Below are 288358 nucleotides of genomic sequence, written 5' to 3'. Positions count from 1 at the left end.
TGCAATATCCACCACACCTGATTTTTCGCCTGTAAATATCTCCGAGCTCAGATTCAGTCGTGTGCACGTATCTGTTAAGATGAATACAGTAATCCATCACATTTAAAAAAAAAAAAAAAAAAAACATAGTATGCAATTTTTAGAGCTTTCATGAACTCAATTTAGGCTATTTACATTTTATTTTATTGAAAATACTGAGTTTGTCAAGATAATATGTTTTTATAATTGCGTTGGATATTGTGTATTATTATAGTTGAATGCAAGACTCAGAAATACGTTTATCTTAAGGTTATAAACCAAAGACTTATACTGTACTGAGTACACCGTTTTCTCTTTAAAACATTGATTATGTATGGTTTGTTGACGTTAAAATGTATAATCACCTCAATAGCAATAAACTATATCTGCAAATCATTCTTTGTAATAAAACTGACAGGCATGGTGTTTATATTAGGGATTGATTGCGTTCCTGCAGGCAGGTTATTTCCAGAGGTGTTTTGTGTCTCTGCCAGATGTTTGTCAGGTATCTTCTAATCACAGCTGTTTTTCTCTCTTTCAGTTACTTCTACTGGCAGAGAAGAGGACGTTATTCTGCTTTTCAATTGGACCATTGCTCAGGCAGCTGTTCTTTCAATGAAGGATACAGTTTTGGTGCTTTAGCCAGGCTGAAATCCTCCAGGGTCCGGACCTCCCTCATGGCTGCCATGCTTCTCGGGCTGCTGCTTTTTGCGATGCAGTCTCCCCCCATCCCCTCCAGGCCAATGACTGACGAGGGGCCCCCACTTCCTTCCACCTCATCGCCCACCGACAACGGGGCCAGCAGCCACCCAAATGGTACCCTCCAACAACTTCCTCAGATTATAATCATTGGGGTGAGGAAGGGGGGCACGCGGGCGCTGATAGAGATGCTCAGTCTGCACAGCACAGTGGCAGCGGCGCAGAACGAGGTGCACTTCTTCGACTGGGAGAGTCACTTTCAGAAGGGCTTGCCTTGGTATCTCAGCCAGATGCCCTACGCCTTTCCCGACCAGCTGACGGTTGAGAAGACGCCGGCCTATTTTACCTCCAGCAAAGTCCCCAAACGCATGTATGAAATGAACCCTGACATAAAGCTGCTGCTCATCCTCAGAGACCCCACGGAGCGGGTGCTATCGGACTACACACAGGTGTTTTATAACCGTCTCCAGAAGCACAAGCGCTACCAGCCCATAGAGTCGGTTCTGGTGAAGGACGGCGAGATCAACCTGGGATACAAGGCTCTCAATCGCAGCCTGTACTATGTTCACATGCAGAACTGGCTGCAATACTTCCCCCTGAAGAGCATCCACGTGGTGGACGGGGATGAGTTGATAAGGGACCCATTCCCAGAAATGAAAAAGGTGGAAACATTCCTAAAACTTGAACCCCAGCTGAACGGCTCAAACTTTTACTTCAATAAAACTAAAGGATTCTACTGTTTGAGAGACCACGGGCAAGAACGGTGTTTACATGATTCAAAAGGCCGGGCTCACCCTCATGTGGCGCCTGCCATCCTGCAAAAACTCTACAAGTTCTTTCACGAACCCAACAAGAAGTTTTTTGAGCTGGTGGGCCGGACGTTCAACTGGAAATGAACGTCTTTGTTGGTGTAGGGATGCTTTGGGTATTCATTACTAACCATGTAGATGAAGAGACAAAGCTAATGTAAATGAACTAAATCTATTTTTCTACTACTACGTTTATTACAATATGATCGGGAGCCAAATATCGGGGCAGACTGCAGTTCATGACATGCTTTGGTAGTGCATGTCCTATTACTTTCCATTTTCAAACATACATTTTACCGTCTTTCTGTACTGTTAGCAACACACTACTGTTTAGCTCATCTGATAAAAGACTCATAATGACATTGATAATGACATTCAGATTTTAGACTGTGCCAGTAAATGTGTTACATAAAGATAAGCACCATGCAGTTTAATATTATCATACCTTCAAGTTTCGCCTCGTATAATACGACATTATCGACGTCTGACTGCATCGAGAGCTCTAAAGGACCTTTTACCTGCTGCTATTATTTTCTCAGTCACTTTCAGGCATGAGCCGTTTTGTTTTTGTTCCTCAGATGTTTCTTTATATAAACGTCAGATATATAAAAGCTCTGCGCACATCATATATTTGCAGATCATTACAGTGTACTGTAAATAGTTTTTTATGAAAAGAAGTAAGGAATTAATACCATAATAAAGATATATTTTATTTTTAGCATGTCTGATGTTTTTTTTCTTCTTCTTGGTTTATCTATTTTTATTCATCCATTATGTATCCGTCTGCTGATGCGGTGTCTCTTCAGATCTTAATAAGCGAAGAGGATGACTCAAGTCATGATTTCCACTCTATCGGGCTCGAGCATGAGTCTGTTTATACACTGCAGCCATCTCTGTGGATTACAGGATCACACTGTTTTATGAATGCATTCATTGGCAGGATATTTTGAGCATTATGTGCTGTCATTCAGATGCACATGAATCAAGGATGCAACTGTCATGAATTTCCTGTATGTAAAATCTTGTGTTGCTTATCGAGATGGGCGTATAAGTAGATTTTTCTTAACATAGGTTTATAAATCACATCTTACAAGTGTGTATAAATGTTTGTGCGCTACTCTAAAAATAGTGTGCTCTCCTCAACCTGCTCAGCTCCCGCTCCCTGTCGCTCTTACCGCAGAGCCTAAGTTCCTGTGGCAAGGTTGCAGAACTGCAGTTTTATCAATGTAGCCTACAGTATGCCTAATTACACTTGAAGATCATCACTTCACACGGAAAGGAATACATCTTGACTTAAACAATATATAGCTTATTGGTATTTATCAGTAAAAACATTCACTCAACTTCACTCAAAAGGAAAAAGCTACTGACTTAGACAGCTTATTGTTACCTAAGTTTTATTTTTTTAGTCAGTTTATTGAACATGTCAGAAACAAAAACATACAACAATAATATATATATATATATATATATTCTCTTTTTTTTTTCTCACTCAAATTAATAATTATAACAAATTACAAAAAAATAATAACAAAAAAAAAAACAATAATAATTCTCAGATAGTCTCTAAGTCTTCATCAATAAACATATTTTAAAATGTAAGAAGCTCCTGACTTGACCATCTTATTTTAATCAATAAACCCAATTAAAGCAAATACACCCAAAGTGAAAACCTTAGTTTATACTGAAAACAAGTCCACACAAAATCAAAATCACACTTGGTTTAGCTCTTCTTTTTCTCATCAATAAACCCAATTAATGCAAATTCAACTCTTTTGGGTATGTGTGTTGATGAACCTTTCCTTCGCTCACAGGTCCTACATGTAAACAGGGAGGATTCTCAACTTACTAACTCTGCTTACTTGTCACAGTTGTATATGAAAAACGAAAAAGCTGTGTATTTGGTGAATTATTTAAATTCTTATCCCTTATAAAACCTGCCTTGATTGTCAGGAGTTTATTAAAGTGACTCTTAGTGTAATAGATTTAGACAATTTAAGGTGGGCAGATAAGTAACTTCAAACTCTTACACAATCCAAACCATGAGGAAAAACAAACGTTGTTTATGCCCAGGGTTGTGATCTTCTTCCTAAATTCGTTAGAGAGGCAAGGGATTATTTATTCAAATCTTATCTACTTTGAAAACATCAGCAGCAACATCTTAGAGACATTAAGCTGCAAAAAACCTACAGAAGCTGTTTCATATTTGAATGTGGCCTAGATTTACTCTAGGGTTTACTGGGAATATGTTAACCTCGCTGCCCCTTAAAATGCAAACCAAAGCAATATCTTTCCTTCCCTTTTATTCTGTTTGCCCTCAAAGAGCAAGCATACTATTCCCTGATGCACCCGCCGTTCTAATAGTGTTGAGTAAGACTATCAACAGCTATCAGCAGAACCGGTTTGACTGCAGACGCAGGGGAGAGGAGAGACAGAGTACAGAGAAGGAGTGTGTGAAGGCTGATTGCTGCTGTAAAATGATCAGACAGCTGCTTTTGGCATGTGCAGCGATAACACACAACTTGCATGTTCTGCTTTAGTGTTGCTTTGAAGGTGTCATGTCTCCAGATGGCCCTTCAGAGCAGTCACATCTGGAGGGACCGAAAGGAACGCAGTTTTAGTTACTCAAGAATACAGCAGGCAGTGTGGATGTCACGTTTCTCTGGGTCAAACAAGAACTGATGCAATTTCCAGAATAACCTGTTTCCACCTCAATAACACTGACTCACTCACAGGAGAAAAGAACACAGGCTACTTTGAAATAGTGTACAGCTTTAGCGCTAGTGCTGAAAAGTAAGTCCTTGTGGACATTTTGAGGGATTTATGTGTTTCTATGTGACTTCAGTTACAAAAATCCATGTGTAGTTAAGAGCCCTTGTCATGTTTTAATCTGGTCAATGTCATTATTCGGTCATTTAAATACCGGTTACAGGCCCAACAATGTCACCAAGAAAGCAAAAGATTAAAGACAAGTCTAAAGATACTTGTGTCAGAACATTTTCAAAGCTCAGCTTGAGTAACATAAATATTAAAAGGGTCTACGCACACAAAAATGCTGCACATGCTTTTTTAATACTTACTGTCAGGACTTTGCAACTGAAAAGTTATCACACAACTATTTTATCTTTCATTATAAAGAAGCAATTTAGCAAGTAACACTACAGCTTTCATGTTCACTACGTTGACAGACTGGATTCATTGAAATGTCACAGGGGCTACTTTTAATTTAAATACTTTGATACTTTAGGAGCAATACAATTTCTTGGAGCTGGAAGCGGTTGACCTTTAAAACAACTATGTTCAGTTCCAGGGGATTAAACTCTCTAGTTATGAATATTATTTTACATTTCTGCTAATATATTCCCCTAAATACCAAACCCCTTAAAGTAGGATTTTGAAATGGGGCTTGCAATGAAGTATTTTTTAAATAAAAGTATTGGTGCTTTGACATAAGTGAAGAACTGAATACTCCTTCCAAGCTGCAAGCTGAGAATTGCTCTGAGAGAATGAATAGGTAATTCTCTGTGGGTGTGTCTCTACCATCTCTTTCACGTGCACATAGTCTCTTTATCCTCTCTTAATATAAAAATATTGATTATAATAGAATGAATAACAAGGGGGGATAAAGAGGTACTTGAAAATAATATATAGATTTAGCTAAAGCCTGTGCAGGGGCTTCTTGATGAAGCTTTCCTAATCAAATGAAAATCCTTCAGCAGGGCCATTTTCTCCCTGCTCTTATTGTTTCTATCTCTATTTTTCCGGCTCTCTCTCTGCTCCAGCTCTACTACCAACACACTACTCAGCATTAGAGTAGCATCTATTAAGAGTTCATGAACGCCCCATTAGTCTAGTCAGCTGTGCAGCCCTGTAAAGTTTTACAGTCGCAGTTTTCCCTCAACATCAGCTAATTAATCTCCGCCACATAATTAATTTGCCTGCGCGCCCCACATGCAGTAAGAGCGGTAAACCAGGGCTACAACCAGGATAAATGGATTTTCCCTCCTCCCGCTGATAACACTTCGTCGTGGAACTTTCTGGACTATCTCGGAGCCAGCCGGCCGCCCCCCACCTCTCTCCTGCTGACGGCTCACACTAGTTGTTTCTGAAGGGCCCTGTTTTCCCTTCAGACCACAATCAGCCAATCTGGGTTTTTTCAAAGGATGATGTGATCCGATGGAGCTCAGCCCCTCCTGCAGTCACCAGGGCTGCAGCCGCTTTAATTGGAATAGATTGTTTTGTCGACTCAATGTGTGAAGCCCGGCAGAAATAACACATGCAGCCACTCTGTTTCTCTTTGTTTTGCATACAAACTCAGGAATAGCATTGCATGCACGATCGCACCGGCTCTCACACACACAGTGTTCACTTCCTCTCATTTGAGTCACAGAGCCAAGTATCCAAAATTCCTAAAGATACACCCGGTGATATTTCAAGAAGCCCACAGTTGCTGCTGTTCGGAAGGTATTTCCAAATTCCTTTAGGACTTTTCTAACCATGTGGATGGAAACATTTTCAGTACCCTGCACGATAAAGACGATTTTTAACTTCTGTCTCAAGTTGTACCTTTATTTCGAAATAGAGCTAGTAGTTGCTTGCTCAATTCCCTCATTATCCATAATATGTGTATATGCAGTTTTAATGATGCTATGTAATGTCTTCATAAAAGTTATTCATATTAGTAACTATGTCTGGTCAGCAGGTTTATCACAGAACTGCTCACCGTGAACAGAATAACATGCAAGGTGTCATCCACAGCTTTAAAAGACGACATTTTTACATGCAACCTAATATAATGCTTCTGTATTATAAGGCAGTTAACCTTGAAACAAGAACACACCAGGTAAATAAAGGATTCTCAGAAACGTGTTAGTCTCATAGACTGTATGGTTGGTATACATCTTATCTGCAACCTTGACAAGCATCTTTGATTAAACCAGACAAAAGTGAATCGAAGAATCTATCATGTAATCAAAGTGCTGGTTTCTGTTAAATCCAGCAATAAAAAGGCAAACCGACCTTGATTATATTGCAGGTGGTTGTGAGTGTCAGCTTTTGTCATGGCTGCTTATCACCATTAGGTTTATTCATGAGAACATCTTTAGACTTTTGACACCAACAAGGTCAGTCTAAGTGTGGACATCAACACCATGTCAACACAAACCTGGATGATCCAAAGATAGATGTGTCTTCATCTCAAACGTTTGTCTGCCCTTTTTGTCATCTGTAATGAGCTTGGTTAGCGTATAAGGCTAATGTTAGATCCATGAGTTGGTTGGAAACACTCTGTCAAGCATGCTTCATTGACATTATTTTTTTTTAAACAATTTCTTGACTTGGAATAAAAAAAAAATGCAACCAATTTCAATCACCTTTACTTACTTTAATTGATTACATTTCGGTACTCAGGATAAGTCCATAGGAAAGGAAACAGGTGATTTTTCGAAGGAAATACAAAAGTAATCTGGTGGTTGCTTGTTGCTGAGCAGATTGTTAAAAAGCTAATTGACAGTTCACTCAGCTTTGTCTCCATTACGGTGGTTATTGTTGTTGTTGTTGTTGCTGACATATTTCACATAGTCCTTACCCTGTTTTACTTACCTTCTTGTTTTTTACCTGTAGGTACATTTTCAACATTACGAGAAAATAAGGTGTTCAGGACGACAAACTGTTCCGTTTTTTTGAGTCACATTATCTGTTGTTATTAAGCATATTGACCAAATACATTATCAGTTTTAATTCTGATTAAAATCATTAATGGTTAACTTCGGCACTGTAGTGAAATAAAACACAGTGTAGCCTCATCTTGTCATTAACAGGGTTTTTTTTCATTATTTTGTTTAACTTCATCTGTAACCTCACCAACTAAGCACTGACTAAGTGCTCCTTGTCATATGCAGAAACCCTGGCTTACGTCATACTTGAACTGTGTCACAATTTCCCCACAGATTTTTACTTCCTGAAAATATCAAGGAAGCTGTTCTTTAGAAATTCCTGAGCATTTCCATTAAAAAGAGAAAACTCCAAACCCTTAGATATCTTGCTCCTTCGTTCTGTCAAGAAAGGTGAAAGATGTCTAGACCATCCCATTTCCCCTGCACAAGCAGAAAGTGGTTTTGGCAGAAGACTAGATGACAACATTTCAGTGAATAAATTGAATCACTTAAATTAAATACCACAGCATATGACTGAAAGTTATGATCCTCTCTTGGGCTATCACACAAATAATCAATTTCCCTCCATGCTTATTATATCTATCAGCGTTTACATTTTGCAGCTTGATGTTGCAACAATTAATGTTTCAATTATTAGATCAGAAAAATGTGGTTTTACCTCGGAGTGAACTGCGTTTTCCATCCTGTTTACCCTTTGAGAGCTAATGGAACGTAATACATGTCATTAGTATAAAGGAGGAAGGGGCCTTTACTTTATGACATATGTGCACATATTCCCCATCACTCCTGCATCTCTACCCGGGTCGACATGAGCGGCTGCTGAGAGCCAGTTATCGCTGTGCACTGTTATCAGTCATTTCCTGGCATGGTATCCCCTAGCAGAGGAATAAGCCGCCATGGCCAATGATAACTCCCACTGCTAACAGACACCTCTGCATGGGTGAAGCATGACTGGGTCCACAGATAGCCTCACCCCCTCTGAGAGTGTGTGTGAGTGACATGCACACTGGGGTCATGACTTGCTTTGGGTTTTTTATGCGCTCCATTGAATTTGCATTTCTGCACACAGGAAAATCTGCAAGTGCCCATGCAAGCACACGTATGTGGGATTATGCATGTGTTTCTTGTGATAGAGAGCAGGACTTTCATACATCGGACGCCAGACCCAGACTCTCCCCAAAGAGCGAAACCCGAGAATAGCTCTGAATGTGTTCTTTTACTGGAAATGCAGTCCCATTTGACGTCACTGCTGAGCTTAATTTGACCCTTCTAACGCTCAAGTTATATTGCATTGTTACACTGCTTGTATGAGAATATCATCTCTCTTAAAAACCCACAATACTGGTAAATTCTCCTACAAATGTTCTCTTTGTGCCGCTGCATATGGTTCAAATCAAAGCTAAACGTCATGTGAGATCACTCAGATATCACATTACAACATAGTCTTTTGTGTGTGTGTGTGTGTGTGTGTGTGTGTGTGTGTGTGTGTGTGTGTGTGTGTGCGTGTGCGCGTGCGTGCGTGCGTTGTCTGCATTAAGCGAGCAGTGCTGCTGCGTATTGAAACCATGTGTTGGCCCTGGTAGAGGAACGATACTGCTGAACGCGCTGTGGTTCCAGTTCATCAGTAAACTAAATACATTTTAATGATATATTAATTCAAATGTGGGTGTTTCATAAGGGATGTTGACAGAGAAGGGATCAGAGGGATGGCCAGGGAGGTCTCCACTACCAGAATAATAATAATAATAAACAATATTAGACAGTCGGGTGTTTGTATTAGAGCCTCCTTATGAAATAATTGTTAAGATTTATTTTTGGTAAGTCAATTAAATTAACACAGAGATCCAAATCAACAACAAAATAATTATTACAACATTACATTAATGCAAAACACCTACATAGAGAGAAAGAAAGAACACATAATAATCCACAATGACGCCAACAGTAATATTAACCCATCACTGTACCCTGTATGCAAGGGCTGGTTTGCCTTCGCTAACTGTACGGAGGCTCAGTCACTGGTACATTTTTATATATAAAGCCATGTTAGGGAAACTTCCATCCTACATCTGCTCCCTGATCTCACGGCGAATTGTAAGTGGCTACTGCCTGAGATCGAATGCTGTGGTTTTATTAAATGTGCCAACTGCTAGGACTGTTTTAGGGAAGATAGCTTTTACATGCGCAGCTCCTCTGTCTTGGAACAGTCTGCAAATTAAATGGGAACTGAGCAATCTGGTGCCACTAAATGTTTGTAAAGCTCGGTTGGATGCTACTCATTCGGATGCTGTTGGTACCTGTTCATGTGGATAGTTATTGTAAATTGTAATAATCCCTGTAATGATGCTGTATGATGTCCTTTTTGTTGTTCTGTTGTTTTTATGTTTCATGTGGAACCTACTTGAGCAGGTCTCCCTTGAAAAAGAGATCAATGATCTGATATACCTGGATAAATAAAGGTTTGAAATTAAATGAAAAGACCCACAACATTACCAAAAAGGGACAAAAAAACACTACAGAATGACTACAAAGACTCACAAAAACTTAAATAAAGAGAAAATGACCAAAGAATGATAACAAGGACACAACACTACGATGAGAAGACACAAAACAGCTGCAAAGAAACACAAAAGGTAAAAGAAAATGATACAATTATTTCTCTTATTGGGTTTGGGGGCCCCAAACATTTCAATCTGTCCTTTGCTGTTTGACTTTTTGGTTTTACAAAAAGGAGCTATTTATTGAAAAAATAAAAAGCTTCTAACCCTAACCCTTACTATGAGTTTGGCAATCATTTATTAAAGGAATGCATATTGTAGCAAGTAAGAATGTACAGCTAATAAATTGCCAAGCCAATACCACAGTTCACATTCAAGGGAAATAAAATGTTACGATTATTGTGTTATGTCACGTTTTGTATGTCTTGTTTTGGGTGTTTTGCTGTTCTCCCTGTCGTGTTTTCCTCCGTGTATATTGTCTGGTCCTTTTCCCTGTGTTTTTCCTCCCGTCGTTAGTTTCCCTGGTGTGTCTAGTTGTCTGATTGTGTTCACCTGTGGCCCTTGTGTTTCTCCTCCCCTGCCCGGCTGTGTCTCGTCTTGTGATTACCCCTCCCTGTATTTAGTCTGTTCTCTTCCTGTGTTCAGTGTTGGTTCGTCTTGTGATTTGGCTTGTCCTCGGTGAGTGTTGTGTTCTGTCTTTGTTAGTATAGCCTTGAAATAAAGGAATTTCACGTTCATCTGCATTTGGGTCCTACCTGCTTCACACATCGTAACATGAAATGCATAACAAAATTTGCTTTAAAAGTTAAGACCTGATTTGATTTGACATTCAGCTCACATTCTTCCATTTTAATCTCCTCATAACAGTCCAGCAACATTTATCACAGAGACTCAACTCTTCAAAGTCAAACCGCACTGTTTTCTTTGCTGTTGTTTTTGTCTTCAAGTATTTCACAAACGTATCTCATATCCCCAAATGTCAACCAAAGAAAATAGAAAACAGGTGGTAAGTGTGCTTGCTTCATAAAAACAAAATGACATTCAATCAGCGGGCCCAGGGACAGAAATGTCCTTCTGTTGTGTGCCAAGTTCTGCAAATAGAGAGAAGAAAATCAATCAGCGGTTTCATGATTGACCAAATCCCTTCACCCCCGAGTCTGAAATCCAATGACCTGCTTGGCTGATGTATTGCTTCTCACCTGGAGAATGATAATTCAATCTTTTCACTAATTGGAACATGACCATTTATACTCTCTTCTCATTCAGCAGGTTTTTCCCCTTTTAATGAACAGCTCAAATGTAACGCCCATACATTTCTTTTTGTATTGTTTTTTTTTTTGGGGGGGGGGGTTTAGAGTCAAGAGAAACGTTTTTAACTGTTGTTTACATAACTGAGAAACTTCATTTTTACACAGTTCAACAACTATTCTTCCTTTAAATGCTGGATTTTTGGAAATATTTGAATATTTGGAATAAAATTCAACATTCAGAGTCTTTCTTTTGCGAACATCTGGCTTTAGAGAAACTGTGTTGGTCCACCATTTGGTCCAGACAGAAATATCTACTTATACTGTTAGACAGATTGCCAACAATTCTCATGATCCCCAGAAGATGAATCCAAATGAATTTTGCGCTCCCTTGAAATTACACCATTTACACTAGTCCAAAGCTTTTGTTCATGACCAAATACCTGCTAAACAAATAGCATTTAAGCCTGGGATGTGGTTAGTGTTGGGGAATATTTTCCAAGGCCCACAACTTTGACCCAGTTTATCAGTTCAAACTGTCCTGACTGAGCACACGTACCTCGTAACCTTGGCTGCTGTGCTCTCAGTGTTCTGTCTCCCTGTTCCTGCCTGTTGGCGTCAGCTGATAGAGGTGTTATGATTCTATGTTCCTGCCTGTTGACGTCAGCTGATAGAGGTGTTATGATTTTATGTTCCTCCCTGTTGACGTCAGCTGATAGAGGTGTTATGATTTTATGTTGTTATGCAGCATGTTGATGATGCTCTCGGAACTAGCTAAATACAGGGGTCCGGGGTAGAGTTCTTCAGAATTGACGTGGCAACTCTACCGTGCAGTCAGATCGTGGCTGCTGTGACTTGTGATGTGAATTCTCCGGCCGAAGCTCCAAATAAACCATCAGTGTTTGACATCAAAGCTCCTGCTCTTCCCGTGTCTCTTTCCTGTGTCGGTGACTCCCACTGCATTGCTGCTACACAGAAGTTTCCCTTACAGTTAGCATGTTAACACGCTAAACTTGTATCAATGATAGAGGATTAAACTGCACAGAAATGTCCTCTGTTACCTTATATAGCTTAAATATGTTTTAACATTTCGACTTTTCTGCTTTCACCCCTCTCACACACTTATACCTCACATTTACTTTATATATGTACATGTTTTTAAAAAAATTGTTATCACATCCTGTTATAGACTGCAAAGACCTTTAAAGACGAAACTCTTTTTCCTAGCAGTAAACATTTTACTTTTCTTCACATCAGCATTGCAGCCATCCAGAGCCGCTACAGGAGGCTGTAGACTCTGTGGTTTTATGATAGGAATGCAGACTTTGCAGATCTAAAAATAAACTTTCAGATATAAGGCTTGACAGGTTTAAAGATCTATGTTGGATCAAAACCTCCATTAATTAAAGAAAAAACTGCACTTTTCCAGTTGTTTGATTTCTCCCAGATGTTGAATATGTTGTAACTAGAATAAAAACATACCTGCATTCAAATAAAATATGGATTCAGTGAACATGAGAATGTTATGTAATGATCAAACACATGTCTGACACTCCTGTTGCTCTCAGCTTCATGCCTGACAGATTTATCCCCAGCAGACATGAAACACTGACTTCATCATTGTTGTGCCTGTTGTAAGTCAGAGATCTTGACCCTGCACGCTTGTCCTTATAAAACTCAGAATCGTAAATCAACCAGATGGATTTAATCAGATATTTTCAACCGTTGACCTTGGTCACAGAACATAAAGGCAACACGTCCACAGCGTGAATACAAAATGTCTCTCAGAGTGAGGGAAGCACATGCAGCATCTGTGCAGGATCTTCCACATCACAGGGTCTCTCCTTTCCTACATTCCCTCTGTAGTCGCACGAGGAAAATACAACGGAAGCTGAAACCTTGACTCGCCGTTCTTCAATCTCGCAGATCAAACGCACTTACTAACAATCCTGAGGAGCAGCATGGAACCGTTTCTCACTCATCTGTAAATGTTTTCAGGTGCTCCCTCGCTTCTCTACACCAACATGTTTGAGCATTAAAAGTCCCCCAGAGAGGTGATTGGAGAAAAGAGGGAGAGACGACATTGATCTGCTTGTGTAACATGGTGCAGCTTGCCATTAGGGTCAATGAAATTCCATCAGCTTTTCTCCCCCTTGGTCAATATCCACGTGAAGAGGCTCTGCTCACATTGTCTTCCCTATTAGTCCTCCACCATTTGTATTCATCCTCAGCCGGCTGCTTTCAGTGCAAGACAGAATCAGATTGCAACAGGAGAGGTTGAAGAAGGAACAAAAACACTTGATGAGCATGACGTGCTCGGAGAGATAACACAAAGGACAATGTCTTTTATCTGCCGTACCGCTGGTTCAATAAACTGTAAAAGGTAGAAATCTCTGATCTTATGTATTTTATTATGATTATTCCTAAAATATCACCATTAACCCTTTGATAACTCAAAGTATAAACACACAATGAAGCCCTTTGTCCATGTTGAAACAACACAAAGGAAGATTTAAATTCTGACACCACATCCTGACTACTTTGTTTAGTGCTGCTCCCAGAGGTTTAGTGAGTGCCCTTGGCATAAGAGGACATATTATGCTCATTTTCATATATATAATAATTGCTCCATTCAGCAGTAAGTATCCAAAGTAAAAGTACTCATTAGCTGGATGACCCTCAGAGTTGTGTCACTATACATCCTATCAGTGGAGTATTCTTTACTGAAAAAATGGATCGGCAATATGACCAAACTTTTTCTTTTTTTTATGCTAAAGCTGGTAAGGTAATTGTAAACTGATGTGTTTTGTTTGTAAAATCTTAATGTGCAAAAAAACTCCTATCGATAGCCTAAATACATGTAATAGAGAAAAAAGCTAAATGTTTCACTCTAATGAAGTGAGGTAGATTTATAAAGTAAGAAATGTAAACACTCATAAAGTAGACTTACCTAAAGAATGTATAATTACAGTACGTAAATGCACTTAGTTACTTTTCATCCTGGTTATTTCACAATGATTTGATAGTATCATACTTGTCCGTCAAACCAAGCACAACATATTAAACACGTTCAGCTTATTTTGTTGGATAATTTATACTATCAAAGAGATGCAGCAAAGTTTATTTCAGAGAGCAGGATTTGGTTTAACTCTCCAGCCTCCATTTTGAAGGCGGTTCTCATAGTTCAACTCTGAGTCAATGAGCCTGTTTTGCATATTACCTAGGCAACTGCCTTTTTTATCATTCGGCTGCTGTTGAGAATTTCCTTAATAGTTTAATTCTAACCAAGACATTTGGTATGGAAATGTGACTCCTCCCAGCTTTGACAAAATGAGGCTCTCAGCAGAAAGGAATTTGTTTCTAACTAAAAAAACAGGACCTGCATTTACATATCAAGGAGTTGGGGAAAAAAGATAGTCTAAAAGATCTTCCCAATAGACATGTGACAATAGATGCCTGATTTTATTAGTGTTTTTTTTAGCCGTGTAGATTTCTATTGTAATATGACTTATTCCTCGAACTTTTTTTCAATATCTTTCAATCTAGTTTTAGTTGTAAGGCACAAACTCTAGTTATTACAATTCACATAAATAAATAAAAAGACACACATCTTGCAAAAAGCAAATTGAAGCAATTTCCATGTGGCTGAATTTTGAACATGTTTAAACCAGACATTTCTGCAAGTTGAATTAAACCTGCAACTCACACAAACAGATGTTCAGAAAACTTGCGTTAATGCTTTCACAGGAGGTCAAATTGTCGCATTTCTGTGGCTTTTTTCCCTTTTAAGGCTGACAGGCGACAAGAAGTGGAGCTGCGGTGCTGCTGGTGTGTGATAGCAGTGTGTGGGGGCTCCAGGGGGTGCATTAGTCGCTGTCTGGCGTCTGAGAGGGTGAAGGGGAAGTGGGAGTGAGGCTTAATGTCTGTCTACTTCTATTTCCCTCTTAATTTCACACACTGTTGAGTCAGCCTATTGACTGACTGCTTATGGTGATGCTGGCGGTCCACCAACACTGCAGAACAGGCAGTGCATATAACTCCTGCTCACTGCTCCATTTCACCATGTAGGACCGCCACTTATTTAATCAGGTGCATTTTCATCCATCCGTGTGTGTGTGTAACCTGGCTCCTACATGGGAGTGTGAGCGTGTGTGTGTTTGGGGGCACTTATCAGGTTGTAGCTGTGGGCCTCCCGTGCAAGACTGCGCACTACATCTTTGTGTGAGAGACGAGAAGAGGGTACATGCACTCTGAAGGCTCTTAGCAACTTTGGGTCCCATGTGTGCTCGACCTTCAAATCAATACCTCTTCACTCTCTTTTTCCCCTCAAGTTCCTAAAACTTTTCAGATTTTGCGTAGAAAGTGACAAGGGGGGATAAACCTGAACACAGAAAAAACTATTCTGAAGAGGTTTCATAATCTAAAAAGAATGAGCTTCGACGTCTCCAGTCCAGGATTTTGGGTTCAGCGTAATATGATTAAAAGGAACATTACGTTTTATTTTATCCAAAAAACAAGCGCTTGTGTCCAACTCAAAGTAAACACTAAAATGTGCCCTCTAGCTATTGTAGCTTAAGGTTAAATGCATAGGGATCAAGAGGGGCAACATTTCTGCTTTAAATATGGCTGGCCATCAAAGTCATATGACTCACAATTCAACTGTTTGCTGATTACTTTACAACAATTCTCCATGTACAATGGGGTTTTAAGAGTGATGTTTGACTTGGAAAGGAGGTTACTTTTAAATGTGTAGTCTTTACAAAACCAAAACCCATACAGAAGACATGTAAGTATTAAAACAGTGAGTTTTCTCAGCTCTGATGTCAATTTCAAAGGTTATTCTAAGCCTTTTTTTTGCGCACTGAAGACTTATTTTACCCAAATTTGTTCACAAATGTGTTAAAATCCATGTTAGTGAGCACTCAAGATGCTGATTACACAGGATCGTTATATCACAGGTGTGCCTCGGGCTGCTCACGATAAAAGGCCACTTTAAATGTGTCGTTATATCACGCATCACAAGGCTGCAGATGTACATCTTTTAGATCTAAGTGCATTTCACTACCATTAGCCATTTCCAATTCCTTTCAAATAAATTGGCAGTATATCCCACCATATCCAGCCGCCCAGACATCTCATTACACATACACAGAATTTTTAAACAAACTATTGTGAACAAACTTCTGTTGAGATTACATGATTAATAAAAACCCATTTCAGTTTGGCATTCAGTTGTGCCTGGCCCAAGGCACACCTGTGTAATAACCATGCTGTTAAATCAGCATCTAGATTTGTCACACCTGTCAGGTGGATCATCTTGGCAAAGGAGAAGCAATCATTTGTGCCTAGAAAATGCCTTACATATTTTAATTTCAAATTGTGAAAAATGGAAGTGAAGACTACATTTTCTGTGGTAATTCTGAAACCATTATTGTTGTAAACTAAGCCATGTAAAAATAGAAAGCATAACAGGCCCAGCAATACTCACTAAGAGTCATGGGGATTAGCAAATTATTAGTTGATTGTTTTTCTTCCCTTATGCGACAATAACACAAACAAATCTGCTGTCATTTGCTTCCACATCTCCATTCACTAAATTGTCAATGTCTTACATCTTTATAGATTTTAACAATTTGGCGTCTGCAGATAAATGGAAAACTAGTTTGTAGTTTCCCCCTGAACTAAATCTCTAAACAGCTTGCTACAATATCTAATCCATGCGGCTAATGTGTGTCTACTTTTTGTCTCTCTCCAAGTAAAGCATTTGAAATTATTCATGTGAAACTGAAGTTTATAATGGAAGGCTTTAGAGGGCTTGAGTTGCTTCCCTTGATACAAGTTGTTTTGTCGGACTATGTTCCTGAAAATATAAATGATGACCATAGAAACCGGATTTAAAAATACCAGAATACCCCCAAAGCATTGCACTCCAAGGTTGTCTTCAAAACTCAAATTAGATGCAATACAGGTCACCACAAAGCCATAATGTTTCTAAAATTGGTTTCTTTGAATGTTTTGAGTCTTATCTCCTTCAATCTGCAAGCTGATCTTTTCTTAAATCACGGGAAATTTGCTTGTACAATTCTAGGGAGGAAGATTCAATAAAACCCCACAGACATTAAATCAGGTCTGTCAGCAGTGGAGCAGCTATACGCATACCGAAATTGGTCTTCCTTTCTAGGTCACAGGAATGAATAAGGTAAATCACCAACTCGTAATCTGGCTGCTGTCACCTTGTTCCACGACTAAGGCTTCTTATCAGCGGCGACAGTGCCGGAGCCATTTTGTTTGCAGGGTGTAAATAACATTACACTGGTCATGAAGCGAGATAAGGTGTTTCATGAAATGTGATCCACCTTAACACATTGTGACAGGTAGCTGATATTCCATGAAGTTAATTTGGTTCGAGGAAGGAGAACATAGGCAATGAGATACGGGAGTATGTGCAGAAGCTGTTGAGATATCAGTGCAAATGGGGCTGTGCATTTTCCCTGATGATGCCGAGGGTGTTGTGTGAACAGCAGGACTTCCTTACTTTTTTCATGTGGTAATATGTGTAATTTACAGAGACTATTATCAGCAGAGATATCAAGAAACAAGTAGAGAAACAGAGTGTTTGGAGCTCCCTGTGGCAGCACATTCCCTTTGTTTGTCCACTCGCCCCTCTTCATAATAAACCCCGTGTTACAGTCTCTGTGAAGGAAGCTTCTAGCAATAGGCTTCTTTAACAGGAGAGAGCCACATCTGCCCCCGTGATTTGTTATTCAGCGAACCGCATCTCTGGAGAAATGGATTTACTGGCGTGCCCTCTGCAGAGGAATGAAGGTCGGCCCCTACCTTGGAGATGCCATTTGCCGCGCGTTGCAATTGTTAATACGCAGCTTTCAGAAAAGCGGGCAGAAAAACATTCATACCCATTTAGAATTCCAGTGATGGAGAGAGATGAAAAGAGAAGGGTGGAGGGATTAGGAGGGCAGAGGCTCTGCCTGTTTTGTAGTTTCTTTCTTTGTGTGTGGTGCTCCGCTGTTTCTTACACTTGCTGCTACAACCTTCTGCTGTTGGTGAGAAATATTACATCTGCAGTGACACAAGCCTGTTTGCTCGTAAAGCCTGGAGGAAAGCTTGACCTTTGACCCTTAGATTGTGTGAGGCCTCCCAGTAAGGGATAAGGAAGTGTTTGGTTTGACACCTTGCTTTTCTCCACGTGTATTGCATGTACAGTTGCAACACAGTCTCATGGTATTTCGTGTTATAGTCACGAAATTAATCTATTGATTTGTGTTCACCAACACGATTTTCGCATTTTTTTCGTGTCACACAGAACGATTTTAAAAGCAATGTAAATAATAACAAATTTGAAGGAAAAAGAGATACAAAAATACAGATTTCAGTATTCTGACACAGAACGATTTTAGAAGCAATGTACCTGCACCAAATAATAACAAATTAGAAGGGAAAATAATAAAATTCTGAGGCCCTTTGCCCCATTTATTTTCCTCGCGGGAGGCAAAAAAACTCCGACATTATACAATTTAAAATAAAAGGGTTAGGCTTAGGGTAAGATATTGAGTAAGAACATGTTTTTATGAACCACACAGCTTCTGGTCTTCCAAGACCCGACTGGACAAAAAGACGTGGTGCAGGCACGAAACATACTACCAATAGAAATACATTGCTTTTAAAATCGTTCTGTGTGACACGAAAAAAATGCAAAAATCGGAATCAATAGATTAAATTAATGTTGTGACTATAACACGAAATGCCGTGAGACTGGGTTGACAGTACATACGGCTGAGAAATTACTGAGGCTGCATAGGGTAATTCAACATTTTGGATTATAAACTGTGTGCTTCATGAGCAGGTTAATGTGTCACTCTTTACAATAAATATGAAGCTAACTCATGCAGCCAGTTTACTTAGCTTCCCATCTGGACTGGCAAACAAGGAAAAAGCAAGCAAGGCCCCTCAAAAAGTAAAGCTCACTAATATCACATCAGTAAGTCACTGTTACTGGCCAAGGAGCCTGCATAACACCCAGGAATACCAGAAATTGTTGTTAATTTGTTAGTATGCAGACAAACAATGGAACAGCCTCACATTTGACAACTGCAATTTGTTACAAGCTACAACAAGCTATAAAACCACCCCTGGGGTTGTTAAAGTTTCAATCTCACAGATCCCTTTCTGTTTTCATTGGCAGCACCTATGGCACATGGTAGCTGCAGGTGTATTTCTGCATCAGTGTCGCGTAAAACTGCTAATTCAAGGGCTATCATTTATGAGTCATGGACTCATACTTGCCAACCCTCCCGATTTTCGCGGGAGACTCCCGATTTCATTGCCTTCTCCCGGTTTCCTCCCGGGGTCATATTTGTCCCGCATTTCTCCCGATTTCTGACAACATCAGATTTACTCAGGACTGTTTCCACTCGGACTCTAATACAGCTACACCATTGTTTGTTTGCCATGGGGTCCTTCTTACTTCGGTTAAATGGATTCCTTGCGTCCCTCACTTGCGTCGTTTCCCTGCGTCTAGTCCCTCCCACCAGGGAAGCATAGAGGGACGCAAGGAAACCACGAGAAGCAGGGAAATTAGTTTTAAGAGCAATGGGACTTCCTTTCCTCCGGAGCGTCACGTGAAGCGACGTCCGTTTGTGATGACGCCGCACAGCTGATCGTCTGACAGCAGCTCTGTTCCCGTTATTTTCACAAACACCCCCGCCTCTGTTAGTACCTTATACAGTCTATGGTTAGTACACATTTACTGACACAAACATTTGTATCATCTGTTGTAGACCCAAATAAATAAAATAAAATAAGAACTAATTCTCAAAAAAGATAAACGCCATTCTTAAAATATATAAACGAACAATAGTTTGATTAATATTGATTAGAGTGCACAATAGAAATCAAATAATTTAGAGAAGAAAAAGAGATATGTTATCTATCAAAACCCAGTTAGATTAACATTCATTGCACACTTTGTTTGGATATGTAGCACATTCACATTTTAAATAGCACTTAATGACTGACTGAATGGAAATGACAATAAATGAAAATGTAAAACGAAAAAAGCGATCATGAAAATGTTTCCAAAAAATGAATAAAATGATTTTTGACCACTTTGTTGTTCAGATATATCACATATTTGTAACTAAATGATACATGACTTGAAACAAAACACGGTATAAACTGAGGAGTGACTCCCGTGAGGTTCATGTATTTTCTTCACTCTGCTCTCATGTCAAGAAGCATCAGATCAGTGCATGCGCTGCATCGTCCAATCAGTGAGCGATACACAGTAAGGGGGCTGGGCGAGTGTCTGAGGATTTCATCGGAGGATGGTCTGATGGTTCCTCGGTTATCGCTTCTCCATTATCGTTCCTCGCTCCTCGATCCTCGCTCCTCCGGCAAAAATAAGGCCATTGGGACGCTACTCAAGATGGCGCAGACAAATCAACTTCCGGTGAGACCGAGACCGAGGAGCGAGGAAATGAAAAATAAGAGAAGTGAGAAGGGCCCATGGCATCTCGTTAGTAGCGCGCAACTGAAAGTCTGAGAGGGTGAGGAAGATAGTCACAGAAAACAGAACAAGAATCGACAACTCTACCCGCTGCTCACTCCTGTCCTGTATAATGCTCCATCAAGGATGGTGCTATAAGCCGCAAGGCAGTACACTTACAACTACAATAAGCATGTTAATGTTAATCCAATACAGTAGTGTGTTACTTCATTAGGCGATAGATAACTAAACAGACATTTATTCAATTCAAAATCTTCAAGATTATTATTAAAATGGTAAACCGTCAGAAGAAACAAAGACATAAATCACTGACTTCTCCTTACAACTAAACCCCAAACAATATTTCCTTTTTGTGCTCATACTTGTGTCCCCAGTTAAAGCTAATGCTAACACAACGATTAATCTGCCTTACACATTTCATTGTAGAAACTTAAACTGACTCATTTGTCAACACGGTAGTAGTACTTATGTGCCTTCCTCATCAAACACTGTTAATATTGTAAAGCTAAAGCTAATTAGCTGCATATGCTAACAAAACAAAGCAGACGTTTTATCAAGATGTTCTTAACGATACATCACAGACAATTGTTTACATTTAGGCAAATGGAGTTTGTCTGAACAAGTCAGGAGTGAAATTGTGTATCTCTAATGTATTCAACTGCCTACGTCATCAATCTGTTCCCTCTGCCAAGGACAAGCAACAAGAGGAATCAAAACAAGAGAAAGACACAACACATCGCTCAGAAAACCTTGAAAATCTATCACTGCACCCGCCTGAGGAATGTCTTGATTATGGGAGACAAATGGAGGAGTCTCCACCGCCCTTCACCCCGCCCCCTATCACCTCTGAGGATACTCTTCCTTCACCCCACAGCTCTCTCTACTCTCCGTTCACCCTTTCACCCTCGCCCACCCTCCTGGAGATCGCTGAACACACGAAGGAGATACAGAGGGTAGGCACCAATTCCTTCCTGGAGTTCAAAGACCAAACTAAGGCGATACGCAGGGCTGGCACCATGTCCTTTACCCCCGCTCCTCAACAACGCCCACCAAAATCACTGCAGAGACCATCTCCCCCGTCTTCATCACCGTGCCTACGTCAACCACCTCCCCCTGGCAGCATGTCCTTTACCCCCGCACCATCTCCCCCGTCTCCATCAACGTGCCTCCCTTCAAGAAAGCATCTGCAGTCTCCGAAGCCTGATAAGGATGTGTGTGTACAAAACGCAACAAACTCTTACTGATATGTGCTGGGTCCAGGCTCAAGGGCGTATGGCACTCTCAACTCTTTCCAGGACATGCCGGGGCCCTGCCTGCCAGTAGCTTTGCCGATATCTGTGTTGATAGGTAATAGATTAAGAGCGGTGAATCAGCTTAGAAACAGGAAGTGCTCAAACGTTTGTGTGAGTTTATCAAATTTAGCAGTGATTCCATGTCAGCCACAGCTTGTCACAAAAAATCTTACTGATAGTGTATCTAACAAACTTAAACTAGCTTTATTAAATGTCAGGTCTCTGGCAGGAAAAACATTTTTAATCAATGATTTTATCACTGAGCACAATCTTGATTTTATGTTTTTAACGGAAACATGGATTGAACAAAATAACAGTGCAGCTGTTCTTATCGAATCAACCCCTCCCAACTTTAGTTTTATGAGTCAGGAAATAATGCATAAGAAAGGGGGTGGAGTTGCTATTCTGTTCAATGATTCCCTTCAATGCAGGAAGAAGACATCTTATGGGAACTTTGCTTCTTTTGAATATGTGGCCCTTCAGCTGAAGTGCTCCTCTCGAGCTCTGTTCCTAAATATCTATAGACCACCCAAATACTGTGCAAGCTTTTTTGATGACTTTACTGAACTGCTGTCTATAGTGTGTATTGACTTTGACCGTCTAGTCATTGTTGGTGATTTTAACATCCATGTTGACAACCCCCAGGACAGAGGGGCAAAATAACTGTTTTGTGTTCTTGATAGCTATGGACTGACTCAGCATGTGACGGAGCCCACGCACAATAAGGGGCACACTCTGGACTTAATTATCTTAAAGGGTCTGAATATCTCTAAGGTTGTGGTGACTGATGTTGCACTCTCTGACCATTCCTGTGTTTTCTTTGAGAGCTCTATTTATGTTCACAAAAATGTTCAAAAAGAGGTAACCACAAAGCGATATTTAACTGAAAATACTAGGGAAATGTTTACTCAGAATTTTTCTTCCACACTTGCCCCTGCTAACATCTCAGTAAATGAGCTAGTAGATCATTTTAATTCAAAAATTCAAAATGTTATAGATGCCATTTCTCCAACTAAGGTAAAGGAAGTGACTGGGAAGAAAATATCTCCATGGAGAAAGGCCATGAGCGTGAAAACAGAAAAAAGAGAATGTCGAAAAGCTGAACGCAGGTGGCGAAAAACAAATCTCCAGGTTCACTTTGAAATCTATAAAGAGAGACTTGGCCTTTATAATTTGGAATTAAAAAACGCACGACAGTCTTTCTTCTCTGACATCATTACCAAAAACAAAAACAACGCACGTGCCTTGTTTGCTACCGTCGACAGACTAACTAACCCCCCAGTCAGTAGCCTCTGAATTTCTATCCACCAGGGCGTGCAATGATTTTGCCTCCTTCTTCACTGACAAAATTCAGAAAATCAGACAAGCAGTCAGTGCCTCTGCATCAGGTACAGCAAATGTGTTGTCCCTATGTCCACCTAATATCAATTCAAACACCATGACACAATTCCATCAGATTAATGATAAAAACCTAGAGGACATTATTCAACTTCTGAAATCCTCCTCCTGCGGCCTTGATATTATTCCAACAGGATTTTTCAAAGATGCTTTTCGTTGCATGGCCTCAGATCTACTTCATATAGTAAACACATCTCTTCACTCAGGTATTTTTCCACAGGCCCTGAAAACTGCAGTCATTAAACCGCTCTTAAAAAAGAATAATCTAGATGCTTCAGTAATGAACAATTACGGAGCCTACACACGGCGGCGTGCGTTGCCGCTTCAACGCTTCTGCCCATTCACTTTGAATGGGGTGACGTCACGATTCGCCGAACTGCATTGTGGGAGCAAAGCGTAGCTTCTCTCGCGGTGCTCGCTGCAAAAGTAGAGCAATGTTCTACTTTTGCCGCCTCGACGGAGGCGCAAGCCAATCAAACCGCGTGTATGTTGGGAGAGCCAGACCGCAGTTATTTCCCACATGTCAAAAAATGGAAGAGAAAATGATCGTGGCGGTACTATATGACCAGTCCCTCTTTACATACAGGGATACAAACCGGAGGAGCCAGGCATGGGGGGAGGTGGCAGAGACAGTGGGTGAAACTGGTAGGTGTTCGCCTATTTGGGGAGTTTATATCCAGTGTACTTCGTTTGAATGGACAGCTAGCAAGCATAGACAGTATATTTAGCCAGCATGGATGTAGCATGAATGCTTTGCTTTGTATGTCCGGGGCGGGACATTAATGTGATTGGTTGTTGGTCGCGTTGTTCGTAAAAAATCCCCAAGCTTCAGACACGCCCACCGCCTAGCGGTAACGCACGCCGCCGTGTGTAGGGGCCGTTACAGGCCCATATCAAACCTGCCATTTCTAGGTAAAATCATTGAAAAAGTTGTTTTTCAACAGTTGAGTAATTTCTTGCATTTAAATAGTTGTTTGGATGTGTTCCAGTCAGGCTTTCGTCCAAACCACAGCACTGAGACTGCTCTTGTAAAGGTCTTCAATGACATCCACTTAAACACAGACAGTGGCAGAATTTCAGTGTTACGGCCCCTACACACGGCGGCGTGCGTTACCGCTTGGCGGTGGGCGTGTCTGAAGCTTGGGGATTTTTTACGAACAACACGACCAACAACCAATCACATGAATGTCCCGCCCCGGACATACAAAGCAAAGCATTCAAGCTACATCCATGCTGGCTAAATATACTGTCTATGCTTGCTAGCTGTCCATTCAAACGAAGTTCACTGGATATAAATTCCCCAAAAAGGCGAAAACCTACCAGTGTCACCCACTGTCTCTGCCACCTCCCCCCATGCCTGGCTCCTCCGGTTTGTATCCCTGTATGTAAAGAGGGACTGGTCATATAGTACCGCCACGATCTTTTTCTCCTCCATTTTTTGACATATGGGAAATAACTGCGGTCTGGCTCTCCCAACATACACGCGGTTTGATTGGCTAGCGCTTGTAATGTCAGATTTGCATACGCGGGATTTGATTGGCTGACGCCTCCGTCGAGGCGGCAAAAGTAGAACATTGCTCTACTTTTGCAGCGAGCACCGCGAGAGAACCTACGCTTTGCTCCCACAATGCAGTTCGGCGAATCGTGACGTCACCCCATTCAAAGTGAATGGGCAGAAGCGTTGAAGCGGCAACGCACGCCGCCGTGTGTAGGGGCCGTTAGTATTATTAGATCTCAGTGCTGCGTTTGACACTGTTGAACACAACATATTACTCGACCGACTAGAAAACTGGGTGGGACTTTCGGAAACATCAATGACTGGATGTGTCAAAACTTTCTCCAATTAAACAAAGATAAAACTGAGGTAATGGTTTTTGGAGCCAAGGCAGAACGTATAAAAGTTAGCGCTGAGCTTCAGTCTGCAATGTTCAAAACAACAGATAAAGCCAGAAATCTAGGTGTAGTCATGGACTCTGACCTGAGTTTCAACAGTCACATTAAAACAGTTACTAAATCAGCCTACTATCACCTAAAGAATATATCTAGGATTAAAAGACTAATGTCACAGCAGGATTTGGAAAAACTTGTCCATGCTTTTATCTTCAGTAGACTCAACTACTGCAATGGTGTCTTCACAGGTCTCACTAAAAAATCTATTAGGAAGCTGCAGCTGATTCAGAACGCCGCTGCTCGAGTCCTCACTAACACTAAGAAAGTGGATCACATCACTCCTGTTCTGAAGTCTTTACACTGGCTTCCTGTGTGTCAAAGAATAGATTTCAAAATACTGCTGCTGGTTTATAAAGCTTTGAATGGTTTAGGCCCAAAATACATTTCTGACCTCCTGCTAAATTATGAACCATCCAGATCTCTCAGGTCTTCAGGGACTGGTCAGCCTTCTGTCCCCAGAGTCAGAACTAAACATGGTAAAGCAGCGTTCAGTTATTATGCTCCAAATATCTGGAACAAACTCCCAGAAACCTGCAGGTCCGCTGCAACTCTGACTACTTTTAAATCCAGACTAAAGACTTTTCTTTTTGTCACTGCTTTTAATTGAACTATTCACATCTTAAACTGCACTGTAACTTTTATCCATGTATTTTTTCTTTTAATGTTTCTTTTATTATCGTTTCTTTTTAATGACTGATTTTAAATACCATTTTCTTAATGTCTTTCGTTTTTTGTAAAGCACTTTGAATTGCCTTGTGTTGAAAAGTGCTATATAAATAAACTTGCCTTGCCTTGAGAGATAGAGCCAGGCTGGCTTTTTTGCCCTGCTTTAAACTTTATGCAAGGCTAAGCTAACTGTCTGCTAGTTTTAGCCTTAATAAAGTTGAATGCCTACTGAAACGAGACCTATTTCAATCTTCACATCTATTTCTCAGGCAGACTATAAATAAGCATATTTTCTAAAATGTGGAACTATTTCTTTAAGTAAAGTTTCTTTCCACTTTTAGGCCAACAAGCAGAAATAAGAAAGAGCATGCTGAAGTCTCAGTTTGATGTAATAATTTCATTGCCTTGCTCAGAGCTTTTTCAAATATGTAGGACAGAGTTTTGCACGGAAAACGTCACAATGCAGTCAGCTTCAAACACTCCCTTAGCTTGTCATGTGTAGATGAAGCCATTGTAGCACTGCCAATGTATTTCTTTATATGATTGCCCCACAGTTGCTGCACTTTTCATTCAGTCTTTTCAGGAGAGATGAGAGGTGCAGAAAATGTATGTTTCCCAGACAAAGAAACATCAATTCGTTTTGAGGATATTTGCATTTCCTTAAAACAAATATACAAAATATCCGCTCTTGTTTTCAGATGTGATCTCAAAGTGACTGCACCTGTGATGCTCATCGAGCATCTCCTCACCCTACTTTCCTTTTTTGGTCGATACATTTCTCTTTTTTCGTTTCCTTTCTTAACTGAAGTATTTCCCATGGGGAAAAGGTGGCTTAAAGGTATTGATCTCATTGTTCGCTTCCCTCAAGGCCTTACTTATCCTCAGTGACAGAGAGTTGTATTCCCTCTATACTGTATGTGGCCAACATAGCTTTGAGACATTCATTAATCAAAGTGGATGGTCGGTTAATCTTACATGTCTAGCTTAATATGAACCACATATTATAGTATGGAGTATCAGTTTATTTCATTTCAAGATGTTTACATTAGTGGAATACTTCCATACTTTGTAATCTAGTTTATATAAACTATAAACATATAGCATTCGGAATGAATTGTTAAAGCACTTTGAGTTTTGTTTACGCAAATGAAAAGTGCGCTTATAAATAAAAAATATTATTATTATTAAAACAGTAAACGTCTCATACGACAAATTCCAACATGATAAAATAAAGTATTTAGTCCCTTGAAAATGTAGCGCTATAGGCCTTTGATTGGATAAAGGAACCCACAAACACTTTTACTCTTCTCATCCTGAATCAACGTGGCGGCTTGTTTGGAAACATTTCTCTCCTATATTACGAAAAATAGTTTACTGAAATGTGTTTTTGAAAGCCTTTCAGGAAAGATATAAGGCATATAGTTACTGAATCTTTATTTTTAGATCGGTTCATTTAACGTTTTTTGGTAGTTTCCAGAGTCACGATTGGCACTGGATAACTCTGATTTGATTTTCTTGAAGATGCCTCAACTTTATGCAAATGTGGCTAACGCATCGCCCCAGTAATGTATTACCAGAATGCATTTCACAGCTGCTCACATAGACAATGAATGGAAAGTGTGGAAACACATTATACAAGCTGCCACCTGGTAAGAATAAATTAACAGCTGCCAGTAGGGAGCCTCAGTAGTCTGTACCAACACTTTGTCAGGAAACCCCTGTCCTCCAGACCATCTCATCTGGGTGAGTAGTCCTACAACTTCCCCCGGTTCCTTGGACTTCCTTTGGATTTGGCTCTGCGGGTGCGTCCGCCACCTGCTTCCCTCCCCCTGTTTCTCGTTGCATCGCTCCATTCTGGCCAGCAATTATATGTTGCTGTGTTCCCCCACTGGTTAATTGCTTCCACACAGGTGTGTTCAATTGTGCTCATTGCTGTGGCAAAATCACTCTAAAAACTACAAACAACCCAACATGGCAGAAATAAGCATGCCCCAACAGTATAACAACAACATACAAAACAAAAATAGCAAACATGTCATAGAATCTTTGTAGCAATCCAGAAAATAACAATAAAATAAAGTGGGACTTGTAGTCCATTGTGTGATAGGAAAAAGTGAGTGCTTATGTACCGCAGTTGCCAGAGTACACAGTTGTACTATTATCTGATTAAATGGTCGTTATCAGTGGATATGTGTTGTATTTGTGTTCACAAGGTCAGTGTTATATGTTATCTTTTTTAAGAAGTTGCTTTGTTTGTGTTCAACAAGTTATGTTTCATTGGGTTTTACAACATGATTTCTTTTACGATAACGTTGACAATAGGCTGTTCTTATTCATTCTTCCCTTTTCTTGTCTATCTTTGGCCTTTTGAATAAAAGAAAGAAACCAGAGTAGGCCAATGCCAACAAAACAAAATAACTCTAAACTAAAGAAGCAACCAATCTCACATAAAAATAAACAAAACAGAAATATAATCACGAACCTTCATAACTTATTTACAGGGAAAAACAAGGTTAACAAAATAGGCAGCCCTGAGAGAAAAGACATATTAGACTTCTTACTTTGCCACTGATACACAAGACACCTTACACATTTACTGAAGCAGCTGCATCAAATGTTACAGTTCAAATGTAAGGAATCGTAGATGAACATCTGTTGTGTCACTGAAAGGTTTGTTTCCACCTCGGGCATAAAAGAAGATACCTACAGACTCTTTATATCGGTAAATTCTAACAGGATTTTGGTCAGTGCCTTGATAATATCATCAGACAGGTCAGTCACTGCTTTTTCGACCCTCAGCTTGTAAATTGCACCACAAGAGGCTTCGGATTACAAAGTAACTGTTACACCTCAACCTTTCCAATTTAAAAGCACTAGACCCGAAATACCCAACCTTCCTTAAATTCTCTCTGCCTTTGACGCTGGCCATCTGTGTGTGTGTGTGTGTGTGTGTGTGTGTGTGTGTTGTGTGTGTGTTGTGTGTGTGTGTGTGTGTGTGTGTGTGTGTGTGTGTGTGTGTGTGTGTGTGTGTGTGTGTGTGTGTGTGTGTTACTCAGGGGAAGAAAAAGCCTCATCTGGCCACAGCAGACAAGTTCAAAGATGGTCTCTATACTTTAAGGTGAAGAAGTTTCACAGCTGCTACCTTTCAAAGATGATTTACACAACGTTTGTGGGTAAAACAACAATTAAAGCACAGAAAAAGCACTCCTTAGATAACTTTAATCACCGGCTTGTCATTTTATTCAGTCTTATTGCGTTTGTGTGTAAAACACAATGTCTGCAGCCCTCAATGAGAGAATAGTCCTAAGTAATATGTTCCTGTCTTGACTATCCTATAGCACAGAATCAAATAGTTCCACCTCAAAATCTAATAACACAATGTTGAACACATGGTCTTTGTAAACCAGGGAAATGAAACGTGTGATTATTAGCACCACCAAGTGGTCACTGCAAAAAAGAAAACATTGTATCTACTGAAAGAGGAGAGTCAGTGAATTTGAACACCTTGCAGGAAACCAGTATTTTCTATTATGATATACAGAAGCCAGACATAATGATTCATAACTCAGGTACTCACATTCAGTTTTCACAGCACATTTTGGGAGATATTTTGAACAACATCAGGATATCTACAGTAAGCTCTGTTTTACACGTCTTTTGAGACTTCCTTTGTAAACTACAAAAACCCACAAACAATACACAATGAAAAAAAATGAAGAAATGTTAATACACAAAGCAGGATGAGAAGGTATTTGATCACAGCACTGTTCACTGCATCAACCTCTACCGCATGTTACGGGAAATAACGCAGCTCGGGTGATTAAACACAGCTCCTTTCATTCTGTTACTGCAGTTCTGGGAATATGTTGTAAAGTTGAACTATATAAAGCTGATTTAAATCAAACAAACGGGACAAGGGTGTTTATCTTAGTTTCTCAGACATATCAATTCAGAAAGAAAATAGTTCTGTGTCTAACTCCTCTTTACCACAGAGCTCTAAAACTATTAAAGGTCCCATATTAATTATACTGTTTTTCATCAAATTATAGGTCTCAGATACAAAACATGTTTCTGAAGTGTTTGGCTCCAAATACCAAACAGATCCCATCCCATCCCATAATCCCCTCTGTTTCAGCCCTGTTTCAAAAGTGCTGATTCTCTGACTGTTACTTTAGATGAAAATAAGGAGCCACTCCCCACGCCCCTCTGAGAGATATTTGGTTAAAAAGAACACAATGGTGCTCTAGGAGGAGATTCAGGTGATAAGGTGGGGGGGGGGTTACCTTGGTTAATTATTAGCTAATGGTTACACAAGCCAAAAAATCATTATGACATCATAAAGTGGCCAAAATCTGATCAGCTCATTTTCAGACAGGTTTTTATATAAATGGATCAGGACAGAAAGTGTTCCTGAAACTTGCAGAATCTCTTTACACAGAGGGGACACATGTTGATGTATAAAAGACAAGAAAAAGTGGCATAATAGGTGACCTTTAACAGCACATCATGTAGGAAATTGTTCTTAATACCAATAGACCAGGGCACTGTCCACTATCTCACCTACCATACATTACTCACAGCTGAAAATACAGCCTATTCTTTACTACAGTTTAGGTAAAGCATTAAACAAAGTAACTTGTGCTACAAAATTGTTTTTTTACGTTATGTTATGTTGCGTTGTGTTACGTTGCGTTGTGTTACGTTGCGTTGCGTTACGTTGCGTTGCGTTACGTTGCATTATGTTGCATTACGTTGCGTTACGTTGCGTTACGTTGCCTTAAGTTGCCTTATGTTATGTTTTGATCTATTTTGATGTCAATGTTTTTTGGTATTTGGATTTTTTTTTAATTTATACAGTCTTTTTTAACCAAGTTGAAAACTGACAAATGTTATACATGTTGTGTCCTTAAATTGCGATTTTAAAATTATAGGACTTGCCTTGACTCAAATTGGCCGTTTGGTACCTTTAGGATTACAAAATGTGTTTATGGTATTCGAATAAGCTTAAACATGACTTGTAGTAACCTGTGTGTCAAGGTTTGACTGTATTTTATTTATAGCAAGGTATAATAAAGTATAGTATGGTATTGTAATATCGTCACATCACCAATATTCTAAGCATGTGAGCAATCTCAGTTCATTGTCATATATTATTTGTATGGATGGCTCCTCTCCTGTTTGCAGCAGTGTTAAATATTATTCCATAATTGCGCCATGGATCTCAATGTCTGCAGAGAATCTCATGATGGTTTTCACTCTCGGCCGGGGATCAAGTCATTACAGCCATCGCACAGTCAATTAACTTCCATTCTCTGCCCGATGGTGTCCTTTAAACCACTTGAACCTCGTGAGCCGGGCACAGCACATTGAGATCCATGGATTATATGAATGGAGTGGCTGTCGAGCTCAGACACTGTAGGCAATGAGGATGAAATAGGCTGCACCTGCTTGAAGTTAATGGGGATGGATTGTGTCCGAGGTGATGTAGAGCCACATTTACTGGTAGCGAGGACCTGAACTGTGAGCCTGGTGAACTACAGCAGCACGGGGAGACTGATGCGTGCTCTCCCAAAAGGCTGTTACACATGTGACCGACCTGAGCTGGCCCGGAAAGTGAGGACCAGAGTCAATGGTCGAGAGGTTGCAGTAATTAGACTTGACCATGCTGCTGCTCATCCATTATTCCTGGTCCCACTGTTGCTCATTTGGAATTGCTAGGAAAATGCCTTGCTCCCACTTAGTGTATGTGTGTGTCTATATGTGTGTGCCTGCATACAATATTGAAGAAGCTCTTTTAGAAAATCCATGCAGCCAATAGAGTTTTTGCCTTCACTAAGGTTATTTGACCAGAGGGTAAAATCAACACTGTTGCTCAAGAACACTTCTGCTGAGTTTCCACTGCTTGGAACTGCTTTGCTTGACTCATGCCAATATATCAGTAGATTTTCTCCATTTCGTCTGCACTTTGACAATTGTGAAGTGTATAGTTTAGTTAAGCACGCTGCACTTTTTCGAAATAATAGGTTTAGTGAAAAAACCCTTTTTGCAGGACGTCCCATTTGATGCTGGTGATGATACTTCCTGACCAATCTGTTGTCTGCATTGTTTTAATGTCACCTTGTACCGAGTTGGTATCACAAAAATCGTACCATATACTATCTGGCCCTTCGTACATCCAGGACATGGTTAAACTGTACACCCCAGCGCGTGCACTACGCTCTGCATCAGCCAAACGACTCGCTGCACCCTCGCTGCGAGGGGGACCCAAGTTCCCATCAGCAAAAACACGTGGGTTTGCTATCCTGGCTCCAAGATGGTGGAATGAGCTCCCCATTGAAATCAGGACAGCAGATAGCTTGCACATCTTCCGGCGCAGACTGAAAACTCATCTCTTTCGACTCCACTTCGAACGATAGAATTATTAACAAAGCACTTTTATACTAATAAAGGACTGGCTTTTCTAAAGCCAGTTGAGTAGCACTTGAAATGTTTGGCTCTATGAAACCTGATGTACTTATATGATTCTGTTTTCTTCAAGGTTGTGTCTTCCTGGTCGAATGTACTTATTGTAAGTCGCTTTGGATAAAAGCGTCAGCTAAATGCAATGTAATGTAATGTAATTAACAATTTTTACTAATGGAAAACCAAAACACGTAGAGTTAGAGGCGCTTGTCTAAATTGTATTTTTTATTTATTCGGTTAAATGACAACTGTATTTGTCAGCATTTTCAGAGTTTAATGCTAACTTAATATCTGTAAAGTATTAAGCTCTCTGATTAGTTCAATATATTTTTGTATATCTAATATCATTCAAAAGGACCAGGATATTGTTTTGCTAAAAATTAAATAACAATTGACAACTGTAAAAACTAAGTCAAATAGATCTTATAGCAAACGTCTAGTTTTATGGCTCCAACAGATGTTTAAAAAACGTCAGGTTGCTTGACATTTTTAGGGGAAAAATACTGTGTTTACTTGTTTCATTTCAAAAGAAAACACATGCTGATGGTATCTGTGTTTCTCACCACAGGCAGATGAAGCACATATGAGAGCTGTAGGGCTGTTTGTCAGGTGCACCACATTAATAGGAAATGAAAGCATGTGGTATGATTCTTAGAATAAAGCATCGGTTTTAGTCAGCTGGACTTTTTTTTTGCAGAGATGCATAATGAATACAGAGCCCAGCAAATCCTTCAATGCAATGGGAGTGGTCACATAAGCACCGTGTGTATATGTGTGTGTGTGTGTGTGTGTGTGTGTGTGTGTGTGTGTGTGTGTGTGTGTGTGTGTGTGTGTGTGTGTGTGTGTGTGTGTGTGTGTGTGTGTGTGTGTGTGTGTTTATTTTGTAAGTATTCAAAAGATTGAAACTGATATTGCTAGCCTTATATTCCTGCAGATTAAAGTTATTCAATTTTATTACACAACTCCAGCATGCAAGGGTTATTATATCAATGTAAAGAAGCCAGTAAACGCCTCCATGTTAGCTTAACTAGCTTCCATTATTAGCTTGAATAAGATGTAGGGCTGATGATGATTTGAATATGTCTTCTGAGTGTACACACGGCTCCTAGCCTGCTAACAATCGGATTCGGCCCTCAGCTCATTAGCCCTGGCTCTTCTCACTCAGACAAACATCTTCCTGAGTCCACACAACAGCAGGGGGAATGACTGGGATAAATAAGGGATAATCAAGGAATCATTCTGGCTGCGAGTTGACCTGAATATGGGACTCCTCGCTGTCATGGAGGCTCTGCCGACACACTGCCATTATAATGAACGGAGCAGTGTGTGGTGAGACCTACAGTACGATCACACTAATGGTGGAGGAGGAGGGCGCTCTTCTGTGTTTGCGTTCATACGGAGGATTGTTTCGGGGGAACTTTTGCTTTCTGTGACTACCCATAGTCTATTTTTGGAAAAGCATCATTTGTAAGACAAACCATTTGTATTTGAGTTCTTTATAAACTCATGAATAAATCATCCAGTGAGGAGGCAGTTGTGGTTGATTGCAGAGGACCATACTCTCACAAAATAACACATCTACCTCCAAGAATTCACACTCACTGCTGACGTAGTCTCTATGCAGCAAACATGAAAGACATCTGACTCAGAGTATTACAGCAACGTATCTAAGCATTGCAAGAAAATACTTTGCATTATGCTCAATTTCAGGTTTCATAATTGTATTTTGTGCCTCTACTGTGACATGAGTTCATATTTTAATGCTCAAAAAGTGCTTTATTTTTCTCATACTGCCTCTTTTCCCCCTCCGTCTGAAACCAGAGCCCGGTCTGCTCTGATTTAAAACACTTAAGCAGAGGCATACAAGTATGACATGTATTCAAGTGTTCTTCAAAAATACAAGGTCACATGGTTTGAGTTCTTGTATAAGATATATATATAATATTCATTTTTCGTAGAGTATTCTTTAAAGGTCAACTATTATGCAAAATCCACTCTTTCTTGTCTTTTATACATAAACAAGTTTCCTCTCTGTGTAAAGAGATTCTGAAAGTTTCAGGAAAAAAGATTCGCTCACTTTTTGTCCTGATCCATTTATATAAAAACCTGTCTGAAAGTTAGCTGATCAGATTTTGGCCACTTTATGATGTCATAACGATTTTTTTGGCTTGCGTAACCATTAGCCAATCACCAACCAAGGTAAACCCCCCCCCCCACACCTTATCACCTGAATCTCCTCCTAGAGCATTGTTGTGTTCTTTTTAACCAGATATCTCCCAGAGGGGCGTGGGGAGTGGCGCCTTATTTGGTTTGGTATTTCGAGGCCAAACACTTCGGAGACATGTTTTGTATATACCTGAGAACTTTACTAAAGTAATGAAAAACAGTATAATAGGTGACCTTTAAATATATTACCTTCAAAGGCAGATCAGTCATTCTGGAAATTGTTCACAGTCTGAAAGTGTTAACATGTTAACTAAATGCTTTCTCTCTGAGCTCACCACCTCAAGCTCAACCTTGACAAGACTGAGCTGCTCTTCCTCCCGGGAAAAGATTGTCCAACTCTTGACCTGACAATCAACATCGGCACCTCAGTTGTTTCCCCGACTCAGACTGCAAGGAATCTGGGTGTGACCCTAGATAACAACCTGTCCTTCACTGCAAACATCGCTGCTACAACCCGCTGCTGCAGATACACGCTTTACAACATCAGGAAGATACGTCCCCAGCTGACTCAGAAAGCGACTCAGGTTCTGGTCCAGGCTCTCGTCATCTCACGCCTAGACTACTGCAACTCCCTCCTGGCTGGTCTACCTGCATGTGCCATCCGACCTCTGCAGCTCATCCAGAATGCAGCGGCTCGTCTGGTTTTCAACCTTCCTAAATTCTCCCACACCACTCCGCTCCTCCGCTCCCTTCACTGGCTTCCGGTAACTGCTAGAATCCACTTCAAGACACTGGTACTTGCTTACCGTGCTGCGAATGGATCTGGCCCTTCCTACATCCAGGACATGGTTAAACCGTACACCCCAGCGCGTGCACTACGCTCTGCATCAGCCAAACGACTCGTTGCGCCCTCGCTGCGAGGGGGACCCAAGTTCCCATCGGCGAAAACACGTGGGTTTGCTATCCTGGCTCCAAGATGGTGGAATGAGCTCCCCATTGACATCAGGACGGCAGATAGCTTGCACATCTTCCGGCGCAAACTGAAAACTCATCTCTTTCGACTCCACTTCGAGCGTTAGAACGATTAACGAAGCACTTTTATACCAATAAAGGACTGGATTACCTAAAGCCAGTTGAGTAGCACTTGAAATGTTTGGCTCTATGAAACCTGATATACTTATATGATTCTGTTTTCTTCAAGGTTGTGTCTTCCTGGTCGAATGTACTTATTGTAAGTCGCTTTGGATAAAAGCGTCAGCTAAATGCAATGTAATGTAATGTACACATGTATTTTTTTTCTTCCTTTCAAACCTTCCCATGTTCATTTCAAGCTGATGGTCTATTCTTTACTAAGTTCACAAAGCCCTGACACATTGCTGCAGTATCAGATCAGGTATCTTCCTCTATAAGGATAATATTTCATGTACAGGACAATCGTTTTCTAGTCAACTTCAGCGGTAAGCCGCCGCCGCTGGTCTCTGTCCATCCATCATCTCCTGACCTTCAGCTCTGCGCCCTGACGCTGCCCGGGGCACAGGGGGAGTGACTAATCTCGTCTCAGCCACCACCTCCCCTGATATCCGTCCAGTATTATCCGACCCCGGCGTCTACAGATTTCTATCTCTGCTCCCTGCTTTAATTATTCACGCTGCTGAATCACACTCACCAGAGATAGCCAGATTGGCCAAACTGCCTGCCCTCTCCCTCTCTCTGATCCTATCTATCTGGCTGTATGACACTATCTCATCTTTCTCTTTTATACTGTAGATTAGATGTGACAACTGCTGAGCTCGCTGTGACCAAGTGTACAGCCTAAGCCAACAAAATACAGACTGTAATAAACGGTACAAGTTCAGTTCTCAGAAGTTGAAAGTACACATATAGTCAGCGAAATACACAACAACCTGAAATGATGTTAAGGTTTTGTCTTTATATTGGGTATATATATATGTTATGTATATGTGCTGCTATTCTCATATTTGAGCAATTATCACATTTTTAAACATACATACAGTTCAATACCAAATACAATGCAATGCAATTTTTGGGGAAACTATCTTGCCCAAGGACATTACATGTTAACTGCAGGTGCTGGGGACTGATCCTCCAGTTGGTAGATACTCCTGAGCCACAACCCCTTTGCTACCTATCAGCCCTAATAGCAATAGTGTTGAATTTGCACTTCACCAAGAATAGGCTTTTAAACCAAAAAATGGTCAACTGTAGCCTAAAGCACAAACAATTGATTTCTTCTCCAAAAAGATTGAAGTAGACATTACTGTGTTTTTTTCTTTCAGCCCTGAGTATTGTCTAGAAACAGTCGTCTCTGTAGGCCCTATTGTCTTTTTGTTTATTTTTTAAGGAGACACTTCCATCAGGCCTAACTGTACTTTGTGTTTGGATTTACTGTATAAATGGATACCAGACAGAAAGATGGTGCCTATTCAGTTCAATTAGAATTGTGGCATGGTACATAACATACCCCAACAAAGTTTCCTAGCTTCAGGGTTTATTTCTTGGTTATGCGTCCCTCTAAATATGTACACTAAAGTTTCCAGCCCAAGAGTTCCTGCCTCGCCAATAGACAATATGATGCAACACATATGTATCCAATCATACATTCATGGTGCAAACTAGTCTTTGTTAGCATGAAAAGCAATGTTGTGCCAAAGTGTAGTTAACAATGTACAAAATCTTGCAAAGTGCATGAAAGCTGTTCATTTTTATAGAAAATATCGGCCAGCATTTACCGTCACTTTGTGGTGGTTCTGTGTTTTGGACAGCCTTTATGAAAAGATTACTGCAGCTGTGCACGTATGTTAACCTTGTATCTGATGTGGTTTATCAAGAATAGACGTATCCTTGCTGGGGAGCGAGGAGTTCAACATCACCACTTTTACTTAAGTGAGATGCCCTGTGAACGCCTGAAGGACTTGGGTTGTATTAACCTATAAAAAAAATTGAAATGTTGGTCACACACAACCTCACATGCACACACACCTCACCCATATTATTCAACCTCTGTGTTCCTCACCCCCCAGGCTGGGAATCTGGATCTTATTTCTTTGTGACAGGTCCAGGACAGAGGAGGGGAGGTCGACTCATTTTTTGGCTGCTGGAAGGAGGACGAGGGGGGGTCGAGGACACAGGATGAGCTGCTAGATTGACAGGCCGATGGGGCTGTCGCTGGGGGCCGAGGTGTAGAGACGTTCGGGGAGTTGGCGTTTGCGGCTCAAAAGATAAGCATCAGTGAGAATATGAGAGGCTAGATGGTAATCTTTCACAGGAAGTCAGGCTATACCATTGCAGAAGAAACCACAGGAGAGAGGCTGACCTTGTTCGCCGGTGCTCTGCTGCATAGCCAGGCCTTCGAGCCGCTGCAGACAGGAAGATACTCTGTGGTACAGCGCTGTTTTAAAACAAAAGTCAGCTCTAGAGTTGAACAAAAGTTACCAAAGTCTTTGTACTGCACAATTTCAATCTTTAGTTTGGGGAAGAGTAGCACATCTTTTATCTCCGACATTTCCAGTGTTGAAGACTATGTACTGTACATTTGAGGACGATAGACAGATGACAGCATACAGGTAGACTGGAAACAATGTGATAGAGTGGGAGTGCGGTATGACGAGCGACAAAGGTCTCACGGACGGAATCAAACCCCCGGACATTGTGGTTTTAAGCGCTGTAACCGTTGCATTACCATATTGCTCTGTAGTTTATGTTAATACAAACTTAAAACTGCTGTAATATAATGAGCTGGAAAATGAAAAGAGTTTGGTTTCTATTTCTTTAGGTCTGTTCTTCTGTCTCTGTAAGTATTTATGATTCTGTTTCTGATTTGTCAATTTCAGTCAAGTATTTTGACCCATTGTCAAACTAACTAACTCTTAAAGGGTTCCCAAATATATATATATATATATATATCTATTTTTGGTAATTAAAATAATGTAATTTATATAATACTGACCAAAATATATAAGAGAAATATGGCAAAATAGTACAAAATATGCCTGATACAGTTTACCGTCCAACTTCCTGGTGCAACATTGACCTTGCTGTAGTTTCCTTAAAGTGGTACAACATGGAGGCGTGTGGCGCAGTGGATAGAGCCTTGCTGTTTGGATCCGGGGGTAGCAAGTTCAAACCCCACTGCAGTCAGCATGTCGTTGTGTCCCTGGGCAAGACACTTCACCCCAAATTGCTCCTGTGGGGATTGTCCACAGTATTGAGTATGTAAGTCGCTTTGGATAAAAGCGTCTAACAAGTAACATGTACGAAATGGTCTTATTGCTGATGTTTTTTGCCCTGCTGGACCTATTTTTCTAATTTCAAACCACAGTGTTTTCAGGAAAGTTACCAAAAATATATTTTCTTCCCTTAGAGTTAGAGCGTAAACTTCAAAAACGAGAACTTTCGGAAAAAAATATATTATTAGAAAAAAAGAAACTAACTCTTCAAGGTCACAGTTTTTTTAAAGGTGGGAGAATGTGGCTTTGAAGCAGATTATCCGTCGTATAATTTTCCAGGAATTAATTTGTCCTTTTTATCTCTAAATACTATCAGTGTACCTTGTTCACTGGTCAATAAATACCCAGCTGAATAGGGGCTGATAACATTTGGTAAGCGTGATTCAGCAAATTGTTCTGCCTCATTTCAGTTGTTATAAAACTATTAATAGCTTGAGTTAATTGCAACTTAATGTCTTAATTTTGTTCCATTTGTTAGGCAGACTGCTGGTATAAATCCATGTTGTAACTGGACATTCATTCATTCAATTTCGGGACAGTGTGACAGGGGCTTAACTGAAATTATTACACCAAAATGAAATATCAATAGGTTAAGCTTGAATACAATATTGTCACAAATTATAATATGGGTTCCCCTTCTTGTTTGATATAGAAATGAAGCCAGGTGATTTTATGAGAAGAGTAAATGTCACCCTGCTTCCTTCTGCACTCGGCAGAGGAGATGTTGAAATGTCACTATGTTCATGCTCAAATTAAGAAAAATACCGCTAGAAATAGCAGATTCATTTGACACGGATTCATTGAACAAATGGTCTGAACCTAGTTTTCAGGTATAGTATTCAGAGCTTGTACATTTAAACTCTCAAAATTGTCAACGCTGCATGAAAGAAGCTTACAAAGGAAACGACAAGACTTAGACTCTTGATCAAAACCACAAAGTATTTTTATACATATCAATACGTTCATACAGAGAAAAAAGCTACAAATATCACAAAACTTTTTTTAAATCAGACCATAAATGCACAATGAAAATAAGCCCCCCGCTGACAAAGCTCTTATTGTCTAAACAGCAGTGAAGACCTCAGGTTATAGGCCAGTTATTCACCACACAGGAAGTCCTTTGGGTTCCTGCAGTGGGCTGCCTAACTCTGACACTCGACTTGAAGCAGCCCAGGTGTTCTTGTTTGTCTGTTCAAGGGGAAATAAAACAGCAGGCTATCTATTTCTGTAACCAAATACTCTTCACCAAAGAGGGAGATATCTCTGGATACCCACTGAGGCAGGTGTGCTTGTTTTAAAAGTCTTCTGAAAAGGTAAGTTACTGCTGTTTTTGTGAGTGTGTAGAAAAGCCGAACAATCTTGATCTGTTTAAAAGAAAAGATGAAGGAAGTATGGAAGAATTGAGAATTGAGACACTGTTTGAAATCATTTTGCAAGAATACTGCTTTGGTTTAACATTATTTTTAGATTAAATGTAATACATGAGCTTCCGTCATCTCATTGACTCTGGCTAATAGGTAATATTTTCAGTTTGGTTGGTTTCATTTGTCTGTTTGTCAGCATGATTATGCAAAGTGCAATAATATGGCTTATAATGCAAAAAAGAAGTTGAAAGTAATTGCTGTAATTGCACGTTACAAAGATTATACATTTAAACTACCTTGATTTCACTCTTAATACAAGCTTTGAAAATACTACTGCAGTAACTAAATGTAAAGAAATTGAAACATTGTGTACTTTACACTAGGGGTGCATACCGGTTCCCGGTATTACCGAAATACCGGTTACTGGCAGCTACGGTATACCGTACCGAAATCAGATCCGGTTTTTTTTCTTCTTTTAATTCATTTTTTTTTTTAGAAAAGTGAGGCTTAATATCCTTAAACTCGTGCCCAAACCGTTGGAACTACGAAGTCAATTTCGCCGTGAAACTCCGCAAACGAGTCACTTTAGAAAATCTAAAGTGTGGCTGACTGCCAGTCTGAATGGTCTGTAACCACTGCAAGAAGTTTATTTCTGGGAAAGTGGCAACCTCCAACCAATGCTATCTCGTATGGAAACCAAGTACCTTTGTGTTCAGGGAAGCAGCGTGCCAAGCGAGAGAGTGTTCAGTTCAGCAGGTGATATCCTACGCTGTGAAAGGGCCCGTTTGGATCCAGAGAGCAGATATGCTCATCTTCTTGAAGTTGAATTGACAAAACTGAACTGTGATGGGATTTGTTTTCTTTCATCAGGCAAATGTTGATTTTAATGATGCTATTTGTTTTATGTGCAATGCCGAGATCTCATGATCCTTTATGTGTTCTCTGGTCAGTCGAATCTCAGGTTGAATATTGATTATACTGGTGCTATTTTCTTTTTCCATTGACAAGATGTACTATTCACGCCTGATGGTTGATATAAATGATATTGCAGAATATGTTTTCTTCATAGATAACGTGGTTTTCCTTTTTTGTTCAATACTAAAAGGTCCAAGTTCCACAATTGAATTTAATATTCATTTGACATGTTAACTATATCATAAAGCGCTTCATGGGAGTAATTGCAGGATCAATTTTTCCACGATATGTATCGGTTGAGTATCGGTATCGTTCAGTGGTATCGGTATCGTAAAAAAGTCAACGATATGCAACCTACTTTACGCCAAAGAACAACCAAGAAAAACATGTATTGTCATTCATTTGCCAAAACGATTAGATCTGAAGTAGATACAAATATAAATATATAAATATAATATAAAACAAAGACCCTGTATTGGCTTTAAAATAACTATTTTAATACTGTACTCCCACAAACCTCACTAACACAGGAATCATTTTAAGGCAGATGCTATTTACTACCCGGGTGAAAATAGTCAACAATGCTATTTACACCCGGGTGACTATAGTGAACAATGCCATTTACACCCGGGTGACTATAGTGAACAATGCCATTTACACCCGGGTGACTATAGTCAACAATGCTATTTGAACCCGGGGTGTATATAGCCACATTGGCGATATAGTTTCTCTCCTCAGACGGAGCTCCTTCTCGCTCTCTGCAGTTTATACTTTGTGCAAAGTCAGGTCACAAATCCATCAGTAGCCTGCTGGTTTGAGTTGCTACAAATCCTCTGCACCCAATTTCCATGGAGCAGGAGTTTACTCTCCAGACTAACTGCTCAACCTCAGATGCTTGCTCCAAGTATCTAATCTCCTTCTTTCATACATCTCATCCAACACCACTTCCCATGGCTCAGTGAGCTGAAAAGCAGACAGACTGAGTGTTGGACCACACCGCCATATCCAATACTGAGTTAGACTCTGCCTTTCAGGACTGTGAGACTGTAATGTCTCCTGGCATTATCACAATCCCTGGGCCTCGCTTAAATGTCCCAACTTCTATTCTTGGTACGTTTCCTTCCTGCTTCCTGTTTTGTTCCCCTTAAAGCCTTCAAATATAAAACCATGTCAATCAAAGAGTGATTGATTGGACCTGACCTTGTGTTTCTCTACCGCAGAAAAACATGATTTAAAATAGATAATATGTCTTTAAAAGCTTGCAAATGGAAAATGTGTGACAGAGATCCAAATATCAGTTTCATCCCTCTTTGCGCCATATGTATTCAGATAAACATTGGTAAAATCATCACTGATACCCTTAACGTTAAAATAATCTTAGATGAATGCTGGGTCATTTACAATAATCCTAAAAGGTTAAATCCGCCTAAATCTTGCATTAGAGCAAAATGTAATTCTTCAAAGGTCAAATTTTTCTTTTCTATTCTTCTTATTATATTCTTTATATTTTTTTAAATGGTTCATCCACATTTTTTCAAGTAAAACCTTTGTTTTCTTCCTTAATAAAGGTAAATACGGATTTGGTTTGGTTTTATTTGTATGTTACCAAGCAGAATCTGTTCTTGTGTTAAGAAATAACAACATATCAACGCGTTTCAAAATGAATTCAGTTTAATATTTTTTCCAGTGAATGTTTAAACTGTAACTCAGATCAAGAAACTAAGGAGGGGGGGGGACAGGGAGAACAGTGAGGGGCCACTAGCAGCTTTGTTTAGTTTGAATAAAGACCTTGTTCTTTTGAATGTGAAACTGTTGAGGAAGAAAAGTGTGAGGACAAATTGTGTTGGAAGGCCACATCCTTTAGCAGAACAGCAAACTAATGATGTTTTTCATTACTGTTTCAGCCCCTCGTTAGCTACAGAGAGAGAGGTACCAGCCATGAGTCTGCTGTGATAATGGTGAGTTATGGCGCCCGACCCACAGCGTTTCCCCGATGGTTATACATGAACGTTCCCAGGGGGCTTCGGGAGCCTGCAGCCCCCCTGTGTAATTACCTTTTAGCACAAAAGGAGGAAAGAGTGAAATTCTGCTCTGCCATTGTTAGTGCACAGCAAGAGCAACACAGAGCAAACCATTACTATGATTCATAACTGTTCTTTTTGGTTGCATTAATATTAATTGTAAAGTTAAAATATGTTTTCCTCTTTTTCATCTCACTGATTAATAAAATAAGTATCTAATTTTCTCAAGAAAGCTCATTTGTGTAATAATATTACAATTTAATTTGAGGGAGTCATTTGAATACATCTAAAAAATAAGAAACTAAATTGACATATTTCAAGTTGATTATTAGGGTTAGGTTTATTATTATTATTGAGGTTTTGGATATGCATATTTTCTGTAAACTGGGAAATACCAATAGCTTTTAAATTGTAAACTTAAAAACAACCTGAACCTTTGCTTGATTTATAAGATACATCTCCACCATTTGTGCACATACAAGAACGTGGTTATCGAATGACTTCTTGTCTTCAAAATGAACTATAAATACAAAAGTAAACTCTCTGGGTTCATCATTAAAGAGGAAAAAGGGAACCTGGGCTCCCAAAGAGAGACATTTCTTGCCTTTGGCGACACATTAGTGGTGACACTGCACCTGCCAGACAAAAACATCAATTTCCTCTCAGCAGAATCCAATCTGGACTCTCCTCATTACAAAAGAGCCACTTCTGATGTGAAGCACATTGCTTTTAGTGAAAATTGAATTAGAGAAGCCGGAGGATGATGCGCCGACTGATAATATATTCATCCTAATCTCAAATGTTTCTTAGCACGAAAATATCCTCACAATGCATCATATCTCATTAATTAGAAGAAAAAGAAAATGCTTGTTATGTAGCCTTTCAACAATGTGTCATAAACTGTCGCTTTTTCTGCCACTGGCTGTAAATGTATGTGTGTGTGTCTGTGTGAGTGGAAAGTGTGAAGACTTAAAAAGGAAATCGCTTGGAGACAAGCAGTGGGTTATGTTGCAACACCTCATTGTAGCTTCCTGTGCTTATCAGTGTTGTTGGCGAGTTCAGGATATAACTGTCCACTATAGATTATGTTACTGCTTGATGTAATAAGGAAGACTCACATGTATTGATTTCATTGGTGTATTTGCAGAATAAGACTTTCCTTGTCCTGAATCTTAGCAATGCATTCATATATTTGTTAGATGCTTGTTGTTAAAGGATTAAGATAACGTTTTTGTATGCACTCTTAGTATCTAACATTTAAAACTGCAATTCTCTCTGCACAGGATCGCAACAGGAAAGGCAAAAACAGAAATCAAAGATCAAAGATCAAAGATGGTTACTCGAACAGCGTCCTGGAGCATGAGTACCACATGGCGGATGACCATGAGGAAGTGCTGAATGTGCGCATACTTCCTGCAAGACCCATAGATGCTGAGAGAGAGTATGCAGGTAGAGAAAAAAACAATGACTCTTCGTTCACTTTCACACAGCTATTTTTTACAGAACAGGTTAAAGTTACGTAGATTTAGCATGGGTTAAGCTTCGTTTACTCCTCACAAACAGTAAAACAAAGAACTGCCGTCTTGGTTGCACTGTAGGCTGAGCATTTATATTCATCTGTAGGAGGGAATCTGACCTTTAAAAGGAATATTTCAACCTCAAAATGATCATTTGTTCATACATTACACACCCTGTGTTGCCTTGAATTCAAGAAAAAACGTCCACAACAAACTAAAATGCAGAAAACATAGAAAAGTCTGGATGAAATTAAGCACCTCTACTTCCTAAAGACATGCATTTGTGCTCAAAATCTGTACACATTTGATATTGTTTTTGGCAGCCCTAATTTACTCATCTGGACTTTCCTTCATTTTTTACATCTTTGTTCACTGTGGAGTCTTGCTAGAAAAACAAACTTTTATCAATAATTCAAGGTTAAGTAACTGATACACAAATGGACATTTTGTGGGTGAAGTATTCCTCTTATATGTGTCACTCACTACCCATCTTAATCATTCACTATTCATACATTATTCATTAAATGTATAAAACACAACACATACATGAAAAGGTTCATAAACCTACATCCAAAAACCTCAGAATAAACCTGGTACAAAACTTCAACTTAAAGAGAGCTTGTGTTACAGTGAGCACAATGAAAGTGAGTTAGTTTTACTTTCCCCTCAGAAAAGCTCTGGTGAACATAATTAAATCGAAGCTCAGTGAAGTTCAGGCACCAAAATAAAACAGCTACACCACAAACTGTTGTGTTTGAGAGAGGGAGGGAGAGAGATGGAGCTCATGCTGAGTGATCATGAACTGCCAGTGGGTCTCCAGAGCCATCTGTTGGCTGAGGCAGACTGTGGGAGGTTACAATTATCTAGGAGCCGAAGCGAGAGAGAGAGAAGCGTGTAGTGTGAAGAGACTCCCTTTACTCTCCTGCATGGTTGTGGCCCACAGCCAGGAGCTTCACAGCTGCACGTCTACAACTTTATACTGAATGTGGCTTTTACATTTGTTCACACTTGGGGTATTCTCCCTCTGTAATCAATACAGTCTGCTGCTGCGGTGTGCTGCTGGGACCGGCATGCTACAACAATGACACAAACGCATGTTGTTGTTGTTTAAAATGCCAATTAACACTGGAAGGGCTGCAATTATCTTTAATGTCAATGAATAAAAGAAAAGCATCACAACTTATTTTGCTTTCAAGACAGGGCTCTTCCAAGGTCAACATCGGCCCAGAGTCTTTCATCCCTCTCAAGTGTAAGCTTTCTGTTTTTATTTTTAAATTAAGTCTCCATTAAGGTTTGAATGCTGTAAATGTATGCTTATATTTTATGTTCTCTCCACTCCATCAGGCTAACTCTAACAGCCTCCCAAGAGACTTCTCACTAACTTCAGGTAGCGTGACAAAACTCTACAGCTTCTGGTTTTAGTTGGGAAGTTGGCTCTGGTAGTTGCTAATGGCGGCTAACATTAGCTGCCTTTAGCAACTTTATGACATTTCACTACTTGGCCAGATGCTGCTGCTACTCAGCGACAGTATAACATGGTCACTAAACATGCGTTATTCATGTTTAACATTGCATTTGTAGATACTATACATTGGCCTAGTTTTTAAAAACAACACATTACAATTACAAAGCATTTATGGTGGTCTAACTGCTAACCGATTAAGCACACATAGCTAGCATGTTATAATTCTCTGTGCGGCACTTATTCATAACGCCAAGGTTGTTAGCCACATCTACACATGATCTAATAGCCAGGTATTGTACGCATGATGAAAAGTACCATAAAGTGTAAAAAAAAAAAAAAAAGTTTATACATGGTCCTTTGACCACCCTACTGGCTACATTTCAAGATTTTCAAGTTATTTTAATTTTTTGAAAATCTTGACATGTAGCCTATAGGGTGGTCTAAAGGCCAAGAGGCCCAGTTTACCTATGTCGGAAGCCCCCCTGCCATAAATAACTACTTTTCTGTGCTTTTAACCAAGGGCCTGCTGTAAATAGAGCCCTGAAGCCAGGCAGAAGAAAAAAAGTTAAGAAGTTACCACCTGTGCAGCCAGAAGACCAGGTAAACACCTGCATATATACAATTAACCCTGTTTTCTTTTCAAATGTGTCATATAAATCATGTTGGTTTGCAAGGGATATAATACTGTTGAATGTTCCCCTTTTTTCTAATATCACAGCACTCACACAGGTAATATACTCCACTACTATAGAAGCTGTTAATTTTGGGGTTAATGAATGGACTTACAGCTGATGTTTGTGCTCTTCCAGGCGCTCTCCTTCGTCTCCAGTGGTGATCACAGAGTTAGTGAGTCACCTGCCGGGGCTGACTGTACACGATTCCAGCCGCAGAGAGTGAGTATACAGTAGTGGGGTTTTTGTTGCAGGAAGCACACAGATAAACCCCCAGCTGTTGCTGTTTTATATCGCTGCTATTGACTTTGACCCCACGCAACCTTTTCCTCTGTGAGGACGGAGGGAAGTGAGAGAAGGTCCTCTTAGCTTTACAGTTCCTACAGTGTGGCAGTGACACCCTCTGCTGGTTAGAAGACACAAGTGCTTAGTAACTACCACATTGAAGATCTGAATTTGGACTTATTCATAAACTGACATGAACTGTCAATTCTGTAAAGATTACCAACTGAAATCAAATTAATTTCAGATAAATTCCTTTCCCTTATTTTCTTGCTTAAAGAAAACCTTCTGAGAAGCTTAAAGGTAGGGTAGGTAATTCAATTCAGAAACACTTTTTGTTATATTCCATGGAATGCTCTTAACATCCCGATAGCAATGAATATATTAAATGCTTTGACAATAAATATATACAAATATTTCTGTGGAAGCCATGGCGCTGTAAAAAGCACGACCAATTATCTGCAGATAACTGGATGGCCTACCTGCCTGTCATCATTCCATCTCGTGCACAAACTTATCTCGTGCCCTCATTCGTTTGTGTGTGTTGGAGGATGGGCTCTGTAAGGAAGTCTGAAGGAAGGGGCAGATTTTTTTCGGTTGTGTACTTTCAAATTGTAGCTGGTTTCTCCATTCTTACCTATACCCTACCTTTAATGTGATAACATTTTATAAATGATGTCCCTTTTTCTTTTCAGTCGACAAAGAGCAACTAAAAAGGTAAGTACTTGTGAAGCAGGATTGTGTATTTTTGTATGTATTTTTTATTGGTTCTCTTCAGTATGTGCCTTTTATTTATCTATTTTATTACTGTTTAATGTTATACCCTATGTCTTGTCGTACAGTTTACTACAGTGAAGCCAAGTAATAAATAAAACAGAGCATGTTGTTATTGTCATGTTCTTTTATTCCAGGAAAGACAAACAACTTCTAAGTTCTACTATTTATTAAAAGAGAGCAAAATATATATTCACTTGGCCAAGGACTCCGTCAGGCAGTGGCGTAACTATCCCCGGTGCAGCGCACCGGGGCCCAGAGCCGGCCAGGGGCCCATGCAAAAAAAATAAAATAATTATATATAAAAAAAAACAATATTTGCACCGAGGCCAATCACAACCTTGTTACGCCACTGCCGTCAGGTCATTGAAATCACAGGCAGCAGAGCTGTAATCTGTAACTCTATTTCTGACAAAAAGCCTTGAACCTCGTGCGCACATACATTTTATTATTCAGGGCGCTGCCCGTACATTTACTTCTGGTTGAGACCAGAAGGGGAGGTTTATACTTTGGCCTCCCTTGTTGGTGCACAGACTTAGACAAAGTCTCTTGGCAACACGAACTCCAATCAGCATTCAGCCGGCCTGTGAAGATTCCCTCCTTACTCTAGTCGCTATCCTACGTCATTTGTTTTACTGAAGCTGCTTTGCAATAGATATTGGGAATCTTCCATTATTCTAGTTCCCAGTTATGCGTGGGTGAGGAGCACACACACTGTTCAAGGCCAGGGCGATCTCCTGTTTTCAATAACTCTTTGTCTCAACAGTGTCTGTACCTGGTCTTTGCAACATTTCTAATGCAAGCTAAAACTTTCTTCTATGACTATTCCCTTTGTTTCGTATCCAACCCATCAGAACCTGGGATTGGTGTCTATTTATTCCATAGTCATAGCAACATCTCATGAGCACAATAAGCATATAATGTAATAATAAGAATCAACCTTGTAATGTTATATAATAGACTCCACATTATCTACTTGCATATTGGTTTAAAATCAATAGCCCTTTCAGACATTCTTTTTACTTACTATCCTGCAATATTGTTTTTTAACCTAATTGTTTTTGTATTTCTTCTACCAGGCAGAATTCAGTGCACGTGGCAAAGGTAAGAGCTTAATGATTGTGAATGTAAACATTTTAGTGAAATGCAACTTTAATATTAATGATGTTGAATATATTTAGGTCTACAGAGTGCTGAACATGTTTCAACACTTCATACCAATCACAGACATTCTCTGGATTTGGACACTCATGATTTAGAAACAAGGTGGGACATTAATTTCTGAAGCTTGTTAGGACACATTTGTCATTTGTCTCAAGTTTGATTTATGCCTTCTTCTTTTGTTTAGGTCCCAATTAAGTATAGGTAAGTAGTGGTATAGATCATCGCTATAATGTTAAATGTAATTATAAAATAAATCAATATTATTGTTTACTAAAGAAAGGGTGCCATCAAAACGTCTTCACCATGAGTGGCCTCAAACTAAAGAAGACTTTAACCAACATGACTTTGTTCCCATGGAAAAGCCTCAACAGGTACAGTTGCTGCTACTAAATAAAGAAGTGAATATACTATACTGTATAAGTATTATTCTTTCTCTAAAGTCTGTGATATCTAGTTGAGGAAAGGACATTTACCTTAGTACCATTTTGATGTACTTATACTTAAGTGTTTTACCTCCCTGTACATTTTTGACAGATGTATATACTTTAAATTTGCATTTTTAGAGTATTAATACAACATATACATATGTTATGATAAGCTACTAAATAAAGTTCTATCATCTTTACAACATTAGATTTACACTTTTACTTATTGTACCTTAAGTATACTTGAATGCATTTTATGTTGTACTTTCATCAAATAGTTTTCAATGCTGGACTTGTTTGCGATTTTTTTTTACATATTAACAAAATACTTATGATACAAATGTGTATATTCATTATTGGTAAATCGTCCATTCTGCATTATGAGTATTTTCATTTTAACTAATCTTAAGGGATTGGATAAGACCTTTACAGTTATTTTCCCCATAGAACTTAAATAATAGAATATTACTTTTCTATGATTTTGACTATGTATTGTTGCTAATTTAAATTATCTAAATATTTCTTCCCCCACTGATAATATTTGGCAGACCTACTGTGAAGAGGACTGGTACGTTGGGACTTGTAGTCGAGCAGATGCTGAGCACGCCTTACACCTGGTGAACAAGGTAATTTAAAACCTCTTATATGACATTATCTTATAATTGAATTAGTCTAAATCGAATATTCTCTTGTTACTCACACTAGGACGGGGCATTTTTGGTACGAGACTGCTCCATCAACTCCAACAGTGAGCCCTTGGTGTTGGCTATGTATCATGGCAAGAAGGTTTATAATGTAAAGATCCGGTTTATAGAGAGCACCAGCAAGTACGCGCTGGGAAGAGGACATCGATCAAATGATGTGAGTGGAAAAACTCTAAAAGACAAAGTTAAACAAGCCTTATCTTCATCATATTTAATCAACCTAACATCTTATTTCTCCTCAGATGTTTGACTCTGTGGCAGAAATCATAAAGTTTCATTCCATATTCCCAGTAATACTCATCAGTGGGAGAAATATGCCCGGAAGCAAGTGTCCAGAAAACTGTGTGCTGACGTGTCCAGTAACCAGGAGTGATGTTGAGCAGCTGCTGCAATAACACATGGAGCTTTCCTGCCAAAATAAACTGTTCAATCACATCTGGTTGTAAGCCATAACATCCACTGCAGTTCATCGTGAGCATGTTAGGAAAGCGTTGACAGTGTATAAGAATTGTGAAAGATGTGTCAATTAAAAACAATGTTTTATCGAAGTCTGAAACTGATCAATAGTTTTCATGATCAAATTGTTGTTTGTTTTTTATTGTGTTCATTTACCAGTCAAAAAACACAAATGTATACTTTACAATGATACCAAACAGAGAGAAGTACAAATCTAATATATGAAGCTGAAAAGCTTATATTTGACATTTTTGCTTCAACATTTCTGAACAATTGATTGATTGAAGATCTCTCAGGTCTTCTGGAACGGGTCTGCTCTCGGTTCCAAGAGTAAGAACAAAACATGGAAAAGCAGCGTTTATCTATTATGCCCCCACAATCTGGAACAAACTGCCTGAATCATGCCCGTCTGCAGAAACTCTTACTATTTTCAAATCGAGACTGAAAACATGTATTTTTGCCGCTGCTTTTAATTGAACTGCTTTTAATTGAACTGCTCATATTCACACTGCAGTTTGCTTTTTATTCATGTATTGTATAACTGTTGTGTTTATCTTATTATCCTTTGAAATGCCTGTTGTAAAATGTCATTATATAATGTGTTTTTACTGTATTTATTCTTAAATGTCTTTTATTTTATTTTGTAAAGCACTTTGAATTGTCGCGTACTGAAAGGTGCTATATAAATAAACTTGCCTTGCCTTGATTACCAAAACAGTTCAAAATGTATAATCTGTTAATATGTCAAATTAGTGAGATTTAAGCTTCCGGATACAAATTATAACTTGATAAATCAAAAATGTTTTGATAGGGATAAACTGTGGTGAAAAGTTGATCATTTCATTTATTCAAATAGCCTAATGTAGTTAAGAACAATGTTGAGGTATTTTACTTGAGTACTTAATGTTTTATAGCACATTTTGTCAGAACATCTTGCATATCGATTCCTAAGTGACTTAACAGATAAAGATTTACAATATGGATCAATATATCTTATAAGTACATTTCCCAGCAGTATATAAAGTAATTAAAATGAGCTCCACCATAAAGTGACAAACATATTAACACATCAATAATTCAGTGGACTATTCTCTAGTCCAGAGGTTCTCAATTGTTTTTCAGCCAAGGACCCCTTACAAGATAGAGAATACACCAAGGACCCCCTCATTCTGATTTGTGATTTTGGGCTATATAAATAAAAATTGATTTGACATGTATGTCCCTTGGAATAATCTGACGTAGCCTATTTTTTACACTTCTATAGTCTTAGTTATGTGAAAGAACAACACAAGAGAAATGTATTAGAAAGATATTAGATATGTATTAAAAATATTTGCACCATCTCAACACAGAATACCCATAAAACAATCAATCAATTAGCTGCAAGTAACACTGTACCTAAAGAAAATATCACAGGGAAATCAAGAGAAAAGTGATCATTTGAAGTGCATTTCAGAACACACACACACACACACACACACACACACACACACACACACACACACACACACACACACACCACACACACACACACACACACCACACACACACACACACACACACACACACACACACACACACACACACACACACACACACACACACACACACACACACACACACACACACACACAGTAGAGATAACACATCAAGTGTTTCACTCTTAGTTAAATGATTTATAAAAGTCTAATCACAAAATAAATGCAGGCTATAAACAATTGAACACATGCCTGCATTGCAACATATATCAAGTAAATTGCAAAACAACTGCAACTGCATTGCTACAATCCCAAACCACTACTTGTAATGGCAGCCAGCTCTGGACACTATTGGAGTGATGCAAGGCAGTCCATGAAGCTGATTGCTTCTCTCTGCAAGTGAAGACATGCAAGGTGTGGCCCTTAGTGTGGGTGGGACCTTGGACATGCTGCGTGATGTTAAAGCACTCCAATAGTGACAGAAACTCAGCGGCAAAGGTGCAGGTGCTGGAGTCCACGTGGATGTTAAAATCACCTAGCAGTAGTGTGGATGGGGACATGGAGCAGATTGAGGTGAGAAGCTCAGACAACTCAGACATGAATGAGGTGGAAGGTTTGGGGGGGGTGGTAAATGAGGACGACCTGCTGCTTTGAGGGGGCAGCCACTGAGAAGGCAATGCACTCAAGTGAGATTTTATTCGTCACAAGCAGCTGTTTGACAGGAATATCTGCTCTGTGGATGACTGCCAGCCCACCACCACGACCAATGGAGCGGGGCTGTTGGAGATAAGCATAACCTGGGGGGGGGGGGTGGCTAGGTTGAGTGTGAGGAAGTCCTGTTGGTTTTGCCATGTCTCAGTGAGGCAGAGAAAATCCAATTTCCTATCAATGATGATTTCATTAATAAGTGATGCTTTGTTGTTAAGGGAGCGGGTATTTAACAACATGAATGTGTGGGAGTTGTTATATGTTGCAATGGCTGGTAAAACAATGATGCCATCAACACAGGCCAAGGGCTTCAGGTTAACACAGCACATGTGTGGTTTGTTGTGATGACGTAAGTGGGCGGTGACGGGGCGCCGGGACCACACAGTTGGGATAGTGTCAGCTGAGCCGGTGTAAACAAACCCACGTTTCGAACCTCTATGGACATACCTGGGTCTGCCAACTCGTAACAGCCCGAGGTATTCAATGACTGACAGACATAGAGGGGGTGTAGTGAAGTGGTTGATCCTAAAAAGTTGCGAGGCGGAGTAACGAAGCATCACGATGGTATGATAGTAGGGTGGCCATTTCCATAACACCAAAAAGGAGGACACTTTGGGATTATCTTTTAGTTTTTATCCTGGCTTCACTGAATCCTTCACACTCAAAACACAATGAGACTAGTGTACTAACCACAAGTTGAAAGTCTATTTTCGATACTTTTGCCCTTTCCTGGCTGCTTCCAAGAGTTTTTTGTTTGTAAGGAGTCTCTGGTACATGTCTGTGCACTCAAATGTGAAGTTGACACAAATGTGCAGCTCTGCCTTGACACTGTCCACATCCAGACGATTTCTCTCATTTCTCCATGCTGAGGTCATCATTGAGAACACACGTTCTGTATGGGCATAGCTACATGGGATGGAGAAGATGTAGGCGCTGACCTTCCTCAGATTCACAAGTGGGACTTCTGCTTTGGAAAACAGTGGCATCCTTCCATTTCTGAATAGCTTCCACCATGCCATATTCCTCATAGAGTCCATCCATGTCAATGTTTTTCAGGCTGCAGGCTTGGACTGCATCACTGTATTCTCCATAGGACTCAGCAGTTGTGAGGCCAAGCTTTGACACTTTACTATGAAAGCTGTTCTCAGAGAAGTCATACCTTTCACTCACGTATTTCTTGGCTCTTTCATAGAAAACAAGAAAATCAGCCTCACATATCTTTGCGAGATCAGGGGTTAGCTGCTTGAGTTTGTTGTTCACAGCAAAGCCAAAAGATGTGTCCTTTAACCTTCTCTCAAGTTTCCCTTTCAGTTCAGTCATTACCTTAAACACAGAGGTTATGCTGAATGATTTGGCCTCAAGTGCTTCAATGCAGTCTGAAAACACTTTCAGAATGTGACTGAGGAAGAGAAAATACATCTCAGATACTTTGTTGCCATCCTCTCCAAAGCATTTCCACAAAATCTTGGAGCATTCCTCCTCACCAAGACTCTGAAAGTAGCTGGTCAGGGGTCTCCAACACTTCAGAATTATGTCAATAGATGGCAGCAGAGACAACCATCTCGTGACAACGTGCCGCAGCAGATTGCATTCCTCCACTTCCACAAACTCGCAGAATTCCTTCAACTGCGCCGTTCTGCTAGCTGAGATGCTAAAATGGCTATACAACATTTTCAATGTCAATATCCAAGTTGCTTGGTGCATATCTTGTTGCATTGTGCAGAATATGGGCTAAACAATTTGCAGCGAGCACGTCTTTTTGAGCCAGTTTCAGTTTATGATAAACACTGTTGTGTTTTCCATAGTTAACGCTGGCGTTGTCTGCTGCATATGCTGAACATTTTTTCACATCTAGTCCAGACATCTCCAGTTTAGATAGCAGCTGATTTGTTATAGCTTCTGACTTTTCGTTGCTATCACTGTAAAAATCCAACAGTGCATGTTGCACGCCCTCCTCAAAGTGAAAATATCTCAGTACAATGGGGAAACACTTGATCGTACCTTTGTTTGATGCATCACTTGCCACTGAATAATGCAGTTCATTTTCATTTATATAATCCACATGCGTCTGGACAGAGTAGGGTGCTAGGACATTTTCGCACAAAGCTTTGGCTTTTGTTTTTCCACAGGTCATCCCTTTTGCTGTTGATGAGTCGTTATAGATTGTGCGATCAACTTTTATTCCACAGTCTACACTCCTGTATGACTGGTGTAGGAGTTTTGAGGTTTTTACAACCCCACTCGGCTCCGCGTGTCGTTTTGACGAGTCCTGTTTAAAATCATAACAGGAAGGAAATCAGAGAACACCCGGATACCAGTTTAAACAATAATCTGTTTTAATTATAAAAGGTAATAATGCAATGCAATATAATACATTACAATATAATACAATTATATTATATTGTAATGTAAGGAGTAGGCCGGCCCACTCCTGCCCTGGTTCGCGTGCTGCGTAGATCCTTCGGTCCTGGCAGCCCGAGAAGAGAGAGCGAACGCCAGGACTCATACAGGAGATATACAAGAATAAGAAGGAGGGGTTAGGTCAGCTGGTCATCTTTTCAGGTCATCTCATTGGGAGACGCAAAATATGCTGTGTCACAGTGAATCAGCGCGGGCCAGCAGAAAACAAAACAGGCTCACTTTGCAACAAAACACATCTTATCATGTATCTTATCACATAAGTCATGTGTTTCTTTATGAAAGCCATACTTGTTGGAAATGTAACAGTCATCATCTCATGACCTCCTCCTCAGGACCAGCTCACCAACAACGCCTAACTGTCTTCATACCCCCAGGCCATCTCTGAACTTCCATCCACCCGAAGTCAGCTCACCCAGAATCAGAAGGACCATTGTCTCTCTTAACTGTGTGACTCAATTCTCAAGGCCTGCAGGATGCGCATCATTAACTTAAGAATAATTTAACCATTATATCTAATGGTTAACCAAGAAAAACACTCAAAGGGGTAATCTTTTCACTCAAAACAGAACTCACAAGTAATTCTGCATTTTACCTCCTCAAAAATAGCCTAAAAACACCCTTTTGATAAAAAGGGTAAAAGTGAAAGAAAAAGACTATTGCGCTAATCTACTTTTAAGAAAAAGGGAACATTGTTTCAGGAATCTATAAAAAACATATATTTAAGAGGAAAAATGTACTTTGTTCCTTAAACTATTAACACACAGGAATGTATATACCCACACATATATTAGGGATAACATGATGCAATACACCTCTTATATATGGGTGACATTAAAATGAATATACCAAACATATGCTGCATCACATCTTCTGCATAATACTTTTCATCAATCTCCACACTGGTGATGCTTGACGGCATGATAAACTTTACAAAGTTCTGCAGTGGAGATTGTGTCATCTTGAGGCGATGAAGCTTCACGGAAAAACGATAAAGAGAGGCACCTGCGCTTTGATCGTTGCTTTTGTGCTTATCTGTGTTAGCATGTCTGTCGACAGCACATTTTCCTTTGCTGCTTACGTCCACATCGCAACAACACAACGTGCAAAAGCATGGAAGTTGTCCTTTCGGCTTTTTGTGAGGAATCCATGCTCTTTCGACCATTCAGGATTAAATGAAGTATTTCGTTTCGGCATTTCTGCGGTTTAACCCTACCGCTAACTAGGTGGAGTTGGCTCATGAGCTAGTCGGCTAGCGCTAACATCACTCTGTGCCACAGTGCCCTGCCGTGAACGTGACGTCAAGAAGCACATGGCTAATTGTTTTCGTTTATTAACCAATGAAATACAAGATATTTATTTGACATTGCATTCAGCCAATCATTTGTAAGACCACAAGTCTTACGGGGGTATATACTTACACATAACTTATTTTTTGTATTTCTTTGTATAATTGTCTATTTTTTTTTATACCCTAAAAGTGTAAAATAGGGATGACCTCAAAAGGAGGACAAATGAGCGTCCGGCTCAAAGCGGCGCTGGCAGACGGGCACAGACATTGAAAACAGGACTGTCCGACCTAAAACCGGACGGATGGCCACCCACGTTAGACTAACGTTAGCACAGCGTTAGCTGTGGTCGCGGATCGGCCGGGAGAATGCGCTATCAGCCAAGAGTACAGATGAACCAGGACAGCAGGCAGCCTGTCCAGGAAGCGACTCAAGGACGGACAGCACTGAGGAGAGATGGTGGAAGTTGAAGAAGTTTGCCGCAGAGGAGCACCGGTGGTGGCCAGAGCAGGCTAGCCTGAGCAGGTAGAACTAGGCTAGCTTCTGATCGCCGTCAGACTGGCTGGGTGGAGAGGACCGTTGTTGTGTCTTTTGTGGCTGAACAAAATCAAACAGCAGCTAAGCAGGTGATACAGTGAAGCAGGATCGGGACTCAAAACGTGAAAATGAGACGGAGAATCGAGCTTGTCGTCAGATGGAGCCACTAGCGATAGCGTTAGCCCTGAAGCAGGAGCAACATTAGCAGGTGCAGCAGGGTGGACAGGTCGGAAGCGGAGCATCCGTAAAAAGTTGCGATCGGGTGTTACAAAAGTGTCCAGAACAGCGTGTGCAAGCCACCGTATGGAGAGGCGAAGTCCCTCCCCTTCCGAAAGCCTCCATGGGACCCCGGAAGCGGAAAATTATACATTGAAGTCAATGGAGAGAGAAAGGTTATCTTTTGATCCCGTTTGAATTGTGCCACGAATGACACATATGATGTTTGTCAATTTAATAGAACATTTTGCAAGTCAAAAAAATAAAAATGTGTCGTAAAACTGTGAAGTTACACATTTTTTTGTGTGAAACCGCTCAGTGAACTACAGGTCTCTGGTCTCGCACAATACGCGTCACCAACATAAAGATGGCCGTCACGTTAGCACATTTCACCACATTCTTTCAGAATGAGAATACAATTATTTTACGAGGTGAAAATCACTACAAGTCTGGGCAAGTTGAGAGCTGTACCTATATGAAAGGGGAGTTAGTCGGTTCTGCAAGAGCCAGCATGCGGGACCGGCTTTACAAGGTTTCGGTGAGTAATATGAATGCAATGTTTAACGTTAATGTCAGCTAGCTAACATTAGCTAACAAGGTACACTAACGTGTTTTGTTTTAGCAACTAGTTTTCTCCTTAAGAACTTCGTGGTCTCTGTGTATGCTGTGGATAACATTAGTGTTCACAAGAACAAGGTACACTCCCGTGTTTTGTTTTAGTTGCTCTTCAGATTGAAGCGGCCAGTTTTATATCGATTATACTGTATGTGTGATCTCCTTTTTCTCGTTGTGTCATTTGACTGTATTTGCTGTGTGTAGATTCAAGGATTTTGGTTATCTAGGCACAGCTGTGTGTGACTCCCTCTGGTACACTGGTATGTGTTTTCCTAATGTAGAGAGCATTGATTAATTAATAAACTACACACTGAGTCTAGATCCTGACCAAATCCTTTTTTATTGTTGATCAAATGTTTTTCAAAAATGTATTCATACACATTTAGAAAAATACAATGTACAATCACAACCAATACAACACAAATTACAAAAAATACAGAAAAAACAAACAATAACAACAGACAAGAGGACAAAACTATGGAAAAATAAACCCTCCCACCCCCAGATCCGGACCATCCTTGTATTATTGCTCATTCAATCTATTATAGCATGCTAACAAATGGTATTTACTTTATTTTTACAGATCTGCATGGGAGACGATGGCGCGATGCAGAGCGCTGTCTGTGATTGTGCACAGGAGATGTACAAATGCAGCCACGCTGCAGCATTGGCAATATTTGCCATGTGGCAGATCAGCTCCACAGATGTTGAGTGCCAGTGGAGGAAGCCTGGCACTTAAAAAGTAGTCCAGCCGGTGTCTCAACTTTACCAACAGCGAGAGGAGACATACAACCCACTGGCCAGAGACATCGCCAACTGTCAACTGGGGGGTTGTAAACGAAGCCGAAGGGGTGAAGGCTTTTGTGGAGGCTTTTGTGGAGGCCTATCAAGTGACAGTGTTCGAATCGAGTCTGGTCTCTTTGTGAGTGAGTCGGGTGTTTTGGGAGCATCACCCGATGGACTTGTGCAGCCATCTGCCCTGCTGGAGGTGAAGTGTCCACACAGCCAGAGGAACATGACCATCGCGGAGGCAGTCCAGTTACCATCCTTCTGTCTCCGTGAGGAGGGTGGGTCATATATTCTCAAGGAGAATCACCCATACTGGCATCAGGTCCAAGGGCAGCTGCATATCACAGACCGGAGTCTCTGCTACTTTGTTGTGTGGACCACGAAGGAGGCGATCATCATCCCCATCCCCAAAGACCCTGCATGGCATGGAAATCTCCTCCTCCTGGAACAATTCTACACCCAGCATATGCTCCCTGTGTTGGCCAGTAGAGAGGAGGACATTTCAATAAACATACTCTTAACACCCTCGGACTCTGCGTTGTGTTTCGTATGTGTGATGGGGTGTTATGCAGAGGGGAGGAAAACAGGACACAGCCGATTGGGATTGTGGTGGAGATGCTGAGCAGTTATTTAATTGTTGCATGTAATTATTATTATACTGCGTGCTTCTGAGTTATTCCATCTTTTGCTGTAACATGGATCTGTATGTAACTCTATATTTACTTGTTATCTAACACACTTCCTTCTACATCATCATTATACATGATGGTGTATATAGGATATATATATTTGTATACATATCTGTAAATTGTATAATTTTATTTAAACATCTTTTTGATCTCTCAAACTGAGTAAGATTGACAATAAAGTTGACTTTGAAAAATATATATATTCTTTATGAAAATAGTTGACTGTTGTCAAATGAATCCAAATGAAACGTTGGATTGAACTACAACTATGCCTTTAAATCTCTACGGACTGTTTTTCAGTGGGATGGCAAGTTCCTATCTTTAAACATTTATTAGTTTTTTCTCAGAACAGATTTGATTTTCTGAAGTTAATTTAACTTTGCCGACCATGTAAGGTCATCATTAAAAGGTACAATCAATTTGTTTATGGTTGACTAAAATAATGAAAAACATTCATTTGGATAATTTACTGACAGAATAAGAAACTCAATGATGCTCTACTCACCTGTTCCCTTTTTATAAAGTGAAACAGTTGAAACGATAGATTTTAGTAAACTTAAAAACAACCTTCTCCAAAAGCTATCAAGGAATATACCGAATACTTGTTTTAGAACTTTATTACATATTTTTATATAAATAGTTTGAATGATCCATAATTGACAGAAGCTTGTGTTTACACTGACCTGTTACTCATATATTAATGTCTTTGTAACTTCAGTAAACCACTACCTCACTCATTTCACTTTCATTCATCACGGTTCAGTAAACTAAGTGATACATGAACCAGTTTAATCATTATAATAACGTAGGATTGCAACTCTTTGAAAATGTAGGTGGCTCTTAAAAGAGCCGTGTGTTTGGGTGTGCTGGTCTCAGGTCAGTCTAAGCCCTCTCTCTTCGCGGATGCGGCGGGCCAGCTGGATGTCCTTGGGCATGATGGTGACCCTCTTTGCTTGGTTCATCTTACTGGGGGGCAGCTACATGGATGTCGGTGCAGTCCACAATCATTGCGCAGTTGAAGGCAGAATGAATTTATTATTGACTCCGAATGAAGCACAACTTCATGTCATACAATACAATGACTTTATTTGTAATTGTGTAAAAAAATATGAGCATTGATTAGCAAGCAGGACCTGCAGGAACAGAGAATGGTGATGGATGGAGCTGGGAAGAGAGAAGAATAAAGAAAACAGATCAACTTTATTATCGGATATTAAAAATTCAATTTCAAAACAAGTTGCCGCTCCTACAGTTTTCTAGTATGTAAAGATGATTTCACATGACCTATGCAAAATATCACACTCAATACATGTGTGTCTCTGGGGGGTGCATTGTGCCTTTGATGTATATAAATAATATACCATAACCAAATACTATTACGTACAGTGGAAATCAGATTGCCAGAGTAGGTCAGTGTGCATGTTCCTCAACGTCTCAGCAGTTACAGGTGAGGTAAACAAAATAAAAGAGAAAAAGGTCAGTAACAACACTTTAAAGTAACAACACTTTGAATAATTATCTCTTCTAACAATTTTCTCTCAATAAGCACACAACGACTGTCTTTCCAACAAACAGATTGTCATCACAATGAAACACGTCCAGAAGAATGACATGCAAAGCTCCATGCCTGCCTTCGACTCTCCCTGAACTGCTTCCTTAGCACCCGGTGGAGGGCGCAGTAGGCTACTCTTCAAATGTTTCACGAAATACTTACCATCATGTTTGGTTACTGTTTAACATTTTGGTTTACTTCATGTAATAAAATAATAACTTCATGGTAAGGCTACTAAAAATGACAAGGCTAAGTAATGTAATGCTAACTAACGTGCTCGCTACTCGTCGCTACTAGCTAGGTAGCTAACTTGACTATGCACATGAACATGCACAACATGTATATTACCTATGATATTACCTGATATGTCTGATCCAGCGACTCCTGGTCCTTTCATCAGACGGGAATCGATAGAAGGAGCAAGTGGTATGATCACTTTTATGACTACAACCTGGTACAAAGCACACAGGCATCTTGTAAAAGTGAATTTATTTTTAGCGATCTATAATTTATTGGAGGGAATAAATCAGTTATGAGATCTTCTTCTTCTTCGCTTTAATTACCAGTCTTATTATAAATCACCGAGCATGCCTGTGACATCACTTACGCGACCCAGAATGGGATTTGGGATTTGTAGTCTTTGTAGTAGCGTATTTTTCATAGTCTTATATTTCAGCAGTTTTACGACAAAATGTGACCTTTTTGACCTGGAAATGATTGTTTAAGATTGACAAACATCATATGTGTAGTTCGTGGCACAATTCAAACGGGATCAAAAGATATGTGTTCTCTCTCCATTGAATTCAATGTAAATGTTTCGCTTCCGGGGTCCCATGGTCCGGAAGTAGATGGGCGTGACTTCGCCTCTCCATTGGAAACTGAGGTAGAAACGTTGGTCCAAAACTCGGCAGATACATTTTCGGACAGAGAAACGGCGAACAGACAACGCCAGCGTCCTCTCTCTCCAAAAGTGTTGCGTCCCAAAAAAAACAAAAAAAAATCTATAGAATCTGAAAACTTTTCACGGACCCCCTGGCAGAGTGCCACGGACCCCCGGGGGGTCGCGGACCCCACTTTGAGAACCACTGCCTACATAATGACAACTTTTACTTCTGATACTTTCAGTAAAGTTTGATGTTAATACTTTTGTACATATTTACTGCAGGTACTTCTACATGTAAAAGAGAGGCTGAGAGTCTGGCCCATTCCCAAACCGCCCCCTAAACCCTACCCCTCCGTTTGCGCGTTCACGCGGAGGGTCCGCCATATTTAATTACCTCATTCACACCAACGCAACTCCGGTTCAAGCTCTGTGCTAGAGCTTTTCAGATTCAGAACCGGTTCTTCGGTTTAGCGGAGGCTCTTTTCACACCGCCCAGAGTCCGACTGGTGCTGCGTCATTGCGTCATCGTTTGCGTCATGACGTAACCGTTTGCGTGCCTGCTTCATAAAGCCAAACCGCGCGGAAACCCCTCACAGCTGACACCGACAACAACAACAATGGCCGATTGTGCTCCAGCTTCCTCTGTACCTCTTCGGAAGACCAGATTCCCAGTAGGTAGCTGGTCTCTTCAGTGGACCACTGCTGCTTGTTACGTTTCTCCATCGTTGTGTACAAGCTGGATACAACGCGGGCTTCTTGTTGTTGTTCAGGAGTTGATCCCTGCCCCCGCCTCGACGTAAGTGTGACGTATGTGGTGCTTTTGCTCTGGCCGGACAATTTTTGGTGCTTGAAACGAACCGGATTCCGGAGCTAAGAGGCTGCTCCGCTGCGGTGTGAAGAGGAAACCCCGGTGCTTTTCAAGCTAGAGCTTTTCTGGTTCAGCTCCGGTTTCCCTTTACTGCTCCCGCTCTGTTCACACCGCCCAGAGCCCGACTGGTGCTGCCGCTGCTGCGTCATGACGTCACCGTTTACATCGCTGATTTGCTCCCCAACGGCGTTACGGCGCTCACAACAACAACAACAACAACAACAACAACAACAACAACAACAACGGGGAACTGCGTCGGGTCGATGATCGTGTTGCTTTTAATCACACGAAGCCAGATTAAATTAAATAACGACTTCTCCAACCTTATGCTTTTCTCCAGAGTGCTGTGGTTCATTGTTTATTAATGTGTTTCTGCGGCATTTACCGACCGTTGCAGTGTTGGCTGCTCTTCCACGGGAGTTTATTCTCCCGTTAGCTCCCGGTTAGCTCACACTGCAGCGGCCGCTCTAAAGTATTCTATTCACTGTCCGACTCACACAAGCAGCTGATACAGACCCGGCGCCAGAACAAATCTAAAGGGAGGGCATATGATTTTCATGGGAGGGCACACAACACCGTCACGTGCTGCGGGCCTGCGGCACAATATATATATCAAACAGCAAGGCCAACAGCATTGCGCAAAGACGCACACTTATCGCAAATACATACACAAATAAAGGGCAACATAGAAATAAACGTAATAACGGTTCCGTGCCAGCTGATCTGCACCAAAGTACTAATTTCCTTATTTGTTTCCTCGCGTATCTGTCTCTCTCTCCGCAAACTTGAAATGTGTTCTTTTGATGCGGCATGTCTAGCAGTCCTTTATCAGTCTGTAATGCGTGTTTCCAGTCGCAAAAACCTTTGACAGTAAAAGCCGCATCAGATGAAGACGTATTTACTTTAAACTGTCTACAGGGGAAACAAAAGGCTGCGTCTGCTTTTAACGAATATTCAAGCCATGGTCTGTTGTTGTACCATGCAGCGGCAAAAGTGCGCTTCTTTCCTGAAAACAATCTCCCTGGATAACAATCCAGTTTCACCTGTTTGGGTTTATTAACCCCAAGATCATCTGGGGCTGTTGATCTTTGAGCGGTTGCTGGCCCAATAGTACCTGTTGATGTGCTGCAAGGTAGCGTCTGTAGTGGAGGCACCGGCACGGAGCAGGAGGAGGATCATGCTGGCGGGTGTGGTACAGGGTGTGGCAACGCAGGTGGTGATGGTAGGGGCACAAGGAGCTGTGCATCGGAGGACAGCGTTGGTGGCGGCCGCCTTGATGAGTCAAGGCTTGGGCTCGCTAACTCAGCCCCGGGGTTTGCCGAGGCAAGGCGTGCTGCTGCAACGGCAGGTGCAGGGTCGCCAGCAGTTGCATCGGCTGCAGTTCTTTCATCGCTATTTCGTTTTAATAAATCCTTAGACCTTTTGAGCCAATTTCTGATATCCATTTGCGGAAGTTTATGAAGAGTATTATGCAGAAGATGTGATGCAGCATATTTTTGGTATATTCATTTTAATCTCACCAATATATAAGAGGTGTATTGCATCATGTTATCCCTAAATATATGTGTGGGTATATACATTCCTGTGTATTAATAGTTGAAGGAACAAAATACATTTATACTCTTAAATATAGAGAGGTTTTTTTATAGATTCCTGAAACAATGTTCCCTTTTTCTTTAAAGTAGATTAGCGCAATAGTCTTTTTCTTTCACTTTTACCCTTTTCATCAAAAGGGTGCTTTAGTCTATTTTTGAGGGGTTTAAAATGCAGAATTACTTGTGAGTTCTGTTTTGAGTGAAAAGATTACCCTTTTGAGTGTTTTTCTTGGTTAACCATTAGATATAGTGGCTAAATTCGTTCTAAGTTAATTATGCGCATCCTGCAGGCCTTGAGAATTTAGTCACACAGTTAAGAGAGACAATGGTCCTTTTAGACTAAGGGTGAGCTTACTTCGGGTGAATAAAAGTTCAGAGATGATTGGGGGGGGTATGAAGACAGTTAGGCGTTGTTGGTGAGCTAGTTCTGAGGATGTCATGGGATAATGACTGTTTTATTCCTAACAAGTATGGCTTTCATAAAGAAACACATGACTTGGGTGATAAGATGTGTTTTGTTTGTAAAATGGGCCCGTTTGGTTTTCTGCTGGCCAGCGCTGGGTCACTGTGACAAAGCATATTTGCGTCTGCCAATGAGAGGACCTGAAAGATGACCAGCTGACCTCACCCCTTCCTTCTGTCTTCTGGTATATGTTCTGTCGATTCCTGAGTTCGGCCTCTCTTCACATGCTGTCAGGACAGAAGGATCTCCGCAGCACGCGAACAGGGCAGAAGTGGGCCGGCTACTTCTTAAACATTACAATATAATTGTAGTATATTGTATTATATTGTATTGTAATGTATTATATTGCATTGCATTATTACCTTTGATAATTAAAACAGATTGTTTAAACTGGTATCTGGGTATTCTCTGTCTGATTTCCTTCCTGTTATGATTTTAAGCAGGACTCGTCAAAACGACACGCGGAGCCGAGTGGGGTTGTAAAAACCTCAAAACTCCAACACATTGTGTAATTCAAACATAAATGGGAGTCTACAGAATGCACAATGCACATTAAACAAATCCAGAATAGGCGGCAGAGTGTGACGCTGTAATTGGTCTAAATGTGGACGAATCACAAATCACAACATCTTTTTTGTTTTAGTTACTATCTGACATCACATACATCGTAGCATAAAAGTTCACAGTTTATTTATAACAAAAACAAATTAAAACATTTATTTTTATTTTTTATAAATAATAAAAATCGTGTTTATTGGGGGAGGGCAAGAATGTCAAATGGGCGCCGGGCATGAGCTGATACATATCCCCAGTTCCCCTTAAGTGAATGTGTGTCAGTCTGAATTGACGCTGTTTGGCATCACAACGCTGTTATGAAAGTTTCTCTGGTATAAAATGGGTGATGTTAGCATAGCAACCGAAGCTAAACTGACTACTTGCTATTGCTATCCTATTGTGGCATAAACCGTTTTCTACAGGCACATTTTACCGGCGTATTTTTATTATGATTCTACTTGTGATAGTCGGACACGACAACCTGTGCAGCCCATGTATTGATTCCATCCGATAGCTGCTATACAGGGTTGCCAACTCTCACGCATCTGGCGTGTGACACACGCTTTCACTCTCAATCTCACGCTCCCCAAACTATTCTCACGCCAAAAACAAGATGAACCGGCGATCGTTTTTGGTTGGTTATTTACAATGTTGAGTTGACAGCTGCTCGAGCTGTCGATCCGCTCCCTCCCCGCCCCCACCACTCTTAACAATGTTAACAGACAGCAGAGCAGTGGGAGCCGGTTGGTCAATCCCCGACCCGTGTTGCGCATGCGCAGATCTAAGATCCAGTAGAAATGATAACAAGTAAAAGTCTGCTGCTTATTGTTCTACTCGGCCAACATAGAGTCAAAGAGTGTATGAGAGTGAGAGTGTGTTAATTAATATATTTGGCAGTTTGGAGTAAGTCTGTAGATTTGTCTGTGTGTTTGTTTCATGTATAGGCCTCTCACGTAATTAATTTTGTTGGATACATTTTCCCGGAAATGATTGCGATAAACGATAATATTGTCTGCACCGTTGTATGACCATTTTAGACCACTGACATGATGATAATATATAATAATAATTCAAGTACATCCTTTCAAACTGCTAGTCACATCCTCATGTAAATGTATCGAGGTCAGAAAAGTTATGGAGTTCATTTTTATTTATCGTACGATAAGTCAATTAATTGCTTATCGCGACAGGCACACAATAAAACAGTGGAAACAAACATGTGTTTGACTTTCATTAGTGAATGAAACTGTGTGCCCTTTTTAGTCTGTGTCCAATATTGTGTATTTGTATATATTGTATATCATATATATGCTAAGGTCCCGCTGCACGATAGCAGTCATTTAGTGCGCATATGTGTAATTAAACCCATGATATCAAAATCTCACTCCAGCCAGGTACCGAAAGTTGGCAACCCTGCTATAATACAAAACAAAACGTCTGCCTCTCTCCACAATGATCAATAACAGTGAACGGATGGTCAAAGTAAGGTACAAATCAACAGAATCACACGAAGCCTGTTTAGTGTTGCCTGACTTTATAAAGTGTGTTTATAAGCACTACTGCTTGTAGGCAGGCATGACAGTCGACACACGCCTCGACGTAAGAGAGACGTAAGCGACGCCACCTCTTAGCTCCGAAGCTCTTGCCTCTAGTCTAGACCGACAATTTTTTGGAGCTGGAAGTGAACCGGATTCCGGAGCTAAGAGGCGGCGCCGCTGCGGTGTGAACAGGAAAAACCGGCACTTTTCAGGCTCCAGCTCCGAGCCGGAGCTAAAAACGTGTTGGTGTGAAAGGGGCATTAGCTCCGGAATCCGGTTCGTTTCAAGTGCCAAAAAATTGTCTGGCCAGAGCAAAAGCACCACATACGTCACGCTTACGTCGAGGCGGGGGCAGGGGCAGAGCATAGGGCAGAGACAGATCAACTCCTGAACAACAACAAAAAGCCCGCGTTTTATCCAGTTTGTACACAACGATGGAGAAACTTAACAAGAGTTTCAGTGTTTCTGCCATAGACTGTATATAAAGGTTTCTGCTCATGGTGAAGCAACGTGTCTGCGTGTTAAGGTGGAACCTGAGCATTCACGTTGATCACCTCTCATTATAACTCTATAAAACTATAAATATTAAACTTTACTTCACATGTTCAATTGAGAACAGCTGTTACATACCTGGGTGAAGGTTACAGTTCATTTAAATGAAAGATACGTTACTCCACACTCATGGTTCAGTCCACCTTAAGAAATAAGACCGACCTCGGAAGCAGTTGTGTTTTAAAAAAAACCTTTATTGACACGAGTACACTTTTTTATAATAATATAACTAAACCACAGAAATGACTCCGGAAAAGCTGCAGATAGAGCCATAAGAAATGAATGCAACTGATTTCATCCGCGCGGTTTGGCTTTATGAAGCAGGCACGCAAACGGTTACGTCATGACGCAAACGATGACGCAACGACGCATTACCAGTCGGACTCTGGGCGGTGTGAAAAGAGGCAGAGCTAAACCGAAGAACTGGTTCTGAACCTGAAAAACTCTAGCACGGAGCTTGAACCGGAGTTGCGTTGGTGTGAATGAGGTATACCTGACCGGAGTCAACGCTGTGTGTGTAACAAGTAGTTGCAGTTGCAGGCAGCTAACATCCACTGATAAACTGCGATGTTAACAACCTCATATGTTTTAACTTAGGATCGTCTGTGTTTAGTCTAGAAAAAGGTAAATGTGTGCATTTTATTATAAAGTTGTGTATATTTACAGACTGTTGCAAAAACTAAGAAGCTTATAAACATCAGGTTTAAAACTAAAAGAGCTTTACAAAAACACAATGAAAGATGTTTGGAGTTTTATTTGAGTTATTAATTTACTTTTTTTTGTCAAAGAGATGCTGATTTGAAACCGTTGTTACATACAGTTACGGCATTTCCTGTTTCTGCCGGAGAGAGGGGAGTTTGTCCCAAAGCTTGCTGCTGTAATTATACCCTAACCCTTAGACCCCGGCCACACGAGGACGAAACGGCTAAACGCATAGGATTAACGCAAACGCAATCGCAAACAAGCTTCCGTCCACACGCAATAGTTATCCGGATAGTGTCTGTCCACACGAGACCGCTCCGTTTAGCTCCAACCGCTGGAGAAGCTGCAGTACATATACAGGAGCCTGTACGTGGCGCTGTAACTTCCTCCACAAAAGCAGCGAAGAAGCATGGTTGTCATGGTTTGCCCTTCTGTTTATTCTCCGCGGTGGGGGCCGAGGGAACCGGGCAGAGTTTTTCGCCAGTCAACGTGTATTCAAGTTTAAATCTTCCGACAAAATTATAAAAGTGCCGGTCAAAGGTCTTCTTTGTTATTTATTGAGCTTTAAACAAATGAATAATGACTCTATATAATATAATAATATAAATACACGGAGCCTCTTTTTCCTCCCTCTCTTCGGACAGCGCCAGTGTCTGTTTCATGCAGCAGCTGATCCAGTAATGAGTGACCCGGCCGACAGTAAAAATAAACATATTTATAACTAGTTTAGCTAGTTTGAGAGGTGTCTCCGTCCTGTCAGATTAGACTTCACTCGCGTTTATGTCCATATCGAGAGAAAGATAAATAATCTGAATTCAGTGTGCAGTTTACTTTGACGCGGGGGTGAGCAGCAGAGGTGGGGAGAGGCGGGGCTATTGCGCAATCATTATCAGAAAATGATCGCTGAAGCTGCAGTACATATCCACAAAAGCAGCGAGTAAGATCCCCCCGGATGTGTAAGTCTGCTGTAGATGTTGCACAAAGAACTGTAGCATGGTCAGTAGCGTCCGGAGCACGATAGCAACTCTGCGATCCGCCATTGTTGTTGTTGTTGGTGGCGAAACACATCAGCAATGGCGCGGGGTACGCGGAGGTGAGCAGCAGAGGTGGGGAGAGGCGGGGCTATTGCGCAATCATTATCAGAAAATGATCGTATAGGGCGCACACACGGAGCTGTTTGACCCCCCAGAGCGTTGCGTATGCAGTTCTATCCAGAGCCGTATAATAGAAGAGTTACGACAACGGAAGTCCAAAAACGGTTATCGTCACGTGGTTCATGTAGAGCAATGTGAATGCACTGATAACAGGAGATAGAACTACGATTTTTGGTAATTATTAGTGAATAAAGGTTTTGATTTGCAATATTTATACAACAAATCGATATGTGTATGTATTTACATCAATATGTTTTAAAAAATAAAATAGAATTTGCTAATATTAAGTGATAATATTAGGATTAGTGTGAACAACTAGTTTACATGGTAGGCTAACAGTGCCTTGGTTAAAGAGCCTGTTGCTGTTTATTTATAGCTTTGAATTCTTTAAAACCAATATTATCTTCTTAAACTTGTATGGTAGTCAGGAGCATCACTTTCTAATGTTTATTGATATATTTAGAGGGAGGGGATCTAAAGTAATGCTTTAAAATTCAGATTAGATTAATGTCTACCATTTTCTTAAATTCATGGTAGTTTCAGTAATCCCATGGTAATTGAGGACACAAGTTATCTAAATGACTAATGTCATCTTTATGGCTTTCAGAAAGGACAGGAGACCGACAGGTGACTATCAAAGGACTAGCAGCAGCAGCATGATGATGATGTTAAATGTGTTGTTTTAGGAACATCCATTGCAAATACATGGAATTCAATAAACATTGAATAGCCTATCATGCAGTTTGTCTGTGCCTTTTCCTCCGTGTTGTCCTGGTTTGCTGTGCTGCCTCCCAGTCGCCACCATGGTTTGCTGTGCTGCCTGGGGATGCTCAAATCGCTCCGAGAAAGGAGTACGAATGTACGGCTTCCCCACTGACACAGAGCGGAGGAAAAAATGGCTGGCTCAAGTCAGCAGGAGCAATTTCACGACCAACAGCAAAAAATATGTGAGGTAATTATATACAAACACTGCATTTGCACTTTTTCACAAAACGAAAACCACACCATTGGGAAAGCTTAATGTTTTGTTTAATACAAAAAAACAGGGAAAGGCTTGAAAAACACAGAGTTGAGACTCAGGGTGCAGGGTGAGGGTCTCAGTGCAGGTATTCAGGCTCCATTGAATCCCCCTCTGGTTCTTGTGCTGAAAGAGGGATAAACAGACAGGAGAAAGGGTTATACACACCTATATAGCACACCTATTGGATGGGAAATTGCCTTGGGGAGATAAGGTGTGGTCTTTGTTCCCAACTGAAGTTATGGAACTTTATTATTTGTGAGTTTAACAAAGTCTGACAAATGGCATCAGTAACAGATGTGATATGAATTTCTATAAAGTTGTCTCACATTCTTGGTCATATTTTATATACAGTATGTAATGAGTATAACATGTCCAGTAAGTATAAAGTGTTTCCTAATACTGTGTATTCAACCACTATGGAATATGTATGTGGGCAGACAAGATTCAGACACAGTTGTTCTGTGTGTGAAGTAACCTCAAGTCACTCCGCAGGCACATTTTGATGCAGACCAGTTTGTCAAGACAAAAAAGGGCAAGACTAGGCTGAGAGCAGAGGCTATACCCACCATCTTCGTGCATCGCCCTGTGGTCAAAAAGAGAAGGGCCCCTGCACCACGATTCACCCCGGGGACCTGTATCTACAAAGCCCATAGCTCATGATCACAGCTATAGTGTGAAAGGTGACACAGGTATAATAAGTATGAACTCTTAGTAACAAAAGTAATATTTCTTATTTTTAAGTGGTATAATATTTTAAATGTTCGAACATTTACAGTTGCCATGTCTTCTACTTACATTAGTCTCAAAGATTGAGGGAAGAAGGGATGAGGAGACTGAGAGAAAGGAAAGTGAGGGTGAAGAAAAGAGAGGACATGGCTAATGAGGAGAGACAGGGAGGGCGGACACCACCCACTCAGCCAGCAGCCAGTCAGCATACAAGGGAACCAGCAGCCAGTCAGCATACGAGGGAACCAGCAGCCAGTCAGCATACGAGGGAACCAGCAGCCAGTCAGCATACGAGGGAACCAGCAGCCATTCAAACAGATCTATTACAACAATTAAGAGAAATTAAAGAGCCAAGAAGGAATCACCAAAAAAGCAAAGGCTGCACTAAGAAAAATCAGGAAGGAAAATGCAGCTCTCAAGAAAACAATGAAAATTAGGGACAAGAAATATAAGAAACGTTTTCAAAAGACCAACTGAAGGCATTAGGCAGACTCACTACAAAGGGATGAAATGGAGCAATGAGACAATTAAGAAGGCTTTAAAAAATTCGCTTTGCGAGCGGACCAACGGGTTACAAAACTCTGCAGGAATTGAAGATTCCCCTTCCAGGAATAAGGACACTGCAAAGAAGGATGCAATGTGTTAAGTTTGAGCCTGGTGTGTTGACAGAGGTCTTTGATTTCCTAAAATTGAAGGCAGATAAATTGACAGACCTTGAAAGGGAGTGTGTGTTGACCTTGGATGAAATGGCAATCACACCAAGTGTGGAGTTAGACATGATTACAGGCAAACTGTACGGTGATGTGACTTTACCAGGTCACACAGGGGTGGCAACACATGCTTGTGTGTTTATGTTGGCTGGAAACACAACATGGTGGAAGCAAGTAGTGGCATATCATTACACTGGCAATTCTACCAATGGAGCAGAGTACAGGCCAATCATTATTGAGATAATACAGAGGGCAGCATCCATAGGGCTATGTGCTTGATGTCACCACCGACATGGGTAGCCCTAACCGAGCCATGTGGAAATCCTTTGGGGTGGACCAAAATAAAACATCGGTGCCACATCCAGCAAAACCTCTATTTCATGCCCGATGTCCCACATCTGGTAAAAAATTTAAAAAGTGCCCTTGTCCGTGGGCAGGTCTTCATAATTCCTGAGGATGTTGTTAACAGAGAGAACCTCCCCTCTAACGAGGTTTCTGTGGTCCCCATTAAGGACTTATTGACCTTTCAGGAAGGGATGGCCTTAAAAATAGCTCCCCATCTTTCAGCTGCAGCCATCGAGCCAAGTCACTTTGATAAGATGAAGGTTGGTCTTGCTCTAATGGCGCGTTTCCACTGCAGGCCTCGTTCGGCCTCGCTCGGTTTGGTTAGGCCTTATTAGGCCCGGCTCACTTTAATGCTGCGTTTCCATTACAGTTTAGGAACTGGGGCAGTTACTATAGTAACGCAGTGTAGGCGGAGCCGTGACGTCATCTTCAATGAGCGCCCCAGAAAAACAACACAGCCGTTAGCTCTTAGCACTCAGAGCTCACAGCTCTTCATATCTGTTCAGAAACTAGACAAAAGTTAAACAAGTACAAACCACAGACTGCCTGTGTCATGGCGAATACAGTCGCTGGTTTATTTATGTCTGTATAGGCCGTTGTTGTGAGTGTGGACGGTCGGAGCATATATAACGTTAGCTTAGCCAAGCTACATTTAGAAAACACGCATTTTAAAAGGGTTTTTCGCCTGCCGTCTGTCTGCAGACTTGTCAAAGCATTAATTCATGGTTTTTACTAACCGGTATCAGTATGTTGTTACTTCGGCATCATTTTGAAACGTGTATTACAATGAATTCACGGTCAAATATGTTCATCTTGTTGTAGTTGTAGCCCCCTTGCCAGCGATTCTCTCTCTAGTTTAGCATACGCAGCCCGACTCAGCCTGGTTGTTCCTGGCCCTAGAACCACGATTTAGTCGGGCCAGAAAAAAGGTGAAAAAGTAGCCCCGGGCCAAAACTAGGCCAAGTGGAAACGCAACCAAAAACGTGCCCCGCACGGCTCGGCACGCTTAAAGCGAGCTACCCGCTGCAGTGGAAACGCGCCATAAATGTGTTCAGTAAGGCTACAAGTGCTGGGCTGAAATACATGGTGCAGCAAGAAAACCGCCCTCTGTCATACCTGACGACAGTGTGGTTCCTGGAGCAGGTTGATCGTTGGTTTGATCTGATGTCATCTCGCCATCCAATTACAGCCCTGAGCAGGCTCAAGATGGAGGAGTACCAAAAGGCCATCACCTTCCTCCAGAACATCGTCCATCTGTTTCGTGGGATAAAGATAGGTCAAAAGGAAGGTTGGAAGCCTGTTCAAACAGGGGTGATAATGACAACAACATCAATTTTGGCCATACAAGAGGAGATGCTTACACAAGGACACAGGTTTGTGTTAGTCAAGGTTCACACAAGACTGCCTTGAAAATACATTCAGCTGTGTGAGGTCTAAAAATCCTGTCCCAACTCCAGTGGAATTCCATCATGCACTGAGAATCATATCTGTGGGGCAGTTCCTCACCACCATCAGCTCTGGGAGCTACCAGGAAGACCACAGTAGCTTTTTGGCAGACTTCCTGGACACAGGGGAGCCAAAAATCACTCCATCAGTCAGAGTGGAACAGCTGATGGCGGTGAACAGAGCAGCAGCACCTGACCTCACAAAAACTGAGAAATGTATTCTCTTCCATCTTGCAGGCTACATCGTCCACAAAATCATCAAGTTTGCCAGCATCTGTGAAAAATGCAAAATTGCAACAGAGCACCATGATGAGAGTCCTTCTGGTGACAACAGCTTGTTAGTGGACTTGAAAGACTTCAAGGCAGGTGCTCTTGTCGTCCCTCCCAAGAAGCCTTTGACTTCATTCACCAAATTGAGGAACTATTTAGGACCAAGACTGGTTCCTCCCTCATGCAGCTCCCCAACGCAGTGGGTGTCTTGGAGAAAGAAGCTCAGGCCCTCTCCAGCAGGCTTCCGTCATGCTGTGGAGTACATGGAGTAAATATGAAATAAAAAATTGAAGTGAAATCAACCTCTTCTCTGGAGAACAAACTTTGATTTCTCTGTCTTGTGAGTTTGCAGTCTTGCTCCTCCACCTGTAACATCACTGCCCCTCCACCTGCCATACAGTAGGTTACTAACAAGATTACTTATATAATACAGTGATAGAATACATGTTTAGTATGCTTACTTATATAAAACAGTAGTATTAAACTTACCTTGTGTTTTCACACTCACTTAAGTCCCTCTCCCTTTGCCATCAATCCAAAATCAGCTGAGCTGCAACATTATACAGGCAGGTAATAATCAACATAATCACAAGGACACAATATGGCTCTGCTAAAAACACTCACTCTTACACGCACCAAAGTTATATTTATCTAATATTTAACTCCCTCCACCCCCGCATACAATCCCGTTTAGAAGCCCCTCTTCTCTAATTCAACAACGTTGGACCAAATGACATTAAGAGAACGGAATTTACAATTAAAAGGTTGTTCAACGTCTGTTGCTAACTTGCTTCGGTATCCTAGCTTGATCTGTTATCTGTAAACGTTCCCTAAATCTACTGATTTAGGGATAATCCACTGACATCTTTTAATACACATGTTCAATTGAATCAGATGTACTGATAATATCCGCAATATAAATCTTTAAACTTCTTCTTACCTTTAAAAGTCCGTCACGAACGGTTATTATGCTGCAACTCTACCGCTCTGCTAGCCTTGGCGCTAACTTCCGGGGAACGAATGAGAGGCTCCACGATCCGCCATTGTTGTAAAAAAGTGGTCCATTGGAGTGAACGGAGATGTCATAACTCTTCTATTATATGGCTCTGGTTCTATCCACCTTGGGACCCGTTATCGTTTCCTCAGTCGTTTAGTGCCGTATGCGGTCGTCCTCGTGTGGCCGAATGGTCTATATGACACTAAACAGTAACGCAAACGGCCGTTTTCGTCCTCGTGTGGCCGGGGCATTAATGGAGGGAACTTCATTCAGCTGCGAGTGTGGCTACAGACGGAGTTCACTCCGTCACGGAGGGGTAGGGTCGAGGGAGTGGTTTGGGATTGGGCCTCTCTGAGTGCGTTAGAGATCTACTATGTTAAGGTACTGATCATGATGAGCAATTATGTTCAACAAACGGGGAGGCTATGCAATCTTTTATCATGTTTTAATAGAAAAATGTAGTTACACAATCGTTATTTATAAAAGCATGAGACACGATAATGCACATTGAGAAGTGAATAAAGGCAAAGAAAAACATTCAGAAATAATTGTGACACATTTAAATAATAATACAATAAACAATACAGCACAGCAGCTTTAGACACTGCAGCGTTAGACAAGTAAAGCACAATGTAGACGAGGCTGTGGAATGGTTACCATCTCCTAAAGAGTATGAACACGATTTATCACATTTTATATGTATAGGTATTTACACGATAAAAATATGTTGATCAAAACATATTTACACAATATAAACTGGGCAACACAATCCTATAAATGTAATCGTAGGTCTATCACTTAATACATCATGGTTAGATTTTAAACACAACACGCTGCTGTTGTAATGCTGTTGTAAACCGTCTGTAAAGAGAGAGTTTGTGACCTTTCAATGGTTACTAAAAAAAGACAACTTTAAACAGATTCCCAGGATCACCATAGTCACTTAGTATTTACATAATTAAAAACACACGCACGTGGTTTTCTGTTACAGTAGTAAACTGAGGTGCTTTTATCAGATCCATTATGCAGCACTATTTAAGGAGTTACAGAGGCTTTACATTGAAGTACATTAAAGACAGGAAACTGTATGGCACAAGATTTCATAACACTCAAATAAATCTCAAATATCTGCGATACATTCCACATTGAAATGTCATGAAACTGGCAAATAAGAAAATAGAGTTTATCAATGAGAACGGCCTGCAAAGTGGTAAATACTGCTAAGAAACTGGGGGACATTACAAGAATAATAAGTACAACTGTGACAATTCACTTCACAAAACACATGCAAACACAAAAAAAAGCTGGCAACCCTCTTTTTTTCTGACACCCCCCATGGTTCACAACACGCCCAAACTGAGAACAAACCCAGCTTCCATTATTTACACCTTGCATTGTCATTTCATTGGTCCAGTCCATTTAATGAAGGTACCAGTGACTGTTGGTCTGGGAAATAGTAATGCAGGATTTCCCAAATGTAAGAGTTTGCAAAGAGTGCCTGAATGCACCACCACGGACTGATACCGATTGCTGCACATATGACATTGTCTGCGTTCCCATAGTGTCTATTTAACATGTAACAACAAATGCAGAGAAAGAGACACAGCTGACTATTAAAACCTATGTAGGCTTGCAAGTGCTCACTGTCAAAATACAGTACTGTTAATTCACTGTTTTCCTGTGTTGTTTTGTGCGAAAAAGTTTAGTACAAAAAAGGCTGTTGAATTGACAATTTATATTACATTTTTGCACAAATCAAACACGTTATCATATTTTAAATCTGCAAAGATCAATCTATTGCTAACTATTACATTTTTCTGACAAACATTTTAACGGTTCCAAATAAATGTGTTTAATTCAATTACTTGATTCCAGCTTATTGATGGAAACATTTTCTGGTTTCTTTGATCCTCTATAATACTTAATATCTTTGAGTTTTGGAGAAAAAAAAATACATTTGAGGATCATCTTGAGCAACATACTTATTTTCACTATTTAATCAACAGTGAAAATACTTATTAGTTGTAGTCCGACTTGATATTCACCACAGATTTTTCCATCATTAAAATTGTGTGCATATTATGATAATGACTTTGCCTATATTCTGATTGGGTTCCCACACAATTTGATCATCTCAGATGCACCAAATTCAGTTTGTGTCTTAGAGTGGCCAGATGCAAAAAAACACAAGTGATGCAAAAAAAATAAATGAATACACTATTTTCCTTTTAATTTTTTAAGCAAACAGCATGCATTATTTGTGCCTCGACTCTGACTCTACTGGTTTATCAAACTTCTGAAACAGTACTTAAACATCTGTGTATTTCTAATGGCAATCTACTACAGAATATGGTCCGTGTTTCATCCATTGCACTTAGTATTTCTCATCCCATGCCTAGATAAACAACATAAATGTTACACACAAGGTTCCATGATAATCAGAAGTCCATTCCTTCTAATCTAATGCTGCCTTAGAGAGAACAAATGTCCATATAGTGTCCTTTTTTAGGTATTTTAAAACAAATGTTTTCAGATAAATGTCCAGTGATATTATCTGATAATTTCACTGAAAGACTCCAACAGTGCAGCCCATTACCTCATACTTCTGCCCCATCACTTTGCTCAGCCTCATTTTTAAGATGTTGCACTTTGGAGCGCCCTCCGAGGCTCCTGTTTCCAACCTGTCTGTCCTCGCTCCCTGACGGTTGGTCCGGGGCTTGGGGTGATTGAGCACCACCACGGGCTGGTTGGGGCCCGGGCGCTTCACCAGCTGGTCTCCCTTCAGCGGCATCGGATAAATAACTGTACTGTCAGTTAGACTGGACCCAGGTACCGGAGTCCTATATTTGGATATTCTAGGTTTTAGTCCCTTCTTGTTTTTTTTCCACACGCCTACTTGCACCCTTTTCAGAGAGACAGTCAGAAACTTTGACATGTCATGCTCACTTTGTGCCACTTCCTGTGGAGGCGTTGTAGTGGCATGTGCATTTACCTGTGCGTCAACTTTGGATTTCTCATCTTTTACGCACGATTTTGACTCAGGAGTGTGATTGCATTTACTTTTGTCCGTTAGCGTAGTATTATTTTGTTCCTCTTTGACAAGGAAGTTGTTGTGGGTCAGTGAAGGAGGGTGTTGAATGCCTTTATCTTGCCCCTCCACTTTTATAGTATCGATTTTCCGGTCAGTCAATAAAAGGTGACGGATAATGGATCCATCTATAGTCGACATCCGACTGAAGAGCTTCGATTTTTCTGCCTCCATCATCTGCTCTGTGCTGTTCGTTGTGTTGATGTTATTTAGAATTGTACAAACAGAACTGTTGCTTTTATCCATCACTAAACCACGCAGAGCCATTACCAGCGGTTGAAAGGAGCCTTGGCCGTCCTCTGATTGTTGACTTAATGAAAACACAGAAGATATGACGGGAAAACCCTCAGACTCTGGCAGATCTCCTTCTGCCAATCTCTCATTGGATCTCACTTCCTGGACCCAAGATGAGACCTTTGAATTTGTGCGATTACAAAGGGCCGGTGTTTTGCCTGAGGGGGAGTCTATTGGTGTTCTGGGTATTGAAAAGGAAGAATTTGCAACATTATCCTTACAAACTAAAATGGCTGGAGGTCTCACTTGGCCAGCTGAGAGAACATTCAAGGAAGGGGAGGCAGATTTTTGCTGGTTAAAACCAACTGCCCCCTTCTTTGTTTTCAAGTTAGTGTAGTCCTCTTCCCTTATCTCCCCGGGTTCAAGTTTTACATGCCGGGACACATCACTAGGAATTACTTTTACATCACTTTCCTTCACGGGTAGAACACCTTTGGAATGATCAATTAAATTCCTTCTATCATCCACCGCTCTCTGAGAAACATGTGCTCCCTTATTTTCTCGATGCAGGGCACCAGTCGACCTGTTGACAGCCCTGTTGGAGATAACAGAGTGCAGATTTGCGTGGTTCCCCAGATCTCTCTGAGCAACTCTGATCCCACAGTTTCCTTCTCTTACAGGATTCACAAGAATGTTGGGAACCTTGTTTGGAACAACTTCATGATATTCCAGATTGATTATTTCCGGCAATGTTCTTTTTAATCCAACTTTGCCTTTACTGACTTGATTCGGGAGGTTTTTGGAAAAATGTACTGGGACAATTGCAGGACGCTCCAAATTCACAGATGTTGTTTCACACTGGTTCCTGTTAATAGTGCACATCCCCATATTCATAGACTTAACTGTGTTTGTGTGGTTTAATGCGGATAAGAATGGCTGTCCTAGTGCTGCGTTTTGCGAAACTGTGGTCCTTGTGTCTTTTATCACAGACTCGTTTCCCTGTTGAGAGACGATCCTCAGCTTTAGCTCCTTTGTCCCGTTGACAGTTTTCACCTCAACAAGTTCCACCATACAGCCATTAGGGATCGTAATTTCCTCGGGAAGAGAAACCGTCAAAGCTCTGCTGTGCTGAAAGAGTCCGTTCAAAGGGGACAAAAGTTCTGCACTACCATTAGTAGCATGTGATACATTAGTGTCCAGTGTAATGCCTCTTTGTTCATCTTTAGCCAGCCTGGCTACAGATGAGCTCAGCGCAGGTACTTTCACCCGAACAGTTGGTCGAAGCAATGATGGATCCACAGTGGAAACACTTGATAAAGCACTGGAGGCTGGAACATGTGGATTTGTAATCATGCCAGTCTTAGCAGGTCCTTGACTCATGACTTTACTATGTACACGCTCAATGTGATTCACAAGGCACAGCCTCCTCATGTAACCCTGTCCACAGTGAGGGCAGTTGAACGGATACTTTGAATTGTGTTCCTTCAGGTGAGCATTTAACTCTGCCTCACTGAACGAGACTTTGTTGCAGTAAAAACAGTAAAATCTCGTCCCCTTGTGCTCCATCGCATGCTTCTTGAGCTCTGCAGCATCTGTACTAGAAAATCCACATTTCTGACAACACTTCACGTTTGAAGAGTTCAAAACACGATCCAAGAGAGGGTTGGGGTGTCCGCTGTTTGCAGACGAAAGCATGCTGTGATAGGTGACAGGAATCATGTTGAGCAGGTCATCTGGCAGCCATCAATTCTGCAATCAGACAGAGGAGTCAGAGAAGAAGCAATCTGGATCTGATAGCATAGGCGGTGCCAGGGGGGTGCTGAAGCTCCCCCTAGGATAGCCATAGCACCCCCCAAGCACCCCCAAGAAATGTATGTCTTTTTTTATTTTCACATGTGAAATTCATAATTAGAAAAATGATTGATTCGAAAATAATATGCCACAGTACAAGTACTTCTGGGTCTCTGTGTTTCATTCAAGCTCAGCTGTGTGTGTGTGTGTGTGTGTGTGTGTGTGTGTGTGTGTGTGTGTGTGTGTGTGTGTGTGTGTGTGTGTGTGTGCGGCAGGCGCGCATTTAGTGTGATTAAGCGAGCGAGAGAGAGCACACCGTGCCAGGGACCGTGTTGTTAGCATCTGTTTAGCTAGCTGCACTAACGGATAGAAGGAGCTGTTTCTACAACAAGGTGAAGGGAATGTCCTCTCCTGTCAGACTGAGAGACTCAGGTGAGCCAAAGGACTCTCTGAGTGTTTAGATAGTTAACTTTAGTCTAAGTTATCTCAGTGGGTCTCAAACGGTTTGGTCACGATTTATGTAAACAATTATTTCCGAGGCACACTTTCATATGATCAATATAGTTATAAAAAAATAAGAGAATAAAGGAAAAACAGTTATGAAATAGTAAACTATATGACAGTAAAACAAGAATACACTTTTGAAGGGGAGTGTAAAATATCCATAAAGAAAAAGTACATCTGTTTACAGTTCTGTTTCATATGGGTGTTGAGAGATGTATCCATAGATCTCTTAATTTTGCTCTCAAAGTGCACCAGATTGATGCATTTACCTTCAATATTAAACAAATAAAAATCTTCCCGGGGTAGCATGCCCCCTAGACGATGTTAGGTCCACCCCCCACTTATAAAAATAGAACGTTACCCCTGCTTATACCTATATGCCGTGAGCTGATTATCGAGCCTTCATTGTAACAAGTATACTATGTATGTGCGCGTGGGGAGTGTAGCAGTAGAAAATACAACTGTAGCGCCCAGTAGATTAAAGGTGGGGTAGGTAATTTTGGAGAAACCAGCTCGAGTGCGCTAGAATTTGAAAATACACAGGCAGAAGTGCTACTTCCTTCCTTCCCCTCCTCACACACACATGACCAATGAGGGCACGAGATAAGTTTGTGTGCACAGATGGAAGGCTGACCGGCAGGTAGGCCATCCAGTTATTTTAGCCGGGCCGGCTACAATTATTGGTCGTGCTTTTTACAGTAGTCCTACTACGGCTTCCACAGATGAACATTTCTTTATGGATTTTTTGTCAAAGCACTTAAGATATTCATTGCTATCGGGATGTTAAGAGCATTCCATGGAATATAACAAAAAGTGTATCTCGAGCCGGTTTCTCAAACTTACCTACCCCACCTTTAAGGGAAAAACCTAAATGTTTGAGCACCCTCTGTGAAACGTCAAGCTCCCCCAAAAGAAAATCTCTGGCATCGCCACTGTCTGATTGTGAGATGTCTCCCACCTGTGAGAAAAATAATAGTTGATGCACCTACCAATGCAGACATTCACACAAGGCCTATGCAGACCCTCCCCCCTCACACACAGCTCCTGTTTTTACAGCCTGCAGCTATTTGATCTTCAGGTAACGGAAAGCAAGAAAAACACAAAAGCGGTTCGCTGAATTAAATGCTGTTGTCTAAATTCCTTATTCCTGTTTTCATTTTAACACTAAAAAGGCCCACAACAAGGGGGGCTAACAAAGACGACGGGCCGAATATGTACTGTTTATTTTATCTACAGAGTCAAATCGTACATACGTACCTTATAGGAGTGTTTGGTTTTCATCTGTTAGATGTTTTTAAATGGATAAATAATTCCTGTGGGCTTGATATTAACGCCTGAAAACGCGACCAACCAAGTCGCTGTGCTTTAGCTTGGGGTCTCAGCTAAGCTAACTCAAAACCGGAAACGGGTTCATCTCTCCTTCAAAGTAAGAGCATGGAATACAAATAATAAATGGGCCTGTATGTGCTTTATTTGGCCTCACCCCAGAAACCGGCTACCTAAAAGGTAAAACTCAGGCAGTCATAGCATTTACCTCCTTGATTGCCAGGCACCTAATTCTCCTGTCCTGGAAGAATCAAGCACCTCCCAATTTTACTAGATGGATAAGAGACACTATGCATTTCCTTAAACTTAAGAAAATCCGGTACACTCTAAAAGGCAGAAGTTTACAAAGATTTGGACCCCCTTCCTAAATTATTACGATAGTTTACAGATCCCCCTAAACCAGGATGACTAGAGCAATAGTTTGTGGCAGCAGCAGCAGCAGGACCCCAAGATCTGGAATTAAGGGGACGGGTGGGGAGGGTTGGGTGGGATGCAATGCATGCATGGCCACACGCATGCAATGAATGTATATTTCTTTTGATTTTGAAATCTCAATAAAAACTGTTAAACAAAAAATTATAATAAATGGGCAGTAATCTCACCAAAGAAAAACGTGTTTAACAATTTGCAGCCTACATGTTGTGTTTGTTTTCGGTCTGCAGTGGTGGAACCATAGGGGTGGAACCTATACAGGCTATGGGTGGAATCTATATCTGCGGGCTATGCATTTTTTAAATTATCAAACAGCAATTTTTTCAAACATTTCCTTATTTTTCCCTCAAACTGAGTTATCTTTTTATATAGGCTACCTTAAAAAATAAAACATGTATTTCCTTAATCGGAATCAGAATCTGTTGTATTGATCAAGTAGTAGGCTTACACATACGAGGAATTTGCTTTGGTATAAGTAGTGCATAGAGAGACAAAGAAAGAAGAATACGTAAAAAACAATATATATAATTATGCGGGAAACTGAGTGCAGTAAACTTTTGTAAAATATGACAATATTCTATTTTCAAGTGGAGAGTTATGCTGATTTGAAAAAGAGGTAGCATGGAGCAGAAATGTGCAACATGTTGTGCAGGATTTACAATAAAAATCACAATGTATGTAATGTACTGCACTATATATAAATGGATGACATTAAAAAGCTTATTTTATCTTATCTTGTTCTCTTAATATTGTCTATACTGCCGGGAAATGTGCTTTTGGCTTCTCTACAGCAGGTCTTATTTTGAATATTTTGACCGGAAGTTAACTTTTTTATTTAGTTTTCCTTCACAGCTGGCAGGCAGGGTGCAGCGTAGGTGCTATAAAAATACGCAAACCCCCTTTATATCCTGGGATTATTCACACGTTTCTAAATCTGCTACTGGACAAACACGCATTTTTTTAATTGGCAGCTTCGTTATACACACCCTACATTTCAGAAACATGAAATATTTGTTTTAAACGTATCCTTCCAGATTTTAGGCTACTGAATGGGCAACATGAGACCGACGGGAGTTCGTGTCGTCGAGTATTTTTGAGTTCACCCCCCCAGTGACACAGGAAGTGGTTTGCAGCGTTTGTTATGAAGTCCCCTCACAGGCTTTCACCGGCTGACACATAAACAACCACACGTTGTGGAGACTTCTCTAAGAAATGCCCTAAAAATCGATAAAAACATGCTGTGTAGAAGAATATGCAGACTGGTTCCCAACGTTTCAGTGCACATGGCATTACCGAGGTGAGTCATGCAGTATATCTAAGTTAAATACTCACTGTAATATTCAATCACAAACTAGTCATGATGCTTTCTTGACTACATTTAGTCATTTTACCTAATTCTTGTTGCAGATTTAACTCTGATTTCTTCTGCTTTTCTATACGTGGTACTGTAGCGCATGTGATGATCACCATGACTATGCACACCATTGTTGCAACTCATAATGACACAGCAAAGGCATTGACCCACCCCCTGTTGGAGCACACTGGCGCCAGCTTCCTGGTTATGGCTGGTTATTTTAATCCAGCTAACCCGGTGTATGCAAGTTTGCGGTTGCTCTGTCCCCAAAAAGCAACTTTTCTCGTCTTTTCTTCGTAGACAAGGAGTAAACATCCGCCGCAGCATGGCCTCAGACACTGCGGGGACGACCCGGTTCGACCTCCTGGTGATAGGCGGCGGGTCCGGAGGTCTGGCCGGGGCTCGCAGGGCGTCGGAGCTCGGAGCTTCCGCCGCGGTGATCGAGAGCCACAAACTCGGAGGTACCTGCGTGAGTAAAAAACAACACTGTTATTCATCCCGACTAGAGTCACTGTCTGTGCTGTCACTCTGCAGCTTTCATACACACACGCTGGTGGCCAGGTTCACTGCGAAGCCTCCCGACTCCTTTTGTGGAAGTGTTTTGTGTGTGCAACAAACATTGTAGCCCTGACATACTAAAGCTAACACCCACTGTATAAAGCAGCAGAGACAAAGTCTTAACAGTTACATTAAATTGGGTTGACCCTGGTCACCCCTCATAGGTTACTTCATTAAATAGACTAATGGATTCTTTGTGCGCAAGGGGTTCAATGTGAGGAAGATGATTCAAATACACTAGTTGTTATTGTTGGAAAACCTTTTTATTGGAAAGCATTTAATATTATAGGCATTTGAATATGTGAAAATGATATGACAGTATTATCCTGGTCAAAGGAATTGCAAGTTATGATCTTTGGCACTAAAACATATTGGATCCAATAGAACTAATTCATTTTTGTAAATATCCTTGTTAGTTAAAAATTAACAACCTTAAATTAGGTGTTCATAAGGTCACATAAGGTCATAACATATCAATTACTTTTTGTATTTAGTTTTTTAAATATTTAATCATTTTTTGTTTACCATGACAGGAAGATAGATAGGTTTTTTAAAGTAATTAATATAAGGATATTCATGGTTATCTCCAAAATGGAAATTGACAACCATTAGGTTATTGTGATCTGTTATTAAAATCCTATATTGTCCAATCCCTAATATTACGTATTTTGTTCATCCACTCCTTTATCTTTTTAGTTTACCCAACAGATATAGCTAATGAGAAAAATATATCACTGCAGTATGATGTTTCACAACCACTAAAACCACTTCCTGATTGCATAAAGGCAAAACTAGTTAGTCAGATTAAATTCCCAATTTTGCTAATAACTGGGTAAAAAAAACGTATGTTACATAATTGTATTTCTATATAAAAACCGTATAACAAGGGATTAATAAATCCAGCCAAATCAAAATTAGGAGTAGCCTCCTTTATAGCCGTTTGTAGCAATAAAGTTTATATTTATTTCACATGTATTGACTTCCAGTGATATTGTATCATGATAATATTGTTAAACTGTGTTATTTTATAGCTGAAAAAGTTACTTAGGGAAGTTTTAACTCTGGGGAGTAGCCTGCATTAATGTTTTCCTTGAAACAAAACACCTATTGCAACATACTGTGCAAATGGAGCTCCGGTGCAGTGTTTATCTTTATAAAAGTAGGAAGTTATTTCCTCTAGTTTACATTGAACTAATTTACACTGCTTGAATGTTTTTCAGGTCAATGTTGGCTGTGTCCCCAAGAAGGTACTCCTTTCTTTTCAATGTTATTGTTATGTGCTGAGTTCACCTTAGAAACATGATCATTTTGACTCATTATTCACTAGATGTCTTATGTAGTGCCTTGACCTGTCTTCACAGGTCATGTGGAATGCAGCCGTTCATGCTGAGTATCTCCATGATCACAGTGACTACGGCTTTGAAGTTGGAAATGTCCGTTTCAGTTGGGAGTAAGTTTCCAGTACCTTTGTGTAACAACAATGAGCTCTTAGGAAACCTGTCACTGTTGTTCCTGCAACAGAGAGGTGTCCATTTCATTGCACAACTTCTCCGTCTTGTGTTGCTTCACTTTAGCCCACTTCTCTATCTTTGCTAACAACACAGTTAAGTCAAGGTGGGAGTTAATGATAAACCTCAGTACGCCTCATTCAGGCAGTGGTTCTCAAACTGGAGGTTGTGAGATAATTTCTACCAGACAGTTGTGGATAAAAAATGAAAACATTTTAAAATATAAAATTACACATTTTTGTCACAATTTCAAATCAGCTGCTGTCTAGAGAAAGTGATGAGTAAGGCAAATATGCAAAGAAACACAATATTCATATAAAGTCCTTTTTGGAATGTATGCACACATGACGACTCCTCCTGAGTGCGTCCTGATGTCTGAGACAGAATCTCTTATAGGGAAACATCAAAGATCATTTACAGCTCACACAATGACATGTGGGTCCAGGTGGTCACCCTAAACACTGATCAGATGCCTCCTATACAGGATGCCATAAAAGCTCCCATACAACTTCCTCCCTCTCTTTCTGCAGTTGTAACACCCTTCATCTTACCCCTGTGAGCACAGACCAAATGTTCTTATCATACATAAGGATTTAAAACACTTCCAGGATACCACTTTGTTCAAGTAACATTTCGATAGGATTACACTTTATTAAAGCTTTAAATGAAAATGGCTTTTATACTACATCACCTATACAAATAATGAAATGTGTGCTTAAAGTAACCATGTCAAATTTGAGCTTTTTCAAAACGGTCAAATAGAGGCGACTTTACTTTGTGTTGTTGTGTAATATTGTATTTTGTTTGCTTTGTCCATCCTTTGTACGCCGCAGGTGCAGGATCAATTATAATAGACGGTTATTTTCATAAAATGTAAATTCAATGCAAAAACGATTATCATACTGCTGAACAAGATAATATGATTATAATTTCGGTTTTTGTAGTCCCTCCCAGCATCAACATGACAATAAATATAATAGTATAAAGAAGTACTTATACTTAGAAGTGTACACCTGTTAATGCAGGAAATGCTCTAGCTGAGGGTTGCCGGATAAAATTCCTGGAAAAAGCAGGAAATTCTGGTTCGCAGTTTTCTGTTTAAGATTACAAAGGAAAGTATGGACAACGTTCAACTCTAAATGTTTTATTCTTTAAGTATTTCATCTGATCTGACCACTGAATATACTTTTTTATATTTTTCTAGAATTGTTAACTGCCAGTGTTTGTGTCTGTTCTAATTATAAATGTATGATTTTAAGGGAAGTAAATATGGGTTGAAAAACAAACAAACATCTTATCTTTGATAATTTCCTGTGTTTGCAGAGCTCTGAAAACCAAAAGAGATGCTTATATTAGTCACCTAAATCGCATTTATCGCAACAATCTTGACAAAGTAAGTTCAGTATTTATATAATCATTATTATTTTCGTGTTTCTATTTTCTTCCCTATTTATATATTTAGTATTTTTGGCAGTTTAATTTATTTCCCCCAAATAATTGTTAGACATAATTACAGTTAGAACAATAATGACATATGCTCTACTCCAGGGTAAAATCCAAAACATTCAAGGTCATGCCAGGTTTACAAATGACCCTGAGCCGACGGTGGAGGTGAATGGAAGAAAATACACAGCGCCTCACATCCTCATCGCCACCGGAGGGCAGCCTATCGTGATGACTGATGATGAAGTTCCAGGTAAGACATGCTTTACTTGGATTTGTACTCAGGAAAAGGTAATCATCTTTGTGGATTGTACTCTTGAACATGTGTTTACTGATCATTTCAGGGGGGAGTCTGGGCATTACCAGTGATGGGTTTTTTGATCTTGAAACTCTGCCAAAGTGAGCTTTTTTTATTATCTCTTTGGTTTTTAAACAATGTGTAAAATGTGTGCCTATAATAAAGCGTTTTGTTTCCCTGACAGGCGCAGTGTCATTGTGGGTGCAGGCTATATTGCAGTGGAGATGGCAGGCATCCTTTCCACCCTGGGGTCTAAAACATCCCTCGTTATTCGACAGACCGGAGTAAGAACACACATAGAATCACAACTAAATATGAAATAATGTTATTCATAGTTATGAAGTTATTAAGTAACCAAAACACATCTCAATTTCTGTCTGTAGGTTTTGAGGAACTTCGACAGCTTTATAAGCGCAAACTGCACCAAAGAACTGCAAAACTCTGGTATAGATTTGTGGAAAAACTCTCAAGTGAAGTCTGTGCGTAAAACAGAGCAGGGATTGGAAGTGACGATCGTCACCAAAGACCCAGAGAAGAAGAACGACGAGGAGAAGATCAGCACCATCCAGGAAGTGGACTGCCTTCTGTGGGCCATCGGCAGGCAGCCCAACACCAACGGACTGAACATCGACCTGATGGTAACAGTCGTCTTATAATGTTTACAGTGAACTGGATATGTGCCGAGCGAATTACAATCAACAATTAATGAGTGGGGAAAATAAGGAGATGTTTAATAGACAGCAGACAAAGTAATTTATTATATTTTTCGCATTATTGAGGCATTTAATTTTGCCACTGTGAAGAGTTCAAAACATATACACGGAGTACTACTTAGTTTTGAATTATTTTCTCTTTTTACGAACTTGTGAGATATCTAAATCCAATTGCACACTATTGATAGAAGGTTTATGATGAGGTTACATAAAAAGAGCCCAAATTAGACCTGGAATGGGATCACCTTTAATCAACAATTAGGGATAATCCAGGAACCAGATTAGACACTAAACACTCTTTATTACGTTGTTTGTTAGAGGTGACAGGTGAATCCTTTTTAGCTCAGGCTTAATAGGCATGTTAATAACAGATTAAGGGGGTGATTAAGCCTTCCTTCTATCAAGTACTACAATAATATATGGAAGTGGGCTAATAGGTTTTCTATTGAAGAGACATTTTATTACAAGTTTGAACATACATATTACCACATTCTGGATATATTCTGGATTCTTATTGTCTAACACGTGAGGAATCACTAATGTGTTATTAGACATAATTTAACTAAAGAAAATATGGAGGAAAAGTTATGTGACGTGTCGTTGTCTTAGTTCTTGCCCTGTTTGCAGAGGCATTTCTAGTTTTTTCTTGAGTATTATGCTTCCTCTGCTCTTTCCTGATTTACGTATAATGCTCCAAGTTTCCACAGTAGGGTGAGTCATTGTTTTTTCTTCCTGTAAACAAAAAAACAAAAGTTTATGTTAAAAATGTACACTGTCTGCAGCTCAGCAACTTGTGATGGTATGAAAGAGAAAATAAATGACCGAAAAGGGAATACGAGCTTTTATATAAGATGGAAACTCATTCTAAAATTAAACTTTACCTAGGTTTCACTTGTCTATGCTTAGATTCACATAGAAAAGGCGGAAGGCCACAACAATTAGACATTTATCTTTGCTATTGAACATGACAAGACCGTTAAGGCGTAAACAATGTATTTTTTTAAATGTTTTCAAGTTGAATAACCTTTATTCCTCATTTACATGAAGGAATAAAGCTTTCAAATGTATGGATTGGTAAAAAACATGATCATAATTTCTGATAATTATAGAACAGTGTTTTCTGTCTGCAGGGGTTGGAGACAGATGAAAGAGGCCATATCGTTGTGGATGAGTTTCAGAACACCAACAGACCAGGGATCTACGCTGTAGGGGACGTTTGTGGGAAAGCTCTTCTCACACCTGGTATGAAGTTGACCTGATAACTCAAATAACATAATGTTTATTACAGCTACACAGTCAAGTTTCCATTCGAGCGTGATCGGTATGGGTGTTTAAAGGCTGATGGGCTGAATATCTTGATATTTGTTTTTTGTGATGCCCAAAAGCCATTTTACTTTTGCAAAATTGTCTATGGGTGCATTCACATTATGCAATCGTTTGACGTTATGTTTTATGTCGGATCAGTTGCCATTGCTGCTGGCAGAAAGCTGGCACATAGACTATTTGAAGGCAAGAAGGACTCAAAGTTGGACTACTCGACTATCCCGACAGTGGTGTTCAGTCACCCACCCATCGGAACGATGGGCCTCACAGAAGGTGAGCAGTAATTTCATGATCAAAATAAGTTTCACATTATTAAATTGCCTGTATGTCCAGTTTTACTGTCATCCTGTAAGTTATTTAAGATGAAGTTTATTTACTATAAATTAATCAAAGCTTTACTAAGTAGGGCAATAATTATAATGCTTATTTTTGTTTTTCACAGAGGAAGCTATTAAACTTAGAGGAAAGGAGAACATAAAGGTCTACAAGACTTCTTTCACTCCGATGTATCACGCCATCACGAGCAGGAAGAGTCTGTGCATCATGAAGCTGGTGTGTGAGGGCAAGGAGGAGAAGGTAGGACTCATTATGTTATTTAAAGCGAGTAAAAACATGATCAATGAATGCATCAAAAATGTTTAGCATGGGGTGTGTCTAGCCTTTTCTTTGACAGGATTATCCCTACTGCTCTTAATCGGTTCAAACCACAATTTTTGTATCCACCTTTTTTATGCTGTATAATCTACAGCTGACGTCAAAAGGCTCACACCCAGTCTCTGTAGGTTTTCAAAAGGCATTCTGGTAAATGTAGGAAGTAAGCCAAACAAACTACATAATGAGGGAGGTTTAGGAAAAGGATATTGTTTTGAATTGGGAATTAAAAGGTATGTATCAACAGTAGATGCCACTCAGCAGTGAGTTTGGTGTTTCAAAGGGTTGGGTTTAATTCCCTTATGTCTTAATGTGTCTTTATTTTTTAGTGTTGTATGTAAACACTAACAATTGCAAAGACTGACTTGTGTCTTCTCCCCAGGTGGTGGGTCTGCACATGCAGGGGCTGGGCTGTGATGAGATGCTGCAGGGATTCTCTGTGGCCATCAAGATGGGCGCTACCAAAGCAGACTTTGACAAGACTATCGCAATTCACCCCACCTCATCTGAGGAGTTTGTCACAATGCGTTAGTGCAAACACAAACTCCATCCTTGCTTCCCTATACGACCAGCAACCCAGACAATCATACCAGGACGGAGTCGCTCCTCTGTACCACTCTTGCATCAGCTTGACGACTTGCTTTCTAAAACGTTGTACTTCCTTTTTCACTCATTTAAGTGACCTTATTTGTGCGCAGTGTTTTATCTTCTAATTTTTACATGAATGGATTATGGCCTTCTTAAACTGTACTGTGGGTCTTGATTTTTGATTGAATACTCTAGATTCCATTTTGATCATCATGATATGGAAGTGATGGATCTGCAGGTATTATTGTCAAGTGATTGCATTGGAAAACAAACAAAAAAATACCTCTTTCCTAGTGTATGTGTTTGATTTGTCAAGTCATTTGTCCGATGAATATTGCAACACTGCTGCTCCTTAAGGCACCTACCTACTACCAATGCGAGGTCACAATGTATCTACTGTACTGTTCTAAACAAAGACTTTAATAAACACGAGTTTTTTTTCTTAACTGTTGAGATTCCTTTCTCTTCATTCGGTGACTAAGACTTGTTTTATCATTTCAATGCTGTGTTGCCAACACCCTTCCCTACTAGTGCCCTTCCCTGTTTAGGTTTCCAATTGACATGGGTTGTGCGATGACAAAGTAAATCTCATATTTGGACACAGGAAGCTTTATTTTTGCTCATACCTCAAGTCATAATGTTCGATAAATTAGCATTTAAAACAACTATATCACTATTTAACCACTAAAAAAGACAGGATAAAATCTGGGTTAGTTGATGGTTTTAAATGTAGTGTGTAATTGTATATCAATTACCTAACTAGTTCATGTTGAACAAAAAAAAAGAAAGTTTAAAAATCAAGAAAAAGCCATTACAATGTTAGACTTATATAATTTTTTTTAAAATGCTGAGTAATGGGCTAGAATAAATTGTCTGCATACATATGTTTATCAGGGTGGTCCTTAGTGTCATGTACATTTTCGAATGCATTTATTTTAAGCTCCAACCACCGGAATTCGTTATGATAGTCAAGAAAACTCTCCTGGTGAATTGTATTCAAATTCCAACAACATTTACCCCTCGCTCATCAACCTTGAAGTTTAGCCTCACGTAGGGTGGTCCTTAAAAGTCGGAAAGTCTAAGCTCCAACCCCCATAATTCATTCTATTAGTCAAGAAAACTCTCCTGGTGAATTTCTTCCTCAATCTGACAAAATGTACCCCTCCCTCGTTGACCTGGGCTGCGTTTATGTAGCATAAGTGAGAAATCTCGAAATTGACTTTATTTTTGAAGTAAAATTGTTAAAGGATACATTTCATTTATGGATTAAATTAAATATAGGCCTATTTCTAAATGATATGGGGGGACCAGGGACATGAACATCGGATGACCTTGTTTGTACAGCAGTTTACAGAATATCGCGATACTTGTAAAGATAACACTTAAACGGATTACACTCTCACGAGAAGACAACGGGACTTGTGTCGTCACAGGTCACGTGTGTGTGTTTGTTGCACTTACTTTACGTCCATAGCGGCGTATCATCAATTTGACCATACATTCTCAAAATGGATACAGATTATGCAGAACAAACTTCGCAATAAAAAGGTATTGGCTCTAAGTTTGAATGACCTCAGCCTACAATACTTGCTATTAGGTGTCAGTTGTTTCTGAGTAATTAAAATGTTACACGGCACTTTTTACTTTTGTTGGCTAACGATGCTAGCTTAGCATGCTAGCTGGTTAGGTTAGCCAAGTATTTGGCTCTGTAGCCGCCGGGGTTGGTGGCGCTGCAACTGCGTTCGTGCTAGCCGGCCGGCATAGACAATATTTGATGAGCAAACTTACTATTAGTGACCAACAGAAACAAATGCCAGCTGTGTTAATAGTTTGCTAACGGTACTGCTTGAGGTGTTAACATGTCTCCATGGTGTTAATCTGTCTGAACTGGGTTAAGTTGACATGCTAACCTAACAGTGACCGGGCTATCCGCTTCTCTGCACAGCAAGTTCCAGCCTTTCGGAACCGACCCCCGCTACAGCGAGGATGTTCCCCAGCCTGGCCCACCGACCATGGCATGCCTTCTGCAGGGTGTCCATGCAGAACAGGTCGCCCCTGTCACAACGCTCCCCGAGGCTTCCCCAGCTGTGCCACGGTGAGGACACTTGTACTTTTATATCTATCTATTTAATTGGGAGATTAATATCTACTTTCTTTCAAGAGAGACCTGAGAACAAGTCATATAATTTACAAGAATACATAAGCAATCGTCAGAAGATTAAGCTTTAAATCTCCAAGGTTGTCTAAATGTAAAAAGTGCACAGTACCTGAAACCAGCACTTCCAACATAAGTGCGTACATAATCAGAACCATTTATTATTTGCACAGCGGGGACATAACGGGTAGAAAAGACTGACAATAAGAAACAGTAGCTAACTGATAAGTACTCTTCCAATCCATGTCTAAAAATGAGTAGCAGCATTTAAATAGCTAAGTGAACATTAAGGTTTGAGATTTATTAAAATTATGTTTTGCACATTTAAATGATGATTGCACAGTAGAATTACCAAAAAAGTGTATATTGCACATTACAAGTTTATTGCACCATATTTTAACAGTCGGTATTGGGATATCAAATAAGAGGTTAAGCAGTTGCTGGACATTATACTGTAGTAAGGAGATATTAATGATGGTGTGATGTAGTTGGGAAGCTCTAACAGTAGGGTGTAAATCACAAGCTTCCGTAAATTAGTCAACGATATTATATCTGATGATATCCGAAAGTCTGCCATAATGTTGTTCTGAGACTATTCATGGGACTGGTATTTATATGAGAAGATATGATATGCCAATCAACACAGTAACATTTGTATCTACTCACAAAAGTAACTACAATATGACTTCACAATTGTATAACTAGGCTTTTATAGACATTGGAAGACTCTCATAATTTTAGGAGTAAAAGTAGACGTCCTATTGTTCACTAGAAAGAGCCACTTTAACCATGTTTAAGTGCAAATGTTTTTTAGGTGCACTAGGGGTAGACACATACTTGTTATAGGTATTTATAAATAAAGATATATCGTTAAAATCCTATGTAGTGATGTATGCATCCATGATATTGGACAGTTGGTCCTTGAATTAATACAGATTGATGGATTATTTTTTACACCCTTATTAAATAGAAAGCTTTAGACATAACATACGATTGATATTGCGTCTGGACTGTATCAGAGTGATATTAGAGGTTAGCTGAAGCATTACGTACATTATGGTTCTTACTACGCTTTCTTTGGAACCATAGATTATTTTGCAGTGCAAGAAAACAAAGTGTTGTCATACAATCTGTTTGCAGGTTGGCAGAGCGCAGGCATACACAGCATGTGGTTCAGCCTTCCAGACTGCCGTGTTGCTTCTCTAGGGCTGGGCAAGGTGCAGTACTACTCTACCTCTGGCTCCAGTAAAGATGATCCCCCAAAACCTGCGTCAGGCGATGCTCCGTCAGCAGAACAGGTCCTGTCTGCTGCTTCCATCCCAGTTCCAACAGGTGAATAACTTCAATGTTCCACGATAGTACAGCAGTGTGTAGATGTTTAAAGACGGTCAATTGTTGGCATTTTGTGCGTCATTGCATTATGTACACTAGTTTTTAATACTTTCTAGGAATGCACAAAACTCAGTACTTCTAACTCATTTGGTTTGATACTGATACACTCTGATATTTATCCAAACCTTATTGGAGGAAAGGTTAACCTCATCTTGTAATAGAACTAACATGTTATACCCACTGGCAGACATAACATACTGAATTTACCCTGGGCAAATTAGAAAACAGTTTAACTTATGTTACACCTAAAACATGCCATATTTATTTTTGGGTAATATTGGATGTTTTATTTTATTTCTGGCCAATAATAACATTGAAATGCCTTTTTTATCTGCTGGTACCAATCCCAATATCCTAGCATCCCTATCCTCTTTTTAAAGTTCTCAAAAGTAGATTTTAGCGTGCCCTGTCAACCAAAGGACGTAGACGTTTTGTTAATGTTGTTGCCTATAAGAATTTCTCACTGGTTAATGTCTTTGGTTACATTAAAACATTTCTCTCACAGTGCCAACATCTCAGGGGCTGACGAAAACTGAGACAATTCAGGTGAAAGGTAAGGAACAACATCTGTGCATGTTTGACATTACACAGACCTGCTGCCTTACACTATATTTAGCTTTTATTTGTACTATCTTTGTAATGTGTGCACGGTTATGTGGCTTGGTCAAGATGAAAGGCTAATGAATCCGGATTAAACTCTTCATTTTTTCCCTCTGTTGTCACATGCAGTTCGGGCAGTCCTGAAGAAAAGGGAATATGGAGCCAAGTACACAATAAACAACTTCATCACAGCAGTCAGAGCCATGAATGAGTTCTGCCTCAAACCAAGGTACCTCCTGTTCCTCAAACTCAATTTCATTTATGTAGAATACAAAGCAATACTGAACTGTCGCCATGACACATTTTGAATGATCAGAGTTGAAAAGGGCTAAAAGAGTTTGTCAATTGATCCATGAGATGTTTGACAGAATACAAGGTCAAAACAAATGCTCTCTGATTCCAGCCCCTGACATTAGATTATTTGCTGCCTTTCTTTATCATTGATTGCCGTACAGTTTATGTTTTTTTTCTTTCTTTCTGTCAAACAAAAGAAGATGTAAAGACACCACATTTTGTCTGTACAAAGTTGCAATGCTCGTTTTTGATCGCTTAATCCCACAAAAAATCAGAAGATTCTCGATTAAAGGAAAAAAATGATTTGTTTCAGCACTAGTAATAAATGCTCATCTGTTCAGTTTAACCATGTTCAGTACTAGCTGAGATACTGGCAGACCACAACACACAGTCCTTTGTTAATAGTTAAAGGTCCCATGTCTTGCTTTTCTGGTTATTACCCGTCCCCTTGTGTGTTATGTAGCTTTTTCTGCATGTAAACGGTCTGCAGTCACAAACCCTCAAAGCACACCCTGTAGCGAGTAAAACTCTAACACAGAAAATACCTGTCTGTGCTGCCTCAGAACGCCTCGTTGGAGATTTCTCTTTTTCCATTGTTTACTTCCTGGGTACAGTGACGTATTTGGGTATAGTGACGTAACGGCTCCGCAGATTGGTCCAAGCCGTTACGTCCGCGGAGCCGTTACGTTTGGACCAATCCGTGGACTTCCTCACACACACACACTCTGCGGGAAGTTGCGAGGCTCGCTGCTGCGAGGAGCGAGACGCTGTGAACTGGCTCACTGGTGTGGGGTCGGCGAGACACCGCAGAACTCAGCCTGGGCACACGCAGCCAGGCTGCGTGTGTTTCGGGCTGTGTTTCGCTGTGTCTCACTGTCTCGCAGACGGCCACTGGGCTCACAGGGAGGGGGGGCAGGAGCTCCAACAAGCCGTTTAGGACAGAGAGTGAATACACATACTATACAGAGATGCTGTATGAGAAACCAATGTGAGTTTGGAAAATTGCACAATATAAATGTATTTTAGTATACCTCAACAATGGAATTATGATCAGTAGAAATGGCCATGACATGGGACCTTTAATAAGTAAGCATTCTGTTGTGGTTAGCTCATTTAAAACTGCCTAGCATCATTTAACTCGGGTCTTTCTAAATCTTTTTCTCCCCCATCTCCCCCTTTTATGTTGACAGTGATCTGGAACAGCTCCGGAAGATCAGGAGACGCAGCCCCCACGACGACACCGAGGCGTTCACTGTGTTTCTGCGCTCGGACGTGGAGGCCAAGTTAGTTCTATGCACTTCTGAAATATATAGAATATAAACACCAGATAACTTATACAGTCCACCAATTTTCTCTATAACTTTTGTTGATGTGTTTATTTCTCTCTGTGACTGTTAGAGCTCTGGAGGTGTGGGGAAGCCATGAAGCTCTAGCCCGAGAGAAAAATGTCAGGAAAGAAGTGGAGAGAGAGTACCAAGAGAGTAAGTGTTTGGTTTTTCCTGGCATCATGTGCGTCTTTTTGAAAATGTATTAATGATGTTGTAAGCAAAAGTTCAAAAATGTCTTTATGGCAAAATGTTTGATGAGAAGAGCGAAACCTTTTCTATACAGCAGGTTAGCTTAGCTTAGCACAAAGACTACAAACAAGGGGTAAATAGTTAGCCTGAGTTAACTATAAATGTAACTTAATATAATAGCCAACGTTTTTACAAATTACCAAGTGTAATATCTCGCTCCAAATCAAAACCCAAGTGAAACAATACAATCACAGTTCAGTTATTCAGGGGGTTATGTGCTTAATATTTGTATAACCTGATTGTTTCAATACTGTTATTAATATTTTATTCCATGAACTGTTGGACATATTGGTTTATCTGTTTCTCTTATTCACTGATAAGCAGATATTTTTCGGAATCAACAGCTGTTGAAGGAATACAAAGACTTTTGGGGAAACACTAAGGTGAGCGCTTTTTTCCTGCCATTTCTTTTGATTATATGATCACTTCTCCACATCACGTTTTATATGTAAAAGAGACAGTGATGTGGATATTAGTGGTGTTGTATTTGTGTGACCTTTGTATCTGTAACCAAGGTCACTGCATCTATATATCAATATAGAATTTGGCAGAGCTGTATTTTCCCAATATATGTATATAAACTACTTATAAAGCTAAACATGGAGAAGCAGCATTTAGTTGTTATGCCCGACCATCTGGAACAAACTCCCTGAATCCTGCAGGTCAGCTGCAACTGTTAATACTTTTAAATCGAGATTAAAAACGTATCTTTTTGACGCTGCATTTGGATGAGTTGTTCAAATTCAAACTGCAGTATGGCTTTTATCCATGTATTTTATACCTGTTGTGTTTATTTTATTATCTTTGCTTTTTAAATGCCATTTTATAATGTGCTTCCACTGTATTTATTCTTAAATGTCTTTTATTTTATTTTGTAAAGCACCTTGGGTTGCCGTGTGCTGAAAGGTGCTGTATAAATAAACTTGCCTTGCCTTATATTAATGATGGTTGCTATGTATCTTTGCTTTTCCTTTGTTCGATAAAGCCTCGATCGGGCCCGAGGGCAACTTTCCTCGAAGGACCAGGAAAGGTGGTCATGGTGGCTATTTGCATGTAAGTCTAAATACTCGCCCTTGTTTCTGACTAACTAGGTTACTTTATACACAAAGTGGGGATATTGGATTAGAGAGGAACTGACTATCAAATGGTAACTTTTGAGAAACTGCACAAAATGGTTGACTACATGTGGAAAAAACATACGTTCAATTAATCGTATTTTAATCTCGATTTTGGCTTGCAACGATTACGAAAACAACGTAATCTAAATAAAACGATTATTATTTTTTATTTAAAAAAAAAAAAAAAGTTATTTTAAAAAAAGTATTAAAATGATACTTAAAGTTCAGGGTAATCAACTGTTAAAAACATACTGTTCACATTTTTTGGATGTTTTCAAAGTAAATGGATAATCGTTTTTTATTAATCGTGATATCAATTATTGACCAAAAATAATCGCGATTTTTGCCATAATCGCACAGCCCTACGTTCACTTTATATCTCTAATGCACATAAATATCCTCTACTGTACAGTTTTCAAACTCTATAAAGATTTAGAAGAAAGTGAGATCTTGTATCAGGACCTGCACGGGTCCTTGTCTCACATGAGATTCCTCTGCCTATTGAATTAGGATGATTGTGTTAGAGGACATGTGCAGTCACATGAACAGCAGCACGTTTCCTTCACTTATGCACAAGGAAGCACGGGACTCAGTGAGTTAAGTGCTGCGTCGAGCAGAGGTCCAGTTTGTGTGTACATGCTGTCATTCAGGAGCATCCAAACATACAAATGTAAGCTAAAATAGTTTAGTAACGGATATCTAAGCTAGTCAATACATCTGTAGACAGCTTAATCAGAACTAGTGCTGTGCTAGATGATAAACATTTCATCGCCCTCTGTGTGCTTCATCTACTCTTTGTCTCTCTCTGCAGCAATGGGTTGAACTTCATCTTTAAGCTCCTGGCTTGGGTCTACACTGGATCAGCCAGCATGTTCTCAGAGGGCCATCCACTCTCTGGCCGACACCTGCAACCAGGCTCTGCTCGCCCTGGGGATCAGCCAGTCGGTCCGCAACCCTGATGCCGGGCACCCGTAAGCACCACACCGTACTATACTGTAAAGAAAAGCACTTCCCAAGAAAAACAGTCACCAAAGAGTAAAAATATAGGTCTTAGTCTACAGATTAGAAGTTTGCAGAAGAATCCTTTGCAAACAGCATTTTTGCAGAACGTCGTTGGTGTATCACCTTGTCAAAATAGTATTGGACTAAATGTTATTGAAGAACCAGTCTTGCTTTTTGTTGACCCTTCGTATTTTCCAGGTATGGCTTCTCCAACATGCGCTACATTGCCTCCCTGATCAGCGGGGTGGGCATCTTTATGATGGGAGCGGGCCTCTCCTGGTACCATGGCATCATGGGCCTGCTGCACCCACAGCCCATGGAGTCTTTGTTATGGGTGAGTGTCTGTTGTTTTGACTCAGTCTGTAATACACGATAAATAAAGGATGATAATGACCCAAGACGTTGCATTTCTGTGTTACAGGCCTACTGTATTTTGGCCGGCTCGCTGGTGTCTGAAGGAGGTATCTAACCTTCTACATCTTTGATGACAATTTGACATCAAAAACACTGCATTTTGTACTGAAACATCTCTTTGTATTTTCTCCTTCCAGCCACGTTACTAGTCGCCATCAATGAGATAAAAAGGAGTGCCCGGATACATGGAGTATCTTTTCATGAATATGGTATGTCATACTAAATATTTATGTTAGTAATTGTTGCATCTGATTCCATTTTCACATTATAGATCAGACAGCATTTCCCCATGAGGATGATTTCCAACTGAAAGCATATGACACAAAAGTGTTCAAATGAAACTCAAGGTGTTGATTTGATCCGGTCAGATGTGAGGTTGAGGCAAATAGCCAAGTCAAATCAAGTCGATTCAAACTATATAGCCCAATATCACATCAACCCTTTAACAGGCTTTACGATATGCACAGCATACAAGACTAAACGCAGCTTACACCCATGCTTCACAGTGTTTCCCACAGAATTTGATTCTATTTGTGGGGGCACCGCACACCCCCCACCCCCGGCAAGAAAAGCCTAAGGCCTCTTAACCAGTGTTTCCGCCAGACCAGGGCTGAGAGGGCGTCCACCCTGAGAGCGGGAGGTGTGGTGTCACGTTGTGTCACGTGACTTGAATTTTGAATTGAGCCGTCCCTTTATAGATACTATCTCTTTACGTATTAGTGATGGGAATTCCGGCTCTTTTTAGTGAGCTCACTAAGAAGAGCCGGCTCTTTCGGCCCCTAAACGGCTCTTCATTTTACCACAGTTTACCACGGAGGCTCCGGCGCGTGCTCCACTAGCACCCCCCGTCAAGGCTCGCTCGGCAGTACACTTTCCGTCACAGGAACATGCTTTGCTGGCGGCGAAAAATAATCCCACCAGACTCTTTGCCCCTTCAACGGAGGGATGTCCTTGTCCTTTTTCCTTTTCCTCATTTCAAGCTATAAAAACTCTCGATCTTCTCTCGAATTATTTAATTTTTTTGGACGCCCTCGGCTTGAATTCAGGGCTTTCCGAGCTGAATAAGGGCGTCAAATGATGGCAAGATGCCCCCCTGGTGGAAATGCTGCCCTTAACCTATTCGGGTGGCCCACGCATCCACCCCCCCCCTCAAATAAGAAAATACATGAGAGTTCATGGCTACTGTAGCAGACAACGTTCTTGTTGCTCTGTGCTGCGTTGTTAATGAGTGAGACACACCGGAGTTGAGGATCTGTGGGGTTTGTTCTCCCAAAAATCTCATTTACAATTTACAAATGAATCGATGTTTGGGAAACACTGCTTCAAATACGGAAGTTCCTCATAATGTTGACAGAGGAAAAAGGACAGAAACCCTCAGGGAGAAGGGAGAGTGAGACACAAGACTTCCTTTCCACCATTATGAGAACAAGCTACACAAACAAACCAAAGCAAAAGTGAAGCACTCCACTCACACAGATAGAAGAATGAAACAAACACACAGAGGGAGAAAAAGAAGGTCCCAGGTGTCAACAAGGTCATTTTTTGTCCCTTCCTAGAGACAGTCATTCAGGCAGAGTTCCTGAAGAAAAGTCTGACTCAAATCATATCGGCGATAATGCTACAAACGAAACAAAGAAACGCACTTTTAACATATCATTTCAATCAATGCCAGTCTCTTAATGTACATATCTGGATGTTCAGGATGTGGTTGATGTGTACCGTGTTTTCTTTGTGTGTGCAGTCATGCAGAGTCGAGACCCTAGCACTAACGTGGTGCTGCTGGAGGACGCTGCTGCTGTGTTAGGAGTCATCATGGCTGCCAGCTGCATGGGGCTCACCTCCCTCACAGGTACAGACACAAAGACTTTGATTGTAAATATATTATCCTAAGTCATGCAATGTAATGAGTTGTTATTGCTTATTTTTCTACTACTATTACTTTGGGTTTATTACTGGGTTGATTTCTCTCATGTTTCCTTACTTTGGTCTCTCCTGTCAATGTGGCAATGATCCAGATGTATTTCACTCTTTCTATCTGTGTCCTTTCCCCTGTCCTCTGCAGGTAACCCTTACTACGACAGTTTGGGGTCTCTGGGGGTGGGCACCCTGCTGGGCGGTGTCTCAGCCTTCCTCATCTACACGAACACAGAGGCTCTGCTGGGCCGCTCCATCCAGCCCGACCGCGTGCAGAAGCTCACCGAGTTCCTGGAGAACGACCCTGCAGTGAGGTCAGTGAGTGGACCGGCACACTGCGGGGCTCACACTGATGTCCATGGACACAGTCGGGCTTAAAATAGATTTACTGGTGTTTACATGCAACCGTCTTTAGGGCCAGCTGAGCAGGGAAAAGGGATTCTGGTTAAATACCCCTGTCCCAGCATGCACAGCATTCACTTTGAGAAACTGTGGTCTTAAGTCTGTAGGATAGGATTTTCTAATCCACTAAAAGTATTCAGTAACAATGTGACCATGTTAAAGAATGATAGTTTACCTACTTACATCACCTGAATGATTCCTAAATGATTATTTTCTTACGAACAGGGCGATCCACGATGTGAAGGCCACTGATCTGGGGCTGAGCAAAGTCCGCTTCAAGGCTGAAGTTGACTTTGATGGTCGAGTGGTGACACGTTCTTATCTGGAAAAACAAGACATTGACCTGATCCTCAATGTAAGTTGTTTATTATTTATATTTGTATACCTCCTTCCTTTGAAATACATACAGGGTTTCCCACACATAGACTATACTTGGGCGGGCCGCCCAAGTATATTAACGGCCGCCCAAGTATATTTCGCGACCCATTTAGTTTTAAAAAAAAAATTTTTATTATTTTTTTTTATTCGTCCGGGACCACGACGCCATCTACAATCGATTAACTTGTGGACAATGATCCCTTGCTCCCTTGCTCTGATCTCGCCTCCTTCTGGCCTGTTAAGTGGCCTGCCTCACACAGGGTGACTGGCTGTCCACATGATGTGGCCTGCCGACATGGCCACTGTCATACAGATCATAAATCAAAGCCCTTGATTGGTCTCTGTGTGTCATTCAAGCTCGGGATAACCTCAGCTGAGGTGAGGTAAAGCACTCTCTGAGTGTTTAGATAGTTAACTTAGTCTAAGTTCTCAGTGGTTCTCAAACGGTGTGGTCACCATTTATGTAAACACATATTTCCATTTGAGAGGGTAGTGATTGGTCTAATGGCTGAAGATCGGAAGGCTGTGAGTTCAAATCCCGCCAGGAACACCATCACTAGTGTGCCCTTGAGTAAGGCACTTAGCCCTTAGTTACTCCAGGGAGAATGTCCCTGTAATCGGTCATTATAAGTCGCTTTGGATAAAAGCGTCAGCTAAATGAAATGTAATGTGATTAGTAAAATATGCATGAATAAATAAATAAAAAGTTAACTAGGTGAAAAAAGGTAAGATACACTTTTAAAACTTGTTGAGAGAAAACTAGTCTTTGCTGCTGCCTCAAAGAGGAGCAGGGGGAGAGGAGGGAGACAGGAGAGGCTGATTCAGGAGCACAGACACACTCACAACTATAAATGAACCAAAAATAAATTAATAAACAAGTTTCAGTGTTTTTTTCATATTGGAAATGGTATGTTATTGGTTATGGCCATGATTTTATGATTATTGAAATGTATACAGTTCTGTTTCATATAGGTGTTTCCATAGATCTGGTCTCTTTATTTTCCCCTCAAAATGCACCAGATTGATGCATTTACTAAAAAATAAAATCTTACCGGGGGGCATGCCCCTGGACCCCCCTAGAGGATTTGAGGTCGACCCCCAATAAAAATCACATGGATAGGTTCCTAAATACATTAATTTTTTTAAATAGTAACCCATTTCCATATGTTCATGTGTGGGTAGTAGATTTAAACTATAGGGCTATCATTATGGGCCCTGCCTGTACCTGTACCTGTTCGCTCTGCCATCGCGTGAAGGGTCTGCTAACAAGCGACCAACAGAAAGGTTAATGTTGTTGCACGTCACCCCCCCCCCGCTACCACCAGCCCCCCAAGTATATTTCAGATCTGTGGGAAACACTGGCGGTTAATGGACCAGCACCAGAGGCGTTCCCATACACACAGGCGTTGGAGCTGTTCTTCATGAAATCCCAGAAGGATGAAGTGCTCTGACAAATAGTGCCATCTTTGTGCAGAATGATTATACAGGAATGAAAAGTCAATAAAGAAACATGTTGGTTACACCTTCCCCCCCCCCCCGCCGCCCAAATATATTTCAGATCTGTGGGAAACACTGACATATGTTGTATAAAACAGCTTTCCTTTCTTTAACTTTTTTAACTTCCAAGGTTGACTTCTACCTTTTTATTACTTTTTATTGCCTACTATTAATCGTAGGCAATAAACACGTCTTTGATGCCAACATAAAATGAGTCGTTACAGAGTGAACAAAATGTTTTTGCTTTCCTACCTACATTTGTACCTCCGAGTGTTTTCCCAAAACAGCCCTTACAATGCAGCTCAGACGGTAACTTTGAACAAACTGAATGGGGAAATCCTAAATGACCCTCTTCGGTCTGGTTGAAGCCGTTCTGACAGAACATTTTTATTTATTTATTTTGGAAAAGGAATCTTGTTAAAACTGAACTTATTCATCTTTAAAGCTTACATTTTTCTCTATTTTTTTTTTCTGTCTGCAGGAAATTCAGCTGGTGAAGACCCCCGAGGAGCTGGAGAGCTTCATGCTGAAACACGGGGAGAACATCATCGACACCCTGGGAGCCGAGGTGGACCGCTTGGAGAAAGAACTCAAGGTACTGAAATGATAACAATAGGCGCATTCACACCGCAGTACTTTTCCCACAAAGGTTCATGAGAACTTAGTTCATGAGAACTCTTTTGTCGCGTTCACACCAAAAAGAGCCGGTACTAAAATTTGTTCATGAGAACCTTTTTACCCCCACGAAAGTCCCTGCTAGAGAGCCGAGAGCTGCTAGAGAGCAGGGACTTTCGTGCGGCTCTCTTGTGAGAAAAGAGCTATATTTCTGATTGGCTGGGCGGATAGCAAACCACGCCCCGTAAAACTCCCAAAAAGTTTTGTGAAGCCGCCATTTTATTATCCTCGCGTTAGCATTATTAGCATTAGCCCAGCGCAGAAACGCAGAGAGACTAACTTATGGCAACACAAAATAAAACATGGGTGCGGTGGAGATGAGGAGGTGTCGGCGTTCTGGCGATTTACTCGGAAGGCTTCACTAGAAGCTGCTGGGAGTCCCAGCAGCTTCTACTGAAGCCAGTCCCCAACTCCGGGGACTTCCGGCCGGGGACTTTGGGCTGCAGTATACGCCGTGAAGTGGTTTGCGGCCTGCCAGTAAACCCAAAGCAGAAGAAGAAGAAGAAGTGACATCAGCGGCTTCATTTGCCTAATCCACCCCCAGGGACTTATTCCGGTGTGAACGCAATCTGTACTTAGTTCATGAGAACTAAAGAGTTCTCATGAAGTAAGTTCTGGTGAACCTTTGTGGGAAAAGTACTGCGGTGTGAATGCGCCTAATGTTGTCATAAAATAAAATAAAAACTCCTATTTTCAGCATTTCAGCATGGTATTCCTTTTATTCATCATTGAAATGTATCTGCACAGCAAACACATATGTTTATGTAACCTGGTTTTGTTCCTCTGCAGCAACGTAACCCAGAGGTCCGTCATGTAGATTTGGAGATTCTATAATACCTGTTGGGTGTCTGCTGAGGAACATCATGCTGTAACAAGAAGAGCAGAGGGTGAAGGAGCGTCCCGCTATCTGCCTCCAATCCTGACCACCAAGAACAAACCTCCGTCTCTGCACAACTCATCAAGTCTTACTGTAGAACAGACCGTAACCATACCCGAGGACAGTGATTGGGACATTTATTTGCTTTCTTTGTGATGCTGGAACTTCGATTAGCCGAGAATTCATCCTGCCAGAGATGCACCTTCACATTCGAGTGTGAGTGTTTCTGGCTGAGGACTAAGAACTGTTATTGTTCTCCTTGAATTTAAAGAGATATTTAAATCTCTGTTGTAGTTCTCTGACAGTTTAGTCTTCTTGTTGTTTGAACTCACATTCCTGTGTGAATGTGTTTGGATTTGGTTGAAAACACACAACAACAAAAAATCAAGGAACAGGACCAGTATGATTTACTAGACTTGAACTTCATTATATTGTGATGCTTGAACCACAGTAATGATAACAATACATTACGTTTATAAAGCGCTTTTCCTGGTGCTCAAAGCACTTAGTGACTGTTTCCTTCAGTCAAGAGGAAACCTGAGAGATACATATTCAAATGATTTATTTAACTGCTCGACAATATTAGATGGGTTTTTTTCTTTTAATGTGAAAAAAGGACAGAAGTGAAAACAGCACAATGCTGCTGCTGGTTCTCCAATGAAGAGAGTTTGCGATTAATAGATTTTATCTATGCTATTACAGCGAGGAAAATAAAAATAAAAATGCGTGATTAAGGTTAAATACAGTAGTACTTATTAAGCGTAAGCAAACAAATAGAAATCACTTCAAGTCAATATATTCCTGCGATATTATGAAGACAATTTGAGAATCTAACTAACAAATACATTAATTATCCATTTATTGGACATCTCTCTCTTTCACTTCATTCCTCTCTCTGCCCGCTCTTTAGCGTTGATGTTCTCATGAGGTCAGCAGCTGATCACCAGGTGGCTGTTACTGCTGATCCAAAGATGAAGTGATGGAGGGATGCACAAGTGTAAATAAGATATCCATATTGAAAAATGATTGGACCAGCCCCATCTCAAACATGTTTTTAATAATGCATAATGACGCCCCGGTACAGTTTGTATTAAACGATCAAGTGAACTATCTCCTACTTGGTGTTACTGCTGAATATTGTGTGTGCATCATACAGTGACTTTGCTTTTGGCTTTTCATTCTGCATTTACTTCAGCCGGTCGCCTTCCTGCTTCAACTTTCTTTCAGGAGGTCTGGGACGGTGGATATATTTTTTTGAAGGTGTTAATAGTGTAATAATATGTTCCCGTCGGTTGTAACATGTTGCTGAAGGAGTTGGAATAAATTTGTAATAATTTATTAAATTATTTTGCTTTCCTTTTCTGTCAAGTGGTCAGATTTCATTTACTGCTTCATGTGTGTGTACTGTAGTGTGAGATTTAGGACACAATTAATCAAGATGTTGGATGTCTTGTAGGAGACCATACCTAGATTTGATCCCCAATAAATGCTCTTTGGATGCATTGAGAATCTTCTGGAACAGCCAAAAGGTACATTGTGTTGAATTTTGCTTTTTTGCTTGGATTATATTTCCTGTTTAAAGCTCAGATGGTTGACTGGAATGTAAACCCAAGTCCATTAGATGCTGCAGTTGTAGGGAGGAGAGAGAGAGAGAGAGAGAGGGGGGGCTCTAGCCTGTACGCTGACGTCAATAAAAACAGTCATTTCCAACCAGTCTGCGCATTGACCGACCGTTCAAAAACATTACGCACAGCATCGCGGCTGGACCCACGCTATAGACTACTCGACTGAATTTTTTTTCCCACCGATCCTGGAGAGAGGAGACAATGCGGACAAACACCAATGCAGGTTTTTACACCATTGAATGTTGTCTTAACATTTTGGGTGTTGCGCGGATATCAGTGTCATGTCTCGTCATACCATTCCCAAGTCAGTTGTGCCAGTGCCCATCTCGTTTCCTTTCATGTCTCCCCACCTCAGATAAAGAAAGCATCGCTTGTGCACGTTGATTTAAATAAAAAAGCAGGCTGATTAGGCTAATTAATATAAAGGAAACATGCGGCTGGAGATCACCAAACACATCCTCAATCCTTCTGCGCATCACATAGTCACTTTCACTGTTATTCATTGACTTATATTGTTGGGAATTTTAGAAAATGTAACTGTTTTTATAATAATCATCGATGCATCCTGTTTTGTTTTTTTCCTCCCCGTTGTGTTCGTCTCCAGCAGCCCACAGGAGGGGGCGCAGTAAACCCGCACAGTTGGGGTCTCATATGTTCATGCAACCTCCCCTCCATCACCACAAGCCTGCGGTTACAAAATCCCAAACCCCATTACTCTTCGGTGCGGAATTGAATTAAAGAAACGAGATGTTGTGCAGCAGTGTCCATCTCCCATTACCCATTGAGAAAAAAACATCATCACGCTTTTTTTACGCACCGTTTCTGTTTCCTTTTTTTATTTTTTACTTGAATAATCGGTTTTGTTGCTGTTTCATTCACAGGTGCAGGAGCATCCAGAGCGACCAGTGTGAGATGGCAGGGGGAAAGGTCTTCATTGCGGCGGATGATCATCGTTTTCACCACACTGCTCTACGCTTTTAGCCTCTTTACAGTGCTGCCTTGTCTGATCATGTTCAAGCAGCATTGTACAGGGCTATGACAGCATAGAGAGCTGAGCTGCGTTTCTCTGACCCTTTGGATGGCAGCCACCAAATGACATCATCCGTTAAAAACACTAAACGGCGAGGATTGCATGTGAGAAATGTTGACTAAAGAGTCACTTGTTTTACCATTGTCATGCTAATGTCGTGTAAAAATGAAATGCATTGCTTTGTTTACGGTTGGAGAAAACTGGAGCACATTGAGTTCTCCTTGGGTTGAATTATTCAATGCAAACCTAAATCCCTTTGCAGCCAATTCATTATTGAACCAATCAGTCACATTGCATTGTGCTGCTCCTGGATTAAAACGTTTTTGCCTCTAGTTTTACCATTGCATTGGAGACAAAGCTAAGCATCCCCCTTTTCCTTTTTTGGAAATTCGAAATGTATTTCAAAACACTGCTGTCAATGAAGGTTTTCCTTTTGCTTGGTTATTTTCTCACCATCCATGAAAAAAATATTCTGTTTGCTGAACCAAACAAAGACTTTAGACTCTCGAGTCATATTTTGTTTCGACTATGGGACCGAAACTGATTAATTGTTTCATTATCGATGCATTGTTTGGTGTATTACAAATTCATGAAGCCAGATTTTTGACATTTTCAAAGGTCTTGTTTTTGCACAACCAACAGATGGAGATATTCAGTTGCCTTGAAGAGACTTCAAAAACAGACAAAGGAAATCAGCAAATCCTAATTCTTTAAAGGCTGTCCAGGCATTTCTGCCAACTTATCAATTATCAGTAAGTATTTGCTGATCTACATTGTTATCTGAATGTCTAATCGACTGAGCTCTAATGTAACACCAGCATGAAATATATAATGTACAATTAAAAAGACTGAAATATGTTGGATTCTCTTGATTTATTTGAATTCCACTGTGTATATCTTACTATAAACGACTAGTTTCCTATTTATTTGATACACCTATGATTATATTAGATTTTTAAAGTTTAATATACAGATTAAATAAGGGTTCAGTTTCATGCCCTCTACTGGCTGCAAGTTGAGCCTTTTTACTTTCCCTCTCTGTCCTGTGTCTCCTCTATCCTCAGCTCTGTCTGATGTGGGATCAGTAATGGGAGCATTGTTAAAGAAGGAGCCTCCTCACTAATTCAATAAGAAGCTTACCGAAGGTGAAACTAGATCATGGCTCCTTGGTGGACAGACATACAGACTCCTAAGGACACATTTCAAGGACAAGGAAGACAATTAAAAAAAATAGCTTGATGTGAATTTTAGAGATGTGCCATACAAACAACACCAGATCCATGATTTCACAGATTTTATTACAAATATTTTTTTCTATACAATCGATGGCCATGGAGGAAGGGTCCTGATGTGTTTCATTTCACTGCCTGTGTTTTACAGTCCAGTGAAATTCCCAGAGAGAGGGGTCAGGATTTTGGTTCAGGCACTTAACATCCTCAGTGGCTGCAGCTCTCGCAGGGCTGCAGGCCGTTCTCGTTGCAGGAAGTGCACTTGAGGGCTTTGAAGGAATCCGTGAAGCAGTTGCGAAACACGGACATCTTACTGCCATGGCACATTGGGCACGGGATGAAGGCGAAGCCCCCGCAGGTCTGGCACGTCTGGGGCTGCTGAACCCTCTAGAAAAACATAGAATATATTTAGTACAAATAACAATTTCAAACCTTTAAACTGGGATACTCTAACATTTTGGGAAATACTGCTATTTATAATACTCATAAAGAATAGAAATGAAGAAACAGCTGGTCTGGCTCTATGCAGAGTTAAACAAATCTAAGCATAAACACGTTATATGTTATATGTTTAAATGACAAGTTGTGGTTTAACTGGATGTACTGTGCCAGACTATCTCTTGCAGCGCACGCACACACTCCAGAAAGTCACTACCCCGAACCAAGAAATAGTCTGGCACATGTCCTGTAATAACCTTATCATTTCAGACCATAACTAGGAGTGTCCAAGTCAGAATAACTGTTCCTGTCATCCTCAGTAATTCTGAGTGGAAGATATCTCCAAAATAGTGAAAAGAAGAACAGCAGTGTCAAAAACCATCTGTAAATGGCTGCACAGTTGCTGCTGCTGCCAGTTACATCTTTTTAACAAATACAGACAATTCTGCTTCAAAATTAGCTTCATATGAGCCATATTAACCTTCTCCTCTAATTCTCAACAAGATGGTGTATTTACCCAAAAGGTGTAGCTACTCTTTTAAACACAACTTCATTTTCAAAATGTTAAGATGTTGTTATCACCCCAGGAGTATAACAGATACTGGCACACAATAAAGCCATGTTGCAGGGCAGTTCTGGACTGATTAGTTCATGCATGACCTTTCCCAGTTTATTTTTTAAATTGCCTGCAGTGACTGAGATGCATGACTTAAATGTCATAGCACTGCTTCGTATTCACTTATGAAGACTTTCATTGGGTCCAAATTAGAAGCAAGGCCTGAGAGAAGGCTAGTGTTTGTGAGACAGAAGTTGCTCCAGCTGAGGGAGACGCAGAAATAGTTTACACATCGTTTTGTACCACCGAGCGATGTGTTGTGTTTGAACAAATGTGTTGAGACAATCAATAACACACCCTCCATTATTATTGATCCATTACATTGCTGTTTGTTCATGTTTTATTTACAGCACAGCTAGTGATAGGGAAATGCATGCTGCCGTTTGCATTGTGTACATTTCAGTAACTATTGGCAAACACAAAGCATAATTTATTATGACTGTAATTACCTTGTTTTAATATGACGTGCTATACATAACATGACACAAATAATTAATCAAGCAGTGTGAGTCAAATCCCTCTGTGACTCAACTCGATTCACAAGAATATAATCTATTTTACTATAATTAATTATTCATAATGTCATTTATTACAATGCAAACTCTGTAATAACCAACCTCAATTTTTGTCAGAAGATCCTGAAGCTCTCCTGATTCGTTCATGCCTAGTATTTTTTCAGCACCCTGAGAAGCACAATTGAATATGTAATCAACTCAATGTGTGGATGTGAAAGATATTGACGTCAGATATCTTTACAAAAGGACTGAGAATAAGATCTGACCCCAAGGTAGTGTCCGTCGATGAACACAACTGGTAATGAAGGAGGCTCTCCCACACGTCTGCACCGCTCTTCCAGCTCCTTCCCGTACTCGAAGTCCAGGGCGATGTTCTTCTCCACAAACCTCACCCTGTGGTTCTGGAAGATCTTCCGGACCAGCTCGCAGCGCTCAAAGGTTGTCCTCACCACACGGAAACTGGTAGTGTAGATCACTATCCGCCCAAATTCAAGAGATAACTCCACCTAAGAAAAAGTAACAATCCTGAATTTAGTAACAGAATTCAGTTTTTTGTTGTTGTTGTTATCCATAAGGATCAAATTAACCACAGGGGTCTTTAAAAGCTACATTTGTAGGTATTGAATGTATTTTTGCTTTCAAATGACATACAGATGTCAAGGTAAAGCAAGGATTCAACCATATTTGGTAACCAAATCCCTTCCTAGGTGTTTGGGCGCTGTGTGTTTGGAGGTTATCACTTCCATTATTACTATCACAAATCTTATGAAATGTGCCTTATTAGACAGTTATACCGCATGTTCTAACTATACTACAAGTTATGCAATATTTCAATAGCTTTTAGGAATCAGACCATCAATATATTTATATTCAAACAAATCAATTTAATGTATAGAGACTTGCACATAGCTGAAGTTAGAGCAGGTGGCCCATCAAAATGATGGGTCTTTCTCATTTAAAGTCATGTATTTATTTGAATTGCAGGTTATAAGTCAACTTATACCGCTGACAGGAAAGCTGCAGGTGAACATGAGTCACTGTTGAATGTGAGTTATTTTCACCCATATGACGCATACAGTATACCCACGCATTGTTAGGGGATGCCTCTCTGTCATGGCAGGTGTATTGCTCAGGACAATGCAACCTGTCAAACACCTGAATGTTCCGTTAATATAAGAAATGACTGTTATAAGCATTTAAACTTCTCCTAAAAATAAACACTATGTCATGACCAGCTCTATTGAATTGACGAAAAAAACGTGGCTTTTTCAATATGACTCTCACCATCACCATTTGCATCTGGACATGAGCCAAAGAGTTACCTCACAAACACTTCTTCCCGCTGGGTTACTAGAAAGTGCAGAGAATTCATTAACCTGATTAGTTTCTCTTGAAACACTTACCGAAATGCATCATTAATCTTTAATTACTCTGTGACCTTGTCTTCTATTGTGAGCTATTCTCCCAGTCATACTGCTCCTATCTGTAACTAGACTTAAGGCGAGGGATGACACTGATGGGAACTGGTGTTATACGATTGTATTAAACAAATGAAAGGGCACATAGAGAATGCAGAGCTCTATAAAAGGTGAATGCCCCATCTCACAATGGTAACCAGTGTAAAGAATGTGTGTTATCTGCCCCATGATTTGGATCTACTCCAAAATGTAATGGGCTCTTGGTCCTTGGCAAACTCTACACCCCTCCACCAAGTACCATGGAAATGTGGCCAGTAGTTTTTCTGTATTCCTGTTGACAAACAAACAAACTAGAATCATGACCTCAATTGGCGGAGGTAATAAGATAAAACTAGGCCCTTTAAGATGTACTCACACTGTTGGCATTGGGAAGGTTTTCAAACAGCGTCTGACCCGCGCAGACTTTGTGCTTGACCCCTCTTACAGTCCCATTTGTACTGAGTATGTTGACCCTCTTGGTGGTGAACATCCAATCCTTTGTGGCCCCTGCATACCTGAGCAGTTCATCAGGCTCGTACTCGCTGTCGGCCAGCTCGGAGCCCAGGTATCCATACAGGTGTACGTCTCCACTTGTAGACGGGGTGCTGGCCCGATCTGCGTCAGAGCTGCTGGTGCAGTCTGAGTCCAGGGAGTCTGAAGGGCCCTCATCCTTAAATATCTCCTTCAGCACCCGGCCGCTGTTCCCCGAAGCCACGCGGAACCTCACCCGCTTCTGTGGCTTCTCCTGTCCAGCCATCGGCATCGACCCCTCCATTGAGAACTCTCTGCCACATTACCTGGTCCTCCACAACATTGCAGCGTAGCTCCTCACTTCTCATTCGGAGGTAGACACTTAGCTCACACACTCTAGTTTGTTCCCCATGGATTACAACTACGTTTAATCCTCGCAGTTTGAACAGATCTAAAAATGACTGGGAGCCTGTAAGCTGCCTTACAGTCGGACTCACACTGCCAGTAAATAATGCATGCATCTCTTCCATGGCAACCTCGCAAGCTAAGCTCAAGTAAAATGATAGTTGTCTTTAAATTATTCATCACAGTTTACAAAGTTTTCACCAAAGCTTTGACAGAAGACTTTTAATGGCCTGACTTGTGTGCTTTAATCAAACAAATACACATTTATATCTCTACTGACAAGATAACAGCCAAAGCTGTGAGGCAACAACAGCTTCATTTCATGATTCACTGCACCACATATGGTTATTTCCTACAACATTAAATATTTAAAATATAAATAACGATTTAGTTGTGAGACTGCTGAAAACATCCACTTTCAACACAACTTTTTCACACAATTGATATCATCTGGTCTGCTCATTTGGTTCAGACTAAAATATCTCAAAAACTAGGCCTATTTAATGGTCATTAATTCAATAGGCAATTAATCCTAATAACTTTATTGATACCCTGATTTTTGTTGTTGTGACCAAACAGTGCTAATTAGCAAATGTATAGCATGCTAAGACGCTAAACAAGCACTATAACCTAGTTTATGTGTTAGCTATCCAGTTTAGCTAACTCTTAACATGTAGTTGAGTTTAGTGAACATTATACTTCATACATTATACAGATCTCAGCATGTAAGCATTGTCATTGTGAGTATGTTAGCATGCTGAAATGAGCATTTTGCTGAAAGAACCTCTGCAGTACTGTCTCACAAAGAAGCTAGCATTCTTGGTTGTAGTTTTATTTGAACTTACAAGAAACATTTAGATATTACTTATAGGCTTCTTTAAAAAGTGATTCATCTATCTGAATAGGACACGGAGAAGAGAAGAGGAAGGATAGGCTACCTATGATCATCATTAAACGTACAGAAAGAACAATGAGGTAGTATAAGTAAGAGAGGACGTAACTTTAACAATAGAAATGAATGTGGATGCTTAATTTCAGATTCTACAGGCTCTTCATTTGTTCATTCATTCATTTGAATTTTTGTTTCCAAGAGTTGGAACATCTTTATCATCTTAAGGAAAGTATTAAAAGGAAAGTAAAATGTACTGTCTCATCTTCCAAACACATGTAAGTGGATATTCTTTTACTGCTTAATGTGTTACACCCAGAGAGGGAGTGCAGGTGTTCTCCTTGGCATCCTCAGAGCAAAGGAGAACCAGACCATATAATATGTCACACTGACACAAAACAGCAGCGTGTCTTCAGAGACGCCTCGACCAGTTTTCTTTTGTCACAGGTGATGAAGCAGCTCCCTGGAGATGTGACAAGTCAGTTTATAGCTGTGACAGCACCACTCTGTTTGAGTGCTGCAGTTTGGCCCCTGATGTAGGATCCACACACACAAACACCGTGCTGATCATTAAAGAAAATCCATCTGGGAAAATGTGTGATGTGTCCAACCAAGCTTTAGTTACACCCTGAGAATGTAGTAGTATTTCGAGTCTGGCTCTGGTTCCTAGTCTTATTGATCTAAAGTGACAACTTAAAAATGTTAGAAATAATTACTCCTGTTAATAGTCTAAAGATATCATGAACACAATTGTATAATAGGTCCCTTTTAAGAAAAAGCTTCCCAAGTAAGACTATTTTGTTATTCCAATAGGAGATTTCTGTCCGTGCTGCTTACAGATTTGGGGCTTGTCTCTGGTCTTCACTTGCTTCATAGGACTTACTTGATAAAAGGTGATGTATGATATCTGTGTTTTTCTGTGGGATGTTAGAGTTACATTTGACCCAAAAACCAATAACAGTTGTTTCTAAAAAAACGGCAAATCTGCTTTAAAGAGTGAACCTGGACAGTTAAATAAATAGCAGATGAGTAAATATAAGTCTTCTATACAAGTCTTTCTTTTTCAGTCATGCATGTTCGAGAACTGCAAAGCAATTTGTGTTTCAGTGGAGAGTGTTAGTGTCAAATGCTTCGTATTGAGGGAAATTATATCTTAAAGATACTAAATACCGATGCTGCATAAAGTTTTATATTATATTATTTTACACAGTGCTGGATGGATTACAGATTCTACATTTTGAATTTGGCAGTCGGTGCCTGGATAAAGCTGCTTATGTTTCTCTGCCTGCCAGTTGAACATACTGTTCTTATAATTGGAATAAATCAGTCAAGGTCTTTGCATATCATTTTCATTTTAATTAGTTTTATCTCAAATATCATGGAGGACCAGTTTCTCAATCATCCGTTTCCCATACACTATAACTTTCTGTTGAATTTAAAAACCTTTTCCATAAAAAGACTTCACATGGATACAGTACAACTACAGTGAAATACCAGTAGATGAATTAGGATAACGAAAACAACATGCTCACAATGTTATTAAGTCTCCTATGAAGATAGGACATGTTAAACACGACCAAAACTGAAGTTATTGTACTTGGCCCGAAGAATCTACGAAACAAATTATCTAAAGATATACTAACTATGGATGGCATTAATTTGGCCTCCAGTGAGACTGTAAGGAATCTTGGTGTTATATTTGATCAGGATTTATCCTTTAACGCCCACATAAAATCAATATCAAGGACCGCCTTCTTTCATCTACGTAACATTGCAAAAATCAGGCATATCTTGCCTCAAAACGATGCAGAGAAACTAGTCCATGTATTTGTTACTTCAAGGCTGGATTATTGTAACTCCTTATTATCAGGGTGTACCAAGAAGTCAGTCAAGTCGCTTCAGCTGATTCAAAATGCTGCAGCGCGTGTACTAACTGGAGTTAGGAAAAGGGACCACATTACTCCTGTTCTGGCTGCCTTACACTGGCTCCCTATAGAACACAGGATAGAATTTAAAATTCTTCTTCTCGCCTACAAAGCCCTTAATGGGCAGGCGCCATCTTACCTTAAATAACTCATTATACCCTACTGTCCTACTAGGGCATTGCGTTCCAAGAATGCAGGGTTGTTGGTTGTTCCGAGAGTCTCTAAAAGTACAATGGGAGCCAGAGCCTTTTCTTATCAAGCTCCACTTTTGTGGAATCAGCTTCCAGTTTGTGTTCGGGCGGCAGACAGCCTATCCGTTTTTAAGAGTGCGCTTAAGACCTTCCTTTTTGATAACGCTTATAGTTAGGGCTGATTAGATTCAGCCCCTAGTTTTGCTTATATAGGCTTAGTTTGTCGGGGGACATCTTACTTCTTCCTTCTCTCTGTCTCTGTCTCTCTCTCTGTCTATGTACTCTCATGTTCCGATTAACCCAGCTTCCCCAAATTTCTTTCTTTTTGGTGTCTATATACGCCGGGATCCGGAGTCATGGATGATCCTGCGGTCCTGTGTCCTGCATCGCGAGCCCTGGATCTTGAGTCGTGGCTGTGGTCCTGGATCATAAGTCCTGGATGGATATCCTCGTGGATTCATCTTCCTATTATACACACATGCATTTCCAAACATTTGGACTACCTATGTTGCAAATGTATTATCTTTTCAATTTACACACAGCATCTATTGCACATCTGTCCGTCCTGGGAGAGGGATCCCTCCTCTGTTGCTCTCCCTGAGGTTTCTCCCATGTTCCCCTTTAAACTGTGGGTTTTCTCCGGATTTTTTTTCTTGTACGATGTGAGGGTCTAAGGACAGAGGGTGTCGTATTGTCATACTGATATTCTGTCAAACTGTGAAGTCCACTGAGACAAATGTAACATTTGTGATATTGGGCTACCGCTATATAAATAAACATTGATTGATGATTGATTGATAGGACGGGATATTCTTATCTAGAGTTCAGTGGAAAACACCCACACCACGTTGAGTCAAGCAGCCATTTTATCTCACTTTAGTACATTTATACAAGAGCCCACTGAGCTGGTGATAGTACATTCAACCTGCAGAGCTTATCTCTCTGCCTTACTCATCAGTAGTGCAAATGTAACCTCGCCAGCCAGCTGTTAAAAAAGCAATTTGAAAAGATTAATACTTTTAACACTTTTTAATTTCACTGCTGTTCACTGCCTCAACTGTGACTGAGTGGAAGAAGTCAAACAGAGCAGGGTGATGAATGGTTTTAATTTTGTGCAGATCGAATAAACAAATGTATTCACATATTGCCAGCATGATTGGTATGCTAACTTTATAATTTGACTGATTTGCAGTACATTTTAAAATATGGCTTTAATAAGACACAATCTGATCTTCACAGCAAGGGACTGAGAGAAAATGATATATAAAATACTATTTTAATGCAACTCTTACCTATAGAGCACAACATTTCTTTTTGAGCAGGTTTGACAAGATCTGCACACATTAATCAACGTATGTGAATTTGGTGTAGGTAAAATGACTCTGCAGTGACACACCATTTGTTCATTAGTTGGCTATATAACTGGCTCCCTAACTGCAGATCAACGTCCACAAGGGGGCAGAGTGCAATTCAATTACAGCAAAATGTCACGCTGCCCTATCCTTCTCTCTGGAGCTGAAGGCAAGGAATGAAAGATGCAGCTGCAGACCGGGTGGCTGCATCCTCCAGCTATACGTTTGATCAGTCTTTAGAGCTGGGGGAATTATTTATGATACAAATAACACAATTATCTAACCCAAGTGGGAGATTAAATGTATCCTGAAAAGCTATTAAAAACTGGAGTACATATTGTTTACAACGACAGGTTTGGTGACCACTATTTCTTATCGTTTTGAGAATATGAAAGCCATTCTTGAGTCTAACAACACTACAAATAAGAAATGGTTTCAGTCCATCTTAATGTTTTAGCTTAAGTGATATTTCAAAGCTGTGGTGAGAATACAAGTCAAACTAATGTCCATGATAAACAATGTATTTTCAAAGTTGTTAAGCCCTGTAGCATCAAGGATACATTTGGGAGAGATTTTACAATTGCCATTTTCAGTACCATGGGAAAGGAATACGTTCTTTATCCTTTATAATGAACTTTTACAACATTCCCTTCCATTTCCTTTATTTAGGATTGTTTATAGTCTATTCTATTATTGCGACATTTTTGTATTGACTGTACTTCAGTAAATAATAACCCTTTTATATAATTGTATTGTTTATGGAAGAATATAATTGTATTTCATTTAGAGACAGTTGATACATTCTTCATTTATTATACTGAAAGCATCATACTATAAAACACAATTACAGTGTTATACTGTAAAGTTTCAAAGATTTTTCCCAGACAGACACCTGAAAAACATTATTTATCAGCTGGTTATTCAACCACACTTTTGTTGTCTATCTCTGAAGGTCAGACACGGCAGTGCAGACTCATCATTATTTGATGAAGAGAAGGTAAACAGAAGGATTTAAAGGTTGGATGAGACGCATTTTAGATGAGAGGAGATTCAAGGATCATGATCACTATTTTATCAAGCAGCTCAAAATTATTAAAGTTACGAGTGAGACTTTTCAAAATATGTAATCACAAAGAAGCCATGGCTCAAGACAAATCTTAAAAATGTAGTTTATTTGAGTGACTCCCATTGATCAGCACTGCTCTGCACTCAAGACACTCTATTCTTAAAGTTTGTATTGTTTAAGCTTGATTGAAGGCCAAAAGCTGAGTTTAAAAAAAAACATAAACTCATCTAGAATAATACTGGGAAAGATGAAATGCAGTTTTTATTGTTATCAATAACCTAGCTCATTTTGAGCCTATCAAACGTTTTTGTAATGGACTTGATTATAAGGTCATGTTGACATTTTCATTTGTCATTGATCTTTTATGCATTGTAACCACAGGCTGCCAACATGTTTATTTAGACTGTACCTTATCGGGGAACAATGGTGTTCAAAGGCAATATCATTTTTTTTAAAAAGTGGTTCACTCTGATAAGGATACAAATATATAAACTGATAAAAACACTTGTGCGGTTTGAAATCGACACACATTTTGACAAAGGTGGAAATTGTTGGTTGAATGAGTCATTGTTTGGACTGGATCTGCTGTGAACACAAAAACCAGCATACACACACACACCCAGCCGAAGAGGCAGGCTTCTTGTCACTGTTGCTTAGCAACCGTGGGAGCTACCCGAGCCAAATCCCTGTGGTGGCAAACTGATGTTGAATTAGGAGGAGTGGGGGAAATAAAGAAAATCTTTGGGAGAGATGTGTCTCTAGCAGGCGCAGGAGGAGGCGTGGATGTTCAGGTGTTCATTTCTTTTTTTTGGATGTGGTGAATGTTGAGTTCCTGTAACACAATCGCATCCTCTGCTTTTGTTTTATTTGGCTATTAAGACTTACAGTTCCATTTAGGAATTTAAAAACAGGAAAAACATGTTTATTATAATATGGACAAACCTAACTCTTAAGATACCTTTGTTCAAAAAACACACATATGCCTTCGAGCATCTCTGTTCAGACTTCAGACACAAAGAAGCATAATCTTGTGTTCTTAATCCCTAAAACAGTAAATACATTTACTCTTAAAGGTAAGGATGGGTCTAAAGCTACTAACGAAGACTGTCATATGGTTTGAAAATATGCAACGAGTTTGGCAGAAATAACTAGGGAATCACTCAACGCATGCACATAAGCAGGACAGTCGGCATTATGTAGGCAGAGCCACATACGCAGCAGACGACTGTAGTGTCTGTAACACTGCAGTTCTCCCAGGCAACTGCAGTGGTGCTGCTGCTGTACAAATGCTGTGACTGGTGTGATTTGCATTTCAACTGCAGTGAGAATGAGAACACACTTTGATTTACTGTACAGCCTGGCAGCAGCAGAGAATGCATTGTTTCTGCTTTCTCTTTTGTACTTGCATGCATAATGTTTTTTTACGAGTCATATTTTTGGAAAACATGATGAGAGGTCCACATTAGAGCAGATTTATGATGGGAGAGTGATGTGCAGATGAGGGATATAAAGAAAACCGTAAAATAGAATTAGACCCCATGGATTTGATCTTCTGCTAAGCTTGTTTTGAGAAGATAATCACATGATAAAACAGTGAATGACATAAATGTCTTCTTACATCTGCTTGCTTCCATTGTTGTGATCCTAACTATCCAGGATTTTATTTGTGATTGTTTATGAGTTTAGTTTTTCCTACAGGAAAGGACTAATCTTTAAATCATTAGTCTATCTGTTGGTGACATAACATGGGTGCTTAATAAAAGGTGTGTATTACTTCTGCCATATTAGACATTCAGAATCATCCTTGAATGTTATCAGAGTTGCAGGTGCAAATGATGATGGAGTATACAGCCACATGGCCTACAACCAAATGTCCATGTAGATACAACCGAACAACATCTTAAAAAAGCCCAGTGCTCAAAGTGTGGTTACTGGACATTTCTTTAGCTCACCATTTACAGCCAGTTTATTCTTGAATATATTGACAAAGACTACACTACAAAATGTCCTAATATCATATATATATTTATTTTTGGAGATCTAATATATTCACATATTACAAATTATATTTCAACTATGATTTGGGATAAAGTGATTTTCACAATGTATTTATAAACTAAGAGATATCATCCTAATGAAATGCAACATTATACGTTTTTAATAAATCTGATAATAAATTATTAATACAATTATGTTTCTTTTTTTTCTTTTTTTATATATGCCATAAGAAATAACCAAATACAAAGAAATGTCAATGTAAGGCAAAATAGAGTATACCTGTTTTTCTAATTTGTTACTTAACTTTAATGTTTGAGCATCGTATTAAAACATGTTAGTTCTTCAGGGTTTGCCATTTGCTTACTGTGCACTAACTATTCATACCTTAATAACTATATTTTAAAAGAGAATAAGACTTAATTGTGATAAGCCAACTTCCACCCAGGGTACTATCGTTGTGTCTTCAAGCTGTGAACAACATCTACTGCAGAGGGGGGAGGCGCCCACTTTAAAGAATACTTTGTTATCCAATTTGTAAAATTGATCGGTGTTTAAAATATTTTCAGCCCATCTAATAACATATTGAAGTGTGTCTTTATTGTATCCTCCTTTAAATAAGATTTCATGATTTATATACTAACCGCAGTGAAATGAGAGTTATTATGTTTAAGCACCCCCCTCCCGCTGCGGTTGAATGTGGTACGGTCCATAATGTGAAGCGGCACCGTCCCCCTCACGTCTGTTTATGGTAAATCCGTGACCACTCCTGCTATACCGAAGGCGTCTATCTGCCCTACAATCCTCCGTGTGAACCGGGATGCTGGGGGTTCCGTGAATCCGTGGGATCCGGGGCATGCTTCTGTCACCACCAGGAACTTAATGTTGTTTATATCTTGCCTGTGCCTCTCATTAGCGGGTAACACGCAGCAGTACTGTCCGCATGAGAGAGGTTCCTTACATTTGTAGCCGTTTTTTTTAATTATTATTTGACGGTTAAAAGGAGCCAGACACAGGGAACGAGCCGCGGCCGCCTGACAGGTGCCCTCGCCCGGCTCTGCGTGGAGAGAGATGCCGCCCGTCCGGAGAACCATGTCGGACATTCGCAGCCGAGCCGAGGGTATGTAAAGACGATTTCACTCCATTGAGTGTGTTGCGGGAATCTTGGGAAACCAGGCTATTTTTTTCGAAACCGAAAGAAGGCTAGTCGGTAGCTGTCTGGAAGTATAGGAGGACAGTAACTTGCTAGCTAAAGCTGTGATTAACCAAGGAAATCAAGGAAACCCCGGGGCCTTGAGAGTTTTCTGAGGAAAATAACATTTTAATGTATTTGAAAAGTCTAATGTCATTTCCATATCTGCAGCTTTAACATGGGTTTTCCCAGATAAGTTATACAATGTGTGTCTGTAGTGTACATGAAACTGAATGTAGGGTGCACCTGACCCAGCAAACCGTGCACCCATCCAGACTGGGACTCCCTCACCAGCCAGTCCTGCCCTCCACTAAAGTACCAATATCAGATTAGATTACTGCACATTATCCCGCTTATTACATGGCTACATTCTCAACAACGTAACATTATGAATCCCAATATTAATTGAAATGCTTTTATGGATTTAGAAAATTATTTTATTGATTTAAAAAATAGTTGTATTGATTTAAATTGACATGCATCCGCTAAGAAAAATAGTCCGTTGTTACCGTTTGAACTAACGTAGCAACGGCAGGAACTGCTTCAATAGCGTTTTTGAGGAGCTTTTTGATTACAGATTTGAAAACATCGCTGCTTGCTTTAAAAGTAGCACAATTCATGATGTCAAACCTTGGAAAGTATCTAGATATCCCTGCCCTAATGCCAAAGGAACTGCACACTGAATATGTATCGCCGTTTGATGTCTATGTCTGGACCGCTGCGTAAAAAGGAGGGTTTCTGCCCGTTACTTCTCCGCTGTTTTCTTGTCCCTCTTGTCTTTTTCTTTTCTTCACTGGGGACTCATCAGCCACTAACCATTCCTCCAAATTACTGTGCTCTCCAAATATATTAAAATTAATGTTAAAATCCTCCATGTTGCTATCACACGACAGCGGAAAACTAAAGACAATCAGACAGTTTGCTTGCTTTTCAAACTGTTACATTTGAAAAACAGTTAGAGCGTCTCTTGTCAGTTTGAAAAGCCAACGGTAGGAACTGCTTGCGTTTTTGAGGAGCTTTTTGATTACAGATTTGAAAACATCGCTCCTTGCTTTAAAAATAGCACAATTCATTATGTCAAACCTTGGAAAGTATCTAGATATCCCTGCCCTAATGCCAAAGTAACTGGCAACTGAATATGTGTCGCCGTTTGATGTCTATGTCTGGACCGCTGCGTAAAAAGGAGGGTTTCTGCCCTGTTACTTCTGCGCTGTTTTTCATGTCCCAGTTCGAAAAGCAAGCAAGAATAGCTTTTCGGCCCAACGGTATACAGTTAAATCGACCGGACTTCTTTCTGAAGATGTGAGCGTCCTTAACAACGGTCAATAAGTCCTTGACAGCGGTCTGTCTGTTCGGTATTAACAACGTGTCACGAGTTCTGAATTGACCAATCAGAATCGAGTATTCAACTAAGCCATGTAATAAACATATATACATCTGACAGTATCGACACTGTAAAGAGGCATACACATAATAAACAGCAGTATAACAATGTAATATACTTTAGATCAGAAATACAAATAAACAGTTTAATATCTCAGCAAGTAGAACCAGGAATACTGCAATGTTAATGCTTCATGTCAGTACTAGACACAAGTCCTACAGCGCAATAACAAGTGTCCAGCACAGACATCTACAGTAGCGTGGGACTAATAATACAGCCAATGTGATTCTGCTGAGACCCCCACTTCTTCAATGCACCAGTAACTTTCCACTGAATCTCAGTGGGGTTTGCCAAGGAAGGAGGATAGATACATCCACATTATCTAAGTGATTTGATAGGGCTCTAAAGGTTGCTTAATAGCTTTGGGTGGCAAGGTCTTTTTGTTTCTCCAGGAGAAGAGCACCCATGGCTTGGCACATACAGGTTTATTACTGGCTGCAGATGGACAGTCCTAGAGGGCTTCTTCCCTTTTTAAATTCCTCCCATATCTTGTTTGTCGCCTACCCTGACCTCTGACCTCCAGCAGAATGGATCTCCAGTGATCAATAACATACCGTTTTGTTATTATCTATGGTGCAGTTTGGGTTTCTCCTCACACAAAATGTAGTGAAGCTGACGTGGTTTGATTTGGTATTGCTCGGGTTTGATTTATAGATGTAGGCCCAGGCTTATATCTCAATCTGAGTTATTGCTGTTGACTATATTTTATTTGGCTACTAAAGCAAGCAGTCTGGATGTTTAAAGTGAATTAAAACGAACTTCCTCTAATTTGTATTTTATGTTGTAGATAAGTTGTTGTTTCCTTGATAAATTGCACCATCTCACTCACGTCTAATGCAGTAACTGAACTGCATTGTATGGAACAGTTGAGTATGTGTTCATACAGGAAGTATGACTAAACTATGTCCTTTCAAAAAGTCATGGCTGTGGAAAATGCCTTTTTTTAAAGAGACATGGGATTCAAATGAAAAATGCAGTATTTGTGACCATGAAGAACTGTCTGCAGAAGAACACATAACAAAGACCAACATGTGATTCCCTTATATATGTAAAACATAATGGGCACCTCATCCACATCCATAATGTAAAGCATCATTGAATCATTTGTGACTTACAAACGCGAATACTCCTTTTCTTAAATCATCTAGATCTTATGGCGGTATTTTTGATTGACTCCATACAATCAATCAGTTGTCTTTAAGTCAGATTATGCATAACTCATAAATACGTTTTTTCAATGTATTATTATGTGCCCATATTGTGGTATTGAGCATACCTGCATATCCGTATTTAAAAACTGCTGGCCTTGATGTCACCATTTGTATTACTTCCAATGATGGAGAATACAGTAGAACATTTAATGGGACAGATCTTGATCCTAAGATTGCCTTTCTGATTTATGACTGCAGGACAGACAGTTAATAATGATCAATGATGATGACTATAGTGCAGTGGTTTTACACAAATTAAATGATAAAAATAGAGCAGTAGTATGTCAGTAAACCAATTTCTGTACAGTTAAATTGAGTTTCTCCTTTAAAAAAACGAAAATTGCGTAAGCAGGGTTCATTTCACACTTGTTGAAACGGTTGTTTAGTTGCAGTTTTATGGGGTTTTTTCTGTAGTTTTAAAATGCCAAGTGCTGGTAATTAGAAAGCAATTTGTCGTCATGTACACCAGAAATAATGATATGCCAGTGAAGGGACTGGGAGAGATCTAAATAATTAAATACTAATATAAATTCCATAGGAAACTGTTGACCAATGTGGCTGCTGCAGTCACAAGAGCAAACACATGAATAATGCAGCAGCTATTGCTGCCACTCCCAACCCCCACCTACCACACACCACCTTTTAGGCAACAAAGAGCAAACGACTTGCTGTTTTTCACTCCGCTCCATGGCACTAAGCGTACGCTATCACTCTTTCCGCTTTAGTGAAGAGACTATCATATTTTCTTCGCAAGCATATGTCTTGAATGTAGGATTCGATCAAGTCGTGTTCAGTGCCAGGTTTACCACCTTTGCTGCTGTCCACACACCTGTATTTCCAGCCTTATGGTTCTATAGTGAAATATTATTCTCTGTTCTATTACATATCTTTTGGCTGCTTTTATGAACGCCTGAGCCCACTCCCCACTGTTCAGTTTTAGTTTTTAATCACCACACTGCATGAGGCAGGCTTCCATCTAGAAAGGGCAGCCCTCTGCCAGGCTTACCACCTAATCCATCAGCGGCCTGTCCGTCAGCTCTCCGCGCTGCACACTCCCCAGTCTTGCCCACCACGTGCCGCTCCACTCCTTGTCACTCTTCTCTGATGTGCTGTGGAAACATCCGACATCAATGCCGATCTGTGCCTGCATGTGTTGCCAAAATAACCTTATCTGGGACACTTTGGGTACTGATGACGTCGGCATGTGATCCTGCGACGACAGCCACCTTTTGACGTTTATCTTTCCAATACAAATGTCCATGATTGGCGTAAAGGCTCTTAATACCTGCTTCCTCTGTCTAGATGGTAAAGCTGATCGACAGTTGCCGCACAAGTTAAGTCTAGCCTGATGGCAAAAAGCATCTTGTTTGTCGTCTTAGCTTGCAAGCTTATCTGCAGGCACACAGAATCCCCTCACACAATTGACACTTAAGGCAGGTAAGCTTGTCCTGTGAGGATGAACCTATCAAAAGACGCAATACTTGTCTTTCTGTGTCAGCTGATTCACAGGATATAAGGCGCTCCTTAGCATCTGATTGCCCACATACAAGTTTTAAAAGACACAAAGTAGTGTGCTTCTTCTTTTAAGCATTATACCTCTCCTTTTCTGTCATTCTTTATGTTTTATCATGTGTAAGTGAAGCAGAATTTCGCCCCGTAGCATTTCAATAAGCCTCTGTCTGTCTGAATAGTGGGAACAGCATGGGGAGGGAGACTGGAGGGGGATAGACGGCTCCCTTCTGAAGGGATCGAGAGCTGCCATGTGCCTGGTGGATCACTGGCTGATAATAATGTGGCACAAAAGCCCAACACGCCACTAAATCCCTTGTCTGGGGCCACTGGTGTGTCATATCAAGTCCCCTCGGGCCTCTCTACTCTCTCGATGTGCCGGCATGACATCTCCTCTCCTCTATTTCCACTTAATGTCCTGCCTCCATCACTAACCTGCAGCCAGTCTAATATGGGTTTCTTCAGAGACCCAATTTCCCTCATCTCAATGATTCTCCTCTGTTGCAGAGGAAAGTGGATGTGGCAGGTCGATGTGAGGAAGGGGAGATGTGAAATGCTCATGTGCACGTGTCCATGCAGTAAAGGATGCAGAGAACACAGCACCTATTCTAATGTTTGCTCATGTGCATTGGTATATTGACCTCGGATGTTGAAGAGCTAATGAGTGAGACACTTGGCAGAGAGTGTCACAAGGATTTCCGGTTAACAAGAAAATGAATTGCCCTGTTAAGGGCTGCAACTTACAATCATCTAGAATTCCAACCACCTGTCCACAACCAAGAGAATTACATTTCCAGGAATATAAAGCACAGAAAAGCAGCAATTCCTCACATGCGAGAAGCTGTATCCAGAGAATAATTGCATTTTCAAACCGTGACAATCAAATTAGTTTTTGCTTGCTTAATTCATCAATTAATAACATTTAGTATTTATTTTCTTTCAAAATGTATTGCTGTACTTGTGAACAACAATATTAGATCTCTTAGTTAATCCCTAGATTCTAAGAAAAAGTTAATAATAAATATTACCAAGATGTGACATTTTGCATAAAGTCTTATTACATCTTAAAAAATGTAAATATGTTGGCACTAGAAAAGTACAATTACATTGAATAAATATCTTTATTGCTGTTTCTATAAACAAGAAAAAATAATACCTTATTGCCATGAACAAAAACTAATTGATCGTAGTAGTCAATATAATATTTAAGGATAGAGTAACTGGAACATTGGAAAACTGATAGCTTTCCCAACCTTACTGTAATGTCTTAAAGGGCCTGTAGGAGCCATTTAGGGGTGTTTCTACCATTTCTACTGATCATAATTCCATTGTTGAGGTATACTAAAATAGATTTACATTGTGCAATTTTCCAAAATCACATTGGTTACTCTGGGCATCTCTGTATAGTATGTGTATTCTCTCTCTCTGGTGTGTCCTAAACGGCTTGTTGGAGCTCCTGCCCCCCCCTCCCTATGAGCCCAGTGGCCGTCTGCGAGACAGCGAGATACAGCGAAACCCAGCTCGAAACCCAGCCCGAAACCAGCCCGAGCACACACACACGCACACGCGCACGCACACACACACGCAGCCTGGCTGGGAGTTTGTGTGTGTTCTCACACACACACGCAGCCTGGCTGGGAGTTTGTGTGTGTTCTCACACACCGACACGCAGCCTGGCTGGGAGTCGGTGTTCTCACACACACACGCAGCCTCGCCGCGTCCCGCCGTCTCAGGGAGGAGAAATCGGCGGAGCTGCAGCTGAGAAAGGATTTAGTGTGTGTGTGTGTGTGTGTGAGAGAAAGTCCCTGGATTGGTCCATTACGGACTTAACGTAACGGCTCCGCGGACATAACGTAACGGTTCCACGGATTGGTCCATTTGGGTATGGGCACGTCACTGTACCCAGGAAGAAAAAGAGAAATCTCCAACGAGGCGTTCTGAGGCAGCACAGACAGGTCTTTTCTGTGTTAGAGTTTTACTCGCTACAGGGTGTGCTTTGAGGGTGTGTGACTCTGCAGACCGTTTACATGCAGAAAAACCTTCATAACACACAAGGGGACGGGTAATAACCGGAAAAGCATGACATGGGACCTTTAATATTCGTCATGGTTTATGTCCATAAATGTCCAATTTCTCTGAATTGATTATAGCCTCTGATCTGCAGGTCAGTGGGAGATCCCCGGTAATGTTGCTCAGATCAAACTTTATTTACGAGCGACTGAAAAGCTGTGTTGCAAACATATGTTCGTAGGGATATAAATCTCCTCAGCCTCCCATCTGCTCATAAGATGTACAGTAGCTCCGCTCTCACCTCCTGCTCCCAAATGTCAAATAATTCACGAAAGCAGCAATAGACAGTGAGAAAGAGGCCTTTAACTGTATCTGCAATCATCGTTTTTCTTTTGCTGGTGTCTCGTTTCTGGCCGGGCTGTGTTTGTCTCAGTGATGCACACACACACATGAACAGCAGGGGAATGCAGCAGAAGCCTGCACGTGCCAGGAGACGGTCAATGTGATCGTGTCACAGCGGGAGGACAAGGTCAGATGGAGAGGTGTCGGCAGGCACTGCACAGTAAAGCAACACCATCAAAGGCCGGGTAGATAAAGCTCCGGCTACCCTTGACCCCCGAGTCGCCGGGATTTTACAACCTTGTTCCCGTTTCCACTCTACTGTATGACCGACTAGGCCACAGTGCTGCAACCACACCATTTTAGGACTTCCATATTTGACAGCATTACTTACTGTGTTAAAGCAATCAATTATTAAGATTCATCTCGTTGGAAAATACGCGAGAGGGTCTGTTTGTGAATAGGTGGACATTAGTGATGTATGGCTAAAGTAAAGGCATAGTAGCAGCAGGTACATTCTAAATTATAGCTCATACTAGTGTAACGATATATATGCTTAAAAACTGGTTATGAAATGTACCGTCAAACACAATAAGTGATGTGAGTAGTGTACCATTGAATGCTCAGGTTTTATAGCCTAAAAATAGCCCTTTTTGCACAGTTTAGTAACTTACTGATCACCTTCTCAGTAATCCTATAACAAGAAAATAATAATGCTCTTACCGGCTTCATGAATATCTGTGCTCCTGCAGTAAAAGCTGGCTACTTGATCCTGTTATTAATAGATACAGTCTGCTATCATGCCGGCTAGCTGACTGCTACCTTATGAAGACACCTGAATCAATAATATACAAGGATAGCATCCATTTTATTATGTGCTCTATCGAGCTGAAATAGTGTGTGTGTGTGCGTCTGTGTCTGTGTGTGTGCATCTGTTTTGTGCACATGTGTTGGATGATGGAGGTGCCTGTGTTTTTCCAGTTTAGCTTACACATTACTATCATGTCATTTAAACTCCTCCCCTTTGATTTCTACATCCTTACCTCTGAGAGTAAACATAAACACATGTCTTTATAAGCAGTCTAAATAAACAACCAATGTAATCATTCATGACTTGGTCTTGATTAGACTGTCGGACAGGAGACAACAATTTAGTTCACATTCAATCTACAGTATCTGACCCTACAGCAGTGACACACAAAGAAAGACCTTTTAACAAACCAATGTGGTCTTTTGTTCCTGTTAGTTGCATAACTGAGAAGCTGTGCTGCATAATGCAGCTACACAAATGTTTATTTATAGTGTGTGGTAAGCCTCTAAATGATAAAAGTTACTTTATTCGCAGGGAACTAACTTTGGGAATCCTTCAACCTTCATTTATTGCAATGCTTATGTTAACATTTAGCTTATAGGTACAGCCCTACTGAGCAAACCTATAGACTATTATTTATGTTCATTATATTCCTTAATGATCAAGTGATGTGACACATGTGTTGTCTGACATTTTCTTCCAGCAATACTGAGGGTGTTCCAGCAGCTGTGGTTGACATGCTGTGTGATGTTCTCGCTAATAGAACCTAATGTCATATTTGATAACATTTTATGCTGACAAGGAACAGTAGTTTGTGGTCAGGCACAATACTGACGCAACACTATTGTGTTAATCAGTGATAATCACAAGTTATATTTCCTGTTTTCAGACCATTTGAATTTCATGCCATATGCCCTTCCCTTTTTTCATTCATAAGGACACAGTGGAATGGCTTCTGTCCCTGCAGATCCCTCGCTAAGCCAGGACATCCCTGTGATGTCACAGCAAGCCCCAGCTGCCCGTGTTGTCCCGGGACTGTCCGTCCCACTGTAGCCCGATTGAGCCTATAGGGAGCCAGACGGAGCGGGACAGGGAGGGGGATTAAATCTGCAGCTGCCCTGTTGTTGTTATGAGTGCTGGTTACAGCATTGTGATCTGATAAGCGACTTATGGATGTTACCGTTGCTTAACTTGAGGCAGTATCTATAACCCCCCCCCCCCCCATCTCTTCCCCCTCAATTCACAAATACTTGGAATTACAAATGTGGGGCGCTGCTCTGTCTACTGAAACGTTTATTTGGTATAAATGAAACATGTCCAGATCTTTCTTTGATGGTGATGAGCGGATATATACGTGGCACGTTGGGCTCAGTGAGTTGAGTGATCCCAAAGCCCAGGGATTTGGAAGTAATTTGACCCTAATAACTATGGTGATAGCCTCAGGTTAAACTAAGTGAACAATGTGTAGATTGACAATGCTGAACTCCATATTACACCTCACCTTACTTATTACCTCTTTGTATTACTTGTAACATGGTGGTGTGTTTTTACAGGAGCCAAGTAAAGATTTCAGAGTGTTGGATGCAGTTTTTCTTCCCAAAGTTCTTGACTGTGGTTTGGCTGCCATTCGTTTATGTTAGATAAATGTCAGTAGCCCCGAGCGGCCTGGCCCCTCCCACCCTGGGATTATTGAATGAATCGTGTGGGAGCCTAGTCGTGGCCAGGTCACGTGTCTCCTCATCCACTCTTTATTGACCAGTTTACAACTCTCAGCCTCATCACTGCTTGTTCAGGATCTCAATGGTTACATTGGACTCCGTCTGGACCTCTTCCTGGAAGAACAAAACGCCTTATTTTTCCTATTTGATTTTCCTGCAGATGGATGTTATACCTCCAGTGGTTGACTCGAGGGCCTTTCTGAAGAATCCCAGGGTTTAGTCATGGAGCTAACTGACTCATCACAGTGTAATCAAAGAAATAGTAGGTGACCACAAGTTGTAAAATGTTCTTTTACGAATAGTTGTTTAAGCTTGAGGTCAATCATGACTTGCAAAAATATTATATGGTTGCTAAGTATATCTTGGCTCCCTCAACGATTCCTAGTTGATCCTCTTATTTTAAAAACGAGGATTAGTGCTGTAAAGGTAGCCAATATACTTGCCATGTGATGGGTATGTATTCTTAAAGTAGTGGTTAGTTCTGTGTAGTGTTCTTTTAATATTGAACCCTGACATTCTGTGACCGGTCACATGCTTGAGTATCATGTCATTATTGTCATTGAGGCGTTTACTCTTGCTTGTGTTGACAGTCATGGCAGCAATCATTTTTACCCCCTGCACTTCTGCCTGACCTGAACACACATGACCTCTCGGGGTATCATAAATCTGAGGAGGAGGGGATTGTACTCTACCTTTTTTCATTTATGAACACCTCATAAATAAGTATAGAGGGATATTAAGTAATTTTTCCTCATTCAAAATTCAAGTCTGTTTTTTTGCATTGAACTATATGGTAACCACAGTTAGCTTTTATTATATATATATATATATATATATCTATTAAAATAAAAAGTATTCTAGTCTTATTGATATACCTTTTTTAAGTAATATCAAAAAATCTCAGGTATCCTAGCAAGGATTTTCCATGCCTGATGGTTGCAGTGTCCTACAACACAAGGATAAAAAGACAGACCGGGGGAAGACCGGTATGCCTTGGCCAATGCCAAAGCATGCTGCGCCCAGTTTCATCCCCATTGGGCGACGTCTCTGAAAAACGTGCCCCCTTGTGACTATTGTTCCACCCGTCTGTCTGTTGGCTGACACAAGCAATAATCTTGACATCTGGCCTGCATCCAAACTCATTACGCCACTTGATGGCATTGATCCTTCCTCTCGAGGCTTCCCCTTCCACAGCTGAGCTCTCTACTGCTGAGCTTTATTTGGCTCCTGGTTACTCTTTTCTCTTTCCATGCCTCTTACATTGTTTTTAAACAGCCTGCTAGTATGGCTAATATGCCGGCTCCATTAATAGATGAAAGGTGTTGTTATGAAGCGTAATATAACACAGATTAAGAAGCATGTTCGCAGTGAGTACCCGCCCAGTTTCCCATTCTCACTCTCTTTATTGATGTCAGGGTACTTGAGCTGTGACACGCCTGCAGTTAATGAAATTAGTGCTGAGAAAATGCACAGTGTCCACCAGGGAATATTAAGAGCAGTTCCCACTGAGACATCTGTGGAAGTGGCTGAGTACATTATCCACACATTGTGCTAGAAACTAAGGATAGATCCTATTAATGCGTGCAGAGGGGGAGGCTGTTGAAAGGCTATTTTCATGAGCCAACCTCCTCCACCTCTCACCCCCAGACTCTTGGACTGCGCTGTTAGCCTGTCAGGGTTGGCCTTGTGTGCTACTTTTACATTTGGTGAAGGCCACAGTTACAGTTAGTGTGCACATGAATATCAAACTAGTTCTATTGTTATATGTTGTACGTCCAATGTAACACTACCTTACTGTAAAATAATAGAGGTGCATTTACTTGACTACTAACTCAAGCCAAGACTCTTCAAACCCAGCTCACGACTTTCTAGATTTAGCTCTGTTTTCCTCTAATCCAATTATAGTGTTCAATATGTAGCTTTTAATTGGATCAAGTGTGCGAGAAAAGTAGCTGTAGCACAAATATAGAGAAGTGTAGGACAAATATGTACATTATTACAACTTTGGTCTTTTGTTATCTATTTTATAACCCATTTATTTATTCAGACTGCTTCCTGAAAAAGAAAGAGTTACTAATTGTGTGACATTAGGAATGTGAATATTTCTGTATTTTGTTTCTAAGGGCCAATTGAAATTGATTAAGAGTAGTAGTAATGTTGACAGTTTTAAGATTTAAATAAGTTGTATCAACTGTCATTTGAACAAACAAATGAAAACCTAAGACAATAGGTCACAAATAAAACCTTTTTATAAAAAGAATTGTTTTTAGCATTTCTTAATTCTCATTGAGTTCAAGATTATTTCAATTTGAAGTTGTACAAAAACTAAACATTTTACAAAATACAATTTGTAAACTAACTGCCCTATAGTTTTTTTGGAAGTTTTGAATCTTGAGTCCTACATGAATCTATCAAATATGTTAAGAATGAATAATAAGTGTATGTTAGACTTATTCCAACAGTGTTGCCTGCAGTTGACTTTGATTCAACCCCCTAAGTCAACGCTGCTCTACGGAGAGAGCAAAGGGACAAAGTTAAGCAGTAGCAGTTCCACCTGCGACTGGTGCATTGCAGCACCTGGCCGAGTGCGGCTCCTGCTGCGAGGCTCTTTCAGAACACACAGACACAACATCCATCACAGCTGCTCAGACGCTCCTCTGGCCTGCTATTTCACAAAGGCCGTATGCTGCAGTCACTGTGCCAGCCCACTGTTTCCATTTGTCATTGTTGACACTAATAGATCAAGATCACACAAGCTTCTCAAAGATTTACTTTCTTGGTTTACGTTGCTTTACATTTGATGTGGAAGCTGAGATCGCTCTTTGGCGTATAATCGATAACCATATAAGCATATAATACTGCTGCAAACTCAAAGTTGAGATTTTCTCTTCTTAATTTGTCATTGTATGATCTCATTAAACAGTCTGCAGTATACAGACAATGATTACACAAGGAGAACGAGATAGAGAATTGCATGTAGTCCAGGTCAACTCACAAGCCTGTGATGTTATGATTTATGGCTTTCACCTTAACCCCAAGGCACCCCGGAAAAAAATCCCCTATACAGAGCTGCAACTATTCATTTTTAGATCAATTAGACTATTGAAAGAATACTAATCCGCTTGTATTATGGTATGTCCCCAACAGTCCCCAATTTGTATAGTTGGGGACTGTTTAGAGGTGTGGTTTAACCTACTTCGGTAGTTTCCTTGTGGTTATGAGAGCTTGTATTATCAATGCAGTAGAAATGCCCTAAATGATTGATGTTTCTATAGTTGGGGGTGGGGGGGGGGGGTATTCTGTGACAACGTTTTTGTGGTGAACACAAAGGAAGTCGTATAGTATTTGCAAGGAAACAGTTTGGTTCCTTTTGTAAAGGCTACTGCATAACAAACTTAGAAGCTGCTAAGTGTGATTCCATAAGGTATAAATGAATCTGTCCCATCATTCAAATATGCTCCAACATTTTATACGGTTTCCCTTGGCTCACACAACACCCTTTCACCAAGTTTCCTGAAAAATGCACTGTTCGTTTCCTGCTTTCGAACAAAAGAAAACAAACAGAAAAGTATCCTCCTTGGCTGAGGTAACAATGGGATTCTAAATGTAGCCACAGTCGTGCAGCGCTATCCTCCTCCGGTCTCATCCCAGTGAGGTAGGATGCCTTTGAGTCAATGTCCTTTCTCTCACCTTTACTCAGTGCTGTTACTCATTCCTAACCACCTGTCCTCCCAGTGTCACCAGGTGAGCTCCTGGCTGTATTTTCTCTTGTCATTTTGGATGAAATAGGCTAGGCCTTAAGGCGGAGGAAAGTTATTACCCTATTGCAAGAAGGGGCCCCACGACCTCCAAGGTGATGTAAGGACAGTGGATCAACTCTTGGGGAATATTAAGTAATGCCATGGTGCAGTGGCGTAACAAGGTTGTGATTGGCCCCGGTGGAAATATTGGGCCCCCCCCATCGCCCCAAACACAAGCGCACGCTGATGCGTTCACACACGCACGGACATACACATAGTTACGCCACTGCCATGGTAGCACATGCAGTGCTTTTAATACATCTTCATATCTTAGATGTATGAGGTAATGTTTCTGTAAATCCTAGTGCTGGGGGGAAACGATTATTTTGAAAACGATTAATCGGGCGATTATTTGATCGATTAGTCGACTAATCTAACGATTATTTTTCTGTTGTTCAATTCATAAAAAACGTAATGTAAAAAAAAGTAATGTAAACAAAAAAATGTTCACGATACTGTGTCTCAGGGGATCTTAATATTTAAGAACCTATTAATGTGTTATACCAGATTAACGGAAATAATCTCAGCTAACTGACGATACAAACCATGTTTACCAAAACAAAACACAAGTCTCATAAGAAGCATCTAAATGACCCCTGAGCGAAAAATGCTAACGGACATTGGCACAGAACTCAAGATAAAAGTACCCTTATTACTTATCGTAGCTGCACATACAATATATCCGATTAAAGCTGAGACTCCACAGATTATGTAGGTATATAGTATCATCACTGAGTGATCCGGACTCGCGACAGGGGAAGCAAATACAGTCATCACAACACGTACCTTCACAGAGCTTCTAGGGAGATCGTCTCACAAGTAGCTGTCAATCTGATCAAAAGACGTGTTCAATGGCAATAAAATGAGAAAAAACGCGGCTGAATCGGTTAATCCATAGGTTTTTAACGTCTATGTATAAAAAAATGATTGAATTTATAATCCATAATTCCATTTTATGTAAAAATCGGAGAGCAAATGCTAGCTGCTAATGGTAGCCACCACAGCTAGCTGCTGCTTCTGCTAGGCTATGCAGCAGTCTCAGTGAGATATAAATATATAAATATCTTTGCGTTTTGGACTAACTTTAAAATATTCCCATGCTTTTGAAGACCTAGGGCGAGATGTTTTCGTTTGGGGGCTTCGTGCGCAATCCTGTGAGGAGGAGGTGGTAGCCGTTTCAGTCTCCATTGTGTTTGAAGTGCGATTGCGAACTGCTTGTTGCTTTGGGTGACCCACGTGTGTGTAGCGACGCGTCGACGCGGAAATATGTCGTCGACGATATTTTGAAGTCGACGCGTCGCTACAGCACTAGTAAATCCTCACCTGGCTTCAAAGTAGATTTATACTTATCCCAGGATTGAATTTTGATCCCATGTCGCTGATCAAATATGTAACTTTATACTGTGTCCTATTACTAAACAGCTGTCAAAGCAAGTTTTCGTGTTTCTGGGAAATGTTTTGGTTAAATTGATTTCAGAGAATTTTGGGCAAATAGTTACTTTTCCGACATCCTTAAGTCTTGCTTATACTCTCTTTTTACCGACGACCCTGTATGACCCACTGTATACACAAATAGATCTATCATTTACCTCAAGGAACCACTTGTTGACTACATCATATTATTGACACCAGGCACTCAGCCTATAATGGTCCTTGACAAGTGCTATCATAGCAGGACGTTTCCCTACTTAAGCACTATCTGCACTCTTTAATCGCCGGCCTCGTTCCCGTACTCTTTTGTCACCACGCTAATCCAATAAACCACCTATGCTGATCTGACGTCTTGCATAACGGCGCTGGGATAGCCAACCCATGTTTCCCCCGGTGACCAGATGACTACGGGGGCCCAGTTATATTTAGCCCTGGAGCACATGCTTAGGAGAGAAACTATCAGGAGATGATGGTGCGAAGAAGGAAAGTTTGGCAGTCGCTCCTCCGGTAATCCTCTCTGCAAAGCCAAGTGGACCATTAAAATAACAAGACCTGTCATTTAAGGTTCAGGGTTTGTGTAACATCAGTGACAGAGTGCCAAGCAGAGTAAGATGATAATGCTAGAGGGGAAAAAAAGCAGAGAAAGTTGTGAGTGTGTAAGCCTTTTGTCTCCTCCTGACTTGACATGACAAGGAAGAAATACTGCTGGCAGGGGGAGGCACGCAGGTTGCAACTGGGCCATATCCGCTATGAGTCTCTGGTTACAGGACCTCATGACTCTGCGTTTTGTTGTTGTTGATGTTTCTAACAGTCAGCCAGCTTCCCTTCATGTCACTTCTTTCCATGTTTAAACTCCAGGGTTTATCTGTAGTTGTGGAAGCTATGCTATGCCTCCCCTTACCTCATAACTCCTAACACCACTGCGAGGGAGGGCCACGCAGCAGCCGCCGGATCACATGCATGTAACCTGAGAGTTTGGGGAAACTGTTGACTTAAGACTTTTACAGTAGTACTCTCTTAGTAATGCAGCGGACATTAAGATAGATACATCAAATAACAGAAGGTCGGGTAATTTGAACCAAGGGAATCCTATTTTCCATCATTTCTCATCTTACAAACAAGATTATCCCTGTCAAATCTGCCTCTGTAGTCGTGTCAGATATTTCAACTTCAAATGGTAGAGTTTAGCATAAGCTTTCAGGTTAAACATCAACCACCAACTGCTGTGACTTCAACACATGCTTAGGATTATTTTCATCATAAAATTGATTTATAAAATGTTTGTTAATGCCAACAGAAGGCTACGAATAAATCTCATAAAGCCCTTATGTCTTTTACTGTCTGACCAATAGACCAAACCCCAATTTACTGTTTTATATAAAGAAGAGAAGTAAATAGTAGTAAGTAGTAAATCCTGCTATCTGAGAAGCTTTAAGCTGCTAGTATTTTCTCTTTTGTTTTTGCTAGCTTCATGAAAACGATTTGTTCTCATACGAGGAATTTGACTTGATGTCATGGTACATACAGCAAATATAAAACAAATAATCTCCATATAAAACAAAAAATCTAATACAAAACAAAACATCTTTAAGGACACTGTAATAGCATATAGTTAAATAGCAATAAAGCAGTAATTTACAGCCGAATGCAATGAGTTATAGAATATAAAATATGAAATTATTATCATACAATTATTGACCAACCAATGGGTATACTAATTCACCTATACTTTAACAATTGGTAAAGCAGAAGTGCCAACATTAATTTCATAAAAGTTAGTCCGAAGACTGAACGTATACCCTGAACATAATCATAATCGAGGCCCAGGCAACATTTAGCTGGGCCTTATTTTCTTTACTAGCACCTATTTTGAGCGCAGTGTTTAACAATGTTTTAAAAATGAGAAATGTTAATGCTCTTCCACGATATCATTTCACTGTCTTAAGTTTCTCCTTCCATACCAGGAGAAGTCTCCGTACGATGATATTTATTGGTTCACAAATAGCTGAAGTGTATTTATTATATGTGTTCATCATTTTGAGAGATGATCAAAAGAGGAAAGCTTTATTTGGGGTATTGGTCCTTTTGTCTTTTTTAAATGTCACTCTGTTTTCAAAAGAAAGATTCTTGTTTTTGCCGTCCCGCACTGCAGTAAGCAACTTCAAGCTAGAGGCTTGAGATATTCCCAATGCAACCTCCCTAGACATCCTTTTTTCATGATGCAGCACCTGTCTCCAGCATGAAAGCTTGCATGTTAACTGTCCATCTGTGAGCTTTTCGATCTTGCCTACAGAGGCAGACTTAGACCCATAAGGCCGCTTGCCAATACAAAAATAGACATATTTGTGAGTGTTTTTTTAAAAAGCAAAAACTGCATCGCTGAGAAACGAGCATCTCTGCGACCCACGTGGAGCCCTCGTATGAAGTGTTGGTTTAGCCTACATGGCTCCATCCCACTTTGTTGAACCTAGTGGGAGAAGGGTAGTGCTCACTCTTACAGAAATTGAGAGTTAAGCAGTGTTATCCACCAGGGGCGGACTGGCCATTGGGAATACCGGGAGTTTTCCCCGTGGGCTGTGCGTGGGCCGGAGGGCCAAAAAAAAAAAAACTCATACCGGCCCACATTTGTCATTTGTCATTTGTTTGCCACTCCCTTTTTTTTTTTTTTTTAGCTTACCTAAATCCTACCGGCCCACATTTGTATGTGTTCCGGCCACTCCCCAGTGTTGGCAGGGAAACGGGGTTCAGGGGGAGTGGCTGTACCCGTAGGATAGAAAAGGGGGAAGTGACGTCTGACTCAGAGGTTGCGTGGCTGTGGAGAAGAACGTGTTGCCCACATTCTGTTACTGAGTTTATGCTAGTTAGCTAGCAGGTTTAGCAAGTATTTTATTGACTTGTCAGTAATGCTTAATATCTGAGTGAGGAATGAAACAGTTCTCTAGGTTGTTCTTATGCATTTGGTCTGAACTTAACCTATCTTACAGCACAACACATTTGTTTCAAAGACTTGCATGCTACAAGTCTTTACATGACACCACATTACTGTAACTGATCCTCACAGATGAGTCCTTCTACTGTTACTAACAGGATGTCAATCTAGACAGGAAATGCCCATCTCTAACACGTTTCTGGCTACAAATGCAACATGTTCATAGGCAGTTGCTGCAATGTCTGTTGAAAAATCAGACTACAATCAATCATTTACTGAGTGCTTGAGCATGTCACAACCACATTTTACAGATTGGTCTTTATACAAATAGTAGTTGAGGAAACTACAAGTATCTTAAAACAGACAGCATGAGGAATATCATGACTGTACAGTAGATATGTTGGTTTGTATGAGTCATGCTGTTAAACAGTCAAGCCCTGTAATATTACAGTGTTTCCCATACATTGATTTATTTGTGGTGAGTCGCCACAATTAAATATGGTCCGCCACAAATGGATCTCATAAAAAAAAAAAAAAAAATTATTTTTTTTAATTTTTTTTTTAATTTAATTTTGGTGGTGGTCTAATGGATAGTGAGGTGGGCTGATGATCGGAAGGTTGCGAGTTCAAATCCTGCCTGGAACACCACTTGCCCTTGAGTAAGGCACTTAGCCTTCGGTTACTTCAGGGAGAATGTCCCTGTAATTGGTCACTGTAAGTCGCTTTGGAATAAGGCGTCTGCTAAATGCCTAAATTGTAAATTATATTTTTGGGAGAATAAACCCCACAGATCCTCAACTCCGGTGTGTTTCACTCATTAACAACGCAACACAGAGCAACAAGAACGTTGTCTACAGCCATTAACTCGCATGTCTTATCTTATTTGAGGGGGGTGGATGCGTGGGCCACCCGAATAGGTTAAGGAGCCTTTGGCTTTTCTTTTTTTGTGCGGTGCTCCCACAAATAGAATCAAATTCAAAACACTGTATTATATAACAGTCTATTTCTTTGAGCTGGCGTTATACTGTGGAGGCGGTTAATGAGAGATGTATTGTCAGTGGCATGTCATTTGGCAATCCCACTGTAGGACTTTTTAAAGCACTGCCACCCCCTCACTTCATTAAGATAATAATCTAAGCATTACACTGCTATTAGATTATTGCTCCTGATCTAAGGCAAGTGTATCGTGTAGAGAAATACCAATGGCTGGTCAAAATATTGTGACTGCAGTTACTACTTCAATGACTAATACACTGTGTACTCCATGACAAATACAATCAAATCAAAATAATTCGTTTTTAGTTTAACTCTTTTGAAAAGTTTCCCAATGAGACATTTTACAATACCAACTTTATCCATCACAGCACCAACAATTCTATATTTCAGTTTTCTAAAGAACCAAGGTCAACTGAGATTTTTATAGTTATAAAGTTTTGAAATCAGGGACTTACCTTTTACAGACTCTGAAGGCTCCTTCGCGGACTTTTCGACACGCACCAACTCAAAGACTTCAAAACACCTTTTCATCTTACCTTTGTTTAAGCTCAAGGCAGATTTAGTTTCTTATAGAATGTCTGTCTTTCTCCCACGCTGCAGGATATGCGAAGACAGAGAACACAGCAGAAAGGACGTCCTTAGCTGACCAGGCGGATGCCCGGATGATATACCTCAACCAGCCGCAGTTTGCCAAGTTCTGCAACAATCGAGTCAGGTAAGGAGTTATTGTATTACTGGAAATGTAATGACGATGAAGAGAAATATTCATCATCTGAAAGATCAAGGTAGTTGCATTGAGGTAATATAAGTGTGGGAGCATAACTAACACTGTTGTAAACTTTAGTGCTGACCATTGTGTTTGGTATACATGTAGCATTACCACAGCTACTGTACGGTGGTATTCCATGTGAACCTAATACTTGTGTGGTAGTAATGTTTGCATGGTCTACATTTAGAGTGGCCCTAGATGAACCCTGGTGCACGACAGCAGTATTAGGTCTGTGGTGGTCTGTTTGTACCTCCTTCAGAGTAAAATCCTTAGCGGTTCGTCGTTTTGTACGCCTCTCCCACATGCATTAAACTGACATTTAGCGCTTTCTTGCGTTCATTTTGTGCTGGAAAACAAAACCTCTCAAAGTGAACTATCAGTGCAGCCTCAAGGGTGCAAAAAAGTGGAAGTACACAGTGGTCTGCTACACAAGTACATCCATATTCCTTCACATTTTGAGTGAATTGCGTCTCACTAAGCTGAGGAAGAAACACACTTGAAGCTATACAATCATGAAAAATGGCGGTAATATATTGCGATTTTTAACACGAGATAAAGAAAACATTTTCATGCTGTAGAGGTTTAATGTGCATCCGATGAGTATAAACCTCTGTCTTTAATTGCCATGAAAGCGAGCATCCCAGCAGTCACATGGTCGACCTTTAACACTTATCATCCAGCCTTTCCGGTGATATTATGTTAGGTGCATTCAAAGATGCTTTTCCTTTTCCTATGGCACTCAAAATGAAGTTGTATGTAACTGCTTAATAGCTCACATTTAAACTGTGTTCTCTCATGGATTTGTCTGTTTGTGCTATTTTTAACTTGCTACTGGCAAACCCAGAGGCCATCACTGCTTTTCATGGTGACCTGCAGTATAACTTGCCACTTTGCCTTTAACCCTACATTAACCTTTAGAGTCACAAGCATAACGGTTGAATTGAAGAGTGAATTGCTGCGTGGCGGCTACTTAAATGTCAGCCTGGGGGAAATGTCTCAAAAGGAAGCTTTCTGTAAAATTCAGAATTCATTTTAAGGGTCCTTTTGAACATATGTTGAGAAAATCATGTCTTAAAGGGAAACAAATACTTGTATTTAACCCTATTATTAAGATGACTAAATACAATCCCCCGAGTTAAAACAGTCTAAAGAGCTGTCGTTTTTAATGTGAGGAGCTGCTGGGCCAGGGTCGGCGTCATGGGGGGTCATTCGTGGGCCATGCCCCCCCAAATGAGTCACTGTGCCCCCCCAACGCAGGGTGGGCAAGCCTTGCCACTTTGCCGTTTTTTCTTTTTCTAATCATAGAAGTGAAAACGTTTCCACTAAAGGTTTTTTGTGTGAAATACATCAGAAATAAAGAATACAAATATTCTCTCTGATTGCTGTGTTGCTTGACCAATGACCTCCGACCTTTTTTTTTTTATCATTACGTGGCTGTGTGTTTAGATGAAAGCCCAGTGGCGATCTGTTCATCTGTTACACTGATTATACAGTAAAGCCATCGAAAAATAATATGATATACAGTACAGTACAAGTACATGGGTCTCTGTGTTTCATTCAAGCTCGGCTCTGTGTGTGTGTGGTACGAGCGCATTTTGTGAGTGCGCGAGCGGTAACGTGGAATGTTGTTAGCATCTGGTTAGCTAGCTATGCTAACGGATATAAAGGGCTGTTTCTACACCAAGGTGGAGGAGAGTCCTCTCCTGTCAGACTGAGAGGATCTTATAACGTCAGCTCAGTGAGGTAAGGACTCTCAGTGTTTAGATAGTTCACTTTAGTGTAAGTTATCTCAGTGGGTCTCAAACGGTTTGGTCACCATTTATTTAAGTATTTTCGAGGAATACCTTTATATGATCATTATAGTTATTAAAGAGAGAATAAATGAAAAACGGGTATGAAATACTATAGGACAGTAACACAAGAATAGTTTAAAAGGGGAATGATTAGTAAAATATCCATAAAGAAAAAGTAAATCTGTGTACAGTTCTGTTTCAAATGGATGCTGAGAGATGTAGGCTATCCATAGATCTCTTCATTTTGCTCTCAAAGTGCACCAGATTGATGCTTTTAACTTCAATATTTTCAAAATAATCTTCCCGGGGGAGCATGCCCCCGGACCCTCCTAGAGGAAGTTAGGTCCACCCCCACCTAAAACATGTTCACATGGATAGGATACTAAATACATTTGCACACTTTTTATATGGTGGCCTATGTCCATATCAAATCAAATCAAGTTTGATTTATATAGCACATTTTTCAACGATTTTTGGTCGAGCCAAAGTGCTGTACATATAATAACAAATAACCTACAGTAAAGACACTTTACAGCAAATACAACAGCACAGTTTGTGCAGAATATCAGTATGAGAAAACGACACCCTGTCCTTATATGTTTCTGTTTTGGTGGTCGTGCCACAACCGTGCATGTATGCACAAGTCATAGGTGCGCTATACAATAGCACTACACCCTGCAATGTGTGTGAAAGACAATAGACTTTACAGCATGTTTTTTGAAATTGAAGTTGCGTTGGTGTTTGTGTGTTGGTTGTTGACGGCAGTGTGTGCCCCCCCTTGGTAAATGATTGCCCCCCCATTCGATTTGTTCTAGAGCCGACCCTGTGCTGGGCTGTATCGGGTACTATGACAGCCCCCTCAGCCATATGATATTTGATAAGTACCTGCAAGATTTGTATCACCAGTGACGCCTTAGTCCATTTTCCACAGGCTGGCCCTTTTTATCTTGTTGGTCCTCCTGGAGGAGTGCAGTGCTTTTAGCATTAAAGGTCAGGTTTGTTAGGTCAGGTCATCCTCTGTCAGTGAATATTACTGTTAGCATTCCTGCTGCATGAGTAGCTTGAGATGTGTATGTGCTTACAACGACACTGCTGTATGAAGTACAAATTGAAGATAGCAAGTGTGCTAATGGTTATGCCATTTCTTAGGTCAGCTTCATTTATTGACATGACCAATAAAAGACACAAGCAGATAAGAAAATTGCAGAATATCTTCCTTTACTACGTTTGTTGTGTGTGATCTTACCAGATGCGATCATTAATTCTGTTGTCTGTGTTCATCGATAAACACAGGAACATTTCACATTAGTTCCTTTATTGAAAGTTCATGCTGTTAACTTAACACACAAACCCTCAACATTAGGCAGATACAATGATCAAGGAGAAATCATCGTCACAGACTTCCCATTATTATATTTATCACAAGTATGATGGCTGCTCCACTGACAGTCAATCCAATACTTGCTTTACATAAAATATCAATTTTATAATTATATATATTAACAGCAATATGTTTAAAGTGTGACTGTTATTTAGAGACACAAGAGGCTGTTCTCTGAGCTCACACTGAACTGAATGGCAGTTTGCATGTTAACGCATTTTCAAGCCACAATTTTACGATCCTCTCCCTCGGATCTGATTGTAATGCAGCCAAGTTATTTTCTTTTTAAATGATTTCACTTTAAGTGCTGCAGCATTGTATCAACAGTGACGTACACAGCTTGCAGACAACTTGAGTATTTCCATTCTGATTGTGCCCCAAAATGTGGCTGAAGCCTTGATAGCCCATCAGGATTTAGACTGCTTTAAAGATCACATTTGTTCAAGAGAACTGGCTGCTGTCTGCCTCACAGTGACCTGTGGAGACACCTACAGGAGCTGGGTCGGCAATATATGGTGAATCTAATCTTACAAGCAGGCAGCCATCACAGGTTTTTTGCTTTCACTTGCTCTCATTTTCCCTCTGCAGCATCAATACCTGCAGAGTATGCCACAGCTCACCATCACTCAGAGGTACACGTGATTCCTGCTCCTCAACATTAAGGCAGCCAGCTCTCTTTTGTATGCATGTGGAGTGTTTATTTAGATACTGGCAGATCTGGTTGTTTTGTAAAGGTTGTTAATCGCTGAAATGTCCACAACTCATCCTGTAGCGAACAGGAGTGGCTGTACAAACTCCTTTTGCTGTCATGTGTCCATGACATGCACATATTGCATGCTTTGCGTGGAAAACAAGAGATAATTCTGACATGCATGCATACGACAGACAGTCATGGACACCAACACACAAAAAGCACACTGACTTACTAAAGTGTGTAGTGTTGTTGTCTGAGAAGAGTTCCTTAATTTGCCGTGGTCACTGTATCACATGATAGTCAACATTTCACCAAGTGCTATTTTAACATCTTTGCCAACAACTCGATGGACTTTATATCATTATGACCACATTTGAGCTTCTCAGAGAAATTAAATACAACGTTTTGCACAGAATAAAGTTTCACTATCACATTTAACTGGTGAGAGGAAGTACTACTTCACAAATAGAGACACATCTTGAAAGGCCATTAAACATCCGTGAAGAATAATGATCCAACCTGTTGTTCAGCTTCATGCAGGCTGTCACTACCCGATCTGCAGTGCGCATGTGCGAGATGGTCCGCCATATTGGACAACTCCGGACGGCAACCCAAGTAGGACAACATTGACACAGTGGCTTTTGGCAAAGCTCAAAAGGAAAACTCGAGAGAGATGAGTTATTGTTATTACAACGTGACTTCACTATTATTTAACAACTCTTTTTATTGGCTTCTTTTATTTGGGGTTAAGTACATTGTCAGAATAAGTGAGAAATGAATTTAACTTCTGTTAGACAGCTATCATACTGAATACATGCTGAATATATTGCAAAAATGTATGGCATATAGCTGATCGGGCAGAGCTGCAGATCGGGTAGTGACACAGGCTGCTGTATTTGCAAAGCTAAACGTCTAATATTTATGCTAAGTCAACAACTTGTCCGACCATACAAACACCATATTCATATTCAGTATACAATTTGATCCATTCAGCATATATAAACATCATTCTGAATGATACAAGGGTCTGCCAATGAGCTGTCTGAATAGACTGTGATTGTTCTGCATGAGCTTCAGGGGCTAGCTGACGCCTCGGCTGATTTGATTATCTCTCTTGTGGTTTACTGTATTGTATTGTATGTATACATTGCTATATCCTGCTGGCCTCAGATGGAAGAGATTGACCCACAAAGGAGTATACTGTATTTGAAAAGTGTGACATAACCCGTTAGTATTGACTCTTGTTTGTAGCTATCTATTTTTATAGATAAAGAAAACTCTATTTGGGAAGTTTATAAGAAGAGCTTCTGTAATTTAACAAGTAAAAGGAAGAAATGGTGTGGTTAGACTGATGTGTTCCACTCATAGACTGTATATATAAAGGTTCCACTTTGTATCCCAGAGCTTATCAACGTTGACATCACAAGTCATGGTTTCTGATACTGTTAAAGGTTTGTTTACTTAAAAAACACACATGCTTACAGCAATACAGGCCTACACTTGGAATTATGATAATGTCAAAATAGGCCTACATGATATTTTTTGTTTGTTGAAGTTTTGCAAGTCATGGTGCAGAACATCCTCATTGGCTCTCCTCCAGGCTTCTCTTTCAGTGTGGTAACTTGTGACTTTAGTGCTATTCACCCGTCGAATTATGGAGTAGTTCAATTGTGTTACATTATTTTTTTCTTGCATTTAAATCCACCCATACATGTTTCAATCCAATGGGAAGATCTGCGTTGTTTTTTGCTATGTTTAACTCTTCATAAAATATTAGATAGAATATTAGTTAGATGTGACAAAGTGTGGCTCAAAAGAAGAAACAAAACACTTCATGACATGTCGATCTTCTTGTTTTGACTTGTCAGACAAACCAAAATACCGACTCATAATGACTTCCTGTAATTTCAAACCTTTCTACTGTGGTAGAAATGTTGCTAGATACTGCATTAAAAAAAGGAGCGTCTCTCATGTTGACTTGATCTTCAGGGCACGGCCAGGAAATATCATATTAGACCCATAATCATCCATTAAGCAGATTGTTAAATGAGTTTGGGAAGTGATACAGTGACCAGACAGAGGCCTGTACTACGAAGCCGGATTGTCGCTTAGCGGCTAACTTCAGGGAAAACTCTGGGTTTCCGGTCCTACGACGCTGGTTCACTTCATAGCGGCCTAGATCTCCATGGTAACTTATGCTGAGCGGCTAACCTGGTCCGGAGCAAGTTAGGTTGCAGGCTAAGAGATCAACTCAGTGAAAGCACCGCCTGCTGACCAATCAGAGCTCAGTGTGCGGAGTTTAAAGCGATCAAGTCATATTACAAGAGAAAGGAAATACAGCTTAGACTGCCGTTGCAGGAAAGACGGCCGGCAAAAATCACCGACTGCGTGAACATTAATAGAATATCACCTCCCATCTTCAGAGCAATCTGACTATTATAACATTAGCGTTAAGAAAGCTTACTTAAATATCTGCCACAACATAAGTAACCGGATCAAAGTAACATTACGTACAGTCCGCGGCACTGTGAGTGCAGACGTCGATGTGTCCCATTATCATTCATATCACATCATAATGTATCATATAGGCCTATTTCCTTATCTGAGTCAGCTTCTCGAGCCGCATCTGGCCGTGCAACACTCACAGTGTCACATACTGTATGCAGAAGTATTAAGATAAGATAAGATGGTACTTTATTGATCCCAATTTGGGAAATTGTTTTTTTTGCAGCAGCATAAAAGACAAGGCATTTTACAATAAAACAAAACTAGAAATAAACAAGAATAGAAAGAAAAATGTAATTGAAAATATACATGTTGAAATAGAAAATATACATGTAGATATTATATATATTATATATATATATATATATATATATATATATATATACATTTAAGCAACTTAATTAAGCAACACATTAAGTTGACGAAACACTCGAGTCAAATGTAATTAAAGTCAGATCCACTCGTGTCTTAGACGGGGCAGTGATATCATAAACCTGTTAATGTACGCATTCAAACACTTTTTCTTTTACCAGCTGTATTCACCTGTAGGTGCAGCTATGTGGCTTTGATCCTGGATAAAGTGTTTAAGTCATGGATGTTTAAAGTTTAACGTCTTCATATTTGTCTAATTATATAGTTGACTTTTCATTCAGGAAGTATGACGCTGCGCTGTCAGTACGCTTGTCCATGTTTGTGATTGGTCGAATGCTCCAAATACCACCCCTTTCATGTGAACGCGCACCTAACTAGATAGGGCAAAGCTGGCTTGAGTTAACAAGTTGATAACCAGCGTCGTAGGACAGTTTAGCGAGAGCGCGTTTGTTTTGGATTAGGTAAACCGGGTAACTCAAACATATCCAGGTTAGGTTGAACCGGCTTCGTCGTACAGGCCTCTGGAGTTAATATAGAATGGGACTCACTTTCACCCAAGAGATCAGAAATAAAGATGGGGTGGGGGCAAGTAGGTCAACTTGAAGGAACAAATGCACCTAACCTTTCCCTGAAATGTTGTTTTAGAAATGACAGAGGCATAATGTCACACACCTATGTATCTTTGTTTGTTTGAACACATATCACTTTATGGCATGTGTTCATCTCACCCAACCTTTGCATAGGCTGATGATGGCAGACTGATCTTCCTCATACTGGATGTTGATTATTTACCACAATGATAAGCTGATAAACGCACACTTCATGATAACCAGCAACCCAGCTACTTGGATTTGGATTTGTAATCTAACCTTTTGTCTCTTCTTTGGCTCGAATTTCTTTTGTTTTAGTTTTTTTGGGGTTTGCTGCCCTCATGGATTTGAGTATTAAAGTCACTTTTCAAAAGCACAAAAGGCCTGAAGAAACACTCAAATAGATTCAAAGCTATTTGCAGGTCTATAAAATAAGACATTAACATCATAACCTCGGATGGCTTTGAAACGGTTCTTGTGTTAACACAAAGGAAGACATTTTTTACAGGCTACTAAACACCTCAAATGTACGTACTGAAAATGTGTCTTTACATTTTACTTTATTAACAGTTTATCTGTATTTATTTGGTTTGAATTTCTCTTGGTGGGATGTTTTTTGATCAAATGGATCAACTTAAAGTTATATTCAGGACATATTGAAGAGGATAATTGTAATCGCATGAACTCAGATACACATTTTTCAAATAAAACGTAATCTCTATTAAACTGTAGTTTTTAAAAGATTATGTTTTCTTATTGTTATCACCAAAACTAAACAAAGAATACTAGAGTAGTTGAAAGAAAGATTATACTCTGTTGAAAGAAACAAAGCTGACCCTTTGCTGACCCTTGTTCCGATGTGAGGCTGGTGTTACATTGTACTGTCAGAACAATGGCTCTCTCTCTCACTCACTCACTCTCACTCGCCCCGCTCACTGTCAGTGGACGGCTCAGCTGTACTGGGCGCTCAGGATAACAGGGAAAGCAAGTCCGTATTTAGTTCTGTGTTTGTGGACGTGCCACAAATGTTGCAAAAGTGCTAGTCAAATAAGATTCAGTTTAACAGGAATAAACAGTGATATCCCTATTTTAACCTCCATATGCTTAACCCCCTTTAGGCGTGTTGGAGGCTGTGCTCTCTGACATTCCACTTGTATGTTTGTGACGGCTTTTGTGTGTGCGTGAGTAAGCAAAGTGTTGCCAGTGGCTTGGCGTACATCATGGCGTATATGTTCTCCTAAAGTGGCGGTTGTGACTGGCCCTTTAACACAGCTGTAAGTCAGACTGCTGGAGGTTTGACTCTCAGGCACACACCACCATCACTGCCAACACACACCACCCAGCCCACTGCAGCACAGGCCACATAGCTCATGTACGACAGGAGCGCTTTCACCCTGCCCCCTCCTCCGAATCATTCTTTATGACCACTGAGCACACTGCTCTCTGCTGTTCATCAGTCTCTCACATGAACACTGCAACAAAAGTACCATGGGTGAATGGATATATATAATGCATATATTTGATATTTGGAGAGTATAAATGTATCTAAATAATGCTTTGTGAAAAGGTTAAGAGAAATAACCATTTTGTTTTATTTTTCTTGTCTCCTCCCTCCCACCATGGCCTTGTTTGCTGCTTGATGCCGTCCTCAGCACAGCCAAATATAACGTCCTCACCTTCCTCCCCCGATTCCTCTACTCGCAGTTCAGAAGGGCCGCCAACGCCTTCTTCCTCTTCATTGCACTGTTGCAGGTAAGATCAGGTGTTGCTGTGAATCTGTGCTATGGATTTCAATACAAAGATAATACCCTATTATTAGGGCTGCTCAATCAAAAAATGAAATAATGTCACAATTATTTTGGTCAGTATTGTGATCAAGATCATTCAAAACAGTTGCTTATTGACTTTGGAAACAACATGCATTTATTGAAATGTTTTCGATTTTATTTTTGAACTAATACAAATGAAAAGTAATTTCACAGAAAAAGTTATAAAAAAGTTAATGAAAATATTAATTAATAATATACTAATACATGTACTTCATACAGACATTGAAATAAATAATATAAAATAAATGAACACATAAATTAGATTAAAAAAATAAATAATAATAATTTCGATATTCATCCAGCCCTCTATACATTTGTAATCACTGTACTTCGATAAACACACACACACACACACACACACACACACACACACACACACACACACACACACACACACACACACACACACACACACACACACACACACACAGCACTTTATACGATTGCACTGTTGAGAAACCTGGTCCTCCCATCTAAGTTTTCATACATTACATAATTACATCGTCGTTGTTCAATGTTTTGACAATAAATCTTGTCCTGTATATCCTCATGATGAATAATACATGTAATACTGTGTGTGCTTCTATGACGTTGAAAGATACACTTGTTTTTGCCCGCAGACTTAACACACTATACAGAATATAACATGTCTTTGAAATGAACGGGGTACCGTGGATGACTGTGCACTGTATTCTATTCCCTCACTGTACCATTACCAATACACTGCAGTAGAAAAAGAATACAACAAGTTCCAATTGTCAAACTGATGTGAAAGTCTTCCTCTTTAGATTTGCTTAAGAAATAAGCCTCCCCGTCTTGGGCAGCGAGTTTCAGTGTCAGGCTGATCGTTGGCTCTGCTCGTGATTTGATTACTCTCCAAAAAGCAGCCACAGATCTTGGCACTGTTTTGAATTTGATACCAGCACAACAAAGACTTCCTATCCTCGAGGAGGTTTGCAGTAGTTTTCCTGCATACTGTAGGTTTAACATTAATCCCTGTTAAGAACACTGAAAGCCCTAACCACCAAGCGGCCAAAATCCATGTCTCAGGTGTTTTCAAAGCTTTGCAGAAAAGATACAAAATGGAGAGACGGAACACTGCTTAGAACTGAGAGTCTGTCTTTACCTATATCCGTGTTGACAGACTACCCTCTGTTAATGAGAGCTTTGAGGATGGGAAAGGACCTTGAAGAAGCTGCTTTGAAAAGCAGCCAGTGTGAATCTTCATTACCTACCTTGTCGATGCTGCGACCTTGAATAAAACATCTATGCAGATGAGGGAGACAAAAGATCTATCTCCTTCAACTTTCCTTCGGGCTGTATAACAGTGACGATCTCCTGTGGCCCTCACTCGGCTTTAATCACGCTGATGTTTAACTGTTAATTTTGAGAGACTTAAAATAGCCAATTCATTAAACATTCATAGGGAAGAGGGGCATTAGAATAGTAATGAGAAAGCTGTTTGTGCTCAATATACCTATTTGGAGTTTGTATATACATTTTAAATTCATGTTAAACTTCCAAAAAAGCTGGTATGACCTGTCATTTAATTCAGGTTAAATATGTTGTTGAGGAGGGAAAGAGAACACTATTTCCTTTCAACACTTTTTTTTTTCTTTCCATGTAGCAAATCCCAGATGTGTCTCCCACTGGTCGCTGGACCACACTGGTGCCGCTGCTCTTCATCCTGGTGGTGGCTGCTGTGAAGGAGTTCATTGAGGATCTGGTAAGACACAACTCAGATATGATTCGACACTAGTTTTATATATTTTTTTATATCTTTAGACACTAGTTTTGGTGTGCGTTTCCCCATGTCGAAAGATCCCGCTTTAGGCTGATTGGCATTATATAAAAAACATGTAATGTTGTCTTACACATACCTGAGGTTCCGCAGTTGTTCAAGAATGGCCCACTAAATAGTCTGGCTAGCTTGGACCAGAAATCGCTACATTACCTTACTTAATAAGGATAGTAGGTTACTAGTTCTCAGTTGAATGTATGTCCCTCTATAGAGAGTGAGGGCTTTCTCTTTGTGTCGCGCTGTACAGATTGTCCTCTGAGTGCTGCAGCAGAGAGGAGGCATGATGGTTATATGACCACAGCAGGGAACTCCCCAACATATAGACACGTTATCACACAGAGAGATGCGTACACACGGACACATACATTTCCGAGGTCACAGCTGTGCTAACTGCACCCGCAGTTCTCATTCAGTTAATTAACCTACATACTGAACGCTCATGCACAAAGGCAGTTAGTACTAACAAAACAATACAACTCTTTGCCCTTGAGCATATCGGAACTATTGAACAGATGCTTAAAAAATAGGTTATGCATTTTATTTAAGCATGATAGAGGGATTTAAGTAACATTGTATGAATTCTTCATTGCTGGGAAGTTAGAGTATGTTTGTGTCTGTGTTGGCAAGTAATCCACTCAAGCCCTTTCAAACTAAGTGAGGCATCGTTGCATCGTACTGTATTGCAGTGACCCTGCAATGCGATCCTACATGCAGGTCTCAGCGGGCAGTTACTCTATACTATTAGCCTCCATCTCGTGCTGAAGGGACCAGCGCAGCACTTTCTCTCTCGGCCTGTTGTGAAAAACATGGGAACAAAGCGGTGATGACTCCGTCTTTATTGCTGAAGGTCACCTGCACACGTCTGTTCCCTGTACTGCGCTGTCCCTCACAAGTTGACCTGACAGGGCAACATCGACCCCTAACTTCATGAATCATGCACTATGGACACACACTGCACAGCACATATCTCACCTTGTTGCTGGCTGCCTCTGCTGTTCAGTTTCCAGTCAAATTGAAATGAAAACAGCAGTTAAGTTTCCACTACTGCGTCACATTAGTAAGCCATATGAGCAGGTTAATCAAGGTAACATTGCAGATGCTCGACCCTTTTCATTTTTTGGTGCTTTCTGATTTCCCCCTCTATAGCTGAAGTCGTCTACAAAGGCCTGATACTGCAGTATTTATGCATAACCTCTAGATCAGGGGTACTCAAATACAAATCTTAAAGGTCCAAAATAAATGTTTCAATAAGACAAAGGTCCGTTTATTACGGTCATTCAAACTTTTAAACAATTGCAACAAGATTCTTAACACGAGGTTGCAAAAACAAAAATAATCTGTATGCAGCAGTTTTCATTGTTATTGTGTCTGTGCTTGACCCCTCAGAGTCGCAGTGTAAGAGCTGCACAGTTATGAATAAAGGCAGCTGCACCCTCTTTCATTCAGCATTCCCATTATTGCTTTATAAATGTCTTGCCCCCTTGTGCGTCCACTGAGGTTCGTCAGGCCCAACACATCTTCAACAAACTCCCCCTTTGCCTCATCATAACAACTCACAAACACCAGCAACTGAGCATTGTCAGTGGTGTCAGTGGACTCACCCACAGCTAAGGAAATGCACTGTGCATTTTCTATTCCATCACAAAGCTGATGAATCAAATCACCAGCCAGTATTTATGTTCTTCTGGTTGCTGTGGAATCTGAGAGGGGATTTGCTTGATTTGACCTGTTATTTCCTCTTTTTGTTTGCCTTCAACATGGTCTCCATCACTTCAGTCATGCATTCTTTTATACTGCAGTTATTATCCAGTGGAAAGCCCTTACCTACTGGCCTAGTTCAATCAAAGTGGTTACTTTTTTTTGGCTGGGCAGTGTAGTTTTACACAACATCTGATTTGACTTTCTCAGGACTTAAAACAGTTTTTTGGGGGCAGACCCCCTCAAAGAAAAATATATATTTACACACGTAAGGTCATCATCTTAATAGTTGTGTATGCTCATCCGTGAGCAGAGCATCAAGTTGGCATGTCTATTACAGCTGAATGCGGCAATTACCATTTTGTTCAGCAAAACGCCTCACAAACGTATTAAGATCAACAGCTTCAGTGCGTTTTGATTCAATGCTGAGTACAGCTAAACTGACAGTCTCTTCTCTGTCATTGTAGACCGCACCTCATTCCTTCAGTGCTTGGGTCCGAATGCTTCTCGTTTTGCGCAGTCCAGTTCAAAATGAAATCGCCGCCAATCGTATGTCCACGCTCGCGCCAGGACCGGGGGACGTGCATGACGTGCATCTTGTGCTGCATTCACTTGCACTCGGACATTAGAGACTTTCTCTCATGAATGTCCGATGAGCCACAACTTTTCTTTCAAAACAAAGCTGCCAACAGCGCCTATTTTTAGGGTGTCAGTTGCCACCCCGGTAGGTGAAACTAGGCTACTAGCTACAGTACAGATGGAACTAGATGAGCTGTTAACTCTCGCTCTGAATTTTTTTTTTTTTATTCTCGCTCTGACTTAGACAGGTTGAAAGAGACACACACATTTTTCCCACCCGCATTCCGCGAAGACCCGCCCTACTGTGCCTCTGATTCGCAGATTGTTTTGGGGAAAAAAACGCTGACTGTGATTGGACCAAAGCGTTGACACACACAGCTGGAACACAGTGGAACAGTCAGACATGCAGAGCGCTGTTTGCAGTGGACATAGCGGATAATTTTGACTCGTTGTGGCGATGTCTCACATATAATACAGAGAGATAATACATATGAAAAGTATAATTTGCTCAGAGTCCGGAGACAGTGGTAGTTCGGTCCGGATCCGGACCAGAGTCCGTAGTTTGAGGATGCCTACTCTAGATGCTACTCACCCTCCAGTCCACTGTGATTACACCATCATCTAAATACAGCACATCTGCCTTTTCTTCTTGTCCATTGGGACAGAAGGTGCGAGAGAGGCAGAGAGAGAATATGTGAGAGGCAGGAAAAGTTGTGGAGTAAGGTATATAAGTACATTTCTCTCCTACTATACATTTATGAATAGAGGACGGTCTATATCGCCAGAAGCGATATTGTGCGGGTGAATGAAATTAGCTGACAGGGGATGATGAATGAGCTTTATAAAGGTCTCTACCAGCAAACTTGTTTTCTGGGCATAGTGCAGCTGGTAAAAGTCTGACGCCACAGATGCAGCCAGACAATTCATTAGACACTACAGAATGCTGCAGGGATATTAAGAACCACTTGATTCAACTGGAGCCTGAAAAGAAGTCTGTTAATGGACGACAGAGAGGAAATGAAATATAATATCTTTAGAGACTTAAGAGTGGACAAATCCTAGAGAGCAGATGCAGCTTAAGGGTTCAGAGTATTTAATAATATATATATATACTGTAAGTTATATATAGAGTATAGTGATGTATTTTCTTGTGTCAATGATGCGTTTTCTTGTGTTTGTATTAATCATGAGAAGCACAAATAATGAAACATTAACAGCAGTGTGTTCAGGAAAGTACACGCCTTTTTTTAAATGCTTCATATTTTTGGGTAAAAATTGAAGGATTCCAGATATGATAATGTAATGAAACAAGATGATCGCCAAAGACATCTGCATGCAGGAATGTAGGCGGGAGTTCAGAGGAGTATTAAAGAAACAACATCATCTACTGGTGTAGGGAAAGAAAAACACTTCTAAGGAAAGGACTGATGTCAACTTCCCAGAAAGAGAGGGAGTTATCAAAAGAAATGAATAAGCTACAGAACAGGAGAAGGTGAATTGGGAATAAAAACATGCACTTGTTAGATGATTAATTCAGTGTGCGCCTCCATTGAACAAGCCCCTGTTTATATATATATTGTGTTTCATGATCAGAAAACCGATTATTGCATTAAACTGAATCAGTGTGCCATTTGAAATGTTGAAAATATTACAAAGTTGTGGGGAAACTATTAGGGTTGCCAGAAACTGACCATGATCAAAATGGATTATTCGGCCGCCCTGGAGAATAATAATCGATTTATAATAATAGCAACATTGCAATAAATAAATTGTGCGCGCATCGCGCATCTTCAAATAGATGCACTCCAAACGCATTGTTGAGGTTGAGCTGTGATAGACCAACGTCTTTTCGCAGAGCTTGCATTTAACTTCCTTTGGACTTGTAAGTTCGAAGTAGTTCCACGAGGAGGAACTCTTTTTACCTGCCGCTTTGTTCATCTTTAGTCGCACGTGTGAGGGAGAGGGGGGGAGGGGGCGCGGTCGGTGTGTAGCGTGCTGTAGCGTGCTGCAGCGTGCTGCAGCAGCAGTCTGCTCTGCACGCATGCTTCCTCCAAGTTTACAGTAAAACAAACTGGTGGTGTGACCAATGGCCATTTACGATTATTAATACTATTACTATTATTAGCATTAGTCTATATTTTGGTTGAAACTAAGCCAGAAAAAAATAATAAACATAAATAATAATAAAAATATATATAAATAAAATCGATTTTTAAAAATAATATTCGATTATGGAGACTGTAACGAATATTCAAATAATCACTGGCATCCCTAGAAACTATAGGCCTATAGGTTCATAGGACTGCAGCAGTATCACACGTAGCATTAGATGTTTTTGTGACAGTCCACAGCTCCTTGGAGAAATCTGTTTAAAGACAGTAGGGGCTTGGACTGGGAGCCGTAGGGTCGCCGGTTCAAGTCCCCGACCAGACCTAAAATATGGAGTGTGGACTGCTACTTGGAGAGGTCCCAGTTCACCTCCTGCCCTGCCGTGGTGCCCTTGAGGAAGGCACCGGACACCCCCCTTCCCCACGCACTCCCATTGCTCCCCGGGCGCTGTACAATAGCTGCCCACTGCTCCTAGTACTAGACTCCTGGTGCTAGGATGGGTTAAAAGCAGAGAACACATTTCACTGTGTGTGCTGTGTGCTCTGCATGTGAGACCAAAGAGGGTTTCATCCCTCCCAATAATACAGTGCTCCATTAGCAGCTGTGTGTCACGATCTGTCTATGTTTTATTTTGTCCTGTCTAGATCTGTCTTTGTTTTCTTGTTTCCCCCCCTCCATAAATAAAGGAGTTTGATTCAACCAACGGGTTGCTGCATTTGGGTCCTATATTATACGTCGCCGTCCAGCCGTAACAGCTTTGTATTGATGCATCCCACTTCAGCTGCTCTGTTTTGTAGTAGTCAACAAGAACACTTTTTCCCCTCTTGAAAAGTACAGTACAGTGTGCCAAATTCCCCACATTAGCCTCAAATTGCCTTACAATTAGACTACATTTGAATGGATCTTCAAAGTAAACAGATTATTAGCGCGGACATGAGTAGATACGTCCTCTCCTCACTAATCAAGTACAGCAGCACATGTGAAACAGTGATTATTTATTTGAGACGGACTCAGCAACACATTATTACTCAGCGGGATGCTAGTTGACAAGCTGTCCCTTGGAATCAGCTGTTGGAGTCACAGTTGATTGCATGACCGTTCAACAAAGAGAGACGCGAGGGACATAATGCTGATTAGTTTTAAGATGAAGTCTCAAACAGCACCTATAGGGTAATGTTGGTATTTACGTGGACATTACTTCAGTGTCAAATATACTCACTTGACGGACAATTATGGATGACAAGAACATATTCTATGCAGTGTGTGGTAGAAAGGACATGTAAGGCAAGTGTATTTGTATAAAGTAGCACCTTTCAACACAAGGCAATTCAATATGCTTTACAAAAATGAGACATTAAGAGCATTAAGAAATATTGCAGCAGAAACACATTATAAACTGGCATTTAAAACCAGTCTTTAAAATGTAGTCACACATTAATTCACATCTCCTTCCAAAGTTGTTCGCATTAGTTCCATATCCGCAACATCATTATCTTTCAAATGAACTGTAACTTAATAGCTTAATGTATTTGGTAGTCCAGTAACGCTGAATGGAACAATGATCAGACCACATGATCCATTTTAGTAGCAATTCTGAGGCTTTTGATCTAACCACGTGATCTTCATCAGCATGGATGGAGTTTGCTCCAGTGTGTTGAATTTAAGATGTTCCATTTGAACTTTATCTACAGCAGTGAAAGATGTTTGTCCGTATTGGCCTGAAGTAAGCTGAAGTGTCTTTTATTGACTGTTGCTGTGCAGAGTTTTGATCAATCCTTCTTGCAGCACAAACAACATTAATAAACATCTCATTATATATACACATCTCAAAATGGTCAACAGACAGAAAGGCCTGAATATATTTATCATAATGTTTTGCCTTTAAATTGTTGTTGACAACTATGATCAATGACCACTTCATTTTCCACACACGCATATGTTTGCATGTGGTTCCAGCAAATGCTCTTTCAGTTTGGTGACCTGTTGTTGAGCCTTTTGAGATATTCTATAATGTCATATTATTGAATGTTCCTGTGAAAGATCTGATAAATCGAATATTGCACAGCAACAGTGAATACCATTTTTTTGTTATAAAGGGTAGAGTAGGGCATGAACATGTTTAAGATGATTGGGGTTCTAGCTGGGCCGCGACATGCTATCATGGTACTGTAGGAGTCATTGGACAACGGCATTACTCAAATGTTTTACTGCATAATGTGAGTCTGTGGAAATGGACGGTTGTATAGTCCTTCTAAGAGTGTTCACTCTGCAGTCAGTGAGAAGTGTTACTTTTCGTTAGACTTCCTCTTTCCACTTCGTAGTACGTGGTGCTATATGGTGTCAGCCTTTAAAGAGGCCTTGTCTTCTTTAAAAGGTGGATACGTTGAGGCTTTTATTAACATGGCTATTGGTCTTTTTATGATTATTTTCTTGTTGTTTGAGCTTGTTTGTTTGTTGTTGCTTTTTTATTTCATGTATATTAGAGGATAAATTGTGTTTTTTTCCTTACAGAAACGACACAATGCTGATGGTATTGTCAACAGAAAGGAATGTCAAGGTATTGAAAACATTTTCTTCTTTTATATTTATATATATATGTAATATAAAAACCTGTGTATTGTTGGTTTACTCCTTCAATCCTTCATAAATCTGATCTCTCACTGTAGCATGCCTCTCATTTCCCTTGCCCTCTTTGTCTCTTGCTGTAACTCTCTCTCTCTCTCTCTCTCTCTCTCTCTCTCTCTCTCTCTTTTCTCACCACAGTTCTGAGGAACGGTGCCTGGGAGATCGTGCACTGGGAGAAGGTATTTACCCACAATGTGTCACTAATGGTCAATTTCACCAGCCCACATGTTTCTCATCTCGAGCACATTTTCCATCTAGTGTGCTGTTGTCAATTAGAGAAATCTCACACATACTGTACACACACATGTGCAAACACCCCCCCCTGACCCCTTTAGTATCCAGCCGCTAATTAACCCCTCGTTCCCATGTGGGCGTGGTGATTAGGAGGCGTTGCTGGAGGACAAAGAGAAGCTTCCTCTTTCTCCCCATTATGAAACCATTTTAGAAGGAAAAAAAACACCAGGCATTACAGAAATATTGCTTCACCCGTTAGAGCAGGGGTGTCAAACTCAAATACACAGTGGGCCAAAATAAAAAAAATGGGTACTAGTCGAGGGCCGGACTGATTCAATGTTTATTGCAAAACTTATTGAAATGACTTATTGCACATATTAAACCTGGAACTAACAAAGCTTAAATGATTGCCTATAAAAACAACATTAAACATTAAATAATCAGCTGCATTAATTTCTTATGGCTCTATCTGCAGCTTTTTCGGAGTCATTTCTTATGATTACATTTTTCCACAGGCCAACAACGGCTTCAAAAAAACGATTTCCCTCAAAGAACAAACCAAACATGCCCTGTGTCGTCCAGAAGGAAACATCCATGTAAACTCAGTGTGCTGCTCTGTGATGCTAGTTCAAGCAGATACTTGGCATCTCATCTTGGGTGCAAGTTCATCAATGTTTAGGCTCAGGCTCTGAGCTGAGGAGACCCTCAGGATTGAGTGAAGGTGTGCGTGCAATATACCGGCGGGCCAGATCGAATAGTAATTAGAAATGATCCTGCGGCCCAAATTAAATCCACCAAGGGCCTGATTTGGCCCCCGGGCCTTGAGTTTGACACATGTAGCATGTAGCAGTGAAATATAAGATTAATTTTCCTTTCTGCTGTCGAGGATATGAGACAGCAGAAGAAAAAAAAAATATTACATGAAGCATTTGTTGATTTGTTCTTGACAACTAACTGAACAGCAGGAGATGCAGTGTCTGTGTAAACATGTTGCTAGCTCCAATGCTTGACTGGAAATCGCATTATTTTATAAAAGCAAAAATATGTCATACATCAAGATGAGTACAAAATAGAACATGAGCACTACATCACATATTTAAGACACAATTCAGCATGCTATAATAACATCAAATGAGATAGGTTGCAGTCCATGATAAATGCTATAGAAAGAGGTTTAGGGGGTATTCATTGTTACAGTAATTGAATCGTAACTGTTTTAAATGGAACTTTTTAGCACCAGAGGCAATGACGCATGGCTTCTGTAACTAACAAAAAGTATTGATGCATTGACTTGGTTCATGCAAGGAGAACATCAGGGAGTTTCTTGCTGGAATGTTCCTCGTCTTATATATACAGAACTTCTCTCAAAAGGGTAGCTTTAAATAATGAATGTGTTTTACATCTTCATCATGCATATTGTAAAAGCAGCTTCTCTCCCAAACTTCTCCAAGTTCCTTTCAGGGCAGCTTGAATGATGCCAACATGATCTCTCTTCTGTTTAGTGTTCAACAAACACCTTCATCATCATTCATTATTAGATGATGATGATGATTTCATGTTACCCTATTTTTCAGCTCTATTACATTTTTATACTGTAGAAAACAAGATGTTTAATTATTGTTCATAACGTTTGTACTCCCTGCTGTTATAAACTTGCATTGTAAATTTGAGTGACATGATAACTCAGACGAGTTTTATACACATGTCCTTCCTACTCAAACTCACTTCTTTTGGACAAAACACATTATGACGTCCTTCTCTTTGATCTTCAGTTATGTCATTATTCAGCATTTCAGGCTGCTTTTTATGTCACTGCTGCCATTAATCTGAGATTTTTCATGCACAATTCTTAATAATAATAATAATAATACATTTGATTTATATAGCGCTTTTCACAACTCAAAGACGCTTAATAGTTAATAGATGTTAAATGTTACCTTATAGGAATATAACAGACATCTTGTATAGCAATGGTGAGCTTGTAGTTGTATGACATGCATTAACATCACCTTTTTCCCCTCAAGTTTCTGAATGATGGGATTTGCTAAGTTCTTGCACCTGTTATGCAAGGTTGATCATTAACTTAAAGAAGACTCCTGCGGTGTCTCTACTATGTTCACTGCCTTACATTTCTCTCACCAGCTGTGTATTTTTGCAGTTGTAATGTATAGGCAGTGCACAGCAGTAACTAATTTATTTTCACAGGTTGAAGTGGGCAATATTATTAAAGTAAATGGCGGTGATTTCGTTCCTGCGGATGCTGTCAATTTGTCGTCCAGGTATAGGAGTCCAACCTAATGCCACACTGTGGAAACTCCGCCCCTTCTTCTCTTGCCCTTGCTCTCTCGGCTCTCCCTAAAGAAGTGATGGTTGGACCATACAACGAGCCAACTGGCTACAATCCTGCATTGGAAATAAAATCAGAACCTTTCGTTATACACAACCTTTCCAATCCACTAATTGTACTTTCGTTTCTTGTTGTGACAACCATCATTTCTCTAGGTGGGAGGCTGGTAATGTGATATTGAATTAGGATTGATCAGTCATGTCAACACACCTACCTCCTTCACCTTTTCAAAAAAACATTTGGTCCTGCTATTAAACTAACACCGATTCTTTATCCCTCTTTAAGAGAATGTGAAATGTAGATTTCTTAGGATATCTAAAAAAATACGGACAACGCCAAAAGTCTACTTGCAAGTTCCCACATCATTACTTTGGTCATGATGTAATATTTGTGTATTTGTATCATCAACTTAACAGCTTCATTTTTTTCTAAATGGTTTTGTGAAAAGGAGAACAGATGACCAACCCTCTGATCACACAGGACTGATCGTTGTGCTCTTCTTTTTCTCTCTTCCCTTTTATGTGTTTTCTGTCTGTGTTTTCCTTTCTCATCCTCTCCATCCCTCTCTTTTCCTTTCTCATCCTCTCCATCCCTCTCTTTTCCTTTCTCATCCTCTCCATCCCTCTCTTTTCCTTTCTCATCCTCTCCATCCCTCTCTTTTCCTTTCTCATCCTCTCCATCCCTCTCTTTTCCTTTCTCATCCTCTCCTCTCCTGTGCGAACAACTGCCCCATCTCCTCTCTCTCGCCCCCTGCTGGTGCGTGGTTGGTCAAATCAGGTGGCCGTTGGGGAAGTACTCAGAGCTTCAAACGGGGATCACCTGCCGGCTGACCTCGTCTTACTGTCGTCCAGGTCAGAAAACCAGCAACATTCACAACAAAGCAGTCATGGGAGAGATGGGGAGTGTGTGTACCAAGTGTGATCAGACATCTTAGCGCTTCTCTCTATAAAATACAGTTTATTTTACAGACTAGAGGAAAGAAAGAACCTGTTCTCATTCTGGCAACAACCAGATATTGTCACAGTCAATGAGTGTTCCTTCCCTTTTTCTACTTTTCCTCTACATCGTGGTTTGGCAGCCATAATAGTGTTGGTTTATACAGCCATGTTATTATGTTGTATTCTTAAAAGACACAGTAGACCCTTTTTAATGTGTGGCTGCTCAGAGTGAATGGAGACATCTAGTATTACAACACAGGAGTTCATGCTCCTTTTTTCACATCCTTTTTTCACATCCTTTTTATTGAGTGTGAACAGATTTTCCACATTCTTTCCCTTTGCATGGCTTGTATGGCACCCTGCATGCAACAAAGTAATTTTGTTCTCATGTGACAGTATGCATGTTGTCACTTTACAAGATAGGAAGTTGAAAATAGTCTTTGAATTCAAATGTTCAATTCAAAGTAGATTTATAATTCATTTCCTTGCCATGGCTTCAGACTTCTGCTCATTTACATGAAACAAAGCTCTCATTTCATGGGTAATAGGGCCTGATTCCAAACCTCTTATTGACTGCAGTAGGGCTTCAGTGTCCAGATCTCGTTTTCCTTTTCACCCTGCTTGTGTTTGGACCAGCCTTGAGTATGAATAAATCACTCTCTAAAGAGAGCAGCTAACCAGACGCCCAGCTCACCTTAAGCACCGTTATGCTCTCCCTCTCTGTCCCCGTGCCCAGAGTCTGTCAGAGGCCGTTTGTTGTGCTCGGAATGCTTCCTCGCTGACAAATCCCTCCTCTGGCACTGTCTCCTCTTCCTGTCCCTTAGCAGTGCATTTAAGACGGTTCACCTCTAGGGTAGCAGCTAATCATTTTTTTAATCTTATATTTAGTGTACATTAAGTGGGTAACTTCCACTTTTTGTACCTGAGTGGCCTTCAGGCTGACATGCAGCATCTTTGCTTGCAGTGATCTAGTCTTATATAAATATTCTGTTGAAATTCGGCTGAAATTAAAAGTGAAAGTGTGAAGTTATGATTGTTAAATAATCAGTAGAGTTTATTATATTGATACAATATTATATACAATTGTCATTTTTAACAGCTGAGGATATATATATTGTAATATTTGAATAAATAGCAGCACTCATCTTGTATTACTACTCCAAGTGTCTATATCCTCTCCTTCCACTACAGTGAACCACAGGGAATGTGCTACATTGAAACATCTAACCTGGATGGAGAAACAAACCTTAAAATCCGACAGGTGATTGTCTATTTTCTTATTTTTCATACAAGTTACTGCCCCTACAATGAGGAAGAAGTGTTATATTCTGAGAAGTTAACGATACACAAATTGATTAAAAATGAAAACACTACTCTCATTACTTCAACAGGGTCTCCGAGTGACCTCAGACATACGGGACATTGAAAGCCTGATTCGTCTCTCTGGGAAAATGGAGTGTGAGAGCCCGAACCGCCATCTGTACGAGTTTGTTGGGAACCTCCGCCTCGAAGGACACAGGTGGGCCCAGTCGCAGAGCTCCATGCCTGGCTCTCTGCCCCTCTTACCAACTCAATAAACCATTAGCCAGGAGCAGAGCCCGCATTATGAGGTTTAAGGGATTCTTTAGTACGTCTACTAAACAAATAAAAGCACCTTCCTCAGTGAAATGTAGTGAGATATTTATTTTTGAGTATTTTCCATTGTACAGAAAATGAGTTATATGCTGTATGCCTGCTTTTATTATTGATGGCTCCATTCAAGGAGTTTGGGACACTTTTCTGAAAGGGCATTGTTACCAGGAGCACTTTGTGTATGGTTTGATGAGCTGTGTTTTCATATTGATTGGAAATCTTTTTCAAATACTTTTTTCCAATTATTACATGTACACACAGATTCAAATGTATAATTAAGAGTTATACTCTAGATGGGAAAATGCATTTTAATTTTAATTGGGTGACACATTTTTAATGCTGACTGTCTATAAATATAATGGACAATAACAAGTCTTTCACAGCATCACAACACACGTTGTTGTTGTGTAATATCTGTGTCGTAAAAGCCCTGTCAGTATAGATTCTTTGGTGATACAATTTTTATAATTTTTTAGAAATGGCATATTCATCAGTAAGGAATCAGAAAGGTTTATGTAAAAGCAGTGATCGTATGTAAGGTCAGCACTCATTGATTTAAGGTCACATTGGAAGGCTTGTTGTTTGTTGTCTTGCAAAATAAGATCATTAATTGTCACTATTAATGTCTTTACCATCAGACCAACTTGTATGAGCTTATTTTTCTGTGTACTAATGACAATGCTGTGTTTCTTTACTGCAGTACAATCCCACTGGGTCCAGACCAGATCTTACTGAGAGGAGCCCAGCTGAGGAACACTCAGTGGGTGCACGGTGTGGTGGTCTACACCGGACATGACACCAAGCTCATGCAGGTACTGTAAAGCATTGTGAGGGTCATATTGGGGTTAAAGATGAATTAACCTGACAAAGCTCAGTCTGGTGAACTGCTGTATTCTTAATGTTATTTATTGTTTATCATTTTGGTGCGGACTTACTTATTTTGTGCAAATAAATACTTAAAAAACACGCTACAATGCATGTGCTTCACCGCCAAAAATGTCATGTTCCTAATCACTGTGGTCACCTTACCACACTTTATCTTGCGTTGTTTTGAAAGCCGAGAACATCACCATTGGTTTTACTTCTTAATTATTATGATATTCTTTTAACATAACTCAATTGTCATGTATTACCCAGAATTCCACTCGGCCTCCTCTGAAGCTGTCCAACGTGGAGCGTATCACCAACTTCCAGATCCTGGTGCTGTTCGGCTGCCTGCTGGCCATCTCTCTGCTCTGCTCCATCGGCCAGACCATCTGGAAGTACCAGTACGGCAACGATGCCTGGTACATGGATCTCAACTGTAAGAGTCTCCACAGCCCACGCTGCTGCTCTTATTCCACATATTTTGTCTCACTTGTCCATATCAGCTTATTCCTTTGTCATTTTAAGTTCCTAAATGCTGGTATGTGTTGTGTCGTTTTTATGTTGCCTCAGTTAAACTATGTTTCGCATTACAAGTGAAATATGTGGCAATGTGGGAATAAGTGAATTCCCTGTTAACTGAGAAAAGACAGCTGTGACATGCATAGATGTGTTGTGAATGAGTTTGAGTGAAAACAGAAATGGTTGAATATCACTGCGCTGCTGTACTTTTTTGTTCCTTTCTAATGTTCTGTTTGATTTTGTTGTTTTCTTTGTTGTCGTTTTTTTAACAGCTCCAGGTAACAACCATTTAAAAGCCTTGGCCATCCGTGAATGACCCTCCCTTACTAACCCCTTTACTGAAGCTCTGCCTTTGCTAAGCAAATGAAGCCCCCTACCCTCGCCCCCTATATGGTTGCCCTACTTTGTATGGGCCCATGCCACGGACAAGCACATACCAGGGATCCAACAATAGGTTTTTCCCCTCCAGCTCTCTTATACCTTCGTCTAGTTATTTTCAGTGCCTGATGCAAACAGTGTCTCACTTTTCCTCCATTATTTTGTGCCACGTTAAACACTTTGCAGTTTCCAAGCTTCAGACCCTCATCTTATTTTTTTCCCCCTTAATTTCCGAGAAATGAATAGCAACATTTACTTTTACTGCCAGGGAGATGAGGTACTCAGGAAGCTTTTCCTAGCAGGAGGCGTATACGTGTTTATTGCTCGAACACAACATGTGGTGCAACCCAAGGGGCAAGAGCTGACATTTTCTAAATGCCTCTGTCGCTGCCTTTTCTTGTGTGGAGTTTTCTAATGACAGACAGAGAGGAGAGGGGGGAGTGAGGCGGAGAGGTGAAAACCTGTTTAGTTTAACATGTATTCTCCAGACAATTCCATACAATTTCAAGATACTATTTACACAACACTAAATACATGGGCTGCTCGGTTTCTGTTGCAGTATGTCTGTTGTGGTGAAGCTCTGAACCTGGTGTGCAAAGTGCTTATCGTGACACTCTGGCCATTACTCTGTACCCCGATAGGCCTGTGTAGGAGAGGTTGTGCCCTGGTCAATTTCAGCTTGCATTACGACTTACACTGTCCCTTTTTACGAAATGTTGCATTGGCTTCTATTGGTCTCGTAAAGGGTTTTAACATTGTCCTCAGTGGCATTAAAACCCACATCTTAAACTCCCTCTAAGACTCTGATGAGGGGAGTGTAAGTCATAAGGCAGGCCTCCATCTTGAGACTGATTGTACTTCCATAAGGAGTTGTTGACACTCTGTCCAGTGCACATTATCCAACCAGTGACAAAAGAGGGAGGTGGGGAGATTGTCAAATCTTAAACATCATATTTACTTTAATCACTAAATTGCTCTAATTTCACTCACTTACCAACATTTGGAAGCAGACAGGAACAGAAGAGTCAACGTTAGCCCGCTGCGCGTCACCAAGCTTGTATGTCACACAGGCCTGCGATTATGCACGCCCCGTGAGTAATTCATTTGACTTTGACCCGCTGCAGAGTGCTGACACAGGTCATCCCCGGCATTAAGCCTATACATAGTGACAACTAAACTTTATGCAGATTGAGGGCAAAAATGATGAATGTTCATTTGTTATGCATTCGTGCCACCTGCTACAGTTTTTTCTAGGTAGTTGTGCATTTATCACCATATCATTGACTTTATGCTGACTATCTCTGTTTTAAACTGCTGATGTCTCAACCGACGGCATGGTAACGTTTCTTTTGTTGAGGTGATGTGGTATTCTCACTGTAATGTACATGTGTCACACCAAACTGAAAACAAATTCTTCCCGGTTAATGAAACCTTAACAATTTACAGTCCAACTACTGTGAATTAGTTACAAAAGTATTGTAATGTTGGTTAGAAAATCGTATATATTCATTTTGCTCTTACATTACAGTGACATATATTTAAGAGACGACATCAGGTGCACTTTTGCACTTTTGTGACTTGTGCATGTCCTGGTTTGCTTTGATTTCTATTTATCTTAATGGCTCTCTACTGATCCCATGCAGTATCCCTGTCTCATCTGACCTCACAAATCTTGCCTAACATCAAATAACAAGCTGGCTACTAGAATTTAACGACAGGAGGTGACGTAGTGATCTTCATTAACACCCAAACTTTTTTGCTGGCATAATCCACCCCCTCTTTTCCACTCCTTGTTGGTTGAGAATGTGCTATGGACTGAATCTCCCTCCTTTGTCTTGAGAGCATCCAATATGTTTGTCTTCCTCCCCACTTCTGAAAAAGTACTCCCTCCTATGTGTGTCGTTGTACCAGTAGCAGTAGCTTCCATTCTGCCATCCAGTTTTTTGTTTTGCAATCGTTCTGTCATGGGGAAGGGCTGTCCCTCTCAACCACATTGCTAAGATCAAGGCTTGGGTTGAGGAAAGTAACATTTGCACCTCCTGCAAGCTGAGGAAAGGTAAATCACATCCCTCCTGTTTTCATGTTTGATGTCAGTGGGGTTACATGTTGATCATTGCCAATTGTTTGGGACATTGGGGGGGACCAGCATCATTTTGCATAGTGCTTTGTGGAATTCATTGCCTGGATCATGCTGGATGCCAAGGCTGCTGCTGTGACACTAATGACATTAGAAATACTTCAATCCCTGTACGCTACTTTGAATCTTCGGGACATTAAATTGGACTGTTAATCGGTCGAGTCGTAAGAAGATGAGGTTGGGTGGAAGAAATGGCTAATTCCAGCTAATGCACGACGTTAGCCCGAAACATTCTGTGGATTGGGATAATGTCGATCATTGGCTGGAAGTAGCTTTGGGCCTTTTCATTGAACTAACTGATATGAATGGACCAGCACTGATGAGTCTCCCGTGTATCACTTCCCTTTGTCCAAAACTCGTCCTTTGATAGATGGCGGAGCGGCTAACTTTGGCCTTAACTTCCTCACCTTTATCATCCTCTTCAACAACCTGATTCCCATCAGTCTCCTGGTCACACTGGAGGTTATCAAGTTCGTCCAAGCCTTTTTCATCAACTGGGTGAGTTAAAGATATAGTCTGTATTGTAACTTAAGTAAACTATCATATAGAAGCACTCACATGTTTACAGTCTATGTTAACATTCATGTAGAGGCATGCAGTCACTTTTGGAAGCAGCCTGCACAGCTGTTTTTGGATGAAAACATAAAATGTCTATAAAGAGCGCAGAAAAGCAGGAACACTCTGAAACCTGACTGACGTGAAACATTTGAGTGAGCACCTAGAATATCTTTGGTCTTATATCTTTCGCAACTAGGTCAGCCCACCAAATATATCTGCTGAGGTTTTTTTTGCACAAAGTTATTCTGGGTCTCCTTTATTCATTAAATGTTAAATTAAAGTCCTAGCAAGGAATTTCTTGGCAACATTAAGGGCAGTTCTTGCATTAGTATTTTCTGCAGGGGAAAACAGATTGTGGGGACTGTTGTTGTTTTTTAAAAATGTGTGCTTTTATGTACTGTACTGCTACTGTGCATTTCAATGTCTTTGTGATTTGCTCTAAGGACACCGATATGCTTTATGAGCCCACCAACACACCGGCCCAGGCTCGCACCTCTAACCTGAATGAAGAACTAGGCCAGGTACACTATGCTGCTCAAATAATACTTCACTTTATGCCAATTCTCACTATAAATACCTTTTTAGAAGGAAATAAATACCCATAAACTAAGTTGTATTCTCTCTTTTTACCCATACAGGTGAAATACATTTTCACTGACAAGACGGGGACCCTGACCTGCAACGTGATGCAGTTCAAGAAGTGCACCGTCGCCGGGGTGGCCTATGGGTACGTTCCCCTTTCTTCGTTTTTTGATTACTCCCTGCCCCCCCCTTGCCTCTCCCATCACCTTCATTAAACGCCGAGTGTGCATCACTGTGCAGCTGGCGTCTCTCTCTCCTCCCTCTCCTTCTCATTAGCAGCTGCATCAGTGCTCCTCTCAACATAAACTATAAATAACAGGCGGACAGACATTTGGAAGCAAAGGCACTTTACTCTCTCCTACGTAGGGTTTCGTCCATTGTTTGTCACGTTGGAGGTGGTTGTGAAAACTGGCTGTATGTTTCAGTATTTTCCCTACTGAACTGGAACTCTTGACGGACGTGAGAAACAAGATCAGCTGCTTACAGTGTCTCCTAAAAATAAGAATTCAACCAAATTCACTTTTTCCCTCAGCTCCACTGACGTAAAACCATATTCTATTACTTTTAAACATTTCACTAAATCAGACCTTAAGGTATTATTTCTCCCTTGGAAATGCGCTCATTTTATTTCAGTGCTAGGATAATTAGTCTCAGTGGATGCAAAACAAGTGGGAGAGCAGATCTTCACAGAACCAAAGCAAGTGCAGGCGTGACGGTACATGATTAATCCCATTAGGATTCAATTAAAAGCTTGATTGATGAAGTGCAGGCTGAAGGACAAATGGGGGAATCTTATCTGGAGTTCTCTGTGACAAAGCTCTCATTATGGTATGATTGCTATTCTAAACTTCTCATTGTCAATCCAAGGATCAAATACAAGTCATTTTAAGTAGAAATAATGTTCGTGAAAACGTATTGCCGACATCTCTTGTTGAACCAAGGCTGTGCTCTTATTTTTGGTATCGAGTTGTTTGTTTCCTTTCCACGTTTCTTTTTGTATGCCTTTTTTAATGGGTATTGTATTGGGTCAACACACTCCAGACACTCCTTTTCAGCAAAGATTGAAGTTAGGCAGCAGTCTCTCTCTCCTTCACCCAAGTAGAGATGTTTTCCTTTGACTCTCTGAAACGAGGACTCCCTCTTATGTAACTGATAAATATGGATGAGTGTTTCATAGCAGCAGAGAAAAAGGCAGGTTCTAATGAGGCGAGCCTTTTGACGATGCTATATTTTGGCCTCCTCTTCCTTCTCTAGGTTTAATACAAACTGGAGTTGGAACTGTAAGATACAAAAACTGTCCACAGTTTATATGTAATACATTCAGTTGCTTTCATTAACTTAACTCTTCCTTCGTATATGCAAATTCGTTTGTTGGCATGTTCATGTTGGATGTTGATTATGAGTTTTTACTTTTAGTCTTCAAAAACACTGTTTCAGAATTTCTAAATGTTGATTTTATTCAGTTGTCATTCTCGTCATAGAATTGGGAGGGATGAAACCCTCTTTAATGGTCACACATGCAGAGCACACAGCACACACAGTGAAATGTGTTCTCTGCTTTTAACCCATGCTAGTACCAGGAGTCTAGTACTAAGAGCAGTGGGCAGCTATTGTACAGCGCTCGGGGAGTGAGGGGGGAAGGGGGTTGTCCGGTGCCTTGCTCAAGGGCAGCACGGCAGGGCAGGAGGTGAACCTCTCCGAGTAGCAGTCCACACTCCATATTTTAGGTCTGGTCGGGGACTTGAACCGGCGACCCTACAGCTCCCAGTCCAAGCCCCTACTGACTGAGCCACTGCCGGACATAATCATGACATATTATTACCAATCAGTATATTAGAGACCATTACAATTGAAACGGTGCTATTCCAAAAATAATATTTATATTCTTATTTATAATTGTTACCAAAACAACGCTATTTCTGTAAGTTCTTAATTAGGTCTTGGCTTTACAGTTTATCGGACATCTATTTAATGATATACACATACAGTGAATTCATGAGTGTTGTATTTAACAGCTTGGCGTGCTTGATTCTGTTTGCACACTTAGATGTTCGACAGGCACTTGTCTGCTTGTCTGAGGTTAATCGTGAAATATGGAAAGAAAGCGTCACTTATGAAAGTTGGGAGTTATTGCTTCGTTCATCCCTTAATTCTCATATCAGTAACAGCTCTACCTCTAAGATGAATGCACTGCAATGCTTCTACATTTATTTAGGACAGATTTCAAATGATATGACTTTACTTTAATGAAAGTAGGATATAGTTTTGCCCAAAAAAGATCATTGGAGTTAAAATGAATATAAAACAAAAGCACGTGCCACTTATTTTGTGGCATGACTTGTAATATGACGCCAACACACGCACAAAGCCCCCCCGACACTGCCGCCTGCATGTGTTCCTCACCACAAATGAAGTGGTGCAGTAATTAATAAAGCAAACCCCAAGGGTGTAAACTTTAATTAATTCCACTGGCTCGAAAACTAAAATCCAAGTAGAGATACCGTTTAGGTTAGAGTTTCGCAGAAGAGGGTTATTCGTTTGTCAGTTAATAAAGTTTATTGATTTGAAAAGAGTACTCAAGTGACAAACCTCAGACAAATATGTTTAGTTTTGGTAAATAAACCAAATGAAATCGATTCATTGGATGCAGTTGATTCTTATGTTTAATACTGTGCAGGCCGTACGCAGACTGATGGTTTTTTGGTGATTCACACAACCTAAATGTTGCCTTGCTGAAGGTACAGGAGTGAACAGGCTCACAGCATGAATCAAAGCGAGTTGGAATGAAAAGGAGAGCCGTAATGTTCAGCGGAGCACATCGCCTGCTCCGTCCACTCCTTACAGTTAACGAAACGCTGCACTGCAGTTAGTCTGCCAGAACAGAGATGTCAAAATAATGTGTTGCCTCATTTTAGAGCAGTGTGCACTCTGACCACATTTACTTTCAAACATGGCCTTTTTTTTATAGCAGCGTTATTGGTGGCCTTGACATTATACACAGTATTCTCACATTCATGCAGCTGTAGCTCCTGCTGTGAAGGGAAGAGGGAAGCTTACTATTCTACTATAATAGGATTTTTCCCAAATATTCATTCATTTCCTCTAGTTTATTCTGGCTGTTGTTTTGACATTTTTTACAGGAGTATTTTACACTTGGATAAAGTGAGGCTATTTTCTGAAATCTTATTTTAAAATACTGCATACAACCATGCTGCAAACTACATACTTAATCTGTTTGTACTTCATACTGCTTACTAAATTAATAATCAAGTCTGCCATAACCAGGAAACCATTCACAATGAAGTGAACTCGAGCCACATGGCGCATCTGTATCACGACTGCATGGATCAAGACCTTACCAGTTCCAGCTACCGTTGAATACAAACTTATGAGTAATTCACAGTTACCTCTTCCACTCAATTAAATACTTTCCAGTATTATTTTGAGGCAAACTTAAGTAATTAAATATTTTCTACGATAATCATGTTTTCTCTATTAAATGTTTCCTCTTAACTCTATCATCAAGTCACTGGTCACCATTTGTAAATATTCAATCTCTTTCAATCTATTAAAACTGTCTGCCTCCCAGTCCACTGTTGGATCATTTAGAAAGCTCATACTCTAATCTTGTATAAATTCAAAAACTCTTGCATACATAAAATTCACATACTATGCAGTCAGGATTCACTACATACGTCATACCTAGTCATGCCTCAATAATATGTAAGCGTGCGATTTGAAACTCAGCCTGTTTCCACCCGTTTCTAGTCTTTGTGCTAAGCTAACCAGTTCCTAGCATACAGACATGAGAGTATGTATAAATGGTTAGAGGGTCTGCTATTATCATTGATATCAAACTAACTACAACACCTCAGCCTGTCCTGGCATCTGACCACATCATTACACCTCCAACCCATAAACCACCCATAACCCAATCCCGGCGTGTGTTCATTCACACATGTTAACAATCGTCTTTGTCAACAAGCAAAATCTTTTCTCCAACAGCCACTTCCCTGAGGCTGAGGATGGTAGTTTTGCTGAGGACGACTGGTAAGATGAATGGGTGTATAATGAGTTGTATTCACTCCTGGTCTCTGTGATGTATAAGTGCTGCCTTGCCTTGTGGAACACGTGACGTTGAACACAATACCTCAATGTGTGTACCTCTTTGTGCTTTGAGTACACTTTGGACGTGTTGTATGTGCTCTTGATTCACTGTGTATATCTGTTGATGTGAAAGAACAAATGTTCCATACCAGTATATTTATATATATATATATGCTGTCGGTATGAGAATAAGTATTGAATTCTGAGTGGTTACATTTTGTGGCATCCTAACCGGCACCACATTTAGCAGGTACAAGTATTTGCAGGTTGTTGTGTTGAGGCTGAAGCTGTGCAGCACACTCTCCTTCTCAGTTAACATCAAACTAACTTTGAAGGTGGTAGCTACACTCCCACATATTCTCTCTCTTGCTCGTACAAACACACACATTCACACAGTCCTTTCTGAGATGCGTCTGCTACAGTGTGGAGATCTGCAGTAACAGCATGGGCGTGTCTCATCCATTCTGCATGGGGGATTGTGGCCTATTTGTAAATGCCTATTATAACAAATGTTGAATCTTGCTTCTTTAAAGGAAGTTGCCAACTTCCACGAAGGCATGTCTCTTTTTGCTGCTTTTTTATTCTCCCCGAAACAACTGTTAAATATATTAAAGGTTGCTGAGTTAAAGGCTTTATTTGTACTCAAAACACTTTAGGGACAAAGGAGAATTAGTGGTTTGTTGCTGGATGATAATTACAAAAAAAACAATCATTAATCATTCCAAGCAAACACTTTAATCTCGACACAGGTTAGTTGTAAATGTCTTTCTTCCAGGAAAGCACAACAGGTTTGATCAGCAACCATTCCCCGGCTGTTTACTGTGAACAGCCAGCACCCTTGTTCCCATAGTGATAGGACCTCTGTGTGCTGGCAGATAACCAATAGCTGACCGCTCTCCACATCGAGCTCCTCGCCTAAGAAATGTTATCAAGACAATCGACTTACTTAGCTACGCTCCTGCTGCAGAAGGAGAAAGCTTAGGGCCTCCTTCCCTGTACAAGGCTTAGACACAATAATAATGACTCCATAGATTTTCTGCCTGTCTGGTTTCACCTTTTTTTCCACATATCAAGGTATAGGGCTCTTTAAGGCTTTTAATCTTACTTAGATAGATAATAATCATTCAGGAATGTAACATGCTTTATTCAGAAAATATATTTCACAGTTTGTGATACAGAAAATATATCCTCCCTCAGTATATTTTTACAATACGCACGTGGAGCATAAATAAATGCAGACTTTAATTGCTGATTTCTTCTTGACATATTCTAATAAAGCATTAATAAAGTGTGATACATTTCCCTCTTCTCTAGTGAATCTACAAAGGTGTAACGCAAAATCGACTGCAGCCTTGTTGTTTATAGCGTTGCTGTGTTTTCCCTTTATTTCTTTCCTCTCAAACCTCTCGGCGGTTCAGTAGATAGAAGTATTACTGGCTGTTTGGCTCTTAGGGATCCGAACAGTGTATCCTGTGGGATTATAAAGACTTATGGTCGCTAATGGCAGCCTCGGTAACATTTCCATCAAGCCCCAGTGCCACGTACAAATCTGCTGTCTGCCTGAGCTATAGGACTCTTTTTTAGAATCATTAATCGAGCTGCTAGTTACAATTTACTGGAGAAAAAAACATATTTTTAATTTTTCAATGACAAATGTCTGCAACCCCAAATCTTGTTCCAGTTCAGCATGACTCTGTTTTTGATGAAAGATTGTGTCATATTTTCTTTTGCTTTATTCCTAATGGATTGAAAAATATTGAACTATTTTGCATCTTGCCAATAACACAAATCATTTCTGGAACAAATATGAGAGACTACTTTATTTCCAGTGATTTATTAGGATTTGACTTTGATTCCTGTATGAGTAATATGGTGTTTATTAGCTGCCACAAATTCAGCCTGCTGTGTTGTTGCCCTACTTTATAAATGAAGCAATGCCAGAGGAACTGCTTACAGTTCACAATTCCTCTTGCATTGTTTCATTTGTAAAGGAGGGGAACACCATTTATTATTCATGGGAATGACTGAAGGGAAAGCAAATGATATATTTAAAGAGGAACACAAATGACTGTGGATTCTTTTTGCATCGTGAAATAATAATGTCCCATTTCAGGATGATCTGCATCTGCCTGCATTGTACATCATGTGACTAAAACCCAGGGCGACCTGCATTTGCATTCTGTCTGCATTGATACTTTCCTCATCAAATGTCAATAATGTTGGCAGACAGTACTGGTCAACACCAGTTTGAGATCAGTATTGTGGTCTCATCTTGAGCTGAGATAATATTGGGATGATTAACAAATATTATTTAGTAACTATTTTCGATAAGCAGTAAATAGCTTCCATATTTTTTTCAGGAATTCCCTGGTTCCGGGTTTAGATTTGATGCTTTTCTTGTCATATAAGATAGTTTTGTTTCATGTTCGCCAGATGAAATTAACAATTGGACACGTCACATACAGCTGGAGATAGAAATTAGCAGACTTATCGACAATAACGATAGATGTTAGTTGCAGTTTAATCTTCAAGTTGTGGGCGAGAATACTGTGTGCTCTTGTTTGGCAGGCTGCACAGTGAGGACAACATCATTATAGAGCATTTGCTTAAAATGTGTTGGAAAAAAGTACCATACTCTATTGAGGTTCCAAAAGAAGGAACTCTAATGTCATGCCTATTATTGTACTCGGAAGAGACGTTAAATAGTTGGACTTTTCTTAAAAACGACCGTTGTCATAAGCATTGTTGATGTCAGAATGTGCCCTGACAACAGTGCAATTAAATGTGCTTTACTAATCTTGTATCACAGCAAGACGTTCCAGTTGGGTGTCAGAGTTATTAAGTATTCCAGTGTGTTCTGTTTTTTTGACTTTCCCGTCTCTTCTTTCCAGCCACAGCACCAACTCATCGGACGAGGAGGGATTTAATGACCCGAGCTTACTGGAAAACCTCCAAAGTAATCACGTAAGTAATGTCAAGGTTCCCCCCCCACCCGTGTGATGGCTGCTTCCTGTTTAGCACAAAACTAAGAAGGATTTTGTAATGGTGTGCGGTTGTATAAGGACATCTTGTGGACTTTAGTGCACTTGTCTTTATGGCATGCTTAATTTTCAAGTCACTTCTATCAAAATGACATGTTTGGACATATAAATTAACTCTTTAATATCTGTTCGATTAAAATCCAACTGAGGGGTAGATTACTATTTAATTAAAGGGCATTGTAAACACAGGCAGGTAAACAACCTAATTATTCTGACAGGATAAAGAGTTGCTTATTTGCTTATCCACTGTGGGGAACCGAACTGCTGCAGAGTGATTACATTAGTGTGAATGTATGAATATGAAGACTGCTCAAAAAGAACATGAGAAAATAAAATGTATAGCAGTTGTGTCTTTTGATTAAAACTGGGTACATGCATTAGAAATCCATCACAGGGCTTTAGCAGTAAAAGCCACCTGTGGTAATGAAATGGGTGAACACTGTGATTGATTGGCTGCTTGAGTCACTCAGCTGCAGAACAGCGTGGGGGAGGCAAAATGTCACATCTAATTACATACAGTAGCACCGCCCAGGGAAAGGAGTAATCCCACTGTGATGTTTGCTTTGTTATGACAGCGCAATCTCTCCACACATTGAGTTTGTCTGGGATCTGCTTTAGTTTCATATTGATAGCCCCGTGCACACTGCTAATTATACTGCATAACCAACCACTGTTTGGAAACAGCAGCCTCTCTAAATCCATCGTAATGATTTCTTCCTATTATTTATTTATTGTGCTGATGAAGATTTGATGATAGTGGTTGTCTGAATATTGTAGCACTTTGGTGAGTCATCGTTTTTTCCTTCTTCAAGTCACCTTCTATAAAGGCTTCTGTCCCGATGCTGTCATATAATATGAAATGTAATATGTGTGACTCAATAATGGCCCACTAATGAAGAAATAATACGCTTTATTGCAGAGAATAAGATACATTTCACTTGTGTTGCTGCTATAAATATGAAGCTACAGCCAGCAGCTGCTTAGCTTAGCATAACAACTGAAAACAGGAGGAAATAGAAATCTGGCTAAAGATTCTTTTGGTAACATATACAGAACGTAGAGTGAAATGTTGCATCAAACTCCTAAACAGTGTGCAAAAATACAGAAAAAATAAACTAGAGGGAATATAATAAAGTGAGCAAAATATATTCACAATAGTAGACATGGTTAAAAGTCATGGATTAAATTAAAGGTAATCTGAAAAGCACAGATACATTGGCTTTAGTGTATACATTTATGGAAGTATTCCATGTTGCCTACAGTCTAATATATACATGAAAGTCCTTGAGTGAATTGTCCTTCGAGAGAGTTTGCATTGCATTGTTTAAGGCTCTGAAAGCCTGTGGGAAGAAGCTCGTCCTCATTCTCTCAGTGTTTGAAATGTAACAGCACATCCATACTACATGAGGGTGGTGGGGGTCCTTATTACCCTCCTCGCTCTACTTATGCACCTCCTGTTGTTTACAGTAGGCTTTGCAGGGAGGGGAGCGCAGTGCGAAAAACGATAATTTCCGGGTTACATCCTGGTTTGCCGCAGTAACTTCCTAGAGTCTTTTCCTGGGATGACAGGACTCCAGAAAGTCAATGTTGCACTATTCTTTCATATCTACTTGAAAACGATAACACTATGACATAATCTACAACTTTCAAGCTACCAATGCTTCCCTCTCCCGTGTGTGCCACATAGATGCTTCACAAACTGATACATTTCATTTAACACCTTACGTTCTCACAGTTTCTCACACTTTGCCCTTATGGCCTTCAGCGTACATCCTACTTAAACATTACTAATCCTTATCATTATCAACCCTTTTGTGTTGCCGCAGGTAGGGCTGCTCGATTATGGCAAAAATCATAATCTCGATTATTTGGGTCAATAATTGTAATTGCGATTATTAAATGCGATTATTCATTGACTTTGAAAACATCCATTTATTGGAGGAAAACAATTTGAACAGTATGTTTTTAACAGTTGATTACCCTGAACTTTAAGTATAACTCAACTGAAAAACAAAAACAAAAAAAATGTATTTAAATTTTTTTTCGAAACATATTCCGATTACGTTGTTTTCGTAATCGTTGCAAGCCATAATCGTAATCGCGATTAAAATACGATTAATTGAGCAGCCCTAACCGCAGGCTATTCGTAGGAGTCTTGTTGATACAGTGTTGAGGGGGATGGAAGACTAGAGGAGAGGGGAATTAACAGTGCTGACAAAAATAAACATCCCCCTGGTGCTTTTCATGTTCTCTTGAGTCACTGGACATGTTCTCCGCCCGCAGAGCTCCAGCAGCTCCGTGGGTGTTTGTTTACTCGCTCGTTCGTCTGGCCCGGGTACTGTGCTTCATTTTCTCTTGACCCTTCAACTTTTTCCACACTGGCCACGTCTGAAGTGATGAGTGTCTGTCACTGTTATCCTGACACAGATTACCCAAGAGTCAGTGGGGGTGATGGCTGGCAGCACCGTATTAGCTGTCACTTCTAATTGTGCCATACAGTAAGAGCAACGCTCACAACGTGCCCTGCACTCTCTGCTGAGGTTATCTAGATAGCAATCATGTGTGTGTTACTGTTACTTGTGAGGACCCTAATGCGTTCCTCACACCATAACCCTAACCTTTGGGAAATATGTTAACTATTTTGTTTTGCTGAGTCAGGCGAGTTGATCAATACCACTCCTATTTGTGTCCGTTTAATGAAGCTGGAGACAGTTATGTTAGCTTCGCATTAGCAAATCAGGGGGAAACTTCAAATCTGACACTCAAAGGCTAAAACACAACATGTTTTAGGTTTACTAGAGTTTTATGGGCTGGACTATTTCTAAGCTCTGCACAATGACTGCCTGGAGTCTTGTTTTATTACATTGCATTTAGCTGACGCTTTTATCCAAAGCGACTTACAATAAGTGCGTTCGACCAACAAAATACAAACTTGAAGAAAACAGAATCATATAAGTACATCAGGTTTCATAGAGCAAAAACATTTCAAGTGCTACTCAACTGGCTTTAGGTAAGCCAGTCCTTTATTAGTATATAAGTGCTTTGTTAGGAATTCTACCCGTTAGCTCCTAGTTGATTCCCAAAAATGTGTAACTAAATGCCCTACCCAATCCTTAACATATAGTTTTAATCACAATTTACTTCTAACCTTCCCCTGAAACTTCAGACAGTGAAGAGGTCATGACTGGCCATAATGTGGTACTAAAAAAAAAATCTTATCCAGTCTTATGGCTCCTCGCAAAGATAGAAATATAAAACACACACACACACACACACACACACACACACACACACACACACACACACACACACACACACACACACACACACACACACACACACACACACACTGACATGTCCTTCAGAGGATACCTGTCAACCCAGACCAGATTAGCATGCTGCTAGAAAGCAGAGGGGCTCTCACAGCCACCTGGACTGTAATAGCCTCTGTGTGCTTTCCTTTACAGCCGGCCCTTTGATTTGCCCTCCCCCTCCATTCATTGTCTCCTTTGTTCCCATTAACAGACCTCTCATCAGAGTTGCCATGGCCAACAGAAAGAGCAAATGTAACAATACCATGTGCGTGTGTACACAGATCTTTTTTGAGAAGAGAGGAAAACAGCAGATGTTTTTGAGTAATGAGCAGTCAACAATACATAACATGGCATTTTTTTGTTGCATCTGCTGTAGAGTCTTTACGTCACCATTGGTTCATCTGGTGTTTATAATGTTGGTGAGCTAATAACATGAGCTTATCTTGCTATTGAACACATTTTTAACAACCTTCAGCAGCCTGATTACTGTTTGCTGTATGGTTCAAGCCCAGCGTAGCCCTGAAGCTAGCTGGTATCTGCCTCACTGACCAGAAGCTGGTGGTCCTCCAGCCTCAGACAGGAGCCTCAGCAGATGCCTGTCCGAGCCTTCCCCTGGGCTAGTTAGTCATATGTTTCCCCTCATTAATGTAAAATGCCCTCAGTGTATAGGTTAGGCCTTTTTTTCATTAACCAAAGCAAGTTTATATTGCATGCACATGCATGAGCAGATGTCTGTGTGTGGGATCCTTCTGGCTTGTTACCAGCAGTCATTAGTCTGGCCGAACCTTTACTACTGTGTTTCAAAAACTGACAAACCGGAAGATGGCTTTGAACAATTTGAGTTAATGGAAATTAAGACAGATCTTTAGTTTTAAGGTTATTTACTCCTGAATGAAAATACTGAATTTGTACCAGAGTGACAGGTTTGAAGTCGATCAGTTGAGCTTTTGGCATGATAGGCATGGAGAATACACTTTTGTTCACTGAAGTGATCTAATTGGTTTGATTCAAACAGTTGTTCATAGGTTATTCACTTGTCTCATTTGTTTTGCTGTTACCTCCCTTGCTAATATAAACTGTTTGGGATTTGTGGTACTTTAGTTTTTTAGTTTATATATTTTCTAAATGTTGTCAGTGGTTGCAAACCACACAAAGATACACAGTGTGCCTTCCCAGCCTGATGTACAACACTAATGATGACATTGCCTGTGTTATGGTCTGAAACAAGAGCTAGCTTTACATTTCCAGCACTTGTGGTTTGGCTCTCTGCAACATTACATGGAGATGTTAGTTAGTCTGAAAGTAAGTTCAACAGTATTTCCAAACAATTCCAAATGTTTGATTTGTGGATTACTTGATCTACTACATAGGTTGAACTGAACCCTCCTGATGTAGTAAACCCCATGCCACTAAAAGGTCTCAACAAATGCTAGGACTTTTACACAAATCTACAGTCCATACATACACAATAGGTTATGCAGGTTTATCAGTGCTCTCTCTTTCTACAGTATCTCTCTAAGTTGTTTTGTTAAAGAACATTAAAAGTCAAAGTGCCCTTTCTCTTTCTGTAGCCTACAGCTGCTGTCATCCTGGAGTTCATGACCATGATGGCCATCTGTCACACTGCAGTCCCCGAGCGCATCGATGGAAAAATCACCTACCAGGCCGCATCTCCAGGTAGATCACACCTCCAGAGCACAGCTAGTGGAATACAGCTTGACGATTCATATTTGCACACACTTTATCATTTGGGACTTTTCTTTGCAGAGACTTTTCAAGTGTTCATGACTAAAACTAGGTATTTTGATATGAAGCAGATAATCAGAATTACATTTTTAGATTTGAAGCTGAGAGCTTGTTAGTTACAATCATGCACAACTATTGCTAATAAAGCATTTAAAAAAACCAAGACTCACCACTTGCACTGCAGATTGTTCTCCATGTCATGATTAACTTTTCTTGCTGCTACAGTAGGTGGCTAAGTTAAAGGGAATCTACATGTCCATAAATTGCAATGCGTAAATTGCTTGCAGCTCTCTAATTGTGATTCAAGGTGCTTTCCATCAATGGTCATGTGTCTTTGATATGTTGAATTGTCCATCTAGTGACCTCTTTGTCTTTGCAAATGGATCAATCACTACAGCCTATGTGTAGTTCATAAAGCCTGTCTTCTAGCCATCAGTGCAGGAGAGCCAGGGGTTGCATTAGAAAATCAAATATCCTGTTTACAGAAAGCATGGTGTGTGTCACTTTGATTCTTCGAGCCTCACTTTGATCCCTCAGTCTCTCTCACATGCAGGGATGACACATCTTCCACTTTAACGTGTTTCCTTTCCACAAAACCATTGGTGTTTGAGAAGGTGGAATAACAACTGAAACTCTACATAGTGGTGCTTTCGTGTTTTACGAGAATGACTGCAGGTTAAAGCATTTGCACAATGACTTCACCACTTAGACACAGTGGTTGCCCCTAGCAGCACTTTGTACATTTCCTTAAAATTAGTACCTTCCTAATGAAGTCTGAAATTGTCAGTATGCTTTAAGGCTCAGATCTTTGATCCAAATGTAAACAAAGAAGGTATTCTCATGGGAAACAATAAAAAAGACAGCCTCTGAAGCTTATGTTATTGCCACATTGATTGACACGCCTTTCAGTATATTATCAAACACAACTCAATAAAAAAAGTTTACTAATGTTTCTGGCTACATCAGTGCATTAGTGGGCAAAAATATTGATTGATTAAAAGGGCATTACAATAACCGCACAAAGCACTGCTGATTCTCTATCTAACATTTTGCTCTTGATAAGAGAGATGACTTTTTTTTGCCTGATTGCTTAAAACAATCATGGTCTTATGGAGCTTTGGGGTTTGGGGTAGAGCGGGAATAGCTGCAAAGACAAGGGTGGTTAAGTGAACTGTAAAAAACAAGCAGAAATCTTTTTTCTCGCCCTGCAGCATCCTCATGCAAGCTGGTCCACAGCTCTGTCACTGCCCTCATTGTAGACATGTTTTGAGACTTCTAGTTATATTTGTGAAATGTATACATGGTTATTATTTCCAATGTTCAAATTCCAGGTTATCTTGAGACAGTTGTGTGTGTTTATCTGAAACATTGTGGGTTTCTTTTTGCTTTAAAGATGAAGGAGCACTGGTGAGAGCAGCACAAACCCTTGGCTTTGTGTTTTCTGGTCGAACCCCAGACAGCGTGATTGTGCAAATGGTAAGTTGGGCACTACAAGTTGAATGAAAGGCATGCAAGCTATTGTACTGATGGATGACTCCACTTCATCTTTAATATGAGTATCATGACCCTGTAGTATGACCTCAAACAGAAACAGAGACTATATGACTCTGATAAATGTGTGACACTAATGACAAGGGTATTTGCTGAATGCAAGTAAAAATACATTTTAGGTACTTGCTTTATACTTCAAGCTTTTTTCTGTCATTGATGGATAATTCTTTCCACAAATGTCATTTCTTTACCAGTTCATAAGCTGTGAAATAAGCATAATGTTCAGACATAAAACACAGGAGAGACAAACATTAGGATGTGCCCTGCTTAACAATAGAGCTTTAGTTTTGACATTTGCTTATGATTATTTATCAAAGGACTATTATAAAAGTATACACTTGTAGAAGTTGCACATCACCAAGTTGTAGTACAGATGACCCCCAGTAAAAAGTCAATTGTTTTTACACTTGCACTTTTGTAAGGGTTCTTCGAACCAGACATTACTTTCATTTTTCTTATGATAAGCCTTTTCTTATGATAGATCTAGGCTAGCTCTTTCCCCGTTTTCCGGTCTTTATGCTAAGCTAAGCTAACCGTCTGCTGCTCCATCTACATGAGATCTGATAAGAGAAAGCTTTATTGATCTTTCAGAGGGGAAATTCAGTTGTTGCAGCAGCACAGTAATAGCAGAGATAACAAAGAGAGTTAAATAAATAATTAATATGGAGTCTTTAAACACATCACGTACGAATTCAAACAAGAACATTAGTGACATTTATAGAAGCAGTTTTACATACATGCTTATAAACCACAATGCACATGAAACTAATTTAACATGAAGTTGTAGTGTCCCTGGACAGTTACTTAAATATTTCTCTTGGAATTTGTTTTTATTTTGTTCATACATTTAAAAAAACAGTCTTTAAAAAATGAAAATGGAAAATGCTGAACATTACATTTGATTACATCCTGAGCTGCTGCTGCTGCTGCGTGCGTCCTCTCCAGAGATCCGGTCACTCACCCTGCTGTTTCCTTAATTGGCTAACCTGATGATTGCACTCAAAGAGGCAGAGGCAGAAAGGCCAAGGCAATTTTCAAATGATTTGTTCTTCTGTTGAGAACATCTTGTCTCTAAGATGTTTGTCCAACTTAATCTTTATTAGGCCTTCTTAAGCTCTCAGCATCTATTCAATCACTCCGTCTTGTACTTCGCGGTCTCTACAACTGAGGAAGTTAATTTAATTTGACCTTGTTATTCTGCCTCCATCGGCCCAGTGCATGCAGCTGATAAACACATTTAAGGTATAATTAAGGCTGATTTGAGGAGAGTGCCTTGCGCAACTTCAGATGAGTTGCCTCATAGGAAGATTGAGGATGAGAAGTGGCCTATTTTTCAGTATGTTAACACGTCTTTCTCTTGGATTCAGCCCGGGACAGAGGAGAAGTATGAACTCCTTCATGTGCTGGAGTTTACAAGGTAAACTACTGATAACAGCTATATTATTTTCAAAGGTGTAAAATGTATGATCCTTGAAGAAGATCAGAGTTCATCATCTTCCTTTTGCTCGAATGATTTCTACTAATTAATAGTGTGACCTTAGTGTGATTTCTATATTCAGCAGACATTTGCTCGCTCAAACCGTACGTGATAATTTGCTATAGTGGCTGTAACACCCTATAATGCGATTCCATTGCTTTCTCTCATTAACCCACCCTTCTTCTCCCTTTCTCGCCTTTTTCTCTCACAGCACGAGGAAGAGGATGTCAGTCATCATGCGCACTCCTTCTGGGAAGATCCGCCTCTACTGCAAAGGAGCTGTGAGTGTCTGTCTCTCTCCATGGCAACGCATGACAGTCCATCACCATTACTGCGCACACACACACACACACTCTCACACCAACCCTAGTGTCGAAGGCTCAGAAGCATAAAGCTAGATCACCATATTTCACACATGGGTATCTCTGCGAAATAAAGATTATACAAACATTTACAGGAAGGTGCTCGGCTACTAGCAAATATCCGACCAGCCTTATCCCTCATTTGTACAAATACATTCAGTATAACTTCATTTTTGGTGCAATTTACATTTTAGGGTAATACGTTGCTCTATATTCTGTTATGAGTTAGTCTCGTAAATGATTTTTAATGTTATTAAAAACCATTCCTAGCAGAATAGTTGATCCATTTCAGGATCCAGATACATTTGTCGAGTATTGATTCATCCCCCTGTTCCCCCACAGCTTTTTAAGCGCATGATTATTTCAGTATTAAAAGCTTTTTCAAGCAAATCTGATTAGGAGATGAAAGGGCAACTGAGAACAGAGAGAGCTGGATTCTAGCTGAAACACACATGTGTGCTTTAGTCCAGGAGGTTCCTTTCCTTCCACTCGGGGTGTCAATAACCAATGAGTGTGTGTTTCCCCTTCAGGACACCGTGATCTATGACCGCCTGGCAGACAGCTCGAGGTACAAAGAGATCACATTGAAGCACCTGGAACAGTTTGCTACTGAGGGTGAGTGGACTCACATCGCCCCCTGTCTGCCAAAAGTTAAACACCATAGGATGCTTCAAATCTACTGTATATGCTTCTGTTTTTCTCCCTTATTATCACCACTGGACCATCAGCTGCGACAATAGAAGTTGTTTCCATAGAGCCTATCCTCCTATGTCATTACTGTTTGAAATCCTACATGAGTATGTTGAAGCTGTGTTAAACGTACGCAGTGGAGCTGAAAGAAACTGCATCAGACACTCCTTTTTGTTCTGTGTTCATACTGCCCCCTTGTGAGACACCAGCAAAATGATGTCATTGGGAATATTTGATGTCGGCTAAAAATAGCCTTCAGGACATAGTGTGAAGATCTTCAGTAACTGTTATTTTGAGAGGCTTGAATAAGATATGACTTCCTTTCTTTCTGGCAAAAACAATGACTCATGAATAAGCACATATCTGTTATATGCATTGAACATAGAATGTAGATATGAACAAAGATATTTGAATTTCATGTATTTATCTGAATATAATCTGGTTATTTATATATATTGTGTTAGCTGTTGAGTTAGGTCATGCTAAAAATAGTTTTAAATGTAGTATTTATTGTATAGAGGGGCTTAAAAAGTACAGATTAGAGATCACCAACAATTGAAATGCACAGATCTATCTGAAATACATATATGTAGAGTTTAATCTGGTCAACAAATCTCCGTTTTATAATGTAAAGTCATGACATTTACTCAGGTGTATTGAGTCTGTTTTCCTCTTACAGGACTGCGCACTCTGTGCTTTGCGGTGGCAGACGTCAGTGAGTCGTCCTATCAGCATTGGCTGGAGATCTTACACCGAGCCGGCACCTCCCTGCAGAACAGAGCCCTGAAGCTGGAGGAGAGCTACGAGCTGATAGAGAAGGTTTGTGTGGTGTCAGTTCCTGATGCCATGGCTTCCTGCTATGTTCACTGAACTAATCCCGGCATCCTGCTTTTTCTTGTTCTGGTTTGCATACAAAACACATTTTTGATTGGCTTCAGTTCATCTTAAGAAAGATATGACTAGCTATTGGGGTCAGTGCAATCACACGTGGAATAGTGGAAGAAAACATTTTAAAAGATCGGGTTCACCAGCAGGTGGAATTTGTTTTCTGTGAGGTGGGTCTTTGTGGAAGCGCTGGTCAACACAGGAAGCCACAGTCGTTAATCAACCACTTGGCACGTTCCTCATGACCGCTCCTGCCTGCCCAAAACAAATGGAGCTAATCAATCATGAAAAAAATATAAAGGCTTTCAGAGAGGAAAATGTAATGTGCATTATTTGCTTAATGTGTCACTGATGCTGCCAGGGTTTAGGGTTCATGGCCTTCCATATTTAGAAATGCATACAGTAACGCCACAAGGGGGCACAATGGAGTTGCAGTGAAATGTAAAAGATAAAACACTCTGCAGTTTAAAGTCATCTGAAGTTGCTCCTTCATCATCTCATAAACAAAATGCTTGTTCAGCCTGGATAGGAACTAGTTAGTGATAGAAAACATGACTTTTCTTCGTTATTGATTAAACTGAGAGAACTATGCTTTATTATTACCTAATCCTTCAATTAAATATAATTATGAATTATTATTATTGATGGTTGTCACTAATATAAATTGGTATAATAATCATATTTACTATTTCCTACCCTCATATTATTACAGTTCCTTAGTAAGTAAGACTTTGAAGGAAACGTTTCTCATGAACCTTTCTGATTTCTTCAAGCTTAAATCGATTATTTCTGCCAACTTCCAGCAACTGGACAGACTCTTTCTAGGAAGACCATCAGACGGCCATCTGATACAAGTTGCTACACTGCAGCCTCAGTTAGCAAAGTTAAACTTATTTTCTTAAAACACAATGCCAGATTGTTATGGTCCCACCCTGGTTTTCGGGTTGAAATCCAAGTTCTTCATAAGCCACAAAGAGTGCCTTTTTAAAAACAACCATAGGAACAAGAGAATAACTCACATCAAACACGCAAATGAGGTCTCATCAGCTTTAGTCGTGTTCTTCCTCAGGCAATGTTTTCCGTGCTCAGTGGTTCAAAAATGATTATAGAGGACAGAGCTACAGATGTACAGGCAGCACGGCTCAGGTCACAACTTAAAGAGCTTCCCCTGCCTTTCCTCTGCCGCTGGCTCCTGTCTCCCCTCCACCCCTGGGTCTCGTCAAATCTTTGGCCCATATGAGCCCACAACCAGCCCCACATAACCACGAGGTCCCTGGGAAAAACACCAACAGTTTTTTGTGGGTGTTTTTTGTGAGGGAGAAATCGGGCACAGTAACCAAAACCGTTTAAGCCCGTGGTGGTTTTCCTGGGTGATAAACAAGAGCAGCTGATGAAGGGGAAAACATGCCTGAATGAGTGACACGATCCGGGCGCACATGTTTCTCTGACACATGACGATCTAAAGGCCTTTCCTCCGTTTTCACTGGTGCTGGCTTTTTTTATCGACTTTTTTTCTGTTTCTCTACTCATTTCTGGTGTAGAACCTGCAGCTGCTCGGGGCCACCGCCATCGAAGACAAGCTCCAGGATAAAGTGCCAGAAACCATCGAGACTCTGATGAAGGCGGACATCAAGATCTGGATCCTGACGGGGGACAAACAGGAAACAGCTATTAACATTGGTGAGAGTCACACGCACTGCCGTCAAGTTGAGAGACTCACTAGATGACATGATATCTGGACTTTTAGACACCAGTTTGGGTCAAGAGCCAAGAACAGTAGATGCTACATTTCCCATAATACAACTAAAATGTTTAATAATTTGACTCCTGGCTCCGAAATGCCCACTTCTCTCAAACCTCCCATCTGCAGTTGGCAACGCAGGTTTTCTGTTAGAAAAAAGAAATCTCAAAGCTAAACGAAAAAGACAAATATAAACTGACTTCCATGTATTGGTATAGTGCATTTAACACTGTCTGCACACACTTGCTTTCATTAATAAGTCTGCATCATGACATGCACTGCTTGTGTACTTGGTCTCGAACCAAATGGAAAAACCCCCGGTGAACCTGATACGTGTTGTGATAGATTGCATGCCAGCTTCTTACAGGTAGTCCAGTCAGCCCCCTGTGTCATTCTTCACCCGGCGAGACAAACTACTGACAAGCTGAATGCTTCTCTGTCACACATATCTAGCAAAAGCATCTGTCGCAGAATGCTAGATGATGTATGAGCTTACTGCACCAACCTGAAATAAATAACATGCATATGTACACAGGGAGGCAGCTCTCACGTATCTGGCTCCCCCAGAGGGTTTTAGCCCTGCAGATGTTATCGGAAAGTTTAGTCTCCTTAATGGTGTTGCCGCTCTTAGATGTGCTTGATTCACAAGCACATTGAACACAGCCAATATTTGAACACAGAGTCCAGATAAATAGATACGAAAAGTACCTCCGTTGTGGCTCTACCTACCTACCACTGTGGCCTGCCTGAATCAGCCCTTTGTGCCCACCGTGCCCAGATGTGCGGGAGCTATGCAGAAGCACATGCTCGCTGGAAGTATTTTTACAGGACCGCCATTTGACTAAGTTGCTCTGTAAAACCTCAGCTCAATATTGACTTTGTTTTTACTATTTTCCTCACTGAAAGACGATCCCCATTGCCAGGGTTAATGGTGCACGTTTTGCCACATTTAACTGGTGAATTTGGCCCATCACATTTAGATTATTCTACATTTCAAGGTGGCCCGAACCACCCAAATGTCACTCTTGGCACAGAATATTTGGCTCACATGCAGTTGAGTTTAATACTTTTACTAATAAAATGATATTGAAAGAATGCCTGTTTTTTTTAAGGCTGTAAAGACTGTCATGCTTCAGTTTGCCCCTAATCCTGAACTGTCATTAAATAATATACAACTACTCCGGCTCAGTGGCTCCGGGGAAAGAGCCATGTTTTCTCTGAAGCTGCGAGTTGTTTGTTAGTGGGATTTAAATGTACTTAATTCTTAGGAAAGGTCAGAACCAGAATTTGGTGAAAGGAAAGTGCCCGTACTCGGCTTGTCGGGAAACACTACACAATTTTATGAAGCTGTCACAAATAAAAAGCACAAAAAGAAATGCTTAAATGATATTACATTTGGCAAGAGGATGCATCATCCCTGGCAGAAAGACACACCCCTTATTTCCTACACAAATATACCTTCTCACCTATTTCACCATGAGCATTCCTTCTTTGAAGTTCTTCCTCTCAAAATGAAGATTTCCCTCTGTTACTAAACCTTTTGTCTTTAATTTAGACAAATTAAAGACAACTTTTAAGTTATCTGTGACCGGAGTGTCCCTGTTACACATTCCTCAAGTCCTGTGGGAGCAGTGTTTAGTTCCGCTGAGATGGAGAAAGGCTAGGAATTCAACTTTCTCTGGTGAAATTAAAAAGGGCAGTCAAATGATCTTAAGGTAAACACATTAAGCGGAAGGGCTGTGGCAGGAACTGACGAGGGGGAAGGGAGTAGAGGCAGTGTTGAGATGGGGAGACATTTTTCCTCACATTGTCACATTTTTGGACGTTTGCCCCTTTGCACTTAAGAAAACAATCTGCCAGACCCTGACCCGGTTTGGTTTTGACTCTTGTGGTGCAACCCTCTCATTTCCTCATGCAAGGCCCCCTCTGTGAATACTGTGTGTTTTTGTGTTTTCTGCATAATCTTATCTCAGTTACACTGACAGAAAATGCCACCCATGTATTCACAAAACATGGGCTTTGTGGTAACTGCCTTAGAGAAACGAAAATCCCCTTCCAGACAGAAGCAAAGTGTTGAAGCCCACAAATATGTGTGTGGTTATGCCACAGATGGCAACCTTTTCATAGCCAAGGGTCTAAACTGAAGGCTTCACTCATGGTTGGAGAAACATTTCTGTTTTCCCCGATCGGAGGCTCCCTCTACCACCTTGCTGCTGACCCAGAGCATCTGTCCCGGGCAAGAGCTGAAGGAGCGCTCCCCAGGGAGCCATGCTGGGTAACTCCGAGTTGTAACTGCCTATTAAAACAGGAAACTGACAAACTCTTGTAAACCAAACTCATTAGTCATGTCCTGAGACACTGGCTTTGAGCTGTAACATTTTAATTGGTGTCCCTTAAAACGTTTTGCAACGTACTGTTTTGTCCTTTATTTCTTTGATTTAGATCATTTGTCTGTCTTTTTATGTATTCAATCAGTGTGTGTGCAAGGGGTTTTGGCCCCGATCAGTAAAGTTAGCAACCTCAAAGGAGTAATAGAATTCGATGTAGTTATTGAATTCATTTAAAGTATTTCCTGCCTACTTGCGTGCTTACTTTCCAGTCCTTTCAACTTTTCTAAACTGGCTTCTTTCCTGTTTTTCTTTATTTCTTTATAGGACATTCCTGCAGACTACTGACCAAGAACATGGGCATGCTTGTGGTCAATGAAGACACTCTTGATGTGAGTATTTATTCAATGTATTGCTGACAAAACCAAAAACCACACCAACCAAGCGAAACAAAGCTCACAATTATTTTCCAAAATGTTTTACTAGGACTTTTGCCTCTTCTTATCCACACATCACAAACCGTTTCTCTTGGGTCAGTCATGCAATCGATCAATTTCAATGCTAAAACAATGTAACCTAATTGTCATTCGCCTCATGCCTGCATCTTTCAGCATTTTCAGAACAGCTGACTATAAATAAAAACACCATCATCTAGATAAATGATTCCCAGACATATCTATTAACTCTTTGAATCTGCAATTCACATCTGTGTTTGCTAATTCAACAACAAAGGTGCTTCAGAGGCCAAGACTCAAATCAATACAACTTTCATTTAAGAGTTATTCATATTTTGACATATTTAATCAGATTCTAACAGTATTTTTGAATATATTTGATATGACTGATTTACAATGTAGCACATATTATATGACTACTGTATTTGTAGTAGTTTGGAAGTTGCGATCTTTAGCGTTGAATGATGATGTCAGAAGGATGTGCTTCAGTATAACAATCCCCTGATCTCATCGCCCACTCCCTGTGAAAAAGCTGTCTCAAACCCTGAAGGGACGAGACCACAGGGAGCCTCCCACTCTCACAGCCAACACACATCCCAAAACTGCTTTTACCATATTTAAGACCCCCAGCAGAGAAGTCTGTTGACCCCCCGGCAGGAGAGCCTTGTCTGTTGTTTCTGAGATTGAAAAGGGCAAGTCTCTGCACCTCGAGCGGGAGGAAGCTAAGCAGAGGAGCCGCAGATGGACGAGAAACTCGACTGGGTTTAGTTTGTCGGGCAAGAGAGGGGGGAACGCTGAGAAGAAGTGGCTGAAGGAGGGGAAAGCAGCAGGGGGGCGTTTGGGGGGGCGATGACGGACGGCCTTCACTCTGTCAGCCAGTCGTTAAGCGTGATAAATGAAGTTTAGGTAGAAATTTGGGCTCGGTGCATTCATGAGGCATGCAGACTTTGAAATGTCAGCTCTCATTCTCCTGTGGTTGAACAGATGCTTACACAAGGCAGTTTGTTAGAAAGCTCTCCTCCAGCACTGAGGAGCCACAGAGGAGCAGGAAGCAGGGCTGTAATTCTCTGTGCTCTTGTGCTGTGAAAGAGAGTCATTGCAGCATGTCTTCCCTCTTCGTTGTGTTTATAGATGCTTATCAAAGGCTGGACAAAGTTTAAGTCATGTGCTGTAATAAATCTCACTAGAAAATGCAATTCCCGTAGTGAAACTTAGTCTCAAAGGTACGGTTATATCATTTCGAATAGCTCTGTCTTCCAGTCAGCCTCTTTAATAATGTGGAGAGCTAACAGCGCTTGTTGAGTGTTTATCTATTAATCTTTATGAAACACAGTCACATATTATTTACATTTTCGTATGTTTTTGTATGTGTTTAACTTGTATACAAATAATGAAAACAGGCTGCTGGGGAATTCTGGTTTGGAAAATGATGATTTACAGCCTAAATACTCACTTACTGTGGTGAGCTGTAGTTCAGCAAAGTAACAAAAAAGTACATGTCAACACATTTGTAACTGAGGTCGACGGTCTCTTTTGTGGGTGGCTCGAGAAGTCTAATAAAGATGAGGACATTACATCCATACAAATGCCCAGATTCCACATCATGAGTGTCACGTCCTGTAGGCTAAATCACAAGTGTATATATCAACAATAGAGCTCAGTCTTAATGGGAAGCTCTTGTGGATTTCTGAATGGACAGCACAAACCCAATCTAAAGCCAAACACTAGCTAGTCACATAGGCAAAACTGCTCATTATAGCCATAACAAAGAGGCTTTAGGAGGAGACATGTAGCATTAGTGCTAACATTCCTCGGTGGACATTAGAGAGTAAATGGCCATCCTACTTGAGGAAATGGTAAACTTTGCTTATCGCATGTGATTAATAGTATGTGCTCTGAGCAAAGTGTGATCTTCCTCCTACATATGGTATACACACATACACACACACACACACACACACACACACACACACACACACACACACACACACACACACACACACACACACACACACACACACACACACACACACAGACACACACACACAGAGATGTCTCTTAAAAGCATCATGTAAAGATGGAGATATTTACATTTTTTGCTTTGCGATGGAATATAGATATCAGAGCTTGAATTGTACACACACACACACACGCGCGCGCGCACACACACACACACACACACACTCACTGCTCTCCGTCCCTCTCAGACCCCAACAGGGTTGGTTAAGTCCTCGCAGCTGCTTTCTGCTTGTATCCTCTTGCTCAGTTTCTCTCCTCTGTTAATCCATCATCTCTTTCTGTGCGTGTCTCTCACTCTGCTTCTCTCGCTTTGTGTAACGTAAAGCCTGTCTCCAAATATTTCCTTTAAGCTGGGGTTTCAGAGTTTTGTTATGCCAAGCCAATGTTGCCTGGTCCCTGTGGTACAATCGGACTGCTCTGACATATCTGACCTCAACACCTCAAAATTGGCAGAGACAAACAATGATACAATGCAGGATATCAAACCTAATAATGACATGCAGATGCTCAAACAGCTGTAATCATTAATGTCGGCCATTTGCATTACTGAAGGAGGAGGGGGGTCCAGCATGTCATATTAGGTTTGATATCCTGACCTGCATTGTATCATTGTTTGTTTCTGCCAATTTTGAGTCATTTAACTGTGTACACCTGTAAACCATTACAGATAGCCTTCCATTGCAAGAAGGGGCCTCTGTTATATGTTTGTACTTATGAAGCCAGGTTATTTCTGAAAATATTTGTTACTTAATAAACATATTAAATAAAAACATTTCATGCATAGAGCTGCAGCGATTATTCAAATAATCGATAAGTCAATCTACAGAAAAATAAACTCCAACTATTTTGGATTTGTTCTTAATTGTTAAAGTACATTTTTATTTAAAGGAAGGATTTTCTCCAGCTGCTCAAATATGAAGATGTCCTGTTTTTCTTGAAAATCGTAATATTTTGCTCTGACAAAACAAGACATTTACGTTCATCACCTTGGAGCTGAGATTTCATATTTCCTTACCTTCTGACATTTTAATGACCAAGCAATAATCAGGAAAATAATCTTCAAGTTATTCGAAACACACTTGTCCCTCAGAAAATGGTTGCACACAGAAATAGTTTTTTCGTTATGGCTTCACCATCTGTGGTGAAAATGATTGAATGATGAATACAATGATGATCTCACCCTTGCATCCATCCACTCCACATGCCTCCATCCAACAGGACAGTAACTCCTCTTGTCAGTCTCATATTTACGGCTTTTCACCATCACTCATCATCATAGCTGTATATACTGTATAAGCAAACCTGATCCATTCTCAGAACTGGTCTGTGTTATCGCCTCATGGAGAAGGTCTGAGTGTAATAAGCATGGGAAACATAATAAATATCAAACATTTCTAGAGCAGCTGTCCCGCAGCAGTTTGCGATTAGCAAGAAATATATTGAACTCTAATGTGAAAGAGAACGAGGTGAATATTTCCTATTTGATGATGAATGCCACTAGTAACTGAGGTGAAACAAGCATTGGAGGAACTTTAGAGAGGAATACATTTGTTGCATGTCCCACTACAGCAGATCAAATCTTCTACAATATAACAGCAATGCGTTTTACTGTGGTTCAGTATCAATCATTCTCATCCTCTAGGCTTCTCATATCTTGGATTAACAGTCATCATGTGTCAATCAAAAACAAGAAAATACAACTAACTAACAAAAACATTCAATGGTTTTACAAGTTTATTTTACATGTTCTTATACTCCAGAAATCATCTCAATTTCAACAAATATTATGAATCTGTTATGCAGCCTTGATGCCAGACCAATATTATAACAATTGTATAATATATTATAATATATAATACATCTCTTCTCTTCTTGCAAGTCTAACACAGAAGGCTTTAAATTATGATGACTTATTACACTAGTTAAAACTTTTTCCATCACACAGAGAACGAGGGAAACGCTGAGCCACCACTGTGGAGTCCTGGGAGATGCCCTCTACAAGGAGAACGACTTTGCTCTCATTATTGACGGGACGACTCTGAAATACGCGCTCACATTCGGAGTGCGACAGTACTTCCTGGACCTCGCCCTGTCCTGTAAAGCTGTCATTTGCTGCAGGTAAGATTTATTCTTTAAACAATAAAATGAACCAGAGACAATAAACTCTTCTGACCAAAATGAAAAACGATGTTCCTGCTACAAAGACTTTATGTACCCAATCTGTTTCTGCAACTTAAATAAACTACACAAAATGTGTGTTTAAGTATCACACTACTGTACACTACTCACAAGGAGAAGTCATTGTCAAGTGTCCACTTTCAAGCAGCACATCAAAAAACATGTATGTAGAGATTGAACATTCTTAAATGTTCCACTTTACGATGTCATAAAATGTTCAGACCGATAGCCCCAGACCCACAGATTTTATTATAGTATTAAATGAAGACAACTGCTCACAAATAAGAAGCAGAAAGTAAGTCTTTATTTTTTGTACCTTTTTTGCTTAAAATGCATTAAATTCAGATTTTGTGGTTAATCTGTAAAGTATTATGTCTTTGCCACAAAGGTCGATTGGTCGGTGAGTATTTTATGGCAGCAGTTTAAAAAGTGTGTTGGTTATAAATTTAAATGGCAACTTTCAACTTTATGCAGGTACACTGTTGAACTGCCCAGGCCACATAAATAATAGGAAGTACTTAAGTACTTAAGCAACCATGACGGCGTCTGAGGCCAGAAATCAGCACCGCGTTTTCAGAACAACAGCAAACCTTATGACTCCGTACATTGCATCAACATTTGTATTGACTTCCCCCCCTACCCCTACCTGCCTTTGCCTTGTGCACACTCTGTGGGCACCGAGAGACACCACGGGATGAATGAAGCCTCTTAAACCACGGAAAAGATAAACATTAACAATTTCACAGCTTAAGACAGACATGCAGTTTACGACATCATCTCTGGAGAATACCCCTGAACCTCTGGTGCTCTGAGAGGAAGCTGTATGGAAGAATACAGACTTTGCAGTCAGTGAGGACTCGAAGTCAAGGTTGAAGCCTCATAAATGAAGAGTTATAAATTATTTCCAAACCATCACCTTATAATTGGCTCTACTTAATGGACTCAGAAGGAAAGGTCTTTCAGGCTCTCTTAGAGGAAGGAGAAACAGCAGCAGACGGGAGGAATGCATCCCCCCAAAATATAAAGAAATATTATTTTAAATAGCAGTGCACGGTTCCCCAAACTGTCCTTTTTATGCCACTTTTATTTTTTGTACATTACCTCTAAAAAGGTATTCATCTTCTTTGGAGTTGTTGTATTGTACTATGACACTATAAAGTAGTCTTTGTTTACACTGAGGACTTAAAATAATTACTTGAACTAACTGATCCTTGAGTGTAATATGTTAAGAAATAAGTACAGGGCTAAACTCAAGAAACAGTTCATTTATTTTAATGTTCGCTATAATAGGGATAGAAAAACAGCAGATTCAAACAGGCTTCTCATCGGTACCCAGGCATCTGCTCGTTTGTAATGATCAAATAAATATTACGCACAAAATGCTTATTCTTAAAGTGTTCACACAGTTAGACATGACTGTATGCACATCTCGGCCGACAATTATACAACGTTTTTTCAAACACCAATCTCAAGAATGCCACATTAATAGCTCCATCTGAAAACATTTCAAAATACCCATTGTTTAAAACTTTGTGGAATACTGTTCTTTTTTTTTACAGAGTATCTCCTCTTCAGAAGTCCGAGGTGGTGGAGATGGTAAAGAAACAGGTGAAGGTGATCACGCTGGCCATCGGTGACGGTGCTAACGACGTTGGAATGATTCAGACGGCTCATGTCGGCGTAGGAATCTCAGGCAACGAGGGTCTGCAAGCCGCAAACTCCTCCGACTACTCTATTGCCCAGGTGAGTTTAGGGAGAAAACACACAAATATGAACTATGTCGTTTCCTCATTTGTAGTGGGAGATGGAAGATATATGCATTTCAAATGGGAACATAACAAGTTATTGTTTATATTTAAAATGAAAAAGATATGTGACAGCTTTGTGTAACTTTGACTACCAATAGGATGGCTTCAGGCGATCAGAGAGGGTCAGAGATAACCATGCCACTCAATGTCTCGTCATTTCTTTGATTACTGCAAAAATGTATTCAGACTAGATTAACAGAAGACAATTTTCAATATGTAAATAGCTAAACAGTGCTGGATACACTTGTGAAACTTTTATTTGTAAGTAATTAAGCAGTGCCAGCAAAGCTTCAAGTATGCTTAGTATGCAGCTAAGTATGCTCAGTATGTAGGCAAGTATAAACATCATATAGAAAATAGCAAAAGATAAGATTTCAGACTCTTGCAGTTTTAAAACATGAATGTAAACTTAAGCTGCAGGGGCATGCCCTCAATTTGCAGCAGTCAATTGAAACCAGTGCCAATTTCTATCTCCCAATACTCCCAATAGATTCTGTCTGTCATTGTCTTCTCAAGTATAACACGTGTAACTGATAGCTTGGCACATTGTTCTGGGTAACAATAGGTCAAATGTCTGCTAGGGCATTAGCTTATACAGTGAAGAAGTAACACCTGTAAAACAAGCATCTGGTGACACCCAACTCCCAACCCAACCACACAGAAACAGATCCCAGCAAAATGTTGCTCAAATACATGCTTTTATCCTCATAACCAGTTTCTCTGAAACTCTGCAAAGATATGTGATACCCGTAAGCAACAAGAGCCTGGTTTCTCCACCGCACGCCACATCATGTTTCTATTATAGCACGAGACTATGGGATACCAAATGTTGACTAAAACACAGAACGCTCTCTGTGCTTCAGCACGCAATTACCATTCGAGAGACTCGGGTTTGTCTTAAGTGCCCTCTTCAATGGGCATGACATGTAAAAGTGCATGTCTTCCAAAGATAGGTGGCCTCTTATAATCCATTTAGCTTGTTTACCAGCATGTAATTAAATTACACCTCCAGACATCCAATGGTGTTTTCAATATATTGGCGTAACGATACAATAACTTTAATTTGCAGACTTCAAACTGAAATAAATTCTTTGAAGTTCTATTCCTGTACATGGTTTATATGAATGTTCTTGAGAGTTTCAGAAGAGCTCTATGCTGCTGTAGATTATTAGGCAGATTGTTTTAAAGATGTTTTACTTGAAAGCTTGGAGTTATCTGTTAAAGCAAGTGGAGAGTGAAGAGGCTTTGGGCTGAAGCCCCTCTGCTCTCCATCCGTCAGCAGCGCAGGTTTGTGGTAACTGATGTTTGAACCGACCATTCGAGGGGTCAGACCAACTGGGGGTCGTCAATGTGCTGCCATTTAACTGGAAGATACTGTGGTGTTGCTGAAAGACAAGAAGACCTTCAAATAAACAAAATAGTGTTTTCCCAAAAATTTAATTTGACTCATCTTACCTCCTACTCTGGTTCCTGAGACAGAACCTCTCATATTGTGTGATGGAAAGACGATGCAGTGTAGATCGCGTGCCTCCTTTGAGCCATTAGCTGGCAACACGGATGAGACACTTGCCTCGAGGTTCTGCTCCAATATAATCACACTTATCAGCCAGAAATTGCAGTGAAATGGTAATTTCACCACAGTCCCTAAACGTTGCCACAATTATTAAACCATTTAACTATTATGCTGAGCCCCAGGAGACTAATACCCCCATATGAACTCCATTTTCAGCAACTCAAAGCTTGATCTTCCAATCTTTAACTTGACATTTCTGGAATGTGTTAGTGAGAGTCTTTGGCCACAATGCCTCATCAGTCCTCTCTGCTGCTGGAGGACATAACACTGCTGCTTTCTGCTTCACTGTTCCAGCACTGATCTGTGATTATGAGAAACCATCAGACAGTGTTCTCTACTCAGACTTTTGCTATTCATTTATCTTGTCATTTTTCTCCCACGCAGTTCAAATACTTGAAGAATCTGCTGCTCGTCCACGGAGCCTGGAATTACAACCGTGTAGCCAAGTGCATCCTCTACTGCTTCTACAAGAATATTGTCCTCTACATCATTGAGGTAAGTCTCGCACAGCAGCTCCAAAGGCTCTGAATGCAAAGCATTGAGATGTTTCTCCATGACATGATTAGGTGTAAAGGCAAAGGTTTCTTGTTAGTTTCCATGTTTGTATTTCTGTTGACTGGCCCTTCACACTACCTGCCAGTTGGTGCAGATCCTGGGCCAATAGTTTGAGTTTTGACTCACAAGACAGAATATACCCAAACACACTCAAAGACGCACACTCACACTAATGAAGGGGAAAAACTAAACCTACGTAACTGGAAGTCTGCCTTTCCCATAACCTTGCCAGTAATTGGATCCTTGGAATATGAATCCAGCGAATTCACCTTCATAATCATGAAGCCATGCTAGCAGTGCTACCCATTAGTAGGATATTATTTTGTACTGTGTTGAATGGACATGCTACCAAATAAAATGCAGATGGGTATATATGTTAATATTTACTAGAATATTGCAAACGGTTTAGATTTGATTAGTATTAAATATTAGATGTACTTTATGAATCCCAATTAGATTGTTTCTTTTGTCATAGCAACATGTACACAAGGCATTGCACATTAATTAAAAATGAAATAAGATAGAAAATAAACATCAACACTAAATATATACATATCAATAGTGCACAATATATATCTAGAGTGTCTCTATCAAATGCACAATATAAATATACTGAATTTAAATCAGTAAACACTATGATGGGCCAGCCTACAACTAACAAAGAATGGTTTTCCAATGTTTAGGTAGACAATGATTTCACATTGAACGATGGGATTTCTATAGGGAATGTCATTAACATGAAGTTAAGACAATTAATTGAAACATCGTACTGCACTGAGGATCCATGGATGGTACTTCACACAGACAATTATGAGCAGGCAATAAATGTCTCTTCATGGCACCCAGCTCCACTGTGTATATTGTACATCAATGGCCGATGGTTATGGAGGTTCAAACACATGGTGCTCCCAACATTGTTCTGTTGCTGTGCGATAGGTTTGATGGCCTTTGACAGATACCAGAGCCAGTACTGATTGCCAGTTCAGAGCCATAACCAAGAATGAGCAGACAGGTTAAGTGCTTCCTATCAGCAGCAGCTTTATCATAGGGAGTGCTCCGATGTTTTGATCATCCGGCCGTACACTTCACTGACGGATACAGCTTGGCTTTGCATCTGCTTAAGAAATCCCTACTGAGTGTACGTCCCACTGTTATACTGTATGTCATCTACACACCTTGCAAAGTTTGAAGCATATGCTTATAAGAATAACATGTTAATTACATAGAAAGTTTATTGTCCACAATGGGGATATTTGTGTTTAGCTTTACCAAACTGCACACAATACAAAACAAAAACAAATGGGGTAAGAAATAAAGAACAGATTATAAGTGAGCAAAAGAAAAATAATTGCTAATTTTAAGAAATAACCCCCCCTCCACACACACACACACACACACACACACACACACACACACACACACACACACACACACACACACACACATACACATACACATACACATACACATACACACACACACACACAATCTTCTTATGTACTTGGGGGGGCCCGGTAGCCATATAAAGCAAAGGATTTACACACTGAAATGAGCACAATTCATAAGTGCTCCCTGACCCTTCGTTTCCCTTATGGTTTTAACCTGTTAAGCCCCGAGCCTGTTTTTCAGGTCTCAGGCTCGAAAATGACATTCCCAGAACAAATGACCATATCTTCGCTTCTAAAAGGGTTAAATTAATAATCTTTTTTCTCAAAGCAAGGTTACACCTGTGAGTTGGATGTAGAAGTGTCAGAATCAATATAGATGTTTTTAATTTTAAAGTAAATTCAGATTGAACACAGTAAAAAAAATGTAAATGATTGTGTCCGTCCAAAAAAAAAAATACTTATAGTGAAAACCACCCTTGAATGATGGGATGGTAGACTAAAAGCTTTAGGAATCCAAACTACAACATATAATAAGTACCCTGTATCAAGATTGATGCAAAACAAGTGAAATTTGACCTTTTTAGAGAGATTTAGCACACAAAAAACACTTCTGGGGTCATTTGGGTGGATTTGACCCATCTCTGGCCCCCCCTTGCTCGATTTTGCTGATTGACATCTCTTTCTAACCGTCAGAGCCAATGGAATCAAGGGGAACTCCCACATACTCCTTATTTGGTCATGTGTGTGTGTGAGACCGCCGCATAGCCAAGACCGGAAGCTGCGATAACTCTGGTGGCTACCATTAGCTAACTAACTTTTACTCTCCGATCTTTACATACAAATGGAATTATGGATTATAAATTTAAAAAAAGTATTACTCAGAAACATTTTCAACCTATGGATTAACCGATTCAGCCGCGTTTTTTCTCGTTTTAATGCCATTGAACAAGTCTTTTGATCAGATTGACAGCTACGGTGAGAGGATCTCCCTTAAAAGCTACGTAAAGGTACGTGTTGTGATGTATGTGTTTGCTTCCCCTGTCGCGAGTTCGGATCACTCAGTGATGATATATATACCTATATATACCTATATCGCAGCAGCGAGCCTCGCAACGTCCCGCCGAGTGTATGTGTGTGTCAGTGAGGAAGTCCGCGGATTGGTCCAAACGTAACGGCTCCGCGGACGTAACGTCACTATACCCGAAATACGTCAATATACCCGAAATACGTCACTATACCCAAGAAGTAAACAATGGAAAAAGAGAAATCCCCAACGAGGCATTCTGGGGCAGCATAGACAGGTATTTTCTGTATTAGAGTTTTACTCGCTACAGGGTGTACTTTGAGGGTTTGTGACTCTGCAGACCGTTTACATGCATACAAAGCTACATAAAACACAAGGGGACAGGTAATAACCAGAAAAGCAAGACATGGGCCCTTTAATACATCAGCCCCAAATAACCTGTCTTGGAAATATGAGCACTTTAAAATTCTCTTTTGTTCATCCTCTCTCTGTAACATTTGACCTCTGATCTCACTCTAGCTCATATACCATGGAGAATCAGTAGACTACTCCTTACATTCCAGCATGTCTGGCTTATTGTGACCTGAAGTAAAACAGGGCAGTCGCTCTCTTTCAGGTTATAACTCCAGTTATGGGAACTGCAACTGTTTGATCATGCTACCCTTTTCCAGATAAGGTTACATTTGCAGATCCAAAATAAAATTTGATTTGCAGCTAATTTAATTTTCTGTCAGTAAAAACATTACGTAAGACATTTCATCTGTGCACGAATGTCGAATTCATAAATGTTCGGCCCTGTTTTTAACCACGTTAAAAGGTGGCACAACATCTTATGTTTATATTAAATAAATTCAAGACTGCCTTCCAGTTTTCTATTCGAAATGTCCACAACCTTTATAAAACATTCAAATATTTTGCAATATTTATTCTATGATTTTTAGCTTTTCCAAATACAGCTTCTCTTTGAAAAACATCAAAATACTCTTTTCAAAGCAGGTGTTTCCCTACAATTTAAACTTAACATCAATAGTTCTGTCTGCAGGGCGAGCTTCTTTCTAGCACACCTTTTGTTGCTCTCTGAAAACATAACCCCCCTTCCCCCATGCTCTGCGCTCCTTCAGGGGATTGAAGTAGATAATAGGACTTTTCTCCACTTTAAGGCTGCTTCAATATTTCAAACGTCCCTGTTTTGTAAGACCCTGACATCTAACACACCAGCAACCTCAGGGTATGGGTATAAAGCTGCATTTGTTGCACTAATAGGTTTACTTTTGTGCTTCCATGTTTTTCTCGTCGACTCCCAGGCTACCCTGCAAGTAGAAAAGGAAGGATGTCGACGGGAATTTTTACTTTTTTGTTCACAGCACCATTGTCTGGTACAGTGTGTGTTACAATTTGAATACCAGGACTGGGATACTCTGTGTTTAAAGAGCCTGTGACAGCATCCCAACAACTGTTGTGCAATGAAATATTGGGCTACTAGTAATCTCGAACCGTCAGTTTAAAAAAGAAAAAGCGATACCGTTCCGTTAAATATCAATAATTTCGAACATCGCGGGGAAATTCCTTCGACTCATTTTGAAGTTTTGGGGGAAGCCGGAAGTGACGTCAATGCGGGAACGCTTCACTGTGCGGCGAGAGAGCCAAACACGGACAAAGTGTGTTGTCATGCGTAGAAATGGTGAATTACTGAGTTTAGGCACGTTAATAACGTTGTAATGAAGTTGACTACAGTATATTCATATTTGTCAGTGCTTTCATGTCAATTCGGCGAACATAAACATAAATGATCGTGGTGAAGATGATGATTAAATTAGGATTACAAATCGGTAGTGAGAGCTACTGAATTTCCTCCCGTCGGATGTGATATAAAAACAAATCGATTATTTTTGTAGTTGTAAACTCAAGTGGATGAAACTACATGTATTAGTGCTTTCATGTCAATTCGGCGAACATATGATAGATTAAATGATCGTGAGAATGATGATTAAAAATCGTTTGTTTGTGCCGGTCTGCATTTCCTGATGAGAAAACAAACCGATGCTTTTTGTAGTTGTAGTACACCAACATGGATTAAACGTGTGTTTTTTTTTCACCGTGAGGCTCAGGTTTGGGAAGGCTAAATAACTTTTTTTACCTGACGCTGCCCGCCTCCGGCGTCTATAGAAAAGAGATCAACTCAGCGTGCGGAGTTTAAATCTCTCAAGTCATATTACAGGATAAAGGAAATACAGTTTAAACTGCCGTAGGCCTATGCAGAGAAGACGCCGACGTGTCGCACTTATCATTCATATTACATCATCAATCAGATCATCGATCATATAATATCATAATATATCATATATTTCCTTATCTGCCGTGTCTGGCCGTGCAACACTTACAGTGTCACATACTGTATGCAGAAGTATTATTTTAAGCAACACATTATGTTGACGAAACACTCGAGTCAAATGTAATTAAAGTCAGATCCACTCGTGTCTTAGACGTGAACGCGCTCTCAGCTGGAGAGAGAAACCCTGGCTTGATTTACCGAGTTGATAACCAGCGTCTTAGGACCGTTTAGCGAGATCTCGTTTGTTAGTTTGTTGTTAGTTTGTTTGTTACTCAAACATATCCAGGGTCTGTTGAACTGGCTTCGTAGTGCAGAGCACAGGTGGCTAGCAGCGCTAATGTCAAAGACACACACATTGCATTATATTTGTATTTTACCAGGATGCAGTGACACTAATATTTACATTTACTATCTACAGCACCCGCCGCCCCTGACATCCCCCACTCCCCCCGTTGACAACTTACTAGCGGTACCGAAGTGGGCCGGTCGAGAGTCCCGGGATGATTTTTAGTCCCAGTCCACCACTGGCTACATGACCGTATGATCGCCCATATTGACGCACCTAATTCCTAAACTTCTAACAGATACAATAAACCGATCCTTCAGCCTCATATGAGCTCTCAGACACGTTCAAAATGAAACTGTCTGAGCTGTCATCGCTTGCTGCTGTGTGCGCCATCGTGCGTTTACATGCAGATGCTGGGATCCTGAACGGTGCAGCTGGAGCGCTGTGCCCGCAATGACGTCACACGTAATTTGGCGGGACTTGAAGAATCCCCGAGCAGATCCAGGAAATGGTCAACATTGAAGGGCAGATTAATGGTTATCAAAGTACAAATATCCAAAATCAGTTCAGTAACGGTTTTCAAGGGGACAATATTTACTCAAATTGATGTGTTTGGATGATGGGGGAAACTCGTGTCACAGGCTCTTTAAGCCTCTTTTCGTCTCCCTCTCCTTCCACTGGGTCTTTGGTTCTTTTAAGGAGACATGGAGTAGGAGGGTGAAAGATTCCACGGCTATTGTTGAAGACGGGAACTAAGTCTGAGACTCTTAGAATAGTTGTATGATCATTCAGGGTCTATTCTGTCTCTGAGGTTTAATAGTGAGTCACAATGTAAGGTTGTCCCTCCGGTGGATGAGTGACTGACAGCTTGAACTGCCTCAGTGTTTCTTTTGGATTTCCCCATGCTGTTGATTATGGTTTGTGTTCCTTTTTCCTTATCAGTTAGAGAATACTTTAACCATGATCACGCTTGAAAGATTGACTTATTTCACTAATTGCAAAACATGGTTATCTTTACTCTTTTTAAACAATGTATCCCAGAGCTTCAAGCCAAATTCATAACCCTTTTTTTTTTTTACATATTACGCAATTAACGTGAAAACAGAATTACAAAATAATGAATTTCAGTCACATTTAAGCTAAGAGACCTTTCCAGAAGATGCCATAGCAACTTCATTCAAATGACCGATCCAGCTGGCCACTCATGTTTGATTGACACATTGCCAGGGTGCGACAGAGGGGGCTGATGGACAAGTGGCATTTATGTGGCAATTACATGAAAGCTCATTCAGTGCGGCTCAGAGTTGCTGAGCTTGCCGACCATTGCACGCTGAATAAAGCCACAGAGGCCGTGTCTGGCATTGTGAGACAGCTTGTGTTTGTAGCTCCACATATTTCCAGCATATTTATCAGCTCCCTCTTTATATCCCTTGACATTCTTTGCTTGCTTTGTGTATGAATTCCATTTGCAATTCTCTGTACTAAGCTTAAGAGTATCTGGGCTCACATTGTTAAAGACAAATGTCATGCTCCCCCCACCCTCCAACCCATTGCCACTTTTAGACAAGCCCGCAGAGCTGTGAAGCAGCTCATGGAATCAGTGATTTTTGATTCGCTTATGAATATGCACGAAGTCTTCTTATCGGCAAGCCGCGGCCCAATCCCCCTTTTCTGAATTCCGCTTCCCTCCATTGCTGTTTTCATGATGTTCAGTCGGGGAGAGAGGCCAGCCACACCCCTTTGCTGAGTGGCACTCAATGAGGAGAAGAAAAGGGGAAGAAAATCCTGCCTGGTACTTCCCCTAATGAGCAAATCAATGCATCTGTCCCTCAAGAGATGGGAGAGGGAGAAAGAGACAGAAGCTATTGGGACCCCAAGGACCAGGCCAAAACACTCACACAGAGGCAGTTACCACATGCAATGAATAGGAGCCTTTTTTAACTTAGCACAACAATATATCAGCCCAGAGCTCCTCATTGGGCAGAGCTGTAATTAATTCAGCAGTTTGACCTACTCGCTAGCTTCTCATTACCGTTGCTTGTGCCACGCTAACGGTTGAACCTGCCTCATGGCTTGGGCTTCATCTTAACATTAACCATAGCAACGGCATCTGAATGTATTTTCTGCAAGCCAAGATCCCAAAACACCTAAAAACTATTCTTGCACTGCCAACAGATGTACTGTACATCCCGTGATTCTCATGTTAACAGAGCTACATGGTCCCAGTTTTGGGTGAACATCCCACGTGAATTTAAAAACAGGACCCCTCACATAAAAGAAACAACATCATGGTAGAGTGCACCTGATGGAGAGCAGGCTTGGATCTGTGAGGGGTGGGTGTGGCAGAGAGGGGAGATGAAGGGCAGGGTCTGTGGGCAAACACAGGCCTCGTCTATAGACACCCACCCCCCCCCCCCCAACCTCACCAAGGGAATGAAGGGCGGGTGGGGGGGAGGGAGCGGGACAGACATTTGTTTTCATGCATATGCTTACTCGATTAAATAGGAAGGGCCAGTTGCAGATTGGTATTGGTCATGTAGAGAGTGGCAGCGGGCGGGTGGGGCCCTCACATAGGCTTTGTCCCAATCTGAGAATTTGTAGCAGTTCATGCCTTCATAATGAAGTTAAATGAAGCGAGGAAATGCTTGCTTGGCCATGGCAAAAACACAGCACCCCTGATGTTCCCTTGACAGATCTGGCGTGAGTAATATGCTGGTTCTGGACTGCGAAGTGTCAAACTTTGATTAACTGTCAGCATACCAGTAGTGCAGAATGTGTCTGACAAATGCATTTAAAAACAAATTACCATTTGTATATACTAGATACTGTATCCCAACTTCTACTTGCTTTAAATATAGTTTATTTACAATACCTGGCTTGTGTCCTGATCTAAGAGGCATTGTTTTGTTCAGATAAGTATAACTAATCAGGCAATGTGATAAGACTCGTCTCCACCCAACATATGGTTTACATTACTTCTGTCTCACTCTCCTGACACAATATATCACAGTCTCCATCCTTCAGAGTCCTACAGCCCAGACTCTGCTCCTATAACTAACCTCGTCTGTCACCCACTTGTCTTCAGGTAGATCAAGGAGGACAATTGTGGGCTTGATATATGTCTGTAGTTAATCCTGTGATGAATCCAGTAGGCAGTTTGTATCGTGGAGGTGGCATCTGGAGGTCTAGGCTTTCCCACTCTCATTATTTTTCTTATTTGCTCTATTTTGGCCCCACTCTGCTTTATCTGAATTTGAAACCTGGATAACTTAAACTAATGGCATGTTGATCACAGGTCAGCACTTCAAACAAACCCGCATTTTAATTAGGATAATTTCCATTTTTCAGTTTTTTTTTTATTGACATGAAATCTAACGAAAAAGCCGATTGTCTGTGTCTAAAATGAGCTGGTCTCACCATCACTATCAATAATGGAAAGCATAGTGCCTACTGACATTCAAAATACTACAGAGATGTGTTGTTTACAGCATCGAGTGGAGACTGCAGTATTGAATTCATGACTAAGTGCCTCACCGATTAATATTACAGTAATGGGAAGGGGAGATAAACCATCGTAGTTATCTTTGTGTTTTAATGAAAATGATGAAGTGTTTGATATCAACTCTATTTTAGAGCTGTCATTATATGAATCTGTTTCTCCACCATTGGTTCATCTGTTCTTATTGCTTCTTCATGTGATTTTGTCTCCCTTAGATCTGGTTTGCATTTGTCAATGGCTTCTCAGGCCAGATCCTATTTGAACGCTGGTGCATCGGCTTATACAATGTGGTAAGTGCTAATAAAATTAATTCTCTAATGAGTCCTTTTTTAACCCAAAGCCCTCTGGAAAAACACAGATTTGTGGTTGTGTGCCTTAAACTGATCCCTTTATTACGTGACTTTGTCATCAACATCTTTAATATGTTTCCCATTATTTATGACCTGTTGTCAAGACCATATTCCCTCTGTGCCCTGAACTATGTACTGAATACGAAAGAACAACAGATTTGCTTGCTCTAAAGTGTGTCGTTAGTAAGGCCAGCTACGTTTGAATGATAAAAAGAATAGGAAAGAGTGGGCTGCTGATGAAGGGCGTCCCACAGGGCTTTATAATAGAACCACTCCTAATGAACTCATATTTCATATCTGACATGAATTAAGTAGAACTCAAACATGTGCATCTGCAAGTCTAAAATGTAATACCATGCCGTTAAGTCCATAAGGAGTTGATATGTGACTTTAAACTGTTTATTAAAATCAACTCAATTCAATCAACAAACAAAAAATCAGAGACGTGTGAAGTGAAATCTCATCACATTCCTGATTGGTCTCAAATGGAAGTAATTTATGGGAGGGACAAACTGTCAAGTGAGAAGGATATTTCCACAGCTTTGACTCTCACATTCATTTCATAATAAACCATCAGCTTAGATCCAGTACTGTATTTGGGGGGTGGGAAGAGGGTTACTTTATCCAAAACTGAGGGAATTCCTCCGCCTCAGTGGGAGTCTGTCGGAGGCAGTGGGCTGAATCCGCCTCTCAATGGAGATCTTCCTGCGCCTGGCTCTGAATAAGAAAGGAGGCCAGTGGAGCATGTCCTGTGGCCCGCTGGTCCTGCAGACTGAGGCCTGTAGACTCCCACTCCAGATGGGGCTTCAGGGAACTCACACCAACTGACCCACTGAGCCCCCAGCTACACAATACCATCACTCCTCTCTCAGCAGCTGCTATACAGAACAACATTACAACACCACTAAGAAATTACACTTTAGCCAGGCCTAAATACCTGCTTCTAAGTCAAGGGTATCACAGATGTTCATTGGGTTTTGCATATGAAAAGACGTGAAGCATGACAAACCGAAATAAGAAACCCTTAAGGGTTATAAGGTCAATGGTCTCCAATGATTTAAAATAAATAATGTGGAATGTGGAGAACAAATTGAAGCAAATTGTCCTATAAATGTAACATATGGAGAGGGTGGCAGCTATGAAATTGCAAAGTGATTTAAGCTATTGGTTACATAGATATGTTTCTTTTAATACCTTGTACTTTTTACCACTAATTTTTTCTCATGTGTGTGCTTTTCTTTGACAGATCTTCACTGCTTTGCCTCCTCTCACTCTGGGAATATTTGAGCGTTCCTGCAGGAAAGAAAACATGCTGAAATACCCAGAACTCTACAAAACCTCCCAGAATGCAATGGGCTTTAATACCAAGGTAACGCTTGTTTATCAAATGTACTTTATTTGTGCACAACCGGATTTTAAATATTATTAGATGACTATTATTATAACTTTTGTCCTTTTGTTGCAGTATTTTGTTATATTTATACCTGCTCCATTTATATAAAGTAATATCATTACTTGATATGGAGTTCTAACATTTCTCCAAATCTAGTGCAATATTGGCAGTGTTCCTTCACTTGTAAGGAACTTGTATTCAGTTAATATTTTGTATTTCTGCTAACGTGCTTTGGTGCTTTTAGTCTGCGAGAAACATTACCAGCCATTTTGGTAATTCTATTCAGCTCATCTAGTGTAACCAAACACTCCATTTTCATATTAAATATAATACTATATCATATAACAATATTCTAAAACTGAGAATTCATTTTGTGCTCCGCCACACAAATGAGAAGGTCAAATGTGCGAGCTCTTACGACCAATTAAGATCAAATGAATGACACAAGAGGTTCCTGTCGTGTTGTTTTGAGGACGCGTCTCCGGTCCCAGTGACCTGGCAGCTGTAGTCAGTGGGTCTCCAGTTGGACCCTGGTTTGGCCTGGCTTGACCTATTCTGTCTGGTAGCTGGGGCTGTCCGTTAGCTTTCCCCCGCTGGTAATAAAGATGTCTCCTCTTTCGCCCTGGACCCACAGGCGTGGTGACCTGGTTAGCACAGCATGGAGGTGGATTAAATACGGATTGGCCATGGCTGGCGTTCAGTAGCAGGGAAGGTCAGATGGGTTGGGGGATGCAGCAGAAATAATCGAAGGAAGGAGGGAATATAGAGAGTGTGCTGTCATTGTGTGACAGCGTTTGTCGCGGAAAATTATGCAATTTGTTTAAGTAAAGCCGTTTTTTGCTCTCAGAGCAAGGCTGTCAGATTGAGTTTAACCCATGTCGGACCACACTGAATGTGTGAAATGTGTTTCCATCTTCAGTTTAATGAGCAGTGACAACTTACTTGCTTAAAAACTGACAGTTTTTCTAATCAAACCAGTTTAAAAAAGGAGACCGCTAGCCCATTTCAACCTGCCAAAAAGCCAAATCCTTCATATTCATCCAAAAAAAGAAATCATTTGGATGTTACCTGACCCCAATGTAAATGGCGGCAATGATAAGCTGATTAATAGCTTAGTTTATTAACAACAAAAACATTTCAGTAATTTTTTTTTATAAACACAGAAGCAATTTAAACACACCACCCTTGACTGAAAGTCTTTATTGGGCTTTGTTTTACTATAGAACAGCCGTAGAGACAAAAAAGGAGGCAAGGGGCAACAAAATGCAGGAAAGGCCCACAGGTTGGGTTGGAGCTCAGGTCCCTGCAGTAAGTAGCCTTTGAACAAGGGGCACCTGGTGAGCTATCAGGCCCCCGGCTGTGGGAAATTAGTCGAATTACAAAAAAAAAACATTTCAGATTTGAACTCACTTATGACAAATGAACACAATCAAGGTAATTAGTTCAGTAAATGTAATCAAATCCACTCTTAGTTATGGCCCGGATTGTGTTTCATAATTAGAGAAAGATGACAAAATGGAGGTCCTTTGGTGTCAAAAAGGACACACTTTACACAAAATGAGAGCTATGGTTTTTCTGTGGATACATTATCTTCATGTATAAGTTAAACAGACAGACATTTGTCCTCACAACGGCTCATTAAACCGACCCCCTTTTTAGTTAAATTCTAAAGTAGGATTGATTTTCCCTTCATTAATATTGTTGAAGACTTCATTACTTCTCAGTGCCAAATAAGGGTCTGAAAAATGTGTCTGATAGTAGAAGCAAATGAACCTCAATTTAGTTTGAGACAGATTTTCCAAGTCCCATAAATGATGACTCGGCCAGGTCAGCAGGTTGTTTTTGCTGGCTTGTCCACTCTTTTCCCGAGATATTTTCCTTGCAGCTGGCCCGAGGCGAGGCGAGAAAATCCAGCAGGAATTTGGCCCCTCGAAGCCTGTCTTTCTGCACGCCTGGCTCTTTTGTACACAACAGATACTGTCTTTGTGAATTAAAGCTGCTTGTGTTGAGGTGGGAGAAGGGAGTGACTGAGGGTGTTAAAAACTCAAGGCGTGTCTTTAACTATGCCACCCATTCACTTTTAATTACATATACCTGACACTTGAGTCACTCCAATAAACCCTGACCCCCTCTTGAAGTGGTTGTAGTCATTTCAGCAGTTTACTAGCAACTATCACCTCTTATACTGCATTCTTCCCTCTGTTTTACACTTTTATTTCTTCCTTTGAGCTCCCTTCTTATGGTGCTTTTCCACTGCAAGGCCTCGCACGTTTTTTTTTGCTTTGCCACATGGGGTAGTTCCGGCTCAGGAATACTTTTTCACCTTTTTTTTCTGGCCCTCCAAAATCGAGGTTCTTACCGGGCCAACAACCGGGCTGAATATGCTAAACTAGTGACGTAAACACTCTCGACTGCTGAATGGTCAAGAGAATCGCTGGCAAGGGGGCTACAACTACAACAACATGAACATATTTGACCGTGATTTAATTGTAATACACGTTTCAAAATGATGCCGAAGTAACAACATACTGATACCGGTTAGTAAAAACCATGAATTAATGCTTTGACAAGTCTGCAGACAGACGGCAGGCGCAAAACCTTTTTAAATACGTGTTTTCTGAATGGAGATCGGATCGATCAGGCTAAGCTAACGTTGTATATGCTCAGTCCGTCCACACTCACAACAACGGCCTACAGACATAAATAAACCAGCGACTGTATTCGCGATGACACAGGCAGTCTGTGGTTTGTACTTGTTTAACTTTTGTCTAGTTTCTAAACAGATATGAGGAGCTGTGAGCTCTGAGGGCTAACAGCTAACGGCTGATGTTGGTTTTGTGGTTCGCATTGAAGATGACGTCATGGCTCCGCCTGCAGTGCGTTACTATAGATACTGCCCCAGCTACTAAACTGTAATGGAAACGCAGCATAAAGTGAGCCTGGCCTACCAAGGCCTAACTATACCGTACTAAGCCGTCCGAGGCCCTGCAGTGGAAAAGCACCATTACTGAACTGGCTCTAAAAGGAAGGAGTGGGCAGCACTGAAAATATTTGGTTCGATATTAATTACCAGCTTTTTTGCCGCAATTAGTACTTCCACAAAGGTCGGAATATCTACAGGACAGACTGAGCATTCATTCGGAGGGGACCCCTGGTAACTTGCTGGGATGCACAAAAAGAAAGAGAGCAGGGTGAAAGGGAGGATCCCACTGTGACAAATGATTATGAACATTTATTGATTTCATTAGCATTCATTATTGAGGAAAGGAAACTACTTTGTTTGCGTCCCTGCAGTGTTTGGGAATGGGATAGTTGAGGAGGAGGGCGAGAGAGAGCAGAGCCTGTCAACAGTAGGCTAATGGGCATAAAAATGATTGTAACATTAGTGATCATTTAATCCACAATTGAGATAAAGTGGTGGGGGTTGGTTTAGGCCACTCTTCACTCAGTGGGTTTTGTGTACATAGTGGGAGGGTGAGGTAATCCTGGGGGGGAGTTGGGAGGTGGGGGGGGTGGCTGCTATGGGACTTTGTTTGGTCGATAGCAAAGGTGAGTAGGTCGAGCCACAGAGGCCAAGGTGTATTACAAAGACTCACAGTTTGGAAGAAGACTTCTCCTTCACTGTACCTTCTCCTTCCTTTCTTCTCTTGTTTCACCATTTTGGAATCACCCCAAAGTCCAAAGCCGTTCTATTAGTTGTTTTAAAATGACTCAAACCTGCAAAAATCCCAAGAAATGTTGACTTTCAGTGTGTCTTACGTGTCTCAAATAAGCTGTGTTTTATGTTTTACTGACAGATTTGCTGAAGTTGTTGAAAAGAGTGTTTATAAGAAAGCGAGCCTTTAACTTGTCTGCCAAGAACCGATGATTAAAAAGAGGCCAGAGATTAATATGTAATGTTTTTTCAGTTTTTATTTTTCCTCCTTTATCCGTTTACTCTGGGTTTGATGAACTCTCAGCTCTCAGGGGCAACAGCGTCGTCTGGGTCAGCACAGGGAGGAAAAGGGGGCATAAATGTGGAGCCGTTTTTGGCAGAATAGATTTCACGGCTGTTTCATGCTACATCGCCCATTTGTGTTTTGTTTGGCTCTGGTGTTGCATTAAGTACATTTGAAACAAGGTGGTTTTGGAGTGGGAGTATTGACTCATCCAAAGTCTGCTTGCTTGCACACACAGACACACACGCAGACTGCGGTCCACACTACGATTTTCCAGGCCCTTAATAATTACCATGAAAACAGTTTAATCTCTGTCAGGCCTGTCAGTCTCGCTGTGTGTGTTTCTAGACTGATTTCTGCTTGTTTAAACACTCCTGTCATTTATTTCTACACCAGTTAAAATCCTTACATGAAAGAGCCAAAGCCTTATGAAATGTAATGAGAGGAGACCCTCACACTAGCAGCACATATATCAAAGTTGCATAACGTTCTTATCATAGAGGTGAGGACGTGTATTTTGCCGTTTCTTATGCTCGCTGCGTTTTTTCTTTGATTCTGTGGAAAGAATAAGTTAAAACCTGCACACTGACATTGTCCTATTGCCTTTCATTGCTCGTACACACACTCAGCAGCCTCTCTCTCCCCCATAACACACACAGCGGATATACAACGTGTCTGTCAGCGGGGTGGCCATTCAGTGAGGAGGCCCCGACAAAACCGCCACTTAGCCTAGCGCTGGGCTGCCACAAAGGGCCCGGGTCAGGGGTCACTTGGAAGGCTGGAGCTCCCCACACCCTTTTCTCATGCTTTTTTCTCTCTGTCTCCCTCTCTCTTCTTTGAAACTCCTGCCGCCTCCAACCCCCCACCCCTCCCTTCCTCCCCTCTGCCTCCTTCGCCTCCATCCATCTCCCCTCTTTTTTTTGCAGGTCTTCTGGGCCCATTGTCTGAACGGCCTCTTCCACTCCGTCATCCTCTTCTGGATCCCCCTTAAAGCCTTCCAGCATGGTAAGTAGCTCCCAGAGACTCCGCCAAGGCCCTCGGTGGACTCTGGATGGAGAGGGAGGATAGTCAAACACACATACTTTGTCTTAATTAGTTCTCTCTTCAACTGCCCGCTCATGAATTACAAACATCTGTGTGCTCCAGCAAGAGCTACACACACTAACAGGCATTTATTCATGTCTACACACAAATGAGCTGATGAAATGCTTTTGGACTCAGTTATTTGCACTTATTTATGTTTTCAAACTGTCAATCGATTGTCAGGTGTTTTATCCAAATAGCTATCCGTCGTTTAGCACAATGATAGTAAAATTAATTCTTGATAACTTTATTTATCTGTTTAAGGTCAATTGTGCATGTTTGTGCACATTAAGATGCAGGTTTCAGGGTGCGAGTGCAGAGAGAATAGGGATCTTTGAGCCGGTAAGTCTTGGCCGGCCGCAGGACCACACAAGCCTGTGCCTGCTCTCCAAACAAAGGCGCCAAGCTCCTTCACTCTGACTGACAGGCTGTCAGCAAAGCCTCAGCGCACACAAGACATGTGACGGGCCGGAAGTAAAGGGAACGGGAGCCTCTCTTTCTTTCTTTACTGGCCGTTGTACACTGCTGATGTTTTAGTTTTAGCCTCAACCCACGTGGGCAGTTTGAAGCTATTTTAATGTGTAGGTAATCTTCATTTTATTAATTTAGGAAATTCCTCTAACCCCTGTTTAAAAGATTTGTTCCTGTTTAGGTTGGAACCAGATTTAATTGCAGAATAAATATCAATTTAGTCAGAAACACAGTCATGTTCTTTATATTTCAGCAACGTATTAGCCAGGACATTTATTTCTGACCAAGATTAATGCACACCAATTTAGCTTCTCAGTCTTACTGATGGATTTTCACGGATACACTCCTTCCTTCTAGTTGGAAAGACAGAATTGACATTCCAGCCTCTCTCAAAGGGCGGTAATGGAAGCAGCATTTGCCTGTGGTTTTAACTTCACACTCCCATGTCCACCTTAAATCCAAGTCTCTAATGGGGCATTTTACACCAGAGTTCACACTGAGATGTACTAAAGTAATAACCTACATGCCTGGCTGTTTACTCTTTGGATCACCTAATGGAACTCTGCATGAAACCCAAGAGCTGAAAAGAGACAGCTTTGACCCTAAAAGCTTCTGTTGTTGATTTTCTTCACAGATACTGTGTTTGGCAACGGAAGAACTCCAGACTATCTCCTCTTAGGCAACATGGTTTACACAGTAAGTGCACCAATCTTCTTGACAGGCGCTGTTTCTGTGTTAAACGGTTTAGTCTCTGAGCCAAGTGTCATCCCATTTGTGTGAATCAACATCAATGTAACTGCCTTTTCTTCTGCCTTTTACTTTGTCGGACAATTATTTTACTCCACAGTATAACACATATGTATTTAATGTACATTCTAACATGTGTGATGCACTTACCATGACTGGTTTTAGTATTGCAGAGGGACTTGGTGTAATGTCAGTGTGATTTGTGTCTTTACAGTTTGTGGTCATCACAGTCTGTCTTAAAGCCGGCCTCGAGACCTCGTCCTGGACCATGGTAGGCTGATGGCTCTATCCTTTCTCTCTAAACTTCTGCCCACTCTTTCCAGTTCTTGCACTTTATATGACCACTGATACTTGTGACGTTTTTACATCCTTGCATTTCCCACTGAGCCTGTAACTGTAAACTCTGAGAAACATGCTTAGATCTGATCTGCACATGAGTTACATGGCTCAATAATACACTGTAAATATATACTTATCAAGAGTAAAACGATATATACCTATAGAATATAAAATATAAATAATTCAGTTAGAATACACTTTAAAAAACCAAACTTATACTACCAATATATAAAAATAGGATATTTTAGTCATTATACAATTGTGCAAAGTAGTTGTAGTTATTTTGTATTTATTGAAATGTAACAAAGTAGAGTGTGAATTTAATATGTGCAAGGGATACTGAGAAAATAAAAAAAGATTGCAGTCTGGTCAAAACTGTTCCAAGTTGCTAAAAGCCACTCATTGTAAAGCATATATCATTTTGAATAAACATTTGAATACAGCTCAAATCTGTAAATTAACTCAGTTTAAATAATTTCTGTTTCCTTACTGTCCTCTGATTCTCCGCCCACAGTTCAGTCACATCGCCATCTGGGGAAGTATCGGCCTGTGGGTGGTGTTTTTCATTATCTACTCCTCCCTGTGGCCCCTCATCCCTCTGGCTCCCGACATGTCAGGAGAGGTAAGCACCCACATGCTTACACATCCACACACACACACATACACACACACACACACACACACACACACACACACACACACACACACACACACACGCACACACTGTCTCACAGCAACAACTTCCTCTGGTGCTGAAGAAACTGCTGATATAATCGTTTATCACTGACTGACCTGCAGCGCCTCATATTTCATTTTCTGCTGCAGACACATGCTGGTGGGAACATTTCTGAGTTAAACTTGACACAGGTCTTTGTAAGGAGAGCCAGATGGGTGTTAACTGTCAGACCTCTGGCTTGTGTTGCATAATGACTTAATTGGGCCAATTAGCCCAGTGTTTGCATTACTCTGCCCTCCCTCGGCTCTGAGTATCCGCAGGTGACATTGAAACAGTGAAGCAGTCTGGAAGCTAAGCAAATAGAGGATTTGGTATACACACACGCTGATGTCTTAAAAATCTTCCCAGCAATCACCAGGATCAGAATTTGAGTTTAAGATGCACTTAAAAACTAATGAAATGTTAATAAAAGATCAACTAAAAAAGCCACCTTTACTTCTGTACACTGTTTACTTGTTTGAGTTGTTATTTACATGTGAATGGGACTACTGTCTCTCTGGGTCTCCACAGGTGGTTAATGAGAGCCTATTAACCACAGGTGACGTTTCCCAGTGCATTCTGGGGAGCAGAGTGAGGCATCTTTTCATTAGGGAACAAGAACACAGCAGGAGACTGCTCAAAGAAAAAGGCTGGCACCACACAGCATGCCGAGGAAGAAAAATATCCGTCCATCAGGGATTCTGTTTGTGTGTGTGTCCTTTTTGAGATAATGCTTCTGGCATTTGGGGATTCAGTGAATGTGTAGATTGTAACAGTTCACTGCAGGGTAAGGGCTTTCGGGAGTTCAGTGCGTTTCACCATTTCTGGCTACGACTGCTCCTATTAGATGAGATACTCCAAATGTCAGACATAATTGAAAAGGATTTGAAACATAGTTGGGAATATGCCTAACGGCAGCTCACTCGAGAGATATTTTTCTGGGATATCTTGCATGAAAAACTCATGGATTAGTAAGGTCTAACTAAATAACAGTGCAGTGTTCACTATGCAAATAGGTGTTTATGTAAATACCTAAATTAGACATGATAAACCACAACAATGTACAGCCTTATGCAGACAGAATTTTACAAAAGAACATGTGATGATCAGGTATATTTCTATTGGCTATGGAAACACTCAGATTTAAGTTCAGAAGTTCAACATCTTGGAAAATATGCTCATCCACAGAGTTAAGAAGTTAATATGAGTCTTTTATCTGCCTCTTCAAAACAAGTAGACGGCTAGTAGATGGTTCCTTGAGCATTGAATAAAGAGTAGAAACAGGCTGTGGTAACATCATCTGCTTACTGGCACAGTATAATATGTTTATTAATGAGCTTTAAATGTGCAGGTCTGTTACTTTTGGACACAGCCTGTGTCCAGGCTTTGAGATAAGCTAACCAGCTGCTGACTGTTGTTTCATATTTACTATTCAGCCACTATTCATGCAAGTTAGTATTTCCTATGATTTCAAACTATTCATTTCAAGTCCACACTTAGGTAAATGTCTTAAACTTCTTATCAAACTTGCTGTTTGAATCCTTTTAAAGAGCTGTCAGTGCCGATTTGGGACAGAAGAGGTAACGGAATACAACATTCTTTGTTTACAATGCAGGTGTTGCTGTATATCTAATTGTATGGATTTCCAGGATTTTAAGTCAATGACGGCTGGCCACTTAAATGACAGAACTTACTACACATGCACACACACACACACACACACACACACACACACACACACACACACACACACACACACACACACACACACACACACACACACACACACACACACACACACACACACACACACACACACACAGGGGCGGTGGGTACATTAGCTTCACTCTACCCCCTGTTTGTGAAGCCTGGTGCTTTCATCCATGTCCTGCAGCACTTGACTGAAGACAGTAATGGTGTCCTGTGGGCAGTTGGTAACCCTACGCCCCTGCCCCAACTCAGGGATGCCAGTACATCATCAAACAGGGACACATCTCTCCGAAACCTGAGAAGGCATCAGAGACCTTGTGGCCTCTGAAGAGCAGGATAACTGTGAACCCTGATGCAGCCTCACATACTTCACTACGGCCTCCTGGATGTGTACTTGAATCTTCAAATATTTGTGTGCTCTTAGTCCTTCTCTCTATTTTTTGCATCAGCTTTTTTCTCTTTGTTCTCTTCATGCTCATCTTCTGCCCCTCCCCCCCCCCCCCCAATCGAAAAACCGCCCGAGGGCCAACAACATAACAGACACCAGAACTCCTTTCTCCTCCTGTTTCTGCTCTCACTCACTACCCAGATCAGCGCCTTTAACAAGAGACGTTAAGCAGTGCTGAGCTTTATGTGAATGCATTCATCAATGTCAAGCTAAATATTCTTTGGACGATTGACAGGACAGGTGCAGGATCTCTCCACAAAAAAAATCACACTGTTCTTTTCACAGGTACTCCCAGAACTGGCTCATCCCGCTTGCACCTCGTAAAAGTCTGACACAGTTATCAAAAGAAAATGTGAGATTATTCTGCTCCAACCGTGTAATCTGCCACGCTAAGCGGCTTAGCTTCACTTCAGGAGATGTCTCTTGTAGATGTTGTCATACTGACCTGCTGTCTGCTGAATTGCCTCTTCTATCAACACAGCTGCCTGCCGTACAGTTTATCCCTCTCTCGCTTTGCTTCTCACACACACATTTGGCTATTTTCCAATTTTTGCTGTGAGTTTGGAGCAGCTTTCAATCAAACTCAAGTTCTTGGTCATCGTTTTTACACTCTGAAAGTGTGCATCAGATTATTCTACAGGTACATCTCGGTGATAAGAAACCCTTTCTCCGATAAAACAATCTTTTATCAAGAAGTTTGTTAATTTGAAGCGTGCCAGGAATACACTCGGGGCTATCTATGTCAGCCTGTGAGGAATTGATGAGATTAAGAGCAGGAATGAAAACATTTCTAGAGAAACAGATCAAATTATTAGTTTACCGGCATTTTGAAAGAATGGTTTATATTCCGATTTATTTTGTTTAGATATAGTTGAGTTTAAAAAGCTTAGTGAGTTATTTATAAACAAGCGCAGGAATCCATCAAAATGTGCCTCGTTTCAACAAAAATCTCATGTATCTTCACTTATCCATCTGCCACTGGGTTGAAAGTCTATTTTCTGTCTTTTTATCCTTTTACTTAGAGTCAGGAACGATAGAGGTGAGAGAGTTATAATTGAAAACTTGATACCATTTTGGAGCTTCATCCATCTAGGTTTCAATTGCTTGGTTTGGTCAATTTGTTAAGTAAATTATAGTGAACACAGACGTACTTTACTATAATGTGCAGCATGTAACATGATGTGCTGCTTGTAGGGGGTCAGTTGCCAAATTATAAAGTCCTCAGGTTCTGTAATTCTTGTCAAGAAGCCACAAATGTAAGTCTGATTTATGTCTCGTATCCTTTCACCGCTCTGGTTGCACTCCATAAAGTATCATGGCAGTGTTTTGCAAGTTTTGGTCCATTGTTTTTTTGTGTTTTATTACCCTCCAGGCAGTTACTGGTTTGGAACCATCTTAAAGAGAAACTTGAAACTCAGCTAAAGACAAGTAATCCATCAAAGTGCTTCACTAAAGACATCTTCAGTTGTCAACAGGTTTTATTATAGTTGAATGCCGTGCACCTTAAAGGGCTGGGTTAGATAACAAATGATGAATTCATGTGCTGCCAATATTTCCTAAAACATCAAACACCCTGTTAGTGACGGACACTTTTCTCTTCATGTAGTCTTTCAAATGAATGATCTAAAGAAATTGATATGAATTCTGAAATTGTTGACCTTCAGCAGGCAGAACTACTACTCCTCTTCGAGAGAACAAAAAGTTCCAGATTTGTAAACTTGTGAAAGACCCAGTGATGGATTTACTGTCCCCTGTTCATCACTGCTGTTGACTTAGTCCCTCCGTGGTACTTGTGGAATCCTTTTGGTCCTTCTTTCAGACCCATGAGCGTGTCCTATGGGAGGATTCTTTTAAACTCTTGTACCCAGAACTGTTCAGCCTCCCCTGGATAATGATTGATAAACAACAGAACACATGGTGGGTGTAATAACTGGACATGGTGTACAGTATAAGTGAGATTTAATCTGCTGTACAAATACTGTAAATCACATGTGTGTAGTTGTGGCTGTCGAGTTAGAGGTATGTAGGTAAAACCTTTTTTTCTCTGTTTTCATAGTGGACGTCTTGCTGTCTTTGTTAGGCGACACACGGAGAGCATGGAGTGGTTGAAAGACCCCGCTGAGAAAGTCCTTGCTTGTTTTACACATTGACCTCTTCAGGGGTGGTTATTGGCTGATTTGTCTCTGCTGATGACATTTGGGGAATTTGTGGATTTGCCTTGTCCAAGCAAAGCTGCTTTTTTGCCCTTTTATTTGCTTTCTTACGCATTTCTGCTTTTAATGCTCTTTTCTTTTACTGAGCATGCTTGTTTCTTTCAACCTCAGTCATCTGGTCTGGCTAGACTGTGCTGCGTTTGCTATTGATCAAAAAGAAGCTTAGTATTCACAGAAATGTCTAAGAATTGCAGCCCTATTTAGCTAAATGTTTGGTTTCATCTCCAATGTCCTTCTTCTTCTTGAGGCCAGCGTTAACAGTGTTGTCTGGTTAAGCCAGCTAAATTCAGCCAAGTGGAGAATCAACATGACTAGATGCAGTCCAAAGTCAAGTCTGAGACAGGATTCAGCGGAGACTCTCAGTTGACCTAATAAAAAATGTTGTACAAAGAAGCTCTGTACATTCAGGAAGCTAATGTTTGAATATTAGCGTCAAAGGAATACAGCTGCGTAAGTGTTATAAAGTACTTTTTTCTTAAGTCTAACTGGCTGAAACCAGAGCATACTAAAGATGGGGTGAATTACCTTTACAATGGCAGGCAGGAACATCATTTAAACTGCTGAGTCTACAGGCGTTCTTAAACATGATCAGCACATGTGTCAGCTTCCCTTGATCATGTGTTAGTGGAAAAGGAAAACAATAAACATTTGGTATGGTCTTCGTATCCTTCCACATACTTCTAAAGGAGGATCATTCAATTAAATTCTATCAATTCAATCTATGTTCTTCCTTCGTACCTTAGGTCTTCCCACAGTATACTTACAGTTAAGTGTGTTGGCCACTGAGCAGCTTCCCTTCAGCAGTTAGGGATTAAGTTGCTTGGCCAATGTCCCACCAGATTTATCCAGGAGTTGAAAGGTTAGATATCCACCTCTCTCTTTTTTTTTTTTTTTTAAAGGTACCATGAGCACCATTTGCTAGTTGTGGATTGTTTTAATAAGACCACATCCTAGAGGAAGCTACAGCATTCTTGGCCCTTTTTTTTGTTGGCAGACAAAGCACTGAAAATGCTTTGTCTGCCAAGTTAGTAGCTTCCTTTTTGGATGCGGTTTTATGATCTGGAACTTGGTCACAACGTCTTTATAGAGGCTGACGACCAGAAACCTCCCAATCACAGTCAAATATAAAAACTCAGGCAGAGGGCAGGGTCTCTAGAGACGCAGATTTAGAGGGATTATCTTCATTGCTTCGCCTTTTTAAATGCGGTAGTTGGGTAGTAGAAATAGACAGGAATAATGGGTAAAGAGACTTGAATGCTATGCCTTTTTAACCAATAGGCCACCAATAATCTGACCTCTCTAACCTCTTGACCACCACATCGTCCAAGTCCACCATTTTGAAAGGAGTAGAGACACTAATGGCGCATTTCCACTACAGGGCCTCGCTCGGTATGGCTAGGCCTCGTTAAGACTGGCTCACTTTATGCTGCTGCGTTTCCATTACAGTTTAGTAGCTAGGGGCAGTAACTATAGTAACGCAGTGTAGGCGGAGCCGTGACGTCATCTTCAATGAGAACCACAGAAAAACATCAGCCGTTAGCTGTTAGCCCTCAGAGCTTACAGCTCCTCATATCTGTTCAGAAACTAGACAAAAGTTAAACAAGTACAAACCACAGACTGCCTGTGTCATGGCGAATACAGTCACTGGTTTATTTATGTCTGTAGGCCGTTGTTGTTGCCGATCTCTATTCAGAAAACACGCATTTTAAAAGGTTTTTCGCCTGCCGTCTTGTCTGCAGACTTGTCAAAGCATTAATTCATGGTTTTTACTAACCGGTATCAGTATGTTGTTACTTCGGCATCATTTTGAAACGTGTATTACAATTAAATCACGGTCAAATATGTTCATTTTGTTGTAGTTGTAGCCCCCTTGCCAGCGATTTTCTCTCTAGTTTAGCATACTCAGCCCGACTCAGCCTGGTTGTTGGCCCGGAAAGAACCTCGATTTTATGGGGCCAGAAAAACTGTGAAATAGTACCCGCTAGCCGGTACTACGCCAAGTGGAAACGCAACCAAAAACGGGCCGGGCATGGCACGACACGCTTAAAGCGAGCTCCGCGCTGTAGTAGAAATGTGCGGCCATAAGAAACAAACATCTAACATCAGTTTATAAGTCATTTTGTGTGTGTACATAAGCACACATGATTCTTTCTGTCCGCTAGTGTTGTGTCTAGTCCATCTGTCTCTCTGTGTGTGTGTGGCCATGGGGGGGTCAGTGGCCTGTGAAAACACACCCCTCCATGCCAGCGGACACTACTGTCTGTCCAGCCAGACAAGTTTATTAGTTTGTCCTAAAAATACAGCCCCGCTCCTCGGACCCCTCTCACCCCGTGCAGCTCCCAGGGGGGCCCCTGGTATGAAGCATTGCTCGCATCCACCAACAGTTTTGGCCCGGCCCGTAGTCCTGGAGCCCGGCCAGATGCCTGGAGACAAACATGTGTTGATTGTAATTGGATAGATTTGTTTGTATATTTAAACATTGACGTCAAATAGAGGTACTAACAATGAATTATGCAGCTTTTTTAGGTCTACTTTTTCTTTCAAAGCTGTTACTTATGTTAATGTATTTCTATTTCACAGTTAAGTTACAATAAGTTATTGTACCAAATGTAATTTTGTGATAAACTTGAGGTTTAAAGTATCAGTCCTGTATATACATCGTTTTGGGCCCAGAGGTATGCACAGGGATATGAATATGGTTTATAGATTTAACTTGTTAAAGACTGAGATGGTTTATTTTTCAAGCTCTCTTGACTTTGATTTAATATGCTCAGTATACATCACTGGTTTATTTTCAAAAGACTCTCAAGACAAGTTAAACGCTCCCATTAAAATGCATGATACATTGGATGAAAACGAAAATAATTAAACTGCCTCACGACAAAAAAAAAACAGTAAATGTTTCCACCAGGGCTGCGTAATTTCAGAAATTGACATGAAAATATCCCGTGCTTCGATGCAATTTTCCCTCATCTCATTCATTTTCGGCCTCCGGGGCGAGACAGAGAGGCTCTATTCATCAGTCCCATCTCAAACTGTAGGAAAAAAAATACTTTTTGATTTCCTTTCATTTGGGGTTTCCTCTTCCCCCAGTGTTTTGTCAGACATCAAAGTCAATTTGCAGGTAATGGCCAACAGATTAGCTAATTTGAGCAAACCTGGGGCTTTGATAGTTTTGACACTGATCGGTGTGTGAATGTGTGTGTGCATCCTAAGGGCCCTGCCTGTGTCACATTACAGGAAGGACACTGTCGAGGGGCCCCAGCAGTTTAAACAAGTGGCACATTACAATGCAAGGAGCAGGAGTTTGCGAGTTTTGCACTTCGACATGTAATGACAGATAGTTTCAATGCAGCGAGCCAAAGCAAACATCGTTTCACCCCAGCAAGACGATCAGCTGTCTCCCCTCCGCTCTGCACCCAAAACAACCGCCTGACACAGACACCGCTTTATGATTTTTTATTTAAATCATCACAGGCCACTGGCTGCTACTAATGAAGCATATTTCTCCTACAAATGGAGTACGAAGAAAAAGCAGTTTCTTAAAATGCCTGACTTGTTATAAATCTCATCTGAATGTGTTTTCCTTCCAGCAAGAAACATGTGTCTCAGTGAGGATCACAGCAGATTTATTTTGCTCACGAGCTTAATGTGAACATTTCTTCCATACTGATATAAGCTCATTGTTTATTACTCAGAGGAGTTTTGTGTGAACGTTAGGTCAACTTTACCGACTCTAATGATATGTTGCTCCAAAAAATAAGAATGTTATTGACACTTTTATCATATTTGTATCTACTATTTTCCACTTAAAAGGGCTTAGGCCTGCAACAAACAATATTTTGTATTATTGATTAAACTGCTAGTTATTCTAATAAATATTAGTTTGGTCTATAAAATGTAAAAAAAAAAGTAAACAAGACTGTCGAGCCGACGCATGCATAATGATCCTAAATGCTAACATTAGCATGCTACTATGCTAATTATGTTGATGTTAAACACATTATGTTTACGGTGTTCCCCATCTTAGGTGAATGTGTTTAAATGCTCAAATGTGATAATTAACACAATGCAATTATACCAAATTACTTACTTGGTTTTTTAAATAGTTGCAGGTTACTTTTCTGTGACAAACAATTAGTCTGTAGTCAACAAAGAAACACAGGGGTCATGTTCATAATTTAACAAGCCTTATTTAAAGAGTCACGTTATAGCAAATAGTATATAGCAAATAAGTTACAAATTAGTTATACATTTAGTTTTTTAGAAAAGCTACCATTGAGAATTGATTTTCATCGCAATTACCGATCATTTGATTTTCCTCTATGGAGCTTTTGTATTTATTTTAAAGCAACCATAAAATACTTTGCCAACTAGCTAATGCTTTTCAGATATGATGCGTTTTGGGCTTCCTGTGGATATTCTCTACAAACATTATAAAAATAACCTGCACCTTTAAACTTATATCATTACAGTTCATACATACAGTGGATGGCTTTTGTATTACATGTATCATTAAAAGCAGCTCAGATCCCAGTCCTGAGTCTCCTGTTGTTACTGACAGCAGCTCTCAACACAACAAACAGTTCTGTTTTCCTGTGAACGAGACACCACTGTGGAAAAACTTCACAGGTACTTCCTCTGCCCTGGAGCAGTGAGGGGGAGATCCATACACAAACATGCTATCATTTAGTCAAGGGGGCTTAACCCACTATGAGCAAGATATTTAGGCCCATCTCCTCCTTATTTCCACAACATAACTGTTTGTTTTGGGCTGCCTTTGTCATGTATGTTTTAAATGATGTGGCACTACAGAGGGTAATAACAGCTGACCTTTATCAGGTGTTTCTTCTTCATTTCATCTGATCAGCTGTTGAACTCTGCATTGTGTGTGTGTGTGTGTGTGTGTGTGTGTGTGTGTGTGTGTGTGTGTGTGTGTGTGTGTGTGTGTGTGTGTGTGTGTGTGTGTGTGTGTGTGTGTGTGTGTGTGTGTGTGTGTGTGTGTGTGTGTGTGTGTGTGTGTGTGTGTGTGTGTGTGTGTGTGTGTCAGGCGGAGATGATGTTCAGTTCGGGGGTCTTCTGGACGGGCCTGGTCTTCATCCCAATCACCTCGCTGGTCTTTGACGTGGCCTACAAAGTGTGAGTGTTCTCCGCGCTCTCCTCGCTCATCACTCCAATACACATCCTTTACCGGGAATTCCTCCAGAATATCTCCTATCTCCCCTTTTAAAAAAATCCTGCTCTAAAATGTTGGAAGTCTAGCTTCTCTAAATACTCCATGGGAAATGTCTGTGTCTGGTTGAAATCAGCGCACAGAAGATTTAAGATGTCAGGATCCATTTTCAAAGCTAAAAGTTGTATTCCCTGATGCTCTGAAAGCTTTTTGAATCAGTCAGTCGGATATTTTTACATCAGCCTATGTAGGTTTGATCCTGTTGAACCGTCTGTTAAATTAATTAATTTGACTCTACTATTGTTTAATTAACAGGGTAAAGAAGGTGTGTTTCAAGACCCTGGTGGACGAGGTGCAGGAGCTTGAAGCTTTGTCCAAAGACCCTGGAGCTGTGGTGCATGGAAAGAGGTACAGTTACACATCACGATACCACACTTTGTTCCAGGGTTTTAGATTTTACATTTATTGATATAATGTTATGTCTGTATGCGGACGTAAAACGATTTATGTTTGATAAAGCGTAGAAGACAATTACAACAACATGAAGGTAGAATTTAAGTCATTTATTCTCCGAATTATGAGTTTGTCATCCTTATTTCCTGTTTTAAATATATATATTGGAAATAAATACGTTTAAGTAGGACTTTCACTATATATTTTTTTGTAAATGTATTTAAAATTATCTTTATTTTATCAGACAGTCTCATTGAGATTAAGATGTCTTTTCCAATAGAGACATGAGAACAAGGAACATTCTCAAGAACATAATAGGCAAAACAGAAACAACATATTACACAACGAGGAGTTATAAACACAAACATATTTTTTATTATTGATATATACTGTAATATGTATATTGTTTTGGATGATATTTCCTAAAGAAACGTAATGTCAATAAATACATGACAAATTAATATACTGTATAATATTGATGCAAAGAATGCATATATTGCCATAAACACAGATTAACAACATTTCCCACAATGCCCTCATAGTGGAGACATGAAATGGGAGAGCTACAAAGTAAACTCTCTCATTGTGAAAATCATCATACGGCCCAACACTCTCACGGCTACAGAGTCGATGCCCTGTCCATTATTATTTAAGTCCAAAAAATATGAAGCATCTTTGGCAAATTCTCAAGAATAACTTGGAGGAAGAATAGTACGTAACCTCCCTGATCACTCAAAATACTCAGAGGTCCGCTGCCAACGATATTCCTCTGTGAAAAGATAAATCTTCAAATTGCTGCTAAATTGCAGCAGTTTGACTGTAATGTCAGTAATCATGACAGACGAGAAGATATCCCCGGGTTTTTTCTTCCAAATAGTGAATGTATCATTTTAGAGCTCTTATATTAAAGCCATATATTTCTTTTTTAAAAACGATTAGTTGAACCGGGTCTGCTCTGCTCTCTGGGGCCCGATGCCTGCAGCAGGAATCAGCATGGAGCAGATCAGTGTGAGATCTCCTGCTCGCTGAAAGTGATCCGAGTCTGGCCACTGTCCCAGACCCAGCAGGCACACACACACACACACACACACACACACACACACACACACACACACACACACACACACACACTTACAGAAACAAACATGTGGAGCTACAAACCCACAGAAACATGGATGATTTTGCATATTTTGCACATAAACTCATGAAGGACTCATATACACAATTTATTGGTGTTACTTGAATGCCTTCTGGCCAACGTGCTGTTTCAAATATATCACCTACACACACGCTTTGTTCTGAAGAGTTGTTTCGGCCTCACATGTGTGTGTACCAGCAGGTAGAGCGGTTGGCAGGTCCATTCACTCTGGAGTTGCTGGACAGGCTCAATGTATGGCTCATTAAATCTGCCTGTGGTGCTCAGCATGCTGCTAACACTGTGTGTGTGTGTGTGTGTGTGTGTGTGTGTGTGTGTGTGTGTGTGTGTGTGTGTGTGTGTGTGTGTGTGTGTGTGTGGTGTGTGTGTGTGTGTGTGTGTGTGTGGTGTGTGTGTGTGTGTGTGTGTGTGTGTGTGTGTGTGTGTGTGTGTGTGTGTGTGTGTGTGTGTGTGTGTGTGTGTGTGTGTGTGTGTGTGTGTGTGTGTGTGTGTGTGGTGTGTGTGTGTGTGTGTGTGTGTGTGTGTGTGTGTGTGTGTGTGTGTGTGTGTGTGTGTGTAGTTTGACGGAGAGGGCCCAGCTCCTGAAGAACGTTTTCAAGAAGAGCACCGTCAGTTTGTACCGGTCCGACTCCATGCAGCAGAACCTGCTCCGTGAGTTACACAACATGTACCTTTCTTTTTCTTTGTCTCTTTCTTCTTACTAAACGAGCATGGAGGTGAAGTTAACTCTTACCATAAAGAACAAAAATACACAGTTCATCCACGTTAGTTATCTGCTTCAAGATCTGTTCCCTCGTCAGGGAAACGGATCGAGCCTCATTACTCTTCCTCTGATGGATACTATATCTCTAAAGCCTTTGTGTTGTGGTGGTAGTAAGACTCTGCTCATCCCTCCTCTCTATATGAATACTCTGCGTTAACCAGATGCAGGTAACACACGTTAGGACTGTGTGCAAACTGTTTCCTGGCAGATCCCTTTGTACACACACTGCTTAAATAAACTGTTAGCTGATTTATTTTAATGGTGAGTTTGAGAGATGAAAACAAACAGTTTGGAAAGTACTGGATATCAAAAATCTCAATACTTTTTATCAGCTGAAAAGTTGGCACTGAAGAATCTTGTTTTTTTTATTTTGCTTGATTTCAATCACAGTTTTGTTAATTGTATTTAATTCTTTAGACATACATGTGTGTTTGACTTTCTTGATAGTTGTTTAGGATAAGGCAACATGTAACACTAATGTATCTTAAAGCCACATTCAGACACGCAGGATTAATGTAACAGTTGGAGGGTGGTAATAAGATATTTTCACTCCTTCCTCATAATAAAACTCATTGTAGCCGCTGGCAAATTACAGCAGCTGTTTTTTTAATGTTGGTATTATTTACCGGTCATTATTCAGCTGGGGTTTAATTATTATTTATTAACAGACAACTGCAAACTAAAGGTTCGGCATAGAGTAAGAACAACTTATTTTGTATTGTAAGGTATCGCAGGTTTTCGTATAAGCAGCAAAACTCAGGTTACATTCAAATCTTTCCATTGATACTCTTTAAGCATGGGTTTGGTTTTCTGTTTGTTTTTCAGTTTTTCTCTGTCCTTTGTCTGATCAGTTTTTGTTTTTTTGTGTCTCATAGGTCGGGCTGAGACCGTTGTTGTGTGATTCCTTTTTAATTTTCATTATTCAAACCTCGCCCCATTTAGAGCCTCCTCTAGCTCCCTGATAGTCGCCTCTCTCCTTCTTTTTTCCTGTTTGTCCACTTCCTGTCCTTCCCTTCGTGTGCCTGAGTTGAGTTCAGTAGAGTGAGATTTCGATGAAATGATCAAATGTTGCGCTGTTATTCCCCCACAATGCACTCGTCTCAGCGGGGCCCTTTGAACTTCCCCGCTGGCCTCCAGGTAGTGACCGAGTCATTTGACACCTGAAGGTGAGTCAGGGGTCAGAGGTCAGAAAGGAAGCCTGTAGGAAGGTTTAGTTGGTAGATCCCAGAGCTGCTGTTACACTACAGATGAAACTTTTAGGGGAGCTGTGATTACCTTTTAAAAATCCTTTATAGATTATATTTTTTCCATCATATGATTTACATTTAAGGAATAGTTTGACATTTTGGGAAAGTGTTTATTCGATGTCTTGCTAAGATTAAGAAGATCAATACAACGCTCATGTCTCCGCAGACACTTCAAGGTTGTTTTTATGGTTTAGTCTTAGCATTAAATTACATAATTGTCTATTTATCTGACAAAAAAAGACATATGCTGTATCATAAAACTCTTATTTCCCTCAAAACCAGATTCAAAACTGCCTCAACTTTGGAAACGGGTTAAAAAAAATCTTGCATCGAACAACATTATTTTTTTCATTCAGTCGGTTAGGGAAGTCTTTGAAGCTTACGAATAATAGCTTCAGAACGATAGTACTATAAGTGTTCAAATACTTTCTCCCCTTTTTAAAAGATCCCCAGGTGATTTTCTATCAGAGAAAATGGAGCCTTAGCCATGTGACTTCAATTGAACTAAGCGGCTAATACAGTCCTTTAGCTTAGCTTAGCATAGTTCCCAGTAGAAACAAAATTGTTGTTTTTCCATTATTTTGTGCAGAATAAATGAAACATAACATGTTAATATTGTGCTTTAGATTTCCTGGTAGGCGTATTACCTATAGCCAGCCTAGACTAGCTGATTTCCCCCAGATTAAGCTAAGCTAACTAGCGTTTGGCTGTAGCTTTATATTGAGTGGCCAGGCAGGAGAGCAATATCAATCTTTTTACTAACCAGGCGAATAAACATATTTCCCAAAATGTTCGACTATTCCTTTAAGTTTTGTCTGTTTGTTATTTTTTGTGCTTACGTTTATTAAAGTGTTTTTTTATTTGTTTTCTTACATTTATCAGTGATGTACATAGCTTTAACTGCTTTGTCCCATTTTCAGATGGCTACGCCTTCTCTCAAGACGAGAACGGAGTGGTGTCTCAGTCTGAGGTCATCAGAGCGTACGACACCACCAAAGAGAGGACCAACGAGTGGTGAGCCGCCGGCCTCCGCTCGGCCTCCGCTCGGCCTCCGCTCGGCCTCTCCGGAGCGATATTTACCGAGGGAAGACGAGTCGCCTCCAGCACTGAGGGAATTTTAGGAATATACGGACTTTGAAAAAGGGAAAAAAAATAAGGAACAAAACTAATTGTGTTCACTATCAGCTGTAGTTGTGTGTCCAGCAGACATGATGAGCACTGTGCTTTCTTAGCAGTCTGTGGTCTGAAGTTCTTCACTGTTCTCGCTCAGTTTCTTGGAGTGAACGTCTCCTCTCTATTCAAAATCATCTAAAATCATCTAATTAAATCAAACACCTTAACACTGGACGATGATTGGTTTTAGAGGATGTAAACTTGTGAAGGATTGCCAAAGAGCAGTCGTTTATACAATCTTCCAAGTACTAGTGAATTCGGACAACTTTAAACCAAATGTACTCACACTCCTGAGTGTATTCCAGCACTAAACGGACCACTTCAGAGCAGACATTGTAATATTTAACTTTTCTTTTTGCACTTAAGGAAGCATCTATTGTGTAAAGCCTTACATTTGCTCATGCCTTTATCCTTGTTTCTATAAAAAACACATTTGTTTCTTTTTTAGTTTCATTTTTAAAAAGTATGTAGATATCGTGCCTGGTTTTATTTTATTTTGTTCCTTTTTTTTAATTTCTTTGTTAAGAAGTTGCCTCCTGCAACTCACTGTAGTCCTGTTTCCACCGTTTTAACAGCAGAAGCATTGCTCTCGACAAATAATTGCATTCCACACATCACTCCTGTCTCAACAATCACAACGGTGCCTACGTAGAACCTTTCCCCAATAGATAGCCAAGAATAGTTTAGCCAGCTAGCTTAGACCAGTGCTCCACACACTCCTACTGAAGACAAAAACACTGTCTCCCCACCACAGTATTGCACTTGTACAATGTGAAAACTACTGTGCCTTGTGGCACGTGTGTAAACTTTAAGATTTGTTCCTGCGCAGGTGAACGAGCGGGAGGCTCTCTGATGGTGTTGTTGGAGCTGGTGATAGTGTTTCCCTAAAAATGGAGATTTTATCCTTCTAACATAAGTGCCATTAGCTTAAGGGAGAGAGAAATATTAGCCAGGAACTCACGACAATATCAAAACTACTTTGTCTCTATAGTTATTTTGTGGATTTGTATTTTTATATTGGAGATGTATGAATTTTGCATCGACTGGCTTTGTAATGAACTGTCTGTAACTTTTAGTTGTTTTTCATCCTCTGATAAACTGGCAGGATAGAAAAGATCGAATGAGGAAACTGAGCTTTCTTAAATGTCTTGTTATTATTAATATTAATATTGTTACAGCGCGATTTATTTATAATTGACTACTTAATGTCTGTGTGATTGCTTTCTTCTCCCTATGGGAGATCAAATCTGATGGAGTGTGTCAGTGTATTGCCTGCATGTGCATGTGCTGTGTGTGTGTGTGTATGCGTGTGTGTGTCACCTCTACTGTGGATAACCTCTATGTATGCATTGCATGTCTGTGTCCTCTATGTGAGACCGGGAGTTTCTGGCGTCCACTGATGTTTCTCTTGTCGTGTGTGTGAGAGAATGAATGTGTGTGTGTGTGGCTTGCTCCAGTTGACCGTCTGCACGACTCCAGGTATAGCTATGGTGTACTACTGTGTACAGATGCATGGCCCGTATGGGGAAGTGTGTGTGTTAGTGTGCGGTATGACTGTGTGTGTGCGGTCAAACTCTCGACCAGGACTGTGAGAGTTTCTGTTACTCAGCTCGCTTCGACAGGAGATGTTACACAATGCACTCGATGTACCTTTCCAGTAGTGGACATCTGGTATTATCTGGTTTCAGTATATGATTTCTCTTGGGTGTAAATGTTTGTAACTTGTTTTCTTCATGCAGTGTACCTCTGCTTTGCAGGAAAACTCTTCAGTGAGGGTTAATGATACATCGGCTGGTCTTTAATGTTACAACTTAATTGGTCGTCAAAAGTTTCCAAAACGCTGAATGTGGACTGTTGCTTTCTTTTTCCAGAAAACATAAAACACACGTTGTTGTCTGTGAAAGTCGTGGGCTGCATGAATGGAAAACACAAACTGTTCTCTGAAATGTTTAACTGTTCTACTTTAATTCTCCCTCAAGTGTTGATCACTTTACAAAAGAGAAAAAATGCACCTTTTAACTTTACTTTTAAATATTTGTTTATTTTTTCCGTCATTTCGTTCGATGATTGTTCTGCATGTTGGGATTGCAAACTTATAAGTGTTGTCTTTTACTGCCATGAAGGACTACTGAAATAAACTTTACATTCATGGAGGAACATCGTTGCATATTCTTCTTCTTTGTGATGTCTTGTGTCTCTGTGTGGCAACAAACAGGAAAAGGCAGGGAGAACAAGTCTGCCTGCGGGACACACATTATACCAATAGAGTCCATATTTGTTATGCTGTTGGAGTCGGTCAAGCTTTCACTGAAACACGAAGTGATCTGTTTTTGAATCGGGCATCCAGAATAATTTCCAAAAAACACCAAAAATGAATTGAAATAAATCAATAATACATTGCATGTGGATTCAAGGGCTGGGGTTATTTCCAGCAGGTTTAATCTCAACATGTTGCAACATACAGTATTTTAAACCTCGATTAAATGCATCTTTTTTTAATCCATCGTGGCAAATGGGAAAACCGCCACAGAACAACAACTATTATAGAGTGAGGGACAGTAAATACATTTGTTGGCAATTGTTTAAAAAAGAAGATGGAAAAATGATATCAAAATTGGTTTAATTTCATGAAAATCTAAATCCATCATTATTTATGATTGATTAAGTTAAGAGAGGAATGTTATGGCTTTAGGTCTGTTTTTTGATGAAATATAAGAAACAGAGGGATAATCAGGACTCTAACTTCGAAAAATAACCTGAACCTTTTTTGAGTCTGTGCGAACTGTCATAAAACTGATTCACAACTTATATTACTTCCTTTCATAAGCAGAGCGTGGTATGTGAGAGATGAAGACGATATGACAGCTGCGAGTATAAACAAGACCTAAAAAATATATTACTGGAATCACTCAAGTAAGTTGTATTTTGTGATAGAAAAGCAACGTGATAGCAGCACTTGAATGTAGCTTTCAAACATCCTCAAAGTGAACAGTGTGCAGGTTTCACCACACACTGATTGCCAGGTCTATTTCACAGTCAGATAACCGGAGAACAGACCCCTCTTTGTGGAGGCTTTGCTATACCTGTTGGTGCAATCTAAACCTCTATTTCTGGGGCGAGTTGTTTTTAACACTGTGACCATGCCATGCTCATTGAACACTGACAATGACTGATCTCAGCGCTGCATTCCTGCTGTGAAGTCTGGCGCAAGAGTGAGCGACAGGTAGTGAGCTGCCCGGCCGCTCCGGTTTCCTTTCTGTCTGAGTGACGATGATGAGGCTTCGTTCAGAGAGCCACATCTCACTTAACAAACATTTATCAGTGCACAGAAAGTATTGAGATACAACGTTTTATTGGCTGTAAATTAGGGAATCAATATGACAACCTTGCTCTGGGAACAATGTTTGTACAAAATCATATAAAAGTACAAATTTCCTCCAAATATACAGTCCTCTGTGTGTCCGGTCGAGGTCCTAGCGATTGTCAAAAAAAAGCAATACTTCCCTGGTTTCCAACATCTACTTTAAATCATGTAGCAATGAGTCTCAGCGCCGCTTGCCTGTGAAGTGTTTCAGTTTTATGAGGAAGGTTTGTGATAACTTGGCAAGATTTTAGTCTGTGTTGTAAGCTGTCCAGCCCTTTATAAAAATGCCAGTGAGGTCTGTTTACAATATAAGATAAAAGTGCACAAGATGGGACTCCAGCCTCTAACAGGTCTGCTGATGTGTCCTGTGATGCAGAAGGGGGGGAAACGCCTCAGGCCGCGCCGCTTTGTCGTACTTTATCCCCCTTGTCGGACCCTCTGTGTCCTTTTAGCCGGCCCAGGCCTACCACCCAAACACCACCAGCTGTGTTGCAGTGTGTCTGTCCTCGCCGGCTCACATCCAACCTTCTAGAAATCTTGTAATCCCTCCGTTTGCCCCGCCGGGAGCTGTCAACTCTGTCCGAAGTCTGCAAAGCCCTTCGCTGAGGAGAAGGGGTCGGGCTGCAGGGGGAAGAAGTACTGCTGCGGCAGGAGGAAGGCCTGGGCCGAGTGAGAGGACATGGAGGTCTGGTGGAGCTGCAGCTGGGTGTGGGTGAGGGTGGAGGGGAGTGGGTGCTGCATGCCCCCTGATGTGGGTGGGGACATGTAGGGGGGAGGTGGAGGTGGAGGCAGAGTCTGAGTGGGGTTAGAGGAGATGGTGGCAGACACCAAACAGCCGTGCTGCTGCCCCGGACCCCCGATAGAATACCTCCGCATGGAGCTTCCCCCCCCGGCCGAGCTGGAGCTGGTGGTGGCCGTGCTGGACTGTCTGGAGGGGGCGCGGAGGCTGGGGGGGGCGGAGGTGAGGATCATGGGGATGGTTTCCCCCTGGAAGCTACGCAGGGAGAAGCGGATTGGCTGCTGGGTCGGCTGCTTGGGCCGCAGGCAGGTGCAGCAGTAGACCGCCACCAGAGAGCCCACCACCACGAAGGCCACGAAGATGCTGCCCACCATCAGGAAGGGGACGTAGATGGGCTCTGAGGGCGGAGGAAACAGGCAGGTTAGGGTCAGTTAGGAGGAATCCTCCATGGGACAGAAAGCTGTGGGTTATTACATGTGTCTGTAAGAAGACACCAAATGTAGTTATTGTTATCATTCTCTATTCACATTGCTATAGAGACACCAAACAAAGAAACTGAATAAATCAGATAAAAAGCATAATTTTTAACGCTTTTTCTTCTTCAAACCCCTCTTTAACATTTACAGGCTTTAGAAAAATAAATCTGAAATGCTGTATGAAAAACTAAGACACTTTAGGTGTTATGACAACTGTTTTCTCTTCATTGTCGTTCATCATCTGTTTAGCCTCCACTTATGGATGCCCACAGGAGGAGTTATAGTTTTCACAAACACATAAACCCTTGTCTCTGCGCACAACTGCATTATAAGGCAATATAAAACAGTAACTGGTTATGTGCTGCTTATAAATCTAAAGTATTTTCCTTGTTAGTGACTGAAAACTTCAATGCTAAACATAATTTTAATAGTTAATTTATTCAAGTCCTTCATAGTATTATTTATAAAACCTAACAGAAGTATTCCTGCTGGAATACACCAACAGCTCAAGTTACTCTTAATGAAGCCCATTTGCACTTTGGGAGGAAATTAGTCAATGTTGATATTTTCATAAGAAAAATTAGGAGATTCTGAGCACACAGTCCATTCAGTTAAAGCCCAACAGCTTATCAGTTCGGGAAATGTAAAGAAAACGTTGAGGGTTAAAGGGACCGATTATTGAAGATTTCCAAACTCACAGTGGGTTAATGTAATACTGAGTCCGTCAAAGAAACCAAAGAAAATGAGTGGCTCCCTCATTGCGTTGTGATTACTTTGGTTTGCAAATCCGAAGTCAAAGTGAGTGTGTTTGGTGTTGGGCAACACAATAAGCCGGTTTGTGTGAAAAAGTTTTGAATACATTCCTGCATTGCGATTGAACTAATCTTGATTAACCTTTATGCAAATGTCTGCTTCAGATTGGTCTGGAGTTGGTTTTAAGAACACTTGTTGAGTGACTGACAGGCTGGGTCACCAGAAACTCCTCCAGGTTTACTTTTTACTCTGATAGCAATCTGCAGTGAGGTCAGGTCAAATGAAGCCACAGGAGCTCAGAGAGTTAGGTGTTGGAAACTGGACACGTCTCACTAGTATTTGAATAAAAACGACATGAAAACTTTAAGACACCAGTTGCGTATAAAGAAGCCAGGTGGCTTAAGGAAATACTTCCCGTTTTGATAATTGGACAATATTCTAGGGAAAGTGTAAGTGCAAACACATCTACTTTAGTTGTTCCTCCAACTGATGGAGCAATTTAGCGCAAATTGTTATTTTGTCCTCCAACTTTTGGCCTTTTTTGTCCCACAGAACTCACATGTATGAGTGTCTGGTTTGAGTAAATGCACCAAATCTTAAGCATACTGTTTAATTTCTTATAATTAAATCGGACAGCAGGGTAGTCTGACTTGTAGTCATGCTTTATGCTGTGTTTATTAAAGTTCAGCTGACCTCTGACCTCTCTGTAGAAACCAACGTTCCTAAAGATCAATCAGACTAAATGAGTCTTTAGTATTATTATAAGTATTTACATTTTAACCTCAGTCTTAAATATTTGTATTTGTGGTTTTTGCACCCGTCCTAATTGAGTTCATAACTTAATTTGTGAAGTTTTGCTCTAATGCTGCACTTTTTAAATAACCTGAGAAAGACTTGTTATTCTAGTAATTCCCTTTAAATGCAGTACACTTACGCGCTGCATACTCGGTGTTGTCCACCTCCCGGTCGTTGGTGCAGCCGCCCTGCTCCACCCGTGCGTCCGCGGCCGCGCAGCAGTACCGCAGCGAGCAGGAGCCGCAGCACACGGTGGCGTCCATGGTGTCAAAGTCCTCCGGACACTGGAAGCCATCATGATAATTCCCATTAGAGTCCAGCCAGCCGTGGCAGTACTCCCCCTGAGCGTCCGATATCCGCAGATTCCAGGTCAGATATCCCAGCAGCAGGCAGTTCAGCAGGCACACCATCCCGGCGAGCCGCTGGGTTCACGGTCCCTGCTCCTGTGGGCTCACCGGGTTACACAATCTTCATTGAGATGGAGTCACTGAAAGAGAAACGCGGCGATCCACACATCCGTCATCTTTCCGCTAACAAAAGCCCTTCAATAGTTCCCAAATTGCAATGCAAGAAAATCCTTAATTGAGTCTTCTGTTTAAGTCACTTCTTAAACATCTCATCACTCAAAAGTGTTCTCATCCAAACATCTGCTCCAAGTTTCACTGTGCCCAACACCGAGCTGCTGCTGAGAGTGTTTGTTGATGTCGGTGCAGAAGTTGTGCGCCCACCTCACTGCAGAGTTGCTGCTTTTGTGACTGCTCGGCTGTGTAGGCGCGCACGTAACCCCCATTAACCAGACGTGCGCATTCACGTGGTGGTGGTGGTCGCAGCTATGTCGATTAAACCTACCATGAAGGTGCCCAAATAACATAATAATAACAATGCATGGTCTTAATAACATTATTCTGCATGTAAGGAGACCCACAGTGCAGCAGTTTATTACTACTACACATAAAGCAAGACAACTATGTAATGCAGAAGAAAAACTACACCATTGTAAATGAGAACATGTCAACATCATCCTAATGAAACAAGTGGAAAGTTGTATAACTAAGAAATAAAACACGCTCTGCTCAATTAAATACAGTAATTTTGCTACTTGGTCTGTTAGCTAAAAGTTTGCTATGACTTTGTGGACATTATGTATTTTCTGTGTAGGCTACTATTGTTAGACTACGTTTGTCAACCTACTTTTTTAGCATTTATTATGTTGTATTCGTTGGGTGTCTTTTTACATATGTCCAGACACTAAAGGGGAAAATTAAGGATTCTGTGTTATTTTGTTAAAAAGATAAAACAAAACTAATCAAACTTAATCTTTCCCTAATATTTCTAACTTTTTGTGGGCAAATTAAGATCGTTTAGCAAGAGTAACATAGGTTCACTTTAATGCATGTGAAAAGAGGCATGGCTTATTCAAGGAGAGGAAGGAGAGGTTAAAGGATGTTGTTTGACACTGCATCCAACAACGGCATTATGGACTGTTAATTAGGAGTTTAATAGGTCGTCTATGAAAGTCAACATTTAAAGATTATTAGCCAATAAATATTTTTATTTGGAGCATTTTTCATACAGGCATACATATTTTATTATAAGCTCATGTCGAGACACAGTATGCATTTGAGCTGTTGAAAGGAGGGGGAAATCGTGTGTTGATCAGCAGCAGGTCCAAATTCCTCCATCTATTAATCTCTCCTCGTGTTGTTACCTATTGATGTGGCGCCCCCGTGTGGTGATGCAAACTTTTAGCTCTGCATGCTACCTGACAGGCTCCCCAGCAAGCCTTTTAAACTGAAAGCATTTGAAACATGAAGAACAAAACGTATGTATAAAATTAAAGAAATATGTCCTGCAAATTAGTTAAAAAATTCAAATTAAAAAATATAAATATAAATATATATTTATATTTATTCGAAGAATAAAACATGTTGTCGAGTTCAGGACCAAGATGTATAAACTCTTATTTCAACTGTTTGTTTTACTTCGTTTTATTGATCCAAGTACACAAGCTATTCTATTTTTTTCTAGAGTAAGCGCAAACAGATAAAGCTAAGGAGGCCCACTTTCTCTTTTGCATGATGTCTGTGTGTGGATGGCCTTTTCTTACATTTGCTCTCATGTTGCTCAATTGATGCTCTGAGCTCAGTAGCAAAATGGCCTCTGCCTTTTATCGGATTTCATTCTGCGTTTTTTTTTCATTTCCAGATTGTACAGTTCTGCTATAGCGCCCCGTTGTTCTCTGTGTGTATGGTGGCTACAAAGGAGGCAGCATGCACAAGTCCCGCCTGTATTTCCCTCTGGAGGAGTCTCAGTGTCTGTGCTCCGGACTGGGGATTGGAGCGGCTGCTTGTCAGTAAATGAGCCCACCCTTCCCACAGTGTGCATGAGGGAAACCGAGCCAGACAGCGACGGATCTGATCCTCCAGCCCGTCACACCACAACATCGAGCCATCTGCCGTGACACCTGGCCGGGATGGAGGGAGAGATGCAGCCCGCAGATGAAGGGCCCTGCGCTCCGAAGATGTGCCGCCAGCAGCAGGGTCCGCACAGCAGCCTGAAGCCATTCCAGAGTAAGCGCTCGGCGGGCAAGTCGCGCGGTGACAGGTCCGCTGTGGTGGAGGTGCCTCTGTTTGGCGACGGGCATCACTTCACTTTCCACCCCGATCAGCCTCATCATTTCCAGCCGCACCATCACAACCACCAGCACCACCAGCGTCAGCAGCAGCTCCACCAGAGCAGTGTGGCTATCAGCAGCAGCCAGCAGCAGCATCACCAGGCGCCAAATCGTTTCCCCTGTGAGAACAGGCCCAGCAGCAGGGTCCCGACATCCACCTCGGCAGCGGCTGCAGCCTCTCCTGGTCCCCAGCAGCGGCGCACCAGCGGCGGCAGAGCAGAGCCCAGACTCTCCCCGGACTGCACCTACAGTATCAGCTCAGGTGGGTTTCAAAGTTGTTCAGAGTGAGTGATGAGAGTGACTCCTTCTCATGTGTGGATCCTTCTCCAAAGCTAGTTTTATTTATTTGGATTGACACTTTTCCTGAGCTAGGCTACATGTCATCAGGCTGTCCTGTTTTTTGTGTGTATATTTGGGGGTTTTGCTGCCCAAACACTGGAGCATAAAGCCTCAAGAGTCAATCAACTTAAATGAAATACAAACAAATGTGATATTAAAAGAAAAAATCTCTTTTGTTCACATGAGCTTCATGTTTTTGTTCCCATTTTTCCTGTCAGCAATGATTGATTTGCTGCTGTAATGAGAGCAGTCATGATTGAATCTCCAGTGTGCATGTGCTAAAAATTACATTGGGTAATTGTCTGTGTGTGTGTGTGTGTGTGTGTGTGTGTGTGTGTGTGTGTGTGTGTGTGTGTGTGTGTGTGTGTGTGTGTGTGTGTGTGTGTGTGTGTGTGTGTGTGCGTGTGTGTGCATGTGTGTGTGTTTACTTGTGTGTTTCATGTATGTGTGTGTGCAAGAAGGCCCTCACAATCTCTGTTGAAACACATTGTTCTGAGCTAATTTTTCTCCTCAGCTGCGGTTCATTAGGGTTGTGCAGGCAAAGGGAGAAATGTGTTCCCTGTGTGGAGGGCGGGTCCATGGGAACTAACGTTAAGAAGAAAGCAATGAACCCAATCCTGGCAGTTATGAAATTAAACATTACATCTCATCCTGTAATCAGATATTAATCTCTTTATCACATCCAGAAGCAGAGGCTCAATTTGCTGCTGGTTATTGTTGCTTTACAGACAATCAAGTGTTCATTCTAAGCTCAGGTTGCACTGTACTCACTCACCTGAACGAGAACTGCCAAAAGCACACTTTAAGTAACAGTGGTTTGATCTAAAAATAGACATTGTTGTAATATCTTTCACCAACCTAAATATGTGAAAGTGCAGCTTGATTCCTGAAGCGCAGTAATGATGACCCATTGTTTGCACTTTTCAGTTATACACTTGGTCCTGATGTTACTTACGAAATAATCACACAAAACCATATTTTCCACTCTAATTTTCCACAATCACATCTGAACATGCTGTTCATTCTTTACTGATAATGACACGTCAAAGAGCTTCTTATCTGCACAATGGGAGAAACTTAATGTCCCTCTCATGGCTGTAAAAAAAAAACTTGATGCCCTTCTCATGGAGAGAGGCAGCAGAGACCCCTGGACTCAGCAATCAGCTCAGCACACAATAACACAAATTGCATTGAAAAGCCGTTCCCAAAGAGTTGTGATTAAAATAAATGGGGCTCCTAAATTTGCCTCTGCAGAGCGTGTTGTTTTTAATGAAATTTTATGAGGCTCTCAGCTCACAGAACTGGTGAGAGAAAAAGGGGAGGGTGGGTGGGGGGTGCAGGGTGAAGGGGAATGATATCAGATACATCTCGACGAGTAAACAGAGACAGCACGCATATTAATAGATGCAACACATCTGCGCCAGGCTGATAGACACGTCTGAGCGAGTGAAAACGCAGCAGTGGCCGCCCAGAACTCATTTATTAGTGTGCATATTTGTGTGTGTGTGTGTGTGTTTTTTGTGTGAGGACAGAGGACTCATAATCATTACATGGAGGTATGTGTGAGATCATCTCATTGAGACGTGCCCAGACTACCAGGGAAACTGTACACTGAGGCTCCTTTCTGGACAATGGCTCCGCGCTGATTATCTTTTTCACGGCTGCGTTTTGTCACAGCAGCTACTGTGACTTTATGGTTTATTGACATCTGAATAAATCAGCATAATGAAGCTGACATTTCTGTGATCAGAGGAGCCTACTGTATGTGGAAGGATTTGCCACCAAAAAGACACGATGCAAACGAAAAACATGGGAGACAGAAACGACAAAATCCAGGGAAGGATTGAACACAGACTCGCTCATTTTGTTCCCTTGAGTCTATCTGCTGCTTTCTATTTGGGATTTCAATATGTTTCAGCAGTACATCACTTTAAGTAATGTACTTTTAAGGTACTTCTTCTCTCTCGTAATTCCTGGTTTTACTTAACTACATTGCAGAGGAACACAATGTGACCTTTACCCCCATATGTTTTTTGACAACAGAACATAGATTTTGCATTAACAATAGGCTTAAACAGTAGAATACATTAAATGAAATAAAACCAGTGGGTCCAAACCCTTTCAACCTGCAGCCACTTTAAATAAAGCAACATCTAATTTGGCCCCTTCACATGTTTTATATTTCTACGAGTTGTCAGCAGATCCTCTGAAGAAAACAAACCTCTTTAAACCTTCCAGATGGTTTAATATATCAAGTTTCAGGGCCCAAAGGGGTAAAATGATCCAGTATTGCACAATAAAAGCAAATATTATATAACAGTCCAAATGAATACAGATTTTGGTAGCAGTTTTTCTTCTTATTTTCTGCACCATTAATCCCCAGCTACAACAGTAAGGTTATGTTACACATTGAGGCCTCAGTATTAACAATTTAATTATGTGAAGGAAAATATTGCAACAGTCACATGTTGGCATTTTACTGCAGAACAAGCACTTTTAAATTAAGTACATTTATCTGATAATACTTTGGTACTTTTACTGAAGCAGAACTTTAACTTGCATCTGAGTCCTTCTTCCACAATTTGTTTAAGTGCAAGGAATAATCTCTATTTAAGGTTAGGAACGCTTAGGAAAAAAAGGGGATTTATGAGTTATTCTGGAGCTTTCGACAGCTTTACGTGGTTTTCATGGTGAGATTGAGTTTGTGTGATTTTCAGGCAGTTGTAGATGTCAAAAACCTTATAATAATCTGAGCGTTTTTGAACTTTTTAAACATATCGACCAGAATTGCTACTAAATGGACTGTAAGGCGATTATTTTGCTGTTTTCCAAATCAAAAAATAAGCCTTACACTTGAAATGTATCAGCGTATGAAAACAGTATACCTGTGGATGAAATACCACTGTTGACCTCTGGATTTTGTATCTCTCGTTTGTAGAGAATCGTCTCATCCTGGATGCCTTCGCCCATCAGTGCAGCCGAGTCCTCAGCCTCCTCAACAACGGTCGTCTCCTGGAGCCTTCCTCCTCCTCTTCCTTCACCTCCAACATCAAGCTGGAAGACGGGGCAGGGGAGGAGCTCCACAGCTCCTCCCTGGGGAAGACCCAACCTGAAGAGGGCTCCTCCACCACAGGCCCAGAAGAGGAGGGCCACCAAAGCCATTTGAACCAACAACAGACCTCTGCGGTTCTCCGTATCTTCACAGACTCCCTCCAGAACTACCTGCTCTCAGGGCCGCAGCAGAAGCAGGAGCGTCTGGCTGCCGGGCTGGAGGAGGACCAGTGTCCGTCAGCGGGACACGGCCTGGGGGTTTCTCCTCAGAGACACCCCCTGGGAGGCTGGGGCTCGCCGACTCCTTCAGAGTCGTACGGACACCCCTCGTCCACGCTGCCCGAGGAGGACGAGGAGGAGGAGAACTGCTGTCCGCGCTGCCTGGAGCTGGAGCAGGAGGTGCTGTCTCTGCAGCAGGAGAATGAGGACCTCCGCAACAAGCTGGATACCATCCCAGGTGCAGTAGTGAAAGACAGGGCTTTACTTTGTTTTGCGTCTTTTCTTTGGGATGGGTCAAAGTTACAGTGATAGAGATTGGTGACATAATAGAACTACGGTGTTTTTCTACCACAAACTTCCAGACATTTATTAAATCTATACGTAGGGATGAACACTTTGTTCCTTAAGATATTCACTTAGTGTCAGAGATAGATTGTGTGATTTGGAAGCCATAGGCCAACTCAGTCATGGGGTCTCCGTTGTGCCTTATTTTCACTCTTTCTCTTATTGAAAATGTTGGGACTCGCAGTGATAGGTGTGGGGGAAACTTCTGAAGCAATTGGAAACAGGACTCAGAGAGACACGAGGAGAGCTGGAGCTTTGGTGGCAAACACTGACGGTTTATTTGGAGTTACGGCCGGAGAATTGACAAGACAGGTGGTGTGTCACGAGTTGTCACAGTGGTTGGCAAACCAATTCTGAAGAACTCTTTCTGTAGCTCGAGGTTTTAACTAGTTCGCAGTGTAACAATCAACATTCTTCATAAGTGAGACTAAACAATTATGGACCCTGCATCTAACTAGAGCTCTCGTCCATAGAAAAGAATGTGCGCCAGGGAACCTATGTCCCTGAACAGTAAACTACCTCATGGCGGCTTGTGCTGTCATAGACTGGCAACAATGATGCGCCCAAGCTGCTCCTCCTTATAGATAGCAGCAATAACCAAGGCCGTAGAACAGTGCTTCTCAAAGTGTGGAACGCGGACCACTGGTGGTCTGTGAGCGCCCCCTTGTGGTCCGTGAGTATATTGGTAACATTTCACATTTGAAATAAATAAATACATTTAAGTTTTCCGCACTCTCGCAGGAATATCTCCGCAATGGAGTGAGGTTAAGTTTTCATTTGATTGCAGGATATAGCCCAGCGCAACACCGTCATCCCACATGTTGCCACTTGTTTGTACCATTTTCAGGCGATTTGTCATCTGTTCTAGAAAAACGATGTGTTTTTTGATATTTGTGGAGTTAGGAGAAATAGGACTTGATAGGGTCTTGACTTGCACTCTGCTGTGACTCGACTTACTTGAATCTTGAGTGCCTGAAGACACAAATCAACCTGATCCTTTAAGGCAAAGAGTTTAGGAGATTAGGTGATTTATTAATCAATCCACATAAATTACTTTTATGTGGATTGATTAATTCACTAATACTTTTCAACTCTACTCATTTTTCAACCTTTTTCTAATCTGTCACCTGTCTGTATATCTCATTACAAATAGTAAAAAATGTTCTTTCTGGCTGATTTCAGAATCTTTTATTCAGTCTAATGCATTAATCAATACCAAACCTATTATCAGTATGTCATCATTAGACCTAAACAGATTGTGTCATTTGTTTCAGAGAGTGACATGTTCTCCCACTCTAAATGCATTTAGAGTTTGGGGCAACAGTCTTAATAGCATCTATTTTTATTAACTATTCTACTCACCCTGAAGCATTCTGAGCTCCACTGTGCCACGTTAACCTAATTTGCAATAAAACGCCTCAATTTATCTGCATATTGCCGGAGTATTGTTGTTAAATTATACATCGGATGGTTTGTCTCTTTGCTTTCAACGATTTTCAACAATGCCTTTGCCTTTCTGCTCACACAGTTCCCTGTCAAAACGCTCTGGACTACTTTAAGACTGTTCTTGAGTTTCACAACCAGCTGGTTCCGCCGATGACAGAGGAGCAGCTCACAGAGGTGAGAAAACACACGGCACATTATTCACAGCTATTAAAAGCATGTGTGATCAGTAGCATTTGCTAAGGTGTAAATATATCAGCTCATATCCATCAATCTGTGGTACAATTCTGTTGTGTTCATTTTGCAATTAAGTGGTGTGATAATTAAAGAAAACTCTTTCTCTGCAGGAAGAAGAACGGCAAACAGTCTTTGAGGTCTGTGTTCTTTCTTTAAGCCTTATTATGCTAATTTCAGGTTGATATTTTTAATCTGTTCCTCTTCTGTGACATGTCTCCATGCTTTAATGTTCAAAAAGCTCTTTATTGTTCTCATACTGCCTGTGCTGCAGCACCTCTTTTCACCCTCTGTCTGAAACCAGAGCCCAGTCTGCTCTGATTGGTTAGCTGGCCGGCTCTGTTGTGATTGCCTATAGATGTCCCGCCCCTTAGACTATCATGTACAATGTGTTGGAATGCTAGCCAATAGTAGCGTGAGTGTTACATAGTGATGTCACTATGTTACAGAAGTAAACAAAGGAGTCCATGGGAGACATTTCCGGCACCAAAAACATGCACAAAAACCGGAAAGGGAAAACCCCAAAAAATCGAATAGGGCCCTTTTAATAAACACAGTTTTTTAAGAACATAAATGATTTTAGTGTACTTCTGTGTTATTTTTGCATGTTAAACCGACAGGAAGTACTTCATCTAACACCTACAAGTCAATTTAAAGTTGCAGTCAAAAGGTTTAAGTAAATATCTATGAGCAGTTTAGGGTTTAAAGCATGGTGCATTAAAGATGTTGAAATACCTGAACTCCCTCTCTCCATTTCATCTCCTGTTCTGCTCCTCCTCTTCCCTGCAGGGCAGTAAGCAGCTGCTGGAGAACTACCCTCTGTACATCTCCAACAAGCAGTGGGACGAAGCTGTCAACTCCTCCAAGAAAGATGGCAGGCGGCTGCTGCGCTACCTGATTCGCTTCGTCTTCACCACCGACGAGCTCAAGTTCTCATGCGGTTTGGGCAAGAGGAAACGATCCGTCCACTCAGGAGATCCAGGCCTGGAGAGACGACCGCTCAACCCCGTCAAAGTCAGCTGCCTCAGAGGTACAGGGCCTGGAAAATATCTGTGGAAGTGTGTTTGCTTTATGCTTCAGTCTGCTCAATTTAAGTGATACATTATGACTGAAACTCTGGGAATTGGTAGACCTCCTACAGCTGTCCTTCTGCCAGGAGCTCTGGAAAATATCTGCGTATAAAATGTGAGTGTGGTTTAAATGATGTAGTGCCATGCTTGTTAGAGTACTTCACTCTAACAGCCCATGTTTCACATTTGAAAAGCAGCCGTAACTATCGAGTGAGTCCATTATTCAAGGGATTGTAACAATTCATAACTGTTCACATGACAAGCATAAGGTCGGCCAAACATTTTTTTTTTTACATGGATATGGATAGGGGTTATCTTATAATTTTATTTGGTTTAGGATCTGAAAAATGTGTTAGGAAAGTTCGTTTTGGGTTGGATATTGGACAGACAGTCACTCAGGTCTTCTTAATTACTGAGTTTCATTTACAGACCCTCAATAACTCCATACTAAATGATGCAAAAAATTATAATACATTTGACAGTGGCTGTGAGGTAGTGTGGTATTCTACCGATCAGAAGATGTGGGTTCAATCCCAGCCCCAGTAAACTTGTCGATGTATCCTTGGACAAGATACTTAACCCCAGGTTGCTCCTGTGTGATGTTAGCTTCCTCCAGCCTGGCGGCCCTCTGTATGAATGGGTGTGAATGGGTGAATGCTGACTTGTATATCTAAAGTGCTTTGAGGCGTCGTAAAGACTGGAAAAGCGCAGTATACTGTAGATGCAGTCCAATGTTTATGGCCCATCTTTTCGATTTGTCATAAATTGATTTTGCATAAATATTTTAATAGAAGATAATTTCACTTTCTTTCAATAGCTCACATACCATGTGATCTTATGACTTCAAATCAATGCAGAATTGTATAACAACACTGTTTTTTGTTTTTTTTATCTTTGATTTTATCTTTAATTGTATTAATCTGTGTGAATCTGTGCTGTCCTGTTTTTCATCCTTACCCTGTTGCTGTTAAACTACTGAATTTCCCCACGGGGATTAATAAAGGTCCATCTTATCTTATCTTATTTAAGGCGTCTATGTCATGTGACCCATTGACTCCCATCCATACCAGATATTATTACTTTACTGGATAAGTAGGAGACATCTATTTGTATTGGAATTTAGTTCAACCTCTATTTTATATGAATGTTTTAATTAATATTAAGCCTAAACCAAAAAAGATTCTCAATAGCTTCCATGTCATGTGACCCGAAATCAACACAGCATTGTATTACTACAACAGACAAAAAAGACACACCTCTTTTTCATTGGATTTTTATTGGATCAGTAATAGTTTATAGGAGAACTTTCCTAAATCACTTACTAGTACAAGTCATGGCTTTCTCTGATTTGTCAATAAACCAAAACATATTTTGAATCCTGTCTTTATTGATCCTCTCTTCACCAGAGTTCATCCGGATGCACTGTGCCTCAAACCCAGACTGGTGGATGCCGTCAGAGGAGCAGATCAACAAAGTGTTCAGCGACGCGGTGGGCCACGCGCGGCAGGGCCGGGCGGTCGGGACGTTCCTGGGCAGCAGCGGCAGCTCCACCAGCAGCCTCTACATGGACGCCTTCGAGGGACATCTGTCGCAGGACGAACTGTATCTGAAAGGCTGCCACAACGGCCAATCGGACTGAAGTCAGAGGAGAGATTTAAGGACAAATGCCGGAAATGTAGCTGAACAACGACAAATCCCAAAACACCGACCTTAACCTGTCACTTTACACAGTCAAGAAAACATTCCAGTTTATCAAACAGATTATAACCACCTCTGAAGCCGTTTTAATAGTTTGTAGCCATTTTTATATACTATACTATTTTGTTTAGCCAGATTTAAATTCTGAAGTGTTTTCAACTTTTTAAATTTGAGTCTTCCATTTGCTACTTTTTCTATGGTTTCATGTTTTGAGCAGTTGTTCAGTTGGTCATCAGGAACATATTTCTGTTAGTGTCACCCGAGTTAGAGACGTATTATATCCAGCACTTAGTCTGCACCCTTCTTCGCCTTCATCACAGAAAGTAGCATTTCATATTTGTCCTCCAATCAACAGGAGTGCCTCTGAGAAAGTCATGTTCTGTTACCTGTAGTACTTCACATCCCCATTTGTTTTTCTCCTAATGAATAAATTCTGATTTGTCAAGTTTTAATAAGTCTTTCCTATGTGTTAAATGCAGCTTTCCTTGGGTTGAAAGATGTTTTAGTTAAAGCCGATCTGTTTTGAACTTCCTGCATCAGATTCAGGATATGCAAAAAAACAAAAGAAAATGTGAGGTGTCTTAGTAATTTAAGTGCATACTTCCTTGAATCTGCAAAGGTTACAAGAGGCCTTTTAAATTAGTATTAAAAGCTGTATATGACAGTAAAAATGCAGATTTCCAAAACAAGCAAAAAGTGGGAAAAACAATACGACTGTTTCCTTGTTATGCCAATGTTCTTTGCTCTGTCATAGATTTTTTAAATTAATTCTGATGAAAAAGTCTTAAAATATAACATTATTTTATTTTACATTCAGTTGTCACCATTGGATGAATAAATGTTGCCATTTAATAATGCCTTAAACTTGATTCAAGACCTCCAATATATAACATATGTATGTTTTATGTGTTCATGTAATCACAATGTGAGTTGTAACTGTCTTCTTCATAATGACAGAAAGTATCCACTTCTTAATAATTATCTGTTGATAAAAAAAGCACTTATTCCTTATTTGCACTTTTACTTGTCTTGTTGTGGCAAACGTGTGAGTGGTATTTGGACAGAGTTTATGATTTATATCCTTTGACTTTGTATTTATTTGATTCAATCACTCCATGACACCGTTTTCTACGTTTTGAATGTAGCAGATTTATTAGGTCAGTTTGCCACGTTGACAGTGCTGTGTAAATGTGTGATATAAAGTACAGTATTGTGTGAGGTGTCTCTCTTAAAAAGCCAAGTAGAAAAGTGCCACAGAAACCTGAAGCAGTCGGATTCTGTTGTTGTGTTGCTGTTCTGAATGTGAGCGTTTGTTTGTATTTACTCCCTCAAAGTGGCTGTTATCAACACTGTGAAACATCTGTATGATCTTTACAAATCTAAAAGCTTCTGTTGTTTTTTATTTATAATAAATGAACTAAGCACTGAAGGTGAACACTTGCTTTCATGGGGATCTGTCTACCTACTGTTCTAGCATTTTTTATAATTTGTTTTAATATTTAAAGAAGTTAGACAGATCAATATAAAATAATAACGGTGTATCTACTGTACAGTACAGTTTATTTTTGGGTCATTCAGTAGCATCTGATCTATTATTCCAGATCATGATATATTGATTAGGTAATTTATTGTAAATATGGAATTCACTGGAAATCAATGTTTTCATTCATGTCTGTTATACAGAAACAATTCAATGACTGGGTTTTTGAATTTTTCTGATGTAGACTAAAGGTTGTTCGAAAGAAGTGGGAGTATTCATGCATTTTACTTAAGTAATAGTGGCAACACCACCGTGGAATATATATATATATATATATATATATATATATATATACAAGAGGAATTGTGAATCAAGGGAAGTGAAGGTGGGAGCTTATGTAGAAATAGACAAAGGACAAGCTCTATTTCATCAATCAAAAATAAATAAATAAACTATTATTCCATAAATCTTAGTGAGATCAGAATCAGAAGCGGGTTTATTACCAAGTAGGTTGACACGTACAAGGAATTTGACTTGGTGTCGAGGTGCATACATAAAAGTAAAACAAAAATGAAAAACACAGATAGAAAACCATAATTGTTTAGATTTGCCATAATGCAGCTGAATTTCCCCTTGAGGCTGACTGCAGATCATTCAGGGGATCAGGTGAGGGCTGATATGTTTTATCAGAGAGAAATAGCAGGAAGTGACTACAGCTCCTCCACCTGGGAGTCTTCAGTGTGTTGTTGCTGCTTCTCTTTTGTTCTGATTCTTCTCATAGTTAATGTCCCTGACCTCCAGCAGGGGGCGCTGCAGCTCATGATGAAGTCCATCAGAGAAAGCTGTTCTCCAGACAATATCAACAAAGAACTGTACTGTAAGTTTAGGTAAATGCAAATGTGTATTCACAAAGGGCAATACACTTAAATTGTCTATAATATTTTTAAAGGATGAATTTGCCTTAAGGCTCTTTTATTGTTTGGATTAAAAACGTTTTTTATGAAATTGTTAATTCTTCAACTAATTTATTATTTCAATTCATTCGTTTTTTTATGCCTTATTTGTTTCTGTGTTTTTGCTTGCAGCAATCCTGCAAGAGGGGACACATTGTTATAATTATATTCCAATTTATCTAAATCAGATTTTCAGCTCGATCTGGAAATTATTTATTTTTAGAGAGGGTTCCGCCCTTAACTTCAATGACTTCTATTTCTGCAGTTTCACATAAAGACAAGCTTCTGAATGCATCTGTATTGTTCGGGGTGTGCTCTCTGTCAGCAGTGTGTGTGTGTGTGTGTGTGTGTGTGTGTGTGTGTGTGTGTGTGTGTGTGTGTGTGTGTGTGTGTGTGTGTGTGTGTGTGTGCGCGTGTGTGTGTGTGTGTGTGTGTGTGTGTGTGTGTGTGTGTGTGTGTGTGTGTGTGTGTGTGTGTGTGTGTGTGTGGTTCTGACAGAGCTCCGGCTGGGTGTTTCTCTTTAATTCTGCGGCATCCCTCTCTCTGTATGCGGGTCTGCTGCTGCTGAGGAGGGCGGGCCTGAGCACGATGAGCATATCTCGGACAGTAAACTAACAATGCGACATGCACGCGCTGTGGGAGGATTTCAGCACGCTGCTCGCCATAACTTCGTTTGCATTGATTAGATTTGGCCATGGCACGCTAAACTGAACACAGGCCCGGTCCGCTGTCTGGAGGCTGACCTCGGGTAAACCCTCAGAGGCTCCTCGGACTTTTGGAATATTCTGCAGCAGAGCCGTGTTTTGGCGCAGCACGGAAACTCTGGCGCAACACAAAGGGGGGGATGATCTTCAACGCAGCTGACAGCTAGTGAAACTAAGACCTTTAGAGACACACAGACACAGCTCGGTGCAAGATGATGTCACTGATAGATCTGGACGATGATCAGAGATGGGTGCCCACCCATGTGAATGTCACAGTGCTCCGGGCCAGGGGACTGCGAACCAAGGGCAAGCATGGCAGCCGCTACCTCTACACCATCATCCAGGTGGGCAAGGAGAAGTACACGACCGGGCTGGTGGAGAAGGCGGAGTTTCCCGAGTGGAACGAGGAGTGCTGCTTCGAGCTGCTGCCCGGGATCCTGGAGGCCGGCGGCCGGGGAGACTACCCCCCGGGGAGCGGGGACCTGCTGCTGACCGTCATGCACCGGGTGCTCATCGGACTGGACGTGTTCCTCGGACAAGCCGTCATTCCTCTTGATAGGATATTTCAGGAGGGGATGTGTCCACGAGATGAGTACGTTGTGATTGGGTTTTAATTAAGCATGCATGACAAAAATGCCAGATTGCTGCTCATATAAGAGATATAAATGATGTGTGATGTTTTATGTCAGACTTGGACATGCAGGCAGAGGTGGAACAAGAGGTTTTACAAAGTTGCAATACTACAGAGTAGAGATCCTCAAAATATGACTAAGTATCAAAAGTAAAAGCACTCATTATGCAGAATGGCACAATTAGCACTTGTACTTTAGTACTGGAATACAAGTGATGGATGAATGTATATAGGCATCACTAATGTTGCACATGGTAAAGTGGGAGTCCATTTCAACATGTATAGATCGGTTATATATTAGACTACTCTGCAAAGTAACTACATTTGTCAAATATTAAAAAGTATAAAGTGAAAACATGGAAATACTAAGAATACCTTAACATTGAACTTGAGTACAGAGCTTAAGTGCTTAATTGCATTCCACCAGTGATGATACTTAGCCTATTTAGTAAACATTACAGAAGGAGGTCTTTAAGGTAGTTTTTATTGTAAATAATGTAAATATGTAAATAATTCAGCAGCCTAAGTGTTGATGGATAGTTTTTTCCTCTCACCTGTTATAATGATCCTCATAGAGATGTGCAAACATGTGCTTTTGCAACCCAAATCACAGGAGCTGTTAAAAGAGTAAATGAGAGTTGAATACTTTAATCAGACATCTTAGTGTTTTGCAGGATGACACATTAAGCTGCTGAAGCTTGAATCCTAATTGCACACAGGCTCATTACATTATGGCCCTTCAGGCTGATACTGTTACAGAAGCAGTTCCCAAAATGCACTGCAAATCAACAAGATGAGACGACGAGTCGCAGTTTCCACCCTGGAACAAGTTCATTTAGTGATTGTATCCAGAAAGCCTCCATCTTTTTCTGCACACTTTCCATTTCCCTCTCTACAGAACTCAATGTATTCTCATATAACTGCGTGGAAAAACTAGTTAGTTTAATCTTCATACAGAAGATATAGTTATGTGTCATGCTGTTATGTCAGACTCACAGGAAGTGGTGGAAAAAGTACTCATTGATGATTTATTTAAGTAAAAGTAACAGTACCACCGTGTAGAATTAATAAACTAAGATTTCTACAGGAAAATAACCAAATATACTGACAAAAATGGAAGTACTCATGGTGCACAATTGCTCATTTCAGATTTATATATAATACATTACTGATTTAGTGATGGATTAATGTACATTACTTCAATGTGGAGCTGTTACAGGTATGGCTATCCGAACATCTTTATATACTATTGATTAGTTAACAGCTGATGTTAGGACAAAGAATATAACATGTAAATAGTATATATTTGACCAATAGGGCACTAAGTATGTTTGCACCCACATTTATTTATAATCAAGAGATAAATTGTTTTCCATAGTCTTACTTAATCTGGCTGTTGTTTTGTGAATTGAGACCTGCCAAATTAGATTAGTGGACTTGTTATCAATACACTGATATAAATAGTATGAGTATGTGAGAAGGAGTGACTGATGTTCATCATTTGATGTGTTCAGAATGTGTGATGTGTTTGATGAGTGTAGAAAACCACAGGGAAGTGAAAATATGAAGAAAAAAAAACGTCTGTCAATGATAATTAACTATAACTTAAAATGTGTTCCTTATTCTGCACCATGTGTTTCCGATAGTAGGAATGTTGATTCAGATAACATGCTGTAAGACTAAGTTATTTCTACTGTTTTTTAAATAACGTTGACTCTTTTGTAATTTGCCTGATAGTGAGTATTTGAAGACCTCATTTGTGCCACAGGTGACGCAACAGGAGTCACCATCAAAATATGAAACATCTCCACTAAAGCAATACAACACATCTGGCTTTAATTGTGGGCTCTCCGCCCTCTCTACGCTCAGTGAAACTCACTGAATTCATGCTGTTAGTTTTGGCACTACAACACGTTCTCTGGTCCACTCTAAGGATTTAGGAGGCAGAAACAGAGGGAGGATTTCATCGGTTCACTCTTCATACAGTATTGTCTCATACAGTACACACAAGCCACTGGAACTTGAAGAATTTGGGTTGTGATTTCCTTTTCTGAGGGCTTGTAAAAACAGTAAGATTATGAGTACTATGCCCCAAGCATTATTTCCAGGTTATGTAATATGTGGAAAGCATTGACACAAATAAATCAATGTTATTTGTTGTTGTCCCTGTGCATGGCTTGTTCAACCTCTGATTGCCTATAACCGATAGCATCACACTTCAGTGACATATTTTGTATGACTGCCCAGACCCGGCGCCAGAACAAATCTACAGAGAGGGCATATGATTTTCATAGGAGGGCACACAAAACTGTCATGTGCTGCTGCCAGTGGCGGCGCCAGAGATTTTCTTTTGGGGGGTAGCTTGACGTTCCATAGAGGGTGCTCAAACATGTAGGGTTTCCCATTAATGTCCCGGGCGCTACAGTTGAATTTTCTACTGCTACACTCCCCACTCGCACATACACAGTATGCTTGTTACAATGAAGGCTCGATAATCAGCTCACGGCATATAGGTGTAAGCAGGGGTAAAGTGCTATTTTCTTTAAGTGGAGGGTGGACCTAACATCCTCTAGGGGGGTCCGGGGGCATGCTCCCCCTTTTTTTTTTTTTAAATATTGAAGTTAAAAGCATCAATCTGGTGCACTTTGAGAGCAAAATTAAGAGATCTATGGATACATCTCTCAACACCCATTTGAAACAGAAGTGTACATTTATCTTGATGGATATTTTACAAATCACTCCCCTTTTAAACTGTATTCTTGTTTTACTGTCATATAGTATTTCATACCTGTTTTTCATTGATTACTCTTATATACTAGTATCTGACATCACATAAATCGTAGCATTAAAGTTCACAGTTTATTAATAATTAAAAATTTAAAAAATGTTTTTTACATTTTTATAAATAATATAAAACGTGTTTATTGGGGGAGGGCAGGAATGTCAAATGGGAGGGCCTGCCCTCCCACGGCGCCGGGTCTGTGACTGCCACAGTTTGGATGTTGACTGTCCCTTTTCCTTGTGACTCCAGATGGTTCAAGCTCAACTCCAAGGCGGGCAGAAAGGAGAAGGACCGAGGCGGGCTTCAGGTCACGGTCCAGTTCACTCGCAACAACATGACCGCCAGCATGTTCGACCTCACCATAAAGGACAAGCCTCGCTCTGCTTTTGGAAAGCTCAAGGATCGAGTCACAGGGAGGAAGAGGGGGGACATGGAGTCTTCCTCAGCTATTGTGCCCGGACGCTTCGCAGCCCTGTCAGGATCCCTGGGGCAGCCCTTTGAGGAGGGGGGCGGAGGGCCGGCTGAGACTCGAGATGTGGAGAGAGCAGAGGAGAAGAGGAGCAAGGTGAAGGACTTCTTCAAAGGGAGGCTGCGAAAGTCGTCTGACACCAGGTCGTGTTCCTCCCTGGCTTCAGAGAGCAGTGTGTCTTCCATGGCCAGTGATAACCCCGGCCCCCCACCCAGCCTGGATCTGATGTCAGACCCTCCCAGCTCTCCCATCTACACCAGCAGAGTGAGAGCGGACACCCATTACGGAGAGACAGCTTTAGCTAAAAAGGGTAGGCTTTGAAATTGTTTATACATCTGGATTTTGATCTGTTTTGATTGTCAGTGTGATAGGCACTCAGAAATGTTTTAATGTTTGTTGATTATTATGTGTTTACCTGCCCAGGGACTGCAGATGGAAATGAGCTTTTAGCTATAATCATGTATATAGCATCTCTTCTCTTTTTGAGATGAATGCATTTTTATGCATGGTCCTTGATTAATAAAGATATATAACAATAGTTTATATGTGCATGAAACAGCCTGGTGACTGTTTTTACGAGTGCCTTATAATTAAGCACATTCTTTCAAGCTCGAATGCTTGGACCAGGTTAATTGGTGAACTCAGTTTATCCCAAATTCTGTTTTCATATATGAGGAATACAAGGTAATGTATTTCTATGATTTAAGATGGTAACCAATGTAAATAACTACAATTATAATTGAAAGGGTTGCCTATGAACCTGATATGTTTCTTGTTTGTTTTCCTTTCCTCCAACAGTGCTCGCCAGCCAGCACACCACACATGTTTTCACTCACAAGCGGGCCTTCAGCGATGAAGCCAGTAAGATCACGACAGCCTTCCCTCGCCCAAACCTTGCAGTGGAGTCTCTGAAGGGTCAGACCATGACTCAGTCCAAGTCTTCCTTGTGTATAAACGGCAGCCACGTCTACGACTCGGAGCCATCGACTCCGAAGAGCCTCGGAGCCCACCAGTCCAGGCTGGTGCTGCTGGAGAAATGCTCCCCGCTGTCTCGCTCCCTGCAGAACCTCACCAAGAGAAGCGAGGACAAAGGAAACTTCACCGGTGGCCGACGCTGGTCCTTTGACAAGACGAAGAAAGAGGAAAAGGAGGACGATAAGGAAGCTCAGGCGTCGTCTCCATCGAATCAGCAAGCTCAGACAGAGATGCCCTCCACCTCCTCTGCCTCTGTTTCTCCCGACAAAGGGAGGAAGCTAAGAAAGACGCTATTCTCTGGAGGGAGGAGTGATTCTCTCCCAGCTAAGTCTGATATGAACCAGGCTGGTTCGACATCTGAGGGGAGGCTCAGAGGCTGGTTTGGCTCCGGTGAATCCCAGAACAAGCCAAGGTGAGTGAGGGTCGTTTACAGGCTTTGCTCTGGGCTCCACAGTGTGTTGTGAATCCACAACAACCCCAACATGTGATGCCTGCTTTCAGCAGTGTGTCCCGAGTTCAGTGTTTGCTCTGCTCCATGCTCATTTGAAAATGGAATAGATAGTTAACTCCATTTTACAACATGCTGTTTCATCATCTCATTCTATATTTTCCACAAATAGCCCTTGAGCACTTCTATTCTTTTTTGTATCACTGTGTGTCTACGTTTCTGTATCAAAGATGCAACATCACTGTGGTTTAGAGAAATGCTCCTGCAGGATGTGATGAAATCATCCCACATTAATATGATCTCACCCTTGAAGAAGGTCTTGAATGCATTTTTTATTTTGCTTGATTATTTTGCAAATGTGCTCTGCTTTTTTTGATTAAGTTACAGTTTTTTTTCATTTGGCCAGTTTGATCTTGTTTGATTTGAATCCACATCTACTGATGTTATTCTAGGTAACACAAATGTCCGCTAGTGTTGTGGTTGTCTTCTCTGTTTGGTAACCTGGCACATCATTAACTAAGAGGACTATTGTGCCCTATCTTCCTCTACAGGCTGGAAGTTTCTCCTAAGGTAGAAAGCAGCTCAGACGTACCCCCTCCCCTCCCTCCTCGCTCCCCTGTACCCCCTCAGTGCTCCTCTCCCTCCGCCCCCCCCTCCGGTCATGCCTCACCTGATGACTGCAATAACACCAATCCCTTCTCCCCCGCCTCACCCCCCATCTCCTCCTCTAACCCTTTCCCCTCACAGTGCAACCCTTTTTTCGAGGATCTCATAGCCGAGGAGTCACAGAGGTCCCCTACTTTTGCACCTTGCACCTCATCCAACTCCTCTCCCTTTCATTACACCACCCTGCCCTGCACACCCAGCCCTGCTTGGGATGTTAAAGCTACAAATATGGCTCACATGAAACGGGAGCGCCCCAGGCCAGTTGCTAGGCAGATATCTCTCCCTGCAATAATACCCAAAGCAGCCAAAACAAAACCCTCCGCCCCTCGCTCCATGTCTGAGTGTACAGGAGAATGGGACGACTCTTTCGATGCCTTTGCCTCCAGCAGGCTCTACTCACCTCAAGGGAGTCTTCCTCAGAAACAGAGAACCAGTCAACCATCTCACAGTGATCTTCCAGGTAATAACAACACCAACGCTCATGCACACGAGCTGCAAACATGTGAAGAGGAGCCTCCACCTTTGCCTCCAAGGAGACCTGTAAGAACTTCAGTGAATGATATTTACTCTGATGGCTGGTTGCACAGAGGACAAGAACTAGCTGTCCATAAAGAAGCCTACCTGCTGTCTCAGACCGGCGTGGCCTCGCTGCAGCGGGGAAGAGAAGCAGAAAGCAAGAGGAACAGTATCTCTCCGGACCCTCACACCAGCAGCGAGACCTCAGACTCGCTCAGCGCTAACTCTCAGACGTACGCAAATATCACTCCACCAGGATTCACGACAGATGAAAAGCTCAAAAGGTTCAAATATGAACCTTTGGAAGATGAAAACCACCGCTGGGGAGGTATGTTGTTCGAGCAAGACTTGTATGGACGCATGTGCAGAGGAAACTACGGACAACCCCAAATGAATCGTTTATCGTTGAATGCTGAAGAGATTGCCGGAAATAATGTGACATCCGTGAACTCAGGACCTAAAATACTTGATAGTGAGGTATCTGTAGCAGACCTTTTAAACATATCATGTTCTTCCTCAAAACCAGATGCAAAAGCACTAGAGATTACAACCACTCGAGTAGCAGAGCCAGAGTCTAATCCACCTGAAAGCACATGCATCAACAATAATGTGTCTTTGTCTCCAACCTTGGAAGATCTGAACATGAATGTGAATAATTCTGATTTTGGCTTTATCGATTCAGATAGCTCTTCGCATTCAGAGGTAGTTGACCCACTCAAAGGCATTAGGAGTTTTGGCGGGACTTTTCCACAACCGCCAGAAGCTTCGCAGATAGCTGCCTACCATGTGGAGACAGTCACCACACCTGAGGAACTATTCACTTTGAAGGACACCTACATACGGGAGAGAAACTCTTCCTTTGAAATACCTGCATCATCCAGCAAACTGTTCAAAGTCTCTCCAGTTTACCAAGACAATTGCCATGATCAGCTGAATAACTCCAGGGTAAGCAGCAGAGACATCACTGCGAGAAATGCAGACGATATTAAAACTGAGTCCAGAGGTGTTACTGCAAGAAGTGTTGCAGATTTAAAAAAGACACAAAAGGAGTTTGATGATAACGGAAACCCACAAGCTAAAACAGCCGCACTTAACCAACATGATGCATTTCCTGGTGTGGTTAGTGCACGTTTGAGACCAAAAGGACTGTCTCGACAAAACAGCAGCGGCAGCCCAAGCAACCAGAGCCAAAACGGAGACAGAGAGTTCGAACAGTTCTTGTCCCTCGTTCAAAACATTTCCGAAGTCAGAGAAGGACCGTCGTCATATCTGCCCTCTAAATCAGCACTTTCTTCGTTACTGTCATTAGTAGATAGTACTACAAATCAAAATGAGTCCAATGAAACATCACAGATATCTTCACAAGACAACACAATAGTAAAATCCTCTGATATCAGCTTTAAAGACCTTCATGCTAAAGTAGCACCAAACTCAAGAACCCCTACTAAGTCAAAGATTGGGGAATCTTTGCTCGAACCCTCTTTCTCCTCCATCCCGCGCACACTCTCCCTTTCAGGTGACGCACAGGCTAAGCCCCACCCTACCCTTGTTTGTTGCCCCTCCATACATCCCTCAAGCATGGGGCCCGGTGCTGGAGCCAGCAGTACTCTGGCAGTGGCCCCCTACTCCTCCACCACCTGCACCACTGACCAGCCCCTGGTCGATGCACGCCACTCACTTTTTCCTGAGGAGACTCAGCCTGCTAGCAGCCTGCCCCGTCAGGAGAGCAGGTGAGAGACCTCCCACTAGGATATGACGTATGTAGCTATACTGACAAGCTGTAGATTTCCACATGAACTACAAAACACCTAATGTTTTTTTGTTTTTTTACTCTTGTTGCTTTGTTTACTGTTGGCCTGGCTTGATGTTGAATGTCGTTATAAGTTCTTCCAATGTCGTTGGATGACACCCGCTGCATTGTTCTTGGCTTTGCTTCACATTAATGTTTTTCATCTCATTGTTCTGTTTCTCGTTGGCTATTGTAAATCTGTTGTTTTTCTTTCACTTCGCCTAAACTGCTATTACTTTGACCCGTTGATACATAATCTCCAGATATCTAGAAGTACATAAAAGCTTATTTCTTCTCCTTACCTATATTATATCACCAAAATATGTTACTTTACAGTTTATGTGTAAGTTTGTTTAATTAAGTGAATTACACTTTATGTATTTTTTACTTCCGTCTTTATTTATTTATTTATTTTTTAAACTACGGACCTTTTATAAAGTGCAATAAGGAATATTTCACAGTAAGATTTCAGAATAAAAAAGTATAAAAAAATCAATGAGGTAAAGAATTATGCAACATTACAGGGTGATTCATTTCATACCTCAAACAATTACCAACTTGGTCCAGAACTTAATGAACAGATTTTTTGAAAGCGAAGAAAAGTCACATTTTCCATAACATAAATGTAATCTTTCTATCCCTGTATTTTGGGTTCGGGAAGTGATCAGTGCCTTGTAATGCACATTGCAGGGAGAGATCCGTTTTAATACCCTTCTTAGTGCTTTGTGAAACTCTGCCCGGAAACTCCTTATCACTGGACATTTACAACCTATGCCAGTAATTGGCTTCCTGAAACAAATGCTGCCTCCAACATTTGGCATCCCCTCCAGAAAAATGTGCTTTCTGCTTTAGTTTCTATTTTATTTGATGTATTGTGAACTCAGACGTTTGGCTCAAAACCAACGCAATACTTGCATATAATGTGCACTTAGGAATAAGTAGAGGGCATGCAGACGCACCACTTGGGGGTAAAGAGGATCAAATGCTTCAGGGACCCAGAGTTTGACGAGTCATGCCAGGAATTTTTGATAAAAAACATCACGAGTGGCATCACGAGTGGCAAAACCATGATAAGGCCCAGGGACTAAACTTTGTTCACAATCTTTTTTTACACTTTATTCTCCGTAGAAACAGGAGAGACATCTTAATATTTGGAATACAATTGTATCATTAACATATTTTTGTTTTGGAAAAAAGGACCATCGACCATCTGATTGTTATATCAATAATATAAGCATAAGATAATCTGGTAGCTTCAGTAGTTTTTCTTCTGATTTCTAGATTTTGAAACATTTCTGTGCTGTTGTTGTTGAGTAAGTACACCCTGTGTTTCCCTATAGATTATTTCATCTTCAAGTAACAAGAGAATCACAGCCCTTGTATTAAAGCCATTTCTTCTAGTTTAACCTCAGCTCACATTGCTGCAGTTTGTAATGCTCCAAGAACAGTACATTGTGCTTATGTTTTTCCTACATGGCTCACTGTTTCTTCACAGATTCCTTCAGATTTCCTGCTTAGAAGTTATAACTGCTGACTGACCTGCTATCAATCATTTGACCGTGCAAAATGATATATGAAGAAAACAATAATGTGCTTATAGTAAGAGTACTGTGTTCAAATACTCGTGCTGACCTCTTTACTCTGCAGAACTCATCCAGTGAAACCGTTAACTTCCAGCCAATCAGAGAAGAAGGAGGGCCGGTCGGTCCTGGAGAAGCTGAAGTCCACCATCCACCCCGGACGCACCGCCCACCAGGCTGCTTCCGAACCTGAGAGGAGTCAGGTAACAGAGACCAAAACACAACACTATATTAACCCTTTATAAGCTTCTATATTCTCTCATAAAGGCCATTTTCTGCCCTGTTTAGCCACATTATGGGTTTTCACACAAATGCGACCAAAATAAAGCACTAATATGCTTTTTTGTGATATGTCCAACTTAACTGCAAAAGGATATTTCAACACCTGTGACGGGGTATTGCTAATATTCTGGTTGGACTGAATATTTGAGTTACTGTGCACCTTTTTCATCGTGTGATTGAGTTGTATTACTGCCATAAAGTAAATTAGTCAAGGTATTAAACAAAACTGACAGTGTGCAGCATCAGCCCAACAGCTCCTTTTAGACTGAGGCTACTTCCAACACTGGGGAGAGAAATGCTGATCCCATTAGTTCTTTGGCCCAGATACGATTTTCAGGTCCTAAAGTTATGTTTCTAGCCTTTCCCTGTGACATCCTGGTCTATTTCATTGTGTCAGCGGATAACATTATTCTGATGCTGTTAAGGTACATGGATAAGCATCATTTTAACCTGATACAGAAGTGCAGAGCTGTTTATTCAATTAAACTTCTTGTTAAGATATGATCTGTTTTTGCTTTTTAGTGTATCTCTATTACACATTTCTTTGAAAGTTTATCTTGGGATTGAGACTGCAGGGAAAATAATAAAATCAAATACAAACAACCCTACCTGTCATAACAGTGTTAAATAGTTGTTTTGTTTGTGGGTAGGACAAAACAAAAAAATGGTGTTCCGACAGTAATTAGTGTTTTTTTGCTGATCTGCATTCTTTACATGTATGTCACTTACCTGTCAAACTGGATCTAAAACGTCACAGTACATTTTCTAAATCTACCCATAACACTGCGCGAGTCTCTCTGTGTGTTCAAACAGCAGAATAATTAAGTTATTAACATATCATAATAAATTACAGGAAGCTATTAGGTCCACAGACTATTTAATGCTTCTGTGAGCATGTATTAACACCATTACAGCACTCAGTGCAGGACCATAGATCACTTCATTGTTTCCAGTGAATTAGTGAGCCATTTAGAATCGTAATAAGCTATTTATTTTAATCAGTTTCTCATTTAAAGGAATAATTAGACAATATTACAAATACACTTATTTGCTGAGAATAAATTAGAAGAATGAGAGTACTCTCATATCTGAATGTTAAATAGTAAGCAGCAGCAGAAGACAGTTAGCTTAGCTTCAAAATAAATGTATATGTAAACAGCTAGCCTGGCTCTACACAAAAACTGAACTGCATCTTTCAATTGAGCCATGTTTGACCCTTGCCTCCAGCCTTAATTGCTAACATAGATAACCATCTCCTGTCTTTTGATTTGCTTTAAGAATGTCACAAAAACAGGAAATGAGCTAGCATTTTTGCACACTTAATTTTAATGGGTTTTTGGTAAAATGCCTAAAATAAGCTTTGTGACACAAGAGTAATAGATTTCTACATTTAGTACAAAATCCTTAACAAAAGGCAGTTGTTGCCTCTGTCACGTGAATTCATGCAACTGAGTTGTTTTAGCTTTCTATTATATTTCTGCCGATTACATTCATGCTTTAAAATCTTTAAATTTGTGGACATTATATTGCTGAAAAAAACATGTAGTATATCTATGTTGGCCTCCAAACATATGTCATCCCAGCAGCACACTATAGTGGCATCTCTCTCATATAACTCTTGGCAAGGCAGTGAATAAGAATATTTCCTTAATGCCAAACTAATCATTTAAATATTTTGCACACATTCATCTTAACTGTTCCTGTCCATTCTCTCTCTTGCAGGAGGTTAGAGTGGACAACACGGCCCACTACCAGCAGCTGACCAACATGGAGCTGATCTCCCTGCTGCTGCAGCAGGAGATGGACATGCAGAAGCAGGACGCGGCCTCCGAGCAGCAGGCGGCACAGCTGCACAAGTGTGAGGCTGATCTGAAAAAGGTCAAGCTACAGGTTCGAGACCTGGAGGACTACATTGATAATCTTTTACTGCGCATCATGGAACAGACCCCCACGCTGCTTCAAGTCAAAAGACACAAGTGACAATGTGACGTACAATCCTGCAGAATACTGAACTCGAGTGGGTTCATAACGCAGGGTTAGTATTACAGATTGGGAATCACTGTTCGAGAGACAGTTACAGTCAAACAAATACTCCACAAAATATGATCTCACAATCATCCAGGTCTTCTCACTGCTAATACTGCCTTGTTGATGTAGACACAATATTACCCAAGATGCATGCTGGTTACTAGCCCAGTTTGACACAGACAACAAAATAATAATAAACTACTATGAGAAAAAAGCTTCTATCAAACCTTAAAGGTAATTTTACTCATGCTTTGTAGAATAATTTAAGGTAGGCTGTTCTGAACTCACTGCTTATACACATGCGTAAAATAAAATACAGGCTAGAGGTAACACTTTTGCAGAGTGCATTTAACATAAAACACAAGCTAGTTCCTCTGGCAAAATATGATGTTAGCTCAAGTAACCTACATTTGCAGCTGTTAAAGTGCAAACACAACATCTCCACAAAGAATGTTCACCTCACATTGTTTTAGGAAATTGTGAAAACAGGTTTACTTGAGGTAATGCATATTTTCAAATAGAATTGAAGAAATGCTAAAAAATGTGCATATGAAAATACTGCACTGCATAATATAAAAGAGGTTTCTGCATTAACATCGCTTTATGATAATCAATACACAATAATCCTGTTTGAAAAGACTAGGAGATGAAGACTTATTGTCTCTAGGTTTTTACTTTTACAAATGATTTTGTTTGTTAAAGTCTTGTTTTTTGTTACATGCAAAAACAACAAGGTTTTAATATATTTCGTATGTATTGTTTGTCTATCTCGCTTTTATTTGTTGAAATAGCAACATTTTATTGTAGAAATAAAACAGCCTCAATGCAGCAGATAAGAGTATTATAAGTTATTTCGATTAAATACTTTTGTCATGATAATATATTATCTAATGTCACTCCAGTACCACTGTAGCTACTCACAATGCTTTACATGACCTTAGTACTGTACTGTAATACAATAAAGTGCACATGAGCCAAAGTGTTGTGTCATTTGTTGTTGGTTTGGGAAGTAACTAAGTACATTTACTCAAGCACTGTACCTAAGTATACCATTTTGAGATGCTTTTACTTTACTTAAGTATTTCCATTGTATGCTACTTTGTACATCTACTCCCCTACAATTCAGAGGTGTATATTTTACTTTTACTTAATACCTTTGGTTACTTTACATATTTGGATTAATGATGTGAAATATAATCAACACTTAAACAAGACTTTAGTTCCACCTGGAGTAAATTTTCAAGCCACCCTGCAGCATACAACGTCATTAAAACTAGCTGCACCTTTACCAGCTTTGATAACACTTTAATGCATCAATAATTATAATAAAAACATATAATATTATTCTGATGAAATATATGCATAACGAGTACTTTTACTTTTGATACTTTAAGTATATTTTGATGCTAATGCTTCTGTACTTTTACTTGAGTAATATTTTAAATGCAGGACTTCTACTTGTGGCAGAGTATTCCTACACTCTGGTACTTCTACTTTTACTCATGTACAAGATCTGAGTACTTCTACCATCTCTGCTTATCAGCACTAGTATGAGTGTTTTCCATCCTTTATTCTGCAGCAATGCTTTTGTCTCTCCACACGAGGGCCATCTTTACTACACAGTGTTATAAAACTGCTGGTTCAGCATGCACCTTGTCCTTGGCTTTCACATATTCAGGATATTTTAATCTGTGATTTATTAAAGATATTATTGATTTAAATTGCGTTTATTGCCAGCAGTGCCCAGCTTGCACTGCTAGCAACTTCACTTCACTTATCTCTCTGTGAAATGCTGATTAACATTAATTTCTGCTCTGAAGCAAGACATACTAGCATAAGCAGTCTTTGTGTTCATGGATGCATAACATCAGCTACATTTCCTGTTAAGACTGACCAAGTTGTTCCCTTTTAGAACAAAAAGGTTGAGCTGATTCTATATTGTTATAGGCTACCCCTTTAGTTGTAAAGATGTAAGAAAAGAAAAGTGGTAGCCAGTGAATAGAAGATGTTCTTAGTAAAAAAGATCAATACCACTGTAGAAATTCTCAAATACAAGTCAAACCAAAATGAAGAATAGCCAATTTTACAAATCATATACAATTTAGTTCTGTATTACAATGTATGCATTAATGTTTTAATAACTTTGTTCACGCATATGGTCGAGGAGGTTCATTGCTTTACCTACATCATTATTCATTCATCGAGTTAACTCTGTGTCAGATAAATGGAGTGAAAAATATACAACCATGGCCTCCAAAATGTTGTGCAAGGGTATAACAATGTTAATACTCAAGATAAGTACCTAAAAGTGTTACCTGCGTCAAGTAGCCTACATAAGCTATGTACTTCTTTACATACCACATATAAAACACAATTGGGATGGGGTTACACACTTGGTAAAAGCAACATATTATTTTTAAATGTTTCTTCAGAACATTGGGATGGATGTCATGGATTACATGTGCAATATGATTAAGATGCACAATCATTTGAAGGCTAATGCGCATTAAATAGACTTCAGTCAGTTTGAAAGCAGCATCTTCTGCTATAAGAGTCCAGTGTGGTGACTAGCCTCAATTTTGTTTTTCTTTGGGTTATTTTCATAGACTGTATAAAGGTTATTTTTCTATAGTCCCGTTAGGCCACACCTCCTCACAAAATGATTTATTGGTTCAATCTTGACACCTATAAGGTGCATCAGCTGTTATCTTTCCCAAGATAAATCCGAGATGTTATGCAATAGCGTCGATTATTCAATCGATTATTTGGGATGTGTAGTCATGCGGTTTAACTTTGCCATTGTTATTGCAAACGGAAGGACTACACATCCCGACACACTGAGCGACACTCACTGACTGTAGTTCGCCCTACTTGAAAATCCGTTCATGATTCAGTTCATTAATAAATAAAGAGTTGGCTGTCATGGCGGAATCTGCAGCATGTCCTGCCTTCCAGCTCGGGAGACCGCGATACGAGCAGGTAAGTCTTTTTATTTATTCCCCGTCAAGCTGCGTTAATGGCATTTTGTTGTTCAGGCTTTCTGTCGGAAAACAGCTCCATCCTCCGCCCTGCTGCTCTGGATGCTCTCACTTTAGCGAAAGTTGCCTTTCATCCGCGATTCTTTGTTGTATAACTGCAACAACTTTAAACCGATTATGAACTTCTGAGCGTGGTTGCAGGAGTGTATTGTAGTTTAAGTAGTACACATAATGGTTGTGTATCGCTCTTTATCATCTCCATTTATAGATTTCACACCCTTTGCATCGCTGCTGCTGCTCCGTGAAATATATTATCAGACTATGGGCTGCAGCCAAGGCACTAGTACCTCCCTAGTAAAAAAGCGTATCTGTTTGTTTTTGCAGCTTTAATTCTTATTTTAGTCTTTAACATTGCAGTTGTTTGGGATTTTTTGATACAATATCTGCACATCTTGTACACTTATCTAATCCAAATCGCAATATAACAGCCTGAAGTGTATCTAATATATCAGGATGCTTTCTGCAGAGTTACTGTGTCCCCCAATGTGATCGAGATGAATGGGCTGCCTGTCCTTATCTGAAGCCCATTACTCAATTTTCCGTCCTCCGAAATGAATTTGCATTGGTCAGCCCTGAAAGATAATGTGACCTTCACGTAAACCCGTGTTGCACATTAACTGAGGAAGCTGCACGCTGGGTACATTTACATTTCTGAGGCTTCTTTCATCAAAGACACTTATTAAACAGCAGCCTCAAGGAAATTATTCACATGAAGTATTGCACAGATCAAGGTCCATAAACAGATTGTGTAAATAAATCACCAAACTTTTCAGATTAGCTATAAATTCAAATCAGATGAGCTTTAAATGCATCTCTTTTCAAAATCCAGAGTAACACGGAAAAACGATGTAAAGGCACACAAACACAAAAGGAAAGCAATTTATCCTAAAGTTTGAGCACATCAATTCTGACATAGACAGAACAGTTTGAATTGATTGTTAGTATTGCTAAGTATAACAAAATGCCAAATTCCCAAAAAGAGACACGAACACATAACTAAGGGTGCGAAACCAACACCAAAATGTCCCAAAATGACTAAGAAGACACAAAACAGGACCTCAAAAGAATGCAAAATAACCATAAAAGGGGCAAAAAGGCCAATAATACAAAAAATGACAACAAGAAGACACCATATAGAATATACAAAATTACAAAAAAGAGGGCCAACACCACCACTTAAGGATGCAATGACCAAGTACTGTAGGGCGCAAGACAAAGAGATTAAAAACAAGAAGGATGCAAATAAATCCAGAAGAGACGCAAATCCACCACAAATGTAAGCAAAGTGGCCACAAGGAATGATACAATGGACCCTAAAATACGTTGTTCTGTGTGTCTTTCACAGAGTGTCTTGGGGTCTTGCTCTTAGAGTGATGAGGACTAACTAATGAGGACTTACTAATTAGCACAGGATAATTTATGTTCACAAAAAGCCTAAGTGGCATTTCATTCACACCCTTTGTCACATGTGAATTACTTTTGTCTATTTTTAGAGAGTACCTCACAAATTCCTCTTTTAGACCCCCCTAATTTTAAGGCAGCGAGTAATTCAATCTTGGTTTCCGGCACCTATTGCTCGTGGTTTTTAAGTAGGAAGTCTTTTCTTTCAGACCCCGTAGAGCTTTTTATTTTTCCACCTGCAACCTGCACTTCTTGTCGGGTTGATAAAGGTGCTGTAATACTTTTGGTTCCTTGCGTCAAAGCAGTTGAAATTAGCCAGTTTGAATCAGCAGAAATCTTCCTCTGTTTGTCTGCTCTTTCTGCCGCGCTCCGTCTCAGCTACTACAGCCTTGTTGTGTACTCTCCAGGGAGCTGAAACTCATGCATAATTAAAACAGGATCCTTACATGGATCCTCAGTCTACCCTCTCTTACAAAACAGCACTGCAGCACATATGGCCTGTCAGAGGAGGAGACGTGTGATGGGGGAATGGCAGTGGCAGCGGACCCAGGGTTACAGTACAGATGGATGGTTATTTACACTCTTCAGGAGCATTATTGTTTCCAGTCATTTCAATTAGGACCCGATGCTGAACAGATAATTGAAATATTGAAGGGTTTTGTTCCACTGTCATTCCTCTTCCACTGCTCATCATCACTCATAACTCTCTCTGAGGGAAGTTGATTGAAGCTGCCATGTTTTTGTCCATCTGGTTTGCCAAAAAGACTCTTGGCGTTCATTGCTGTTGGGCCTTTTCAGAGTGCTGGCACACACACTTAGCAATTGGCATGCTGATGGAGACAGTGAAGGGAACTGGAAACAGGGCATTTGACCAGCAGCTCAAAGCCTCACTTAGATGGAGGAATGTCTTTGTTAAATGTGTTCAGGTTGCTTGTACATTTACTTTAAAGTACATCTAAAAGAAGGCAGATTTTACTTTTAATCTCAGCTTAATTGTGTTGGATTGTTTAGTTATGATAGCACAGACTGTCATCTATTTTTATACAGTTTTATAATTGGCTGTTTTTTTGTTTTGATGTTTCCACATTGACTCTGTTTTCCTTTAAGTGGCATTTCAAAGAATCCTTTTGTTTAGGTTTCATTTAAATAGCAAAGACTTGGGCAATGCTGTTCTTGACCTTTGGGAACAAAATGCTGAGAAGGTAATATACTCAAAAGTATGTTTACTAATGGTGGCGTGTGGTGCAGTGGGTTGTGCGTTGGTGTTCAGATCAGGGGGTCACAGGTTCAAACCCCACTGCAGTCAGCATGTCGTTGTGTCCCTGGGCAAGACACTTCACCCCAAGTTGCTCCTGTGGGGATTGCCCACAGTATTGAGTGTGTAAGTTGCTTTGGATAAAAGCGTCTAACAAGTGACATGTAATACTAATGAGGTTCATCGTTCTGCATGGAGATTTAAATATACTGCAATATTAAGGAAATGTACTTATTCATATTCTGGCTGACAGGGAGGTGATTGATAACACTAAAATGTCCTTGTACTGAATATAAGATACAACCAGCAGTGTGTTAGTTTACTGTAAAAATAAGACTCAGTGGAAACAGTGACTCTGTCTAAAGGTAACAAAATCACCTACCAGCACCTCTCAAGCTCAATGATTAAAATGTGACATCTTGTTTCTTAAAGAACAATATCTGTCTATATTCTTTCTCCTGGCTCTAGAATTATATTTAAGCAAAACCATGATCATGGATGATGACACATGGATAAAAAAGTCACTAAAGGTGAATATTTTTGCGCATACGGTTAGGATAAATTTAAGGGATTTAGTATTTATCCAGTATTTAATCAATATACTAAGATTTAAACTAAGTATCATTGCATAGGGTCTTTTGGTGTAGCCTAGTAAAACCAGTGTTCGGGGTGGGATTAGGGTTGTTAAGATACATGACCTAAACACTTCTAAAAGTCTTACTGCAGCCCTGTTTATATACACAACAATAAACTGTACCCAATGTGACCACATACATACATTTAATGTTCACACCAGAGCTGTGCAACAGACACAGCAATGTCTTAAGATGTATTAAACCAGTGAGTCTAAACTAAAGCAATGGAAAGTGTGATAAATCATCTCAGACTTAATAACACTTCTGATATTATCCATTCACAGAGGAAAGGATGTTGTTTTGTACATTCATTAACAATTAACCTTCTCTTACTTTTTTTTCAAGGGCTCATTTCTGGGTCGGCTGAGACACTTTGCGGACATAATTGACCCCAGCACCCTGTTTGTGTCCGAGGTAAAGAAAATATAAATCTGTAAATGTTTCAACAAGGTTGAACAAGGTTTTGAAATGTGGTGTCGAAAAAAGATTATCCTTCCATCCATAATTATTAAAAACGTTCCCGTAAACAAATGATCAGATCTGTATTAAAGCTCATCAGGTTTAGGCCATGTTAAACATTTCTACAGCTGAAACAATTAGTTGATTTATGGATGAATCAATTGACAGAAAAAGGGAACTTGTTAAAAATGGTCGTGTTTGATGACAGTTATATGACCTTTTTTATTGTTCTAATTGTAATTCAAAACAGTTCCGATCTAATGAAGCCTTTTCTTTTGTATGCAGCAACGATTGAAAGAATGCTTGAAACTCCTCGATGACTACAAACATGGCGAGCTTCCACCGGGAGTGTCGGATGGTCAGGTGAGTCTTTACCGACCTGGGTGTGATAAAAAACGAAATATATTGCAGTATAATACGCTAACATGCAACAGGAAACAGATTGACCTTAAGTTTGAAAATACCTGGCTTGAGCAAAATACAGTTATTATCACATTAAAAAATGTAAAGTTAACGAACATATCCGAACCAAATAGGAAAGAAAATCAAACATATAAACCTTATAATTAATTGAAGTGATTTTTAAAACAGTTTTGTTTACCTTTGCAGCTGTGGGAAGCCCAGAAGATCAAGCAGGTAAGTGATTCATGGCTCATATTGTAAGTCATTACATTGAAGCCTCCGGGCTCCTGGCAGCATGAGGGTGAGGTCATGCTCTCTGCACGCAGGCTATCATTCATCCAGACACAGGGGAGAAGATCTTCATGCCATTACGAATGTCAGGTACGACCTCAGATGAAGATCTTTGCTAAAGTTGTTCAAGTTTCCTCCATTTTGTCTTTGTTTTTTCACACTGAAAATCACTTCTTCACTGTGCAGGTTATGTGCCATTTGGAACACCGATTGTAAGTCCCACATGAAAATCATACATTCAAAATCATGGCTGTGCAGATGTCCATTTACATGATCATGTTTGGGGATAGACGAAATTAGACTTTAGACTTATTTTACCCCGGAAAATAAGCCTTTGTTCCCTGGTCTCATCTAGGTCATTGGCCTTCTTCTCCCAAATCAGACTGTGGTGTCTACCATTATATGGCAGGTACTGTAAACAACCAACATCTTGTGAAACCATTGCATTTATTGTACATTTTTACATTTTCTGGTAAGCATACTTTTACATGCAATGCTTTCCGACCAAGGACGTTGTAATATAAAGTGCTGCTGCTCCGTTGGCTTCTGTCTGTGTGCTGTCTTTTTATAAAGCAGTAAATACGAGAGTATATAGTGCTTGTCTATCTGAACTTCTTCTCTTTCGTTTGACTTTTCCCTACTCTCCTCCTCTTGATTCCCCTTTTCTCTTTCCTCCATAATTCTTCTTTGGTTGTTGCTTTAACCTTTGTTTATGACCTTTTTTCTTTCCTTCAGTGGCTGAACCAGAGTCATAATGCCTGTGTGAACTATGCAAACCGCAACGCCACAAAGGTGGGAGCATTAATATTAACATGTTTAGTGGTGACTATGGCTGCGAGGGAGTGCGGGTCGTCTTTCAACCAGAAGGTTGTGGGTTCGATCCCAGCCCATGCAGTCAACATGTCGATGTATCCTTGGGCAAGATACTTAACCCTGAGTTGCTCCCGATGGCATGGCCAACGGTGTGTGAATGTGTATGCATGTTAGGTCCTAGAGTAAGGTACACTGCTCTGTATGAATGGGTGTGAATGGGTGAACGACATGTAGTATGTAAAGCGCTTTGAGGGGTCTTAAAGACTGGATAAAGCGCTATATAAGTACAGTCCATTTACCATTTACCATTTAGTCCCCCTAAGGACTTTATTTATTAAATGGGCTGCTCAAGATTCTGTACAACATGTCTGATCACCATAATAGAGCTCATTTGTATTGTTTTTTGTTCTGAAAATGACAATTTACGACATTAAATCCCAATACAAACTGTCACTATAGAGAGTAAACCCTGTGTAAAGCTGTGACACAACATTTGCTCTCTCCTTCTTCAGCCTACGCCAACATCCAAGTTTCTTCAAGGCTATGTAGGAGCTGTGACCAGCGCTGTCTCTATTGCAGTATGTGTTTCTCCCTCTTAAATCCTGAGAAAAATGTATTTGAAAAGGGTCTTTTTGGTGAATTTGACCTGCACATTCATGTCATGAGCTGCTTTTGAATGTGCACCATAGTTGTTATTACATTGCTGGCTATATTTTATACAGAGTATCATTAACAGTGCTGGTAATATACAGTAAGCTTTTTGAATAGAGTTAGCTGTACAGTTCAAGTACTAATGCTAATGTTTGGCTAGAGTAAAGTCCATATACTAATGCTACTTATGCGAAAACAAAGGACCAGTTTGCTGTAAATGAGATTTTAAAGTGTGTTTCATAGATTGTATAAGGTGAACCTGATTTGTGTTTTTATATGAACTGTTGTAGGTGGGACTGAATGTTCTGATTAAGAAGGCCAACAGGCTGAGTCCTGCCACCAGGATGATCATTCAGAGGCTCGTCCCCTTCCCAGCTGTAGGTGGGTTTCCAAAGGACTCTCTGTACCATTTATATTCGGGGGTAATTATTAATTTAAATTCCATCCAAGACTTAATTTGTTAGAAATTAGTAAATAAGTTATAAATCCAAAAATGCAAGCTTATTATAATTCTTACTGCAATGGATTTCTCAATTTCACCAAGACTAGTCCGGCTCAAAATTAAGGTATTTATAAAGGAGTTTCTTCTTTGGATCCATGACTACATTTCCTGTCTACAGCATATGTTTTTGTGTACATTTATTATCATAAAAGTGGCCTTTCTCACCTGTCCTCAGCCAGTGCAAACATCTGTAATGTGGGCCTGATGAGACACAACGAGCTATCTGAAGGCATTGATGTGTTGGACAACAATGGCAAAGTGGTGGGATCCTCAAAGATTGCTGCAAGACATGTGAGTTTTTTTTTTGTTGCACACTACTCTTCTGCACTGAATATGTTCTGCTGGTTTATTCCCATGAATTGCAAATGTGCTGGTGGCTGATAATGGGAAAACTCATAATTTCATGCACGGATCCTGTCACTCAGCACCTATTTTATACAGTCTATCTTCAGCACACATCTGATTTCATGAAATTAAATCTAACTCATTTGCAGAATTTGAAATGAAGCGTGTACACAATGTTCTCATATTTACCCCAGGCGATCACGGAGACCGCCTTCACACGTGTGGTCCTCCCGATGCCAATCTTCATCCTGCCCCCCATCATCATGTCCTACCTAGAGAGGTCTGTACAGACATTATGTGGTTGGATTTGTTACTAGGGTTGCAATTAACAATTCAATTGGGTATTGGTTAATCTAATGATGAATTGATTTTTGTTCTGCTTTTTACTTATCCTATTACCCACAAATCTATTTCGTGCCAATTCCAACATCATCCAATATCTTTGCCAGAATGCAAACCAGCTTCAAACAACACTATTAAGTCAAAGATAGCATGTGACTTAGTAAAGATCTTTTTTGTCTTAAAATGTCTTTCCTACCTGTTTCCTGTAGCTGAAATAAACTATTTTGATGATAGTTATTCCGTTTTGCAATCCCTCACAAATGAGGCAGGCAGTATGTATTGTTTCTATGACAAAAAGTAACAGCAGCAGCTGAACTAGTCCTGCTAAAAGATGACTTGCTTAGTTAAGAAGAGTAGGAGCTGTATCAACTATCACAGCCACTGACACAATACAGCTATTTTTTTCCTACATCTGTAAGATTTGCCAGAGGCATAGTGAAAAAATAATCTGCGTATAAGTCCTTACATTTACAAGATCATTCATCTCTTTCCCAGCTAGCTTGCATCTTCTTTCTCAGCCTGCCTTTAGTTATTGCTCATCTAAAAACCTATCTCTTAATATCAGTACTGAGCCAGGCCCGCCATATGTTGTGCCCTAAAGTGCTTTCCATATACTCATTCAATAGTAGGTCACAGCCTGAGAAAATATAATAATACAGCCAATTGTTTTGAAGCACAAAAAGACTGAATCAAAATACACTTCTTGTTTCTTTTGTTATACATACAAAAGAGCTTTTCTACAGTCTGACTCGGTAAACCCAGGACTGGAACGTTCTCACAGACAGATTCATCTCCCACCCACTAATTGTGGAAAATAGCACCCCTAAATCTGCACATGCTGTCTTTTTCTCCGGATCCAAAAATAACTCCTGGCTTGGCAGTAGTCATCTGTGATCGATCCACACAGCAGGCTCACATATCCTTTTATCACTGTCTCTTGACTCTGGTAGGCTGCGATTCCTGCAGAGAAACCGCAGATTGTTGCTGCCCGTCCACAGCCTCGTGTGCCTGCTCACCTTCAGCCTCTCGCTGCCTCTGGCCATCAGCCTGTTCCCCCAGATGTCTCAGGTACAGTACAACGCCGCTTCAACTGCTTCTACTGTCAAGGCCAGATGGCTCACAGAGAGAAAGAGAGGAGAAAAGAGAGCAGCTGGCGAAATTCTAATTACACATACACCACTTGACATGCACTAGTTTCACCTCTCATTCCAGATGTCTCTTCCCACGTTTGATTAAGAGTCAAAATGAATGTTTAAAGCTTTAAGACAAAGAAATGTAGAGCTACAATTTTTACCTTCAGTCTGATTGTTTATCTTGCAGATTGAAGTGTCTTGCCTGGAGCCGGAGATCGCTATGGCAACAGATTGCAAGATGGTGACCTACAACAAGGGTCTATGATGGCTGGCGTGGAGCAGGAGAAGAGATCAGAGGAGGAGGCTGCACGGTGAAGAGCTGTCAGGGAGAGCCTCGGCTGGGTTCCTCCTGACGACAGCTGAGGGGATGCTTCTGCTGCAGTATCATAGCTGAGTGTGTATATCATGGTGTACTAACCCAGGTTTTATTTTCTAATTTTTGTAACCTTTACCAAGATCCTAGTCAATGTGTACACATTGGGACATATTCCCTTTATCCTTGCTGTTTTTAAGAGAATAGAAGAAGCTCTGTATATAGAAATAATGATATATTTACGGTAAATCTGTTTTTTTTAGCATTAATGAAATTATTTTAATATATAGAATACAGTGTTTTCCACACACAGGCTATACTCTGTTGCCCACTCATCCAATGAAAACAAAGGTGTTATAAATGCAGTTTAAACCTGCAAAAAATGACTCTCTTCATTGCTGCTAAATGTTTCCCATGTTCAGCAAAGCCTTTATACCTTTACCCTTTATTTAGAGGCATCTTTAGGGACAGACACAGGATTTCTGAGGCACACAAGACATACAAGCTGACATTTATTTCTTTACATAAAAACATTTCTGTCGTCTCACAAACATTTCCAGTGAAGAAAGATGATTGAAGAAGATTTTTACTGAGCGGTTGTAAAAAAAACCTCATCGGTGCGCTCTGCTGCACATTTTCATTTGTCATGGGTAATGGAATATATCTTTGTCTTTCCTGGCAAAATACACTGACCCTGATATATCTGCAATACACTAATATTGGCACAGTTGATTTATCACTCAGGCTATTTATCACTCTGCTGTATTATCGTGACAGAGACAAAGTATATTGTTGACATGTGGGAAACACTGAAATAGATGTCAAAATAAAAGTCTTAGTTATCTCTCGGGAACAAGTCTATTTATCATGTGATGGTAGAGAAACTCTGCAATAACAGTCACTAGGGGACAATAAGAAGCCACTCTGTGCTGTATATGTCTGTGGAAAAATGCAGATACTGTACTGTAGATGTTTATTAGTTACACTGTTTAATCCAATAATGTGAAATAACAAACACTATTCTACTGTCTAGATTTTGTTTTGTATAACAGCCAAATCCTTCTTTCCTAACTTTGTAGGACGGACATTTTACATATTGATTCTTTCTTAACCCACTGCTGTATTCCTAACGACTTCTTTTGTACAATATTTGAAACATAAAACGTACGAGCTAATATATTGTACTACTGATCATGAACTAGTATTTTTAATTATTTGTAAAATACTTATACTACATGTTTATTATATGTTTGTTAGACAAAACACTGTAAAACATCTATCTATAGTATCAATAAAATATACAATAAATACTCTTTTCTCCATTTACTTTATTCTGTGAAGAATTTATTTCCAGACTTTATTTAAGTATATGTGCCGTATCCTTTTTAGATAAATACATCTCTGCTAAGGCATCACATCTGTAAATATTTATTGGATATATTGAATATAGTTATATTCTAATATATCCTGTCCTATCCTGAAAAACAAATTCAAAATCTTAGTGATAGTATACATTAAAATTAAATGGTGCATGTCATGAGTCATTGTAAATTCACAGTTCTCTTTCCACTCTCTCAAACATCCAAGACTGCACCAATATCTCCATGAGTTATTTAATGTGTAAGCAAATGGTGTGTTTTTTTAAGTTGTATGTGTTATTTTATGATATTAATGTATTTTAACCTGAACATGTACAGTGTCTTTACGCAACTTCTAATATCGCACTATACATTAAATGTGTTAGTATTTAATTATACCAAAATATGTGTACTTATGCTAACTTTAGTCACCTACAATAAAGCAATGAGTTCCCAGTGTTGAGCAGTGACACACCTGCAGTTCGCATGCTGACCACCAGAGGTCGCTGCTGCTTCGCGCGGAGATAAATCGTCAGTGTCAGAGTTGAAAGGGGAAAGGTTGTCAGCAACATGGCTGCTCCCCTGGATGACATGTTTTCCTTCTGCGTGGACCCCGGCAAAGTCTCTGCCTGCGTGGATGTGAGATTTATAGACAATATCAAGGTAAAGCGGTGCAGAGTTTGTCAGATTAAAACGATTTAGAGAGATCCGGAGTTTGAATCGGCTCTGTGGCTGAGGTGTGGTGGACGCGTGTCGGCTGAGAGGGAGCATCACAGCCCGGCAGAGCAGACCTGCAGGGCTCAGGGAGAACTGAAGGAAAACATGTGGTTTATAAAACGTTTTCTGATCATTAGAGATCTGTATGTGTCTAAAACTATCAGTTATGTGCTGATTTGTACGTTAAGGGTGTCGATTTTAACCAGTAAATGTGAAATCAAAGGGACAACATCAACCGTTTTACACTATTATACTTAATAGGGTGCGATGCAAAGCAAGTAACTTAGTTGCATTGTTGAAGGAGAGTACTCAGTTCCTTTACTAAAGTAAAAGTACAAATGCTGTGGTCCTGAAATACTACATTACAAGTAAAAGTACAACAAGTACTCATTCTGCACAATGGCCCATTTCAGAATGATTTAAGGTACATATATCTTATCAGCTAAATGGACTTAAAGTATAAAGTAAAAGGACTGGATCTTTTTACTTTTTTATTTTAAAATGTTTATATTGTCCTGTTTTTATCAATAACAAATACATGTAAGAACATTTCACTATCGTAGTTTGTCAATGTGGAGCCAATTTAAGAGATAAGATAAGTGATGTGTTTTAATATATGAGAAAGTAAATAGTAACTACTAACTATAAGTGTTGTACATGTAGGGAAGTAAATAATAAAGTAGCATTTTAAATAGAAATATTTGTACCACTTACGGTTTTCAAACACTGGTGAAAATCGTACAACAGTCATATTTTGTTGTGTCTCTTTCAGGGCAAGGGTCTCTTCGCCAAACAGAGTATCAAGAAGGGAGATGCCATCTTTCTGGAGCGGCCACTCGTCTCTGCCCAGTTCCTGTGGAATTCTCAGTACAAATATAGAGGTGAGATCTGGACTGTATTTAAAAACACACAAACAGTTTAGTGAAATGACAACATATTAATTTACATAAATACAAGACCTTTGTTTTGGTGCATAACAAAAAACTAGTATGGACAAGAAAAGATAACAAAACATAAAAGTGGTGTTCATTGTAGAGTTTATCTTCACAATGAACGTATCATAACCATTTGTTCGCCACTTGCTATTTGTTTTGTCTAGAATATCGAAAATCCATTGGAGAAATATCATTGGGCTTTTTGTCAAGGGAACCCGTGCAATGCTAGCTTCGTGGTTGGCCTACAAAAATAGTTCATGGACTTTTTAACTGCATCTTGCACCAATAAAGAAGCACTGAAACATTGCATTAATAATAATATAGTATAGATAGTCCATACAGTGATGACAAAATCATGAATGTTTTATCAGACTTGACTAATACTGGTTAACTGGAGGTTATTGATCTAGAATGAATATTTAAAGACCCTAAACTAACCGGGTCTCCAGTAATGTTTGTCTCTCTAGGCCAGTGGTTCTCAAAGTGGGGGGCGCGCCCCCCCAGGGGGGCGCAGAGGCATGACAGGGGGGGCGCGAGAGACCAGGGGGGGAAATGGTTATTAAAAAAAAAAAAGATAAAAAAATAATAATCATATTTTGAAAAATTATTGATTGAAAATAATATAATACAGTACTATTACGTCTGGTTCTCTGTGTTTCATTAAAGCTCGGCTCTGTGTGTGTGTGTGGAACGAGCCATTTTGTGTGCTACACTCATAGAGAGAGAGAGAGCGCACCGGTACCGGAGATCGTAGTTGTTAGCTTCTGGTGCTAGCGAGCCACGCTAACGGATATACTGTAAGGAGTTTTTTCAACAACAAAGTGGAGGAGAGTCCTCTCCTGTCAGACTGAGAGACTCAGTGAGCTAAAGGACTCTCAGTGTTATCTCAGTGGGTCTCAAACGTTTTGGTCACCATTAATGTAAACAATTATTTCCGAGGCACACGTTTATATGATCATTATAGTTATAAAAAAATAAGAGAATAAATTAAAAACAGGTATGAAATACTATATGACAGTAAAAAAAGAATAAAGTTTAAAAGGGGAGTGATTTGTAAAATATCCATAAAGAAATAGTAAATCTGTTTCCAGTTCTGTTTCAAATGGGTGTTGAGAGATGTCCATAGATCTCTTCATTTTGCTCTCAAAGTGCACCAGATTGATGCTTTTAACTTCAATATTTAAAAATCTTCCCGGGGGAGCTTGCCCCCGGACCCCCCCTATGTGAGGTCCACACACCACCTATAAAAATAGCACTTTACCCCTGCTTACACCTATATGCCGTGAGCTGATTATCGAGCCTTCATTGTAACTGTCGCGGGTACACTGTGTATATGCGTGTGGGGAATGTTGCAGTAGAAAATTCCTCTGTAGCGCCCGGTACATTAATGGGAAACCCTAAATGTTTGAGCCCCCTCTATGAAACGTCAAGCTACCCCACAGCACCCCAAAATAAATCTCTGGCGCCGCCACTGAGCCTGACTATTTGTGTTGGGGGAGCCCGACTTTTTTTTTTCGCCAAAGGGGGGGCCTGACAGAAAAAGTTTGAGAACCACTGCTCTAGGCTAATCCACTATTCTTTTTTAGCCTGTGAGTACTGCTTACGTGCTCTGGAGAGTGCAGAGGAGAATGCGAGGAGACTCAGCGGCATCCCAGGACTCAGCCTCCCTCACCCTGAGCTCTGCAGGGTGCGACCGGAGAGGCACCAAGCCTGCCCGCAGTGCCAGGTGAGGCCAAACAGAAGATGGGTTGTATTGATTTAATGGACGTTGATGATAAGCCTCAATCTTTTTCTGTGGAAGTTGTCGTTTATTGCTCACTGGAGGAATATGCCCTGAAAAAGTTCAGATCAATATAAAACTTTGAAGACCTCTGTGGTTATGGAGGAACTTCCTCTGCGTCGATGGTGGGCGACACGACTAGCTGATCGATTTTAAGAGGCCAGTATTGGTACTACGGATCAGTAAGCTAATCTGTCTGCTTCTTTTTTTTTTAAACCAAAGGGGAACACTGTTTATGCTTGGTGGTTTCTTGTATTCACAGTATTGCATATCTGTAGGCCACATGTAAATAAGTTAAAGGGGACCTGTCATGTAAAATGCACTTTTTTATGTCTTTTATACATAAATATGTGTCCCCGGTGTGTCGGGGAACTCACGCAGCGTCAGAAAATAAAACCCTCTCTCTTTTCCTCCGTACCCAAATCTCTAAAAACGTGGGCTACAACGGAGCTGATCCAGATTTGCGTCCGATATGACATAATATCTGAAATGTAGGCTGGCTTTACACCCACGGCCCTATCAGAAACGTTGCTATCAGAAACAATGCCCGACTGTTTTGGACGTAATATGGTCGGTTTATGTTTACATTAGCATCGCTAACACTCAGAGCTAACCTGTACTGGAGAGCATGTGTGTGAAGAAGCAGGAAATAAAAAGGAACTCATCTTGTGGTATAACCGGCAAGAGAGAAAGCCTTTGAGCTCCATACTGTTTCAGAAATAATCCTTGATAATCCATGATATGGCGTTTCATCACCGCAGTATCTGCTGGTAGCATCTCCCGCATGAGCTCAGCCCCCTCCTTTTTTTTATCAATTTTTTTTTTTTTTAAAGCATTATATGGGGTATAAATCAGCACTTTTGAAACAGGAAGTGAAATAGCGGGATATGAGGCATGGCTAGAATGGGTGATCTGTTTGGTATTTTGAGCAAAACACTTCATAGACATGTTTATTTTAATATTTTTGATATATCTGAGACCTATGCTATTGCCTAAAAATAGCATGATAGGTCCACTTTAAGTTTAAACTGCCACAGAGCAAACTTCATTTTATTTAATGGTTTTCAGATTAGGGTTCCTGAAGCTAATACTAATTACCTTATTTCTACACCTCATTTTCAAAAGCTAGTTAAAACGTGTTGCATAGCACTATATGTTAAATGATTAAAACATTCAAGTAATTAAGATTTAGAAAACAAGAGCAATTAAATAGATAATAAAAAGAAAGGAAATGCAGTCAAAGCACAGAATAAATTAATTTAGGAGAATGCTACTTTATAATAATTATTTATAATATTTTTAAATGTAAGTCTATTTTCCTCACTTTATCTGCACTACCTGCTGTTGCAATAATGTACAATTCCCCGTTGCAATAATGTACAATTCCCCGTTGCAATAATGTACAATTCCCCGTTGCGGGAGAAATAAAGAATTTCTGATTTGTTTATAGAATACATTTAAATATACAACATGGTTATGGCTATGTGCTGTGAGGGGAGTTCTTTCAAAACATTTAAAAATGGATAGAGGTGTCCCAGCAAATGTCTTTATTTTGTGATAAGAAATTATATTTTAAATCTTTCCTCAATTTACGACAACAAAAGTTATTTTGTACTTGAATTAATTCCAGGTAAAAAGCCTTTTAGGTTGAACAATGCATTGTAATTAGTCATTTTTAAAAAAGTAAAAAAAAATGCCTTCTTTGTACATAATCTTGTAGGGGTTTGTTTATTTGTAATTATTCAGTTTTCATTTCATTTCATTTCAAACCTTTATTTATACAGATAAATCCCATTGAGATCATTGATCTCTTTTTCAAGGGAGACCTGCTCAAGTAGTTCCACATGAAACATAAAAACATAAATAGAACAACAAAAGGACATCATACAGCATCATTTACATAATTATCCACATAAACAGGTGCAATAGCTTCCGATTGAGTAGCATCCAACCGAGCTTTAAAAACATTTAGTGGCATCAGATTGTTCAGTTTCCATTTAATTTGCAGACTATTCCAAGACAGAGGAGCTGCGCATCTAAAAGCTTTCTTCCCTAAGACAGTCCTAGCAGTTGGCACATTTAATAAAACCACAGCATTCGATCTCAGGCAGTAGCCACTTACAATTTTCTGTGAGATCAGGGAGCAGATGTAGGATGGAAGTTTCCCTAACATGGCTTTATATATAAAAATGTACCAGTGACTGAGCCTCCGTACAGTTAGTGAAAGCAAACCAGCCCTTGCATACAGTGATGGGTTAATGCTTTACAGTTTGTCACAAATCTCAGTGCACTGTGATACGCAGCATCTAACTTGACCAGGCAATTGGCAGGTGCATTCATATAGATCAAATCACCATAGTCCAGCACAGGTAAAAAGGTCACAGTGACTAGCCTTTTCCTGGCCTCAAGCGAGAAACAGGACTTGTTTCTGAAAAAGAAACCTAGCCTAACCCTCAGCTTTTTAAGCAGGTTATTGACATGAAGTTTAAAAGTGAGACAATCATCAAGCCAGATACCAAGGTATTTGTAACAGGTAACCACTTCAAGTTTTATTCCTTGCGTAGTTACAATATCTAAAACAGGCTCTGGTGTCTTTTTAGCTTTAGAAAAGAGCATTACCTTGGTTTTATCAACATTTTAAAAGAAGCTTTAGTTCAGAGAGCTGAGTCTGAATAATTTTAAAAACAGCCTGTAATTTAACACCAGCCTCCTTAATGGAGGGACCTGCACAGTACATCACGGTATCATCCGCATAAAAATGTAAAGTAGCTTCATCCACATTTTCACCTAAACTGAGAATAATGGACCTAAAACAGAACAGTTTGTATAAAACTCTTAATTTCCAGATTCCAGGGACCTCACACAATAGTTGTTGTTAGTTAATGAAGACCTGTGTTTTCAAGTTAGTGATTATGGAAATGTGTGTGGGCGAATTACCACAGAGTTTTTAAGTTTGTGGAGTTTATTTCTGTACCCGTCATCTAAAATGATTGCATTAATGTTATGTTTGTTTCTGATTGATATTTTAACCCTGCAGGTGATGTACTGTAGCAGCGAGTGTAGACAAGCTGCAGCAGATCAGTACCACAGGGCTCTGTGTTTGGGTCCCTCTCAGGAAGATCCAGACCATCCCATCAACAAGCTCAAAGATGCATGGAGGTCAGAGTTCGGTTTCATTCTAAACTCTTAAGTTAATAATGTATTTCACCTAAAAGGAGATGTGTTTTCTGTTCAGGAGTATGCATTATCCCCCTGAGACCTCCAGCATCATGCTAATAGCCAGAATGGTAGCAATAGTCAAACAGGTGAGTCTCTGATGACGTCTTTTAAACCCTTGGGTATGAATCATTAAGTGTTCAATTTAATCAGGAAGGGTATATTCCTTGTATTAGAATCCGAATACCTTGCTGTAAAAGGACATAACATCCCTATGTCATTTTGATTATTACCAGCCATAATAATTTGATATTTACTTTGCCCTGACAAATACAGATACAGAAAATACTCTGATAAACCTGCTGTATTGTAACTTCTCAGCACAATACAGCATTGAGTTTCTAAAGAGACAGATATGTACCTCAGTAGATGGGGGAGACCAAAACAGAGCCAAAAGGAGAGTGAACATGGACTTGTATTCATAATATTGTCATAAACCGGACTGTAAATGAATGCTAATGCTGCCCAGAGTGTATACAGACAACTATTTGCTGACTGTTCAGCATAACAACTTTATAAGTTCTGATTTGTTATTGTAATATTACACATGTGTAAGCAAGATATACTGTAATGCTCAACAACTACTCACAATTAACTACTTGAATAACTGAGTGATGCAATGTTTTTGCTAAATGTTTACTTGTTGTCCAGGCCAAGGACAAAGCGCAGTGGCAGAAGCTGTTTTCACACTTCTGCAGCCGGACAGGTAATGAGGAAGAGGAGATCGCCCATAAGCTCCTAGGAGAGAAATTCAGAGTAAGTGAGCATGAAGTGATTTCTGCTTGAAATATATGAAATTGTTGACGTGTAAAATGTATGAAGTCTGACAGTTAAAAGAGAATGTCATGCTTTTATGCTAATCGCAGTTGTTTACGGCTCAATAAGCATAGCGTGACAATGTTGCCCCTCTAGAGAGAAGTTTAACTCCCACTGGCCATCTTTGATGTATGTATTCTGTTGCGTAACATTTGTTTTTTTATCCAACATTGTTTCTATAGGGGCAGCTGGCCTTGTTACACAGCTTTTTTAAAGGAGCACTATACGATGACTATCTGAGTCGGGTAAGAAAGCACAGTTCAAATGTGACCACTGCAGGTTTTATACCAAAATACAATTATTTAGATAATTTATAGTTTTATATGTTGGGGTATGTTAAATGTCATAGAAAACTAAGAAATAAAATAAAATGTGTACAATTGAGAATATTGCAGAAGTTGATATTGGAAACAGTCAATAAGTAATCAAATATTAAAAGTTCTGTATATTATTTCTGTCATAATGCAGCAGCACATTACATCTTGAGCTTGTTTCTCAGGGAAGCTAATTAAAGAGGTTCAATACTGAGCTGACAGTTGTTTTGATTTTGTTGCCTTAGTCCCATTTAATGTTGCTCTACTTATTAAATCCATTTTGTATTGTATAAATGTCATCTGACACTTTCCTTGTCATTTTGCTATGTTATTGACTTCATGTTAATGTGCTGATCTAACTGGAAAGTGAAGTTAAATCTTTCAAACTCCTACAACTGACCCCCGACCTCTAACCTTTAGTATGAAAGGGGTCAAAGGAAATTATTGGATCTTTAGTATTGATCAGTAAAGATATGATTGTGTTGCAGTGGTTTACCCCCGAGGGTTTCCGCTCTCTCTTCGCTCTTGTGGGAACCAATGGACAAGGAATTGGCACGAGGTAAACACTCATCACTTATGTCCTTCAATTTCTTTCATCCTGGGCTCAATAGTAATTCTCTTTCTTTGTGCTCTGTTTTTCTACATGCAGCTCATTGAGTCAGTGGGTTCATGCTTGTGATGCAATTCAGCTTCCTGTCCAGCAGAAGGAGCAATTGGACTCTTTTATCGACCAGATGTACAAGGACATTGAGAAAGGTCACAGTTTTATCTCAGTCTTGCAGTATATTTTACGGTTGTAAATTGTGTCTCAATTGAGCAGTGTTTATTATTGTCTGTGTTGTCCCAATGCCATTGCTGTGATTATGTAACATGTGTTCAGACTCAGAGTTCAACAAATATGCATCATTTGTCTCTTCCCCTCTGTAGAAACGGGAGACTTTCTAAACTGTGAGGGCTCTGGACTCTTTCTGCTCCAAAGCTCATGTAAGTGCAGATGATATAACTGTTATTTAGTGGCTGTTGCTTCAGTTCAAAGATGCTGTTCCTCTTGTCAAGAGACCTACTTAATAACTTTGTGCCTCCTTGACCCTACAGGTAACCACAGCTGCATACCCAACGCAGAGGCCTCCTTTCCCGACAACAATTTCCTGCTTCAGCTCAGCGCCCTTAGTGACATCAACCCAGGAGAGGTCAGCTGACACGCCTGGGTTCGCAGTGATAAATTCTGGCCCGGAAATATACAAGTCAGAACATCCCCTCTCTAGCTTTGTTTGCTCCCTTGTCAGACGGTATTAGAAGGCTGAGACTTTGAGGATTGCAGTTGGTTTGTCAAGCTGTCACAAGGATTGAGAAGCCTTGCATCTGCGTGGCACAGTAATGTCAAAGCAGTCGTGCTATTTTCAAAGCAAAGCTCTCCTTTTGAACAGTCCCTAAGACAGGAGCGCATTGTGTACGATGTCACCAGTAGTAAGATAGAAGGCTGCAGCCACTTCCTGCATGAGGGAGAAAAAAGTGTTTTTCCTCTGCCATTTGAAATATACCAGTAGCTTATATATGGGACTGAACTGTAATTGTAAAGTCTCAAAAACGTCTGCTCATCTTGTTTATTTTTCTTCAATCCTTAGGAGATCTGCATCAGTTATTTGGACTGCTGTCAGCGGGACCGAAGCCGCCACAGCAGACATAAAACTCTGAGGTACAGTAAGCGTATTTAATCCCTCGGATGTAATCTTAATCAATGCAAAAAATCTCTTCCAGGCAATAATAGGGAGTTTTGAAGTAGAGATGCTAGGAGTATGATGGCAGGTCCTGTGCATACACATCAATCAACATGATATCAATCCATCTTTGAATTATAGCGCAACACTCAGGGCTAGTTGGTTCTGCTAGTCTCTGAGTGTTTGTCAGCATCCTGTGTTAATTCTCAGCATTGAAAAAGAGCAGTTGCTTGCTCACTTGGTGGTTTGAAAAAATCCCTGTACCGCACATCAAACCCACTAATTAAAAGTAATAAACATATGCTCTCTTGCTCCAGAGACTGTATTTTTGCTCTGGTGTGCAGAACCAGATTTTATGAACATGAGTGTGATTCCTTTCATCTATTGTTAGAGGTGCAACAGTGTGACCTGCGCTGCGTTCTCTTCCCAGGGAGAACTACCTGTTTGTCTGCTCGTGTCCAAAGTGTGTCTCCCAGATGGGTGAGCTGGACATGACATCAGAGGAGGAAGAAGAAGGCGAGGCAGATGGCGAAATGGAGGGGGATGAGATGGAAGATGAGATGACCGATGTCTGACTTGCCAATATTGTTCTCAGCCGCTCCCTTTCCGGCCACCATGAACCCTGGGGAATAAAAAAAACTGTTCAAACCACAATCTGCGTTTCACCACAACTGTCCGATTTGTGTGGGAACATGTCTTATTATCACCACATTGCACTCAGTATTTCTCAATTTTGAGAGGTCTGTCCCAGAAAAATGTAAATCAGTATATGGGCAGGGATAGGTTTATTGTTGTTTTTCACTCTACTGCAACACACTAGAGGGGTAACACTATGACTTTCAGCTATCTGGGTTATGGGTTGAACAGTTTATTGACTGGTAGGCCTTTGTAAATCCAATTAGCATGTAAGCCCGTTGTCAAAACTACATTAATTAAAAATAAATCTAGACAATTTCTGACTAAACCTAGCAATCAAAGGTTGAAAGCTTTAACCACAGAAAGGGCCCTTTTTAAAAACTGCTTTTCTGTTAGAAACAACAGTGACCATGTTGAGAATCAATCAATCAAAAACAGTAAAGTTGTTGGGCCAAAAAACCAAACAAAACAATAGGCTGAAAGACTCAAAAGCTCCCGAGAGCTGATGGAAGCTCTAGAGGTTTTTAAATGGTGTCTGTAGGTTTCACTAAGAGCAGGTTTTGAAGTATTACAGTTCTTATACTTGTGTCTGACCTTCAGGTCCACTAAAGCAAACTCAGAAAACTGTCATCCTTTCTTGTCCCTGACAACTCTTAAACAAGGCGAGGTGATTAAGCGAAGGTCAATGTGTTTTCCTCCACTTAAGAAGTTTCTTACATGACTATGCATTACTATATTGGAGAGGCTTTTTATTTATATTCCATTGTAATTACAGTCTTGTCATCGGGGAGGCATCCAGCCGGTGAAGTTTAGTTTAGTTTTCATCCATTGATCTTCTATGAGGTTAAGTTTAACCTTACTTCATGTATTGTGGAGACCTTGATTTGGAAATTGCTTTGTCAGTAACTGTTTGGCCTGTATTTCAAACCGCAGTTCCACATGAGTGAAATTGCCGCCGCCCACACATGAATCAATATTACAACAATGACTAATTACAAATCCCAATATTTTCAGTAACTCGACAAAGATTTGAAATATTGAATGACTAATCCTAATTTTCTCAGTTGGCATTAAGTGCAGTGGCACAGGAGAATGTGTAAGTGACAAATATATGATTTCAAATATTATAACAGGAGCATAGCAGTTGTCATTTTTACTACTCTGGCATAAACCATTGAAATTGGATGTCCGTTGAGTCATTTATCTGGTTAACACACCTCCTGCCTTTGCTACAGAAGACTTAACTGGTCAAATATTTGTTCGGTATTTGCATATTAAATACAAAGCCTTAATCAAATTGTCTTCCTCAAGGGGTTCGGGTTTAGACTAGTCATTGCATCTTTATGGCTTTTACTCTCCAGACTGCCTTGAGCTTGAGGCGTATTTAACATCTACATCTCTTATTTCATATCATTAATTAATCAGTGGGTTAAATTAGGTATTCTACTGTTGATGCCTGCCAGTCAATCTTTATTCATACTGACATTAAGTACTGGTCCTCTCAATAAAAGTATATTTGCAATGTTAAGAATATTCCTCTACATTACATTTAGCTGACCCCATTATGTTTTCTGAAGCGGATTCATTTCCTGTAGTGTGTTTTTGTGCACGTAAATGGTCTGCAAAGGCTAAAATCTGGGATTTTCTCCTGAAACGCCTCAATTTGACTCCTTTGTTTACTCGTACCATAATGACATCACTACGCAACACTCACGCTAATCACAACAGAGCCGGCCAGCTAACCAATCAGAGCAGACTGGGCTCTGGTTTCAGACAGAGGGTGAAAAGAGGTGCTGCAACACAGGCAGTATGAGAAAAATAAGGGCGAGGCACCAAATACAAACCTGAAAATGAGCATAATGGGGCCCCTTTAAGATACAAAGTCAGAAGAGCAAGAAACCTGCATCGACATCCGCTTCAAACAACAATCACTATTTTTCCCCAATGCCTCCAGTCATCTATGGCTGACATTTCTCCTTTCACCTCCTCAGTTAACTCCACTCCAATCCCCAGTTGTAGCTGTACTTGCATCTGATGCTAATTCATCCAGGATGCACAAAAGATAAAGCGGAAAACAATAACGCATCATGTCCATGAAAGGATTCACACCTGGGACCCTGCGTGGCGGGAGGCTGGACCTCTGGACAGATCCTCCAGTGGAAGCTCCCCCACTGTGTTGGCGCTTTTCCTCAGAAGCCGTGCCAGGATCGCTGCAGGAGCTCTGTAACTTCGGGAGGTTGACTTTGGTGTGGCAGCTCGGGTGGGACCAGATTTTGGCCTCTCCATCACGCAGCACGGCCTGTTAAAAGTACTGAAAGGGCAGAGGTCAAAGGGTCCACCCCGAGAGAAGTGGTCTACATAGAGGCTCAATTGAAGGATGGAGCAGGAAGTGAGGAAAGTGTTTGAGGAAAGGAGAAGGGAAGTTTGGAAGCATTAATTACTATGCAGAGAAAGAGTCCTTTATTCTGTCAAAACAAGTATGAAACGCCTCATATACATTTCAAAGACTACAATGACCTAAAAGAGGCGTATTACTGTCATGGCCATATGCAGATGATGGAGGGACAATACTTGACTCTATTTAAAAACATTAAAGAAGCCATATTTTCCCATTACCATACTTTTAATCTTGTATTATTCTTCAAGGCTGGACCACACAATGCTTTTTTCAAATGTGTCTTAAACCCATCAGCATTAGATGCTCTTGCAGTTTCCCTCCAAAAATCTATACAGTTGAATAAAATATGGTTTTCCGTCAGGCCCTGTAGAATGGGGAATATCTCAAGATGATATCTGGCCGAATGTGACCTCCTTACAGCTGACTTCATGGGAAAGTATTATAGGGTTGCAACCAAAATGAATACTAAATATAGATCATTGTATCAACTTTTCTAT

General features: G+C 40.4%; 12 protein-coding genes across 18 annotated transcripts in view; 9 read left to right on the top strand and 3 right to left on the bottom strand.

Annotated features, from left to right (window-relative positions):
- Positions 1-2244, top strand: part of hs3st1 (heparan sulfate (glucosamine) 3-O-sulfotransferase 1) — a 2709-nt gene extending 465 nt beyond the window's left edge. The window contains exon 2 of the mRNA XM_034208108.1: positions 560-2244. Within this exon, the coding sequence (XP_034063999.1) occupies positions 696-1613 (918 nt within the window). The 5' untranslated portion in view covers positions 560-695 and the 3' untranslated portion in view covers positions 1614-2244. The remainder of the gene's footprint in view (positions 1-559) is intronic.
- A 37532-nt stretch (positions 2245-39776) lies between these two features.
- LOC117541054 (cytokine-dependent hematopoietic cell linker) lies at positions 39777-51588 on the top strand. Its single transcript, XM_034208106.1, has 16 exons — positions 39777-39963; positions 42834-42887; positions 44234-44399; positions 45664-45716; positions 45812-45854; positions 46453-46532; positions 46651-46661; positions 46742-46825; positions 47581-47602; positions 48739-48763; positions 48841-48925; positions 49008-49024; positions 49100-49194; positions 49797-49874; positions 49954-50109; positions 50195-51588. Exons 2-16 carry the CDS (start codon positions 42885-42887, stop codon positions 50345-50347), a joined length of 1071 nt encoding a protein of 356 aa, XP_034063997.1. The 5' UTR covers positions 39777-39963; positions 42834-42884; the 3' UTR covers positions 50348-51588.
- A 23364-nt stretch (positions 51589-74952) lies between these two features.
- Positions 74953-81552, bottom strand: LOC117541097. Of its 2 annotated transcripts, none has more exons than XM_034208191.1 (2): positions 81398-81552; positions 74953-79594 (listed from the first exon to the last, which is right to left on the bottom strand). In XM_034208191.1, exon 2 carries the CDS (start codon positions 79562-79564, stop codon positions 77087-77089), a length of 2478 nt encoding a protein of 825 aa, XP_034064082.1. In that variant the 5' UTR covers positions 79565-79594; positions 81398-81552; the 3' UTR covers positions 74953-77086. The 2 variants fall into 2 exon arrangements, with proteins under 2 accessions (XP_034064082.1, XP_034064083.1); XM_034208192.1 differs by lacking the exon at positions 81398-81552 and adding an exon at positions 81130-81378.
- A 1186-nt stretch (positions 81553-82738) lies between these two features.
- On the top strand, positions 82739-90780 carry gsr (glutathione reductase). Its single transcript, XM_034208177.1, has 13 exons — positions 82739-83195; positions 83553-83721; positions 85031-85057; positions 85172-85260; positions 86642-86711; positions 86867-87014; positions 87106-87160; positions 87244-87343; positions 87443-87697; positions 88903-89014; positions 89237-89368; positions 89538-89671; positions 90129-90780. Exons 1-13 carry the CDS (start codon positions 83134-83136, stop codon positions 90276-90278), a joined length of 1503 nt encoding a protein of 500 aa, XP_034064068.1. The 5' UTR covers positions 82739-83133; the 3' UTR covers positions 90279-90780.
- A 972-nt stretch (positions 90781-91752) lies between these two features.
- On the top strand, positions 91753-105993 carry slc30a9 (solute carrier family 30 member 9). The gene is given in 19 exon segments (XM_034208181.1): positions 91753-91882; positions 92280-92429; positions 93630-93821; positions 94387-94434; positions 94611-94710; positions 95966-96058; positions 96174-96256; positions 96677-96735; positions 97338-97405; positions 98282-98351; positions 98353-98441; positions 98671-98806; positions 98894-98933; positions 99024-99095; positions 100628-100735; positions 100949-101114; positions 101428-101557; positions 103559-103672; positions 104542-105993. Coding segments are annotated over 18 exon segments (1722 nt in total). The 5' UTR covers positions 91753-91882; positions 92280-92320; the 3' UTR covers positions 104587-105993.
- A 2626-nt stretch (positions 105994-108619) lies between these two features.
- On the bottom strand, positions 108620-112302 carry grxcr1a (glutaredoxin and cysteine rich domain containing 1 a). The gene is made up of 4 exons (XM_034208156.1): positions 111916-112302; positions 110349-110588; positions 110185-110250; positions 108620-108900 (listed from the first exon to the last, which is right to left on the bottom strand). Exons 1-4 carry the CDS (start codon positions 112300-112302, stop codon positions 108721-108723), a joined length of 873 nt encoding a protein of 290 aa, XP_034064047.1. The 3' UTR covers positions 108620-108720.
- Positions 112303-120589: 8287 nt separating this feature from the next.
- Positions 120590-232047, top strand: atp8a1 (ATPase phospholipid transporting 8A1). Of its 5 annotated transcripts, XM_034208187.1 has the most exons (39): positions 120590-120953; positions 130228-130329; positions 139824-139938; positions 148980-149079; positions 150784-150882; positions 157855-157900; positions 158107-158147; positions 161327-161400; positions 162679-162748; positions 162879-163006; positions 163820-163931; positions 164257-164422; positions 164778-164783; positions 167391-167518; positions 168022-168099; positions 168217-168305; positions 172166-172210; positions 175159-175231; positions 180194-180299; positions 181762-181844; positions 183287-183336; positions 183608-183677; positions 184289-184373; positions 185128-185267; positions 186875-187013; positions 189729-189793; positions 193821-193993; positions 195613-195796; positions 197819-197929; positions 206734-206808; positions 208115-208237; positions 213126-213204; positions 214388-214449; positions 214715-214771; positions 215354-215461; positions 224976-225064; positions 225414-225506; positions 227267-227358; positions 229638-232047. In XM_034208187.1, the coding sequence occupies exons 2-39, from the start codon at positions 130290-130292 to the stop codon at positions 229733-229735; spliced, it is 3492 nt and encodes a 1163-aa protein (XP_034064078.1). In that variant the 5' UTR covers positions 120590-120953; positions 130228-130289; the 3' UTR covers positions 229736-232047. The 5 variants fall into 5 exon arrangements, with proteins under 5 accessions (XP_034064078.1, XP_034064076.1, XP_034064077.1 ...); XM_034208185.1 differs by lacking the exon at positions 130228-130329; XM_034208186.1 differs by lacking the exons at positions 130228-130329; positions 164778-164783.
- A 1176-nt stretch (positions 232048-233223) lies between these two features.
- Positions 233224-236765, bottom strand: shisa3 (shisa family member 3). Its single transcript, XM_034208190.1, has 2 exons — positions 236157-236765; positions 233224-234390 (listed from the first exon to the last, which is right to left on the bottom strand). Exons 1-2 carry the CDS (start codon positions 236425-236427, stop codon positions 233825-233827), a joined length of 837 nt encoding a protein of 278 aa, XP_034064081.1. The 5' UTR covers positions 236428-236765; the 3' UTR covers positions 233224-233824.
- Positions 236766-238368: 1603 nt separating this feature from the next.
- On the top strand, positions 238369-248517 carry LOC117541080 (BEN domain-containing protein 4). Its single transcript, XM_034208158.1, has 6 exons — positions 238369-238953; positions 241969-242538; positions 244174-244265; positions 244436-244462; positions 245112-245352; positions 246799-248517. The coding sequence occupies exons 1-6, from the start codon at positions 238491-238493 to the stop codon at positions 247029-247031; spliced, it is 1626 nt and encodes a 541-aa protein (XP_034064049.1). The 5' UTR covers positions 238369-238490; the 3' UTR covers positions 247032-248517.
- Positions 248518-250027: 1510 nt separating this feature from the next.
- LOC117541048 (rab11 family-interacting protein 1-like) lies at positions 250028-263372 on the top strand. 2 transcript variants are annotated; one of them, XM_034208098.1, is made up of 6 exons: positions 250028-250819; positions 253890-254419; positions 254908-255496; positions 256084-258444; positions 260181-260286; positions 262088-263372. In XM_034208098.1, exons 1-6 carry the CDS (start codon positions 250440-250442, stop codon positions 262343-262345), a joined length of 4224 nt encoding a protein of 1407 aa, XP_034063989.1. In that variant the 5' UTR covers positions 250028-250439; the 3' UTR covers positions 262346-263372. The 2 variants fall into 2 exon arrangements, with proteins under 2 accessions (XP_034063989.1, XP_034063988.1); XM_034208097.1 differs by having other exon boundaries at positions 260151-260286.
- A 1816-nt stretch (positions 263373-265188) lies between these two features.
- sfxn5b (sideroflexin 5b) lies at positions 265189-275281 on the top strand. Its single transcript, XM_034208200.1, has 14 exons — positions 265189-265372; positions 269068-269136; positions 269467-269544; positions 269791-269817; positions 269910-269964; positions 270061-270086; positions 270230-270283; positions 270610-270666; positions 271200-271265; positions 271629-271719; positions 272016-272131; positions 272380-272465; positions 273478-273595; positions 273848-275281. Exons 1-14 carry the CDS (start codon positions 265316-265318, stop codon positions 273923-273925), a joined length of 978 nt encoding a protein of 325 aa, XP_034064091.1. The 5' UTR covers positions 265189-265315; the 3' UTR covers positions 273926-275281.
- Positions 275282-275874: 593 nt separating this feature from the next.
- On the top strand, positions 275875-285481 carry smyd5 (SMYD family member 5). The gene is made up of 13 exons (XM_034208144.1): positions 275875-275994; positions 276821-276929; positions 278570-278709; positions 281801-281922; positions 281999-282068; positions 282631-282735; positions 282978-283040; positions 283598-283668; positions 283759-283865; positions 284037-284093; positions 284205-284299; positions 284735-284805; positions 285258-285481. The coding sequence occupies exons 1-13, from the start codon at positions 275902-275904 to the stop codon at positions 285400-285402; spliced, it is 1248 nt and encodes a 415-aa protein (XP_034064035.1). The 5' UTR covers positions 275875-275901; the 3' UTR covers positions 285403-285481.
- Positions 285482-288358: the final 2877 nt, after the last annotated feature.

The sequence above is a fragment of the Gymnodraco acuticeps genome, unplaced genomic scaffold, assembly GCF_902827175.1.
Source record: "Gymnodraco acuticeps unplaced genomic scaffold, fGymAcu1.1, whole genome shotgun sequence".
Lineage (NCBI taxonomy): Eukaryota > Metazoa > Chordata > Actinopteri > Perciformes > Bathydraconidae > Gymnodraco > Gymnodraco acuticeps.
This window is presented reverse-complemented; position numbering and strand designations above follow the sequence as displayed.

What these genes read in the sequence shown, in the direction of transcription:
- grxcr1a (XM_034208156.1), bottom strand. Translation starts at nt 112,302, where the DNA reads ATGCCGATGGCTGGACAGGAGAAGCCACAGAAGCGGGTGAGGTTCCGC. An exon ending in ACCTTCCCAATGCCAACAGT is followed by an intron (nt 110,589 to 111,915) that starts GTGAGTACATCT and finishes ACTTTTTCTTAG; the next exon opens with GTGGAGTTATCTCTTGAATT. An exon ending in TCGACGGACACTACCTTGGG is followed by an intron (nt 110,251 to 110,348) that starts GTCAGATCTTAT and finishes TGTGCTTCTCAG; the next exon opens with GGTGCTGAAAAAATACTAGG.
- sfxn5b (XM_034208200.1), top strand. Translation starts at nt 265,316, where the DNA reads ATGGCGGAATCTGCAGCATGTCCTGCCTTCCAGCTCGGGAGACCGCGA. An exon ending in CATGCCATTACGAATGTCAG is followed by an intron (nt 269,965 to 270,060) that starts GTACGACCTCAG and finishes TTCACTGTGCAG; the next exon opens with GTTATGTGCCATTTGGAACA. An exon ending in CGTCCCCTTCCCAGCTGTAG is followed by an intron (nt 271,720 to 272,015) that starts GTGGGTTTCCAA and finishes ACCTGTCCTCAG; the next exon opens with CCAGTGCAAACATCTGTAAT.
- LOC117541048 (XM_034208097.1), top strand. Translation starts at nt 250,440, where the DNA reads ATGATGTCACTGATAGATCTGGACGATGATCAGAGATGGGTGCCCACC. An exon ending in GGGATGTGTCCACGAGATGA is followed by an intron (nt 250,820 to 253,889) that starts GTACGTTGTGAT and finishes TTGTGACTCCAG; the next exon opens with ATGGTTCAAGCTCAACTCCA. An exon ending in CTGCCCCGTCAGGAGAGCAG is followed by an intron (nt 258,445 to 260,150) that starts GTGAGAGACCTC and finishes TTTACTCTGCAG; the next exon opens with AACTCATCCAGTGAAACCGT.
- gsr (XM_034208177.1), top strand. Translation starts at nt 83,134, where the DNA reads ATGCTGTGTAGAAGAATATGCAGACTGGTTCCCAACGTTTCAGTGCAC. An exon ending in TTGGCTGTGTCCCCAAGAAG is followed by an intron (nt 85,058 to 85,171) that starts GTACTCCTTTCT and finishes CTGTCTTCACAG; the next exon opens with GTCATGTGGAATGCAGCCGT. An exon ending in GAAAGCTCTTCTCACACCTG is followed by an intron (nt 89,015 to 89,236) that starts GTATGAAGTTGA and finishes ATGTCGGATCAG; the next exon opens with TTGCCATTGCTGCTGGCAGA.
- LOC117541097 (XM_034208191.1), bottom strand. Translation starts at nt 79,564, where the DNA reads ATGATTCCTGTCACCTATCACAGCATGCTTTCGTCTGCAAACAGCGGA.
- atp8a1 (XM_034208185.1), top strand. Translation starts at nt 120,905, where the DNA reads ATGCCGCCCGTCCGGAGAACCATGTCGGACATTCGCAGCCGAGCCGAG. An exon ending in GGAAACAGCTATTAACATTG is followed by an intron (nt 187,014 to 189,728) that starts GTGAGAGTCACA and finishes ATTTCTTTATAG; the next exon opens with GACATTCCTGCAGACTACTG. An exon ending in CAATGGGCTTTAATACCAAG is followed by an intron (nt 208,238 to 213,125) that starts GTAACGCTTGTT and finishes TTTTTTTTGCAG; the next exon opens with GTCTTCTGGGCCCATTGTCT.
- smyd5 (XM_034208144.1), top strand. Translation starts at nt 275,902, where the DNA reads ATGGCTGCTCCCCTGGATGACATGTTTTCCTTCTGCGTGGACCCCGGC. An exon ending in TCCTAGGAGAGAAATTCAGA is followed by an intron (nt 282,736 to 282,977) that starts GTAAGTGAGCAT and finishes TTGTTTCTATAG; the next exon opens with GGGCAGCTGGCCTTGTTACA. An exon ending in GGACAAGGAATTGGCACGAG is followed by an intron (nt 283,669 to 283,758) that starts GTAAACACTCAT and finishes TTCTACATGCAG; the next exon opens with CTCATTGAGTCAGTGGGTTC.
- LOC117541080 (XM_034208158.1), top strand. Translation starts at nt 238,491, where the DNA reads ATGGAGGGAGAGATGCAGCCCGCAGATGAAGGGCCCTGCGCTCCGAAG. An exon ending in CAGAGGAGCAGCTCACAGAG is followed by an intron (nt 244,266 to 244,435) that starts GTGAGAAAACAC and finishes CTTTCTCTGCAG; the next exon opens with GAAGAAGAACGGCAAACAGT. An exon ending in CAAAGTCAGCTGCCTCAGAG is followed by an intron (nt 245,353 to 246,798) that starts GTACAGGGCCTG and finishes TCTCTTCACCAG; the next exon opens with AGTTCATCCGGATGCACTGT.
- shisa3 (XM_034208190.1), bottom strand. Translation starts at nt 236,427, where the DNA reads ATGGTGTGCCTGCTGAACTGCCTGCTGCTGGGATATCTGACCTGGAAT. An exon ending in CAACACCGAGTATGCAGCGC is followed by an intron (nt 234,391 to 236,156) that starts GTAAGTGTACTG and finishes CTCCGCCCTCAG; the next exon opens with AGCCCATCTACGTCCCCTTC.
- LOC117541054 (XM_034208106.1), top strand. An exon ending in GTCTTTCATCCCTCTCAAGT is followed by an intron (nt 45,717 to 45,811) that starts GTAAGCTTTCTG and finishes CCACTCCATCAG; the next exon opens with GCTAACTCTAACAGCCTCCC. An exon ending in CCATGGAAAAGCCTCAACAG is followed by an intron (nt 49,195 to 49,796) that starts GTACAGTTGCTG and finishes AATATTTGGCAG; the next exon opens with ACCTACTGTGAAGAGGACTG.